This window comes from Diadema antillarum, unplaced genomic scaffold (assembly GCF_040938485.1).
Source record: "Diadema antillarum isolate AM-2024a unplaced genomic scaffold, OU_Dant_1.0 scf00000128, whole genome shotgun sequence".
Lineage (NCBI taxonomy): Eukaryota > Metazoa > Echinodermata > Echinoidea > Diadematoida > Diadematidae > Diadema > Diadema antillarum.
In genome coordinates, this window is record NW_027271017.1 from 3,038,665 (window position 1) to 3,327,022 (window position 288,358).

A 288,358-nucleotide genomic window follows, 5' to 3' on the forward strand; every position below is an offset into this window, starting at 1 on the left:
AATCTCTGAACACATCATCTGCTCGGTTAACGAATAGTGTTTGTATACTATGACCAGGCTTGTAAACAGATTTAAATTAATCAAAATGTACTCAGACAGGGTAAATTTGAAGTTGGGCGGTAATTTTTAGACACTTCTGATCTATATAAGCCTGTTTTTTTTTTTCAAAGTTGGATGAATAACTGCTTTTTACACTCCTGTGAAGCTGTACCTAATTTCAGGGTAGCATTAATGATTCTTGTGATAGCGCATGCTAAAACTCTGCTATTCTCAACCAACCCTGTTGGGATTGGATCAAGATCACATGATTTATTTCTTAATAAGCTTTTCTATCTCATTAACAGTGACAGACTGAAACTCACTCAATTCTGACGTGACTTCACTGACAATGTCATCTACAAAGTAGCTGTTCACAACAAGTTGGGAAACTTTGTTAGATTATTGATTAAAACAATTTGCTAGCTCAACCTGATCACCATCACCATGAGGTGTTCTGGTAAAGAAGATCGTTGTTTTCTGCGAAGCAAGGCATGAGCAACTTTGTACAGTTTCTTTGTGTATTTCCCACAATCTTTTTTTTTTAAATATTGTAACTTAGCATCCTTAATCAAGGCATTTACACATCATCTTTGTGCATGATACAACTGCTTGTGAATCTCCACTTTTGTAGACCTTGACTTTCTTTCGAACTGTCTGAGAAGCAGATATGGGTTGGCCAGACTCTCTTTATATACGGCACTGTCAGTATGGCTGTAGTTACTTACCTCCGAAAACAAGCTGAACTGCAATAATCTTTGAGACGATCTCCAGGATACCCATTCTCAACCGATTCGCAGTTGATGCCCCGGGGACATCAACGTTTTTACCTTTTGAGTTGTATACGATCTCATATATATATATACAGTATATATATATATATATATATATATATATATATATATATATATATATATATATGTTGGGCGAGAGCAAGAGATTACCGAGTGATTTTTCTTAATGTGATCATGAAAGTAGTTCCAGTTAGCGCATGCGCAGTGAAAATGGTCAGTTGTTGGTGTTGTCGGGCTAAATTCTAAGCTATAGTTTACTCGCAGCCAATCTTGGGGTGTACTGACGCGATGTTCATTTGTACTTGGGCCAGCTGCTTCGATTCCGCGCTTGAACGAATTATAATCCCCGTGTGTTACGGCACAAATTGTCGCCTGCCCTCAAATCATATTAAGTTGGTAATATCCTTGACATAGGCATTGGAATACCAGCACATAACTTACATGGATTATCATGCAAACAACCCATGTAAAAAGTCACCAGAGGAAGTGACACATGATAATTGCAAGGGTCCGTTTGTGTGTGTGAGTGTGTGCATATGTATGTATGTACTGTATGTATGTGTGGGGCGCGCGTGAAGGAAAGAGGAGTGGATGAATTAGGTGTGGGTTTGATGGACGGGTGTAAATTATTGTGTGTGTGCGTGTATGTGTGTGTGTGGGAAGTGGGTAGGTGATGGGTGAGTGTAAGGGAAATGTGTGTGTGTGTGTGTGTGGGCTCTTGCGCATGTGTGTGCGTGAGGGATGTCTTTATGTGTATGTGAGTCTGTGTGTGCATGGTGTTAAGAGTCATAATAGAAAGGCGCCATAAAAAACAACAACTAAACATTGATCCGTGCCTGTGACCTTTGACCTTGAGGTGACCTCCATGTTTGTAAAAATGTGAAACTTTGTATAAACCGCCCTTCCTTCCAAGTTTGATTGACATTGAAGCCCTGGGTACCCCCCCCCCCCCCCAACTCAACTCAATTATAAAAGTTTTTGTAGCGTTACCGACAGACGACGGACGGACAGACGTCGCAGGTGATTTCTTACTTTCCCCTCACCTCTAGTGGGAGGTGGGCTCGAAAAATAAACAAACAAAAAGACGCACAAACATACATAGACACATGCATACACTCTTACATACATGCATACATAGGCAAATACATGCATGCATACGTACATTACTCCATACATACATACATACATACACACATATCAACATACATACATACGTACATATCTGTAATACACGCGTATACACAGGGAGAAAGAGAGAAAGAGAGAACCACCACCACCTACCACAACACACAGACTCCACCAAACACGCACACATACACACCACAGGCCATGTGAACCCCTACATATACACACCACATATACACCCGTACAGAGAGACCACGATCTCATAAACCATGCAGCCCCTCCCTCCTTCCCCGCACACACACACACAGACACAGACACACATACACTTCACATTTACTTGCAGTCATACCGACCGCACCCAAGCATAACACAGGCCCACCATAACCACACAACCGTAGTACATCTTAGCATTATCTTCTGTAGCTTGAAGACAACAACCGACAATTTGTGCAGCTACGTTTCATTTTACCTGCACAAATTGTCGCTATTGAGGGCAAAAATTAGGAACTGCTTGAGCAGCAACATTTTGAAGAGACGGCAATTTTTGCCGTCACTCCCAGGCCTGCACAAACTGTTGCCCTGTGCCGGGGGTGACAATTTGTGCAGGGACTACAATTTGTGCCGCAACACCCGTAACTTAGATCAGCGATTGTGTTGTTAGATATTGGTGGAATGCAGAGAATGACCAATCAATTGTCCTCATCGTCGGTACCATCACCAGCTGCGTCGTCATCCTCCCACTTGATGACCGAGTCGACATTGCCATTGCCAGCGTCATGACTTCCCTTCGACCAAGAGTCAAATAGAAGATCAGTCCATTTGAGTTGGGCTGGTCCGTCAAGGGGATGATACTGTCGGATGAGCTAGAAATGTGGCCGCGATTGAATTTTTCCGATCTGAACACATTCTATTTCTGCATATAATTTCAGCAACATGGGCTTCGAAGGGATTGGCGAGGGATATACCATTAACCTTCCGGAAGTGGGCTTCCGCATGCTTCCATCAGGCTCCTTCAATGCGGTTTGTATTTTAATACCGTGATCACTTCTCCGGTTGTTACATTCTGGTAGTCCTTATTAAACGACATCACCGGAGAACCTGTAGTTGTTCTTGTTGTTCTTATAGTATGATCGTGGGTATCACCTATCGTCACCCTAAAAATCTGCGGCTATATCTATTCCAAAAGTATAGAACAAATTTGCCTCAGCTTATCTCCTTTCTTTCGTGTGATTAGCTGAGTTGTTAAATAATTCTAACAAAACAGATGTACAAAGTTTTTTTTTTTCTTTGGTGAATCAGAAGTAGTAGGTCTATTATTGTAGATTCTAGCAGTGAAATTGCCTAAATGATTATTTAAATACATATATGTGACCCTGCACCACAAAAGGAACAAAAAGTCGCCAGACATGGATTTTTAGTTTGATAACGACAGATTCTGAAAGAGCAGACTCTAAGCTTTACAATGATGTATAACTCAATTCAAATGGACTCCCCTAACCTACCTAATTACTGGAAAGAAAACACACACTCTGGAAAGGTGTAAACTGAGAAAAGAGGCTCTGAAGTACAGAGTCTATTCAAGCGCTTGATCTTTCACCAAGCCGCGCAAGCTGTGCAATGAAAGGGACAAAACACAGGATGTGAACCACCGGAGCAACAACAATGAAGGAATTATCAGAGTAAGCTTAAATCACGCATGTTCTATCAAAACATTCTTTCCATGATTACTGCCAACTTTCAGAGCAGTAGCAATATCCTTTCAAATTTTATTATACTTGAAAGTGAAGAGTGTACATAGGATTTCATGAAAATTAATGAAAAGGGGCCTCTAAGTTGGTTACTGACCATTCTACTCTCCCCAAAAGAGGGATTGTAGAAAAACTGTAGAAAACACACTTTCCCATTCATGATATGAGCCCAAACTAATGAATTGTGTAGAAGAAAGATAGTTCTTTCAGAAAATGTGAAAAACCCAAGATTATATTGACTACAATTTGAAAAAAAGATGAAATGTAACATTCGGGCACACCCCAAAAACAATCATGAACCAACTTCAAACTGTACACATATAAAAGAAAAAAAAACTAAGAACTCAAGCGTTATCACTTTTGTTGGAAAAAAATACATATAAAAACTAAAGTTTCCGTAATGTGGTACGTTTAGGAGGACGCATGTTCATGCCAAGTTTCGTAAAAATCCGCGTTGGTGTTTGCAAAAAAAAAAATCTGAAAATGTTAAAACCTTGCGCAAGACGCATTTTAAATATATATATATATATATATATAAGAATGATATCATTTTGAATTTTTGATCTTAATCTCTCTCTCTCTCTCAAATTGTTATAGCATGAAATTTCAATGTCATGTCATTTTGCTCTATGAAGCTGAAAAAAAAAGATTAATTTGTCATATAAACTTCATTCATAGCAACAGGAGTGTAATCAAGCAAAAGTCACAGTAGGCCTATAATTGCATTTCCGTTCATCGTATCAATAACCGGAGGGCCAAACCCCAAAAAGTCGCTTACTTAACGAGTGAGTTGCACTCTCTCTACAAACTAAGTAGACCATGCTTATTTTCAAGTTTTCATTGTAACAAACAACATTCCACTGGTCTACCTCAAAAAATTTGTTGCGAAAGCCTCCAAATCCAAGATGGCGTCCAAGATGGCCGCAATATTTACTGAATTTGTTATTTGAAAGATAGAATTTGACTGAAACATCAGATTTCAACAAATGTGATGTCATATGAAAGAGAATAAAATTTTCTACAAGTTGATACCATTTTTATGGGTTATTGTGATAACTGGATTGAGATTTTAAGGAAAAAACACTCATTTTTTGATATTTCTCTGAAAAAAGGAAAATCATGAAAATGCTTGATTCATCATAAATCAAAGAAACACTGAAGGATTATCTTGAAACATCTCAAGAATTTTGTTTGACATATAATTAATAGTTGGAGAAAATTAGGGGTCAGTACCGTTTTTGGTTCAGGAGTTATAATGTCTCAAACTTGAAAACTCACTATGTAAAAATGGCCACTTTAGTTGTGACAAGACTTCGTTGGTCGTAAAAAAAGCCTGCGCGCGCCAAGACTACTACACGCACCACTGGCACTGGCGCTTGTAGCAGTGCCAGTGATGCGTGTAGTAGTCTTGGCAAATGCAGACTTTTTCTTTGACAAACAAGGGTTTGTGCCTGCAAACTAACTTTTCATACCAAGTGGTAGCTCAGGTGACGCTGATTGCTATTATTTCACAGTAGATTGTTCTGAAGCAGATGAGATGAAGCAAAAAATATCTTTCAAATAGAGGTAGAAGCTTGAAATAACCTTGCTATAGAAAGTTTAAAACAAAATTTGGATCAATCACTCAAAAAATTCAAGATTGCAGGTCATCAAAGCTGACATAGTGTATTGCGCCAAAGTAAATGTATCATTTCGATTTTTATACAATTTTGTCTGTTTTGGTGTCTATTTATATGGCTTTTATATATTCTGAACATTTTAATGCAATTTCAAACCATCTTAGGTTTTTATGGAGACATTTTTCAGAATGCACCATGAATATTTCTCTAAAAAGTTACAAAAGATTAAATTAAAAATGTTTATGAAAACCATGCAGAAATTAAAATCTTTCCCATATAATCAATATTTGGAGGTCAGTATTGTATTTGGTTCAGGAGTTATAATGTCTCAAACTTGAAATCACATTTTATATAATATGTATTTGCACGCATCTGTTCCCATAGACGTCACAGAGGGTCAAATCCAAGATCGTGCTTACTTTTCGAGTTCAACTCTCTCTATAAACAAAACCATACATAATATTAAGCATACTAAGCAATGTTCAGTAAGTAAACCTCAGTAGATTTGTTGCAAAAACCTCCAAAGTATACAGATGCGGTCCAATAGGGCCGCCATTTTTATTGAATTTAACATTTCAAACATAAAATTTGATAGAGACATTGGATTGCAACAAATTTGATGTCATATGAAGGATAGCAAATCTTCCTAAAAGTTGATACCACTTTAGCTGTGTATTGTGATAAATTGGGGGGGGGGGGGTTGTTTGCTTCTCTCTTTTTTTTTGGGGGGGGGGGGAATCCATATTTTTATATTCTTTTGAAGAAAGGAAGAAATGTAGAAATGCATGATTTAGTATTTATCAAAGAAGAACTGAAGAATTATTTTGAAACCTGCGATTGAGATTGAGATTTACTGAGATTGAGACATAATTCATATTTCTGGAATTACAGGCAATATTTATTTATTTATTTATTTATTTATTTATTTATTTATTTATTTATTTATTTAGTCATATTTATACAGGGTGGCCCTATCAGTAGTCAATGCACTGTTCTCCCTAGAGGCCCTGTGTCACAAACTCATTCATAAAAGTCAAACGAAACAGACAAATAACATAATAAATAACACAAATAAATAAATAACACAGATAAATAAATAAAATAAATAAATAAAAAAATAAATAAGTAACAATATATTTGTATTTAAAAAAAAATGTTGTGATACGATAATACAATACAATACAATACAATACAATATACAATACAATGAATGTCTGATACGCTCTACCCATGAGTCTCAGAGTTAATAAAAAGTTTCAAAAATAAAGTAATAGATTGTTTCATAGAAAATGGTATAACATTTTGAGCAAACTGTTTCAATGGAATACGATAAGTAAAACAAGCATTTACACAATTCAAACATTCATAAATATATACGCACATAATATATGCATATATAGACATGCACTTATACAAGCTGTGAATTTAAGATAGATATGATTATTTTCAGAGCTTTCTTGAAAGAGTTTGTGGATACAGACTGCCCGATAATCAGGGGGGGGGGGGGGGTGTGCAGTCATACACTGTTGACAAGTTAACATCTAAAACTTGAAAAAATTATATTCATGCATTATAAATTTTGCATACAATGTGTTAACATGGTCACATATAATACTGTAATGGTCTAGTGACTTGCAAGTACCTGCATGCAATGTAACTTTTCATGCCAAGTGGTAGGTGACGCTGGTCGCTATTACTGTAGCATTTCATTATTGTAGATTGTTCTGAGGCAGATAAGATTGAACAGAAAGTATTTTCCAAAAAGAGATAGGAGCTTGGAATTTGGCACAAATTTTTCCAAGGTGTAATAATTAGCGATAAAAAACAGCATCAACACAAAATTCAAGATGGCGGTAATTAATCGAGGTTGTCTTTCAAGGCATTATTTACCATTAGTGCATGTAAAACGAAAAGCCAGCTTTAATTAACTCCTCAAACTAGTTCTAAACTGTGAGTTAGGGATAGAACAACTAATGTACAAACTTAAATCAGTATATTTAATGCTAAATATTGTTAGATGTACTAAATAGATCTGATAAGAATGTTTTTTTTTATATAATTCAAATTCAAATTCAAATTCAAATTTAAATTCAAATACTAAATTGTTAACAGTTATCATGGTTATGGTTTCTTGAAAAGAAATGGTGATATCTCCGTATGTTTTAGTCTTTATTATGATTTTTTTTACATAGTAGAATGTTTTGTAATACAACTAACCTGCACATATAAATCGAATGTGATATCTCTCCCAATGACAAAAAATACCTTAAGTGTGTTGCGTCAAAGTTAAATCTCAACTTATAACTTATAATTTGATATATATTTTTAATCTTCTTATCTTTCTTTCTATTACATGTTTCTATACATCCGAACAATATTGTACTAGTGTAAACCATATTGAGGGTCTTTTTTTTTTGGGGGGGGGGGGTGGAGCTCATTCCAGTGTTTGGGTAAGGCCCAATCTTTGATAAAAAAGAAATGCTTCTGTATCAAAGATACTATATGCTTTTTTACTTGTATGTTACTCTGCTGTTGTAGAAACGTGAATGATGATAGTATATGTGTAATAATGTCTGATCCGTAGATGTCCTTGAAAGCTTTTCTGATCCGAACCCCCCTCCCCCCCCCCCCCACAAAAAAAAAAAATCCGACATGGCGGCAATTTCTCTACTTTGCTCTTAAATGTGTTGTGCGAAATTACTTTTCAGTATATTGTTCGAATAAAATTTTCCAAATTGATTACTCGTGCTGTATATTCACATTTACAAATAAGCATGCTGAAACTGTATTTACTGTTATCAGATTTTTCTTACATTGTTTTGGGGCTGACTTCATGTGGGTTATAGTGTCACAATTGATCTGAAATTATGCCATTGGTAGATGCTTTCCCATATTAGATATCAGGATTACTCGACAGTGAAAATATTCATTTTCATTTATTTTAGAGTGACCTCGGGGATCACTCGAAGAGTGACGAGTGATCCCTATTCAAAGGCAGGGCTCGACACTAACGTTTGTTCGGTGGCCCGGGGCCACCAAAAAACGCACGTCGGGCCACCAAAATATCAGAAATGAAGAATTTGGTGGCCTGATCGGGCCACCAAAAAAGGTCAGATATTTGCCTTTGGGCCACCAAAAATAAAAGTTAGTGTGGATCCCTTCCTAAGGACACTCTAAAATGAGTGAAAATGTACATTTTCACTCAAAAGTCACTCCAATTTCACTCTAAATTCACCGTTTTCTGTTATTCACTCCTCACATCAAAAGTAAAAACTTCCACTCGATTTGTTTTTTCTTTTTCAGAGAGTAGAATATCACTGCTTTTAAAAATGTGTCCATAAAAACCTAAGACGGTTTAAGATATCACAACAGACAAAATTGTATCAAAATCGAAATAATACATTTAATTTGACGCAATAAACTATGTCAACTTTGATGGTTGTCATCTTGATTTTTTTTTTGAGCGGTTGATTTAAATTGTGTCTTAAACTATCTGTAGCAAGATTGGTGCCCAGTTTCAAGCTATTACCTCTATTTGAAATTTTGTTTGCTTCATCTCATCTGCTTCAGAATAATCTACTTTGAAATAATAGCGATCAGTATCACCTGAGCTACCACTTGATATGAAAAGTTACTTTGCAGGCACAAACCCTTGTTTGTCAAAGAAAAAGTCTGCATTTGCCAAGACTACTACACGCACTACTGGCGCTGCTACCAGCGCCAGTGCCAGTGGTGCGTGTAGTAGTCTTGGCGCGCGCAGACTTTTTTATGACCAACAAGGTCTTGGTCACAACTAAAGTGGCCATTCTTACGTAGTGAGTTTTCAAGTTTGAGACATTATAACTCCTGAACCAAAATGGTACTGACCCCTAATTTTCTCCAAATGTTAATTATATGTCAAACAAAATTCTTGAGATGTTTCAAGATAATCCTTCAGTGTTTCTTTGATTTATGCTGAATCAAGCATTTTCATGATTTTCCTTTTTTCAGAAAAATATCAAAAAATGAGTGTTTTCTCCTTAAAATCTCAATCCAGTTATCACAATAACCCACAAAAATGGTATCAACTTGTAGAAATTTTTATTCTTTCATATGACATCACATTTGTTGAAATTTGATGTTTCTATCAAATTCTATCATTTAAATAACAAATTCAGTGAATATGGCGGCCATCTTGGACGCCATCTTGGATTTGGAGGCTTTCGCAACAAATTTTTTGAGGTAGACCAGTGGAATGTTGTTTGTTACAATAAAAACTTGAAAATAAGCATGGTCTACTTAGTTTGTAGAGAGAGTGCAACTCGACCTCTGTTTTCAGCTTTTGGCCCCCCGGTTACAACCCTTGATGCAATGTTATATTGATTAAGTACGAATATGTTTATGATCTGCCAGGAAGGCATGCAGTCTAATTCATGTTCTATACTCTGATGGCGATAATACCTGTCAAGTTTGTATGCAATTGTACCATTTTATGTTTTAAAACAGGATCACACGGTGAAAACAGATCCTCACTTTTGCTTAGTTTGGTGGAAATCTTTCATGGAAGCTTTGAAGAAGCTGAAAATATGAAACTCGGTCCCCATTCTCCAAGGAGGGCACCTCCAGATCCAGTGTGAACATAATGCAACTATTACACAGTCTGTAATCTTTAGTATACCTTGTTTTAGGGAAGATACATTGTAGTAACTTTTATGGACCCATTTATAGGGTTCCCACGGAGGAGGGAACATGACATCATATTAGCCTCTGGATGATATCTGCTAAGTTCTTAAAGAAAATGCAGCTAAAATAGTGAGAACTGGGCCCTATAGCTCTGTTCCGCACAATAGAGTCCTTGGATTATGAAGTGAACATAATGTGGGCTAGACAAAGCAAATAAAGAAACGATAACTGATTAAAATGAAATTGCATCCGTCTAGTATACGTGTTACTTGATAAAGCTCTCCATACACACACACTACACACGGTATGCTTTATCTATTAGAGTCCTTTCAGAATAATGACGACATGACAACGTTTATCACAGCAAGCAATTTTTATTATTATTACCACAAAAATAGTGCGAGTATAGACACAGTAATGTCGTGAGGACAGCACAATAATATGAGATATATAACGGCAACTGTTTCATGTTTCATGAATAATACACCTGGTACAAAGTGTATTGATATGACATGAAAATGTAATTGCATTATGACATGATTTGCATCACAGCAAGCAAATTTAGTATCTGTAGGACATCGACAGAGAAATGTAATAACGATGTGATTACTACATGATAATAGCTAACCTAGCTAAACTAATAATCTCTAAGCTACTAATCGGAATAGATAGGGAAACAAAATATTATTTGAATCGTTCTTTATGTTTCATAATGTAGTGAATATTCTTTTACTTTTAAGCACTTTGTCGCACATACCATAGAACACACGCTTTTTTTAGGCAAAACTTTAAAAGGCCTATCGTATACATTGGATACTCACATTTTTTTTTCTAGGTAGGTATTGAATGGGCATACCAAATTTTAAAGATATGTTATTGTTTCTTATTGGATTTGTAAAAGTTTATATATCTATCTTTTTTGACAGATTGAATGAGCTTATGATATCCATTGAAATTGTTCTTTTTTATTCACAATATTTTCATGTCAATTTACTGACGTCAAGGTGATTTCTTTGAAAATGCCGGTTTGATTGTCCAATTTCCGTCATAAACATACACATATATATAACAGACATTATATGTTTTCAGGAAAATGATACATCCATAAACAGAAACATCGTATACATAGCAAATGAACAGTAAGAAACATCAATATACAAAAAAAAAAATAGAACATAGGATAACACAAAGATAACGGCTGGATAGCCCATAATCACCTGCATTTTATGGTACCGCTAGTCTCCTATGAGATGGGGACCAGCTACACGGAGGTATTATAATAAAGTGTATAAAGATTGATTGAAGTAAAAATATAAAATCATAATAGTCTTATGAGATATTATCTTATATTGAAATATTGTACAAAGTCTCAAAGCAATACGAAACACTGTATCAAAGCAAATAGGTGTATTGTCGTGATTAAGATTAACTGAATTCAGAAAGGGACGGTTTAAAATCAATTAATGACATACAATTTCCTTCCTGTGCTAGTGACTATTTTTCCTTCAGATTAATAATTTCCAAACCATCTAAGGTATAGTTATAAGGGTAAAACGTATAAAGGTATAGACCTTTATATAAAGACTTCAACCATTCATCGGTAATTCTAATCAGTGCCGTGAAAGTGGAATGTGTTAAATCCGGATTGTTCTTCTTGTTTTTGTATAACCTTTCTCAAGGATTTTTGATGAACATGATACAAATGAAATTAGTTTGTAATTATTTGAAATTAATATATCCTCCTTTTTATGTAATGGAATAATGTCCGTCGACCTAAATTATCCAAAGAGTAAATGGGTTAATAGGCAATGGTTACACCACAATACGAAAACAAACAAAAACAAACAAAACAAAACAAAACAGGAAAGTCTGCAGACCACTGGTACTAAAAACAGTAACCCTAATGTCTGTGACAAACATTAGGGTAAATGTTTTCCATACCCAGGCAGGCAAGCCTGTTGCGTCTAAGAGTCTAAGTCTCTTTCTTTTTAAAGTGTCAATGTATCTTGAAATCGTGCACTTAAACCCTTTAAAAATAATCTTGTACAATGAAGCAATGACAGTGACGACAATAATAAAAATGACAACATTCAAAGAGGATTGAAACTTTGCTAATCACAGAAATAGCAATGAGAAACATGACTATCAAGTAAGTTGTGACCTAAAACTTCATACAGGATATTTTTCCCCCTCAGGGACCGAGAAAGAAACGACAGAGAGGGATTGGACGTAGATTGTATTCTTAAAAAAAATGAAAAGGTAAATAAAAATTAAAGTAACACAATAACGAAGGACCTATTATAAGAAAAGCAGGGAAAACCCAATGGCGCTTCCGACAGCGCCGCCCTAGATTCGTCAAAGTCGTGAGATACACAACTATGATGAATAGTATTGATTTTGGCGGCCATTTCGTAAGTTGTGTTTGTACAACCGAACACATTTGCTACTCCTCCGTCCCCCTCCCCCCCTAACCCCCCCCCCCCCCCCCCCCCCGCTGTGGTGAAACCCATTTTACGCCTTTCTACCTCCATGTGCTCACCATAAATCTTCCATGGACATTTTGGTTTCTTCCGCAGCTGTCCATGTCGCTAACCCTTCGCTGCTAAATTGGGCAAAACTATCTCGAACCGGAAACCTCACATTTGAATTTTACAACACACACTACAAAATACAAATATATGAGTGAAACAGAAAAAGCAAAACAGCACTGCAATTACGTACACGTAAAAAGGTTAAAATGTATCCTAAGACAGGCACCATCTAAAAAGGAAATGTTTTTTTTTTTTTTCAAAAACATTTTCTACATGGTAAATCGTAAATCGTACAACCACGAAAAGCGGAGCCTCATTGATCAAAAAGTGAAATTGGATGACTGTCCTCAAGGTGCTTCTTTTTCATGCAATTCTGAATAATCCGATTAAATATAAAAATTATATGAAACGTACATACATAATGGTAAAATAATAACACTACAAAACACATGAACAAGAATAATTAGCCTCTTACATAATATCAAACACACAAATCTACCAGCTAATAAATGTAAAATGTTGCTAACAAAAAAAGTCGAAGTGCTGAGAGACTATACACGTAGGTCGACTTGGAGAGTATCCACAGAAACCGGAAGTCCCGTCAGTCTGGTGTATGTGACGTTGCCACCGTCCTGAGGTCATCCTGGCGGGATGGAGGATGAAAGAGGTGAAGGGAGGATGCGTGGGGTCCTCAGCCTCTTGTTAACATGGCTCGCCGAAACGTTGTCGTAGATGACATAAAAGACAATGACGCCACGCAGTGTTATACTACTCCTCCATGATGCTGCGGCATATACTAGGGCGATACTATAGTTGACCGCTAGCTAGATATAGATCGATAGAGGAAATGCGTACATTAACATTTAACGTTTAACAGAAATCCAAAAAATAAAAACAAAAAAAACGTATGAATGTATAAACAGATAAACATTTACAAAACAGTCCTTCATTTAATATCAAAAAGGTGAATACATAAATAAATATTGACTGACAGAAAATAAAGACCATGTAGAGGTTAATGTGGCGTATTTTTAGTGAGCTGTGCAATTTTTTTCCCCTTTACTTTTTCTTCGATTTTTTTTCTCCAAAAATTTATGTGGATGCTATGGACTGACGTAGTACAAGAGTTTATATATATATATATATATATATATATATATATATATATATGTATATATACTTTCATGCATATTGCCTGACTCTATTTCTTCAAAACTGATACCTAATATTAGTTCATATCAATTTTGGTTTGAAACGTTCAGTTTAAGCATAAAATGTAAAATAATGTCGAAGCAGTGTAGCTCGAACTGTAAGCTGTCTTAGTAGTCTTAGCGTTTTTTTGTTTTTTTTAATCTTTGGTTTGTGCTGCATGAGCACAGTCAGCTGCCACTCATATCTTAACTCCAGGCAAACAGTGGTACCCTGTTCAACACTGATCTCCAAACAAGTAAATCTTTGAATAAATTCTCTCCTTCTTCGATGCATATTCTAGGGACTCTTGGCAGACATGGATTCTTACAACAAATTAGTGATCTGCAGCACAAAAGGCTTCACTCACTGATAATAAACAAAGACAAGCGTCACGCCTGAAATACCATTGCATACGGAATGCTGATTGTTCGCTTTGTTTGTACGGAACAAAACTGCAAATATGGGTAACTTCATGATTCGCAATAGATTGAATGTACTGGGATTGTGTGAAACATGTCTCAATACACATGTTCGCGATCGTTTTCATAGTATGCAGCCATTATTTGTTAGACTCATTTCAAGTCGCATTTCTTTAATTGCAATTTTAGTTAATTTCAGATAGTATTGCAATTTTTGGTTTACTGATGTAATACTGTAATTTTGCTTAGCATGATAATGTCTTATGCAGACATTCATGACCCGAGAGTATTGTTTAATACGGCGAATTGAATAACTTTAAGTTATTAACATCATTATCATCAAAAGTTTTAGTAGAAGTTGTTGTAGCATAATGACTTCGCAGAACCTACTCAATTAATTAGCGTTTTTCCTGTAAACTTTTCCTTATTTCCTCCTTATTAAACTGTGCAAATTATGTTCTTAGGGCACTCCTCATTCTACCGTTTCCCTTCCCTCAGATTTGAGCTATTTTCATATTCCCAGGTGCTTGTGAAATCATGAGATACAAACATAAAAACCGTAAGCAAACATTGAAAAGAAAAACCATTGTATTTATGACCTGCATCGAAAAACCCAAAATAGTAATGCTATCTTTTCATGTAGATTGGGGAAATAGAGTTTGTGACCATTTTCAAATATGTTGGGGGGGGGGGGGGGGGGTGGCAATTCCTTTGATAAAGAATGAACATCATTTATAACTGTTCCTGTTGAAAGGAAGAGAAATTTCCCCATGCTATCCATGAATGAATTATTACGTAAGAGAATACCTGGAGTAGAAGAATTATTAGGTGTTTGTTTCCGTGTGTTGGCTCTAATCATTCGACGTGGTGTTTGTCGAGGCTGGGATTGTGCCCTCTGTCGTAACGAAAAAAATATGCACAGGAGAAAACGAACACAAACAAATAAATACGCTATGCCCTAGAATGCAACAAAGATAGATCACAATGTATTTCTTGTTCCTTTTGAACATGGACTGAGATCTTCATTTAACCCAATTGATAATGTGTATTATGTGCCATGAATGATGAACCAGTTCAGTACCAAGCATTTCAAACTTGGAACGTTTGTTTCCCCGGCTGATTCACTGCGTGTAGTGGAGCCACTGATGTGATTACCGTCACAATCGTGATGGCATGAAATAATAATAATAATGATAATAATAATAATAATAATAATAATAAACAATTATAATAATAATAATGATATTGATAATAAAAGTAATAATAATTAGCATTTTTACCGCGCTTAATACATAGTTTCTAAGGGCCCTTACACTTATCATAATCATAATAATTATCAAAACATAATCTTACATATGAAGAGTTTGTTTGCAAAAACCGATAAGTCCATATTTGTCAAATGGAGATATTTGCGATTGAAGGTCAAGAAAATAAAGAGAATAATAACAAAATTTTTGCTTCTTTTGACCATAACTTGAAAAATATACCTTTATGTGTAGTGACCAATATATCATTTGTGACCCTGCACCTCAAAACAAACAAAAAGTCGCCAGACATGAATTTTTAGTTAGGAACATATTCTGAAAGAGCAGACCTTGAGCTTTCAAATGATGTATAACTCAAATCAAATGTTCTCTCTTAACCTATCTAAATATTGGAAAGAAAGCACAAACTCAGGAAAAGTGTGAACTGAGAAAAGAGGCTCTGAAGTACAGTGTCTATTCAAGCACTTAATCCTTACAAACCGTACTGGCTGTGCGATGAATGGGACAAAAAACAGGAAGTAAACCACCAGAGTAACAACAATGAAGGGATTATCAGATTGAAATGAAAATTAAGCATGCCTCATTAACACAGTCTGTTCATAATCACCGCCAACTTTCAAAGCAGTAGCACTATCCTTTCAAAAGTTATTAGAGTTGAAAGTGAAGAGTGTTGACAAGGTTTTTCAGAAATGAAAAAGGGAACTCTAAAAACACACCTAATCTCACTATTCTACCAAAAATGTTCGAGATTAAACTGCTAAAAAAAACACACTTTTCTGGCTCGTTTTGTGATACCAAATTTTAGCATAATGTAAAAGAAGACCCGCTCTTTCAGAAATATGAAAAAGTCAAGTTCGGCTAGGTTGACCCATTTCACTTATTTTCAGTCCTCACGCAAAGTCAATGTGTGCGACTTTATTGTTCGTTTTGAGGTGCACGGGTCACATTTAAAAGGCATTATTTTGTACTCTATGACAGAGATCGTACTTCAAAATCTTCAAAAATGGACTTATCGGTTTTTGCAAACTAACCCTTCATATCATTCACATAACTACAAACCCTACAATAACTTACATTACTTAAGAATACTCTGGCAATAATCATCAAATACTGGAAATGAGCATACTTGATACACACAAAAAAGAAAAAAAAAGTATCTGTATATTAAAGTATCTGTATTTTTCTACTACTTTCAACACATCACACTATTCATCTTCTTTTTTTTATATCAGAAAGTATCGATGAATTTAATTACGAGCATAAATATAGTAACTTAATCGAATCAGAGTATTCATGAACATAAACCAAAAAAATAACCAACAACACTGCTTCCTATTGAAGACTAAACTTTTACATCTCGTTCGTGTGTATGTCTTCGGACAAAACTTTTTTACGGAGAAGACGCTTCATGGCTTCAAACACAGGTTTGCTATTTTTACTATCAACGTTTACGCATCATCGCGATTTCATGCAGAAACTGTACTGAGACTGAAGTTAAAAAACTCAGTGAACCCCATTTTACGAAAACTATACTTCTTGTAAATAATTATTATGTGGCTTGTTAGCCCAAAGGTTGCAACAACATTTTTTTATTCTAGTACTTTACTATTTTCCCTAGTATTTCTGATTAACTATGTATGAAACTTCCCATTAAGCAGTGGGTATTGGGTGCTTGTGTTAAAGAGAATTCAACGGAGAAATCATACATTCCCCTTCATCACGGACATATCTTACCGCTGAGTGGTGATGCTGTTGGTTTATTATCTCCGTCCACTGAAGTGACCCAATCAGTTTGTTCTGTCAGACAAGACAAAATGACAAATAGGATTTTCCAAACAATTTGCTCAAGATATAATGAATCTCTTTACTCTTGCAGTGCTTGAGAAATATTACAAAAGAAATAAATCTTGTTACACGTCACTACAAAAGGTTTGACTAAAAAGAACATGTGTAACGATCCAAGAATGAAAACGAATTTCTAATTGTATTGTTATTATTGTTATGTATTGTTAGAATTTGTAATTGTACTGTTATTATAGAAATTCTTTTAAAGCGCATAGAGACTTCAGTGTAACATGTGCTATATTAAAGCAGAATGCATTATTATATTATTATTACAAATCGCCTCCGTGAGAACAAACATATTGTTAGAATCTTACAGTATTTATACTGATGTGTCTTTGATAAAATAAAGTCATGATAAGAATGTATAATTGATTTCCTTAGTTTCTTCTGTGAAATATTTTGTGTAACTCGGTGATTTGCTTTCATTATTAATTTCAAAGATGTTTCATATGAAGATAATGTTGCGTACAATGATTAAGCAATGCCTGATTTGCTGAACATTACCTACCTTCATACACTGTAGTAACTTCACCTTCACATACATCATGGTAGTCAGGACAGCAGTCCCCAAAATCCGTACAAGTCTGGTCACAATAACACGGGCCTGGGTACTCGATGCAACTCCATAAGCTGGAATTCACACAACAACTCTCTCGGCATGAACCTACCGCGGTATCATTTCTGACTATAAGGGAGAAAAGGAAACATTTATCGAAACATACTTGTCGTATTATAAGCAAAAGTATCAAGTATCAGAGCAATTATGTAGTGCATTGTGGTTCTGAGCTTAAAAGTTCACAAACATCTCGATAAAGGGAATAAAATGCCAATGTCCTTAAAAAGATTGATGACGTAAATTTTTCGAAAACGTTAGTGCATTTATCACTAACAGAAAAAAGGCATGATTGCGAATGATTTTATTTCTTTCAGGCAATGGAATTATATCAGCGACAATTTTTTATTTGGTGATCCATGAAAGTTCACGGATCGCCCCCCATTTCTGTTCGAATCCATTACTTTTCTTTCTAATAAGGTGATTCGTGAAAGTCCACGGATCACCTTCTAGTTTTGTTTCACCTTTGGTGTTTTTTTTTCTGTTTAGTATCAGTTTCTGAAATCATGGAAAATACATCCACCACATTCTAAGTCTATATCCTCGCAAATATGCAAAAAATCTGTGTCGGATCATTCTCAGCATTTTACAGCATTGCGCGGGCACAACATTTCCACCTTCATATGGGCATACGACATTTGCACCAGATGCTCGTCTGTATTCAAATTTGACATTCAGTGTCTGCATCACTGGTTGTTATAGAAAAAGAAAAAATGTCGGATATTTGAATTAGTCATTTATTTTCTTTTAATTCTTGGATTCAGATAATACTGTGCTTAACTAGTTCGTTTAAATGTCTTTGTATTTTATTTATGTATGAAACAGAATTTCAGAAATAAAATGAAATAAAATCAATCAAGTCAAGTATTTAGTTACATATTCTGAATGCTGTTGAGCTGTAAATGTTATCTTAAGTGTTCTCATGACTGGAAAAAAGCCACCAAATTAACATCAATAATATTCCTGTTCAACAGAATAACAAACAAATTGAATAATGACATATTTCACATTTATTTGGAAGTATCCTACTCGTCGTTGGCTATGATTCAATTATCCGGATTTTTCGTCATAGCTTATCCTTTCGAATTTAGAATTACGCTTATCACGTCATCACTTTTGGAATAGTCGATTGCAGTTAATCTCTTAATAATAGACCATTTCACGTATTTTCTATATGGAAGTCGATTTCTCTTTTCAAAACAGGCATACCGGTTGACATTTCTTTTTTTTTTCACTGAGAAGTATAGCGTACTAATCCTTTAACGATTTTATCCCAAATTTCAATATATTGCTGCTGACAATTTGGGCTTTGGTTTATTTGTGTGTGTGTGTGTGTGTGTGTGTGTGTGTGTGTGTGTGAATACTGTATTGTCTTGATTCCGCTTATACATTTGATAGAAATTTATCAAACTAAAGATTTCATAATTTTGTACAATGCGTATTGTGTATGGGCAAAACTTGCAAATAATCGTTCGCAAGGTGCCACATTAAAAAACCGGCGCAAGTTTTAATTTTCAAACCACGTCTTTGATTAACCTCTCCAAAAATGCATGACCAAACGTTTCAGATCACGGATGAAACAAGTCATTATTATGTCAGTCCAAAGAATTTCTGAGCCTAGTATTAATTTCTCTTTTGTGTACAGTCATTTTAGCCACTTTCTTTTTTTCTCTCTTTTTAGGGCCTCACGATCGACAATCAAGAACCAGTTGCCTATTACCAATAACATGAAGATACAGCAACAGATAATTTTACTTCAGATTAGGTACTACTACCGTACAGTACAAAGTAATAAGAATATTCTCCAATTTTCACCATTCCCAGTGTCACATCGGGAGTATCTTTACGGGTGAAAGGTTTGTTTTTGTTTTTGTTTTTGTTTTGTTTTTGTTTTTTGTTTTTTTCAGACCTTTAAATGTGCTTCGTTTGTGACACTGGTCTTAAAAGTGCACAACTGCACCCGTAAAGGTGCTCACAGTTTGAAATTGGTATACGTAAAAAGTTGGACTTATTATTCTAATTTTTCCTGGAGTGTAAAGTTCACAATTGTAACTTGACTTTAATTAACCAGGGGAAATATTCGCTTGAAAAGAATGTAATTATAGTTCGTCGTTTTTCCGTCTATTTTGGAAGCATGTATCACTAACAACAGAGAGACAAAAAAGTTCAATTATATTTGCCTGTTATTTTGTTTTATGTGTCTTTTTACCCATTCCCAAGCCGAATTATTTCTGAATATGAATCATAGCCATCCATCGCTTTCGGCATGTCATAATATTCCTGTGGCAGTCAAGCAAGCTTGACAACTAAGATTTCTTTTTTCCTATTGTACGAACGTCAATTGTGTTTGATTTCCATCGGCGTTTAGTACATAATGTAAAGTTTTAAATTTGTTCTTTATTTTCTCACGAACGCTCTATTCCTATAGTTTCTCATGGGAAGTAAGAAATTATCATTACATACCTTGTTGGCAGGATCCCTCAGAAAGCACAATGTCATCTATGGCGATATCATCTCGGTAGCCACCCCCAGATACACCTTCCATGGTAATGTAGAATGGTTGGGTGTAATTGTCGATGGATATCTGTTAATAAAAAAAAACCAACACCATGATGTTGTAGTTCTATCATCTCTTGACTATTTAATGCAGTCATGAACAGCCACATATTTGTACCTATTGCATGGCACTTGCTTATCTCCATAACGTTTTCACGTCACAGGGAACTACCCCCATTTTTTATTCTTTTTATTTTACGCCTTTCCAATTATAGTTTTCGTTGTCTCGGTATGAACGGTATTGCTTCCCACTGGGAGAAGTGATTTTTTCTTTCTTTTTTTTTTAAGTTTGAGTTGTCACACTAAATACTTATGTGTATATCAGTTGTATCACAAAACATCCTACCATATAAACATTTCGCAATGAGGCCCAAAATAAAAGAAGATATGACTTGTTTTCTCAATAAAGCATAACTGTAGACGGTTTAGTCTAGAAACAATTTTATTATAATTATTTCATTGCTCAAATTTCGTTTATTTAACGACGTTAATACATGACTAACATTTCTACATTGGTTGTTTCTCTCCCTAACTCACATTTTAACACTATTTTTTACAGCACTAACACTACGTTTTTGGTTCATCTGCGAATGTTAAATGATGTCTTTAATACATAAGACAGGATCAGGGACTGATCAAGGAATTCCGTAAGGGGAGGGGGGGGGGGGGGAGACCGCAAACAATATTTACGGTACTACTTCATCTCATTATTTTTTTATATCTTTTGTTTAACATACAATAACATACAATAGGAACCCGCGCGCCTAGTGCGCCGACCCCCCCCCCCCCCCCCCCCCCCCCCACTCCGATCCGCCACTTCGGATCTTGCTGTCAATAGGTTAAATAGTACTGAAAAGTCAAGTATAGATTTATGATAATCTATGATAATAGACAGAAATTTGGAGACCTGAATTTTCACTTCGTTGTACCGGGAATTTTGTCGTTACCGAGTGTAAAATATACATTTCACTAGAGAAACTTATTATTGGTTTTGAGAGTGTATGTTACCAGCCGTTGTTAGCAAATGATAACTAAAGTAGTATATCTCATGAGACCACATCCTGTTTTTTTTTTTTTTTAATGAATATTACATCCTTGAGAAACAATTCTGTCAAAGCTCACCTGTGCTTCATACCACGCGTTTCTCCTAGTTCCGGTAAGTGAAAATAACACGTCATTCGAAGTTGGTCTTGTTGATGCTGAGTTGTATACATTAAGTGAATGGATTGCGCTACCGTACACATGGTACCAAAATATCAGACACAAGGGACCGTAACGATACTGAGCGGGACTTGTTAGGCGTGCGTCTTGCCCGTAAAGACGTCCAGATGTCTCTGTGTACATGTAGTAACCGTCTGCAATTCAAAGTCAATATAAATGAATACATAAACAACAAATGAAGAATAGGCTATACGGATTATCTCTGTTTACATAATTAGATTAGTGGGTTTTTTTTTTACCGTTAATATGAATTTTTCATAAGATTCGTCATCGTGAAGATTCGATAAAAACCCCAAACCACAAACAATAAACACAGTATGCAGCTATTTTTTTTTTCAATTCCGCATAACGAACCTAAAAAAAAAACACAAACAACGACAAGAAAAACGAAGCTTATTTTGTTTTCGGAATCACAAAGCTGTAGAATACCAATCCCTAACTCTTTTTTCCGACTATCGAATCTCTGGAACAGGAACGGTGCAATTCAAGACAAAAAGCATAAACAACAACAGCAACAACAAATATTCTAAACCACGAAAAAGGCAAATAAATACTGCAAGAGCTTACAGCCGGTTGTATGGTCCCCGCTTGGTCCCGTCTGGTACGACGGGGTAACACCACTGTGACGGGTCCAGTCAAAGTCATCATAATACACCTGCCGCCAGCCACAGGTATCGTTTTCAAAATCACAGTCAATGTTGCTCATTCCTGTGAGATAGAAGTGTTGTGCAGCAAAGGTATTTTTTTTATATCTCTCAACATGTTTGTGGTAATATTGATACATCTAATCATTCACAATCAAAGTATGAAGATGAATACGTACGACAAAAATGATTTTACAACAAAAATATTTCAGTTTTCACTCTCTTCTTAATTTCTAGGTTGAAATTATAAAATCATGTAACAAAACATTGGGCTGTCGAAGGTTGAAAAAATAATGATAAAACGGAAATTACAGGTAAGTCCATTTTCCCCCAAATCAGAATTAATCCACGTACTTGATTTCAAGTAATGGGACCAATCTGAAGAAAACATTATTTGGAAATAATACGCAATATAACTGGAATTATTTTCGTCTAGAATCAGTGTTTTGTTACAAAACCCCTTAAACGTCATTCTCCTCTGTTTGCAAACCCCAAAAAGTCTACTTTAACTCATCAAGATCCCGTATGTATGTCACGTGACTTAGAGATTTGTGCCTCCATGTTGTTGTGTTATGCATGCTGTACAGTACTTAGGGGATCCCGGGGCAAAGAGAAACGAAAGGGAAAAAAAAAACACTATAAAACCTATAAGTCTTAAATTTAAAGCTCACTCACTGAGAACCTGGCCTCCACGGAAGCTGCATCTTTTGATATCGGAATACCGGGACGTAGGCGTACGTTAGATTGGGTTTCATTTCATTTATTGTCAATGTAGGGCTATACAAAAAAGGTAGCTCATCTTTGGGAACTACCACTGTAATTTTCAGTTACGGAGAGGGCAATGTTGGTTGTAAGGAAAGGGGAACTCTTCGACCTCCTTCCATTGATACCTAATTTGCTGATACACCCGTCACACTTATTCAGAATCAGTACGAATCAAGCAGAACAGGCCGAAATGACAGTTTTCAAAGTTCGTGTCACATTTGGGAGAGAATTTCATATTTCGTTCGAATGCTCGGAATACACTTTGAACCCGTCTGAAATTATTCTTGCACATTCAGGGTGTTTTAGCTTTCGAATACAGCTCGAACGCAGTTGGAACACGATTATCAAGGATATTGTTAGAATGCAGTCAGAATATTTAGAAAGCACTTCGAATAACATACGAGTGCCGGTGGATTGCACATTTGGCTTTTTCGTAGTCTGGTTCTAAGGTGTCTCGAATGCAGCACGAATTCATCTCGAACGCAGTCACAAGTCTTCCGGAATGCCTAATTTTGCCTTCCAAACATGATTTGAATGTTCAAGGATTCAAACTGAATGCAAGGCGAATGTGTACAATATACTAAACATGTACTTAGCGTGTAACACAAACGTCCCGTTTGTATCAGGAATGCCGCCGAAATAGTCTTCGATAAGGAAACAAATGACGATGAATTGAGCATTTTTTTCCAATCTCGATCCAACCATGAAATATTGTGGGCTCTTTGGACCATGTTGCAAGAGATTGTTGTCCTCCAGCACAACCTACCTATAAGAGATATGGAGAAGATCAGAACAAGAAACAGGAGGAGAATGCCCAGAAGTTACCAGTCTTGACCATGGCTGGCACAGGAATCCTCTGGAAGGACACTATACAAGTTCCCGAGGGTGGACATCACCAATGTACATGGAAGTGTGTCTGAAACTCTGGTCTTCAACGGCTCAGAACTCAGGGACTGCCTTGAACACAGAAAAACAGGATTTCCTGATCCATTCCCCTTGCTCCACAATAACAAGCCTACCGGTCACACTTCATCCCGAGATATACCTTTTGAATAAAGACCTTCTTCATGAAGCCATACACGAGTCTTCGCAGGTATGAGAAGATTTTTAACCTAGAGGTCGACGTGTGGTGACGAATGCATTTGGAATCCTGGCCCATGACGGGTAGCCCTCCTCGCCACCATGCAGTCAAGCCCTTCCATTCTGCAGGACATAACCCTATGCTGTGTCTGCCTGCACAACTCGTTCTTCAGAGGCTTCTTGGGATGCACCTCTGCCCTGTCCATGGCAGCGGCCAGTGGTGTTACTAATGACCTTGGCTCCATTGTACCTGGTTGGTATTACGTGATGTTGACCTGGCGACTCCTCAATGCGAACCGACGTTGCCACATATTGATGCAATTTGGCAGTGTTCGGAATTGCGTCTGAACTTATTCGAAAGGCAATCAGGACGTTCCGCACACATTCAAGACGTACTGGAGTGGCAAGCGAAAGATTCCAAGTGCATTCAACTTAATATTCTTTCAATTTCGAATTAGATTTCAGGAGCAATTGAGAATATGCCTTCGAGGTGTATTCCGGCCCATTCAATGAGCATTTGGGATATTCTGGCAGGATTATTGAAGTAGCATGACATCTCGGTTCTCCCTGAAAATAATACCCCCATCACACTAATTCCGAATCAGCACGAATCAACAGAACCAGCCGGGATTAAGGATTTTCAAAATTCGCGCCACATTCGGAAGAAAAATTCAAATTCTTACAGCTTGGTAGGGAATGCTGTTCGAATAATTGGATTGGAATGCACTTCGAACCCTTCTCAAATCATTGTTGGACATTCCGGATGAATTTAATAGCTCTCGAATCCTGCTTGAATGTACTTGAAACAGTGTAAGAATATTCAGAATGCTGTTAGAATGCGGTCAGAATTTTTAGAAAGCACTTCGAATGCCGCACGAGCGCGGTTCGATTGCTGCCCGAAGTCTGATGGTCGGTAAGCGCCTCGAATGCAGTACAAACTCACTATCGAATGCGGTCAGAACGTTCCTGGAAAGGCCACGAAATATGCTTTGAATGTTCACGAATTCAAACAGATGCAACCCGAAAAATTAAGAATACACTTGGAATGTACTGTACTTTGAATGGAACACGAATGTTCCGTGTGTGTCAAGAATGCCGCCGAAATGGTCTCCGATAGCGCATAAAATGGTGATTTTCACCAATCTCAACCCGATCATCCTTGGACCATGTTGCTTTGCTAAAGATTGCTGTCCTTCAGCAAGACCTCTTTGAAAGAGGGTGCCTAGGCCAATTACCCTCTGGGCAATTACCCTAGACCCTTACCGTGACCCTAACCCTACTCCTAATCCTGACCCTAATCCTTACTCTAACCTTTTCACCAACCAGTATTTGACTGACGTAATTGTATGAGCATTACAAGTATTTTGGCAAAATTTAAGGGGCAACCCTGTACCGATTCTTCCTCAAATGAAGTCAGATTGGTTCAAATGCTGTTAGAATGCCGTAGGAGTATTTAGAATGCCGTAGGAATATTTAGAATGCAATCAGAGTCCAATTTGAATACCCTTCGAATGCAGATCGATATTTTTCCACCTCGAATGCTCCTCGAATGTTTTAAGCATGGGTAAAACATCCGGGTTGGCCACAAGAATGCGCCCGAATGTATGGAACCCACTCAGAATGTCATCAGAATTTTTAGAATGCACTTCGAATATGCAGGAATGCAGGAAGAATTTCCATTCCAACGGCATTCCGGCACATTCCGCCTATAGTGTGACGGGGGTATAAGGTCAGTATATGTCTGGAATACTGTTGGAATGCCGTAGGAATATTGAGAATGTAGTCAGAGTGCAATCAGAAAACTCTTCGAATACCGTTCCATACCAAACTATCCATCGTTTCGCGAGGAAAGTTTGGAGAGATTGTATTCTTTTATTTTTTTTTATTTAGTTTAGTTTTTTTCTTACGGTCGCCCGTTCGCATGTGCAATGCCCCGCTGAAAGAGGTTCAAAATCACGGCTTGGATTAAGTGTGGATATATTGAAGACACTCTGTAACTCTCAGGAAGGGCTAAAAAAGGAGACTATGAATGCGGCACAGTATCCCCAAGGAGTCAATGAAGTTTTAATACAAAGATCTGATTTATTCATTATGTGGCATCAGAGACCAGCAACTATTGTAAAAATATTTCTTGTATAGCATGTAAACGGATTCACATTCTAGCAGCACTGCCCTTTTCATCTGTTTTTACACGAGCAGTTCCTGAGCGTTTTATTGATGACACATAATCCGGTAGTCTGTTCAGGTATGTACCGTGACCGTCATACTTCCTGCTAGGCGACATCGATGTACCCTTTGTCTTTGCAACTATGAAGCTCACGTTGACACCATTCCTTTTCACCAGAAAAGAAACAACACAGCACAGAGTGACTTTACGCGGAGGAAGGAGTTACTTTCTGCTTCTACTCAAACATTTTTATTTTTGAGATGTGATTTTTTTTTTCTGAATTTGTTTCCTTCTAACAAATCCCTCAACATTTACCCTTCTGTTTAATTATTGTTTTTATTTAATCTTTGTTTTTTTTCTTGACCTGTCCAATATTAATTAAAAAGTCATGTTCACTCATCATGTTAACATGTTCAGTAAATGTATGCGCATGTTGATACAGGCGATCTGTAACGTCTAGAATTTACCTCTTGCAATGCAATGCCGTATATTTTCACTGCATTCGCTCTTTTTTATCTGTTCTACATAAGTAGTTCCTGATGGTGACATTGAAACATGAAATATTATCTAACTTGGATCAGGTAGATCTCGTAAAGTTACCATCCAGTTTCCTCCCAGGCAGTAGCCAAAACTATACACATTGCTTTTTCCAGCCACCCCCCCCCCAAAAAAAAAAGAAAAAAGTTATATTAGTCACATCGTTCTTCTCACTAATTATATATATGTGACCCTGCACCTCAAAACAAACAAAAAGTCGCCAGACATGAATTTTTAGTTAAGACCATATTCTAAAAGAGCAGACTTTAAGCTTTAAAATGATGTATAACTCAAATCAAATAGACTCTCCTAACCTATCTAAATATTGGAAAGAAAGCACAAACTCAGGAAAAGTGTGAACTGAGAAAAGAGGCTCTGAAGTACAGTGTCTATTCAAGCGCTTAATCTTTACCAAGCCATGCTGGCTGTGCGATGAATGGGACAAAAAACAGGAAGTAAACCATCAGAGTAACAACAATGAAGGGATTACCAGATTAAACTGAAATTAAAGATGCCTCATTAACACATTCTGTTCATAATTAATGCCAACTTTCAAAGCAGTAACACTATCCTTTCAAAAGTTATTAGAGTTGAAAGTGAAGAGTGTGGACAAGGTTTTTCAGAAATGAAAAAGGGATTCTAAAGACACACCTAATCACACTATTCTACAAAAAATGATCGAGATAAACTGCTGAAAAAAAGACACTTTCCTGCCCGTTTTATAATACCAAATTTTAGCATAATGTAAAAGAAGACCCGCTCTTTCAGAAAATATGAAAAAGTCAAGTTCGGCTAGGTTGACCCATTTCACTTATTTTCAGTCCTCACGTAAAATCAGTGTGTGCGACTTTATGTTCGTTTTGAGGTGCACGGTCACATATGTGAAGAGTTTGTTCGCAAAAACCGATAAGTCCATTTTTAAAGAATTTGAAGTACGGTCTCTGTAATAAAGTACAAAATAATACCTTTTAAATGATATATTGATCACTACAGATAAAGGTACATTTTTGAAATTATGGTCGATTATTATTATTCTCTTTATTTTTCTTGACCTTTAATCGCAAATATCTCAGTTCGGCAAATATGGACTTCTCGGTTTTTTGCAAACAAACTCTTCATATATGTATATATATATATGTTATGGCAACGTTGCAAAGACTGAAGTAGTATTTATCAGCTTCAAATATGTATATGTGCAATTTATATGTGCTCATCCTGTACATTTAAAGACCAAAAATGTTCAGAATTATGAAAGAAGGCGTAAGTTTACACCTCTGAATATAGCCCGGTTTCAAGAGTCTTTGATTGAAATTGACTGGTCTGATTCATATGTGTTGCAAGATACGAATGTAGCTTATGATATTTGTATGCCTCCGCAACGAAGTGGCCGGAGGCATTATGTTTTCGGGTCGTCCGTCCGTCCGTCCGTCCGTCCGTCCGTCCGTCCGTCCCGTTTTGTTTTTGTCGATATCTCAAGAACCGTGTGGTGGTTTTACATCAAACTTGGTATGAGGGTATATACTTGGGGGATAATACTTTGTGTGGATTTTAGGGTTACAGGGTCAAAGGTCAAAGGTCACAGGTTATTTTGTGAAAAAAAATTGAAATTTCATGTTTTTCTCCATATCTCGCAAATGGTTCAAGGTATCTTCATGGAACTTAGTATATATGTGACCCTGCACCTCAAAACAAACAAAAAGTCGCCTGACATGAATTTTTAGTTAATACCATGTTCTGAAAGAGCAGACTTTAAGCTTTAAAATTATGTATAACTCAAATCAAATGGACTCTCCTAACCTATCTAAATATTGGAAAGAAATCACAAACTCAGGAAAAGTGTGAACTCAGAAAAGAGGCTCTGAAGTACAGTGTCTATTCAAGCGCTTAATCTTTACCAAACCGTGCTGGCTGTGCGATGAATGGGACAAAAAACAGGAAGTAAACCGCCAGAGTAACTACAATGAAGGGATTATCAGATTAGACTAAAATTAAACATGCCTCATTAACACATTCTGTCCATAATTGATGCCAACTTTCAAAGCAGTAGCACTATCCTTTCAAAAGTTATTAGAGTTGAAAGTGAAGAGTGTGGACAAGGTTTTTAAGAAATGGAAAAGGGATTCTAAAGACACACCTAATCACACTATTCTACCAAAAATGTTCGAGATAAACTGCTGAAAAACACACTTTCTTGCCCGTTTTATGATACCAAATTTTAGCATAATGTAAAAGAAGTGCCGCTCTTTCAGAAAATAAGAAAAAGTCAAGTTCGGCTAGGTTGACCCATTTCACTTATTTTCAGTCCTCACGCAAAATCAGTGTGTGCGACTTTATGTTCGTTTTGAGGGGCACGGTCACATATGCTTGTACCGATGAGCAGTGATTATCTAGGGAAGTTGGGGGTCATGGGTCAAAGGTCAGGGGGTCAAAGGTCAAGGTCAACTCCTCAAAATATCACTACTTTCCTGATATTTATGCAATGAAGGTTTTTTTTTTAACTTGATGTATACATGTATTACCCAATATATATTCTGTGGGAAGTTTCTTGCCAAAAGGTCAAAGGTCAAAAGGTCAAAGGTCAAGTGAAAGTGCTGAATTGCACTTTTTCCTCCATATCTCAAAAGTAACTCAAGGTATCATCATGAAACTTACATATTTATGCATGTTCAACCTAACAGTGATTCTCTTTGGAACTGTGAGGTCAAAGGTCAAAGGCCAGGTTTAGATAGTGCTATTTTCCCATTTGATACTGAAATTATACTTTTTCTCAATACCTTGAAAAATTACTCAATGCATAAACTTATAAAAGGGTCAAAAGTCAAGTAAAAATCATCAGTTCCCCAAATACCTGCACTCTGACATTTTAATCATTCATCCAATTGAACCTAGTTCTAGGAAAGTGAACATTCAGCACATTTGTGTCAAACCTGTCATTTTAATATTTTGCCAATTGTTTGAAACTGTCATCACACATTGTCAAGACATTGTACTATAGACCTATTAGGAGAACCATGCATTATGGCGGAGGCATATCAGTCGCCGTAGCGATATATATAGTTATAAATAAGATTATTACTTTGTTAGCTATACATATTCCATTAGTTAGAAAGAAGTTGCGTAATTACAAACGTGATCCAAGATTGCCATGGGTGTCAAAGTCACTATTACATTCAATCAATCGTAAAAACAACTTTTATTATGTATATGAGGCTAAAAAACACCACAGTACTCCCGTGATAAGTATACTGCTTATAAAAATACTCTCACAATGGTATTGCGTAAAGAAAAAAGAAATTACTATACACGAAAATTAGATTTGTTTAAAAATGATATGCGTAATACTTGGAAATTGATTAATGAAACATTGAATAAGCATAAGGAAAGAAATGTTATATCTAGAATTAAGAATGATGGATCTGGAATAAAAGATTTACGTATGATAGCTGTCAGAAATATTCAATTCACATTTTTCGAGTGTTGGCCGAAATCTTTGTGAAAATACCCCCGTTGTCTAGTAATAAATTCAAAGATTACTTGGATGTAGGTACAACGTAATCAAAATTCAATCTTTTTTCCCCTGTAACAGTATATGAGATTTTAGATAGTGTTCATAATATACCTTCCAAAAGAAGTTATGGTTATGATGACATTGATAATATACTGTTAAAAAATATGATATTCTATATTGTTGATCCGCTATCTTACATTTTTAATTTATCAATATCACAAGGGCAGGTACCAGATGCTATGGAAACATAGAAAATGATTCCAATCTTTAAAAAGGGTACTAGGGAAGATTTGAATAATTACAGGCCTATTTCACTTTTGCCTAGTATATCTAAAATATTAGAAAAGATACTATTCTCGAATTATACAATTTTTAAATAAAAATGATATTTTGTCAAATATCAATTTGGATTTCGCCAAAAAAAAAAATATAGCACAGCACATGGAATATCATCTTTCACTGAAAACGTATCTCGGGCCATTGATAAGTTTCAACATACTGCAGGAATCTTCCTTGACCTCCCCAGTGCCTTCGACACGATTAACCACGGCACTCTTTTTTATAAACTTAATCATTATGGTATACGTGGGAAGGCCTTGGAGTGGTTCATAAGCTATTTGACAGACAGAAAACAATTTGTTTTTATAAACAATGAAAAAAAAATATTGTTCTTTGCGTTCAGTTGATTGTGGAGTTCCACAAGGAAGAATACTAGGGCCGTTACTTTTTATTATCTACATCAATGATTTTCCAAAATCATCAAAAATGTTCTCTCCTTCTTATTATTTGCAGATGATTCTAATCTTTTCTTTTCTCATTCAAATCGTCATACATTAGTTGATATCATAAATGAAGAATTGAACAAGATAATGCAATGGCTAAGATCAAATAGATAATTGCCCTTGATAAATTGCAACATGATATAATTTTTGAAATTGAAGTCATAGACAATTTATTCTGTTAGATTTCTCGGTCTAACTGTAGATAGTAAGCTCTCTTGGAAACAACATAATTATGTGACCCTGCACCTCAAAACAAACAAAAAGTCGCCAGACATGAATTTTTAGTTAAGACCATTATTTGAAAGAGCAAACTTTAAGCTTTAAAATGGTGTATAACTCAAATCATATGGACTCTCCTAACCTATCTAAATATTGGAAAGAAAGCACAAACTCAGGAAAAGTGTGAACTGAGAAAAGAGGCTCTGAAGTACAGCGTCTATTCAAGCGCTTAATCTTTACCAAACCGTGCTGGCTGTGCGATGAATGGGACAAAAAACAGGAAGTAAACCACCAGAGTAACAACAATGAAGGGATTATTAGATTAAACTGAAATTAAGCATGCCTTATGAACACATTCTGTCCATCATTAATGCCAACTTTCAAAGCAGTAGCATTATCCTGTCAAAAGTTATTAGAGTTGAAAATGAAGAGTGTGGACAAGGTTTTTAAGAAATGAAAAAGGGATTCTCAAGACACACCTAATCACACTATTCTACCAAAAATGTTCGAGATAAACTGCTAAAAAAACACACACTTTCCTGCCCGTTTTATGACACCAAATTTTAGGATAATGTAAAAGAAGACCCGCTCTTTCAGAAAATATGAAAAAGTCAAGTTCGGCTTGGTTGACCCATTTCACTTATTTTCAGTCCTCACGCAAAATCAGTATGTGCGACTTTATGTTCGTTTTGAGGTGCACGGTCACATATAGATTGTATATGCCGTACAATTTCTAGTATTATAGGTGTAATTATTGAAGTAAAGTTTTGTTTTCCCGTTAAAACGTTAATGGTATATTCAACTTTAATTTCACCTTTTTTAACGTAATGAATTAGCGTATGGGAAAATACACATTCAACTTTTGGATAGATTATTTTTGCTCCAAAGAGAAAGCACTTTGAGTAGTATGTAATACCTCCAGATATTCCAATACTGACGGTTTATTTGTGGAGAATAAGGTTTTGAAAGTTAGGGATTTGTATTATTATTATCTTGGTCAATCTATGTATAGCTTACATAATAATTCACTTCCTTCTGTTTTTGAAAATATGTTTAATAAGAATAAAAATATAAATACCCCACTCGTCAAACAGATGAGTATCATTTGCCCCTTACTCGAACTCTATTTATAAAATCTACAGTGGCCCAAAACTATGGAATTCTCTCGAGAAATATATAACAGATTCTACTAGTTTGAAATTATTTTGTAGTAATTTAAAGAAATATTGTACCCCATAATTAGTTTGACTGTTTGGAATTGTTGTTCTTTTTTCTTCGCCCTGCGTCGAGAATACTGACCTGCCCTTCGCTCTCTCTATTCCCCCTTCTCTCCCTCCCTCCCCCTCTTTCTGTGTGTATATAGGGCCTATGTATGCGTGTGTGTGTACGTGTGCGTATGTGTGTGCGTATGTGTGTGTGTGTGTGTGTGTGTGTGAATGCGTATGCTTCATCTTACCATCGATGTTATGAAAAGTGTATACTTTCAATGACTAACTTGTACGGTTCATGTATTGTTGTATTGTAAGCTTTGTATTTAATGTACTACAGTAATGTTAAACGTATATGAGGGGACTGTACTATACAAGTTCCCTTTTTAGCATCCCCTCAGTTTTCATTTCCACCAAGTCATTTATGAAACAATATGTATTATAATCATGTTACAAGATATGTTATCATTTGACGTTTGTATTACCTATGTATATGGATTGGAAATTAAAATAAAAACATGAATGAATAAATGTATGTATAAATATATATATATATATATATATATATATATATGTGTGTGTGTGTGTGTGTGTGTGTGTGTGACCCTGCACCTCAAAACAAACAAAAAATCGCCAGACATGAATTTTTAGTTAAGACAATATTCTGAAAGAGAAGTTTTTAAGCTTTGAAATGAGGTATAACTCAAATCAAATGGACTCTCCTAACCTATCTAAATATTGGAAAGAAAGCACAAACTCAGGAAAAGTGTGACCTGAGAAAAGAGGCTCTGAAGTAAAGTGTCTATTTAATCTTTACCAAACCGTGCTGGCTGTGCGATGAATGGGACAAAAAACAGGAGGTAAACCACCAGAGTAACAACAATGAAGGGATAATTAGATTAAACTGAAATTGAGCATGACTCATTAACACATTCTGCCCATATTTAATGCCAACTTTCAAAGCAGTAGCACTATCTTTTCAAAAGTTATTAGAGTTGAAAGTGAAGAGTGTGGACAAGGTTTTTCAAAAATAAAAAAGGGATTCTAAAGACACACCTAATCACACTATTCTACCAAAAATGTTCGAGATAAACTGCTAAAAAAACACACTTTCCTGCCCGTTTTATGACCCCAAATTTTAGCATAATGTAAAAGAAGACCCGTTTTTTTCAGAAAATATGAAAAAGTCAAGTTCGGCTAGGTTGACCCATTTCACTTATTTTCAGTCCTCACGCAATATCAGTGTGTGCGACGTTATGTTCGTTTTGAGGTGCACGGTCACATATATATATATATATATATATATGAATATATAGTATATATATAAGTATATAGTATAATATAACAATGCAAAGACTGAAGTAGTATTTATCAGCTTCAACCCAATCACCCTTCTTTTTGTTGACCCTTCTCAATCCGATCATGGACCTAATATACAAAGATATTCATGCTCCTGTACATCTCGAAAGCGCCACAAAGATATATTTTTTTTTTTGTACATGCTTCACAACTTTGATCCCATCGTCGTCACCACCAGCGAACCGGGAGAAGAACAAGACGGAGATTCGAAAAATCTAAAACTACATGCGCAGAAGAAAAAAAAAACTCACAAAAATCAGGTAAAGTGAATGTGCAGTTGATGTGTATGTTAGGAAATCATGCCTTAAACAATTTCGCTTGGGAGAAGCAGGCAGTTTTCAAAAGAAAGCTAGAATTTTGTCAGAATGATTGTCATTTGTGATCTCAATATTTCACTTCTCTCCAGCTCATTCCATAGCAAAAAGGGACGGGATAAGGTAATGGCAGAAAACAGGCAAATCTTGCCATTAGACAAGGTCTTATGCGTGTGCGAAATGGTGCGCATCAGCAATTACCCAACTTTTGACACAAAATTTGTCATGCTCTCAGGTTTTGCTGCTCCTGATCATCTGCACTGAGTCAAAGACATTTCCGTCTGAAAAAAGGCACATCAGCGAAACAAGACTAAAATGAGAAAAACAATTCTTTTGTTAGTGACGACACATGATCACAAAATCGATATTGTCCAGACGCCTGAATGGACTCATTAAGATGCACATAATCAGGTGGCAGTGGTGACAATGGGATCAAAGAAACACCTCCGTTCATAGTCCATGTATATAAGGTCCATGTTCCGATTGTCAATTTCGTTCAACATATTTTTCAGTAAAAACGTGCATGTAAAATGTCAAGCATTGGTGATCCGAGTATCCTTCGGATCATCTTCTGTATCTGTACTGATTCTTTATTTCTCCCCAAAAGTTGTGCACAGGTTAGCTCAGAAAGTCCTCGGCCTATCAAATTCAAAATTATACCACATATGTATCATGTCGCAAAGACGACAGATTCTATAACATCATAGTGATCAATCGACCGTGACGTCACTATGACGTCATTATATGAAAACACGTTTTCATTCATATCTCATTACTGGAATGGAATTTTTCAATGAAATTTATGTCACATATATTTCAAGTCAAACCCATTCTACTCATATTCTCAAATTTTAGTTTGCACTTCAAACGTGCGCGTACGCGCACGTTAAAATGTTGACATGCTCCAATCGAGCTCAAATCTTTTTGCACACGTTTCAGATCATTTAGAGCATTTTTTGAAAAATTGAAAAAATTGGACGGACGCGTACGCGCGCGCGCATATACGCATACACAACTCATATTATGCAATAGAAATTTCACGTTTTTTTCACGCGCATCAGATGTCTGAAGTGTCAAGGAATAATTCTAGTACGTTTCAAGTCAATCCGACTCAATATGACGTCATACGGGCCCGTCAAAGTTGAAATTCCGCGCGCTTCAATGGCGATATAAAGTGCAGCTATGCCAAAAAACCGCCAATTTTAAATACGATTTTACTCGTCAGGATGGACGGTGACCCCCCAATTTTCTTTACATATTCTGAAAGCTGATGATGAGTTGTACATGTCATTTCATGGGTTGGCGATATTGGCAAAATGATTAAAAGATATCAAATTTCTTAATGAATTAAAAAAAGTAAATTTTCAAAATGACGTCATCAAATTTCAAGTTCACTCGAGCGTATCTCACTTAACCGATTTACACCCAAATTTCAGTATGTTTTAGCTTATTTATTGTTCTTTCATATTTTTTTTTACAAAATTTTGATTGGATGACGGCATCATCTCGTAAAAATGAATTGAAAGTAACCTTGTCAAATTTGACCAGTTTACGTGTTATTTCTATGGGAGTGCAGTTTTTCTGGAAATGAAAATTGACATGACTATCTTTTTCGAGCACTAGCTCACTTATGCTTCCCTGAATTTATCCCAGTTTTTAATATGTTATAGCTGAGACTTTGGGCTATCGAAAATATGCCCTTCGTTTTTTCATACAATGTCGGCATCACGTCAAAAAATGTGGTTGAAATTAAAGCTTATCTTCGATGTATTGACATATTTCTTTCTTTCTGCAACTTTCTTTGCAATAACTCAAGAAAAACAGCTGCTATCACCACCATATTTTGCACATGTTTAGTTCATGTCACGTACATTATTTCATAAAATATCAACTACTTCGTTAGACGCCATCTTGGGTATGTAAATTAGGGTCAAATGTCATAAATGTTTCATCCTGTATCTTGGTGAATACATCTCCTGTCTTTCCCATGTTTTGCACACGTAAAGACCATGTTACAAGAATCATTTCACAAAATAACCACTTTTTTCTCAGATGCCATCTTGTCTGTGCAAAGTGGGGTCAAAGGTCATATGTACTACTTCTTTGTTTTCGTTATGACGTGTTATCTCTATGGGAGGGAATTTTTCTAGATGTGAAAATTGACATGATTGTTTTTATCGAGCGCTAGCTCACGTATGCTTCGTTGAATTTCTCCCAGATTTTAACATGATGTAGCTGAGACTTTGGGCTATCGGTAATGTACCCTCAATACTTTCATACGACGTAGACATCACGTCGAAAAACTTGGTTGAAATTTAAAGCTTATCTTCGATGTACTGAGATATTTCTTTCTTTCTGCAACTTTCTTTGCAATAACTCAGGAAAAACAGCCCCTATCACCCCCATTATTTGCACATGCTTAGTTCATGTCACGTACATTATTTCACAAAATAACAACTACTTCATCGGACACCATCTTCGGTATGTAAATTAGGGTCATAAATGGTTCATCCTGTATCTTGGTATATACATTCCCTATCTTTCCCATGTTTTGCACACGCAAAGACCATGTTACAAGGATCATTTCATAACGCAATTACTTTTTGCTCAGACGTCATCTTGAGTGTGCAAAGTGGGGTCAGAGGTCAAATATACTTCATTCTGTATCGTCGTTAGTGTATACGGAATTCTGTACCAACGATGGCAGGTCTGACTCCCTTTTCTAAATGAGAATCCGAACATCACACGGCCAATGTCCCCTCAACACCGATGAAACCTGTATGGTCATGCTTATTTGGATCAGGACTCATATCATTGATTTCCGAACAGATCGGATCACCTAATTTGTCATTGTTTACAAATTCCAAGTCTAGTTACCTTTTGGTATGCACTCCACACCAACGTCTTCATGGTGCCCGCAGTCGTTCATGCCGTGTCCGCTGTGTTGGCAATCTGCCAGGTTACTCTCCGTGCCATTGCATTGGACGTCGTCCAGCAGAATCAGGCCAGATCCCTGGCCATACTCGGCGCAGCAGGAATAATTTGAGGCGCCCTCAAAGCCCAGCATCCGACACACCACGTTTGCGTCTTCGATATCCCAGTAGTCATCGCAGACAGTCCCCCACTGACCACCGTAGTAGTATTCAACTCTCCCTTGGGAGTTATCTTCGCCATCTACTAGTCGCACTTGAAATCGGGAAATCATAATCAAATGGTGAACGACTATAACATTATGCAGATGAAAAAAAACCAGCTACAATTGTTGGATTATTATTTTGCAAATAATGCAGGGCTTAAATTTTGGGGTGTGTACAACCGTGTACGGCCTCAAAGGCCGCCGTCTTGTATGTGTTTTACATGAGTAGTCGCCGATTGTGACATTGAAACATGAGATTGAGCATTTTTTTTTGGATCAGGTTAATCTTGTAAATGGTTTGTTTTCATTTCCCCCCAAGGATATACAATTTGGCTTTACAACCATGAAAATATGATTAAACTCCTTCAGAGAGTTCTTCTCATCATCAGTAAACCTATCTCCAGTTATAATGAAGAGGTACTCACTTTTCAGCTTCAGAGAAACAACTATGATTGTCTATTGAACTTTCTCATTCTGACGGTTACATTTATTTAGAATAATCCTTGCAATTAATATGTACCCTAGGCTTACATGTGTTAAGGCCCTGTAACACCTTTCCGGGTAAGCTGCGCGGGCTTATTGCGAGGAAGGATTTTCCAGCACACGGGCGTGGGGGGGGGGGGGGGGCGATGGGGGCGGTCGCCCCCTCCCCCCCCCCCTAAGATTTGGACCGGGGATTTGCGAGGCGGAAAAAAAAAATGCGTGTATACTGTATGCATGCACATGAAACGGGTCTCCTTTTCAACCTTTCATCAAATAAGATAATGTTTTGAATATTTCACTCAAACATGTACACCAGATCGTTGATTTACAAAAACTTATGAATAATTCTGAGTGCACATGACTTATAACTTATATTCCGAAAACTCAAAGTTCCCTGATGTACAAGGGGAATTTCCTTTTTAATCGACCCTTTCCTCCCTCAGTCCCCCCCCCCCCCACATCAGTTTTGTTTTGTTTTGTTTTGTTGTTTTATGATTTCCCATATATTCCATCAAATATACATATACGGGATATCTCAATTTCAACCTTAAAAGGGCAAAAGCTCCATCGTACGGGAAGGGTAGAGATAACACTCGCCAATGCCTTCTCCCTGCTCGCTCGCCCCTCCCCCCCCCCCATGCATAGAAGTAGACTGTGGCTACACTTTGAACATTTTTTTCCAAATATGACACAAAATGTGTGCACCAGAACATTTAACTGCAATCAGAAAATTATACAGAATCTCCTTCCACAGACTTGCTACACTTCTCTTCTGATTGAAAAATTTCCAGATATTCCAACTCAATTCTAAAAGCTTAAAACTGAAAATAAAAAGCTCCCTTGAATATAGGGCAGGTATCTTGCCACCATTCCATTGCTCGTTACCCATTTTACACTTAGTACATTTCTGGGAATGACAATTTCCGATTTATTTTTTTTTACGTCTGAAAATGCAAAATCACCTTCGTGTGGGAGGTGAAATGCCCCTATCTACACCCTCGTGTGCATGCTTTTTCTGTTTGATTGCTGAACAGACAGCATTCATAATATTCAGTGTAAAGAATTAATACAAGACGTTTATTTAAATAATACCATCTTATAGCCATGATGTTCAATAATAATCGACATGAAAATAAATTGCTACCTTAAACAAGTGGGTCTGTTTCAAGTCGATGAAACACGCAAAAACGTGCATCAAATTGCACCATTTGCAACGTCAAAATGCAAAAAGTTCTCACCGTGGGAGGGGGAATCCCCCTCCAACACCCTCCCCTTCTTCCTCGCTCGGGCTCAGTCGCGTTCATGATATTCAGAGTAAGAATTAATACAAATTCTTATTCAAATTATAATAGGCAAATTGTGCAATAATAAGCTACACTAGAATATAATGCAACCTCAAACAAGTGGGACTGTTTCAACTCGTTAAAACACGCAAAAACATGCAACAAACTGCACCATTTTCACATCATTATGCAAAAAGTTCTCACCGTGGGAGGGGGGACCACACCCTCCCCTTTCCCCTCGCTCGCTTCGCTCGCTCGGGCTCAGTCGCGTTCATGATATTCAGAGTAAGAATGAATACAAAAAGTTTATTTAAATGATACCATTTGTGACCCTGCACCTCAAAACAAACAAAAAGTCGCCAGACATGAATCTTTAGTTAAGACCATATTCTGAAAGAGCAGACTTTAAGCTTTACAATGATGTATAACTCAAATCAAATGGACAGTCCTAACCTATCTAAATATTGGAAAGAAAGCACAAACTCAGGAAAAGTTTGAACTCAGAAAAGAGGCTCTGAAGTCCAGTGTCTATTCAAGCGCCTAATCTTTTAAATGTGGATGTCTGTTGGATCTCACTGAGGACTTATGTGTGTGTCTGTTTATTTTTTTTTTATATTTCATTTGTGTATCCATGTTTATACATTGTATCTGCATGTTTTCAGGAATATTTTACTGTATTATGTGCTTTGTAGGAAGTGAATAAAGAATATAATAATAAAGATTACCAAACCGTGTTGGCTGTGCGATGAATGGGACAACAAACAGGAAGTAAACCACCAGAGTAACAACAATGAAGGGATTATCAGATTAAACTGAAATTAGGCATGCCTCATTAACACATTCTGTACATTATTAATGCCAACTTTCAAAGCAGTATCATAATTTCAGAAGTTATTATAGTTGAAAGTGAAGAGTGTGGACAAGGTTTTTTAGAAATGAAAAAGGGATTCTAAAGACACACCTAATCACACTATTCTACCGAAAAAATTCTACCGTGCGAGATAAACTGCTAAAAAAACACACTTTCCTGCCCGTTTTATGATACCAAATTTTGGCATAATGTAAAAGAAGACCCGCTCTTTCAGAAAATATGAAAAAGTCAAGTTCGACTAGGTTGACCCATTTCACTTATTTTCAGTCCTCACGCAAAATCAGTGTGTGCGACTTTATGTTACATTTTGAGGTGCACGGTCACATTTTATATAATTATATTATAGGCAAATTATGCAATAATAATTTACACTAGAATATACTGCGACCTTCAACAAGTGGGACAGTTTCAACTCGTTAAAACACGCAAAAACATGCATCAAATTGCACCATTTTCAACATCATTATGCAAAAAGATCTCACGTGGGAGGGTGTCAGAGATAAACGGCACGGAAGGGTTATTTTTTCCCTTTGCTCCTACCCTCTTGTTTACGGTGGGCTACTGTCTAGGTAGAAAGAATTTTTAGGCTAACAGCTGGCGAGATCGAGGTTGCCAGCTGCATCCTTCTCGCAGCGCGGTAAGAAATGCTTGGCTGGGTTTCCCGCGAATTTTGGTATGATTCATTTGGTTATAAATAAAGGCCGCACCCCGGTATTTGAATAAAGAGAATGTAAGTGACAGTGAGTAGTCAAATTACAGGTTAATAAACAGGACACCCCCTCCCACCCCCTCCCCTCCCCCTTCGTCGCTCCGCTCGCTCGGGTTCAGTCGCGTTCATGATATTCAGTGAAAAGAATTAATACAAGAAGTGTATTTAAATCATACCATCTTATATACAAATCGAGAGTGACAATTGAAACTCAAAGACCAGATAAAAGAAATGCTTTGTGCCAAGCCCATCCTTTCAAAGTTGGTTGACCTCCTCGCAGCGGCTCTGATAGACCGGGTATCTCAAAGTGTGTATGCAGCAGTCAACCTGGACGTCGAGAAAAAGCAACAAGAAGTGAATGAACTTGAGAAACAAACAACTGGAGAAAAAGCTCTCTGACAGCGAAAACTACCTGGAGGAACAAGAGCAGTACTCCAGGCGAAACTGCCTTCGAATATACGGCGTGCCGGAGAAGAAGGACGAAATCAGCGATGACGTTGTGCTCGATCTTCTCAACTCCAAACTCGACCTCGGTTTCAACGTGGGGGAAGGCGACCTGGACAGAACACACCGGATTCAACCGAAAAGACCTCAGACAGGAAGAGCTGATCAACCACGGCCACAGATTGTCAAGTTTGCACGGTACAATGTTCGTCAGAAAGTGTATGCCGCCAGAATGAAGCTGAAAAAACCCCCGATATATATACATTCGCGAAGACCCGACATCGTCTAGGCAATGGAACTCGTCCGTGAGGCTCTGAGATGCGACTCGATCACCAGGGTGTGGACCAATGACGGCAGAATTCGTGCACTGACAAGGGATAGCAAGATAGTGAACATTCGACATCGAGCAGATCTTGAAAAGCTGTGAGGTATCAGAACACTTGTGCATAGTTATTATTTTTGTATATTGTTATATAGATGGCTGTTAAATTTCCGTGTTTATCATGTGACAAGTCAGTCAGGTCTATCCAAAAAGGTATACTTTGTGTCTCCTGTTTAAAATGGGCACACTTTCGCTGCTCAGGAGCTTCTCATGAACTTTTCAATTCTGATGTAGATTGGATGTGCAATGCATGTTTAATGAATGAACTGCCTCGAAACATAGATAAGTTGAATGATAATGACCATGAACATGTAAGTATCAGTCAGGAAAGTTTTGATAAACTGTCTCCATATACATTTATCAGTCATCAAAAACCTGAAGTTATATTTCAGCACGTAAACTCGCATCCTGGTTTTAATATTGCACATTTGAATGTATGCTCTCTTTTGAAAAATTTTGATGAAATAACACACGTAGTAAAAACAAATAAAATCCATGTTTTGTGTCTTTCTGAAACAAGATTAGACCAATCTATTACTGATAATGAAATTTTTACTGAAGGATATGCAAGCATCAGAATGGACAGAAAAAGAAATGGTGGAGGTATCTTGATATATATTCATAAGTCTGTAATATACAAAAAGAGACAGGATATATTTGATGATAAACTGGATTTATTGTGTATCGAAATTTGTCTACCAAAACAAAAACCATTTCTTGTGCTTTACTACTTTAGACCCCCAGATTCTTATATCGATATGTTTGATAAGATAGAAAATCTCTTAGAGAATATTGAAACCCAGAGCATTGATTATGTCTTTGGGGGTGACATGAATTGTGATCTTAACAAAGTGCTCTCAGCACATCACACCAAACGTTTATTGCAAATAGCGGAAGAGCACGAGCTGAAACAATTCGTTGAATTGCCTACTCGGATTACATCTAAAACCTCAACTCTACTTGTGACCGTGCACCTCTAAACGAACATAAAGTTGCACACACTGATTCTGCGTGAGGACTCAAAATAAGTGAAATGGGTCAACCTAGTCGAACTTGACTTTTTCATATTTTCTGAAAGAGCGGGTCTTCTTTTACATTATGCTAAAATTTGGTATAAAACGGGCATGATAGTGTATTTTTTTTTAGCAGTTTATCTCGAACATTTTTGGTAGAATAGTGTGATTAGGTGTCTTTCGAATCCCTTTTTCATATCTGAAAAATCTTGTCCACACTCTTCACTTTCAACTCTAATAACGTTTGAAAGGATAGTGCTACTGCTCTGAAAGTTGGCATTGATTATGTACAGAATGTGTTAATGAGGCATGCTTAATTTCAGTTTAATCTGATAATCCCTTCATTGTTGTTACTCTGGTGGTTTACTTCCTATTTTTTTTGTCCCATTCATCGCACAGCTAGCACGGTTTGGTAAAGATTAAGCGCTTGAATAAACACCGTACTTCACAGCCTCTTTTCTCAGTGCACACTTTTCCTGAGTTTGTGCTTTCTTTCCAATATATAGATAGGTTAGGAGAGTCCATTTGACTTGAGTTATACATCATTCTAAAGCTTAAAGGCTGCTCTTTTAGAATATGGCCTTAACTAAAAATTCATGTCTGGCGACTTTTTGTTTGTTTTGAGGTGCAGGGTCACAATTGATGTTCTCTTTTCCTCAAATCATGACAAAATATCATTTTGTGATGTAATACCCCTTAGTTTAAGCGATCACTTTATGGTCATGGCTACTTGGGGTAATACCAAACCATCGCCAGGTAACCATAGATATGTAGTCAGCCGAATTGTTAAGAAGTTATGTGAAGACGAATTCATTGAAGACTTACAGCAGGTGTCTTGGTTTGACGTGCTTGCGGAAAGTGATGTAGAAAAAGCATTATGAATTATTGGTCTCTAAATTCAATTCCATTCTCGACAAACATGTTCCACTTCGGAAAAGGGCTGGCGCGTCAAACAAAAAGAGACACCATGGATGAATAATGATGTATTAAGTAAGATTCGAGAAAGGGACCAGATAAAAAAGCAAGCTAAAAAGTCTGGATCCTTCATTGGGACATTTATAAAAAACTACGAAATAGAGTTACATCCATGATAAGAACGGCCAAACGATTATACGTCTCTAAAATGATCGGAGACAACAAGGGTAACCCCTCCGCTATGTAGAAATCTTTGCGTTGTGTTTTGCCGAACAAAAAGAAGAATACTTCTATTAATAAGTTGGTTGTCTCAGGTAAAGATGTCAGTGGATATAGAAATATTGCAACTTATTTGAATGACCATTTCACAAGTATTGCAAACAAACGTAAAGAAACACAACTGTTTGGTAATAACATGGAAAAATTTATGGAAAAAGCATTGTCTGTGTTTACTTTTCAGGAGATCTCAGAACAAGACATTCTAAAGCATGTCAATACAATACCTTTGAACAAGGCAACTGGTCTTGATCATATTCCTGCAAGCATACTTAAGATATCAGTAAGTCATATGTTACGGCCTTTAGCAAATTTGATCAATTTATCCCTGGTGAAAGGTGTAGTACCAAGCGCATGGAAATTAGCACGTATCACGCCACTTTATGAAGATGGTGACCCAACCAATGTAACCAATTACAGGCCAATTTCTGTTTTACCTGTGCTTTCTAAGGTATTGGAAAAATAGTAGTATTTCAGCAGGTTACTGCGTATCTAACGGAAAATCGTCTTTTATGTTCACAACAACACGGTTTTCGACCAAAACATTCCACTTCGACTGCTGTAATCAATGTCATTGAAGACCTTATGTGTGCCATAGACAAAGGTTATGTTGTTGGTTTAATCTCATTAGATCTTGAAAAAGCGTTTGATCTAATTTTGCATGACATTTTAATAAAGAAATTAGTTTACTATGGTTTTGATGAGAATGTGACCAGATGGTTTAGACATTACCTTAGTCAAAGGAGACAGATGACTGTGGTCAATGGAAATGAATCCTGTTCTTTTGTGCATTGTGGTGTACCGCAAGGCAGCATATTAGGTCCGCTCTTCAGTTATTGTTCTTAAACGATCTCGCAAAAGTTGTTGAAAAGTGTCGCCTGTCTTTATATGCGGATGACACCTGTGTGTATTTTGCATCCAAAAACCCCCAAGAATTACAACACGTTTTGAATAATGACATTTCGCTGATGGCTAACTGGTTTTCGCATAACCACCTGATATTAAATGTACAGAAATGTAATTACATGAACTTGGGATCTAAAGCAAAATTACGACCCTTTCGCAACTTCAACGTTTGTATTGGTAATACAGAACTCGAAAGAGTTTATCAATGTAAATACCTCGGTGTTATTATCGATTGTAATCTAACTTGGTCTCAGCAAATTGAAAGTGTAAGAGTTAAGGCCATACGCAATCTCTATTTACTCAGAAGGGTAAGGGGTTTTACTGACAAAGCAACAGCTCTTACGCTGTACCACACTTTAATCCAAAGTCACTTTGACTACTGTTGTACTCTGTGGATGAATGGTAATTCAGTGCACTCGGAAAGGCGATTGCAGATAATACAAAACAGGGCGCTGAGAATCGTGTTGCAAGTTGATAATCGTTTTAAAGGGACTGTACAGTACTGGTTGAGGTAGGGATTCATGTTTTGAACATTCCTAAGTGAGATGATGAAAAGCTTCTTTTGAAATATGAAAGAGCATGTAATTTTAAGAAGGATTCAACGTTTATTTGATGAAAATTGGTTTTGAAATGGCTGAGATATCCAAAAAAGTGCTAATAATAAAAGGCGACATGCCACAACTTTATTAGGATCTCTTTGTTTCACCTTGATTTTGGATATCTCAGCCATTTCAACACCGATTTTCATCGAATAAACTTTTGATACCCCTTAGAACTGCATTCCCCCTTACATCTCATAGAGTGGTTTCTGAATATCTCGCAAAATGTTAAAAGCTAAATCTACACCTCGACCAGAACTGTACACACCCTTTAACCGCCAAATATTATATAATACACTTAAAGTTGACTGTTTAATCGATCGTTGGAAAAAGCAGGCATTGATTTTCATCTTCAAACTGCTGAATAATTTTCTACCAGAAAGTTTATGTGAACGTCTCGAGAAAAGAGTAAGCCACTACAATTTACGTAATCATGAAAATATTCTTAACCTCCCTAAGCCCAAATCAACTATTCTTAAAAATAGCATTCTATATTCGGCATCGAAATTATTCAATACATTAACAACAGAAACAAGATCCTTAACTTCAATCACTGCATTCTCAAGAGCAATTTCGCACATCTCCTTTGCTAATTATTCTACTTGATTATATCAAATTTATTAAAGCACACAATGCTTATGTAACTACTATCTGCCAATAACTTGTCACATGTTTCATGTTCATTTTTTTTTCTGTACTTACACAATGTATACTCTGTGCCTTTTTTATATTTTTTTTTTCTGGCGTTCGTTTGTAATGATTATTTTGTGGTTTTTATGTGCATTCTCTTCATTGTATGATTTGTATGTTTTCGTATCATTTCACGGCCTTGCTGAAAACAGCTTATAGCTGACAGCAGGCTTTTTTACCGTGGTTAAACAAATAAATAAATTCAATTCAATTCAGTAATAATCTACATCAAAACATGCTGCTACCTTAAACAAGTGGGACTGTTTCACGTCGATAAAGCGCGCAAAAACATGCATCAAATTGCACCATTTACAACATCAAAATGCAAAAAATTGTCACCGTGGGAGGGGGGAGGTCCACGCAGAACGCTAGTAGGAGGACTTGGCGGCAGCAGCAGCACCTCGAAATCAACTTCTACGGAGGTACTTCGCAGCTGTAACGCGCACTTCGCAGTCCCCGTATGTGGCCAAGATAATGACATTCTGTGGGACTTCTGCCATTCCTTCAGAGGAATTCCTTCACTGGGTTGTCAGCCCTGACCTCCGAGTAGCAAAAATTGTTCTTCACAATTAAAGGACAAGTTCACCTTCATAAACATAAGGATTGAGAGAATGTAGCAATATTAGTAGAACAAATCATTGAAAGTTTGAGGAAAATCAGACAATCTCCGTTCACTAAAGTTATGAATTTTTGAAGTTTTTGTGCAGTACCCGCTGGATGAGAAGACTACTGCAGTGTATGAATAACTTAGATGTCACATGCATACAATATAAGGAAAATATAAGAAGAATTTCACAAAATTACATCTTTTGAAAAAAGTACACATTCCCCTGACTCGTTACCGACAAATGTTATGGGTGATATTATTCCCCCTGCCTTTAGAAAGAGGCAAGTCAAGTGCTCTTTTATTACGCGAAAAAAGTGAAAATATGTTGAATTTTCTTTTACATTTCTTTATACTGTTGTACGCATATTATGACTTACAAGCTGTAGTAGTCTCCTCATCCAGCGGTTCCAACACAAAAATTGAAAAAACTCATAACTTTTGCATCGATTGTCCAATTTTCCTCAAACTTTCACTGATGTGTTCTACTAATATTGTTGCATTTTCTCAATCCTTATGTTTATAAAGGTGAGTATTGATTGAGGTAGGGATTCAGGTTTATAACATTCCTATTCTAAAAGTGATATGAGAAACCTCTTGTGAAATATGAAAGAGCATTTGATTTTATAAAGGATTCAACGTTTATTTGATGAAAATTGTTTTTCAAATGGCTGAGATATTTAAAAAAGTGATAATAATAAAAGGCAACGTGCTACGCCTTTTATTAGGATCTCTTTGTTTTCCCTTGTTTTTGGATATCTCAGCCATTTCAAAACCGATTTTCATCAAAACTTTTGATACCCCTTAGAATTGTATGCTTTTTAAAATCTCATAGAGTGGTTTCGGAATATCTCGCAAAACACTGAAAGCTAAATCCTCACCTCAACCAGTCTAACTGTACAAACCCTTTTTGTCGCATGCAGAAACGGAGGGCTTGCCCGGAAAGTTGTGACACGGCCTTGAGGACTTGTAAAAGTTCAGCATTTACCTGACGGTGTGCACTCCACACCAGCGTCTTCATAGTGATTGCAGTTGTGTATTCCGTATCCGCTATGGCGGCAATCTGCCAAATTACTCTCTGTGCCTCTGCAGTGGACGTAGCTCAGCAGACTCGCGCCAGAACCCTGGCCGTACTCGGCGCAGCAAGAAGAGCGAATGGCGCCCTCATAGCCCAGCATCCGACACACCACGTTGGCGTCTTCGATATCCCACAAGTCATCACAGACAGTTCCCCATTGACCATAATAGTAGAGTTCCACTCTCCCTTTGGTGTCGTCTTTGCCTCCTACAAGTCGGACTTGATTTCCGGCAATTAATAAAATGGTGAACAGTCAAAAGTGGGTGACGCACAACTTCGAATCAACGATTTGTTTTGTACACTATATAACTCATGGGGGTTTCTGAAAAGAACATGAACATTTCCAGGAAAAGTTAGTCATGAAGTTAAAGAAACAAAGCAATCGCCAAATTGTGTCTCGCCCACTCACGTACAAGGAATTAATATTTTCTATAACTCCCAGAAGTTAATTTCCTGCTTATGACCTTTGACCTTGTGGTGACCTTCAACACCCTAAGGGACATTTACCATCCAAGTTTGGTCACAAACGGACAAAGGAATCAAAAGTAATGAGCCATAATCGAAACGCGCCATAAAAACTTAACATCGGGCCCTAAAAATTTTTGACCCCTTTCTGTGACCTTTGACCTTGTAATGCCCTTTAACTCCCAAATGGACATCTACCGTCCAAGTTTGGTCACAAACGGACATAGGGATCAAAAGTTATGAGCCACAATCAAAATGCGCCCTAAAAACATAACATTGGGCCCTAAAAATTTCTTGACCCCTTTCTGTGACCTTTGACCTTGTAATGCCCTTCACCTCCCCAAGGGACATCTTCCATCCAAGTTTGGTCGCAAACGGACAAAGGGATCAAAAGTTATGAGCCATAAACAAAATGCGCCCTAAAAACTTAACATTGGGCCCTAAAAGTTCGTTGACCCCCGTTTGTAAACTTTGACCTTGTGGATACCTTCAACTTCCCAAGAGACATCTACCATCACCCAAGTTTGATTACCATTGTAGCAACATGTGTAGAGTTACGTGTGATAAGAGTCTTGCAAGTAAACTTGAACGTTTGACCTTAAATGACCTTTGACCTTATCATGTGACCTCTTACGGCACCATAACATGAAGGTACCCCAAGTGCATCCATCACCCAAGTTTGATTGCCATTGTAGCAACATGTGTCGAGTTACGTGTGATAAGTCTTGCAAGTAAACTTGAACGAATGACCTCAAATGACCTTTGACCTTATCCTGTGACCTCCAACGGCACCATAACATGAAGGTATCCCTAGTGCATCTATGACCGAAGTTAGGTTGTAATCCAAGGAACTTATGTGAAGTTATTTGTCAAAAGAGAGTCTTGCAGGTAAACTTTAACATAGAAAAGAGAGTCTTGCACATACTCTTTAATATATGACCTCAAATGACCCTTGACATCATCATATGACCTCTGACAACACCATAATATGAAGACACCCCTAAAGCTTCTATCACCCAAGTGTGGCTGCCATTGCTGTAACAGTTGCCAAGTTATGCATCATAAGAGAGTCTTGCAGGTAAACTTTAACATTTGTGACGGACGACGGACGGACGACGGACGGACGACGGACGACGGACGGACGCCATTTGGATCCCTTAGTCTCGCCTTCACCTCCGGTGGGCGAGACAAAAAAGATTCATGAAGGTTGTAGGCGGCCTCAAACGGCTAACAATTATTCCATACATTCGAAACAAAGAATTCACCTCATTTTTTTAAACATCTGTTTAACATGTGCTGTTTCTTAGCCTGCGCCTTGTTGTAAATATTTAGGTGTTGTCATTATTACCCACAGAATTCTAATTCTCTTGGAAACCACAGGTTGACAGCGTAAAAAGTATAATGTTATGTAATGTGTACGCTTTAAGAAGGACAAGACCATATTGATCAAGACACCGCATTAACCCTGTATAATACTATGATTCGTCCTCACTTTGAGTACTGTATCACCATGTGGATGAAACCGAATTCTTGTAACATAAAAAGACTACAAATACTTCAGAACAGAGAATTTCGAATTGTTTTAAAAGTAGATTATCGTCACGATAGACGAGATTTGTATGGAAGGCTGCCTATTGACCGACTCAATGCCAAAGTGAAAAAGAAAAATCTTGTTGTTTTCTTTTACAAAGTCTTAAATAACCTTCTTCCTGATTTTCTGACTTATCAAGAGTATCTAATTATAATCTCAGGAAGTAGGCATGGCATTTAAAGTTTTGTTACCAAAACCAAAGACCAATTTCTGCAAAAGTAGGATTGTTTACATAGCAACTGCATTATTCAATCATTTACCGGAAGCCATGAGAACATGTACAAGGTTAGCACAATTTCTGAAGGATATCGGTTCGGTTTTATTACTTAATTTATGAGTTTTTCTCTTTCTCAGTTATAACTCTTCTTTTGATATCACTTTCTTTCCGAGGTGTTTTCTTTCTGCATTCTATTGTTTATGTATTTGATTTTGCAAAAGAGTGTTGTGTTTATGATTGTTTTTTTTTCTCTCATCCTTTGTTTCGTTATATCGATTATTGCATAAATTTTTAGTAAGACCATATTCTGAAAGAGCAGACTTTAAGCTTTAAAATGATGTATAACTCAAATCAAATGGACTCTCGTAACCTATCTAAATATTGGAAAGAAAGCACAAACTCAGGAAAAGTGTAAACTGAGAAAAGAGGCTCTGAAGTACAGTGTCTATTCAAGCGCTTAATCTTTACCAAACCGTGCAGGCTGTGCGATGAATGGACAAAAAACAGGAAGTAAACCACCAGAGTAACAACAATGAAGTGATTATTAGATTAATCTGAAATTGAGCATGCCTCATAAACACATTCTGTACATTATTAATGCCAACTTTCAAAGCAGTATCATCATCCTTTCAAAAGTTATTAGAGTTGAAAGTGAAGAGTGTGGACAAGGTTTTACGGAAATGAAAATGGGATTCTAAAGACACCCCTAATTACATTATTCTACCAAAAATGTTCGAGATAAACTTCCAAAAATACACACTATCATGCCCGTTTTATGATACCAAATTAATAATACGTATCATCCTATACGTTGATTGTACCACATTATGTTTTTTTGTACACTGTATATCACACGCACTTACTGAAAAACAGCCTAAAGGCTGAGTGCAAGTATTTTTACCTGTGTTTGAATAGATACAACAAACATAAAATTTGTGAGAAATATACTTTCTCAAGCAGTTTACTCAAATAGAGTAAAATTAGAAAATTGCGCCCAAGTCACATGGTACACTCATAAGTAGCACATAAATTATACGTTGTATGCCTTTTTATCCTGGAAAACTGAAATTTGTTCTCATATCTCCAAATCAAAGTTGCAAAATTGGGCTTGTGAATTTCAAAATGTGACCATTTTTTACTTTAAATCATGCTCACTCAAGCGTGACCAAGTGATATCCACTGAATTTCACATGAAAGGTAGCCGAGAAATACAGCTACATGATCCTGTATTCCGATTTCCTCAAAGGTTCCTGATTAATAAATCACAGAGGTTTGTTTTAGGGGGAACTTACTTTTTGTGTAGTGTTTATATCAATGTAATATGATTTTATGAAGCAATATACTTATATATTTGGGCTGTACCCAACCTTGATGTAAAATAGTACTCACCTGCTGATCTTGTTATCCTGTCAAAATATGTTCAAATTCAAAACTTTCACTCAAAACGGTCAATCGGTCAAATTTGTTTAGAATATTCTGTTAAATTGAAACATACTTGTCAAAAATCTAGAACTTACCTGTTGGTATACACTCAACACCAACGTCTTCAGAGTGTCCGCAGTCGTGCATTTCGTATCCGTTATGTTTGCAATCTGCCAGGTTACTCTCCGTGCCATTGCATTCAACGTTGTCCAGATAAATTGGGCCTGATCCCTGGCCATACCCGGCACAGCAAGAATAACGTAAGGCGCCCTCAAAGCCCAGCATCCGACACACCACGTCGGCGTCTTCGATATCCCAGTAGTCATCGCAGACAGTCCCCCATTGGCCGTTGTAGTAGATTTCCACTCTCCCTTGGGTGTCGTCTTCTCCTCCTACAAGTCGCACTTTGGGCTCTAAAATCAGAGATTCGTAGATTCCATTTTAAAGGAATTTGTATTTTCACCGTTTACTCGCCTTCGTAAATCGGTGGACATTAGCAGTTCCTGGGACGTCGCTGTTACATGTACTTAATTTGATGTGTTGAAGTTTACCGTTGAGTTTCCTACAAGGAGACATCTATATATTTTGGCCTTACAGACATGAATCTTCGTTACGGCACTTTCATATTAATGTTTTGACATGAAATTAGATGATATTTCTGTAATCAGCACTAGTGAAGTATTTTAGTCTATTGCAACTGACTGACAAATTGCGGTACATACCTGCTGCATGCTATTAGAATAAGAACCAACACTTGCTGTCGGGCGAGAGCTCGGTGGTATAGTGGAGATGACGCCTGTCCGGTGATCGGGAGGTCGTGGGTTCGAATCCTGCTCGAGTATGTACGCCCATGTTTTTTTTTTTCTATCACAGCTACTACTAAAACACTGATGATCAATCAGGGCGGTTGGAAGTTTCCACCTCCCTGGATCAATTCAGTGCTTATAAATAGGCTGCGGTCACAACTCAGAGCGGCGACCGACCGATTTATAGCCTGCTCATTCGCTGCTAAAATCTTGGCACCGCCCAGCAGTTTTTGGAGATGTCGAGCAGGCTATAAAATCCTAGCAATGCCCGAGCGATGTCATGTCGATTTCCCGTCGGTCACTGGTCGATTTTAGGTTAAAAATTTGCGAGATATGGGGTCTTCTCCGCGCAGAGGCTGAGCAGTCACCGAGCGGTGCCCCATTGGCAACTGGACGATCTCTTATCGGCCACCGGCCGATTTTTACGAAATCGCTCAGCGACTGACGGGTGATCGATAGGTCATCTACCGGTGTCCGGTAGTCGTAACGGCGGCAGCCCGCCGGTCTTTGGTGGAAATTACTCACAAGCTTCCTGGGTTTATTGATGTACGTATGTCATTTGTGGTGTGATAACTAATTAATTCATTAAGATAAAATTCGAGGCAAAAGATGTAAGAGTTGAATTACCAACTACAAAACCTCAGCTATGTGAAACCACAGATAATTGGAAATTAGGAAATCAAACAAAAAGGAGGAAAACCGAAGATAGAACAAAGATGAGAACAGATTAAAATTTCCCTAAATATATTCTTTATTTTACGGTATTTTTCCTTTCCTATCTAATTTCATATTTTCATTTCCCCATCTCTTGTCTTTCAATCCTTCTTCATTCAATTCAATAAATGATAAGATAACCAAACCGTATTTTACTAAGTTTATATATCGACACTAACTGTCAGCTTTCATCTCCTTTGCCACAAAGTAGTTGTCCCTGTCTTCCATGTCCCTGATGTTGGTTGCCAAGATTTTGAGATGCTGAGATGTTGGTGGGGTTTCCTTGTCTCTACCCCTCCCCCTGCTTCAACTTTCAACTTTCAACTTTATTTTCATTTCCATTGAATAAACAGGAAAATTGTATACAATGCATTAACAGAACATAATTATTTGTAACAATTGCAAAGAAATCGTACATGTGATCACGAGTAACAACATAAATTCATTTCCAAAGGTTTATGATATATACGCATAATGCAAGGATTGGAATGAAATAATGCTCTTGTTTCTCTTCCGCATCTAGTCCCTGGTTTCCTTCAATGTTTTTGCCATTACATCTTTATTATCTTTAGTCCCTAAATAGCTCGACGGCGACCGCTCTATCTATTCCCTTGGTTTTCTTTTGTGCTTTTGTCATTTTTGTCTCTTTTATTTTTGTTTCCTACATCGCTCAGCGGCGACCGCTCGATAAGGTCAGTGCCTGGGCGGTTGCCGCTCGGACACCGAACGTATTTTGGGCAGCGAGTGAAAACTGGTCGGTCGCCGCTGAAATTTTAACTCCGCGTTAAAACTTCAGCGGCGACGGACCGATGCCCTAAAAATCAGTTGTGCCTGGTCGGTCAACCGTCGGTGTCCAACCGAAATTGGCTAAAAACTCGCTGAGCAGGATAATTTTTGGGGTTGTGACCGTATCCTACGTCGATGTAGGGTAATTTGTCTATCAGTTGCAATGAAAATATCTCGACGAGAGTATTGCATGAATTTCAATATTGTAGTCTTTTTTTTTCTGCTTCAGGGAAGCCAATTTTTCTATGAGCCTCAAATTCCAACTGTCAATTCGTTTAACACAAATTTGTTTCTTTAATATTTTCTCCTGAATATATCTATGATAGGTATATTCAGTCGCAGAAAAAAAAAATGACGGATCAGCGTTCAAGATTTCTGTTTCTGATTTCTCTGTATGTTTTTTTCTGATATTTGTATTAATGTTCTGATTCACATTAATTTCGTGCTGAAAAGTACATTTGGATTAATTATTTCATCTATATGCTGATGAAATCATAAAACATTTGATATGTGAATGAAAAAAGAATAATGGGAATTCTGACGATTTTACCTTTGACTTGTAACAGACGCTCTTTTATTCCTAATCTATCATAAAGATGAATATGAAAGTAGGAAAAAAATGGAAAAATGAAAAAAAAAAAAAAAAATGAAAATGACCTTCCGAGAGTTTGGTTAATATATTCAACTGTTGAATATTTCGTTCATTACCCTCTGGGAAATAATATGGATGATAACACACGTATCATTGCAATCTAACGAGAAAAAAAAATGATATGATTACTGCATATAATTTCAAAACAAATCTGGCACGCCTATTTAATTGTCACTAGAAATTCTGTAATGTTATAATCAATGATGATTTTCCATACAGACAAGGAAGAAATATTATAAACCAGCAAGGGCATGAACATATTGGTGCAATCAAGAATAATTTTACTTGCCGTTTGATTTTTTTTTCTTTAGCTTTCATGTATCGTTTCATGGTTTCTACACGTGTTTCTCTTTTTTATCTATGCCAGTTATTTCTGAATATTATAAAGGGGTAAGAGTCACTTGTTACTTTTAGGATTTCATACATTCTTTTGCAAGTTAAGTGGACCTTGACTCAAATTAATACGAGCGCTCTCATGTTTTGTTTTTTTATAGGCATAATCATAGCTGTACCTCGCCGGCAGGGTCCCTGAGAAAGCACAATGTCATCTACAGCGATGTCACCTGTGTAGCTACTCCCACGTACACCTTCTATGGTAATGTAGAATGGCTGGGTGTAATTGTCAATGGGGACCTGGTGATAAAAAAAAGGTGATTTGCATATTGTTTCTCATAACAATTTAATGCAGCCAGAGAAAGCTGACGAGAAATGCCATAACTTAGTGTATAGATAAAAGTGGTTGTTAACAAAGGATTAATAGTTGTATTTGTGACATACATTGTTATTTGATAAGTTTAAAATCACATATTTCATGTAGTACGTACGATCTTATAACGATGTTAAATGAAGTGATGATTTCGTCATGATATCACAAAGAGATTTCAACATAAGGGTGATGTTTCTCTCGAGTTTCCGATTTCCCCTGTGGGCTTAAATCAAAACCTATCAGGATCCTGTTGTCATAAGGTTAAAGAAGAAAAATTAACTCACCAGACCAATTTTAGCACACAGATCATAGAGGCAATGTATCTAAATCTAACTGGACTGATTTAATTGTTCTACAGTACGTCAAAAAAAAAATAAATAAATCCGCTTTTCACGCTGATAACGCTCGATATGATTAAACCGTCTAAGTGCTACTTCAGAGTCTTAAAATATAACATATCAGCTCTATTTTGCAGATAACTCCATTCAATTTGGTTTACCGGTCACAGAGAACTGTGGATTGTTGGAAAGCACGTCATGAGATTGATTCTTCCAAGTTTAGCACATGGACGTTCTTGGAAATGAACATTAATGTGTGAACACAATAGACGGAACTTGAAGGGCAGAGATTCATGACATGCTGCAGCTCTAGAAAATCTTCATTTCTCTTTGACCACTGAAACAAATCAAATCAAATGTTTTTTTTTTGTTTTTGTTTTTGTTTTTGTTTTTGTTTTTGTTTTTGTTTTTGTTTTGTTTTTTGTTTTTTTTTTTTTGGGGGGGGTTGTATGTTTATATGATGTGGGCAATGAGATATAGTGTCATTAACCTGCAATTGTATTTGGATTGATTCTCTATTTTAAAAGCTAAAGTTGCGAGGTTACCGTTGTATTTTTTTTTTTGGGGGGGGGGGGGGGGGGGAGGGGGGGGGGGGGGGGGGGGGGGAGGGGGGAGGGGGGAGGGTGGGGGTCATATGGTATTTTTACCCCGCCGCATGTTATCACCTCTGTCACGATTAGGCTGAGTTAATGTTGACGTTCAATCTTGATGATTCACTTATTAAATACACATCTAGTTATGCATTCATAGCAATGTTTGTATCTATACTTACTGCATTTATACACAAAGTCTTGGAAAAACATCTCTGTCATAACCTACCTGTGCTTCATACCACGCGTTGCCGCTAGCTCCGGTAAGTGAGAAAAGGAGTTTATTTGGACTTGGTGTCGTCGATGCAGACTTGTATACATTCAGTGAATGGATTGTGGCACCGAACATATGATACCAAAATGTCAGACACTGAGGCCCGTAACGATACTGGGCGGGGCTGATTAGGCGTGCGTCTTGCCCGGCATAACGTGGAGAAGACGTCTCGATGTACATGTAATGCCCGTCTACGAGGAAAACAGAAAATAAACAATACACTCAATTTCAGGAAGAACGGGAAAAAGGCCGTGTCACAGCTTTCCGGGCAAGCTACTCGGGCTTGCTGCGAGGAGGGATTTTCCAGCACGCAGGATAATTTCCACGGGCGGACAAGAATGTTTGCGAGTTTCGCACTTGTTTCTTACTTACTAGGCGCGTGCTACTTATCTTCTACTTGCATGTATTCCGTGTGACCTGCCTGGCAGCTTTGAAACCGATCCGTTTGCTGTTACGAGCGACTTACAGGTACTGAGAAGTAGCTGCGTTCGAGTTGCCTGAGAGGTGCTGCCGGTAAGGGTCTCCTACTGGTGTTCTGCGTGTACCTCTGAGTGCAATCCCCCACGAGTAACTCGGAACAAGTTTTGAGCACGCTTAAGGCCTTGTCATAGCGTCTGGAGAAGTTGTACGGCTTGACTTGCGAGGAAACAGATTTGCTCCCGCATCTCTCCGGAGTTGATCCGCACCTGGCAGTACCCACCGCGTATCTCGCCTGTAGTTGCCCGGAGGTGCGCATGCAAGTCCCATTTAACTGCAGCCAAGACTTGAGCATGACCAAAACTTTTTTTTTTCCGGTTGAGGCGAGGGGATGCCCGAGAGGTCCACGCAGAACGCCAGTAGGAGGCCCTGTGGCGGCAGCACCTCGCAGGCAACTCCCACGCAGATACTTCGCAGTCCCCGTATGCAGCCAAGATAATGACATTCTGTGGGACTTCTGCCATTCCTTCAGAGGAATTCCTTTACTGAGTTGTCAGCACCCAGGCGACTGGTACACAGGTCACACAGTATACCCGCAAGTAGAATTTAAGTAGAACGCGTCCAGCAAGTAAGACACATGCTCTGACTTGTCCGCCCTAAAAAAAATGTCCGGTATGCCGGAAAATCCACACACACAACAAGCCCGCGTAGCATGGCCAAGACATGGTTGCGGGTGAAAAGATTTGCGTGCGCACCTCCGGGCGACTATGAGTAAGATAAGTGATTGGTACTGTCATCTGCGGGAACTCCGGGTAGTAAAATTGTTCTCACAAGTCGCACGCAAGGCTTGCCCGGAAAGGTGTGACACGGGCTTAAAGTTACAGTATCTCTAAAGGGAACGGCTAGTAACTGATTAGTGGGAATCAATGGAACGCTGGGGGATGGTTGTTCCAATTCTTATGGGATTTATGAGCACATTATATGTCTATTGTTTTGTGAAAATTATTTGCCTCAGGATGGTCTCATATTCACGTAATGTGCAATTCAATGTCCCCAGGCTAGCATTCCTGTGCAGTGACGGGGCATTAAACTGCACATTACTTGAATATGAGACCGTCCTCAAGCAATTAATTTTCACACAACGATAGTTACATAATGTATTCTGAAATTAATCCAACAAGAACTGAAACAATCACCCCCCCCCCCCCAATATACCCACTTATTCCTACTGATCAGTTACTAACCATCCCCTTTAATACACAGAATGATCATTATTCCAGTGGTTCTTTGATTGAACGGTTCTACAGTCCGAAGGTGTGTTGAAATCCAAAATAAATTGACGTTCATTATGACAGAGTCTCATTTATACACTAACTTCAACAAGGTTCATTTCTTAATTGTTCTGTATTCCGAAAATAAAGAAGGTACAATGAAAATCAAAATAAAGTAAACGCTTAAAGGGGCCAGGCCTGAAATCCTTATGCACGTTGATTTGTGTTGATTTATGATGCCCTCAACATCACTTTTGCGGTGAAACGAATATCTAGAAACATTCCATATATCTTTAATGATTTTTTTTTCTTTTATTTTTCTTCAGATTACTTGGGAACGCCCACAAAAAAAAAAAAAAAAAAATCATTCCAAACCGATATTCTTGAGATGACCTTATCCTTCAATCATTGCCTAAGTTCTGAAATGTTTAACAAAAGACCTTGGAATGCAACTTCCTCTCTGTGATATTAATGTGACTATTAAACAAAAGACATGGCGACGGTACATGCAAGTTATGCTGACTCAAGAGGAAGGGGCATTCCAATGTCTTTTGTTAAACATGTCAGTACTTTAGCAATGATTGACAAATGAGATCATCACAAGAATATTGGTTTGGAAGGATTTTCTGTGGGCGTTCCCAAGTAATCTGAACAAAAAATATTTTGAAAAATCGTTAAAAATATATGGAATGTTTCGAGATATTTGTTTTACCGCAAATGTCATGTTGAGGGTTCATAAATCAACACAAATCAACATGCATTTGGATTTCAGGGCCCCTATAACCTAAGAAAAGGAAATCGATACTCAGAGCACTTACAGCCGGTTGTATGGTCCCCGCCAGGTCCTGTGTGGAACGACGCGGTACTACCACGTCTGCGGGTCCAGTCAAAATCATCATGATATGACTGCTGCCAGCCACAGGTACCGTATTCAAAGTCACAGTCAATGGTGCTTGATCCTGAGAGAAATCGTGGTGCAATAACGTTTTTTTTTCTTATCTCAACATATTTAGGGACATTAGTGATTCACTTATCATTTTTGTGTGTTTAGTGATTGTCTGACATCAATCGCTCACAGAAAAACCAAAAAGAAAAAATATGAGCATGGATTTCTTGGCCCATATATCACAAATGAAGATTTCTTCTTTTTGTTCTCTTCTCTTTTTAGGATTGAATAAGCAAATACTGAATGTGAAAAAAAAAACAACAACAAAAACCGATGGATAGTTGTATAATATGTGTGATTATTTATTGATAAAAGAAATTATAAAATTGCTGTCATGAAACTAATCACAATGTTTCCTACCGTTGAGCGGTGATGTTGTTGATACGTGTACATTATTTCCGTCCGTCATGGTAACTAAATCAGTTACATCTATGTGAGAATAGACAGGGACAGAAACAATGATTCATTATCAGTTCCTTTGTCAGACATTTGTGACATTACCTTGTAAGCTTATAAACAAGAGAAATAACTTTTTTCTCTTAAGAAAGTATAGTTCATATTACTTCATAACTTAGATGACATGTGTCCTTGAATACATGATAGTCAAAAGACTATCATGTCAGCAGTCCCCAAGTTGCAACAATTCTAGTCTTAGACATGGACATTTTCTTTCATATGGATTTTCCATCGAAAGCACACATCAGCACATGACGAAATTATGTCCAAATTTGACTAATTTGTATATCGCTTTTGCTCAGTTGTTAAAAAAAAAATCTTTGAGATTACCGAAAAGAAACACGATTTTATTTTTCAATTTGCCTATGGATTTCCCGTAATATTCTACTTTTCGGTCATTCCCTTCAATAGCTGGCTAGTTGGTATCAAAATCGTTTTTTGGTTTTCGGTGTTTTTGTTTTTGTTTTGTTTTGTTTTTTGCTATGAATTTTCCGTCAGCGAAGACTCAAATCAACTTCATAGTTATTTCCTTAGTAAATTCATATTGCCATTTGTTCCTTTGGACGTTTATGTGTCTTTGAGACTTGAAATGACAGGGCAATTGATTATTACATGTACATGCTAACGATCGTAATGAAAGGAGGGCTTTGTTATACAAGCCCGATTACTTGATTTGAATGGACCAAATTTAGCATACTCAATAAGTCGAGGATTAGTCCTGAACTTCTGTTAGGCAGTCTTTTCTACTCTCCCTTTTCTTATAAGGCTATAGAAATATAATTTGTGACAGAAATATAAGAGAACGTTCATAATTACTTGACCAATTGCATTTTTATAGTGTTTAATTATTGAATTTGTTTTTTTATTAAGCGGATACGCTAGTATAAACAAAAAACTGCCTTTGAATGTTCATAAAGCACTGCTATGGACGGATAATTTGCTGAAATCAATGTTCAACCATAATTTGCGATAATTTCATGTATCCATCTTTTTATTGAAACGCGTTTGTTTGTAGTGCAAGCCTATGGTATAGAAACGAATAGTGGGGACGAATAAGTCCTTCAATAGATAGGCCTTAATCAAACATCACTCTCCCCACCATCACAGTTCACACGGCCCCTTCCCCAGCCAAAAATAAAAAATAAAAATAACAAAATAACAAAATACCAGACATGTTTCGCATGTTTCGTTTAGTATATCACAGGCTTGCATCATGAATTTGTCCCCCTTTTTTCACTATAATACAATGCAAACTTGAACCAGCGCTTAAACTTGTTTTCCTTATTTCACTTTCCTTTTTTAACCCTTTCATGATCAGTGCATGGGTCTAGTCAGGTACTTACTTGTTTAAATGATAAAAGAAATTATGACTTTGTTATTGTGATCCTAACATATCTTACCTTTGAGCAGTGATGTTGTTGGTTCATAATTTTCGTCCGTTGTGGTAACTACATCAGTTATGTAAGAAACGACAAAGATAGATATCAATTTTTGTCGGATATTCATTAATACCTGCAAGTTTATAAAGCAAGAAAAAATTATTTTGTCTCTTCAAAGAAGAGCACAGGTTTAAAGAAGTAAGTTTCTTGTGAATTTAATCATCAAAAAAACGATTTCCCAATACATTGTTTTCATGAATGTGAGGAGAGCAGGTCTTAAATGAAAGTCTTATTTACATGGACATGGACACTCGCGGACTATAAGAAGCTTGAATTCACAAAGCAAGTCTGTTGGAATGAATACGTCGCAGAAATTACTATAGCTATGGTAGAATTCTACATTTCATGTACTTCGGGTGTCGTCTAATGCCTTCTAATAATCTGACTTAACTTCAAATCAATTACGAACCTAACATTCCTTGCCGATTGAGTACTATTTTCTTCGCTTACGGATTTTCCGTTAAAAATGACAACCATCTAAACCAGCTACGATCTTATTACATACGAATGGACCCATTGGATTTTGCTTTTGTTAGTTTGGTATGGAATGGGCATTGATAGCTACTTTACGCTACTTTCCAATCATTCTCTTCGTTGCCTTATGGGTAGATTGCGTTTTGTGTATGGGGTTTCCATTAAAAAAAACAAAAAACTAAAAGCTCCATTTCAATCATTTCCAAAGTGGGCTAATAGCCAAATTACCCTTTGTTCAGTACAGTAAATATCTTTCTTTTAAAATTGCAGGAAGTGACATGGAAATCTATCGTTGAATGCTAAGTAATATGAAGAAAGCGCTTTACTATACACAAGCCTCGTGACTGAATTTTGAATTGGTAAACTTTAGCAATACGTCGACGACGTTCCCGGAACTTTGCTTTATTGTTGGCTAATATGATAATATTTCAAAAGATTGCAGGCGCGGCATGATGACAAATGGCCATAAGCACATTAACGTGATCAACCCAAATTGAAATTAAAAAGCACATGGCTTTGACCAACATTTTCATATTGAAAAGGCCTGTTTAAAAAGAATGCATAACATCTGTTTAGGGAAGCACATTGTACCTGAAGAAATTCCTGAAAATAACGTAACAACGTCAAAGGGGCATTTGCTAACTTGCATAGGGAATGTACACAATGTGCTTCATATAACCTCAAGTGCATTTTTCGCTGCTGCTTCCAATGCATTTTGACATAAAATGCATTTTCTCACACCAATAATGATGTCTGGTGGCAGTGATATATCCATTCCCGTTTGAATGATAAAAATCAGTAAGATACTTTTTGAGATACATCCAAAAAATGGTAGGGGAAACTTACTTTTTTTGGTTGAGTGAATTATATAAATTAAAGAAGTTCTTGATCGTGATGTTCTTGGAACATAAACTACACCAACCTTGATCATTTTTAAAATAACCATTCATTTTCCTCCTGGGCTATGCGGACACTTTGGCTTTCACTTACAGAAACGAAATTTTCATGCCACGCTTTCATATTTTTTTTTTCATTATCAATGAACACACTTACAGTAACATTACACTGGATAAGGAAAACCTAATAGTTACTTTCTGCATCAGCTAAGCCACATTACATTTATCGACTCTTTCCTTTCTGAAGCTCAGATTTCTTATACATTTCTTGTTCAGCGAATGTGTACAGGTGCATTTACCTGTTTGTGATATGCACTTTACACCAGCGTCGTCAGAATGGTTGCAGTTGTGCACTCCGTATCCTCTGTGATGACAATCTGCCAATTCACTTTCTGTGCCTTCGCAGTATACATAGTCCAGGAGAATCGGGCCAGATCCCTGGCCATACTCGGCACAGCAAGAGTAATTTGAGGCTCCCTCAAAGCCTAGCATCCGACACACCACGTTGGCCTCTTCGATATCCCACCAGTCGTCACAAACAGTTCCCCATTGACCATAGTAGTAGATTTCCACTCTCCCCTCGGTGTCGTCTTTGCCTCCTACGAGTCGGACTTGAATTTCAGAAATTTCATTTAAATGATAAACAGTCAAAGAACGAATCCAATTTTGTATTATGAATTATCTTGTACGCTATGTAACTTTGTGGTAGAGCCAAAACAACTGAGAGATAAATGCTGTACAATTTCCGCAAGAAGTTATGAAGTCATAGAAAATGATCTTCATTGAAGTCTGTTGGCAGGCTCCAATGCCAGTTTGGGTTAGAAACAACATTATGTCTTACATTCTAAATAAGGGATGTGCATCTTCACTGCATTAACCTTCTCTATGCTCCCTTTTACATAGGCAGATCCTGAGTGTGTCGTTCAAGCATGAAGTTAATTTGATCATGTTGATGTTATACTTTTGCTGTCCACAGGCCTATTTTTTTTTTCACAAATCAATTTGTGATGTTTACCCCCAACTATTTTCATAGAATAGTTTCTACGCGAAATACTGATCCTTTTATTAACCTTTAAAAAAAATTGTATAGACATACTTTGCTCACTTTTATAGACAAAGTAGTCCAAACTACTGACAATTAGAGAAATATCGTGGGAATATTTCTCGACACACTGTATTGTTATAATGACGACCCGTTGCAATATTTGATACGTGGAAAACAAATTCTATACATATATAAATATATATATATATATATATATATATATATATTGAAGACTCACAAGGTTCACGTTCGGATTTGTTGTCGTTTACTCTTTTATAACTTATATCCAAAATCCATTTAACGTTTTGTCCTTTTTTCTGTTAACCGGCGATTTAAAAAAAAAAAAATCACATCGAAACCCAACATCCAAACAAGTAGAATAAGCTCAGAAGTAGATTGAAGCAAACATCAAGTTGTCTTTCAATGAAAAGAAAACCAGATTTAATTAAGTAATTAAGTAATTGAGTCAGTCATTTGCATTTTTATTTAGAAAAGAGTAATAATTATTCACTTCAAGTGGAATCATCCGAATTTTTAGGTCTGGATAATAGCCAATTGCCTCTTCGATTGGGCAACCTGGTCAGTTGTTTGTTTGTTTTTTCCATTCTAACACCTATAATTTATTCTATGAAAATAGATTACTAAAAGTTGCTGAATGAATTTGAAGATATAAATGCATCAATTACCTGTTAACGACTCGCTTGCCATTTACTCATACGAAGAAAAAAAAACACGCGAAAAATAACAAGCAATTCATGCCTACCCGACAACACTGAATGATTAAGTTTACCCTCTACGTACCTGCACACTCTAAGTTCAAAAAACAATCACATTGTCTTCACCGAGCCCAAATTTTGGAATGATCCTCCACAAGATATTATTCAATACTCTCAGAATCTCAAATTACCAGATCTACTTTATAGTTATTGTAAGTTGCCGCTCCTTTTCGAACCCTTCTAGCCTGCTGTTTTACATTATCCTCTCTTAATACGTTGATGATCCAATTTCAAGTTGCTTGATTTTGTGTTCAGTGTCTTTCTTCCATAGCCTCATAACACACATTCACATACTCTTAATTCGTGATGAAATTAAATACAAATATATTCGAATACGTGTGTGCTTATAAGCATGTTGGCATTTTGTCTTCACCAAATTCTCTTCCCTTTATTTTAATGTAATCAATGCCATTTGCTCATTGTTATTTAAGCTTTTAATATAAATGTTTTATTAATTTCCAACTTCTAATTCGTGCCTTCTCTACATTGCGAGTTGTAGTTACTTTTCTGCTTCACCTTAAGCACTTTCCTTCTCAATTCACCTTTCTCATCCCATCGGTCAAATTCGTTCAAAATAATAACATTGTAATACACATGTGTTCGCATTTACCTGTCGGTATGCATTTAACGCCAACGTCTTCATAGTGACTACAGTCGTGCACTCCGTATCCGTTGTGTTGGCAATCTGCCAAGTTACTCTCCGTGCCATTGCATTCAACGTTGTCCAGTAGAATCGGGCCAGATCCCTGTCCGTACTCGGCGCAGCAAGAATAATGTAAGGCGCCCTGAAAGCCCAGCGTTCGACACACCACGTTGGCGTCTTCGATATCCCACCAATCATCACAGACAGTCCCCCATTGACCATCGTAGTAGATTTCCACTCTCCCTTGGGTGTCGTCTTCCCCTCCAACAAGTCGGACTTTGGGCTCTAAAATGAAAAAAAAAAAAGAAAAGAAATGGACCCTTCTAATGTTCCTTGATAGAACACTATTTTATACGCCTGTGGATCTCCTAATCGACAAGATTTTGAAGCAAATTTCCATTTTTTTTTTTCAATTAGGTGACTGATGAGTATATTGGTCTTTGTTTGCTTCAAAAAAAAAATGCTGGCAACCATGATTCATAGATTCCACTTTAAAGGAATTTGTATTTTCGTCGTTTGATCGCTTTGTAAATCGGTTGACATTAGCAGTTCCTTGGATGTCGCGGTAACATGTACTTCATATGATGTTATGATGATACCGTTGAGATTTCTACAAAATAACAGCTATTTGGCTTTACAACGCGAAACCTTGTTCCCACCCTATCATATTATTCATTTTGACGTGAAATAGCATTCTTTCAATAATCTGCGCCAAGGAAGTATTTACATCTATTTTTCTGCTTCAGCGGAACCGACTTTTTTAGCCTTCAATTCCAACTGCCAATTCGTTTAGCACAAATCTGTTTCTTAATAGTTTCTCTAACATTTAGTGGTATATTTTGTCATGGAAAAAAACCAAGGATGAATATAGAATTTTTAACATGACGGATCAGCGTCAAGGTTTCTGTTTTGATCTTTGCGTACTTTTAGGGTTTTGAAAATCTCCATGTTCTGATTCACTTCAGTTGCGTGCTTAAATGTACAATGGATATTTATTGTATTACGATGAAAACATGATGTAATTTACATTGCATCTGATCTGAATGAAGAATTCAATGTGACCCTGCATCACTATTTAAACCAACAAAAAAGTCGCAAAACATGGTTTTTAGTTAAGGGCAGATTCTGATATATGCCAACATTCAAAGCTGTGGCATAGTCTTTTTATTAGAATTGAAAGTGAAAAGTGTGCAAAGGATTTTCAAGATATGAAAGACCTCTAAGACATACCTGATCACACTATGCTACAGAGGGGTTGTCAAAAAATGGCTGAAAAAACACTTTCCCATTCATTTCATGATCCCAAACTTAAAGGGATCGTACAGTTTTGGTTGAGACTTAATTTCAGTTTTCTAATATTTTTTGGTGAAATAATGAGAAACCTCTTACATGTCTTATGAAATGTGAAAGGGAATGTAATTCTTTGAGGAATTCAACGCCTATTTGATGAAAATTGGTTTTGAAATGGCTGAGATATCCAAAAAAGAGCGATTCTAATAAAGTGTGGGACCCATCCACTTTATTACGATCGCTTTGTTTTATTTTCTTTTTGGATGTTTCAGTCATTCTAAACCCGATTTCCATCAAATAAACTTTGAATTCCTCTTAAAATGGTATCCTCTGTACTATATTATAAGTGCTTTCTTGTTTTTTTGCAAAAAAGTTAAAAGCCCAATTCTCATCTCCACCAATACTGTACCATCCCTTTAAGAATAATGTAGAAAAAGGGTAGCTCTTTTACAAAACTCAAGATTAAATTTGTTGACCCATTTTACCTTTTTTTGTGTGTCACCACGTAAAATCAGGGGTGGTGTGACTATTGTTGGTTTAGCGATGCACGGTTACAAAATATGATAGCGAAGGATGGCGAATCAATTTCGATTAAACAGCAGCTATAAAGGCCTATTTAATCATAAAGATGAATGAAATTGCGAGAAAAATTCTATCCACGTATAAAAATGAAAAACGTTGGATTCAGACAGTTTTGTACGTATGTGTATTAAGCTGCTAAAACATTTCGTTCACGCTAACCCTCTGGAAAATAGTATGGATGATAATACACGTGCCATTGCAATCTAATGGAAAATAGTATGGATGATAATACACGTGCCATTGCAATCTAATGGAAAATAGTATGGATGATAATACACGTGCCATTGCAATCTAATGACAACGTTTGGTGTGACTAGCTTACATGAGTGCACATTAATTCAATTGTACACGACTTTTCAATTGTCAATAGAAATGTTATGTTCTGCCATGTTCTACCTGATGACCCATGGCATCAAGAGAAGAAGGAATTCTTATAAACCAGCGAGGGCCATCAAAGTATTCGTGGAAGCCAAGAACAATTTACTTCCAACTGATTGACAAATTTCCCTACATCGACGTAAATAAGCACTGAATTGATCAGTGTTTTAGTAGTAGCCATGAAAATAAAAATCCTGGGCGTACAATGCCATACTCGAGCAGGATTCGAACCTACGACCTCCTGATCACCGGACAGGCGTCATCTCCAGCTAGACCAGCGAGCTTTCGCCCGACAGCAAGTGTTGGTTCTAATCCTTATAGCATGCAGCGGGTGCTGCTTTGTTACACTGTAAAAACATCGGTGTTAGATTTAACACCACGGGTGTTAAATCTAACACCGATCAAACTTCAATAAAGGACCACACCCACAGGTGTTAAAAATGCACTGTGATGGTGTTGAAAAGTGTTCACCTGACACTTCGTGGTGTTAATTTGACACTGTACCTGGTGTTATTTTGACACTGTACTGGTGTTAATTCAAATATGACACCACATGGTGTTGATATGATATTTGCTGGTGTTAATATCAATGGTTTAACACCCGTCCAGCTTCAATAAGGGACCACACCAGCTGGTGTTACTTTGGTGTAAATTTATTTTCACATTTTTTCAAAAATCTAGTATTTTAATGTAAAATTCTTGATCGTCTGGTTTAAATTAAAAATCAACAAGAAGTGCAGTTACTAAGAAACTCTTCAAAAAACAGTTTAAAATTTGGAAATGACACCCGTAGGTGTTAATTTAACACCATAAATGAGCACCGAAGATTTAACACCAGCTCGGTGTTCACTATTTAACACCGGACTTTTTGCAGTGTAGTCAAATTCATGAAATTCTTCTATTGAGATGTTTTCATGGCAACTGATAGACAAATTTCCCTACATCGACGTAAATAAGCCCTGAATTGATCAGTGTTTTAGGAGTAGCCATGATAACAAAAAAAAAAAAAATCCTGGGCGTACATACTCGAGCAGGATTCGAACCTACGACCTCCTGATCACCGGACAGGCGTCATCTCCACTAGACCAGCGAGCTTTCGCGCGGCAGCAAGTGTTGGTTCTAATCCTTATAGCATGCAGCGGGTACTGCTTTATTACCCAAATTCATGAAATTCTTCCGTCGAGATGTTTCCATTGCAACTGATTGACAAATTGCCCTACATCGACGTAAATAAGCACTGAATTGATCAATGTGTTAGTAGTAGCCATGATAAAAAAAAATATATATATATATATATCCATTGGTTTCTCTCCCTTATTTATCTCCCAGTTATATAGGTGGTTACAGTCACCTATGCATTTCATATGTTGATCTGGAATTCAGGTGAACCTTGACTGAAATGAATACGAGCACCCTCATGTTTTGCTTTTCATGGGCCTTATAATGTACCTTGCTGGCAGGATCCATGAGAAAGCCGAGTGTCATCTATAGCGATGTCACCTGTGAAGCTACTCCCACGTACCCCTTCCATGGTAATGTAGAATGGTTGGGTGTAACTGTCAATGGAGACCTGGTGATGAACACAAAAAAAAATGTAATGTGCAAATTCTCATAACAATTCCATGCAGCCAGAGAAATCACAAGATAATTAATGTATTTGTTTAGTGTAGTTATCAGTGGGTTGCTTAGACGATTTTTTTTTAAAGTGGCATAATAATTTTTGATAAGTGTGAAATGAGTTATTTCATGTGGCATGTGCGATAACAATGTTCTATGAATGATTTCGTCATGATTAAAGAGATTTCAACCTAAGGATGATGTTTCCCGAGTTTCCAATTTCCCCCTATATAGGGCTTAAATCAAGACCTATCAGGATCCTGTTGTCATGAGGTTAAAGAGGAGAAATTACTCACCAGACCAGTTTGTAGCACACAGCTAATAAAATCAAGGTTTATATTATTGTCCATTTGAGTGATTAACATTGATCTCTTTCTCCCCTGCCCCGTGTCATTATCTCTGTCTTGATTATTAAAGGCTGCGTAAATGTTGCCATTCAATTGTGATGATTCACTTTCTTAATACACATCCCTCTGTGACGTTATCTATCATTTACTGTATTTACGTACAAATTATATAGAAATATCTCTGACATAACTTACATGTGCTTTATACCACGCGTTTCCGATAGTTCCATTAAGTGAGAATAATACGTCACTTGAACTTGGTGTTGTTGATGCTGACTTGTATACATTAAGTGAATGGACTGTGCTACCGTGCATATGATACCAAAATGTGAAGCACAAGGGCCCGTTACGATACTGGGCGGGGCTGATAAGGCGTGCGTCTCGTCCGTAAGAACCTGAAGATGTCTCGATGTACATGTAATATCCGTCTACGAGGAAAAGAAAATGTCACAGGAAATGAATGATATCATACAGTTCACTCAATAAAAGAAAGAACAAAATACGGATACAGTCTCTTTAATACACAGAACGTTCGTTAATCCCAAATTTCATTACATAGATGGTTTGACAATCCGAAGGTGTGTTGAATTTCAAAATGAAATGAGGCTCGTTATTAAAAAGTCTCATCTATCCACAAACATAGTGAGGTGTGTTGTTTTTATTGTTCTGTAATCTGAAAATGGAGAAGGTACAATTTGAAAAACATAAAGAAATACTTAAGGTAAGAAAATGAAATTGATACTTAAAGCGCTTACAGCCGGTTGTATGATCCCCGCCAGGTCCGGTGTACCACGACGAAGTGCCTCCACTTTTACGGGACCAGTCAAAGTCATCATAATATGACTGCTGCCAGCCACAGGTACCGTATTCAAAGTCACAGTCAATGTTGCTTTGCCCTGAGAGATAGTAGGATGTTGAAATAACGGTAATTTTATTTGGTAATCTTAGCATACTTCGCAACATTGATGCATCAGTCACTCAGAAATAAGGTAGGATTCTGAATAGTTTTGCCAACATAACATATCAGTAAGATTTTTTGTTCAATTTGACTTTCGTTTTTAGGCTTAAATGATTAGTGTAGGTCCGATGTCACAAAACAGGGAACACTTGGATAGTTAGGCCCTCTATTTAAAGTGGTAATGAAATAACTTAAAGAATTGTTATCATGGAAGTGATCCCCACATATCTTACCGTAGGGCAGTGATGTTGTTGGTTCATAACTTCCGTCCGTTGTTGTAAGTAAATCAGTCACTTGTATGTGAGAAAAGGCAAGGAGAGATAAAACGTGTCAACCAGATCCTTTGTCAGACATTACTGAAGCTAATCACCCTTGCAGGTTAAGAAAATAAGAGAAAACGGTCTCTTAATACAGTACAGAAAGTTTGACGAAGTATACTTCATCTGATTTCATACGCTAAATGGCCTCACTCCTTAACACAGACATGATAGTCAAGAAATTTAGCTGTGGCCCCGAGTTGTTAAAATTCTTGTCATATTAAGAAAGGATGGATGCTCTCACCAGTCAACAAACATGAATTCACAAAGCATTTTTTTGGCATAAATACATCACAGTGGTATCTGTATTGATTGATTATGGTAGAATTCAAAACTCCTTGGGTGTCGTCTTTCCCTACTTCAAGTTGGATTTGACGTAAATTCAAGTTCAATTCAATTTCGATTTCAATTCAAAGTTTATTTCATTTTTCGACAAAACATATAAGTAACACTTCTTTTGACAACAGAGAATAAGGTAAACAGAACCTTATGTATCGAAAAGAATGTAGAACAATTGAGGAGGATCTTATAGTAATTATACATTATAGTAAAAAAAAAACAGAAGTGATCGAAATAAATTAACTTTGCTTTAAGTGCGAAAAATGGAGAAACCCACTAAAAAGGCAGAGCTTGTAGAATGTGGGCCCCTCTGGAATAGTAGCATCAATGGAAAGATTAATTGAAGCATCATAAATACAAAATGAGAAAAAAAAAGAGGAAGAAGTCTGGAAGCCCACTGAGAATTAGATTCACAGATAAATACACTTACTATCATAGACGTGAACAACATAGGACAAGACTAGAAAATAGAAAAATTTCCTACAAACACCCAAAGCAGCTTTCAAATCATTTCCTAAAGATGAATCATCGGCATATATACCCTTTGTTCCTTTCAGTAAATAATTTTCCTTGAGATAAAAAAAACAACAACAGGGAACTGATTATTGAATGCTAATGATCGTATAAAGGAAGCACTTTGCTACATAAGCCTTTTGAGTGAATTCGAATTGGGAAAACTCAACATGACCAACAAGGTCGACGATAGGTCCTAAAGTTTGCTATATTCAATTATCAGCTACCGAGTAGTCTTTTTCTATATTCTCTTTTCTTGAAATGAAAAACACATGATAGCACTTGCCAGTAATGTATTAGCGTATTTAAGGTCCAGAAAAGATTTGGCACGATGTATTTTACGGTAGTGATTTTGTGTGTGTATTTTGAACAGACAAAATAACCAGCCTTGGATTGATGCACTGCCATGGATGAATAATGTAATGATGAAATAAATGTAGAAATATTATTTGTAACATAATTCATGTACAAATGTGATTGTTTGAATACTCCCCGCCCCCTCAATAATGTCTTTCAGTGCTGTTTAGCATAAACCTACAATGTATGGTGGACTATAAAAGGTCTATTGGGGTTTGATGATGTATCACTTTTCCAAAGCATGTCGCGCATAATTATTGATTAGTATAGAAATTGTTTGAAGCATATATTCTTTTCTTCTTATTACTTTTTTTAGTATATATGCTAAATGAAGGGATATTTTTGCGGCACGCTGTTCACGAGGCGTCATAAAGTTAAAAAACAACAACAAATAAACAGATATCAGATTATGTTCATAGTAGTATCAAAGACATGCATGTCATATGCAGATATAGTATCTCATAGATCCAATACCAACGGATTATATTTCTACAGTATCAATTCGATTTGCTTTATGAATTTGATCTGCTTTACAGGAACGGATTATGAGCATCACATTGAATTTCAACTTGATCAGGTTGAAAAGTTACCGTTTAGATTTCCGCCAAGCGACAGCTTTACATTTTGCAACCATTTCTACACAACTACACTTTTACAACCACGAAACTCTTCGATGTCACATCCTTTATCTTTCACCATTACAGCAAAAACAAAACTTAAAGTGACGTGACTCTGACGAAGGAGTTACTTTTCTTTTCACACTCGACCGCTTTTTTATTTCATTGACTCTAATCATCATTCCAATACTCAAATTTGTCCCAGCTATAATTTATTCAGTTGAGAAGTGTTAGCACACGCGATTTGTGAAAAGTCTGGGTTTTTTTTTTTCACTGTCAGTATGAAATGTAAATCTTAGTTGCATTCGACAATTCTAATCTGTTGATTGTGAAACATTACTTTGATCATGTTGATTTAAATATGATCAGGTTGATCTCAGCATGTAGCCACTAAGTTTCCTCCAATGCTTTAGATATATACATAGGTTGTACAGCCGCAAAGTTCTGATTACATGTTTTCACAAAGTTCTTCCTATAAGTCAATACATCAACGTTACTCTGAGGAAGTGTAGTCCCTAATAGGAATTTATTTGGTTCAGCTCAATCTCCTCATTCCGACAGTCAAATTTGTACAGCAAAAACTGTTCAGTGCATAAATACGTGCATTAGGACTGTAAAACGTCAAGCATTTACCTGTCGGTATGCACTCAACACCAGCGTCTTCACCATGCCAACAGTTGTGCATTCCGTATCCGTTGTGTCTGCAATCTGCCAACTTGCTCTCTGTGCCTGTGCATTGGACGTCGTCCAACAGAATCGGGCCAGATCCCTGGCCGTATACAGCACAGCAAGAATAACTTAAGGCACCCTCAAAGCCCATCATCCGACACACCACGTTGGCTTCTTCCATGTTCCAATAGTCATCACAAACAGTCCCCCAACGACCATTGTAGTACATTTCCACTCTCCCCCGAGTGTCGTCTCCCCCTCCAACAAGTCGGACTTGACATTAAAAAAAAAAAAACACACTGGACATGACTACCTTGCAGTAATTGTACAAAACTGCTCCACGACTTTTCATTTTAGATAATGCCAAACGGAATCTTATTAGGCTAAATACTTCAATTCTTCCTCATTTTATATTTGGATTGATATTTGAAGATTATCCATTTATTGGAAGGGCAAATCATATCAATTCGCGATGGAAACACAGTCTTTATGCAAATGAAGAAAAAAAAATGTTTCTTTCTTCTTCACTCTTGCGTCCTGTTTATTCGTTAAAGGGGATGGCTAGTAACTGATCAGTGGTAATCAATGGGAATGCTGGGGGGATAATTGTTCCAATCCTTGTGGAATTCTGAGTACATTAAAAATCTATTGTTGTGTGAAAATTATTTGCTTCAGAATGGTCTCATATTCACGTAATGTGCAGTTGATTGTTCCCTGATTATATGCCTGTGTAGTGACGGGGCGATCGTTTACGGCCCTTTAACGATCGCCCCGTCACTGTACAGGCATGCTAACCTGGAAACATTCAACTGCACATTACTTGAATATGAGAACATTCTGAATCAAATAATTTTCACACAATAGATACCTTATGTACTCTTAAATGAATCTCACAAGGATTGGAACAATTATCCCCCAGCATTGCCACTGATTCCCATTGATCAGTTACTAGCCATCCACTTGAGGTATTTTGTTTTGTTTCTGCTTTTTATTTCCCAAATTTTTTTTTTCTCTCTCTCTCTCTCTCTCTCTCTCTCTCTCTATATATATATATATATATATATATATATATTATACCGGGTGTCCCCCCCCCTTCCCCCCCCCCAAAAAAAAAAAGCGGAACGGTGGCTTTTCAGTATCTTACGTTCTAAAAGTGATATAATTTCTGACATCATTAGAAAGAGCATCTTCCGCAGAAGACAATGATACCAAAATCATTAAATTTGGTAAAGTACTTTTTATTCTACGCCAATTTCTGTAAATGCAGTCATTTTCAAATTTCGCCGGATTTCTGCGACTTACGAGATAATAATTTGGGTGCGACACCCGTTCCATACGGTGAATTGTATAAGCTCGTTGATCCATGTCAACAAAAGATACATCTTTCACATTGGGCGCGCACACGCACGCACAGACAGACAGACAGACACACACTGTGTTTTTTTTTTTCCTGGCCCACGCGCCAATGTGAAAGCTGTATCTTTTGGTGACATGGATCACTGAACTTACACAATATTCACCGTATGGATCGCGTGTCGCACTCAAATTATTTTCTCATACAATGAAAATGACTGCATTTACAGAAATTGGCGTAGAATAAAAAGTACTGAACCAAATTTAATGATTTTGGTATCATTGCCTTCTGCGGAAGAATTTCTTTCTAATGATGTCAAAAAAGATATCACTTTTAGAACGCATGGTACTGAAAATCCACCGTTCCGCTTTTTTTGGGACACCCGGTATATGTATATATTATATTGTTTTTTTTTGCGGGAGAGCTATGTCAACTTCGACTACCGTCTATCTCTTTCTTTTTCTCTGATTATATAGAGATAATTATATTACGAACCATATTTCTTTTTTCATGAGCGTATGATATAATTATCATAATAATTATAAATTGAGTACCTTGCTGGCAGGGGCCTTGAAAAAACACAATGTCATCTATAGCGATGTCACCTGTGAAGCTACTCCCACGTATACCTTCCATGGTAATGTAGAATGGCTGAGTGTAATTGTCGATGGAGATCTAGTGTGATAAAAAAAAACCAAGAGACCCGGGGGTCTCGCGCTCACCATCCATGCATTCTAGCAGACTCTTACCTGAGAACATTGGAAACTTGTGGTGGGGTTAGCTTTGAGTGCTGGGGGCATTGTGTCTATTTGCATATACCATCACACTGGTAAAAATACCTGTCAAGTACACTGTACTTTATAAAATGTTGGACTATGCAGTACGTAAAAAAAAAGACTTTAAAGCCCTATCACGTTTGATTCTACGGAAGAATATTATTGAATATTCCTTAATTTAGGAGGATTAGACCCCTGGGGCCCCTAAGGAAAGCACGGTGCCCATTCAAACACTTTGAAAGTCTATCTCCCAAGAAATGGTACTTGCCAAGTTTGGTGAAAATCCAGTATGTTGTTTTCAGCAAAAGGTGAAAATTTAGGTCTGAATTTGGATCCACTTGGAACTACAGTCATCAACGTACACTGTACAACCTCAAAGTAATTTTACTTTATCACTTCTGGTACTAGAGAAGAACTGTTCCTCAATGGGTGTGTGGGGGGGGGGGGGAATTAGGCCCCCTCGGGTCCCCAAAGATGAACAAGATGCCCTGTTGAACAAATTGAGATATCTAAACTCCCTGGCATGCTACAAATGTACCTGCCAAGTTTGGTGAATATTCATCAAGGGGTTTTCAACGAGTATGAACATGCAAAATTTAAATCACCATTTGGACCCGTCCCATCCCACTCCCTTGGATTCCAAGGGGGAGGGGGGCACCCCTGATTTTGCAATGAACTAACTTGAAACAACAGTCATCAATATACTAGTTCATTGTATTAACTTAGCTCAATCACTTCTGGTTCTAGAGAAAATCTTTAAAGCTTTCACACCATGGGGTGGGTGGGTTCGGTCCCTCTGGAGCACCCAGGTGGACCATGGTGCCCATATTATACGAATGAGATTCTATTCCCCTAGGGATGCTACCTGCAAAGTTTGGTGAAAATTCATCACGGCATTTTCAATAAAAAGATGAAAATGTACAATTTGGGCTTTGTTAGGACCCCTCCCCTGGGTCCCAAGGGGGGCACCTCAGATTCCGCCATGAACAAACTTGAAACTACAATCATCAATGTACCAAATCATAGTATTAACTTTGCTCTATCACTTCTGTTTCTAGAGAAGAATATTTTTAAGATTCCTTAATTTGGGGCGTTTGGGCCCCTCTGGGGGGCCCCTGGGTGGGGCATGGTGCCCATTTAAACAAATTGAGATCCTATCCCCCTAGGGATGCTACCTGCCAAGTTTGGTGAAAATTGGGCATGTGGTTCTCAAGAAGAAGATGAAAATGTAAAAAGTTTACGCACGACGCACGACGCACGACGAACAACGGACGACGGACGCCGGACGCCGGACGCCGGACGAAGAGCGATCGTAATAGCTCACTTGAGCCTTCGGCTCAGGTGAGCTGAAAACATTTTGAAATATTATGTCGACATGATTTCGCCATGATATCAAACACATATTTTTGTTCCAAACAGGGTTTTTGCGTGCTTAACTCTAAATCCATTCCACTTCATGCCGAGCACGATTATTTCTCCATAAAACTGGAATGAGAATTATCCCGTTTCCCGCGAATTACCTATATCTCCAAAGACTTTACACAAGACCTGCTAGAATGTTGTTGTGTATATTTCAACGAGGAGGAAAAATGACCAGACAGATTTATATAATAAGCGTTTATATTATTAACAGAGAGACTATCAAACAAGTGATAGTTCGATATTCCATTGGAGATATTTTTGTCTTGCTATATGTCAACAACGGTTGTTGGCAAAAATGGAAACTGTTATGTATGACATAATTTTCATATCTAATTGCTCTCTCTCTCTCTCTCTCTCTCTCTGTCACTGTCATTTTATGATTACAATGACTGATAGGTCCATACTACATTTTTTTAATCATAATGTCAAAGAAAATGTGACGTTTAATAAAAATACCTCTGCAATAACTAACCTCTGCTTTATACCACCCGTTGCCACTTGTTCCATCAAGATAGAAAACCATGTCATCTGAACTTGGGGACATTGATGGTGACTTGTAGATATTCAGTGAATGGATTGTGCTGCCGTACATATGATACCAAAATGTCAGACACTGGGGCCCATTGCGGTATTGGGCAGGGCTGGTTAGGCGAGCGTTTTGGCCGTAATAACGTGGAGAAGACGTCTCGATGTACATGTAATATCCGTCTGCACAGAAAAATCAATGTAACAAAAAAAAAAAAAAGAACCAACACAGTGAGAAAAGAATATATACGGTCATGGTCCTTCACTCCGAGGGTCATTCGTTATTCCGAAAGTTTATCCCATCAAATGATAAAAGGTTCGCAGTTTCGAAGGTTTATTAATCCTAGAAACAAAGAACAGCTCGTTTTCCCAAAAGTTAATACTTTTAACCTGTAAAAGAAATAAGTTTTGAATGAATTCAAAGGTAGCTTCAAGTCATCAGCCTCCAAGGCACATATGTGACCGTGCACCTCAAAACGAACATAAAGTCGCACACACTGATTTTGCGCGAGGACTGAAAATAAGTGAAATGGGTCAACCTAGCCGAACTTGACTTTTTCATATTTTGTGAAAGAGCGGGTCTTCTTTTACACTATGCTAAAATTTGGTATCATAAAACGGGCAGGAAAGTGTGTGTGTTTTGTTTTTAGCAGTTTATCTCGAACATTTTTGGTAGAATAGTGTGATTAGGTGTGTCTTTAGAATCCCTTTTTCATTTCTGAAAAACCTTGTCCACACTCTTCACTGTCAACTCTAATAACCTTTGAAAGGATAGTGCTACTGCTTTGAAAGTTGGCATTAATTATGGACAGAATGTGTTAATGAGGCATGCTTAATTTCAGTTTAATCTGATAAATCCCTTCATTGTTGTTATTCTGGTGGTTTACTTCCTGTTTTTTGTCCCATTCATCGCACAGCCAGCACGGTTTGGTAAAGCTTAAGCGCTTGAATAGACACTGTACTTCAGAGCCTCTTTTCTCAGTTCACACTTTTCCTGAGTTTGTGCTTTCTTTCCAATATTTAGATAGGTTAGGAGAGTCCATTTGATTTGAGTTATACATCATTTTAAAGCTTAAAGTCTGCTCTTTCAGAATATGGTCTTAACTAGAAATTCTTGTCTGCCGACTTTTTGTTTGTTTTGAGGTGCAGGGTCACATATAAACTACGTCCTTCCACTAGCAAGATAAACAAGAAAGATAATCAAAATCGAAGTTAAAGAGAGAGCTGAGCTACTAGCGTTTTTCAGAGAGAGAGAAAAAACAGATGTATCCTGCGAAAAGGCAACAAATAGTGTAAATGCTTACAACCGGTTGTATGGTCCCCGCTTGGTCCTGTGTTGGTCGACGAGGTACCACCACTATTACGGGACCAGTCAAAGTCATCATAATATGACTGCTGCCAGCCACAGATACCGTATTCAAAGTCACAGTCAATGTTGTTTTGCCCTGAGAGATAATAACGTATAGTGCAATAACGGTCATTTTTTTATTATCTGGACGTAATCTTAAGTGACAGTAATTAATACATCAAAAACTTACAGGAAACGTATGTCTACGAATTTCTAAGACAACAAAACATATCAGCAATATCGACTTTTACATTTTCCTTTCTTTTTTGGGGCTTAAAAAATTACTGCATTTTACCCAAAAAAAAAACAATGAGTAATTAGATACTTATATGAAGGTGATAGTAACGGAAATTGTGAAAATTGTTATCATGAAACAGATCCTTACCGTTGAACGGTGATGTTGTTGGGTCATAACTTCCGTCCGTTGCAGTGTTAACTAAATCAGTTACTTCTATGTGAGGAAAAAAAAAACAAGGACAAATACGATGTCTCGAATCAGTTCCTTTGTCAGATATTACTGAATCTAACCATCCTTACAGGCTTTGAAAATAGGAGAAAGAGAAAACTTGATATCTTAAGATAATGCAGAAGGTTCAACGAAGTATTTTTCATTTGACTTCTTACGCTAAAGGGCCTATACCCTAATACACACATGGCAGTCAATACAGCAGTCAACAATCCTTGTCATATTAACACATGGTGGCATGGATACTCTTACAACCTAATAAACATGAATTGAAAAAAAATAACAAATTTGTTGGCATAAACACTAAGCAATAATTTTGTAGCTATATGGTAGCATTCCACACACCCTTGGCGGTGTCGTCTTTCAATACAAGTTAGGCTTGACCTAGAATCAAGTCAAGTTGAACCTAAACTATTTTCCTCTATCAAGTATTCGCCTATGAATTGTTCATCATACGATCCAATGATTTCAAACGTTGATTCATTGGTATATTGCATTTTCTTTCTGAACACTTTTGTTTGAGATTTATAAAAGGAAACAGAGACTTCAATTTGTCTTTTAATTTCCCATTGATAAGCACTGAACGCTACATTCCAATCATAAGCATAAACATAAAATTCTTGCTAATATTTCATAGTGTAGACTCGTTGCACACTTCACAAGTACATCTTTGTCTTAGGACGAAAAATAATAGATGTGAAGCTTAATGGCCACAAAGACAGATCTCACTATCAACATCAAATCATCGTATTGTAATGTAAAAGAAAGAAATAGGTTGAAATGAGCATTAATAAAAGTCACATTACGAAAAGTTGAACAGACTTCTTGTAAAAGATAATTACGTGTTGATTGCAATCATAGGTGACAACAGATTTTGTCTTCTATTTCTTTATCATTCTGGGTTTTCTGATAACTGCATCTAAGTCCAAATTGTCTAGTTTAGGACTTAAAAGTTCATTCAATTGCAATTGAAAATGTACAATTATCTCTCGCGCTGAAAACTACATATCTCAGCGTTAAGTGGTCGTATTGTTGCTTCATTATCTCCGTCGTTAAAAGTAATCCAATCGGTTTGTTCTATGTGAGAAGAGATGGTAGCAGATACGATTTCCCAAACCATTTGATTACTTATTATTTTGTTTTTTTGGTTTTTTTTTACCCTGGTAGAACTCGAAAGGTAGTAAAAATCGGTCATATAAGACTGCAACACAGAAGTCTAAACGAAATATTGTTTTATTATAAAAGAATGAAAATGAACTATAAATATTGTGGAAGGAGCATTTTGTTATATCTTACTTTGATACATTGTACGTTAAAGTAATTTAACAAATGTTCAATTAATAACAATGCCTTGTTGAATTTCTCTAAGCCTCTTCTGTAATATGCTAGATTCGGTAATACGCTTTGTTCTCAAGAAGCAATATAAGTAGAGATAATATGTTCATAATTGTAAAAAACCATTTGAAAAAAGAAATATCCTTTTTTTTTAATGGTCCTACCTTCATACACAGTGGTAACTTCGACCTCACATACGTCGTTATAGTCAGGACAGCAGTCTCTCCAGTATGTACAAACATTGTCACAGTAGCAGAATCCTGAGGATACGTAGCAACTCAAGCCAGGATCCACACAACAACTCTCTTGGCATGAACCTATGACGATAATAATTGTGTCCACAAGGAAAATGAGAAAAGCATATATCTAACGCTAAAAATCAATGATGCTGTGCCTTAGCAGCTCTGCAGAGACATGCCTGCATACATCTAAAAGGAAAACTAGATTTTCTTTTAAGTAGAAGAAGATTAATGAGGAAATTTGATAGGCCTAGTAAATAAAGATAGATTATTGAAATTTGATCCATGAAACTAGAAATGTCGCTATGGCGACTGGTATGCCCCACCATAATGCATGGTTCTCCTAATAGGTATACGTCTTGACAATGTGTGACCAGAGTTTCACAGAATTGCCTACATATCAACATGACATATTAGTCACAAATGTGTTGATTGTTCACATTCCTCGAACTAGGTTTACTTGGATTAATGGCTATACTATCGAAGAGTGCAAGTATTTGAGTGGTTTAGGATTTTTACTTGACTTTTGACCCCTGTATAACTTTGCACATTCTGTAATTTCAGTGTATGGAAGGAAAAAAAACGTAATTTCAGTTTTCAATAGTAAAGTTTAGCATCTAACGTGACATTTGGCACATGACCATTGATCCTATGACCCTAAAATTCTCAAGAGGAACACTGTCAGGCAGTACATGCATAAATATATGTACTATAAGCTTCATGATGATACCTTGAGCCGTGGAGATGTGGAGGAAGAACTGGAATTAAGCATTTTCATTTGACCTGTGAAGCGTTACCTTTGACCTTTTGCCAAAAATCTTTCGCAGTAAATCTTTATTAGATAATACAGTACATGTATACACTAAGTTTCAATAAAAATCCTGCAGGCATTGCATACATATGATGGAAATAGTGAAACTTTGAGGAGTTGATCTTGACCTTTGATAATTGACCTTTGACCTTTGACCCCCTTATTCCCAAGACAGTCACTGCCAATCTTTATATCCATATGTACCAAGTTCCATGAAGATACTTTGAATAATTTCATTATGGAGATAAAAGTGAAATTTTAACATATTCACCTGACCTCTAGAGATTATTTAGGGTGTAGTAGATGTATACCACACTAAGTTTCAAGAAAATACATTGTGGAGATACCTGGAAAATAGTAAGATTGTGAGCATTTGACATTGATCTTTCTCCCTTTGAACTGGAGCATATGCACCGAAAAGTCGATATCTAAGCACAACGCCGCGCATTTACACATATGTGCATGCTAAGTTTCATTAGGATACCATAACAGTTTGTTTAGTTAAGCAGCTCTCGACAAAAATTGATAACAGACAGCCTGGCCGAAGACGGACATACGGACCTGACGGAAAGACGGACGGAAAACCTGGAAACATAATGCCTCCGACACTCCATGGCGGAGGCATGAAAAAGAAAAAATAAAAGTGATAGGCAAATTGATGACCAGCTTTGATGATGACCAGCCAATATCTTTCCATATTTTCCAAGGTATGATAAAACTATTCTGACAAAATATCACCTGTCGCATATATTTGCATCAAGATCTTTAAAGATTTGATACAACACTGTTAAAGAAAAGAAAAAAAAAAAAAACATGGTTACGGTTTTTCAAGACAGAAAAACATACCAGCGACAATGATTTGCTTTCTCGTTACTTTTCTAGGCTTCCTAAGTAACTGCATGTACTTATTAATTTGGTTTGTATACGTTCATGTTTCCAGGTAGTATAGTTAGTTCGTACGTTTACGTTTAAGTGATTCTAAGGAGATATTCATGGTTTATTTGCTTTCTTTGCAAACTGATCACATCATAACTTACCGTTAAGCGGGGGTGTAGTTGGTCCATTAGTTGCGTCCGCTGTGGTTGCCATATCAGTTACTGCTACTTGAACAGAGACAGGAACAAATACGATTTCTCAAACCAGTTGCTTTTATCTGACATTACTGAAATACACAATCCTAGCAGGGCTTGGTGTTCAGTAGAAGAATAAAAAAGTTCTGACGAAAAACAATAACGGTATTTTTTTTAATTATCTGGACGTAATCTTAAGTGACAGTAATTGATACATCAAAAACTTACAGGAAACGTATGTCTACGAATTTCTATAACAACAAAACATACCAGCAATATCGACTTTTATATTTTCCTTTCTTTATGTGGGCTTAAAGAATTACTGCATTTTACAAAACAGTGAGTAATTAGATACTTATATGAAGGTAATGATAACGGAAATTGTAGAAGAATACAAAAGTTCTGATGACAGATTATTTATCTGCAAATAAACTATATCTTAACTGCATGTTAGGTTGAGAAAGAAAATCATTCATAGATATACATAAAAAATAAGAGGGCCTAAAATCGATCATTGTGGCACAAGCTTCAATTCTATTAATTACAGCTAACTGTTGACGATCTTTGAAACAACTGCCTACAGATTTGAGAGGAGGGCCTTTAGCACATCATTATACATATAAGTTTTGTAGCAAAATAAAATAAAATAATTTACAACAGCAAAAACCTTAGTAAAATCAAATAGTGTTAAAGCATTTCTGACGCAACACGACATACTAGTTATTCTTTAATGAAATGTTATGTTATGCCTGCTTTGTTGTAAAATATGTTCTGTCATGTGCTCATGCACCGACATTCGAACCACCAATGTACAGCTGTTAACCTGTACATCGTTGAGAAAGTATTTTTTCATGCTTTGATGAGCAGTGATCCACATGATGTTACTATGATAAACATGATAAAACTATAGTGAAAGCAGAAAAACCTCTCCTTAACTTTTTTCCTTTTTGCTATATCTCTACCTCGCAAGTTTATGCATATTATATGCAACAGTTTACAAATACATTTATTTTGTACATATATGATAACGCATGAACTAATAAATCAGTTCATATCAAAATGCTTTAATGAGCAGTGATCCAGATGATCTAACTTTGTGTAAACCTATAGTGAAAGCAGACAAACCTCTCCTTAACTTTTTTCCTTTCTTCTATCATATCTCTACCTCGCAAGATTATGCATAATTATATGCAACAGTGTACACATACATGTAATTTTTGTGCATATACAATGATAACGCATGAACCAATAAATCAGTTCATATCAAATATAACTGAAATTTAATATTTCTTATCATTTTAGATAAAACCATGGAATGAATGAGCTTGAATTTGAGTGTGGTTTGACATTGTTATAACGAAATTGATTTGTAGAATACGCTTAATAGAAGCGTACTGTGAAGTACGACTGTGTGATTACACAGATCAATTTACCATTGTCAAAACAACCATGTACAATGTAAAAACGTAAATTTTAATCTATGACATCCCGACAGGCTTGTATATGTACAATTTTTAGATATACTGTTTATGTTACAATCTGTGGAATAATCTTGGCGATAGTACAAATGCAATCACACGACTGCATTTGATGCCTACTGTACAATATTTAATAGTTCCCAAAATTCGTACATATTAAGCAAATAGTTAAGGTTAGTATGCAGTAAAGGTGATTGGACAAACTATCACTTCCGAGGCGATCTGTGTGTACTAATAGCTATCTTTCCGAAGCGCAGCTGAGGAAAGATAGCGTACACATTCTGATTGCCGAGGAAGTGATACTTGATAGTTATTTTGTCTCATTGCCCGAAAACAAAAATTGACAATTTGCCTTACATTCCACATCTATATCCCTTTTTATTCCATAAATGAAACCATTTTAACTGTCTATAGAGAAAAAAAAAACACATATGAAACAGGACAGAATGGGGACGAACAACACAGCTAACGAGGTTACAATGCAGTTAAACTAAGTACAACAAAAAAAAAAACATGGAAACTGTAGATCTAACGTTTAGGTCTAGCTACAGATTCAAGACCTATCCTAGGTAGGTCTGGGTGTCTTTAGGGTTATTTTGTGTTCCCTGAACAATCGTGTTCTTGGTAAGAACGTTGAATATTCTGAAACACTAACAAGGCAAAACTCCAACAAGGCAGCTAGGCTACGAGCACGCACGGTAACGTACATGTACATTACACGAGTCAACATTAGACGAAGCTGGCAATTACAACAAATAATCGATACATAGACCTACTTACCGCGCACTGCGGCAACGAAATAAAAGTGCGTTACTCTCGGACTATCACTTGACCTCGGTCAAAGGTATAGTCCACAGTGTTACACACTTTTATCTCGTGCATACTCAAAACAGTAACTATAAGTGATTACACGTTAGGATTGTGTGGACTGAAGAGATTAGCGAAACAGAAGGGACTATCACCATATCGAGTGTAGCGAATTTTTCTTCTCAGGCAATGTGATTGGCAAAAACTACCCTTAATCAGCGCTTGACTAATCCTCTTGGCAAGATTCTTGGTATGTGGAAGATAAACGATATACCTTGTTGACAGGATCCCTGAGAAAGCACAATGTCATCTATGGCAATGTCGCCTTGGTAGCCACTCCCACATACACCTTCCAAGGTTATGTAAAATGGCTGGGTGTAATTGTCAATGGGCACCTGGTAATGAAAAACCAAACAAACAAACACAAAGTGATGTTGCACGTTCTTTCTTTTAACAAGCAATGATTTCTCCATGACATCACTCACACATTTATAACCTAAGGGTATCATTGTTCTGTAAATCTTCACCTCATAAGGAGCTAACATTATTTCTCTGGAAAAAAAAAAAGATTAAAAGGTGAATTATGACGTTTTCCGGGAGTTCCCCATACCTCCACATACTTGACACATGACCTATAAGGATTCCATTGCCAAAAATTTAAAGAAGAGGAATGACCAGTCAGGTTTGTAACACATAGACTATCAAACAAGTGACGCATTTATACTTTATAAGAGAGATTGAATTGTTTTAATGTATGTTAGCAGCGGTTGCTAGCAAAAGACGACTGTTATTTGTGACATAATATGTGACTCTGCATCAAAACACCAACAAAAAGTCGCCAGACATGGGTTTTTAGTTAAGTGTAGATTCTAAAAGAACAGACCTTGAACTTTATAACTCAGTTCAAATGGACTCTCCCAGCTTATCCTAATATTGGAAAGAAAGCACACACTCGCTGAAAACTGTGAACAAAGAAAGAGGCTCTGACGTACAGAGTCTGTTCAAGCGCTTAGACTTAACCAACCTGTGGTAGCTGTGCGATGAATGGAACACCAAAAGCGAAAAAACAAACAATCAAAACATAAAATAGGATGAAAACCACTTGAGCGACAAAAATAATGGAATATAAGATTAAGCTTTGATTAAATTAAACATGCTTTGTGAGGAATCTACGAGGAACATTTGATTGCACTATTGCACCAAGAAAGTGTTAGAAAAAAAAATGGCAAAATACACAATTTTCTGTTCGTTCTATAATCTCAAACTTTTGGATATATTATAGAAAAAGATTTCCTCTTTCAAAAAAATATGAAAAACTAAAATTGGCTGCGTTGACCCATTTCACCTATTTGCAGTCCTTACACTAAAATCAGTGTGTACGACCTTTTGTTGGTTTTGCAATGCACGGACACATTTGCTAATATCTACTTCATTCTCTCTCTCTCTCTCTCTCTCTCTCTCTCTCTCACACAGACTATTATTTCTGGGCTGCATCGATAGTGTCAGCATTGGAACTGAATGAAACATCTTCTTTTATCCGTGAAAGTACAATACCGTTAGTATAACGTCCTGATAAATATCCCTGTCATAACTCACCTGTGCTTCATACCACGCGTTTCCGCTAGCTCCGGTCAGTGAGAATAACACGTCATTTGAACGTGGTGTCGTTGATGCTGACTTGTAGACATTCAGTGAATTAATCGTGCTACCGTACATATGATACCAGAATATAAGACATTGGGGCCCGTAACGATACTGAGCTGGACTCGTTAGGCGTGCGTCTTCTCCATGAGAACGTGGAGATGTTTCGATGTACATGTAATATCCGACTACAATTCAAAGGAAGTTTATAACACAACATAAATACACTAAAACGAACATAGTTAGAGCAAGATATGAGAATGCAGTCCAATATTTCGAAAAATCATTACTTCGATGGTTCGACTACCCGAAGGATTTTTGACATTCAAAAATAAGACAAGGCTCTTTATTCTGAAGATTAGTTTATCCTGACCTATAACCGAAGTCCGTTATTTTGATTTTCTTATCAATTCGTAAAATAAAGATGATACTGATTTCAAGATTCAGTGACTTGATGGTGCTATGGAACATACGATACTTCAATATGGATCGTGCATCATTATGCTTTAGGCGGCCCGAAAATCTATCTTGAGTTGATTTTGGCGTCGGTCGGGGCCAATGCCGAGCCCTGGAATATTATTCATTATAAAAAAAAAAATAGTATTTGTTTATTTTTTTTTCATGTACGTAAAACTATTCTACGAGTGCAAGGAATATATAGGCAACAGAAAATGCAAAAAAAAAAAATGAGACAGCGTTTTTATTTTTTTTTTTAGAAAACAAACAAACAAACAAAACAAACAGATCAGCCACTTCTGTCCAAAGTGCAATGGACATTAGAAAAAAATGTAACTACAAAAAAGTCAGTAGATACTCCAAGTGCTTACAGCCGGTTGTATGGTCCTCACTTGGTCCGGTGCTTGACGAGGGGGTTACCTCCACTCTTACGGGACCAGTCAAAGTCCATCATTATATGACTGCTGCCAGCCACAGGTACCGTATTCAAAGTCCACAGTCAATGTTGCCTGACCATGGGAGATAGTAACGTAGTGCAATATTGGTATTTTTTTTTCTTCATATATATCTGGACATATAAAGTGACATTGATACATTAAACACTCACAGGAAAAAGTATTATTAAGGATTTGTAAGACAACACAACATATCAGTAATATACACTTTCTAATTTTACTTACATTTTTTTGCAGGCTAACATAATTACTGCATATTACAAAAACAGTGGGTAGTTGGATTTTTTTGTTAAGGTGATAATAACAGAAATTGTCCAAAATTGTTACCATGCAAGAGATCTCAGACATATCTTACCGTTCAACGGTGATGTTGTTGGTTGATGATACCCGTCTGTTGTAGGATTTAAATCAGTTACTTCTAAATGAGAAAAGACAAGAACAGCTAAGATGTCTCGAACCATTTTCCTCTGTCAGACATTACATCTAATTACCTTTCATGCTAAACAAAACAGTCGGTCCTCTCAAGATATCAAAGAAGGCTCGACGAAGAATATTTCATCTGACCTCATTCGCTAGATATCCTGTATCCTTTACACAAATGAAAGTCAGAATAGTCCCCAAGTGCTACTTCTCTTGTCATATTAACAAAGGCATGGATACTCCAACGACTTAACAAACTTGAATTCACAAATCAGTTTTGTAATCATAAAACGCATCACAGTAACATTTGTATCGCCCCTAAATGTAATATCAACGCTAAATGTAATATCGACCCTAAAATGTAATACACCTTAACCCTAAATGTAATACACCTTAACCCTAAATGTAATAATAACCCTAAATGTAATACATTTTAACGCTAAAATGTAATAATCGAGTCAACCCTAAATGTAATACATTTTAACCCTAAATGTAATAACCGGAGACAAACCCTAAATGTAATACATGTCAACCCTAAAATGTAATATCGACCCTAAATGTAATACATGTCAACCTTAAATGTAATAACAACCCCTAAATGTAATACATCTTAACGCTAAATGTAATAAGAACCCTAAATGTAATACATCTTAACGCTAAATGTAATAACAATCCTAAATGTAATTCATGTCAACCCTATAAATGTGACACATCTTGACGCTTAATGTAATATTACGACCCTACATTTAAAAAACCTCATTATAGAGAGTGTAACCAAACGCAGAATATCGGGCAACAGGTCAGGGGGTATATGAAGGGGATATGACGCAACTTTTTACAGCACTCTTGAAAGAGCAGCAATAGTTGCTTAGATTTGTTTTTGTTGTTTACCCAGGTAAAGATCACACAGTCTTATTAATTCCTTTGTTTGCTGCAAAGTTAATTAGGTACATTCAACATAGGTTTTTTTTTTTTTTAATCTATACCTCTATCATACAATCACATAAACATTTTGTATTCCAATCTTCATTCAGTATTCATGTTTGTTTAAAGTTTTTGATGAAAACAAAATGGGCAAAAATTCTTTGCAAGGAAATTTTGATAATGAATAATAGCGCAAGAAAAAAAAAAAACATATACCTACTGATGAACAGGGATGATAGAGCGAGTAGATTGAGAAAATTAGAAAATTAAAAAGATTTAGAAAGATTTCGCAATTTTTTTTACTAACCATCATTATCTATGTAATGTTTTCAATGACGAAATATCTGTCACACATTGACATGGCAGCACTGTCCGAAATATTAGCCTCATGACATTGTCACTACTAGTAATCACTACTATATTTAGTGACAAGAAACTGGGACAATTGGTCGTGGGGAGGGTACACGAAATAAATTGAAAAATGTCAGTAAAGTAAAAAGAAATACATGTAGATGTCTTTTTATCATCTTTGAGTCAGCATTTTATATATTGACTTTCCTATGATATGTTAATGTATGAGTAAGGTAAACTGACTTAACTTTTGCCCATTTTTTTTTCTCTTTTTCAACAAAAACTCTAAGCAATAATGAACACTGAATAAAGATTGGAAATACAAAATGTTTTATGTGATTGTATGATAAAGGTAATAGATTTAAGAACTATGTCACATGGACCTAATTAACTTTGCAGCAAACAATGGATGTAATAAGACTGTGTGATTTTTACCTGGGTAAACAACAAAAAACAAGTCTAAGGAAACTGCTGTCGTTCTTTCAAGAGTGCCAGAGAAAGGTTGTGTCATATCTTCTTCGTACACCCCCTGACCTTTTGCCCGATATTGCTTACCCTCTGCTCTCTATAAGCAGGTGTATTACATTTAAGGTCGTAATTACATTAAAGGAGACCACCGGATGATTTTCAGATTTTTACATTTGAACAACTATAAATTAGTTATACTGAGGACAGAGTTACAGAATTTGTGATAATTGGGATGAAGAATAAGAATATTTACAACATTTAGAACAAATTGCAATGAACAAGGATGATGACATGGCAGAGTCACCATAAGAATGCATGAGTTTGGGGCTCAAGGAAGCAGAACAAAAGAAGAAGGCATGCATAAATTATACACTGGTGAACTCGCAAGCAAGCGGTATTGTAATGGAATTACACTGCTACATTTCTGAAATATGTGAACCTCCTATGTCATCATCCTTGTTCAGTGTAATTTGTTTAAGGTTTTTCAAAATATTGTTTTTCTGCTCAATAACAACAACAAATTCCACAAATCTATACATGGAGTTGTTGATTTATGTATTACATGATGTGAAATTATGAAAATCGTCTGGAATGTCCCTTTAAGCGTTGAATGATAGGGTTGACATGAATTGCATTTAGGATTGTTATTACATTTAGCGTTAAAATGTATTACATTTAGGGTCGGTATTACATTTAGCGTTAAGATGTATTACATTTAGGGTCGATATTACATTTAGGGTTGAAATGTATTACATTTTGGGTTGTTATTACATTTAGGGTTGAGGTGTATTACATTTAGTGTTGAGGTGTATTACATTTAGGGTCGATATTATTTTTAGGGTTAAGATGTATTACATTTAGGGTCGATATTACATTTAGGGTTGAAAAGTATTACATTTAGGGTCAATATTACATTTAGGGTTGAGGTGTATTACATTTAGGGTTGTCTCCGGTTATTACATTTAGGGTTAAAATGTATTACATTTAGGGTTGACTCGATTATTACATTTAGCGTTAAAATGTATTACATTTAGGGTTGTTATTACATTTAGGGTTAAGGCGTATTACATTTAGGGTCGATATTACATTTAGCGTTGATATTACATTTAGGGGTGATACAACATTTGTAGTTGTATGGTAGCATTTCACACACCCGTCGGTGTCGTCTTTCTCTCCTACAAGTCAGGGTTGACCTAAAATCAAGTCAGGTATTGGACCCGAACTATTTTCCTCGGTCGAACATTTGCCTATGTATTTTCCATCAAGAAGAGTTTAAACCTACGATCCAATTATTTCAAATGTTGATTCATTTGGTGTATTGCTGGTTTTTTTTTCAATGAACAATTTTCTTCGAGATTAACAAAAAGAAACATGAAATCTGAAACTTGCCTTTTGATTTTGCATTGATAGGTACTGAACACTTTTTTTCCAACCATAAACAAAAACATACCTTTCCTCCTATTATTGTGTACACTAGAATTCTTCTCTTTGCTCACTTCAGAAGTAACATATCTTTGTCTTAATAGAACACAACAAAGAGGGAAAAGTTAATGTCCTCAAACATGCATTGCTATCTTAATGTAATCTATTAATAAACACCCTCGTGATATCCTTGTCTTTTTCTTTTAGAAATAAGCTGAAATACTCATTTTCAAAGTCACATGATTATGACATTTTGAATGGACATCTTATAAAAGACAATTACGTGTTGATTGCCAGCGCATACGTGACACAGATGAAGTCTTCAATTTATTTACCATTCTAGGTTTTCTGATAAACGTATCAAGGATACATTGTGCCGTTTGGTACTTATGTTAATTGAATTACAACGGAAAGCGCGCTCAATCATCTTTTGCTTTGATCAAATCAAATCTTACCGTCGATTGGTGGTATTGTTGCTTCATTATCACTGTCGATTGTGGCAATCCATTGAGTTAGTTCTATGTGAGAATAGACGATGACATTAAACATTTTTCACACCATTTGCTTGTAAAAAAAAATACTGAATCACTTTACTCTTGCACAGCTTAATAGATAAGAGATATCGGTTTTGTAAGAATGCAATTAAATATAAACAATTAACAACAGACAGTTTTAGGACAATAGAATGAAAACGAGCTATATATGAATCAACATTTTGTAAAAGCTTATTTCAACACGTTGCAGTAATAAAACATTCGTTCGATAAGAATACCTAGTTGGTTTTCCCTTAGTCTCTTGTGCAATTATTCTAAACTCGATGATTTGTTTGGCGTCAAAGAAGATATATAAGTGGATATAATTGTGTTCATAATTGTAAAGACCTTGAAAAAAAATTAACTGGTCCTACCTTCATACACTGTGGTAACTTCATTCACACATATGTCGTTATAGTCAGGACAGCAGTCCCCTATGCTTGTACAAATCTCGTCGCACCAACAGCCACCTGAGTAGCAATTCAAGCTGTAATCCACATCACAACAATGCCCTTGGCATGAAGCTATCGTCATGATATTTGTGGCCACAAGGGAGAAAAAAAAATACAAAACGTCACTGTTTCTGAAAAGAAGTACCAAGGTATAAGTCCATGTCGTGCCGTAGTAGTTTTGAAAAGACCTGTCTCCCTTCATCTGAAAACGAATACTAGCATAATACATATTCCTGATGGAAATCTACGATAAACATAATTCTAGTCTAAATGAATATGGATAATTGCAATTCGATCCTTGAAGTAGGATGAAAGAAAGAAAACCACAACAAAATACCAAGCTTTAACCAAATAATGACTTTCTTGCTACAAATATCATGCATCACTGAAAAATCTTTAGTTTTTTTTCTCTGTTTTCAGAAACGAAATACATTAATCTATAACAGCAGCGGAGATCACTTTATGTTGGAGACATCAAAACATATCAGCGAGAATGACACTTGTATAATTATGTGAGTGACAGTGCGTGTGTCTATTTCACTATTATCCTTGTGGGCTATCAGAATTTCTGCATTTAGCTTTACAGCTATTTGGTTGCACTCACTGTGAAATGTTTTTAAACCTGAACCATGCCGGGCTTTTATAGCCGTTCTGTGTACACAAAAATCACGTTCGTGAGCCACCTTCGGTTTAGCCTCAAATGTGATAAATTCCTGCTAGGTGATTTCCTTTCTTTTCAAGATAATGAATTTGCTATAGACGTGAAGGATATTGTAAAAACCAGGATTTATCAGATTTTTTTTTTTACTTGCCTTCATGCACTGTAAAGAACTTCCTCTCGACACACATAATTGCTAGCTTTACTTATACGACTTACATACTTGATAAAACCGAAAAATGGTTTTTGAAGACAACAAAACATAGCGACAAAGATGTTTAATTTCTTTAAAGTTTTCTAGGCTTCCTAATTGCAGGTAACTAGATGGCGTCCAGTTGGCACGGACGTTCAAGTGATTTCAAAGTGAGTGTCATATATTTATAATCTTTCCATGCTGATCATGATGCAATATATCTTACCATTAAGCGGGGGTGTAGTTGATATTCCAGTACTTCCGTCCACTGTGGTAACCGAATCAGTCAATGCTATTTGAAAAGAGACGAGGACAAAAAACAAATCCTCAATATGTACTTTTACTTTCTAACATTACTCAAAATCTGAGAAATTATTCAATTATTTAAAGAGAATAGATCCTGGATGTCTGTGGTCAATGAAAAAAGAAAGAAAGAAAGAAAAAATAATTGTTTTTAATGTTTCCGAAGAAAACTGAAAAGGTTTTGACAAGACTACATTGTGTTTTAATGATTTAGTCGGAAAAAGAGAAATTATGTGTATTGGTAGCATATGCATTATCCCCTCTCTTTTTTTTTATTGATTTGGTGTACCTGCAAATAAAAAAAAAGTCCCATGAATAAGAAAGCTTAAAGGGGCTGTACAGTACTGGTTGAGGTGGGGATTCATGTTTTTTTACATTCCTACATGTAAGTGACATAATGAGAAACCTCTTATGAAGTATGAAAGAGCATGTAATTTTAAGAAGGATTCAGAGTTTATTTGATGAAAATTGGTTTTCAAATGGCTGAGATATTCAAAAAAGTGATAATAATTTTTCAAGTTCAAGTTCGAATTTATTCGTTTTTCCACAATAAAGTCATACAAACATAAATCTCACTTTCTTGAGTGACAGTAACAATGCATGTAAATTCGTACAAAGAAAACAACAATAATGGGAAAAACTAACAGTATCAATAAATTGCAATTGTTGCAGAGGTAACGAAAATGAAAGAATTGTCAGTACGCACTGTGTGAAAAAACGAAGGGACCCACTAAAAAGACAATGCTTGTGGAGTGTGGGCCCCTCTTAAAAACTCGATGCAAAATTTGACTAAATATAGCAACAAAGCAGCAAGAAAAGTTTGGCATAAAAAGTTTAGCAGCCCACTAAGAGACAGACGGACAAACAGTTACACACAAAACAATAACAAACAAAATAATGAGCATGAGACAAGACTGGGACAGCAACAAGACTACTTATAGGGAAGAAAACTGACTTGACGACACGACAGGAAACAAGACTACAGCGCGACGAAGAGGTAACAAAATAGACAGGAGTATGCAACAGAGACAACGATCCTCGGAGGTTTGAGGAAGAAAGAGAAGAAGAAGAAAAGAAGAATATACAACAAACCCTTCAACTGCGAGGTATAAGTTAAAAAAGATCTTATCACAATCAAAGCTAAGGCAAAAGTAACAATGATAAAAAGAACGGCAATAAAGATTTTGCGGACGGGTAACAAAATAAGCCTATGAATTAATCTGATTCAGGGGGTCGTCATTATAGGATTGCAAAAGAAAAAACTTCAATCTCCTTTTAAAGGAGTATATAGAGGGAGCAGATTTTATATCGTGGTTCAGGGAATTCCAATAATTAGGTCCAGTGTAAATAAGTGTATTCTTTGCTAGAATCGTTCGAAGAAGTGGTAAATGAAACTCATTAGAGCGTCAGGTGGGGTAATTATGGAATGATTTATTTTTTTGGAACATAGAACCAAAGATAGGTGGCAGTAAACTGTTATCATACATATACATAAATTGGCCTAAGTTGTATAAAAATAATTCGTTAATTTTTAGTAGCTTATTACAGTTAAACAATACATTTGTATGTGAACGAGTGGGAGAATTGGAAATGATACGGAGGGCTTTCTTTTGCAGTAATAACACTCTATTCAGCAGCGTCTGATGTGTATTGCCCCAAGCTAAAATTCCATAATGAAGGTAAGGGAGTATCAAAGAGGAGTATAACACAAGTAATGTCTTTTCAGGAATATAAAATTTTAGTCTGTTCATAACACCTATATTACAAGAAATGATTTTGCAAATATGATCAATATGTATTTTCCAAGAAAGTTTATTATCTACAAAAATACCAAGAAATTTGAAAAATGACACACTTTCTAAATTACAATCATCCAGAACTATTTCTGAATTCAAAGAATCAACAGTATTGCTGAAAAGCATATATTTTGTTTTTTGAACATTCAATGACAACTTGTTAGCTCTGACCCAGTTGGTCACTTTTTTCAATTCTGTATTAACTTGTTGAACAAGAACATCGATATCGTTATGGGCAAGAAAAACACTGGTGTCATCAGCATAGTGTATAAAGGAAAGTACCTCTGAAACAGACGAAAAATCATTGATATATATTATTAATAGCAGCGGCCCTAAAAGACTTCCCTGTGGAACACCACACTTTATATCTCTTATAACTGAATTGTTATCTTTAATGGAAACAAACTGTTTTCTGTCAGCTAAATAAGTCTTGAACCACTCCAAGGCCTTCCCACGTATTCCGTAGTGCGATAACTTGTGGAGTAAAATGTTGTGATTAATTGTATCGAAGGCCTTGCCTTGGAGAAGTCCAAGAATATACTAAATAAATGAGAATGATTGTCAGTTGCATTAACGACTTTATCAATAAAATGAAGAACTGCATGAATGGTACTATGTTTTTCTCGGAAACCAAACTGGGAATTTGTGAATATTTTGTGCACATTTAAAAATTTGGTAATTCTGGTGTATATTATTTTTTCTAAAACTTTCGATAATGAAGATAATACGATAATAAAAGACTACAGGCCACAACTTTATTAGGATCTTTTTGTTTCACCTTGTTTTGGGATATCTCGGCCACTTCAAAACCGATTTCCATCAAATAAACTTTTGATACCCCTTAGAATTGCATGCTCCTTGACATCTCTTAGACTGGTTTCTGAATATATCGCAAGATGTTAAAAGCTAAATCCTCACCTCGACCAGAACTGTACACAACCTTTAATTGAACTTACAATCTGGGGAGTGCAATCAAACGACAGCATTTGATATGCCTACTGTACAATATTGTTCACAAAAAAAATATATTCACATATTCAGCTAATAATCAACGCTGGTAGAGGTGATGGGACAAACTGACATTTCTGAGGCGATCAGGATGTAGCTATCTTTCCGACGCGCAGATAATGAGAAACCTAAATAATTTTATGAAATATGAAAGAGCATGTCATTTAAGAAGGATTGAACACTTATTTGATAAAAATTGGTTTTCAAATAGCTGAGATATCAACAAAAAAGTGATAATAATAAAAGACTACAGGCCACACCTTTTATTACGATCTTTTTGTTTCACCTTGTTTTTGGATACCTCAGCAATTCCAAAACCGATTGTCAACAAATAAACGTTTGATATCGCTTAGAATTGCATGTTCTTTGACATCTCATTTAGTTGTTTCCCAATATCTCGCAAACCGTTCAAAGCTAAATCCTCGCCTCACCCAGAAGCTGGTCTTCCATGAAGTCCAGTTGGATGTGAGGCGGGACCACTTCACCGGTTAAACACCCTGCTCTTTGCGATGAATGAATGAAGCGGGATCTTTTACGTGCATGAGTTGTTACTCTCTCATACACGGGACCTCCATTTTATATCCTGTTCGAGGGACAGTGTAGGTATAGATATCTTTAGAGCTTGCTATAGGTATCTTTAGGGCTTAGGATACGTTCACTCATCAATCATGTTGTTGCTAAAAACGTTGAACATTTTGAAGCACCAAAGTCCAACAAGGCAACTACACTACATAGGACCTACACGCATGGTGAAATTCGAGTCAACATTAGACGTAGCTAACGAATACAACAAATTTGTAAACCTAATTATCGTGCACCATTGCACCGAAATGAAAGTGAGTAACACTCGGACTATCACTTGACCTAGGTCAAAGGTGTAGTCCGCAGTGTAACGCATGGTTATTTGGTGTGTATTCAAAAATCAATTGATCATGCGTTAGGGCTGTGAGGACTCAAAAGATCAGTGAAATAAAAGGGACTATCACAATAATGAGTGTAACGAACTTTTCTTCTCAGACGTGGTAATGGGTAAAACTACCTTTAATGAGCTCTTGACCAATCATATAGCGAGATTCTTGGTATGTGGAATATAAATAATATACCTTGTACGCAGGATCCCTCAGAAAGCACGATGTCATCTATGGCGATGTCACCTGTGTAGCTAGTCCCTCGTACACCTTCCATGGTAATGTAGAATGGCTGGGTGTAATTGTCAATGAGGACCTGGTAATAAAAATAAAACAAACAAACAAACAAACGCAAAGTGGTGTGGCACTTTCTTTCTTATAAGAATGTTACGTAGCCATGATTTCGCCATAACATGGCATACAGATCTATAACTAAAGAGTATGATTGTAAATCTTCCCCCCCCCCCTCTTAAGGAGATATCAATATTTCTCTGTTAAAAACTAAAGATAAATGATTAAAGGTGAATTATGACGTTTCCTGAGAGTTCAAAATATCACTGTATACTTAACACAAGACCTATCAGGATCCTAGTGCCAACACTTCAAAGAAGAACAATGACCAGTCAGGTACGTAACACATCAAACAAGTCACGCACTTTAAATTTTACAAGAAAAATTAAATTATTTTAATGTATGTTAACAACGGTTGCTATCAAATGACGTCTGTTATTTGTAACATAATGTGTGAGCATGTATCACAAAACTAACATACATGTAAGTCGCCAGACATGGATTCTAGTTAAGAGTAGACTCTAAAAGAACTTTGAGCTTTAGAATGATGTATAACTCAATCCGAATGGACTCTCCTACCTTATTCTTATATTGGAAAGAAACCACACACTCTAAAAACTGAGAAGTGAGAAAAGAGGTTCTGAAGTACAGGGAACACCAAAAAAAAAACCAACAACAACAACAAAGCAACAAATAAACCAACAAAATAGTATGCAAGAACCTGAGCAACAACAATTCAGGAAATATCAGATTAAGCTTAAATTGAATCAAACATGTTTTACCAAAACATTCTGTACATACTTAATGCCTACATTCAAAGCAGCAAGATTATATAAGTTCAAGTTGTTACACTTGGTAGTGAAGAGTACGGACGGGATTGGTTGAAATAAATAGATAAATCTATGAATCACACCCGATTGCATTATTGTAACAAAAAGTGTTCGGGAAAAAAAAAATAACGGCAAAAAGCAGCATTTTCTGTTCGTTTTGTGATCCCAAACTTAGGATAATGTCGAAGAAGACTTATTCTTTCATAAAATATGAAAAACTATGATTGGGTGGGTTGACCCATTTTACCTATTTGCTGTCCTACCACTGCAATGGTAGCGCGTGCAGCTTTTTGTTGGTTTTGCGATGCACGGTCATATACAGTATCAATACTTCTTCTTCTTCTTCTTTTTTTTTCTCTCTCTCACACTATCATTTCACCGGACTGCAAAATTAGTTTGGACATTGAAACTTGATGAAACATTTTTTTTTTCATGTATTCACAAATATGAAAGTACGACCTCTTGAAAAATGTCCCTGTCGTAACTTACCTGCGATTCATACCACGCGTATCCGCTAGCTCCAGTCAGTGAGAATAACACATCATTTGAACGTGGTGTCGTTGATGCTGACTTGTAGATTTTCAGTGAGTTGATTGTGTTGCCGTACATATGATACCAAAATGTCAGGCACTGAGGCCCGTAACGATACTGAGCTGGACTCGTTAGGCGTGCGTGTTGCCCGGAATAACGTGGAGAAGATGTCTCGATGTACATGTAATATCCGTCTACAATTCAAGGTCAATATATATATATATATATAAAGAAAAAAAAAAATATATATATTACACTAAAGCGAACATAGTAAGAGCAAAATATAAGAATGCAGTCCGTTATTTCGAAGGTTCATCATTCCGATGGTTCGACAACCCGAAGGATTTTTGAAATCCAAAATATGACAGGGCTCTTCCTTCTGAAGGTTAATTAGTTTATCCTGACATATAACCGAAGTTTGTTATCTTAATGACTCATTAACTCGAACATAAAAATGATACTGACTTGGAGATTTAGTGACTTGATGGTGCTATCGCACATATGACACTTAAATATGGATCGTGCATGATTATGCTTTAGGTGGCCCAAATCTAACTTGAGTTGACTTTGGCCTCGGTCCAAGGTAACGTCCAGCCCTGACATATTATTCATTATCAAAAATAGTATCTGTTTATTTTTTTTTAATGTACGTAAAACTATGTTTAATCAGTGCAAGACAGCGGGCAGCGATTTTATTTTTTTCAGAAAAACAAATAAACAAACAAACAAACAGATCATAATTTCTATTAGGTTCAGTGGACATAAAAAAAACCTGTAACTACAAAAAAAGGCAATAAATACTACAAGGGCTTACAGCCGGTTGTATGGTCTCCACTTGGGCCGGTGCTTGACGAGGGGGTACCTCCACTGTTACGGGACCAGTCAAAGTCATCAGAATATGACTGCCGCCAGCCACAGGTACCGTGTTCAAAGTCACAGTCAATGTTGCCTTACCATGAGAGATAGTAACGTAGTGCAATATTGGTCTTATTTTTGTTCTCCTTCATATATATTTGGACATATCAAGTAACATTGATACATCAAACACTCACAGGGAAAGTATGATTACTTAAGACAACACAACATATCAGCAATATGTATTACACCTTTTTAATTTTACTTACATTTTTGCAGGCTTACATAGTTACTGCATATTACAAAACAGTGGGTAGTTGGATAGTTTTTTAAGGTGATGGTAACTGAAATAGTGAAAATTGTTACCATGAAACAGATCTCTGACATACAACGTTGTATCTTACCGCTGAACAGTGATGTTGTTGGTTGATAATATCCGTCCGTTGTGGGACTTAAATCAGTTACTACTAAGTGAGAAAACAAAAGGATAGAGAAGATGTCTCAAATCAGTTCCTCAGTCAGACATTACATGTAATCACCCTTTCATGCTTTAGAAAAACAGAGAAAAACAGCTGGTCTCTCAAGATATTACAGAAGGTTCGACGAAGAATTTTCATCTAACATCATACGCTAAATACCCTCAATCCTTTAAACACATGCCATGTCAGAATAGTCCCCAAGTGTTACAATTCTTGTCATATTTAACAAAAGGCATGATACTCTTACGACCTAACAAACTTGAATTCACAAAGCAGTTTTGTTGGCATAAACGCATTGCAGTAAGATTTGTAGCTGTATGTTAGCATTCCACACACCCCTGGGTGTCGTCTTTCTCTCCTACAAGTCAGGCTTGACCTAAAATCAAGTCACGTATCGGACCCGAACTATTTTCCTCGATTGAAAGTTTGCCTATGTCTTTCCCATCAAAAAGAGTTTAAACCTACGATCCAGTTATTTCAAATGTTAACTCATTTTGTATATCGCTGCTTTTTTCTTCAATGAACAACTTTCTTTGGGATTAACAAAAAGGAAAACATGGAAATTGAAACTTGCCTTTTGATTTCCCATTGATAGGTACTGAACGCTACTTTCCGGTCATGAGCAAAAACATACATTTTCTCCTACTATGGTGTACACTAAGAATTCCTCTCGTTGCTCACGTCAGAAGTGAAATATTTTTTGTCTTTAATAGGACAGAACATAAAGAGAAAGCTTAATGTCTTCAAACACATATTGCTATCGTTGATATCATCAATTTTATGACATCCTTGTGACATCCTTATTTGTTTCTTTTAAAAATATGTTGAATTACTCATTTTAAATATCACATGATTATGTCATTTTGAATGGACGTCTTATAAAAGATAACTACATGGTGATTGCCAGCGCATAGGTGACACAGATTATAAAGTCTTCAATTTATTTACCATTCTAGGTTTTCTGATAAACGTATCTAAGGATACATTGTGCCGTTTGGTACTTATGTTAATTGAATTACAACGGAAAGCGCACTCAACTAACTTTTGCCTAGATCAAATCAAATCTTACCGTCGATTGGTGGTATTGTTGCTTCATTATCACTGTCGACTGTGGCAATCCATTGAGTTAGTTCTATGTGAGAATAAACGATGACATTAAACATTTTTCAAACCATTTGCTTGTAAAAAAAAAACTGAATCACTTTACTCTTGCACAGCTTGAGAGATAAGAGATATTGGTCTTGTAAGAATGCAATTGAATATAAACAATTAACAACAGACAGTTTTAAGATAAAAGAATGAAAACGAACTATATAATTTGATTTGATTTGATTTGATTTATTTCTGCTTAATTCCGTTACATCAGATATGATTATGTACATGTCATTTATGACAAACAGTATATCGACACATAGTTTTTAGTACAATTATACAAGACAAATACAAACAGCTTATGGAACTTAAGCAGAAGCATATAAGCATATAATGAAAAGCTTATTTCATTACGTTGCAGTAATACAATATTCGCTCGATAAAAATACCTAGTTGGTTTTCCCTTAATAGCCTCTTGTGTAAACTCGATGATTTGTTTTGCTTCAAAGAAGCTACATAAGTGAAGATAAATGTGCTCATAATTGTAAAGACAATGTAAAGATTTTTTTTAACTGGTCCTACCTTCATACACTGTGGTAACTTCATTCTCACACATGTCGTTATAGTCAGGACAGCAGTCCTCATAGCTTGTACAAATCTCGTCACAGTAGCAGCCGCCTGAGGATACGTAGCAATTCAAGCTGTGATCCACATCACAACAATGCCCTTGGCATGAACCTATGGTCGTGATATTTGTGGTCACGAGGGAGAGAAAAACACAAAACGTCACTGTTGCCGAAGAGAAGTACCACGGTACAAGTCCATGTTGTGCCGTTGTAGTTCTGAAAAGACATGTCTGCCTACATCTGAAAACGAAAACTAGCATAATACATATTTGTAATGGAAATCTACGAGAAATATTGATCTAGTCTCAAATGAATATGGATCATTGCAATTTGATCCTTTAAGAAGGACGAAAGATAGGAAAGTACAACAAAATACCAAGACTTTGTTGTTACAAATATCATGCATCACTGAATAATCATTAGTTCTTTCTCTATTTTTCAGAAACGAAATACATCAATCACTTACAGCGGAAGGGATCACTTTCTGTTGGAGACATCAAAAGATATCAGCGAGAACAACATTTGTATGTGTGCGTGACTGTGTGTGTGTCTATTTCACTGTTATCCTCGTGGGCTATCATGATTTCTGCATGAGCTTCACATTTATCTGTTTGCACTCACTCTATGTGGGGGGGGGGGGGGGGGGGGAGGAGGAGGAGGAGGAAGGGGGGGGGGGGGGAGAGGAGGGGGAAGGGGGAGGGGGTCTTCCGCGCAATCTCAAAGACAATTGACGTATACATTACCTGTGGCGTAATCTACCAAACTATGTCAAGAAACAAAATTCATATCTTATTTCTATAATTCTTTTTTTTTTAATCCATTAATTTCGTGGCATTGTGTGCATACGCAGACATTACATCGTATTATCAGTTTGCTGGAGACAAAATAAAACAATTAACTTGACCTTGAATATTACTAATGTCAATGTATGTGTGAAATTAGACGCTTTGCTCTTAATCAGATATTAGTACATAGCAATTACAATCATAATTTTTCCCCTTCCACAGGGTGTTTTATTTATACACATATTCAGAAAACGACATTTACAAATAATTTTCTAATACAAAACTGAATAAGAATTAAATAAAAATTAAATCATCGATGAAAAGTGGCCTACGTAATATAACCAAGTTTCGTTAAAGGGGCTGTACAGTACTGATTGGGGTGAGGATTCATGTTTTGAACATTCCTAATTGAGATAATGAGAAGCCTCTTATGAAATATGAAAGAACAATTTCAAGAATTATTCAATGTTTATTTGGTGAAAATTTGTTTTCAAATGGCTGAGATATCCAAAAAAAAATGACAATGATAAAGGTGACAGGCCACGCCTTTAATTAGGATCTGTGTTTCGTCTTATTTTTTTTTGATATCTCAGCCATTTCAAAACCGATTTTCATAAAGTAAAATTTTGATACCTCTTAGAATTGCATGCTCCTTGATATCTCATAGAGTGGTTTCTGAATATCTCGCAAAATGTTAAAAGCTAAATCCTCACCTCAAACAGAACTGTAGGCACCCTTTTTTACAACATATAATTCATATTATTCTTTTTTTTATTGGCACAAACAACCCTAAAAACACTTTTGATATTATATAATTTTGACTAAATGTACAAAAACACTTCATAAATAAAGCCCATTTTTTTCACAAAATTCTTTTCTCTACAATTCATTTGACTTATACATTTTTCCATCTCAAAAAAAATTTATCTCAGATATAATATGTTTGAATGACGGAACAGTCTTTTTTTTTCAATGTCGCCGAAAAAAAAAAAATCTCTTCTTATAACAATCATCATACAGTTTAATGCACTGTTGTTGAAACCATGAAGTTCGAATAGCTTATGTTGGTTTGTAAATACAATTTGTTTATCTATCTTCAGAAGTAACCATCGCTCAAACTTATTCCATATAACTATTGTTTGAATAAGGACATAGACAAAATACATGAATTAAATGGTTTCCTCACAATCATTACAAAACGTACACTATTTATCTGTTACAAAAGCAAATTCTAAAAGAGCGTCTTTCATATATATTCTATTCAGAATCTGAAATTGAAACCACCTCATATTGATGTCAATAGTTGATTGAAAAGGAATTAAACAATATAAAGACCATGTTTCTTCATCAAAATTCAACATACTCCTCCAATTTACTGTTACAATGTTTTGCCGTGTGCCTTAATAATAATAATAATAATTGCATTTATATGGCGCTTCATACTGACGTTTCTAAGCACACTTTGCTACTCATACAAATAGACTAGAAAACACAATAACATTAACATTAACAGTAACAAAAGAAGAAAGAAAAGAAAAGAAAAGAAAAATACATGTGATACAATGGTACAATAATTGATAACTTGTGCGCTTCCAGAAAAAAAAAAATTACAGCTGATTAAACAGGTGAGTTTTAAAAAGAATTTTAGATGATTCGACAGATGATGCATTCTGAATATAAAGAGGGAGTTTATTCCAAAGAGTGGGAGCAATGGAAGAGAAGGCTAGGTCACCATAACGGGTTTTTGTACGTGGGCCATGAAGTAATTGGAGAGAGGAAGATGAACGGAGGGGTCTGGCAGAAGAGGAGGAGCGGAGAGAGACTAGGTTTTGAAGATATATGGGTGCAAGATTACGTGTGATTTTGTACGTCAGAAGTAGGATCTTGAAAGTAATACGGGAATGGACTGGAAGCCAATGGAGTGAGCGGAGAACAGGAGATATATGGTCATGTCTCCTACTAAGGGAGACTAATCTAGCGGCTGAATTTTGGATACGTTGGAGAGGGGATATGTGAGAAAGAGGGAGGCCGGCAAGGAGGGAGTTGCAGTAGTCCAGATAGGAGGAGACGAAGGCATGGACGAGCCGCTCAGCTGATGATTGATCAAGCAGACGCCTGATCTTCCCTATTTTGAAAATACCCCATGATGCAGACTTACAAATGTTTGTGATATGGTGTTTAAGAGTTAAGTGTTTTTCCAAAGTAAAGCCAAGGTCTCTAACACAGTCAGAGACCTTAATAATCCCATCCCGAGTAGTTAGATCTGGTAGAGGAACTGTGCTCCTAAACTGTGATGAGAAATGGATGAGTTCAGACTTGTCTTCGTTCAGACGGAGTCTGTTGGCAGTGGACCAGGTTTTGATGTCGTTGAGACATTCTCTCAGTGAATTAACAGCAGCGCCAGGTGACATAGTTATGTAAATTTGAGTGTCGTCAGCATACATAGCGTAGTTGACTCCATGATGACAATTGATAATTCTGGTGAGTGGACCTGTATAGAGGAGAAAAAGAAGGGGGCCGGCAACGGATCCTTGCGGAACTCCGCAGCTGATAGGACTAGGACGTGACCAGGTCCCATTGATTATCACCCTCTGTGTGCGATCTTGAAGATATGACTTGATCCATTGGATGGCAGTGCCTGTGATGGAATAGTCATTACTAAGTCGTTGTAGTAGCAACGTGTGGTCGAGCGTGTCAAACGCAGCCGAATAGTCAAGAAGAAGAAGAGCAGCCTCATTGCCCTTGTCGACAGCAAGAAGGAGATCGTTGAGCACTTTCAACAAGGTAGTTTCTGTTGAGTGAAGGTTGCGGTATGCTGACTGGTTTGTAGGAAGCAGATGATTACTGTCAACATAAGACATTAACTGTGTAGACACAATCCTTTCAAGAAGCTTACTCACAAATAGCAGATTGGCAATTGGTCGGTAATTGCTCAGGACATCGGGATCTAGGTTCGGTTTCTTCAACAGTAGAGGGGAAACAAGAGATGTCTTGAAAGGTATTGGAACTATACCCGATGACAATGATGTGTTAATGATGTTTTTTTTAGAACCGGAAGCAGCTCATCAAGGCACTCTTTGAGCAGCCAAGTTGGAAGAGGGTCCAGACTACAAGATTTTGGTGGAGATAGCATGATGAGACGTCGAAGCTGTTCATCAGTGACTGGATTAAACTCGCTCAGGTTGCAGTTCAAAGAGTTCTCAGGAGCCTGGACGGATAACTCCAAATGGTTCACGTCAGATACAAAGGAAGACACAATATCATCGATTTTCTTTATGAAGAATATACTGAACCTGTGCGCCAGTTCTGAATCAGATAAGTGTTCAGGATAAATAGAAGAGTCAGAAGGGGTGGACAGTTTCTTCACGAAGTTGAATAGTCGTTTTGAGTCAGCATTGGCGATCTCTTTTCTCAGGTACTGGGACTTTGCATCAGTAATCAGACTGTAGTACAGCTCACATTCTTGACGATACAGGTCCATGTCAGTCTGCATGCCGGACTTCAACATGCGACGTTCAGCACGACGCCGACGCCTCCTGGCCTCCCTAATCTCATCAGAGAACCAAGGGGCATTGGGTCTAATTGTCACAGTCACGGTTTTAACAGGGGCATGCTTGTCCAACAGATTACTCAGCATGTCATTATACATTGAAATTGCTTCTGTAGGACAATAAAGACGTACACTGGGAAGTCAACAAAGCCTGTTTAATATCCTGGCGGAAAGAGTTGGTGTCAATATTGCGAAGCTTTCTAAAGCTTACTTTCCTTCTAGGATTTGGTGGGCCTTTAAGATTAATGGCGGAAAGAATGGCGGAGTGATCAGATGGCAAAGATGGCAATACAGTGATATGGGAAATAATATCTTTAGATTTCCTACTAAAGACTAAATCAAGTGTGTGGCCTGCTTGGTGAGTGGCACCCTTAACATGTTGATAAAACCCAAATGCTTCAACGGCATTGAGAAAAGACTGAGCGAAACTATCAGCAGAATCATCTACATGTATATCAAAGTCACCAAGAAGAATGGTTGGATGAGCATCAACAGCAGCACTCTCGAGGAGAGTTAAAAACTCATCAAGAAAGTCGTTGCTGGTAAAGGTGTGACGAGAGGAATGGGGTGGGCGATAAATGCAATAAACCCGGACAGTAGATGAAGAAGTGAGATGAATCGTGAGATCTAGCAATTCAAAAGACAAAAATTTGTGTGTGTCATTGACAACACAACGCGCAGCAGACCTATACAGTGCGTATCAAAAAAAAAAAGGTAATCCGATTTGCTGGCCTGATGATTTGACCACCTCCATTGACAGATCTCATCCACGCAGTGAGATATGCACTGTTCCTTCACAGTAACATGCAAACTTGGAAACAGTGCAATTTGTCATTGTTGTCTTTAAAGTTCATGTGCTCAACCATGCATGACATTTGTCAACATATATATGTACTATCAATGGAAAGAGGAAGAGTTCCCCTTTCCTCTCAATCAACATTGCACTCTCCATAGCCGACAATTATAACATAGTAGCCCTCCAAAGTTGGATTACCTTTTTTTTTTCTGATACGCGCTGTACAGGACGCAGATACCACCTCCTCTACATGTCTTTCTGGGATGATTGATAATATTGAAATTTGGAAGGGATAATTTCAATTCAGCAAGGGTAGGCTCATCCCTCTGGTCACCTGAAAGCCATGACTCAGTGATGACTAACACATCAATATCATTATCTATGATCAGAGTTGACACTGCATCGACTTTATTCGTCAAGGATCTTGCGTTCCATAAACCAAATTGAGACCCACTGGAAGCATCACAAAGGGACTGTGACCTTGGAATCCTCCGCCTACGGCGTCCCCTGTGAGTACGCCGCTGCTGCGCAATCCCAAGATCACATACCCTTCTCCAAACAGTCAAAGGAAGATGACTGGGCTTCCCATTAAACTGATGGAGGGCATGTACATCATATGTAATACGATTCGGTTGAAAACTACTGCAATACTCATTAGCATGTTGCATTACATCGACTTCAGTACATGGACCTGGGTTTGTTTGAATGTCACCGGACAGTATAATGGCTAACTGAAAACATGCACATGTGTTGCTATAGTATGCAACAGGTTTACCACAGTGTCTGACAAGCCTGTGAACAGGAGAAAGTAGACTGTGATTACAGTTACAATCATCAGTTGGCAGCATGAATACATGGTTCACGTTCAAGAGAGATACAATCAGAGGTATACAAAAGAAGAGATTCCAGAGACGCCAGATCTTAATCCCCTCCATTGCTGTGGAGGTGATGCTATTGACATACACATGTGAACGGTGTGACAACAAAAGGTGCTATTGAAAGTACAAAGCAAGTACACATACAAGATGCATGAAGCAAGTGTGCAACACTGGGCTGGACACTGAAAATGGCAATACAGAGTAGGCAACAGTATCAAGATACAAAATTCATCTGCTTAAATATACAGCTAACTTACCAACAAATTGACTGGAAATGGTCTAGCAAGATCCTTGACACAAACAGAATACAATATAAACAACCATACTGCAACAATTCAGCAAAAACCAGGTAAAAGAGACAATATAATCAGAAGCCCTAAATGAGTGGGGCTACCTATGGAGGCGCACACCAAAAAAAAAAAAAAGAAAAGAAAAGAAACGTTTGATAAATATCAGAACCTTTCTTTAAACAAAATTCAAAATTTTTGGCCTGAATAGTCTTTGTAGCATTCCCAACAATGTACTTTAAAAAAAGATGGTATCACCATCGATTTCGTATGTATTTTATGGTTGTATTAATTCTTCATTGATTTTTTATTGATTTTTATTAATTTCCAGGTATTTCATCGTTTTTTAATATCTTATATATCTTATATTCATTCATTTATAAAGTATTTCCCTGTTTTCCGATCTTTTAGGTTTCGTTTCTTTTTTCTTGATGTATCACAAATCCGTTTCAAGAATGATTGTGCGGAAATAAATTAAAAAAAAAACTTTCAAGGAAAGTGAAAATAATCATCTATTTCAATAAATTGAGAAAACTCAATGTGCATTGACTGTGGACACAAAACTTTTTTGAGCCACCTTCCGTTTGGCCTCAAATGTGATGAATTCCGGCCAGGTGATTTGCTTGCTTTTCAAGATACTGAATTTGCAATTGGAAGACTTGGAATTATTAGATTTTTTTTTTCAATACTATTTTTACTTGCCTTCATTCACTGTAAAGACCAGCGTCCCGACACACATAATTGCGAGCTTTGCTTATAGGATGTGAATACAATGACGGTACAACCATTAATTAGCATAATGTGCAGTGCAGACCACCATTTCCAGCGTAATATCACCGTCTTTTAATAAAATAGCATGGTCGTTGCAGATGTAGGCTTACTACACTTGTATCAACACTCAGAGCAGTAGTCCGGCAACCATCATGAATATTACTACTAATATCAATGTAATTAATCGCTATTATTTAAGCTATTAAAAAATGATATAGACTCTAGCACTTTCATCATAAGGATAAGATTACAGTCATAAAGATATATGCAAAAGATTGTCCTTATTGTTTAAAAAAGTGCATTTTTTGCAGTAACATTCATAATACTAGACTTGATTAAATAAAAAAAGGCGCGGATATGGTTTTTGAAGACAAAAAAAAATATATTTTTTCTTGATATTTTTCTAGGCTTCCCAACTGCATGTAACTATAGATGGCATTCAGTTGGCACGGACGTTCACGTGACTTCAAAGTGATTTTCATATATTTATCATCTTTCCATGCTGATCACAATACAATATATCTTACCATTAAGCGGGGGTGTAGTTGATATTCCAATATTTGGGTCCACTGTGGTAACCGAATCAGTCACTGCTTTTTGAAAAGAGACAAGAACAGATATAATTCCTCAATATGTACTCTTTTTTTTTTCTACAATTACTCAATCTTGTCACCCCGCAAGGATCGAAAAATTGAAAAATAATCTTTTTTTTTAAGGATAGCGACGGGATGTCTGTGGTCAAAGAATAAAAACAGAAAGAAAAAAAGTTTTATTACTGTTTCCGAAGAAATATGCAGAAGTTTTGACGAGACGACAATGTGTTGTAATAATTTAAGTCGGAAATAAAGAGAAATCATAATGTATAGCTACCATATATAGCATTATCCCCTTTCTTGTTTGACTTGCTGTGCTTGCAAATAAAAAAGTCACATGAATAAGTAAGCTTAATTGAATTTACAATGTGGGGAATAATCTTCGTGATAGTACAAATGCCACTGCAATCAAATGACAGCATTTGATATGCCCACTGTACAATATTTTAATAGTTCATAAAAAATATTCACATGTTAAGCAAATAATCAAGGTTGGTAAAGGTAATTGGACAAACTATCACTTCCCAAGTGATCTTTATGTAGCTATCCTTCCGAAGCGCAGCTCCAAAGCGCGGCTGAGGAAAGATAGCGTACACATTCAGATCGCCGAGGAAGTGATAGTTTGTGTCATTGCATGAAAACAACAGTTGATTAGTTGCCTTATATTCCACGTCTATATTTCCTTTTTATTCCATAACTGAAACCCTTTTAACTGTCTACAGAAAAAAAAAAATGATATGGACCAGTACAGAATGGGGACGAACAGCAGAGCTAACGGGGTTACAATGCAGTAATACACTAATTACAAATACATGGAAACTGCAGATCTAACGTTTAAGTCTAGCTAGAGTCTAAACCTATCCCAAATAGGTGTAGGTATTTTTAAGGCTTATATATAGCTTACGTTCCCTTACCAATCATGTTGCTGCGAAAAACGTGGAACAATCTGAAGCACTAACGAGGCAAAACTCCAAAAGGCAACTAGGCTACGTACACGCACGGTAACATACGAGTCAACATTAGACGTAACTGGCAATTACAACAAATTTGTAGACCTAATTACCGTGCACCGCAGCACCGAAAATAAAAGGCGTTACACTCGGACTATCACTTGACCTATGTCAAAGGTATAGTCCACAGTGTAAGGCACTTTTATTTCGTGCGTACTCAAAACAGTTAAAATAAGTGCTCACACGTTAGGACTGTGATGGCTGAAGATATCAGCGAAACAAAAGGGACTATCACTATAGAATTTAACAAAATTTCTTCCCATGTGTTGGGCAAAACTACGCTTTAAGAGCTCTTGACCAATCCTATAGCAAGATTCTAGGTATGTGGAATATAAGTGGTATATACCTTGTTGGCAGGATCCCTGAGAAAGCACAATGTCATCGATGGCAATGTCGCCTTGGTAGCCACTCCCACATACACCTTCCAAGGTAATGTAGAATGGCTGGGTGTAATTGTCAATGGGAACCTGGTGATGAAAAACCAAACAAACAAACAAACACAAAATGATGTTGCACTTTCTTTCTTATGAGAATGTTACATAGCCTTGATATCTCAATAACATGGCATACAGGTTTATAACTAAAGGGTATGATTGTAAAACTTCTTCACCTCATAAGGAGCTAACAATATTTCTCTGTAGCAAAAAAAAAAGAAATAATAAAAATGAATGATAAAAGGTGTAGTATGACGTTTCCTGGGAGCTAAAAATATCTCCGTTTACTTAACACTTAACATACTTAAGATTTATCAGGATCCAAGTGCCAACACTTCAAAGAAGAAGAACCAGTAAGATTCCTAACAAACAGACTATCAGACAAGTGACGCACATTATAATTATTTTACAAGAGAAATTGAAATAACTTAGTGTATGTTAACAGCGATTGCTATCAAATAACGACTGTTATTTGTGACATAATTTGTGAGCCTGTATCACAAAATTAATTAATTGATTTTAGGTAGGAGTAGATTCTAAAAGAACAGACTTTCAGCTTTAAAATGATGTATAACTCAATCCAGATAGACTCTCCTAACTTATCCGAATATTGGAAAGAAAGCGCACACTCTGAAAACTGGGAATTGAGAAAAGAGGTTCTGAAGTATAGGGTTTATTCAATTGCTTAGACTTTACATTGCTTGGCGATGAATGGAACAGCAAAAACAAACAAACAAACAAAAAATATGATTTAAACCACCTGAGCAACAACAATTAAGAGATTATCTGATTAAACATAAATTACATTAAACATCCTTTTTAAACATTCTGTAGATTACTAATGCCGACATTCAAAGCAGTAGGATTATAATGATATGTTAAAGTTGCTACACTTGCTAGTGATAAGTATGGACAGTGTTTGAGAGAAGTGAAAAGATGAATATATGAGGCACACCTGATTGCATTATTGTACCAAAAAGTGTTTGAAGAAAACGGCAACAACACAATTTTCTCTCAGTTTTATCATCCCAATCATTGTGATAATGTAGAAGACATCCTCTTTCAGAAAAATACGAAAAACTGAAATTTACTAGGTTGCACTTTTTGTTGGTTTTGCGATGCATGGTCACATTTGGTATCTACTTCTTCTTCTTCTCTCTCTCTCTCTCTCTCTCTCTCTCTCACACTATCATTTCAGGGCTGCAAAATTAGTGTTGAAATTCAAACTTGATAAAACATTTGTTTTTTCATGTATTCATATATGAAAGTACATCTTGAGAAATGTCCCTGTCAAAACTTACCTGTGCTTCATACCACGCGTTTCCGCTGGCTCCAGTCAGTGAGAATATCACGTCATTTGCACGTGGTGTTGCTGATGCTGACTTGTATACATTTAGTGAATTAATCGAGCTACCGTACATATGATACCAAAATGTCAGACATTGAGGCCCGTAACGATACTGAGCTGGACTCGTTAGGCGTGCGTCTTCTCCATGAAAACGTGGAGATGTCTCGATGTACATGTAATATCCGTCTACAATTCAAAGTTAACATAACAAAAACATAAATACGCTAAAGCGAACATAGTAATTAAGAGCCAGATATTAGAATGCAGTCTATTATTTCGAAAGTTTATTATTCCAATGGTTCGACAACCCGAAAGGATTTTTTAAATCCAAAATAAGACAACGCTCCTTATTCTAAAGACTATTATCTTGGCATATAACCGAAGTTCGTTATTTTGATTACTCATTAATTCGAAAATAAAGATGATATTGATTTGAAGATTCAGTGACTTGATGGCGCTATCGAACACAATATACGTAAATATTGCTCGGGCATCACTGTGCTTTAGGTGACCCAAAATCTAATATTTGAGTTGATTTTGGCCTTGGTCCAGGCCAATTTCGAGCCCTGACATATTCTTTATTTCATCCAAAATTAGATTCTGTTCATCGGTTGTTGTTGTTTCATGTGTGTAAAACTATGTTCCATCAGTGCAAGGAATATGCAACAGAAAATGAGGATAATGAGACAGTTGCAAGCGGGTTGTTTTTTTTTCCAGAAAACAAACGAATCAGGCACCCGTCAGGCACTTACGGTAAAGTGCAATGGATATAACAAAAAAGACAATGAATACTGTATGTGCTTACAGCCGGTTGTATGGTCCCCGCTTGGCCCGGTTTGGTACGACGAGGTGTGACCATAATTACGGGACCAATCAAAGTCATCAGAACGTGACTGTTGCCAGCCACAGGTACCGTATTCAAAGTCACAGTCAATGCTGTTTTGCCCTGAGAGATAGCAGTGTAGAGAAATCAAGGTCATTTTTCCTTTTTTTTTTGGACAATATCAGTGACTTTGCTACATCACTTCCGACGACAAAATATATAACTAGGAATTTCTAAGACAACACAATATTTTAGCCATAAAGACTTAAATTATTTTGTCTGCATGATAACTGCATGTTACTAAGCAGGGGGTAGTTGGGTACTTATCTTAGAGTGATTATTAAGGAAAAAGTATAATAGCTATCAAGAACAGGTCCCAAAATAATCATCTTACCGTTCTGTGGTGATGTTGTTGGTTGATAATGTCCGTCCGTTGTGGGATTTAAATCAGTTACTTCTAAGTGAGAAAAGACAAGGATAGAGAAGATGTCTCAAACCAGTTCCTCTGTCAGACATTACATCTTACAAGTCTAATTCTCCTTTCATGTTGAAAAAAAAAATCATAGAAAAATAGCAGGTCTCTCAATATATTACAGAAGGTCTGACGAAGAATACGTAATCTGACTTCATGCGCTATCCAAATGTCCTGTATCCTTTACACACATGAAAGTCAGAAGAATAGTCCTTAATAAGTCGGTACGATTCTTGTCATATTAACAAAGACATGGATACTCTCACGATTTAACTAACAAGGGCTAATTCACAATTAATTTTTGTTGACATAAACGCATCGCAGTAACATTAATTTTGTAGCTGTATGGTAGCATTCCACACACCTTTGGTTTCGTCTTTCTCGCCTAGCCTTGACCTAAAATCAAGTCAGGTAAGACCAAACTATTTTCCTCGATGAAACATTAAATTCACCTACGTATTTACCATTAAAAAAAGAGTTTAAACCTCCTATCCAATTATTTTGAATATTGAGTCATTACCATATTGTTTCGTTTTTCTTCGATGAAAAGTTTTCTTTGAAATTAACAAAAGAAACGAATGCTGAAACTTGCCTTTCGATTTCCCATTGGTGCTTTCAAATCATAAGCAAAACGTACCTTTTCTCCTAATATAGTGTACAATAAGAATTCATCTGGTTCCTCACTTCAGAAATGAAATATCCTTATCTTTAATAGGACAAAATATATAGCGAAAGCTTAATGTCGTCAAACACGTACTGCTATCCTATCCTCAACTTTAAGACATCACGGTGATATCCTTATTCTTTTCCCTCTTTAAAGAAATAAGATGAAAGTCTCAGTTTTAAAGTCAGGCGATTATGACATTTTGAATGGACTTCTTACAAAATATAATTACGTGGTGATTGCAAGCATAAATGTGACCCTGCACCTCAAAACAAACAAAAAGTCGTCAGACATGAATTTTTAGTTAAGACCACATTCTTAAAGAGCAGACTTTAAGCTTTAAAATGATGTATAACTCAAATCAAATGGACTCTCCTAACCTATCAAAATATTGGAAAGAAAGCACAAACTCAGGAAAAGTGTGAACTGAGAAAAGAGGCTCTGAAGTACAGTGTCTATTCAAGTGCTTAATCTTTACCAAACCGTGCTGGCTGTGCGATGAATGGGACAAAAAACAGGAAGTAAACCACCAGAGTAACAACAATGAAGGGATTATCAGATTAAACTGAAATTAAGCATGCCTCATTAACACATTCTGTCCATAATTAACGCCAACTTTCAAAGCAGTAGCACTATCCTTTCAAAAGTTATTAGTTATTATGTGAGAAGAGACGGTGACATAAAAATCAATATTTGTAAGACCATTTGCTTGCAAAAAAAAAAAGACAACTTAATCACTTTAGCTTTGCAGACCTTGCGGGATGAGAGATATTGGTCTTGTTCGGAGGCAATCAAAAAAAATTAACAACAGACAGGTTTATGATGAAAGAATAAGAACAAACCATCTGTGAACAAACATTTTGTAAAGGCTTATTTCAACACGTTGAAGTTATTCCACTAAAATATTCGCTTGATAAGTATACCTATTTCGTTTTCCTTTAACCTCTTCTGTAATCATTCTCAACTCGGTGACTTCTTTCCAAGAAGCTATAAAATCAAGATGATTGTGTTCATAATTGTACAGACTATGTAAAGAATGTTTTGTTTTGTTTCGTTTTTTTAACTGGTCCTACCTTCATACACAGTGGTAATTTTATTCTCACAGACGTCGTTATAGTCAGGACAGCAGTCTCCATAGCTTATACAAATCACGTCACAGTAGCAGCCACCTGAGGATACGTAGCAATTCAAGCTGGGGTCCACATCACAACAATGCCCTTGGCATGAATCTATCGTATATTTGTGGCCACAAGGGAGAAACAAAAATACAAAACGTCACTGATGCCGAGGAGAAGTAGCAAGGTACAAGTCCATGTTGTGCCGTAGTAGTTCTCAATAGGCATGTCTGCCTACGTTTGAAAACGAAAACTAGCATAATCCTTATTCGTAATGGAAATCTACGGTCAACATAAATCTAGTTTAAACTGAATATAGATTTGTCACGCGTATGTGCAGTGCAGAACACCATTTTCAGTGTAATAGCGCCGTCTTAAGCATGGCCGTAGCCGATATAGGCCAACAACACTTGTAACAACGCTCAGGGCAGTTTTTAGTCCGGAAATCATCATTGTTATTACTACAAATATCAATAATTATTATTAATTGCTTTTATTATTGAAGCTATTAAAAATGATATAGACTTCCACTTTCATCACTTAAGTAGAATATAATAATAAGATTATAGTCATGAAGACAGCAAAGGATTGTCCTTATTGTGACAAAAAAAAATATGAACATTTGTGCATTAACAATCTTGTAGACTTGATAAAGCTGGGTTAAAAACACGTTACTATGGTTTCTGAAGACAACAAAATATGGTGACAAATATTTCTATTTTCTTGATAGTTTTCTAGATTTCCTAACTTCATGTAACTAGATGGCGTCCAGTTTTCAAATGATTTCAAGGTGATTTTCATATATCTATCATCTTTCCATGCTGATCACAATACAATAATATCTTACCATTAAGCGGGGGTGTAGTTGATATTCCAGTATTTGCGTCCACTGTGGTAACCGAATCAGTCACTGCTATTTGAAAAGAGACAAGAATATAATTCCTCAATATGGACTTTTTCTAAAATTACTCAATCTTGTCACGCAGCAAGGATCGAAAAATCTAAGAAACAATTCATTTTTAAGAGGATGAAGACGGGATGTCTGTGGTCACAGAACAAAAACAGGAAGAAAAATGCATAAGTTTTGACGAGACGATATTGTGTTGTAATTATTTTAGTCGGAGAAATCATGTTAATTGGTACCATATGGCACTATCCCGTTTCTTTCTTTCTTTTTTTTTTTTGATTTGGTGTGCTTGCAAATTATAAAAGTCACATGAATAGGTTTAGCTGAATTGAATTTACAATCTGGGGAATAATCTCCGTGATAGTACAAATTCCAGTGCAATCAAATGACAGCATTTGATATGCCTACTGTACAATATTTTAATAGTTCGCAAAACAACGTTGGTAAAGGTGATGGGACAAACTGACACTTCCGAGGCGATCTAGATGTAGCAATCTTTCCAAAGCGCAGCTACAAAACGCAGCTGAGGAAAGATAGCGTACACCGAGGAAGTGATAGTTTGCCTCACTGCCTAAAAAACAAAAGTTGATTATTTGCTCTATATTCCACATTTATATTCAGATTTTAATCCACATGTAAAACAATTTAAACTCCCCATATGAAAAATATTGATTATGGAACAAGATGATGACGGACAACACAGATAACGGGATTAGCTAGACTAAGTATAAAAACATGAAAACTGCATATCTAACGTTTAGGTCTAGCTAGAGTCTAGACCTATCCTAGAAAAACACCCATGGCGCAACGTTTTAAAAAGTGAAGGGGGCCACTTCCGCGTATCAGAAACAAACAAGGAAAAAAAAGTCTTCATCGCAAAAATTACCGCGCTCACACTTCAAGATTTCTATCTACTATCTTTTTTCCTTCTAGTGCCATTTACACACTTCTGGGTTAAGAAATAAGTGGGGGGGGGGGCAAAGTTGTGGCACCTTATGTATTCCTTTGTATGGTGCCAAAAAAAAAGTGGAAGGGGGGCGGAGGAGCATGATCCTCCCTTCCCCTCCCACTTCTGCCTGCCTTGATAGGTAATTTTAGGGCTTAGGCTACGTTCCCTCATCAATCATGATACTAAAAATGTTGAACATTCTGAAACACCATTTAACTCCAACACGGCAACTACACTATGTATATAGGGCCTACACGCATGGTGACATTCGAGTCAACATTTGAAATAGACGTAGTGTAGCTGACCAATACAACAAATTTGTAAATCTGATTACCGTGCACCGCTGCACCGAAATGAAAGTGAGTTACACTCGGACTATCACTTGACCTAGGTAAAAGGTATAGTCCACAGTGTACCGCACGGTTATTTGGTGCGTATTCAAAACTTTAATTGATCATGCCCTAGGGCTGTGAGGACTCACTTTTACGCCTAATCGCCGATACACACAGAACTTTGTTAATTAAGGTTAACTAGTATAATGTATTTTATTGTTCTTCTGTTCGCTTATGGTGTGATATACAGGAAAGCGGTTTGCTTCGGCTTTGGGGAGTTTTATGATTTCAGAGTTACAGACCCGAGTTGACCAATATAGTATTGTGCGAAGAGCGGTCTTGCCCGCATGCCGGCGACACAAATAAATTATGGCCAACAGGTGGTGTCGCTCGGAGCTTAGTTGGGAAGACCGCCAAGGGGTCACGCCCATGCTCTCCGGCCATAGGGCTGGGCTGACCCGCGGAAGTAGTGGTACTTATCCCTTCGTGAGAGGGATATCGTGATGCCACATACTGTTGTGATTCTTATCCCGCTCATGACGCTAGAAATAATGAGAGACTATCACAATAATGAGTGAAACGAACTTTTCTTTTCAGACGTGGTGATGGGTAAAACTACCTTTAATGAGCTCTTGACCAATCATATAGCGAGATTCTTGTTATGTGGAATATAAATAATGTACCTTGTTCGCAGGATCCCTCAGAAAGCACAATGTCATCTATGGCGATGTCACCTGTGAAGCTACTCCCACGTATACCTTCCATGGTAATATAGAATGGCTGGGTGTAATTGTCAATGGAGACCTGGTAATAAAAAAAAAACCCACACAGACAAACACAAAGGGATGTTGCACTTTCTTTCCTATAAGAATGTTACATAGCCTTAACTTCGCCATACCATCGCATACAGATTTATAACTAAAGAGAATGATTGTAAATCTTTTCCCCCTCGTAGGGAGCTATCAATCTTTCTCTGTTAAAAAATAAATAAAGATAAATGATTAAAGGTGAATTATGACGTTTCCTGGGAGTTCAAGATATCTCCGTATACTTAACACAAGACCTATCAGGATCCTAGTGCCAACACTTCAAAGAAGAATAATGACCAGTCAGGTACGTAACACACAGCCTGTCAAACGAGTCACGCACTTTAAATTTTACAAGAGAAATTAAATAATTTTAATGTATGTTAACAGCGGTTGCTGTGAAATGACGTCTGTTATTTGTGACATAATGTGTGAGCATGTATCTCAAAACTAACATACATGTAAGTCGCCAGACATGGATTCTAGTTAAGAGTAGACTCTAAAAGAATATATTTTGAGCTTTAGAATGATGTATAACTCAATCCGAATGGACTCTCCTATCTTATTCTTATATTGGAAAGAAACCACACACTCTAAAAACTGAGAAGTGAGAAAAGAGGTTCTGAAGTACAGGGAACACAAAAAACAACAACAACAAAAACAAACAAACCAACAAAATAGGATGCAAGAACCTGAGCAACAACAATTCAAGAAATATCAGATAAAGCTTAAATTGAATCAAACATGCTTTATCAAAACATTCTGTACATATTTTATGCCTACATTCAAAGCAGCAAGATTATATAAGTTGAAGTTGTTACACTTGCTACTTTAAGAGTACGGACGGGATTGGTTGAAATAAAAATATAAATCTATGAATCACACCTGATTGCATTATTGTACCAAAAAGTGTTCGGGAAAAAAAATACGGCGAAAAGCAGTATTTTCTGTTCGTTTTGTGACCCCAAACTTACGATGATGTCGAAGAAGACTTATTCTTTCATAGAATATGACAAACTATGATTGGCTTGGTTGACCCATTTTACCTATTTGCTGTCCTACCACCGCAATGGTAGCGTGTGCAACTTTTTGTTGGTTTTGCGATGCACGGTCATGTACAGTATCTATACTTCTTCTTCTTCTTCTTCTTCTTCTTTTTTCTCTCTCTCTCTCTCTCTGTCTCTCACACACACTATCATTTCAGCGGGCTGCAAAATTAGTGTGGACATTGAAACTTGATGAAACATTTTTTTTCATGTATTCACAAATATGAAAGTACGACCTCTTGAAAAATGTAACTGTCGTAACTTACCTGCGATTCATACCACGCGTATCCGCTAGCTCCAGTCAGTGAGAATAACACATCATTTGAACGTGGTGTCGTTGATGCTGACTTGTAGACATTCAGTGAGTTGATTGTGTTGCCGTACATATGATACCAAAATATCAGGCACTGAGGCCCGTAACGATACTGAGCTGGACTAGTTAGGCGTGCGTGTTGCCCGGAATAACGTGGAGAAGATGTCTCGATGTACATGTAATATCCGTCTACAATTCAAGGTCAATATATATAATATTATATATTACACTAAAGCGGACATAGTAAGAGCAAGATATAAGAATGCAGTCCGTTATTTCGAAGGTTCATCATTCCGATGGTTCGACAACCCGAAGAATTTTTGAAATCCAAAATATGACAGGGCTCTTTATTCTGAAGGTTAATTAGTTTATCCTGACATATAACCGAAGTTTGTTATTGTAATGACTCATTAACTCGAAAATAAAGATGATACTGACTTGGAGATTCAGTCACTTGATGGTGCTATCGTACATATGACACTTAACTATGGATCGTGCATCATTATGCTTTAGGTGGCCCAAATCTAACTTGCGTTGACTTTGGCCTCGGTCCAAGGTAATGTCCAGCCCTGACATATTATTCATTATCAAAAATAGTATCTGTTTATTTTTTTTTTCATGTACGTAAAACTATGTTTAATCAGTGCAAGACAGCGGGCAGCGATTTCATTTTTTTTCCAGAAAAACAAACAAACAAACAGATCATAATTTTGATTAGGTGCAATGGACATTATAAAAAAAAAAAAACCTGTAACTACAAAAAAGGCAATAAATACTACAAGGGCTTACAGCCGGTTGTATGGTCTCCACTTGGTCCGGTGCTTGACGAGGGGGTATATCCACTGTTACGGGACCAGTCAAAGTCATCAGAATATGACTGCCGCCAGCCACAGGTACCGTGTTCAAAGTCACAGTCAATGTTGCCTGACCATGAGAGATAGTAACTTAGTGCAATATTGGTCTTTTCTTCTTCTTCATATATTTGGACATATCAAGTGACATTGATACATCAAACACCCACAGGGAAAGTATGAAAACGATTTTTTTTAAGACAACACAACATATCGGCAATATAAACTTTTTAATTTCGTTTACATATTTGCAGGCTTCCATGAATGCTGCATATTACAAAACAGTGGGTAGTCCGATCCTTATATTAAGTTGATGATAACAGAAATTGTGAAAATTGTTACCATGAAGCAGATCTCTAAAATCTTACCGTTGAACGGTGACGTTGCTGGTTGATGATATCCGTCCGTTGTGGGATTTAGATCAGTTACTTCTAAGTATGAAAAGACAAAGACAGCTAAGATGTCTGAAACCAGTTCCTCTGTCAGACATTACATCTAATCACCCTTATTGCCCAAAAAAAAAAAACAATTTAGAAAAACAGCTGGACTCTCAAGATATTACGGAAGGTTCGCCGAAGAATATTTCATCTAACATCATACGCTGAAATACCCTGTAACCTTTACACACTTGAGAGTCAGAATAGTCCCCAAGTGTCATATAACACAGACATGGATACTCTCACGATATACAATCTTGAATTTACAAAAAACTTTTGTTGGCATAAACGCATTGCAGTAACATTTGAAGCTGTGTGGTAGCATTCCACACACCCGGTGGGTGTCGTCTTTCTCTCCTACAAGTCAGGCTTGACCTAAAATCAAGTCACGTATCGGACCCGAACTATTTTATTGAAGCGAACGTTTGCCTATGCATTTCCCATCAAAAAGAGTTTAAACCTACGATCCAATTATTTCAAATGTTGACTCAATTGGTGTATCGCTGTTTTTTCTTCAATGAACAGCTTTCATTGGGACTAACAAAAACACAAGGCAAGTGCCATAATGTGTCTCGCTCATTCGCGTACAAAAAAATTGTACGCGAATGGGATATAACAGCTAAAAAAAGAGATATAACAGATAAAAAGGGATATAAAAGGATAAAAATTTATGGGAAAAAAGAAACGTGCCATAAACACTTAACACTGGGCCCTTAAAGTTCATTAACCCCTGCCTGTGACCTTTGACCCCGTGGTGACCATCCACTCCCCAAGGGACATCTACCATCCAAGTTTGGTCACAAACGGACCTATGGATCAAAAGTTATGACCCATGATAGAAACACACCATAAAAACTTAATATTGGGCTCTAAAAGTTCGTTGACCCATGCTTGTGACCATTGACTTTGGGTGACCATCCACTCCCCAAGGGACATCTACTATCCAAGTTTAGTCACAAATGGACTTATGGATCAAAAGTTATGACCCATAGTAGAAACGCGTCATAAAAACTTAACATTGTGCTCTAAAAGTTCGTTGACCCCTGCTTGTGACCTTTGACCTTGTGGTGATCATCCACTCCCCAAGGGATATCTGCCATCTAAGTTTAGTTACAAACGGACCTATGGATCAAAAGTTATGACCCATAATAAAAATGCACCATAAAAACTTAACATTGGGCTCTAAAAGTTTGTTGACCCATGCTTGTGACCTTTGACCTTGTGGTGACCATCCACTCCCCAAGGGACATCTACCATCCACGTTTGGTCACAAATGGAGTTATGGATCAAAAGTTATGACCCATGATAGAAATGCGCCATAAAGACTTAACATTGGGCCCTACAGTTCATTGACCCCTGCCTGTGACCTTTGAAATTGAGGTGACTTTCATATATAGTAAAATGTGAAACTTTGTATGACCACTCTTCCCTCAAAGTTTGATTGCAACTGAAGCCCAGAGTAAAAAGTTATTGAAGTTTTTGTAGCGTTACGGACGGACGGACGATGGACGGACTGACGACGGACGGACAGGACAGACGACGCAGGCGATCCCTTAGGTCTCCCCTCACCTCCGATGGGCTCGACAAAAAACCAAAGAAATTAAAATTGCCTTTTTATTTCCCATGGATAAGTACCGAACGCTATTTTCCAACCAAAAACAAAAACAATTTCCTCCTATTTATAGTGTACACAAAGACTTCTTCTCGTTTCTCACGTCAGAAGTAAAACATTTTTTTGTCTTTAATAAGACAAAATATAAAGAGAAAGCTTAATGTCCTCAAACACATATAGATATCTTAATATTATCGATAAAAAAAAACATTTCGTGATATCCTTAGTTGTTTCTTTTAGATATCAATAAGATTAGAAGTTGAATTACTCATTTTAAAAGTCACATGATTATGACATTTTGATTAGAACTTCTGTAAAAGATAATGACGTGGTGATTATCAACACATAGATGAGACAGATTAAGGCTTCGATTTAATTAACAAATATAGGATTTCTGATAAAATTGTGCAATTTGATATTTATGTTCACTAAAGTGCATTGGAAAATGTACGCATTTATCTTTCGCCGTTATGAAAAACAAATCTTACCGTTGATTGATGGTATCGTTGCTTCATTATCACTGTCGACTGTGACAATCCATTGAGTTAATTCTATATGAGAAGAGACGATGACATTAATCATTTTTCAAACCAAAACCATTTGCTTAGAAAAAAAAAATACTGATCATTTTATTATTGCTGAGTCTGAAAGATAAAGGATATTGGTCCTGTAAGACTGCAGTTGAAAAGAAAATATAGCAACAGAGAATTTTATCTTGAAAACGAACAATCTATGAAGAAAAAATTTGTAAAAGCTTACTTCAACACGTTGCAGTAATTCTATCAAAATAATATCTTGATTAGAATACCTAATTTGTCGTCCCTAGCCTCTTTTCATTTTAGAAGCTATATAAGTGAAGATAATTGTGCCCAAAATTGTAAACACCATCAGGGGCGGATCCAGGAATTCTCTAAAGAGGGGGCGTGACTAATATTTCTGGTGCCACTTCCGGGTTTTATTTCATTGTTTTTCTTTTTATTTCTTTTGTTTTTTACGAAAAATAAAGGGGGGGGGCGTGCGCCGGTTACACCCCCCTCTGGATCCGCCACTGCACCATGTAAACGATGTTTGTTGTTGTTGTTGTTGTTTTAACTGGTCTTACCTTCGTACACTGTGGTAACTTCATTCTCACATACATCATTATAGTCGGCACAGCAGTCTCCTAAGCTTGTACAAATCTCGTCACAGTAGCAGCCGCCTGAGTAAACCTGGCAATTCAAGCTGGGATCCACATCGCAACAATGCCCTTGGCATGAATCTATCGTCGTGATATTTGTGGCCACAAGGGAGAAACAAAAACACAAACCGTCAGTGTTGCCGAAGAAAGTACAAAGGTATAAGTCCATGTTGTGCCGTAGCAGTTCTGAAAAAGACATGTCTGCCTTTATTTGAACAACGAAAACTAGCGTATTACATATTCTTAATGGAAATCTATGATCAACATTAATCTAGTCTTAAATGAATATGGATTATTGCAATTTGATCCTTGAAATAAAATGAAATAAAGAAAAGTACAAAAAAATCCGAAGCATAGCAAAATGATGACTTTCTTGCAACAAATATCATGCATTACTGAAAGATCCTCAGTTTTTTTTTTCAGAAACGAAATACATCGAACACTTAGAGCAGATCACAGCAGAATACTTACAAAGAAAATTGACACATAATGTTACTTATGGCGTAATCTACCAAACTATGTTAAGAAACGAAGTTTATATTATTTTTCTATAATCCTCTTTATTCATTGATTTCGAAACATTACATGTATTTGCATACTCAGATATTAAATCGTATTCTCAGTTTGTTGGAGATGAAGTAAAACAAATTGACTTTGAATATTACTAATATTTATGTATGTGTAAAAATCATACGCTTCGATCTTCATCAGTAACATAGCTATTAGAATCATAATGTTTGGTATAAATAGTATTTGTACCAATTCCTAACAATGTACTTGGAAAAAAAAAAGATGGAATACATATCGATTTCTTATGTATGTAATCATTTTATTAATTCATTTTGTATCTTATATTCATTAATTTATTAAGTATTTCGATCCTTTGGTTTCGTTTATTTTTTTTTATTTATCACAGATCCGTTTCAAGCGTAATTATGCTAAAATAAATCAATTTTTGTCAAGGAAAGGGAAAAATCGTTTCAATAAGGTGAGAAAACCCATTCTGTATTCACTGTGTCGTAAACAAAAATCACATTTTGAGCCACCTTCAGTTAAGCCTCAAATGTGATAAATTCCTGTTAGGTCAGTTGCTTTCTTTTCAACATAGTGAATTTGCTATAGACGTGAAGGAAATTGTAAAGACTGGGAATTATCAGAAGAACTGCGTCCCGACACACATAATTGCGAGCTTTACTTAAAGGACGCAAATGCAATGACGATACAACCATTGGAACAATTAGAATAGCTGTCTCGCGCATGTGCAGTGCAGAACACCATTTTCAGCGTAATGGCGCCGTCTTAAGCACGACCGACGCAGATATAGGCCGACAACACTTGTAACGACACTCAGAGCAGTAGTCCGTTAATCAACAATTTTATTATGACTTCTAATATCAATATCATGATTGTTATTATTGACCCTATTACAATTTGACATAGACTTTGGCACTTTCATCACTAAAGTAAGACATCAGGATAAGATTATTGTCATAAAGATATATGCAAGCGATTTCCTATAATATGCCAGCGATTGTTCAAAAAATGCATTTTTTGCATTAACATTCTTATAGACTTGATAAAATTTCAAATAAAAGCGTGGCTATGGTTTTTGAAGACAACAAAACAAAGCGTCGAACATTTTTTTACTTTTCTTGATAGTTTTCTAGGTTTCCTAACTGCATGTAACTAGATGACATCCAGTTGACACGGACGTTGAAGTGATTACAAAGTGATTTTCATATATTTATCATCTTTCCATGCTGATCACAAAACAATATATCTTACCATTAAGCGGGGGTGTAGTTGGTATTCCAGTATTTGCGTCCACTGTGGTAACCGAATCAGTCACTGCTATTTGAAAAGAGATAAGATCTGATATAATCCCTTAATATGTATTTTTTTCTAAAGATTACTTTTCACCCCGCAGGGATCAAAAAATCTGAGAAATAATTCAATATTTTTAAAGAGGATAGAGGCGGTGTGTCTGTGGTCGAAGAATAAAAATAGAAAGAAGAAAGTGTTATAACTGTTTCTGAAGAAAAATGCAGAAGTTTTGACGAGACGACATTGTGTTTTAATGATTTAAGTCGGAAATAAATATAAATCATGTGTATTCGTAGTAACATATGGCATTATCCCCTTTCTTTCTATGAATTTGTGTGCTTACAAATATATATATATATAAACAAGTAAGTCACATAAATAAGTAAGCTTAATTGGATTTCATTTTAATAACGCCATTTGTGATAAACTATAATCGACTAGTTGCCAAGTTTCCAAGATGTTTTTATAGATGTGCATTTAAAAAGGCTTTAACATTGTTCCCTATAATAACTCATGAATATATTGCCTTTTATTCCAGATTCTCAGATGAACAATATTCCCAGGGATTGTCCAGACCCAAGACGTATAGAACATAAGATGGAGGTAATCCATTCAAGAATTTACAGTCAGCTATGTAGTAGAACTTGTATACTTTGCCACTTTACTTTAAGGTATAAGACACAATGCTTCATGGAGTCCACTAACACGGACTTTCTTCAACCTTATTCGTATTCTTTATTTCGATTTTTATCTTAAAGTAATCTGTTTTACATGAACAGTTCCTGATTGTGTTACAGAACATGAACACAACTTAATCAGATACATTTTGCTCAGTTAACGTTCAGTTTTCTACCAGGCGAGAGCTATACATGTTGACTATCTTCAAATAATAAATCTGATGGTAACGTTGTACCGTTTTCTAGAATACTAACTTTTTTTCATTATCTGATGACAAAATCTTATGCAGGATAAACTGTTTGGTAAATACTTGCTAGTGTTAAGACATGTAAAATGTCAAGCATTTACCTGTCGGTATACACTCCACTCCAGCGTCTTCATAGTGAATGCAATTGTGCATGTTGTATCCGTTGTGTTGGCAATCTGCCAAGTTACTCTCCGTGCCATTGCATTCAACGTCATCCAACAGAATTGGGCCAGATCCCGGTCCGTACTCGGCGCAGCAAGAATAGCTTCTCAAAGCGCCCTCAAAGCCCAGCATTCGACACACCACGTGGGCGTCTTGAATATCCCAGGCGTCATCACAGACAGTTCCCCACTGACCATCGTAATAGTATTCCACTCTACCTTGGGTGTAGTCCTCTCCTCCTACTAATCGGATTTTACCTTAAATGAAATGAAAAAGGAACCTTATATTTGTTTGTTTGTTTGTTTTCTATCGAGACCTACTGTATCTTCTTTTCCTATCTGACCGAAAATGTCAAAATCGAAAATTTGATATTTGATGTAAGAGTTGACTTTTCTTTTTATCAATAAAAATACACTCTGCAAAAAAGAAGAAGCATAAACTTTTAGAGTTTATATTTCTCATAGAATATTCTATTAAAAGTTTGTGTATGAATATGACAGTGTACGATATGAAAGCAATTCAATTTGCTATCAACCTTGGTTAGTCATTTAAGAGAGGAATGTTACGCATGAGAGAACAACTTTGTAACTAAGTACTCTTCCATGTAACAATAAGAACAAAAGACAAATTTAACACAATTAAAAAAAAAACTGATTGAAGATGCAACAATATATCTATGATCTTTATAATATCGTTGAAGCTTAAAAGATCACTGAAGTTTAAAACAATTAAGGAAAAAAGAAATATCTTCGGTCAAATCCAAATTCAAATGAAATCAGAAAAGAAGCATTACAAAAAAAAATGGTATCGGAGTTTTAATTGATTTCTAAGATTAGGAATATTCAAAATGAAATTTGGTACTTGAATTTGTCTCATAAATTCTTAAATTACGAAATTAAAAGAGCGGGAAACAGATGCTGTGGTGATTTAATCATCGTTATGCCTTCACTCCCGATGTATGTCATTTGAAGTTTGAGTTAACAGAAATTGTTTGTGTTCTCCCTTTAATTTTCTTTTAATTTTGTTGCAATTATAAACTTTATTTAAATCTTTTTTATGGAATAAAACACTCTCTTGAAAAGCGGTTTTATGTACTGAGGAGACTATATAATTATGTATAAAGAACACATAATAAATAAATAAATAAATATAAAGCATAAAGAGATCGACAACTTATTTTAGCTAATTCTTTCATGTCTCTTATTGTGATAATATCGTTTTTTCTTATCATTGTTATCTTGAAGGGCATTTCCAAACGGAAGAAAACTTGTCATTTTTTTGAATAGTTACTTTTGCGCCTTATTAAAGGACAAATTTTAAAGCGTTAAAGTCTCCCTTTATATTGACTTACTAGGTTGATAGGGAATTAAATTACCTCTAATATTAATGGTATGTAATACATTGATTTTCATCAAAATCTTCTATGAACTCCAAAAAGTGATTACTTATTTTTTTCTCTCCCTGAGTTTGATATTTAGTCAACCTTGCTGAAATCCACCTCCCATATAAGTAGAATAATCGCCTATAAGGTCGAAGGTCTTTTCAAGTTTTTTGTTCAAAGACTATTGATTTTAATCCCTAATATTCATAAGTATGTGTATTTCTCTACCTCGAGGCTATTTCTTCAGTCCAAATAAGATATGTATAAGATCATATATTAGTCAGGGAAAGGTGCAGTCAGAGTTTTTGGAGGGGATATGAGTTTCGGGAAGGAGATATTCCCACCCACACTACTGATCGTTTGCATTATACGACCTGACATTCAAAGATGGTGCACCCATTTAATAGTGAAATATTAGATTTGTTTATCTGATTAAAACAGTAAGAAAATAAAAATCGATTTGGGATTTGTGTTGGGAGAGGGTGTGGGAGAGAGATAAGCCCTATACCACATGAGGGAGATTTTACATATTAAGACCTAAATTATATCTTATTCTTGTTTTTGTGAAACGAGTAAGAATGATATGAAATACACGGCATTCAGGGAAATGAGAGGGAGAGAAGTGGGGAGCGTTTTGCATTTTCAAACCTGAACATGATACATTGTATGTTTGCCTCCACGATTTCCATGGTGGAGGGGGGGGGGGGGGGGCGCAAATGTTCCTTTGCCCATTTAGGATCGCCCCCCCCCCCCCCCCCCCCCGCCTGATCAATCATGTAAATATGCTCATAAAAGTACCCTGAGTCATCATCGTTTCCTGCATGATTCAGGAAATTGGGAGGGGTCAATTCTGGCGTAATTGTGTTACCTATGCAAATTGCAAATGGTTCCTGAGTCGCGTGCGTCAGCATGTATACCTACATATAGCCCTTTTTTACATTGTACATGTATTTTACATTTTCAACATTTGGACCTTGCTGTAAAGTTAATTTTACCTGCGAGCGAGCAAAGCAGAGGACGCCTGAGAAAGTCATATATGCAACTCCTAAATGATGAAATACTGTTAAGCTCTGTTTAGCTTTCAAAAGGCGGGGGTGCGAACGTCAAGCTATATGTCCAAATTGATACATTTACATTTCCTCTGGCATTTGTTATTAAAAAATTTCGTTGGGGGATATTGTACAAGCCATCCCTCCCAACCCTCCTTGTCCAAGACAGAGAGAGAGAGAAGGGGAGGGGGGCAGTATCCCTCTCCCCAAGGCCAAGGTAATTTACACCCATGCGTGCATGTGTTAACATTTGTAAAAAAATTTTAACATTTACCTGTCGGTATGCACTCCACACCAGCGTCTTCATGGTGCCCGCAGTTGTGTATTCCGTATCCGTTGTGTTGGCAATCTACCAGGTTTCTTTCTGTGCCATTGCATCGGACATTATCCAGCAGAATTTGACCTGATCCCTGTCCATATTCGGCGCAGCAAGAATAATTTGAGGCTCCTTCAAAGCCCAGCATCTGACACACCACGTTGGCGTCTTCGATATCCCAGGAGTCATCACAGACAGTCCCCCACTGACCATCGTAGTAGATTTCTACTCTGCCTTGGGTGTCGTCTTCACCTTCTACAAGTCGTACTTGAATTCCGACAGACGTGGACCCTAGAAAGTATTTTACATGATTAGATGCGGTTTCCTCTGTCCCCTTCTTTTTACCGACAAGAATTTGAAACTATGAAGTTTATACTTTAAAAAAATACATATGAGTTCTCTCAATGGCATAAACGTCTTTTTGTTCCCTTGAATGATTTTTTTTTTCCCTCTGGGCTTAACGACGAGGTATCATTCCTTTCATGGAACCAGTCAAACTCATCATAATACGACTGCTGCCAGCCGTATTCAAAATCACAGTCAATGTTGCTTTGACCTGATAGATAACCACGTAGTGCAATAACGGTCATTTTTTTTTTAATCAATATCTGAACATGTTAAGTGACACTGACACATCAAAAACGTACAGGGAAAGTGAGACTACGAATTTCTATTCGGACGACAACAAAATATTCCAGCCATGGAGAGCTTTTTACTTTACTTTCATTTTGTAGACTTGTTTTATTACTGCATGTTACAAAACAGGTTGTAGTCGGGTAGTTATAATAAGGTGTTGATAACGGAAATTGCAAACATTATAAACAAGGAACTGGTCCACGCATATCTTACCGTTCAGCGATGATGTTGTTTGCTCAAAATTTTCGTCCGTTGCGGTAACTAAATCAGTTACTTCTATGTGAGAAAAGACAAGGACACATGTCTCAAACAATTTCCTTCGTGAGACATTGATGAATCGTATCACCTTACACACAAAAGAATTAACTTGATCCTGCAAACAGGTACAGGAAGTAATGAAGTATACTAATCTTTCATCCAACTTGTATTGTTACACGTTACTGTGATCTTATAGGAGAGCAGTCCCCAGGCGTTACAATTTTGTCATATTAACAAAGGCATCTCATGCGATCTCTACAAACTAGAATTCAGAAGGCAATTTTGTTGGCGTAAAATTCTCGTATTAAACATTGCAGCTTTATGGTAGAATTCTACACTACCTTGAGTGTCGTCTTTCCCTATATTACAAGTCAGATTAAACCTAAAATCAAGTCAAATAGGACCAGAACTTTTTTCCTCGATCGAGCATTCGCCTATGGATTTTCCATCAAAAGAGTTTGAATCTACAATCCAATTATTTCAAATGTTGCCTTATTCGTGTATATTGCTTGTTTGTTTATTTATTTGTTTGTTTGTTTTTCCTCCGATGAACAGTTTTCTTGGACATTACCAAAAGGAAACACGGAGACTGAAACTTGCCTTTGGATTTCATATTAAGTGGCATTGGACGCTACATTTCGATTTTGGCGAAAACGCGATGAGCACCTTTAAAATATGCGGCTCATGCCCTTAATTTCTGAACATGTGTAAAAATCCCATAGAGTGTGCCCCTGTGCTTTCCTATGGAGAAATTGTAAAGAAGGTTTTGGAACACCCTATAGTTTTATGATACACCCTGTACAGAAACCAAGGTTAACGGTGTCCAAAGTAGGGGAAAAGGCAAGAAGCCCTGGGGAAAAGGGCCCAGAAAATATTAAGCCATTGAAGTAGGGTTGTATAGTACTCCAATACATTTTGATACATGATGGGTTAAAAAGACAGGATTGGTCACGTGATCCTGGCTCGAGAGGGTATAAATACCGCGAGCTCACTGTACAAGGTTTCAGTTGGGTTGGGGGTAGGTACGGGTCAACAGCACTCATTTTTTGGTGATAACTACAAAATTAATGGGGAACCACTAGGCCAGTGTAACAGAGCTTTATAATAGCAGAGAGAAAACCATCGGTTGAGACAGCAGGAATTACAATAAAGCAATGCTGCACTGAACCGTATTTCGGACTGTCGTTTCCACACCAGCCTCCTTCTTGCAACTGGTAGTCTTTGATACTAGACCCTGTGAATGGGTTGCTGTATCAATGGTTGATTGGGAGAATGATATGCCTGGTTTCTAATGCGCCGAGTGAGTCCTAATGCACGTATATAAACGTGTTGTATGAGATAGGCTGTGTGAGAGCTATATCTGAATAAGGTGCTGCTGTGCTGCTACTCATAGTATACATTATTGTGTCTACAGTTTTACCTGTAGACACAAAAATTAAGGCTCTTTGACCGCTCCCCGGCTACGCTACACGATCATAAACACACCATTTCCTCCCATTGTAGGTACACTATAAATTCATCTTGTTGCACACTTCAAAAGTAAGATATGTTTGTCTTATATAGCACAAAACTACCATGACTGTAGCGAAGGAACGTAATTGCCTTAAATGCAGATTGCCATTTCACTATCAACTTTAAGTCATCATCATGATATCTTGAGGATAAAAAATAAAACACATTTCGAAACAATTTGAAATATTCATTATGGAAGTCATACGATAATGACATTTTGAATTGATTTCTGATACAAGATGAGGAGATTGTGATTGCAAGCATAGATGACACAATTTTTGTCTTATATTTATTGATCATTCTAGGTTTTCTGATAAAATTACACATTATGTAGTCGGGTAGTTATGTTAATTGAATTACAACGACAAATATTAATGTAAACTTTTTTATCTTTCGCCTTGAGCAAAACAAAAAAATACCACCGTTGAGTGGTGGTTTTGTTGCTTCATTATCGCTGTCTACTGAGGTAAGCCGTTAAGTTACATTGTAGTTCTATGTGAGGAAAGATAACGTCATAGAAGATTTATAAACCATTTGTTTTACAAAAAGAAAATACTGAATCACGTTTCCCCTGCAGAACTTGAGAGATGAGAGAAATGATGAAAGCAAGAATGATAGAATGAAAGACTAAAGAATAAAAACGAACTATAAATGGGAAGCAACATTTTGTCAAAGCTTATTTTAACAGTAGTTCTAGCAAAAGTTTTGTAAGAATTACAGCAATAAATATTCAAAAGGATGATATAGTAGTGGTGGAGACGAGGAGTTGTTTGTTTGTGTGTGTCTATGTGAGAGAGAGAGAGAGAGAGAGAGAGAGAGACCAAGAAACCCCTTATGATTTTTCAGCATAGAACGTACCATTCTTACAGGACTTCTAAGTTTATCTGATGGAAATCGGTTGTTGAATGGCCGAAACATCCAAAAACAAAATAAAATAAAGCGATCGTAATAAAAAGAAGGTCCCACCATTTATTAGGATCGCTCTTTTTGGATATCTCAGCAATTTCAAATCTGATTTTATTCAAATAAACGTTGAATTCATCTTGAAATTACATGTTCTTTCATATATTTTATGAGGTTCCTCATCATCTCACCGATAAATGACAGAAACCTGAAGTAAAGTTTCAACCAGAACTATAATTATGAAACGATCCCTTCAATATTCGCTTCATAAAAAATAACTACGTGACCTAGTTGAATTTCCTTCAGCCTCTTCTGTGACATGCTACACTCGGTGATCTGTTTTGTTTCCAAGAAGGGATATTAGTGAAGAAATCATGTTCATAATTGAAAAGACCACTGGAAAATGTTTTTTTTTTTCAACTTCACCTACCTTCATACACCGTAGAAGTTGCATTCTCACATACATCGTTATAGTCAGTACAGCAGTCTCTCAAGCTTGTACAAATCTCGTCACAGTAGCAGAATCCTGAGGATACGTAGCAACTCAAGCTGGGATCCACACAACAACTCTCTTGGCATGAACCTATTGTGATGATATTTGTGGCCACAATGGAGAAGAAAAAGAAAAGCATGTATCTAATTCACTGTTGCCAAAGAGAAGTACCAAGATACATATCCATGCTGTTGTTCTGTGTAGTGTTGGGGCGATGTGTCTGCTTTCATCTTAAAACAAAAACTACAATGAAGCTTATTCGTATTTGAATTTCAAAACAAACAAAAAAAGATCTCCGTATGAGTCACACCTCAGGAATATTTGCGGATGTATAGGCATGGAAAACTGGGAATGAAATCGAGCCCACTAATTGGAAAGAAAAGGTAGCTAGTTACAAAGTTGTAATGATTTGTCCCTTGTTCTTCTGACAAAAACAGAAGTTGTGATAATTTTCATCTGTAAATTGAAGATTTTTTGTTTGTTTTTTAACGTTATATGGACTATATCATATCCATCGCTGGCGTAGGATAAAAATAGGATTATAGTTTTCAATATCATATGCAAAAACATATCCTTATTAAGAAAACAAAAAGGTTTTTTGCATCAAGATTCTTGAAGACTAGACATAACACTTTCAATAAAAAAGCGTGACTTTCATTTTTTGAAGACAACAAAACATATCAGCGACAAGAAGGTTTTCATTCCCTTTCTATATAGTTTCTGTGCTTCCTAACTATAAACAGATGGCGTTCAGTTGGTAAGGACGTTCATATGACGATATTCATATTCATGTGTTTGTTTAAAATCCATCTATGCTGATCGCAATATATATTACCATGAAGCGAAGGTGTTGTTGGTCCATTAATTGGATCCGCTGTTACAGTGGTAACCACATCAGTGACTGCTATTTGAAAAGAGACAAAAACAGATATGATTTCTCAAATCACTCGCTTTTTCTGACATCTCATCACCCTCGTAGGGATTGAAAAATATCATAGAAATAATTTTATTCTACAGCAGGGTACAAACGGGATAATATGGTCAAAGTATAAAAGCAAAAAGATAAAAGAATTGGGGTTTTACTGTTTAGGAAGAAGAATGCAAAAGTTTTGACGAGACGACATTATGTTTTTAATGATTTTGGTCTTAAATAAATAAAGAGAAATTATGGGCATGGGTAGTTAATAACATATGACATTATCTTTTTTGAAACTTTCTGATGTGTATGCAAATAACAAAGTCGCATGGATACGCTTAATTGAATTTCATTATTGAAGCCCCATCTGTATTAAATTGTAAATCGACTAGTTGCACTCAAAAGACATTATTTACCATTTGCAGATGAAACCCAACAAAACAGCATTAGTGTTTCAAAATAGTTTTAAAATGTGAGTTTGGGATAGATGCAAAAATTTGAACCATTATAATAGATTTCGAGTACTGTTTTGTTTTGTTTTGGTTTGGTTTGGTTTTTGTTTTGTTTTTTTGTTTTTGTATTGACGACAACATCTCCCTCAGGATAAACTGTTTCGTAAATATTAATTAATTATTCTTGTCATCATGTTTACATTAAAACAGTACAAAATAATCAAATACACATCAACATATATTCATATTCATAATTGTTAGATAAAAAAGTTAAAAAAAAAGTTGATAAATGCATGTCTTAGGACTTATAAAATACCACCATTTACCTATTGGTATGCATTCCACGCCAACGTCTTCATAGTGTCCGCAGTTGTGTATTCTGTATCCGTTGTGTTGGCACTCTGCCAAGTTACTCTCTGTGCCAGTGCATTGAACATTGTCTAGCAGAATTTGACCTGATCCCTGGCCGTACTCGGCGCAACAAGAAAAATTTGAGGCGCCCTCAAAGCCTAGCATCCGACACACCACGTTGGCGTCTTCGATATCCCACCAGTCATCACATACAGTTCCCCATTGGCCATCGTAGTAGATTTCCACTCTCCCTTGGGTGTCGTCTTCCCCTCCAACAAGTCGGACCTGACCTAAAATCAAATTAAGTACGAAACCGTTATATTGTATAATTCTTATTTTTTTCTTAAACGACAAGCATTTAAAGTTGCGTTACAATCATTTCCACAAGTTGACTCATATTGTCCTTTGTTCCCGTGGATGAACCGTTTTCTTTGAGACTGCAGAGAATACGACTGTCTCAAAGTGAAATAATTATGGTCTAGTACGACTGAGATTATATATATAAACGACAATCATTTAAAACTGCATTTGAGCAGTTTCCTAATATGACCCATAAATTAACACATTGTCCTGTGTTTTCTGTGGATGAACCATTTTCTTTGAGACTGGCAAGAATATACAAATAAAATTGATTACTGCGTGATACTAATTGTCGGGGAGAAAGCACTTTACCATAACAGTTGGGATTGAATTCCGAATTGCAAAGTAATGGATGTATTGCAATGTAATGGATCCGCTAATCTCTTCAATATCATCCTCCTTTACATAATAAATATCATTTCTTTAAAGCAATAAAAAAATGATTAAATTATGGTGTACTGCCACCGTCTTGCTGCTGCTGCTGCTGCTGTTGTTATTTCTCTTTTGCCAAGTGATTTAACTTTAAAAATGACAGCAATAGACGCACTGCAGTTGGTGCAATTTTGAAACTTTGTGATAAAAAGGAAATAGGCAGTTTATATTTCTTTATGAACATGGTTTGCATGGACTTGCTCGTGAATGGAGGGGATAGAGCTTTTCCTCGTGATGACAGATGTCTCTTTGAAACAGTGTTTGTTTTTGATAATGAAAATAATACAACAATAACGAAATGATAATAATGATAATACATCCATACAAACATGCATACATATATACATACGTACTATGACAGGGGAAAAGGGCCAGTATTTTTTCGTTTTATATTCACCATGTATTCCAATTCTATTTTTTATACATAAACTATATGAAAATGCCGTGTATCTAATCATTCAATCATTTAATCATTAAATCATTAGTTTCTGATTTTTCTTTTTGAAGTGGAAGTGGTGATCTAATGGGGGCGAACTAGGAAGTGATCTCGGTTTAGTTTAGACAGTTAGTCATTTAACACTTGCGTTAATTTGTATGCCTCCCCCGTATACAATTTGGTTATTATGCATTTGTTTGTTCCTTGTATATCCCGTCTGTTCTTAAGTTTGTTTGTTTTTACAGCATTTTATCATTCTTATTTCTTGTTCATATTTTTCAAAAATAGGTGAAAATTATGTTCAAAATATTCCTGCAACAGAAATTAAATTAACTGAATTTTTAAATCAGTGTAACTCTGAATCAATATTTTTTACATCAACTGATAGATTTGAAATTTTTGATAATTGTGTTATTTCCTCGGTTGCTGATCCACTTGCTCAAACATTTAATTTGCCAATTATTAACGGTGTGTTTCCTGATAACATGAAATTGGCTAAAGTAATCCCATTATTTAACAAAGGCGATGAATTTGTAGTCAGTAATTATCGCCCAATTTCATTACTATACTGGCTGTCTAAGGTAAAAAAATATATATATATTTACAAGAGAATGATTAATTTTTGAAGGTACATTGAAGTTTTCACGGATTCTCAGTTTGGTTGTCGTGAGAAACATAGTACTACGCATGCTCTTTTACATTTCGTTGATAGAGTGGTACATGCAATTGATAATCACTCTCATTTACCATTCTCTTGGACTTCTCCAAGGCCTTCGCGACACCATCAATCATGACATTTTACTTTATAAGTTAGTGCATTATGGAATACGTGGGAAGGCCGTTATTGCATTTATATGAATGTCGCGTATCTGATGACCTCTCTTTTATTTATTTTGCAGATGATACCGTTATATTTTTGCCCATAATGATATTGACTATTTCGTTCAGAAAATTAATATTGAACTGAAAAAAGTGACAAACTTGGTCAGAGCTAATAAGCTACAGTATTACTGAATGCTAAAGAAAAACCGAAATATTTTATTTCTAGCAATACTAATGACAGTTTAAGCAAAAACTGTAGTCTTACCTGATTCTCATATATAGAGTATCACATATCAAATTCTTGGGTGTCATTGTAGATGACAAACTTTCCTGGAAATCACATGTTGATAATGTTTTCAACATAATTTCGCGTAATACAGGTGTTATAAATAAACTGAAATGTTATATTCCACAAAAAATATTACTTATGTTATATTCGTCGTTTGGGGCAACACGCATCAGAATTTACTAGAAAGAGTGTGCCTATGGCAAAAAGGCTCTCCGCGTTGTTATTCCCCTGAACGTTCTCATACAAATATGTGGTCTGCCTCTAGCAAGCTCTTAAAAATTACAGATTTGTTTTTTGTTTAATGTAGGGCAATTTATGTACAAGTATGGCAACAATTTGCTTCCACCTATTTGTGATCCTATGTTCCTAAAAAATCAATCATTTCACGAATGTCCCACCAGGTGTTCCAATGAATTTCATTTACCGAACGATCTTTGCTCAAAACACACTTATTTATGTAGGCCCAAATTATTGGAATTCTTTGAATCATGATATAAGAAACGCATCATCAATATGTTCTTTCAAGAGGAGACTAAATTCCTTTTTACTGCAATCGTATGACTCTACAGTACTGAACTAGCCAGTTGGCATTCTTTCTTACATACTGACTTACTCACTTTGTCTCCTCTTCGAAGAATTAATTCTATTTTTTTCTTATGTTTGTTGACATCTATGCTATTGTCCAAAGCGTCTAGGAGTTGAATTTCCGGATGTTACTCCTGTTTACACTTCCCTCTATTTCCTTGTCTTTTTTTTTCAGGCGTTACAATACTATTTTTTCTCCACAACTATCATCTGTTTTTCTTGACATGCTTCTGCCAAAGATCGCTGTCTCCTTTGTGCGTTTTTGTTTGCTATTTTGTCATCTGTCTGTTAGTCTTGTCCATTCCGTATTGTCCCGTACAGCCTTTTTTTCAATAATTGTTTTGTTGTCTAGTCTTGTTTTATGTTCGTTCGCGTCTATGAAAGTGTATTCATCTGTTAATCTAATTTTCAATGGGCTTCCAGACTTCAATTCATCTTTCCACGGATGTTCTTTTCCAGAGGGCCCCACATTTTACAAGCTCTGTCTTTTTAGCGGGTCCCTCCATTTTTCGCACTTTAAGCAAGGTTATACATGTACCTGACTTCGATCACTTCTGTTTCTTTTTTACTTCGACGTATACCTACTATAGGGTCCTCTAATACAGTCGTTTCATTTCACAATGCTCTATTGACCTTATTTTCTGTTATCAAAGGAAGTGAAACATAGATTTTTTTTTTGAAGAATAAAACAAATTTTATATTGAATTGAATTGAATTGAATAAATTCTTCTGGCAGTCATTGCAGCCTCGACGACTGAAATAAAGCTTTCTTGTTGATATGCACGCTCTGTTTCTTTCCTTTTTCGTGGGCATATTATACTTTCTAGTTTATACCTTGTTGGCAGGATCCCCGAGAAAGCACAATGTCATCTATGGCGACGTCACCTCGGTAGCTACTCCCACGTACACCTTCCATGGTAATGTAGAATGGCTGGGTGTAGTTGTCAATAGGGATCTGGTAATGAAGAAAACACACGCATAAAGTGACGTTTCACGTTCTTTCTTATATGTTACGTAGCCACGATTTCGCCATAACATCTCACACAGACTTTCAGCTATAGGATACGATTTTAAATCTTGTTCACCTCCTTTACGGAACTATCATTACTTCTCTACAACAAAGGAAAAGTGATTTATGATGTTTCCCGCGAGTTTGCAATATCTCCGTGCACGTAACACAATACCTATTAGGTAATTTATAGTCTATTGTCAATATTTCAAAGAAGAGGGATGATTATACAGGTTTGTAACACACAGGCTATCACAGTGACTACAGTATTATAAAACAAGGAATGTATTTTATTTTTTACGAAAATTATTAAATTGTTTCAATGTATATCTATTTTAATATATATTTTTTGTATATATTCATATATTCTATTATATATTCTAATTCATATTGTATTGTTAGCGAGTTACGATGACGTTTGTGTGGGACATTTATGGTCTCCATTTTGTTTTCTCTCTTTGTCTCTCGATATCATTTTACGGTTGCGATAGTGTTGACATAGAAACTTGATAAAATATCTTCTTCTTTTGTCATCCATTAGTTTATTAACGTATAGGCCCTATAACATACAAAGTCCTGAGTAATATCGCTGTCATTACGTACCCGTGCTTCATACCAAGCGTTTCCTCTAGCTCCAGTCAGTGAGAACAAGACGTCACTTGACCTTGGTGTCGTTGATGCTGACTTGTAGACATTCAGTGATCTGATTGAGCTACCGTACATATGATACCAAAATGTCAGACACTGAGGCCCGTAATGATACTGGGCGGGGCTGGTTAGGCGTGCGTCTTGCCCGGAATAACGTGGAGAAGATGTCTCGATGTACATGTAATATCCGTCTGCAAGGAAAAGCAATATAACAAAAAATGAATACACAAACAACAAAGTAAGAGCAAGGTATTCGGTTGACGTCCGTTACTCCGACAGGTCTCTTTTTGGACGGTTCATTATTCCAATGGTTCCACAATCCGAAGCTTTGTTAAACTCCGGAATGTGATAAGGCTCAGGGGATAAGGCTCACTAATCCCAAAGTACGTTTGTTCTAATGTATAAACGAGGTTTGTTTTGTGAATATTCATTAATTCGAAAGTAGATATGCACTAATTGAAAGATTCCATGACTTTATTGTGCTATCGTACATTAAGTAATAAAATATCCATCGGACACCATATCATTCATTGAGTGGCCCGATATCAATCTCGATCAGATTAGGGCCACCTGTCCACGCTATTATCACTTGTCATTTCTTTTGTATGTGAATTATAACTATGTTCTTTCATCATTCAAGTGCATGAAACAGGGATGCCAAGTTCAAAAAAAAATCTATGAGTGAGATTTTCATGACTCGGCATCTCAGCGCGCGAATGTGCGCGCGAGCGAGGGTGTGGGAGGGGTCCCCCCCCCCCCCCCCCCACGGCCCGATAGGGAACTTTTTCAATTTTTAGCTCTTAATGGTGCGATCAGGTGCATACTTAGGGCCTAAGTGACTACATTTTTCACTTATTTTGAAAGACAAAAGGGAAATATATACCTTCAATTGCAACTATCACTTTAATCCTTTGAGCTATGCTCATTATTATAGGCCCAAGTTGCAGACATCGCCCGATGCGTGAGAATAATGGGCGCCATGCGTGAGATCGTGAGACGGACCCTAAATGCTTGAGTCTCACGCAGAATGCGTGAGAGTTGGTAGCTTTGATGAAACAGACTACAAAAATGAAGATTACGAGAAAGCTGCCAGCATTCATGTACTTACATTATTAAAGTTGTATTGAAAAAAAGCTGACAAACAAATAAATGATAATAAATGATGGGCAAAACCTGACAAAGGGCAATATATGTTGCAAGCGCTTACAGCCGGATGTATGGTCCCCGCTTGGTCCAGTGTTTATCGACGGGGTACCACCTCTATTACGTGACCAGTCAAAGTCATCATAATATGATTGCTGCCAGCCGCAGGTACCGTATTCAAAGTCACAGTCAATGCTGCTTGACCCTGGGAGATAAAAGCGCAGTGCGATAACGGTCATTTTTTTTAACCTTTTTTTAACTCAATATGTTAACATATGCAGTTGACATTGATATATCAAACACTCTCAGATGACAAATAGCTATGAATATGTAAGACCTCATGAGTTACTGTATATTCAACGACAAAGTTTGTTTGTTTTTTGCACCTTCCATTTTCAGGCTTAATTTATTTTTGCATGTTACAAGACAGTATGTATCCGGATACTTGGTTTTAAGTTACAAAAGAAACGAAATTGAAACAATGTTATCTTAAAATTGATCCCAACACAATATCTTACCGTTGATAGGTGATGTGTCCGTTGTGATATCTACGTGAGAAAAGGCAGGGACAGGAAGATGTCTCAAACCAGTAACTTTGACAGACATTACTAAATGTAATCACCCTTGCAGATTAAGAAAGATCTGTTAAGATAGTACCGTGAGAAGTAAACTTTATCTAACTAAAGACGACTAAAAACTTGTATCTTTAAACGCTTGGTACAGCATCCAGCAGGTTGTTACAATTCTAGTCATATCAACAAGGGCATGGATACTCGAGCAACACAACAAACTCCAATCCACAAACCAGTTTTGTTAGCGTGAACCCATGGCAGTGATATCTGTAAGTATATGGTAAAATTCTACACTACCTCACGTGTCGACTTTCATTTTTTAAGTCAGACTTGACCTAAAAACATGTCAAGCAGGACCACAACTATTTGCACGATCAAGCACTATTTTTTTTTTTTTTTTTGCCAATGGAGTTTTTATCAACAAGTATTTAGACCTACGATCCTCTGACTTGAAAACATGGACTGCTTGTAAACGTTGTGTACTTTTTCGATGAACGAGATTTTCGAGATTGAAATTTGTCTTTCGATGTCCCGTTGGTGGATACTGAACGCTACTTTCAAATCATAAACATTGACATAAAAGTTCCTGCTGATAATGATTATAAACATAAAAGTTCCTACTAATATATCATGGTGTACACTGAGAATTCATCTGCTTGCACACTTGAGTTGTGGAATATCTTTGTCCTAAGACCAAAACATAGACAGGAACCTTTATAGCCACAGACAGAGATTGCTTTTTTTTTTTTGCTATCAACTTTAAATCACCGTGATTTCCTTTACAAACCGAACCGTATAAAATATTTAGAAGTAAGTTGACATACTTATTATAAGTGTCATGTATTATTATAAACGAAAAACTTTTTTATGATGAAAGAATAAAAACAGACGATAAATCATTCTCGGAAGCAGCACACAGAAGAATCTCTAAAAAGATATTAACCAGTTAAGAATATATACTAATTCATGTTTTGTTTCTGTATAAGAAGCTCTATAATTGAAGATAATTATAACGTATGTTCATGATAATCATTGTAAAGACCTTGTAAAGAATGATCTTTTTAATGGTTCTACCTTCATACACTGTGTTAACTTCATTCACACATGTGTCGTTATAGTCAGGACAGCAGTCTCTCAAGCTTGTACATATCTCGTCACAGAAGCAGAAGCCTGAGGATACGGATACCTCGCAACTCCAGCTGGGATCCACACAACAACTTTGCTGGCACGAAGCTATCGTGGTGGTATTTGTAGCCACGAGGGAGAAAAAAAGAATACATTAATTTAACGTCACTCAGAGCAAAGAGAAGTAAGAAGATACAAATCCTTGTTGCTGTGCCCTAGTAGTTCTGAGGTAATGTGTCTGCCTCCATCTTAAAACGAAAACTACTCTCTAAAAAATCTAGTGGAAGTATTCACTCTTGAAGGAGTGAGTACAAAAAAGAATGAATTTAGAGTGAAATTGGAGTGAATTTTGAGTGAATATGTTCATTTTTACTCATTTTGGAGTGACCTTAGGGATCACTCGAAGATATTGGAGTGATCCCTGAGGTCACTCTTAAACGAGTGAAGGGTAACATTTTCACTCCAAATTCACTCCAAATTCACTCTAAATTCACTCTCTTTTGTATTCGCTCCTTCAAGAGTAAATATTTTCCCTCGATCTTTTTTAGAGAGTACAATGAAGCTTATTCCCATTCAAATTTTGGGAAAAAAAGTATCGTATGAGTCATACCGCAGGAATATTCGCAGATGTACAGGGCTTGCAAACTGGGAATGAAATCGAGCCCACTAATCGGAAAAAAAAAGTGGCTAGTTACAAAGCTGTGATGTTTTTTCCTTAGTTCTTTTGACAAATCCGCAGACATCTTAAAAACGAAAGCTATGACAATTCTTACTTGGGGTCTTAAGCATATTTTGTTTTGTTTTTTGTTTTTGTTTTTGATAAATGTAATATGGTCTATACAAATTTCATATTATTCACATCTTGGTGGCCCCATGGGGCCACCAAAATCCTAAATTTCAAATTTTTGGTGGCCCGAGAGAATTTGGTGTCCCGAAAAAAAAACAATGAAAAACATTAAAAGTCCTTTTTTTTTAATGAGTCAAATATTTACGTACTATGATAGTAAGAATTAGAAGTTAGACATATCTACTCATACTACTCATCTACTCATCAACTTCAACAAACTTGCAACACTCACTCTCAGGCACTCATTCAGTCCTTTTCATCCATCCTTTAAACAAATTTAACTTCCAATTTCCAGCGCAAAAAGTTACGAATTTATTGAAATACTTGTCAAAAAATTTTGGTGGCCCGATTTTTGCCCTTTTTTGAAATTTGGTGGCCCGACTTTCATTTTTGGTGGCCCCGGGCCACCGGGCCACCGTTAGTGTCGAGCCCTGTATATATATATATATATATATATATGCAAAGGAATGTCCTTATCGAGCAAAAATGCCCATTTTTTTTTTTTTGCATTAAGATTTGGAAGACTTGACAAAAAGCTTGGCAACGATTTGTGAAAACAAACAAAAAACTTTAGATCAGCTATAACGAGTTTTTTTTTTTTCTAGTTTTCTGGGTTTCCTGACTGCATATAACAAGATGATGGTATTTAGCTGGTTAGGATGTTCAAGTGATATCAAGATGATATTCATATATTTGTTAACTTTCCATACTGAACGCAATATGCCTCACCATTAAACGAAGGTGTAGTTGGTCCATTAATAGGGTCCGCTGTGGTAACCACATCAGTTACTGCTATTTGAAAAGAGACAAGAACAGATATAATTTCTCAAATCACTCGCTTTTCTTGACATAACTGAATATCACCCTCGTATGGATTTTTAAAAAAAAATCAGAGAAGTAATTCAATTTTGTAAGAGACTAGAAACTGAGTGTCTGTGGTTAAAGAATAAAAACAAAAAGAGCACGGAATAAGATGTTATGCTGTTTCAGAAGAAGAATGCAAACGTTTTTACGCAACGACATTGTGTTTTTGATGATTTTAGTCGGAAATAAATAGTGTACATATCATGTGCATGGGTAGTTGCAAATGGCATTATTTTTCCCCTTTTTTGTACTTTTATATGTTTGCAAACAAAAATTTCACACAAGTAGGCTTAACTGAATTTCATTTAGCCCACATCTGTTTCATAGATGCGAAATATGTGAAGGTTATACAGTTTTAAATTATCTATTTTCGTGAACTCAATCCGGCTCCATAACACAGTACGCTGTTAAACACAAATTAAAATGATATGATAGCCAGGACAGCAGTCCCCGAAGTTCGTACAACTTAGTCACATCGACAGGGGCTGTATGGAGCTAATCCGTTCATGTCCGACTGTGCAGTACTAGCATATGGCTTACTGATATTCAATTCGTTTTTGAACACTTCGTCACTTAATACAGATTACTTCATGGATTCCACATAAAGTTGTTTTTTTTTCGGTGGGGGGTGGATGCTTCAATCCTTTTCGAATTCTTTATCTCAATCTTAGTAACCTTGATTCACAGAACTCGAGCATCACTTTATCGAATTGATGCTCAAGAGTTACCACTCAGGTTTTTTTTTTGTTTTTTTTTTTGGTATTTTTTTGTTTTGTTTTTTGTTGTTGTTGTTTTTTTACCAGACGATACAGTAGTTATGATCTTTGGTGAATAGATCATCAAGGAATCTACCTGATTAAAACGTCGGATTATGGAGGTAGTTTCTTTTCTGCCTCAGGTCAACCATTTTTTCCCCTGTTTTGTTGACCCTTCTCATTCAAAATGACACATTTGTCCAGAATAGACTGCTAAATAAATACGTCCAGGAACTAGGACTTGTAAAATGGCAAGCATTTACCTGTCGGTATACACTCTACACCAGCGTCTTCACCATGCCAACAGTTGTGCATTTCGTATCCGCTGTGTTGGCAATCTGCCAAGTTACCCTCCGTGCCATTACAATGGACATCGTCCAGCAGAATCGGGCCAGATCCTTGGCCATACTCGGCGCAGCAAGAATAACGTAAGGCACCCTCAAAGCCCAGCATTCGACACACCACGTTGGCCTCTTCGATGTCCCACCAGTCGTCACAGACAGTCCCCCATTGACCATCGTAGTAGAATTCCACTCTCCCTTGGGTGTCGTCTTCCCCTCCTACAAGTCGCACTTTGGGCTCTGAAATCAAAGTTGGGCCTTGATCATTTACCTTGATTGAGCACCATTTGATATGCCAATTGATTTCTCCATTGATAACTATGTAAAGCTACTTAACAATTTTACCAAGGATCTCGTCAGTACATTGCCCTTTGTTTCAGTCATCTGCATTGAGGAAGAATTTAGGCCTATGTTCTTCTGTTTCAGCTCCGTCAACATCGACTGCCATCGACTTTGGGGCAAAGTTAATATTTCTTTTAGCATATTTAGTGATATTTAGTGGTATCTAATCAGAAATCAGAATTAGAAATAAACTTCTTGACAACATAACATACCATAACTTTGAATATTTGTCGTTAGTCAAAATGCTCTTTTTTTTCTTTTCTTTTTTTTTTTGGTTCAGCAGTTCGCTGAAATGTAAAGTGAAAGTAGACATTCTGTTCTATCGAATTCGGATAAAACATAATTGGATAACTTTGGACTTAACACTGAACTGGAAATTATATGAAAGCACATGATAGCGATTTGACTTTCGACTGACATGAAGTTAATTTCATGCGTATAGTGAAGTATAACTGTGCAACTACACCGACCAATACTAAAGTGAGAAAACGAAGTGAAAAAAAAAACATGTGTACAATAGAAACAACAAATAAATGTTGCTCTTCCAGCAGTTTTTTCTTCTTTTTTGTATAATATAGTAATTGTTAACCCGCTGTTCATGTTACCATCAGGGAATTAATCTCGGGGATGATACAAATGCCAATGCAATCAAACGAAAACATTTCATATCAATACCGTACAGGTATATCTTACGGCAAGTGCAGCACGACTTTTGTGTTTATCAATTGAAATGACATTTATTATCTTGCAGCTCAAAACAACCATTTTCCAACTCATCGTTGGGAATCTTATTTGTCGTTTTTTAGTTGTTTTTTTCAGATTCTCATGTTTTCCTTCCAAGGTTTCTTTAATGTTTTTTAATCTCCCAATTATTTCGAAATTTAGATGTCACTGCGACAGTAAAATTATCATTTTAAGAACTTCATGCATTCTTCTGGAATTTAGGCCAACATTGATAGCTAAAATATAGCGTTTCTAATGTGCGTGTAGACGAACGCGTAGAAGTGTATTACGACTTTTATATTTATCAATTGAAATGACATTTACTATCTCGCAGCTCAAAACAACTATTTTCCAACTCATCATTGGAATCTCATTTCGTTTTTATAGTTTCTTTAGATTGCCATGTCTCCTTTCAAGTTTTCTTCAATGTTTTTTTTTTCTTTCTTTTTATCTCCCAATTATTTCTGAATATAGTGGTCACTGCGACAATATCATTTTAAGAATTCCATACATTCTTCTGAGATTTAGGTCAACCTTGATGGCGACAATACAGCGTTTCTAATATAAAAATAGGCGACAAACGCTGTCTCATTTTGCATTTCATTGGTATAATACAATCATATCTATACCTCGTGGGCAGAGTCCCTCAGAAAGCACAATGTCGTCTATGGCGATGTCACCTTGGTAGCTACTTCCACGTACACCTTCCATGGTAATGTAGAATGGCTGGGTGTAATTGTCGATGGGAATCTGATTTAAAGAAAAAAAAATATGATGTGACGTTTTTTCTTATAACAATCTAAAGTCGCCAGAAAAAGCAAAAGATATTATCTATGTAATCGTTCAGTGTATGTTAGCGGTGAGTGTATGTTGACGGCGGATATAAACTGGTACTGAATACTCTTTCTCACAGTGTATCGGACTCACGATTTCGTCATAATATCGCACACATATGGGTTAACGCATGCATAATTGTAGAGCCTATAATGAATTATGTCTCCCAATTCGTAAAGGACAATGATTATTTCTCTATACTTTATATATGAAATGCAAATTGCACCTATTCCCACAAGTTTCCAATATTCCAGTATGCAAAACACAAGACCTGTCAGGATCCTGTAGTCAAAAAGTCAAATAGAAAAGAAAAGAGTAACTGACCAGATAGGTTTTCACCGTACAGATTTTCACGCAGGCATATTATGTTCACTAGAAAAATCTGAATAGCTATAATCTATGAAACAGCGGATGTTAACAAAAAAAAATGTGGACTGCTATTGTTAAATTAGTTTTTTTTTTTTTTTTTTAACATAACATTTACATTTTCCATAATCCGTCCATGCACGAATTCGTGCGATGAACACACATACATCTTATGTATTCACACTCAGAGTTTTGAAAAACATCTGTGTCATATTAAACTAACCTCTTTTTCATACCACGCATTTCCTCTAGCTCCAGTAAGTGAGAATAACACGTCATTTGAGCTTGGTGTCGTTGATGCCGACAAGTACACATTCAGTGAATTTATTGTGCTGCCGTGCATGTGGTACCAGAATATCAGACAATGGGGCCCGTAACGGTACTGGGAGGAGCTCGTTAGGCGTGCGTCTTGCCCGGGAGAACGTGGAGAAGACGTCTCGATGTACATGTAATATCCGTCTGCGAAGTCAGTGTAATTAAAATGAATACATAAGCAAACAAAGTAAAAACAGAATGTACGCTCACAGTCTGTTATCCCGAAAAAAGGGGGCGCAAGCAATACTTTTTCTTGTGCTACGTCCGCGTTTCATTTCACATTCTTTTTCTTTTTCTTTTTCAATAACAAATAAAGAGGGGGCGAGCGCCCGGTGCGCCCCCTCTGCGAAAGCTTATTATTTCGATAGTACGATATTCCAAATGATTGTCAAAATCCGAAAAAAAAAAAATGTAATGCCGAAACTTGGTTTTTCAAATAATAAAATAAGTTCGTTTTTTTTCAATCGTTCATTAATCCAAAAATGAAGATATTACTGACATGTTTACATCTACATTCGGTAAAATGACCTTGCTATTGTACATGAATTGTTTATGATTGTAAAATATCGATCGGGCCACCATTATATTTTTGTGACTCGACATCAACTTTTGGACTTAAATTGGGCCAATGTCGAGAGCTGACACGCTTTTTATTATCACTTAACACATCATAGCATACACGCATGTGGGTAGTAGAAATTTGTAGCAACAGCTTTCAGGGTATGGTAGTGTCTGTCCATCATTTACTTTTCATGTACCGTACATCCCTCCCTCCCCCCCCCCCCCCCCAAAAAAAAAAAAAGTAGGAGTAAAAAAAATACGGTGGGACCGTCTGCAATGATAACTTTACAAACAGTGAATCAATCCAAACACAATTCCAGGGTGTGAAACTATAACTTATTGCCCACATCTTACAGAAAACCCCCTCCGATTTCCTCCAGTCGTCAAAGAGAAGTAAGGCGTTTTATAGAGAATGTCAGAAATCCTTCCATCCAGGTTCTGTCCATTGTGTTCACACATAAAGCAGTTCCTAGAGCATATCCAAGTGCCTGACTTGGAAGAATCTGACCCATTACATGCTTTACAACAATTCGCAATTCTCTGTGATCACATTACCAAATTGAATGGAGTTTTCTGCATAATACAGCTAAGACGTTATATTCTAAGCCCCTGAGGTAGCATTTAGACGGTTAAATCATATTGGGAGATATCAATAAGAAGTTTAAATTGCTTTTTTTTTGGGGGGGGGGGGTACATATACGTTAAAACTATTGTTCTTCTTTCTGCGCAATGAACAGAGAAGAAAAAGACAACGATACTGTTGCAGCGTTTGTCTGTTGTTGTTGTTGTTGTTGTTGTTGTTGTTGTTGTTGTTGTTTCAGAGTGGACCATTTTTCCATGCAGATATGGTAAGGTTTATGCAAAAAAAAAGAAGAAAAGAATGTTAAACGTACGAAAAGGCAATAAATAATGTAAGAGCTTACAGCCGGTTGTATGGTCACCGCTTGGTCCGGTCTGGTACGACGAGGTGTTACCACTATTACGAGACCAGTCAAAGTCATCATAGTATGATTGCTGCCAGCCACAAGTATCGTATTCAAAGTCACAGTCAATGTTGTTTGACCCTGGAAGATATCAACGTAGTTTTACGATACATAACGGTCATTTTTTTTTACTTCTTAATAAGATGTCAAGTAAGACAGATAACATCAGTCACTCTCATAAACAAAATGTGCCTATGAATTTGTAAGACAACGTATAAAACATATCATCAATAAAGTTATTTTTTTCACTTGCAGTTTGTATACTTTAGCGCCTGTTACAAAACAGTGGGTATTTTGTAGTGTTAATAACATAACTTTTATACTTGCTATAAGAAATTGGAAAATGATCCCGATATATCTTACCGTTGAGCGGTAGTGTTGTAGGTTCATAACGTCCGTCCGTTATGGTAACTAAATCAGTTGCTTCTACGTGAAAAAAAGACAAGGACAGACATGATGTCTCAAACCAGCTCCTTTGTCAGACATTACTGAATGTAGTCAACCATGCAGGCTTAGAAAATAAGAGATATAATTTGTTCTTTTAAGACACCATGCTGCACAGAACACGATAGTGTCCCCACAGTGCTTCACAGTGTGAGTGTATGAACACAGAACACAGTGTCAGAGGTCTCTGACCCCACTAAAAATCCTTTCCATTTACTATACATAGCAAATCATTTAAGAACTCAACAAACTTGAATTCACAAACCAATTTTGTTGACAAAACACACACCCCTGTGTGCTGTCATTCCCTAATAAAAGTCGGACTTGACGTGCAATTCAATCAAGTATTGAACCCTCACTATTGTCGTCACTCGAGCACTACTTTCTTTTCACATAGTTTGCCATAGATAAGCAATTAAACATACGATAAAATCATTTCAAATTTTGACTAATATTGGTACATTGTTTTTATCCTCTCCGATGAACATTTTTCTTTGAGATTACCAACAAGAATCATGTTTAATATATCAATTTTCTCATGGATTTCCAATGGATAGTTTGGTTGTTTTGTTTTGTTTTTTCTCGATCATTCCAATAGCTGGCTGATGCGGTAACGTGCACATTGCTATGCATTTTCCATCAACAAACACTCAAAGCTAAATTCCATTTATTTCCTGAGTTGACTCATCGGCATACCTATTGCCCTTTCTTTTTTTTTTCTTTTTTTTTTTTTGATGAATAATGATATTGTCTTTGGGATTGCCCCCCCCCCCAAAAAAAAAAAAAAGAATGACAGTGAAATTAATCTTTGAATGCTAATGATCGTACAGAAGAAAGCGCCTTGTTATACAAGCCTTGTAAATGAATTCCAATGAGAAAAATGTAGCATAACCATGACGTTAACCATTTTCTCCTGAATTCGTTTTATTGATGGCAAGTGTCCTCTACACCCCTTTTTTCAAAGAAATTTCATTACACGTTAAATATGTAATTTGACCTGATGTATTTTTACGGTGTTTATTTTTTTTTTTCAGATCATATAAACTGGTGAACCGTTGCCTTGGATCGCAGCATTGCCAAGAATAAATCTAATGAAATGAAATGACATGAAATGAAGAAAGATGATATTTTTTTTAAACAAATTTCAAAATGGTAAGATAATTGTTAGAAAAATGCCTTCCGCAGTGCTGTTAAAGCAAATAAGCCTATGGTATAGTAATGAATATTGAGACGTATTAAGGCCTTCATTATATTGGACGCATCAGTTACTAAAATAAACAAACAAACAAAGACAGACCTATAGCGCTCAGTCTATGACTCTTTTTAGGGGCTGCTTTAATGAAGGCAGAATATGATTGTGGCATAATTTCTACTACTCATGACATTTAGAAACAGATAAACAAATATGAGATATATTCATACGTTGCATTAAAGACATGCATTTATGAAGAAATTATATAGGTTTTCCCAGTCAATTTCATACTTTTGCCATTCAAAGTAATTAATGTGTATTCAAATTCACACAACGCAGGCACGCGAAAATATTCGGGCATTCAAATTCAGAATCCGAGCGATCAATTTCACTTGTGGGCATTCTATTTCGTTTTCGTCAAATTAAATTCACGATTGGGCGTTCAATTTCCAAATGCGAGCACCGACTTTCCTACTCGTGCATTCAAATTCACACGATAGTCGTGTGATAGTCCCCATGAGCTTGCTTGGAGCGTTCAATTTCATTTTTAGACAATCAAGTTCCTATTATACTTCGTTCAATCAATTTAACGAAGAAAAAGGAGTAGACTTTTGAAGAAAGGAAAGAGGGCCAACACAACCAATGAAGGCTTGCATATAGTGTAATTATGATTGTTTACAGGTTCTACATTGTTCTCTGTTCACGTATTCTTTGTTTGTTTTTTCATCTCAATAAATTTCAAATTGTAAGGTCCAATCAGCAGTGCATCCAAACAACACAACAATTTAATCACATTTCTTGATAATACTGCATGCTGACAACGCCCCAACACCAACCACATAATGACAATTCATCAGTTTAAAGACAAACTGACACACAATGATCTCACATAGTCCCGCAAAAGTAAACCAATAAGATAGCAATACACAACAAGACGTATAAAGTGTTCATGTATCAGTTTCAATATAGTCGAAATTATTTTTTTTTTCCTCGAAGGTGTCAACCCTCGTATCTCCTCTGTAGGCCTATACAGTGCCTAATGTTTGTTTGTTTGTTTGTTTCGTTTTCCATCTAAGAAGATGGCTGGATAACCCATATTCAGCTGCAATAGCTGGTCTTCCATATGGGATCCAGTTAGACTTAAACAAACACCCGGCTCTTTGCGATGAAGAAATGAAGTGGAATCTTTTACGTGTATGAGTTGTGACTCTCTCACACATGGGACCTCCATTTTATGTCCAATCCGAGGAACATGTGCCTGTATATTCCTTTTCGCTAAGCACGAGTTAAAAATTGTCAATGAACAGGTGGACCTCTACTGCAAAATAATCATCAGAAATCCCAATATATTCAAAGCCAAATGAAAAACACACGCATACACGGCCCCAAACTCACTAGGTTTCAAGACTTATTTTAAATTGAATGCAGTTATTTGGAACATGGTTGCCTATTCACGAATTTGAATGAACGACGAGATTCCACGGCCAGCTTGACATGAATTTGAATGCTCATTGATGAAATGTGTGCTCCTTTCTTAAATTTGAATGCTCCGACAGTGAATTTGAATGCTCCGATAGTGAATTTGAATGTTCCGATAGTGAATTTGAATGCTCCGACAGTGAATTTGAATGCTCGGATAGTGAATTCGAATGACAGGATTTTGAATTTGATTGCTGATTCAGTGCTGCGAGAGTGGAAATCGAATGCTCGGAATAGGAACTTGAATGACAAAAGTATGAAATTGAGCGGGAAAACCTATACTTCATGGACTCGATACAAATGGATATATATTTTCTCCCATACCATATTGCCTTCTTTGATCTGTGTTACATGAACAGTTTACAGGGGCGCCATAGAATTTCATTTGATCAGAATGATGTCGAATAGTTTCAGTTTAGTTTCCAGCAAAGTGACAGCAGCTGTACATTAGATAATTGGCTTTAAAAGCTCTATACTCTTTACTTTACCTCGTTCTTTACATCATAAAAGCATCAACATAACTTAAACAGATACTTCGTGGAGCAGGGATGATTTCTGCTTCAACTCAACCACCTACTTTTTTTTATTGACCCTTGTCATTCCAGCACTAAAATGTCTTTATTGCATAATGCGCATGTGTTAATACACGCATTCAACTGACGTAAAGCGATGTCGTTAATTTTCATTACATTCGCCTGCTTTAATCTGTTTACATGAGTAGTTACTGATTGTGTCAATGAATCGTATGAATCTAATTAAATTTGATCAGATTGACCCCGTAAAGTTACCATTCACATTGCCTCCAGGCTACAGCTAATACCCCAAATACACGCCATCGCATTGTTCTTCTCATTGTCAATCAACACATCCTACAGCAACGATGCAGTGAGGAAGTAGGCTTTTGTTAATTTTATTGAAGCATCTCATTCGTTAATACATTAATTGGTCAGCGGATACGTGAATGCGCATTTACCTGTTTGTGATATGCACTCTACGCCAGCGTCTTCATGGTGCCCGCAGTCGTGCACTCCATATCCGTTGTGTTGACAATCTGTCAGGTTACTCTCCGTGCCGTTGCATTCAACGTCGTCCAGCAGAATCGGGCCAGATCCCTGACCGTACTCGGCGCAGCAAGAATAATTTGAGGCGCCCTCAAAGCCCAGCATCCGACACACCACATTGGCGTCTTCGATATCCCACCAGTCGTCACAGACAGTTCCCCATTGACCATCGTAGTAGATTTCCACTCTCCCTTGGGAGTCGTCTCCCCCTCCTATTAGACGGACTTTAGTTCCGCCATTTTCATCTAAATTGTGAACAGATAATGAAATTTATGACTACGGCTGTACTTTTTAAACTCTGTAACTCTTGGGTAGAACTAAAAGAGGGGGTACAAATGAGGCGCAATGATAGCAAGAAGATTTAGTCACGAAGTATAATATAATATACTGTGACATTGCAGCACAAAACGAACAAAAAGTCGCACCCCTTGATTTTATGGTAGGACTCCAAAAAGATGAAAACGGTCACCCAAGTTAATCTTAAGTTTTGATATTTTTCTGAAAGAGCTATTCTTAATCCACATTATTTATAAGTTTGGGGTTATAAAACGAATTGAAAGGTGTATATTTTCGTAGAGTAGTGAGATTAGTTATGTCTTTAGAGGTCACTTTTCATTTCTTGAAAATTCTTTGCACACCCTTCACTTTCAACTCTAATAACTTTTGAAAGGATAGTGCGACCGCCTTGAAAGTTAGCAGTAATTATGGACAGAATATGTTAATAATGCACATTTAATTTCATTTTAATCTGATAATCCCTTCGTTGTTGTTGCTATTGTGGTTGACATCCTGATTTTTTTTTGTCCCATTCATCGCGCAGCCAGCATGGCTTGGTAAAGATTAAGTGCTTGAATAGACGCTGTACTTCAGAGCCTCTTTTCTCAGTTCACACTTTTTCAGAAGGTGTGCTTTCTTTCCAGTATATAAATAGGTTAGGAGAGTCCTTTTGAATTGAGTTATACGTCATTTTAAAGCTTGGAATCTTGCTCTTTCAGAATCTGCCCTTAACTAAAAATCCATGTCTTGCGACTTTCTGTTGGTTTTGTGATGCAGGGTCACAGTTATACATATCTTCTTTAGCCTCGGTCGTCCTCAAAGACGGTTTTCAGCTAGAAGCAACACCTCCATACATTCCCCACAAAGGAATTTGTCCAGCATGTATATTCGCGAACTGCATTCGTCTTCTATATTCGGTTTTTATACATGAGTAGCTCTTGATCGTGATATTGAAACACGATTTTTATTTCATCAGATTGATCTCGTCAAGTAATCATTCAGTTTTCTCTAAATCTGTTATACGTTTAGGCTTTAAAACCACGAAACTCTTAATGTTTTCTTATTGTGCTTCTCAGCGCAACTGTCAAGCGTCTTTTTTTTTTTTATTTACAAGATGTTCAGCATATAATCTGTTGGGTGAATTATTAATGCGTTGGGTCTAATAAAAAGAATTTACCTGTATGTGGTATGCACTTTACACCAGCGTCTTCATAGTGATAACAGTTATGCACTCCGTATCCTCTTTGGTAGCAATCTGCCAGATTACCCTCTGTGCCTCTGCAGTGGACGTTTTCGAGAAGAATCGGGCCAGATCCCTGGCCGTACTCGGCGCAGCAAGAATAATCTAAAGCACCCTCAAAGCCCAGCATCCGACACACCACGTTGGCGTCTTGGATATCCCAAGAGTTGTCACAGACAGTCCCCCATTCACCATAGTAGTAGATTTCCACTCTCCCTTGGGTTTCGTCTTCCCCTCCTACAAGTCGGACTTGAATTCCGGCAAATTTGTTTAAATGGTAAACATTCAAAAACCATCACGCCAGTTTAGGACTATGCTAAAGAGGGGCCGATAAATCAGGCAAATTTCCGCGAGAAGTCATCAGTTACGAAAATTATTCACTTCGGATGATAGCGTGCTCGAAAGCAAGTTTGGCTAGAAACACACAAGGAATTTGTGTCTTCACTCCATTAGTCTCATTACTTTTTAAATCTATTGTACATCAGCAGTTCCTGAGCGTGTCATTGAAACATAAACTTAATTTGACCGAGTTGATGCTGTACATCATTCACTTCGCTAAAAGATTACAGCTAGGCCCTATATAGGCCTACACTTTTGTTTTGAAAAAAAAAAAATTGGTGCATCCCCAAGGACTGATTCTGGACAAAACCATCATGGAAAATGACATTACATGATATACTGCTTTTCCAAGAAGGTATTTTTTTTTTAGTTTATGTGTGTGTTTGTGTGTGTCTATGTTGTGTGTGTGCGTGTGTGTACAAATTGTGAACAAAATCATACCATCCTGTTTTTCATACATCGCAATTAAAAAAAAAACGGTTTTCAGAACTTATACTTTTAAGAAATAATGAAAATACTTTTAGAAAATGTAATCCCTCTAAATTTGCTGCATCTGAAATACAATAAATAATTCACTGGGAGAATTGTCCAAAATCACACGTCTAAAAAAAAAAAAAAAAAAAAAAATTAGGCACATTATCATATGTATCAGGTTTCTGCCTACTTATGCCTGACAGATTATTTACTCATATATTTCAGAAAACCTACGCAATCCATGATCACCTCTAAAACAAAAATCCTCTTTGCAAAGTTTACGTACTTACATGCTCTTTGCTCACCTGACCAACATTTTCAAGAAGATATAATTAGATCTTCTCAGACTCACATAAATGTCACTCAATCATTACAGTTTGCCTGACTAGAACCCATTACTCGTTATTTTTACACTTTCCACTGTAAATGCGTTGCCGATTAATTTGATAGAAGCGTACACATGCTTCACTTTCCAGCGTCATGCTTCCAAAGCCTCATTTCCACATGATTACACTCATACTTTGAATTCGTAATGAAATTTGATTCATACGCCTGTAAACTTGAGACACTACATGTCATTTTTTTTTTGTCTTCACCTAGCTCTCATTTTGTTTTGTTTTTGTTCTTGTACTTATAATCTTTCTCCTTTGTTATTTCAGCTTTCATAACACTTTATAGCAATGTCATCAGTTTGTGCCCTTTCTCAATTGCACGACGTATTCACATTATAATTGTTCCTCGGTTCCCGAAGTTACCAACTATACTTTTGCGCTTCCTTCATATTTTACATCTCTAATGCTGTATTTGCTTGTTTGCACTGTATGTATTATTTTTTATCAAAGTGAAGTCAAATATGAGTGTGCCGGAACAGTGCATTGGTTTTGAATGTAAGACTGATGCAATTTTGTCGTAAAATTCAACTTCATTTCTATGTTATTGGTGTGTATGGAGAGTGTTCGTCGTTCTATAGCGTAAAGTTTATAAAAATGTTGTAATATGGATGCCCAATAAAAGTTTGCGTTCACTGTAATTTCTCGGGACATCCCCTCTTTTATGAGATCGTTGTTAAAGGGACCATACAGAACTGATTTAAGTGAGGATTCAGGTTGATAACATTCGTAAGTGAGATAATGAGAAACCTCTTATGAAATATGAAAGAGCATGTAATTTTAAGGATTCAGTGTTTATTTGATGAAAATTGGTTTTCAAATGGCTGAGATATCCAATAAAAAGTGATAACAATAAAAGACTACAGGCCATAACTTTTATTAAGATCTATTTGTTTTATCTTGTTTCTTTTATATCTCACTCATTTCAAAATTGATTTTCATCAAATACATTTTTGATACCCTTTAGAATTGCATGCTCCTTGACATCTCACAAAATGGTTTCTTAACATCTCGCCAAATGTTAAAAGCTAAATCCTCACCCCAATTAGACCTCTACAGTCCCTTTAACTGTCACGTTGCGTGCAGTGTAGCATTGTGACTCGTGACTGGTCTGACTGGAATGTATTTGAAAAAAAAAAATGATCATGTCAGTATGGAAATAGTTACTTCACAGGTTCAGTTTAATCACCAATCTTTTTTTTTTAATTATTATTGACCCTTCTCATTCCAACGGTAAATTCGTCCAGCAGTATTTTTTCATGGTATATTACGTATGCATTAGGATTTGTAAAAATTCTACCATTTACCTGTCGGTATGCACTTCACACCAGCGTCTTCATAGTGAACGCAGTCGTGCATTCCGTATCCGCTGTGTTGGCAATCTGCAACGTTTCTCTCCGTGCCATTGCATTGGACATCGTCAAGCAGAATCGGGTCAGATCCCGGTCCGTACTCGGCGCAGCAAGAATAATTTGAAGCACCCTCAAAGCCCAGCATCCGACACACCACGTTGGCGTCTTCGATATCCCACCAGTCGTCACAGACAGTCCCCCATTGACCATTGTAGTAGAATTCCACTCTGCCTTGGGTGTCGTCTCGCCCTCCTACAAGTCGGACTTTGGGCTCTGAAATCAAAGTTGGACCCTAATCATGTCCCTTGACTGAGCGTCATTTGATATGATTTCCCCAACGATAGGTATTTAAAGCACTAGTTTTCAGGTTTGATTGATCTTTATTCGATTCGATGAAAATTTTCGTTGATATTCCTAAAACAAGGACACAGGGAAATCGATAATTGTGTACTACTGATCATGAAAGAGGAAGGTCTCAATACAAGAACTGAGACTTATCTCCGAAATTACAAAGATTAGTATAACCACATAGTCGGCGACACATGGTCGATATTACTATCCGCTCTCGTCCTCTACGAAAAAAAAAAGAACATTTTGTTATTAAAATTAAAAAGGTCAAAAGTGTTATCATGGCTAAGCGAATTCAGTTGTATTGTCTCGATGTTGTTGTTGGCGTCCTTTTCTTTTCTTTTTTTTAGAACTATGCATCATTAAAAGAACGTCTTTCGCTGCGGTTGAAGTATGGACTTTAAGGTAAAGTAATAAGTAAAGTGACGTAGGCCTTCAGGTACAGAGAGGGCTTCATATGTTGCATCACCCCTCCCCATCCCCCGAATTACATCACGGACACACACACACACACACACACACACACAGGAAAAAAACACAGACACTTTTTTGTACCAATTTCGTACAAGAAGAAATTGCTGTTAGGAATAAATCGGCGTTGAAGGCATATTATATTATGCGTTTGGAAAGTTAGGGAAACATTATCTTAATGGTTGATAAAGAGAGATTCATTACTATAATAGAACTGGGGATTTAAAGTGGACTCTCTGCTTCTCTTGGAAAGTACTAAAAGAAATGAGAAAATCCAGCTGTTACTGTGGGCTGATTCAAAGAACAATATTGTGCGAGAAACAGTATTTCATTGTTTACCGTTTACAAAGGGGTTTGTATTTTCGCCGTATATTCATCTTTTTAAATCGGCCTTTTATAGTTCTGTCACGGAAACATGAACATTCAGGCAAACAGCCTACTGGCTTTTAGTAACCTGCACTAGGGAAGTATTTAGGCCTAAGTTTCTGCTTCAGCCGACCCAATTTTCTAACTCCAACTGCCAATTCGTTCAGCAAATATCTCTTAAAGGGGAAGGCTAGTAACTGATCAGTGGGAATCAGTGGAAATGCTGGGAGATGATTGTTCCAATCCTTATGGGATTCATTCAAGAGTTCATTGTATATCTATTGTTGTGTGAAAATTATTTGCTTCAGAATGGTCTCATATTCAAGTAATGTGCAGTTTAATGCTTCCAGGTTAGCGTCCCTGGTCAGTGACGGAGCATTAATCTGCACATTACTTGAATATGAGACCGTTCTGAAGCAAATCACTTTCACACAACAATAGATATACAATGAACTCTTGAATGAATCCCATAAGGATTGGAACAATCATCTCCCAGCATTTCCACTGATTCCCACTGATCAGTTACTAGCCTTCCCCTTTAAGTGAATATTTTGATCTCTTTAACATTATGTAGTGATATTAAAAGTCACAGAAAATGTGTAACTATGAACTGCTTGACAACATGACATATCGGCGATGAATATGTTTTTTCTTCAAATTTTTCTTTCATCATTTTTAGGCTTTCTGTTATGTAAGATTGGTGCTCTTGAAATACTTCAATCGCGCACGAAGATGTTAATGAAAACGAATATTTTGTTACTAATAATTCCAATAAAGACAAGTGAACTAGTAAATACGCTGTCCATGTTACCATTTAGGAAATAATCCGGACGATAATACAAATTCATCTGCAATCAATGGATTTTGATGTAACTGCCGCTCAATAGTTCCCAATTTTGTAGCTCCTTATTCATCAATAGAAATGTTACTTATCACTCCATTCTTTTCGATTTCATCTATTGGAAGGGAGAGTTTTATAAACCAGTTAGGGTCAACATAAATCTTGGTGTCAATCTATAGAACAATTTACTTTTCATTGTATATTTTCTTGAATCATCATGTTTCATTTCACTGTATGTACATTAACAACTTACTTCATTTTTATCTACCAGTCATTTCTGAGTACGGATCACAATCATCTATGACCTGAAATATTTCATACATTCTTCTGGCAGTGAGGTCAAACTTAATGGCTAAATAAAGTTATACTGTTAAACTTATGAATACGTAGGTTTTCCTATTTTCCTGCTTTATGGAGGTAATCATATCTATACCTTGTTGGCAGGATCCCTGAGAAAGAACAATGTCATCGAATGCGATGTCACCTCTGTAGTCACTCCCACGTACACCTTCCATGGTAATGTAGAATGGCTGGGTGTAATTGTCGATGGAGATCTGATTAAAAAAAAAAAAAAAAAAATATATATATATATATATATATATATATATATATATATACAGTTAAACTCGCATAAAGTCGATCTTCTCGGGAATGAGCAAAACACATCGACTTAGGCGATTTTCGACTTGTGCGTAAGTCGAAAAAAAAAATCGACTTACAGTTACACCACACGTACATATGTATAATGTACATGTATGTTGTCTACTCTGGAGCCGAGAGCTGGAGCGGTGTGCCCGATATTTGCCCTTCAGCAAGACACTTTATCCACATTGATGCAGTCCAGGGCTCCACACTAACTTTTATTTTGGTGGCCCGAAAAAAAAAACAACCAAGCAAAACTAAATCGGTCCTATTAAACATAGAAAAATAAATATTAAGTATTACTGAAGTGATACAGGACGGTACCCACGTCTGAAATAAATAAAAAGAAAATGTAATCATCTTATACCGTTATTCTGAGTTCTAAGATTGAGCAAATAGGCTTATAGATTATTATAAAAGTTGATGCCTATTTAGGTGGTCAAAATTTACGTTTGAAATGAGAAAGTGGGAGCATTTGCAGACATTTGTAAACATCCGACATTTGTTTTAGCATCGTAAAGAGCCGAAAGTTACCGTTATTTATTTCTGATTGTAAAAGCAATCATCCACCATTTGCAAGTATTTTAACACCTTCCGGAGCCGAATGTTACCGTTAATCACTTTCAAATGTAAAAACAAGCAACCGACATTCATTCTAGGATCTTACGGAGCTGAATATCATCCTTAATCATTTCCGAACGTGAAAGCAAACATCCGCTTTTTATTTTATCATCTAACTGAGCCGATTGACACCGTTAATCATTTCCATCTGTTACTTATTTTAGCATCGTACGGAGCAGAATATTACCGTTATTCGATCTCCAAATTCAAAAGCAAACTCCCGTTTATTTTATGATCGTTAAGGAGCCGAATGTTACTGCTGTCCACTTCCGAAAGTGAAATGAATCATCTGACAATTATTTCAGCATCGTAAGGAGCCGAATGTTATACTGTTTTTCATATTCGAACGTCAAGGCAGACATCCGACATTTACTTTACCATCAAACGCAGCTGAATGTTATTGTTATTCATTTCGAAAAGTTAAATAGCAAATGTCTGATATTTATTTTAGCATCTTGATTATGGAGCAGAATGTTACTGCTATTCACTTCCGAACGTAAAAGCAATCATCTGACATTTATTTTGGCATCTTCCGGAGCCGAATGTTACATGCTATTTACTTTCGAACGTATAAAAAGCGAACATTCGACATTTGTTTCATCATCGTACGGAGTTGAATACTATTGTTATTCATTTCAGAACGTCAAAGGGATCATTCGACATATATTTTAGCAACTTCCGGAGCTGAATGTTATTGCTATTTACTTTTGAACGTAAAAGCGAACATCCGGAATTTATTTCATCATCGTACTGAGTTGAATACTATTGTTATTCATTTCCGAATGCCAAAGCAAACATTCAACATTTATTTTAGCATCTTCCGGAGCTGAATGTTATTGCTATTTACTTTCGAACATAAAAGCAAACATCAGACATTTATTTTATCATCGGACGGAGTTGAATAATATTGTTATTCATTTCCGAACGTCAAAGCAAATATCAAACATTAACTTTACCATCAAACGCAGCTAAATGTTACTGTTATTCATTTCGAAATTTAAAAGCAAACATCCGACAGTTATTTAGCATCGTATGGAGAAGAACATTACTGCCACATGTATTCACTTCCGAACGTAAAAACAATCATCTGACATTTATTTTAGCATCTTCTGGAGCCGAATGTTATTGCTATTTACTTTCGAAAGTAAAAGCAAACATCCGACATTTATCTCATCGTCGTACGAAGTTGATTATTATTGTTATTCATTTCCGAACGTCAAAGGGATAATTCGACATTTACTTTAGCATCTTCCGGAGATGAATGTTATTATTTACTTTCGAACGTAAAAGTAAACATCAGGCATTTATTTTATCATCGTATATGGAGTTGAATATCATTATTATTCATATCCGAACGTCAGAGCAAACATTCGACATTTATTTCAGCATCTTCCGGAGTCGTATTTTATCATGATTCATTTCCGAACGCAAAATCAAATATCTGACATTAATTTCAGCACCGTACGGAACTGAATCTTACCATTATTCATTTCCAAAAGTATTTAAGCAAACATCCGACATTTATTTTAGTATCATACGGAGTCGAATATTACCGTTATTCATTTCCAAAATGAAGAGCAAACATCTGACGAGCATCTTATGGAGCCGATTGTTACCGCTGTTCATTCCCAAAACTGAAGGCAAACATCCGGCTTTTTTGGTGGCCCGGCGTGCGTTTTTTGGTGACCCCGGTCGCAAATAAACCATTCGCGAAATCGTAATTCGATTCGCGAAAAGACTCCGCTAAATAAGGCATAGATCGCTACACTCGGCAGGGGCTACGTCGTCCTTTCACCAGGTCTCGTTACAAAACCAAAATCTCGCGTGAGTTCTTGCGTTACCTATCGTTAATGTTAACGAAACATCGTTAATTTGCGCTAGGGATCGTTACTCATCGTGACTACAAACGTCAATTTTCCCGATCGTTAGTTTGCGTTACTAACGATTCAGGTGAAACCGCTTGCGTTAAATGAAACGTTAATGTTTATTAACGCAAAGTTTCTTTTGGTATATACTGTATGTAAACAAAAACTGGCGTCTCATGATTTTGACAGTGATTTATTACACAATAAAATCTTATTCGACTTAGGCACAGTGAATTCAATGGTTTTTCCGTGAAAGTGTTCTTGGAATTTCATCGACTTAGGCGAGTATTCGACTTTAAAAATTCGACTTGTGAGTGAATTAATACACGTAAGTCAATGGGGAAAAATCGGGACTTTTTAAAATCATCGACTTGCGCGATTATTCGACATATGCAATGTCGACTTAGGCGAGTTTAACTGTATATATATAATTATTTTATAACGTCGGACGCTCCTTCTAAACGATGTAGTGTAGCCAGAGATATCAGAAGAGAAATTGTTCAGTTAAAAGCTGTGGTTAGCAAAATAATGATGACTAATGTGATTTGCGACAGAAATTTGAAGTCTATCTTATCAGATGTTTTGTTATGGACGTTCAATCTCATAACAATGTATCTATTAAGTCATAACTTCGTCATACATCACACACAGATCTAAAGTGAGGACATTACGCAGTCCTAAGTTGTTCTTTCCGCAAATAATTTAGAACCTTCAATTACCCTAAACGAGATTATTTTGCCCGTTGACAAAGAACGGACTGGTTGCTAATCCACCTGTCCAAAAGCAGTAAAGGAGAACATGCATTTCTTTTTCACGGCTAACCGCATGTGCAATCGAATAATGCTAAATATCTGGATCTGTGGTATGAATAGCGCGTACGCTTTACTCCCAAAATCTCCCTTTTATTTGCACAGTAGGGACACCTAGGGGTCACCCAATTGGGGTCATAACAATTTGCGGGAAATTGAGCACAGAACTTGGTTAAAAGAGTAGAAGGCCTATATAAGTACCACAAAAATGCGCAATTTTCGAGACACTGAGAAATAGAAAATAAATATAGCGTCAGTTTAATCTTTGTAGTTATTTCTTTTAAACTCTTTATGATACAGTTGTACTTACAAGTATTACTTTTAACGCACGAATGAAGACACTCTGGTATTTATTCAAGATGCTGGCACAGCTTGTTAAACATAAGAAACAGGTTAACTGTAAGTCTATTACACTCCATACGTAAATACAATTATTTCTCAATTATGAATTATACCGTCTCCCCCGAGTTTCCATTATCTCCATAGCCTTAACAAAAAAAATATGAAGATCCTGTTGTTGATAGGGCAAAGAGGAAAAGGCTGACCCAACGTATTTGTACATTTTATCAAACATTCAAAAAAGAAGTTTAAATTGTTTAAGCGTATGTTAACAACTGCTGTTAGGAAAATGACTAAAGACTGCTACTGGTGATATGAATTGATTCTTTATTGTTTTTTTTTTTTTCTCTCTCTCTCTCTCGCTCTACTTCAATATTATTTTCGGAATCGAATAGGTTTTACATTGAAACTTGATACTACATCTGCTTTCATCCATTCCTCCATGAACATACTGTATGATAAATTATAAAGTCTGAGAAAGATCTCTGTCATAACTTACATGTGCTTCATACCACGCATTGCCGCTAGCTCCAGTAAGTGAGAACAAAACGTCATTTGAACTTGGTATTGTTGATGCTGACTTGTATACATTCAGAGAATTAATCGTGCTACCGTGCATATGATACCAAAATGTCAGGCACTGTGGCCCGTAACGATCCTGGGCGGGGCTAATTAGGCGTGCCTCCTGTCCGTGATGTGTCCAAGATGTCTCGATGTACATGTAATATCCGTCTACAAGGAAAGGTAAAAACAACAAAAAAATAAGTACACGTGAAAGCAAAGTGAAAAAAAAAGGATGCATGGCCGGCGGAACCGTAGGGGCCGTGGGGGCTCGGGCCCCCACACTTTTTGTGCACCATACAAAGGAATACCATGTCATCACTTTTGGCCCCCACACTTTTTTTAACCCGAAGTACGTAAGTGGCACTAAATAGAAATAGATAGAAGTTTTTTTTTTTTTCCGGTGAAGACATTTTTTTTTTTTTTTTTTTGCTTGTCAGCTCATGAAACCCGGAAGTGGGCCCCCACACTTTTGAAAACGCTCCGCCGACCCTGGGATGTACCGTTTAATACGTTTCGTTCCGAAGCTCCGCTGTTCGGAAGGTTACAGCTCGTTATTCCGAAGGTTCGTTATTCCGAAGGCTCTTCAGTCCGAAGATTCGTTATTTTGAATTTCATTTTCGGATTAACAAATCTTCGGAGCAACGAACCTTCGGAATAACGCCACAAATGTTGGGATTACCGAACCTTTTTTTTTTTTTTTTTTTTTTCATTTTCGGATTAACGAACCTCTAGGTATATGAATTTGGGTGTTTCGGATCAAAGAACCTTCGGAATAACGAACCTTCGGAATAACGAACAGCACCCGTTCGGAAGGTTCGTCATTCTGAAGGGATAATCCAAACTGGAATAAGTTAATTACTTTCAAGTTCATTCATTCATTCGAGAATAAAGAAGGTCCCGCGACCGTTATTCCGATGCTACGTTCGTCAATTACGACGGTTTGCTATTCAATACGCACCTTCTGTTCCTTTTCGGATATATTACGTAAAGGCAATAACACTGAAAAGAGCTTACAGCCGGTTGTATGATCCCCGCTTGGTCCGGTGAACCATGACCATGTACCTCCAATGTTACGGGTCCAGTCAAAGTCATCATAATATGATTGTTGCCAGCCACAGGTACCGTATTCAAAGTCACAGTCAATGTTGCTTGATCCTGTAAGAAACGAGTGTAGTGCATAAAGTTGATCTTTTTGATATGCAATTGATTCACAATCGTTGATTCATAATCGTTCACAGAAAAACTATTACGAATATTTCGGACAACATAGCATATCAGTAATACCAGTGACACTCTTTTTCTACCTTCCTGTCATCATCTTGGTTAAAAGACAGTAAGTTGTTGGGCACTTGTAGAGTGATATAAACTAAAGATGTTATCCCTTTTCATTTCACTGATCACATAACAATCTTACCGTTGTGCGGTGGTGTTGTTGCGTCATTGTTTGCGTCAGCTGTGGTAAACAGATCAGTCACTTCTACACAAGAAGAGAAAATGACAGGCACCACTAACAAACCATACGTTTGTAAATAGATAATTGCAATTTAATCTAGTTAGTAGGAAAAACACACGCGCACTATTATAGCCTATTATCTATTTGAGTGAAAATGTTCATTTTTACTCAAATTTTGTTCTAATCCCACTCTAAATTCATTATTTTTGTATTCACTCCCTCAAGAATGAATATTTTCACTCATATTTTTAGAGTACAGAGACAACAGAACAAATAGGATACAAAAATTTACGTTAATTTCATTCTCGTTTTTTGCACTCTTAAACAGTAAGTGCATAGTATAGCAAAGAGTGGACAGTTTATTATTTTTTTTTGTAATAGATTCTTAATATCCAAAAAGTATAATGATGTAATTATATAAATCAGCGCGATAAAATAACATTATGTAGTAACATATACGAAAACACTGTTTGTTATGAAATACTCACGTGATTACACAGCTTCATCGAAGTTCATATAGAATATTAAGTAATAGATTGTGACTTGACTTGGTAAGTTTGAAAGATACTGCATTGATTATGAACAATATATCAAAAATGTATACATGAATAAGATTATCTAATTTGTTGCACTGTACCTACCCTCATACACTGTAGAAACTTCATCCCCACACACGTCATAATAGTCAGGACAGCAGTCCCTTGAGTTTGTACAATCTTCATCACAGTGGCAGGGGCCTGGGTACTGGATGCAACTCCATAAGCTGGAATTCACACAGCAACTTTCTTGGCATGAACCTGCCACGGTAATATTTGTGGCTATAAGGTAGAAAAGAAGCATTCGTGTAACAACACTGTTGTAAAATAAGAAAAAAAAAACAGGTACGAGTTCAAGCGTTTGTCTTTAAAAGTCATTGCTGGTTCGGAGCGAAAAAGTCCAGAAGTATCTATTTTAATAAAGATGATAATGCTAAAAACTTATTCTAATGGACATCGGTTTAATTAAAAAGAAATAATAACAAGCCAATCACTAATAAAAAAAAACATGATTACTCTTTATTCTCTATTTTCACAAATACCTGCCGTCTCTCCTCAATTTTTGCATGCATCTATATATATAGACCAGAATTGTTTTGAAATGACTTCTTTTTTTAGAACGATTTTTGTTATATGAATTAGGTTCAACACTCAAAAGTCATGACTGAGCATCTAGTTTGTCAGTTTTGACAAAAGTCCAGGTCTAGTGCTACAACTGTTTTAGCCTTAATTCTACAGTATGTAAGCATTCTTGTGTATCGTTTATGTCATAAAGTACAGCTTCTTGTTTGATTTGAAATTCATTTCTCCTATTTTTTCATGAGTTGGGGATAGTTACTTTTTTTTCATGTCACCACTCATTAGTGACCTCACTGTCACGTCATTTTCTAAAATCACGTAGGCGTCTCTTTCTCCATTTTTGCAGTAAAACTAAGTGGAACCGTTACCATGTAACAATCTTCGTGTACAATATAGGTTTTCCCGGTCAATTTCATACTTTTGTCATTCAAGTTCCTATTCCGAGCATTCGATTTCACGCATTCCACGCTCGCAGCACTGAATCAGCAATCAATTCACTATTCGAGAATTCAAATTCACTGTCGGAGCATTTGAATTCACTATCGGAGCATTCAAATTCACTATCGGAACATTCAATTTCACTATCGGAGCATTCAAATTTAAGAGAGGAGCACGCATTTCATCAATGAGCAGTCAAATTCATGTCAAGCTGGCAACGGAATCTCGTCGGTCATTCAAATTCGTGAATAGGCAACCATGTTCCAAATAACTGCATTCAATTTAAAAGAAGTCCTGAATTTAGTTAGTTTGGGGTCGTGTATGCATGTGTTTCTCATTTGGCTTTGAATATATTGGGATTTATGATGATTATTTATTTTGCAGTAGAGGTCCACCTGTTCATTGACAATTTTGAACTCGCGCTTATAGTAGCAAATAGGAATATACAGGCACGTGTCCCTCGGATTGGACATAAAATGGAGGTCCCACGTGCAAGAGAGCCACAACTCATGCACGTAAAAGATCCCACTTCATTTATTCATCGCAAAGAGCAGAACATCAAACTGGACCCCATATTATGGAAGACCAGCTTTTGTAGCTGAATACTGAGTATGGGTTATCCAGCCATCTTCTTTGATGGAAAATGAAACAAACAAACAAAAATTAGGCACTGTATAGGTCTATGGAGACGAGCATAATACGGAGGGTTGGTTGACACTTTCGAGGAAAAACAAAAAACAATTTCGACTATATTGAAACTGATACTTTAAAATTTTATACGTGTTGTTTGTTGTGTATTGCTGTCTTATTGATTTATTTTTGCGGGACTATGAGATCATTGTGTGTCAGTTTGTCTTTAAATGTATTGTTGAATTGTCATTATCATGATTATGTGGTTGGTGATGGGGCGTTGTCATCATGCAGTATCACCAAGAAATATGATTACTAATCGTTGTGTTGTTTGGATGCACTACTGATTGGACATTGCAATTTGAAATTTATTGAGATGAAAAACAAAGAATACATGAACAGAGAACAATGTAGAACCTGTAAACAACCATAACTACACTATATGCAAGCCTTTATTGGTTGTGTTGGCCCTTTTCCTTTTCTTAAAAGTCTACTCCATTTTCCTTGTTAAATTGATTGCACGAAGTAGGAACTTGATCGCCTAAAAATGAATTTGAACGCTCCAAACAAGCTTATTTTGACTATCACGTGACTATCGCATGAATTTGAATGCACGAGTAGGAAAGTCGGTGCTCGCATTTTGAAATTGAATGCCCAATCGTGAATTTGATTTCACAAAAACGAAATAGAGCGCCCATAAATGAAATTGATCGCTCGGATTCTGAATTTGAATGCCCGAATATTTTCTCGTGCGTGCGCTGCGTGAATTTGAATGCACATTAATGAATTTGAGTGACAAAAGTATGAAATTGACCGGGAAAACCTATATTATTACCTAACAAAATTATTGTGACTGGTACGTATTGTGCACCATGATTGTATGAATAAATTGAGGTACAAATGCTTTCCATTTTCCATTTTCTTTTTTGCATTTTCACACTATTTCAAACGGTTTTTTTTTTTTAATTCAGAAAACATATTACATATATATTGTATAAATATACATGCATTTTTTATCATTTCCATATCTTATTATATACCTTGTTGACAGGATCCCTCAGAAAGCACAATGTCATCTATGGCGATATCACCTGCGTAGCTTCTTCCACGCACACCCTCCATGGTAAAGTAGAATGGCTGGGTGTAATTGTCGATATTGATCTGGTAGTAAAAGAAAATACATGGCAATGCTATGTTGTCATCGTTGCGTCATGATATTGTACACAGATTTGTACTTTGATTAGCGCGCACGTGAAGCATCGTTCACGCTAAATCCATTCCATTTTATGAGGACACTTATTTCTGTATCCTAAATTGAATGTGGTGTAAGCTGCAGATAGTCGACAGTTCACAGCAGAGGGGAAATTTCCGGACAGGTTCTTAGCACACACCCCGTCAAACAAGTGATATAATAAATTATATCATATTAATCGGAGAAATTCAACTATTCAAATGTATATTAACAACGGTTGTTAGTGAATGATGGAGACCGTTTTGTTCTGTGACATAATTGCATATTGATTGTTCCCCCCCCCCTCTCTCTCTCTGCCATGAATATTGTAATCATAAAACAGTATTGATATTGAAATTTAATATGCCTACTACGTTGCTTTCATTACACACGTATTTATGAAGATATGAAGTCGTGAAAAATGTCCCCGTCATAACTTACCTGTGCCTCGTACCACGTGTTTCCTCTAGCACCGTTGAGCGAGAAAAGTAAGTCATTGGAACTTGGTGTAATTGATGCTGACTTGTATACATTCAGTGAATTAATCGTGCTACCGTACATATGATACCAAAATTTGAGACATTGGGGTCCATTGCGGTACTGGGCAGGGCTGGTGAGGCGTGCGTCTTGTCCGGGAGAACGTGGAGAAGATGTCTCGATGTACATGTAATATCCGTCTACAAGGAAACGTCAACGTAGCAAAAAAAAAAAAAACGAAAGATAGTCAACAAAGTGAAAACTTACTTTAGAGTTATAATCCTTTCATCCAAAGGTGTCATGCATCAATATGAAATAATGTTCGTAATTCTCAAAGGTTCATCAAACAAAAAAAGATTATGAAAAAAAAAGTTCGTACTACTAATTGTTTATTACTCGTAAAGACATAATTAACCATTTGCAGATGAAACAAAAACCTAGGCATTAGTGTTTCAAAATAGTTCTAAAATATAAGTTAGAGATAGAAATATTCAATGTATCTAAACATTATAATCGATGTCAAGTAGGGCCTATTGTTGAATATACAAAATGTGAACAATGGTAAGAATAAAAATATTTCCAGACTAAACCGTTTGCAGTTATGGTTTGAATTTATTAAGAAAAAAAAAACATTTCTCCTTACAATGTAGGCTTTATTGGAAAAAAATACATGTATACATAAATATATATATATATATATATATATATGCTAGGATGTTTTGTGATTCAACTGACCTACACATCAAAAGTGATATCTTGAATATTTCTCAATCACTGCTCCCAAAGGTAAACAGGACCTTTAAACGAAATTACGTTCGAATGACTCTGAAAGAGCATCTCCTCATTACCCATTTGCGGTACCAAGCAGTGAAAAAAAAGCAAAGAAAATCCTTCACCTAGACACGAAAAAGCATAAAATACTGTAAATGCTTACAGCCGGTTGTATGGTCCCCGCTTGGTCCTGTGTTGGTCGACCAGGTACCACCACTATTACGAGACCAGTCAAAGTCATCATAATATGACTGCTGCCAGCCACAGGTACCGTATTCAAAGTCACAGTCAATGTTGTTCGACCCTGGGAAATAGCAACGCAGTACAACAACGGTCTTTGCTTTTTCTTCTCTTAATATAATATTTAGTGACATTGATACCTCAATCACCATCAGAAAAGGCAGGACTATGAATTTATTGGACTACATAGCATATCAGCAGCAAGGATAGTGTTACACTAGGCTTGAATAATTAACGAACGTAAAAGTGGCGGTTATAATACCGCATACTAACATTTTGAATATAACAGTATTGTTACGTTTAGCTGATCCCGACATAATCTTACCATTGAATGGTGATGTTGTTGGCTCATCGTTTTCGTCCATTGTGGTAATCAAATCAGTTGCTTCTGTGTGAGGAAAGACAAGGACAGATAAGATGTCTCAAACAAATTCCTCTGTCAGACATTGGCTGCGTTCATGCGAAACTAGAATTGCGTTTCTAAACACGTTTAGTCGCTAAACGTGTTTAGTTGCGTTGCGTTCATGCGATTTTTCCATTTAAACGCGTTTCAAAACGCCGATCTGAAACGCGGAAAAGGGGGCGTTTTGAATCATGATTCTGCCAGAATAACAGTCGCAGAAACCGCATGAACGCAACCGTGATTTCAATCATGATTCTATGACGTCATTGTGCGCTGTGCACATGCGTGTCTCATAGGGTATCCCATGCACAGCTTCTAGTTCAGTTCGCGCGCTTGTGTACGTCTTATGAATCGTGTTTTGGTACCATACTTGCACTTGTTTGTTTACATCAACGCCATACACCGATTCTATGCTAGTATCTAACGTTAACTGTTAAATATAATAATACATGTAATTACTCTCCGATTGAGTTGATAAAAGTAATAGCTGCAGCGCTGTGTCCACCAAGGGAAACAATTGGAGAGACGAAGAATTAGGATTATTCCTCGATCTGTTCCTCGATCTGTGGGCAGAGCCTGAATGCCACAGCTTATCGGAAAGTATTCACCGATATAAAAACGTAAAGGCCTGTACAGCTGGAATAAGGAGGTCTGGCTCGAGTTGCAGAGACAAGGTCAAACTGCGCAGTGCGCTGCGCAATGGCAAATGATGAGCTGAGCCAGAATCAGCGTTGCGAAAGCCCGCATGAACGCTCTTCCGCTGAGACCGTGATTTGAAACGCCGTTTTGAATCATGATTCATGTTTGTGATTCTGGCTACGAAATTCGCATCAACGCGGCCATTACTGAATCTAATCTCCATGGCAGGTCTAGGAAAAAAGAAATTACTTGGTCTTTAAAGATTGTCTTCACACGGTAAATAATCTTAATCCTTACAACAAAAATAATCAGAACGGTTGCACATTTATTACAATTCTTGTCATATCAACAATTTTATGAATACTCGTGCCATCAGCAAGTTTGATTTCACAAAGCAGTTTTGCCGGCATGAAAAGATCGCAGCAATAAATCTTCACGGTAGCCCTTACCATTCCATTCTCCTTTGTCTTTCCCCCGATAAAGAATCGATTTTGACCTAAACTCAAACACAGTAAGACCCTAAATATTTCCTTGATCGAGTTCTCTTTTCTTTCCATCCTCTATCGCTTTCATCGATGGGCATTTTTTAACCATGTTCCATTTATGTAAGAATTATATATTGGTACTTTGTTCTCTTCGACGAACAGTTTTCATTGACATTATCAAAAGGAAACCTGGAAATCCATACCTGATTACTGATTATCATTAATTAGAATCAAACGCTATTTTCTAACAATTTTCTTTAATGGTCCATCTACTAATTGCCATTTGCCAATGGATTTTACATAGGCCTACGGAAAATAAGAAATCCAAGTTTTTTCCACAAATTTCCTTTTAAGGTCTCTAATAACTTTAGCATTCTTTGAGATAATGGTGCTAATAATTCTAAGGAAGAAAGCGCTTTCCTACACAAGTTTTGTGACTGAATTCGAGTGGGCAAAGTTCAGCAAAACTCAAGATCGACGACGCTTCCCGAAGTTTGCTTTTTTATAGGGTAGTCGATCTCTTCTACATTAGCTGGGCTTAGAACGATGGATATTATTTGCGGCCCTGCATCACAAAACTTTCAAAAGGCAGCTTGCAGTGATTATGCTTTTACGATATTTCCTTTTTATCCAGTCTCATATGATCACTCCTGACGCTTCTCATTCCAATGGTTAGATTCGGTTAGCATATAGTCTGTTTCGTGAATTCAGTTATGTACATGTGTAACAGTGTAAGTATGTAGGATGTCTCAAAACAGGGGGGAGCGAAAGAGATTGTAACATTCACCTGCCGGTAAGCACTCAACACCAACGTCCTGATTGTGTCCGCAATCAGGATATCCATATTTGTGCTGTCGACAATCTGCCAAGTTACTCTCCGTACCGTTGCATTGCACGTCTTCCAGCAGAATCGGGCCAGAACCCTGACCGTACATGGCACAACATGAATAGCGTAAGGCGCCCTCAAAGCCCAGCATCCGACACACCACGTTGGCGTTTTCGATGTTCCAAGAGTAATCACTACAGACAGTCCCCCATTGACCATTGTGGTAGATTTCCACTCTCCCTTGGGTTTCGTCTTCGCCTCCTACAAGTCGGACTTGAATTCCGGCCATTTTATTGAAATGATGAACAGACAAAAATCACATGCTAAGGTTAGGATAGTAAATTTGATTACTTGAAAAGGGGAATATAAGACAAGGCAGAATTTCCTTAGAGAAATCATGAATCACGACGAAAACAACAACAAAAAAGATCCGTTGTAACTGCAGGCTGCCTCATTTTCAAGTACAAATATTCGACTACAATTAACAAGATTTCATGGATTCCATACCAAGGGATTTGTGCATTCCGAATGATAGAATTGTCTTCTTTTAATCAGTTTTATATAAGCAGTTCTTGAGCTTGTATTTATTTGACCTAACGTTTTTTTGAACACATTGATGGTGTAAACTTACCCATTCACTTTCCTAACTGATACACACTTTGGCTTTTAATACTCTGGTTCCATGCTTTCACATAGATGCTCCTCATCATCCAACAACAGAATTATCTAGAAAGGAAAGTTGCCCTGAAGAGGTATAATTTTGTCTTTCTGCTATAGCACAACTTTTTTGATGACCTTTCCCCACCAACCAATCGAATTCGGCCAGCAAAGCATGTTCAACAAAATCATATGTGCATGAAACTCCATAAAAGTCCAGCATGTACCTGTCGGTATGCACTCCACACCAACGTCTTCACCATGCCAACAGTTGTGCATTCCATATCCGTTGTGATGACAATCTGCAAGTTTACTCTCCGTGCCATTGCACTGGACATCGTCCAGGAGAATCGGGCCAGATCCCTGGCCGTACTCTGCGCAGCAAGAATAATTTGAGGCGCCCTCAAAGCCCAGCATCCGACACACCATGTTGGCCTCTTCGATATCCCACCAGTCGTCACATACAGTTCCCCATTCACCGTTGTAGTAGATTTCCACTCTCCCTTGAGTGTTGTCTTCCCCTCCTACAAGTCGGACGTGACCTGTGTCAGCTGCAAACATTTATATAAAAACAGGACTCCATCACTTATTTTCCTCGATTTAGAGAATTATTTTCCTTGGTCTTGGCATTAAATCTTAATAATCTTCTTCACGCAACTGTACCCATGGGGGAAAAAGCGATTTATATAATGTTGGGTCGACGCTGAGATAATGTCAGAAAATGATTACAAGTATTTTTCGAGAATGTTATCATATAAAATGGTGAAAAGAATCAACACAAAATAAGTAATATAAGGATTGGATTAAACTGCAAACCAGCTAGGAATTTTTTTTTTCCATGTCATAATGGCTATTCACATCTTCGATATTTAACGGCAGGATGGGTGAGGGGTTTCAGCCTTAAAGGTTGATATCTAAGCTGCGGATCCAGTTCAAGGCAGCATCTGCTGAAGCAGGTTCTTCAGGCCCGCCTGGGAACTTCAGTAGGTGGCAGTCTTCCGCGATGTGACGCAGGGTTTAGTCAGGATGGCCGCAGTCACACGCAGGACTAGCCGAGAACCCCAATTTGTGTAGACGGTGGCTCGCCTTGGTGGATTCGGATGCGCTTTAAGGTGAGCCGCTGATTCCGAGGGAAATTGTTGCCCTCTGGCCTTGTTGTCTGTCAGTGATGGTGTTGCACATAACTTAAGTTGTGTTGGAGACAGCACAAGACCAGCATCTGCACCGTTTACTTTTGGAGTCAAAGAGTTCCAGTGCATGATGGAAAGGACTTCCAGACGGATTTCGGGCACATTGATGAGATGTTGTTCTGGTCATCGTGGATGCAAAGATCAGTGTCTGTATTGATGGCACTTACTAACGACCCTTGCCATCCTTTTCTTCCAGCGTGGCGGGGGGGGGGGGGGGGGGGGGTAGCTAAAACAGGCAGCCAGTGAAGAGGGGTGGACTTGATTGTGCCTGAGATTACTCAGCTGTTACTTAGCTGTTGGCCCACTGAATGAGCAGTGCTCTGCCGTTGAGTAAACGAGGGCCAGTGTTGCAGCGTTGCTTGCGAGTTTCCTGATGATGTTGACCCTTTATTTCAACTTGTCCGCACCAGCAACACTCGTCAGTTATTCTCGGTATGGGAGAGTCCAATCCAACTTATTTCAAGATACTTGGGAAACTCCTCATGTTTTATAGGCTTCCCACAGAAGACTACCTTCAGCTTAGCACTGAAAGATGAATACTTTGATGAAAGACAGTAATGGTAGTCTTTTAAGGTTTGGCGCGAAGTCTCCGTGGGGTAAAGTACCCTTCTAGTGTCTTCAGATTTTGGGGCGGAACTTGGTTGATATCATCTAAGCGTTCCGTTATGTAAGCATGTATGTATGTCTGTCTAGTTAATCGAATCCTGACTAACTAAAACCAAACAGGCGTTCCCTTATAAATACATTTATGTAAAGTTGTTGTTGCTAGGTGTTTCTTAACTTGTTAAAACCCCTGCAGCCGTTCCGTAATTTATGCATGCATGTACAGACTTTCGATTAATACCACTTCAGCCCGTACCATACAGGCGTTCTAGGGCTTCACAGTTGCACAATTACACACTTGCACAGTTGCATAGTTTTACGGTTTCTTGCGTCCTAATCGGTTAAACTTGACATCCCTTCCATTGCTGCATAGTTGCATGGCTCCTTTAATTCCGTCAAATCTCGCCCATAACCGCGGAAGCGACCTAACTCTGAAGTCATGGAGGTTGTTGTGGTCCCCTAACCCCCCCCCCCCCAAAAAAAAAAAAAGAATGAGCTGAGAATACAATTATTATCACCTTGCCGTGGCATGTCCGTATGCCACGTTGTGCTCAAGTAAAGATCCGTCTGTGAGTTGACACAACCTTTAATCTTATGTAGTCGGCACTGCAGTTTTGTCACTTGCTCATAATACGTCCTTCTCAAAAGTAGGCTTATATTTCTCGAGATCCGAGATGGACAGCGGCGGTAATGTTTGCAGCGTGAGATTGCTCTTGCACTCAGATTAGTTCGACGCATCAACAGCGGCTTTTTGTACCCCTACCCATCACTGGATATTTCTTTCTTTGTTGCTGTTGTTTTGAAATTTCTCTTTGTGATACTAGCAGCCTTTGCAACTGGATATCCTAGTCCTTTAAATATCCATATTATACGTTATGTAAGAGAATTGTGGAATTATTGTTTTTACATTGACCCTGGGGAGAACTGTGAAAAAGGATCGAATGCATACTCGAGAAACATTATATTGATCCGCAAGTAGTCATGGCGTATTAGAGAACTATTCAAATTAACTGCACGCTACCTCAAAGGCTTTTTAACTTGACTAAAAGGAATAATTCATGGATTCCATAGAAAGGGATATGTATATTTTCACTCTATTCATAACATCGTTTGATCAAACTGCTTTAATGAATAGTTCCATTTTGATTAAAGGGAAGGTAAACCCAAAGAGCAATGTGGATTGAGTGAAAGCAGCAACATTAGTAGAACACATCAGTGAAAGTTTGAGGAAAATCGGACAATCGATGCAAAAGTTATGAGTTTTTAAAGTTTTGGTGATGGAACCGCTGAATGAGGAGACTACTAGAGGAAATGACGTGTGAGTGGACAACGATACAAAGAAAATATAAAGGAAATTCAACAAAAATTCACTTTTCTAGAATTATGAAAGAGCAGTGGACCAACCGCTTTCAGAAAGCAGGGGGAATAATTGCTGCCCTTAACATATGTCAATATCAAGTTGATGGAATTTGTAATTTTCATGAAAAATGGATGTTTGTAGTATTTTCTTTATATTTTCTTGGTATTGTTGTCCACTCATACGTCATAACCTCTAGTAGTCTCCTCATCCAGCAGTTCCAACACCAAAATTTTAAAAATTCATAACTTTTTCATCGATTGTCCGATTTTCTTCAAACTTTCACTGATGTGTTCTACTAATGTTGTTGCTTTCACTCAATCCACATTGTTCTTGGGGTTTATCTTCCCTTTAATAGAAGCTGTAATGCTACCTTCAGTTTCTAACCAGGCTTCGGCGTTTACGTAAAATCTACGAGTATAGAACCACGAAACTCTTGTTCTACACTTTAACATAAATATACTTCTCTTTATCTTCATTAAATGAAATATCTTTAAATATGGTAAATCGGGTTCAATTGAGGAACTAGTTATTTGTTTACTTTAGCTCAACCACCTTCTCGCTGCTACGGTCGCATTCGTTCACAATTAAATATTCAGTGAATACATAGGTGTACGTACGTGTTACGGCTGGTACAAAGTCTAGAATTTACCTTTCGGTATGCATTTCACACCAACGTCTTCACTGTGCCCGCAGTCGTGCCTTCCATATCCGTTGTGTGGGCAATCTGCCAGGTTACTCTCCGTGCCATTACATTCAACGTCGTCCAGCAAAATCGGGCCAGATCCCTCACCATACTCGGCGCAGCAGGAATAACGTAAGGCGCCTTCAAAGCCCAGCATCCGACACACCACGTTAGCGTCTATGATATCCCACCAGTCATCACAGACAGTCCCCCATTGACCATGGTAGTAGATTTCCACTCTCCCTTGGGTGTCGTCTTCCCCTCCTTCAAGTCGGACCTGAATCCCAGCAGCCGTGGACACTGGAATAAAAGTATTTTACCAGATTAGATACGGTTTTCTTTACCTCTTCTTTTTACCGATAAGCATTTGAAGCTAGAAAAGCCTACGCTAGAAACATATTTCGTAAGAGTTCTCTCAATATCATAAAGCATTTTCGTTCACTTCAATGACCTTTTATTTTAATTTCCATTCTGTGATTAACGTCGAAGGTACCTCAATTCTTACGGGACCAGTCAAAGTCATCATAATAATCGACTGCTGCCAGCCACAGGTACCGTATTCAAAGTCAAAGTCAATGATACTTTGCCTTGGTGGGAGGTAGCCGTGAAGTAAAGAAAGCATCGTTTTCTTCTCTTGTATCGAATGGCACTGATACATCAGTCAGTCGTAATAAAAGTATGACTATGCATTTTAAAAAGCAACATATTAATCCGCGAGGAAGAAATTTATAATTTACTTTCATTTTTTACAATGAAATGATTAGTGCGTGTTTCATAAGAGCAGATAATTGCAAACTCATATTAAAGTGATTACGACGGAAATTTTTAACATTTTTCTTACCGTTGAGCGGTGGTTTCGTTGGTTCATTATTGGCGTCCGTATTGGTAAACCATTCATTTACTTCTATGTGAGAAGAAATTATGACAGATTCGATGAGTTTCAACCATAAAATCAAAATCATATATTATTGCGATTTGACTGGTGAAGTAGGAAAAAAAGCAATAAAACTCTAGCAAGATTTGGCAAGCAATGTCGTTAGTGTGACGAATGTAATGCATTTCAACAAGTCACTTGTTGTACCTTGCATAATTTGAGTGACTTTCACACATGAATAATTCATTTTAGAAAAATAGTTACTACAAACTTTACAACAAAACACAACATCTAAAAAGATTATGAATTTTATCTTCATTTCCAGTCCTAAATAATCAGTGCATGTTACAAAACAGTAGGGAGTTGGATACACATGTTTAAAGACAATGTTCACATTTAAGCATTCAACCTGATCACATTGTACAGTATCTTACCGGTGTAGAGTGGTGTTGTTGGTTCATTACTTGAGTCTTCTGTGGTAATCAGTTAGTGTCATGTGAGAAGAAAAATAAAAAAAATGCGACATCTTAATCCATAAATTGGAATGATTAGGAAGTGGGTTATTCTGATTTAGTCATGCAAATATATACAAGAAAAAAAAATCAACTTCCATTAAGGAACAACAATCATGGTGCAAATCAAGTAAAAAAATAACAATCATTTTATGTTTTCTCTAATTTTCATGCCTCCAGTCAAGGTTGTCTGTTTGGTTTTGGTTTTTTTTTCTTCTACCTGCCATTTATTTCTGAGTAGGGATCACAGCCGTCTATCATTTTCAGCGTTTCATACATTCTTCTTTAAAGTCATGGAACCCTCGACGACTCTAAAACATAAGAAAAAGAAAAAATAGATTTTTTCTTGTGTATGTACTCAAACATTCTCTTTATTATTTTTCTTCAAATGTTTGTGTGATGTTTACCTTGTTGGCAGGGCCCCTTGGAAAGCCGAATGTCATCTATAGCAATGTCACCTGTGTAGCTACTCCCACGCACACCCTCCATGGTGATGTAGAATGGTTGTGTGTAATTGTCGATGGAGACCTGGTGATGAATAAAAAAAGAAACAATGCCATGTTCAACGTTCTTTTTTCATAAGAATACTATGTCGACATGATTTCGTCTTGATATCGCACATAGATTTATACTTATGGCGTGACGGATGTTTAATCTTTAAAATCTACTCCATCTCATAAGGAACTACATATATTTCTCTTCAGCAAAGGGTATGTTAAATATTCTGTGCGAAGCGAGATTTCAATATCTGAGGAGACTTTGAAAAATGTAAGACACATATTATTTAAACATACGATATATAATATGTATATATATATACCCACATATATATACATGTACACAATAGATAGATAGATAGATAGATAGATTTAATCATAAACGGCGAGAGCATAAAAATCATTAATTACAGTCCTTACCATTTGGTAACAACAGCTCTTAGGAGTCATTGAAATATATTCCTCTGGTGGAATGTGAACGTCTCTCTCTTTCTCTGTCACTATGTTTAGAGGGTTGCAATGACGATGACATTGAAATTTGAATGTAGGCCTATACTTGCTTTCAGACACCAATCCATGAACATAACTATCATCACATAAACTCTTGAAAGAAATCTCTGTCATAACTTACCCGCGCTTCATACCACGCGTTTCCTCTAGCTCCAGCAAGTGAGAATAACACGTCAATTGAACTTGGTGTCGTTGATGCTGACTTGTAGACATTCAGTGAATTAATCGAGCTACCGTGCATATGATACCAAAATATCAGGCACTGTGGCCCGTAACGATACAGGGCAGGACTGGTTAGGCGTGCATCTTGTCCGGAATAACGTGGATGAGATGTCTCGATGTACATGTAATATCCGTCTGCAAGGAGAGGTAGATGTAACAAACTAATAAATAAATACAATAACGAATAAAGTAAAAACAGAGTGTAAGGTATTTGAGCCCGTTATTTCGAAAGTTCGTTGGGAGGTGATTTGGCAAACATAGCTATAATACAGTCGGTATGAGCGCGTTTTTCGCCACATCCAAAGGACCCGGGTTTGATTCCCGAATCTCACTGACCAATGTTGTGTGTACGCATTCCGTCCCTTCTAAAGGAGTCTGGTTTCCTGACCCTTTGCCGAAGGCAAAAGTCTCTGCAAGACAAACCACCGTAAACTATTAAGTTTTCGACGTTGAGGACGTCAATATCCTGAATAGAGAAATAGTACGACAGAGGGTCTTGAAGCCAGACTACCTCTAAAGAGGCAAAACACTCTTTCTCACAGACAAGATGAATGAAGCAAACAAATAAACAACCAAACATTAACCAGAAAAAGGGAACAAGGTTTGTTATTCCGAATGAAGATAATGCTGACTCGTACACATTCATTGAATTGATGGTGCTATCGAATATCGGTATGATACTAACATATCGATCGGGCCACCATTATGCTTTTGGTGGCCCGATATCAAATTTTACTATGATAGGTTGGGCCACTGATCCACCGTCAATATCAAGTCCCGATATATCCAAAATGTCTTAAAAGCTTTCATTGTTAGCTTTCAATAACTTTTTGTTATTTTTTTTTTCATTTACGGTAAAAAGCTATTTTCTTCTATTAGTGCAATAAACAGACCCCCGAAAGGAAGATAACGGGACACCTCTCAGCGTTTTACAGAGAGAGAAAAAAAATATATATATACAGTGAATATGTACTAGGCCTATATATATATTTCATGGACCCACGGTAAATGCAATGCAAAAACAAAACAAAAAATCTTAAACTCAAAGGCAATAAAAAGTGTTAGTGCTTACAGCCGGTTGTATGGTCCCCGCTTGGTCCAGTGTTGAACGACGAGGTGTTACCACTATTACGAGACCAGTCAAAGTCATCATAATATGACTGCTGCCAGCCACAGGTACCGTATTCAAAGTCACAGTCTATGTTTCTTGACCCTTAGAGAGAGTAACAAAGCGCAATAATGGTATTTTTCTTCTCTTAACATATTTAGTGACATTGATACATCAATTACCCATAGAAAAAGTACGACTATACGAGTTTGTAAGCCAACGTAACATATTGGCGATATAGATTTCATTGCATTTTGGGGCTTAAACAGTTAGTGCGTGTTGCAAAAGAGTTAGTAATGAGGATCTTGTATTGAAGTGATAACAACGGAAATTATAAAATTCTCATCACGAAACTGATCACAAAAAATCTTACCGTTGAACGGTGTTGTTGTTGACTCATATATTGCGTCCGTTGTGGTACCTAAATCCGTTAATCATAGAGAAGAGAGAAATGACAAAAAAGGGGAACAAAATTTCTTGAGACAGCACATAACGTTCCAAAAGGCGCGTGGTATGCTCAAAGAATTTAAAGGACAAGTTCACCTTCATAAACATAAGGATTGAGAGAATGTAGCAATATTAGTAGAACACATCATTGAAAGTTTGAGGAAAATCGGACAATCCGTTCAAAAGTTATGAATTTTTGAAGTTTTTGTGCAGTAACCGCTGGATGAGAAGACTACTGCAGTGTGTGAATAACTTAGATGTCACATGCGTACAACAATATAAGGAAAATATAAAGAGAATTTCACAAAATTTCATCTTATGAAAAAAGTTCACATTCCCCCGACTCGTTACCGACAAATGTTATGGGTTATATTATTCCCCCTGCTTCTAGAAAGAGCCAAGTCAAGTGCTCTTTTATTATGTGAAAAAAGTGAAAATATGTTGAATTGTCTTTATATTTTCTTTATACTGTTGTACGCATATGACTCACAAGCTGTAGTAGTCTCCTCATCCAGCGGTTCCAACACAAAAATTTTAAAAATTCATAACTTTTGCATCGATTGTCCAATTTTCCTCAAACTTTCACTGATGTGTTCTACTAACATTGTTGCATTATCTCAATCCTTATGTTTATGAAGGTGAACTTGTCCTTTAATTTGTGAATTGCCAAGTTTTTATGACGTGGAATATGTGAAAAGATTTTTAAAGTCACACAGATTTAGAATTATCTGATATCCTGACCTTCGCCTGACTTCATACGCTAAATAACGTGTATCCTCACACTCATGATAAATTATGAAAGTCACGAGAGCAGTGCCCGAGTTGATAAACTTCTACTAACATTGCAAAAAAAAAGGGGGAGGGGAATGGATACTAGCGCAACTCAACAAGCTTGAATTCACAAAACTATTTTGTTGGCACAAACACATCGCAGTTGTATAGCTTTATGGTAGAATTCCACAAAATTTCTTGGGTGTCGTCTTTCCCTACTACAAGTCGGATTTGACATAAAATCAAATCAGGTAGTACCCTAATTATTTTCATCGAACCAACGTTATTTGTCTTTGTCTCTGGATTTTCCATGAATAAACATATAAAGCTACGTTCCAATAAACCATGGCCAAGTATTAAAGGCCACGTTCCAGTTACTTCAACATTTGATTAATTGACTTTTGCTTCTGTTTCCTCCGATGAACAACTTTCTTTGAGATAAGCAAAAGAGGCGGGAAATTTATATTTGTCAATGGATTTTCCATTGCTCAACATTTAACGCTATTTCCTTGGTAGGCTCATCGGTAAATAGCCTTTTCTATTTGGATTATCCATCAAAAAGTATTCAAAGGTAATTTCTACTTATTTCATTTTAAGTTGCGTCATCAACATATTTTTCTTTGTTCCCTTGAATTGATCATTTAATGCAAATTATGGTATGGAAGAAATCGCTTTGCTGTACAAGCCTTGTGACTGAATTCGAATGTGCAAGGTGAAGTATAACCCTATATATGGTCCATGGTGCATCCTAAGTTTGCTTTATTATCACCTAGTCTCTCTTACATTACCTTTCCTTCAAAAAATGGCAATTATTTGGGAATAAAATATCCTAACAAGTTAAATTAAAGAATCATTTGTCCCTGTTACTCTTATGGTGTTCGTCTTTTTCTTTTCTTTTTAGACAAAATTGTTTCGTGAACGGTTGCATGCATTTCACTATTGTACGATACTTTCACATCTTTTTTTCTTCGTTATCAAACAACACAAAATATCTTGGAGTAACGATAAACGTAAGAAGTTATTACTTCTCTGCCTAAACACAACCAGCTTTCTTTTTGTTTTTATTGATGCTTATCATTCCGACGATGAAAAACTTTCAGCATAATCTGTTCCGTGAATTTAGTTATGTACATGTGTGATGTAGGAGGTCTGAAAAGAGAGGGAGGGCCAAAAAAAGATGTAACATTCACCTGTCGGTACGCACTCGACACCAACGTCTTGCTGGTGCCCACAGCCGGGCGCTCCATATTCGTGCTGTCGGCAATCTGCCAAGTTCCTCTCCGTGCCGTTGCATTGCACGTCTTCCAGTAGAATCGGGCCAGAACCCTGACCATACATGGCACAGCAAGAATAACGTAAGGCGCCCTCAAAGCCCAGCATCCGACACACCACGTTGGCGTTTTCGATGTTCCAATAGTTGTCACAGACAGTTCCCCATTGTCCATTGTAGTAGATTTCCACTCTCCCTTGGGTTTCGTCTTCCCCTCCAACAAGTCGGACTTGATTTCCAGCCATTTTATGTAAATGGTGAACAGACAAAAAGAGCATGCCAAATTTAGGATAATGATTTCATTTTGCACATTCTGTAACTTAAAGAGAGTGCTAGAAAAGGGGAACAATTATTTTCCTATGTAAATCATGAAGCAAGAAAAAAAAGGAAATCATCCGCTCTAACTGTAGGCTCCCTCATATGTGATTGTTGGAAGCAATTTTTCATGGATTCCATACCAAGGGTTGTGTATATAGCTGATTCACCTTCTTTGATCTAATTTACGTAAGCAGTTCCTGAGCTTGTACTTGAAACATTAATTTTCTTTGATCACGTTGATGTCGTAAAAATCACCATTCAGTTTCCTAACAGGCGGACAGCTACAAACTTCGGCATTAACTTTGGTTCCAGGGTTTCACATAGTTAGGCCTACTCCTCGTCATGAAATAACGAAATCATCTAATAGTAACGCTGCACTGAAGAAGTAGTTACCTTCTGGATAAACGTAATTTCATTGTTGCCCCTTCTTAATCAAACAGTCGAATTCGCCCAGCATAGCCTAATCGAAAGATGTCTAAATTAGAACAAACACGTACAAGAATGTCTAGCATTTACCTGTCGGTATGCATTCTACACCAACGTCTTCAGAGTGCCAGCAGTTGTGCATTCCATATCCGTTGTGCGAGCAATCTGCCAGGTTAGTCTCCGTGCCATTGCATTGGACGTCGTCCAGCAGAATTGGGCCGGATCCCGGTCCGTACTCGGCGCAGCAAGAATAATTTGAGGCGCCCTCAAAGCCCAGCATCCGACACACCACGTTTGCGTCTTTAATGTCCCACCAGTCGTCACAAACAGTCCCCCATTGACCATCGTAGTAGAATTCCACTCTCCCATGAGTGTTGTCTTCCCCTCCTACAAGTCGGACGTGGCCTGTGGCAGCTGTAAACATTTATATCAAAGTAGGACCATAAGCTTCTTCGACCGAAAATTATTTTCCACAGTTATGAATCGGGAATACGATAAGTTTCCAATACTTTAAGTTTAGCCATTGGCAAATTGCAATTTCTCCCATGGATAAACAATATTATTTGAGATTGGCAAAAAGACGCAGATAAATTAATCGTTGCTTGCCGATGATCAAGAAGAAAAGAGCGCTTTACTACAAACCATGTGACAGAATTCGACTAGGAGTAGTTTCGCTTAACCATGAAGTAGACGATGCATTGCTAATTATGCATAATTGGTTGGTGTTCTCTTCCCCTACTTTTCTTAAAAGAATGAATAGGACATTATTGATGAATGAAATAAACCTGAGCCAAAAAAAAAGTCTAAATGATTCCTGCCATGTTGTTACTGGGTTTACCCAGCATATTACCTAACGAAAAGTTAGTCGCCACAGTTTTTCCTCTCGCTCTTTAACATTTATAAATTTTGCTTCATAAAGGTAGGCCTAGTTTTCTCCTACGGGCCCGTGAGGGGGCAGCTGCGAGACAGGTTGTTGCTAATCCTCTGGACCATAATGTTCACAGTATGAGATGCCCTTTTTAAGAACACATGGAAAAGATGACCTCGACGTACCAGCAGCGGATATTTATAACACCTGCCCAACCTCGAGTATTTTTTTTTCTTCTTTGTTATTGCTTTGAAATTCCTCTGTGCGACGATAGCTGCCTTCTCACGTGAGCTATGTTAAATCTCTGAACACTACATGTAATTATACTAATGACATGTAATAGAATTGCTAATTTATTGTGCATTACACTGTATAACACTTGGGCAGCGCGTAAACAATGGATTGAATACATAAATAAAAAAACAATTCATCCACGAGTAGTCATGAAGTTAAGAGAAATATCCACTTTATCCGCAGGCTACTCCTATTAAAGGCCAAAATGGCTGGGAGCAGTACTACATAGAACTCATAAAAGGAATGTATTTTCACCGTGTTCGTCTTCTTTAATCTGCTTTAAATTAGCAGTCTCTAAGACGTGCCCTCGAAACATGAACTTTATTTGTTCATTAATAAATATATCGTTCAGTTTATTCCCGGGCTTCGGCTTCAGCATGTTCTTTGTGTTTTTTTCTTTTTCACCCTATTATTTGTGTATCCATAAATTTCATTTATTACATATGTAATATATATGTAAACATTACAAAATCTGATAAAAATTATGTGCTTATATTTTATGTCAAAAAAATGTATTTATAAGTTCTGTTGGAGATTGAAAAAATAAATGAATGAATCAATGAACATACCTTGACTTTACAACCACGCTACCCTGGTTTTACGCTTTCACTCACTTCTCATCATCAAACAACGTTATAGTAACGTTGTACTGAGGAATTAGTTAGGCCTACCTGTTTGCTTAAGCTCAACCCCCTGTCTTTTATTGACCCTTCTCTTTACTTCGGGCAAATTCGTTAAGCATTATCTTTTCTCTGAATATTTGCATGACTTAGGAAATATAAAAATGTCCCGCACTTACCTGTCGGTATGCACGCCACACCAACATCTTCATAATGTGCGCAGTTGTGCACCCCGTATTCGTTGCTTTGACAATCTTCCAAAGTACTCTCTGTGCCAGTGCATTGGACATTGTCGAGCAGAATCGGGCCAGATCCCTGGCCGTACTCGGCGCAGCAAGAATAACGTAAGGCGCCCTCAAAGCCCAGCATCTGACACACCACGTGAGCGTCTTCGATATCCCACAAGTCGTCACAGACAGTCCCCCATTGACCATCGTAGTAGACTTCCACTCTGCCTTGGCTGTCGTCTTCCCCTCCAACAAGTCGGACTAGAATTCCAGTAGCCGTGGACTCTGAAAATAAAAACATCGTCTTCGATTAGATACAGTGTTTTTTGCCTCGCATTATTCATCGATAGTTACTTGAAGCTTTATAGTTTATAATAAAAAAATAAATTTCACGAGGTATCATTGTGGTATAAAGCGTTTTTCGTTCCCTTGATTTCTTAAAAAAAGAAAAAATACAGAAAAAAAGAGAAACAAAGTTCCACCTTTTTTTTACAGAGTTTAAGAGAGTAACTCTAAGGTTTATAAAAATGTAAACAATTTGTTAAAAATTGGGCAATCCTATACCCATTCAAAAAGTGATTAATATGAGAGAGTTAGGAGGTACCGTTTCGTAGAAAGGGGAGAAGAGAGGTAACGCGTGTGGCTCTCTCAGGCTAGCTGTGAATGTGCTCAAGGCTATTATATAGTTGTGAATATATAAATGTATGCATATAGGCCTATATAAACACTGATATATGGTCCCAGACCGGAAAAAAAGTCAGTTATCTTGATTTGGCTTTCCTGTTACGCCGCCAAACTTTGAAAGTAGTTAGAAGGAAAAGGTGAAAATAAATAAAGAATTTTGATTGAATCATTTCTTTAATCAAGAAAATGTTTATACATAACCAGGTCAATTATCTCTTTAGATAATTGCAGGTACACATTGAACATACTGTACAACACAAATAACATCCATGATCCAAGAAGGTGAGTTATTCTGACATATTCCGCTCAGCTACAGAGAATCGTACAGAGAATGAAGCGTTGTAAGGACTACTGATGCCGATTTTGTAATCACATCAATCATTTCCTCAGTAGTTTCAACTTCTGTGGTTACTGAATAAACACAATTTCAGAATAAAAGTGACTATTTGATCTTGCAAAGAATGTTTAAGTAAATAGCAAAAAATTAATGCAATGAGTGTCGGGTAATGTGTGGTTGGGTACAAACTATAGAAGATGAAAATAAACCCCTCGTGCAGGAAAAAAAATCACATTACTGTATTGTTGGCAGAAGCAACGTATTCTAGCAAATAAAACCTAATGCACTGCAAAACAAAAAGTGAACTTTATTTCTTTCAATACAAATTTTAACAACACTAGCACAAGAACGAAAACCGTATAATAATTCATGGTCACGTCAGAATATTTGTTTCTTATTTAAATTAATGACTTTCCCTATCTGGAATTATAAGTAAAACACAAAATGTATAAGTAAAACATAAAATAAAAGTACTTTCGTTAGACATAATTGCTCATTATCAAAACACCTTCAGTACTCTGGACATCTGTTGGGAATACTATTATTTGCGGAGCAGTTGTTGAGTCAGTAGTTAATCGAGTGGTTTCAGTGTCGATAATATGTATATATATGCAATTATATATGGTCCATGACAAAAAAGAACGTCAGTTATCTTGATTCGGCTTTCCTTTTAAGCCTCAAAGCTTTGAAAGTAGTTAGAATGGGAAAAAATTAAAACAAATAAATAAATAAAGAAGGCGAGTTATTCTGATATATTCCGTTAAATTACAGAGAATCCTAATATGCGGCTTTTTGCGAATGTCGAGCTGGGTGGTCACATAACACTGCGACTGAGTTCATTATTTCATGTGTCTAATCTAATTTACTGAATTTTACTGAATTTAATGATCTTTTTTACTGAATAAATTTCGTTATTGGGTAATGTAAGTTAAAAATAAGGGGAAAAAACGTCGTTAAAAATGACTGCTCATTATAACTACACACCTTCAGTAGTCTCAGCTTCAATTGTAAATACTATTGTTTGCGGAGCAGTTGTCGAGTCCGTCATTGCTTGGATGGTTCCAAGTGTCGTTTCTTCTGTTGTTACAGGAACAATTGTTGACTCAGTAGTAATTTCAGTAGTTTCAACTATTGTGTCCACTGTTGTTCCAGGACCAGTTTTAGACTCAGTAGAGGCTTCCATTGTTTGAAGTGTTGTAAGGACTACCGTTGCCGATTTTGTAGTCCCATCAGTCGTTCCCTCAGTAGTCTCAGCTTCTGTGGTTCCTGTGTACAATTCCATAATAAAAGGGACGATTTGATCGTTAAAAAAATACCCCAATGGATATCAACAAATCAATGTAACGTGTGGGGATGTGGATGGTGGGGAATCAAACGTTAAAAGGTGAAAAAATACCCTTACGCAGGAAAATAGGATCACAGGATACACATTAGTGTTTTTGTCTTTTTTTTTGGGGGGGGGGAGGTCGACGTATTATATAAAATTAAACCAAATGCACTACCAAACAAAAACAAGAACTTGATTTCTTTTGATATAAAATGTTAAAACACAACCACAACATCAAAAATAATCATAATTAATGGTCAAGTTAGAAGATTTAACTTTTGCTTTCGTTTCGTTAGACATAATTGTTTATCATTACTACGCACCTTCAGTAGTCTCAGCATCTGTTGTGAATACTATTGTTTGCGGAGCAGTTGTTGAGTCAGCACTTACTCGAGTGGTTTCAAGTGTCGTTTCGGCTGTTGTTACAGGAACGATTGTTGACTCAGTAGTTACTTCAGTACTTTGAACAGTTGTGTCCACTTTTGTTACAGGGGCAGTTGTTGACTCAATAGTTACTTCAGTAGTTTGAACAGTTGTGTCCACCGTTGTTACAGGAGTAGTTGTTGACTCAGTAGTAAATTCAGTACTTTGAACAGTTGTGTCCACTGTTGTAAAAGGAGTAGTTGTTGACTCAGTTGTACCTTCAGTACTTTGAACAGGTGTGTCCACTGTTGTTACAGGAGTAGTTGTTGACTCAGTAGTAACTTCAGTAGTTTGAACAGTTGTGTCCACTGTTGTTACAGGGGCAGTTGTTGACTCAGTAGTTACTTCAGTAGTTTGAACAGTTGTGTCCACCGTTGTTACAAGAGTAGTTGTTGACTCAGTAGTAAATTCAGTAGTTTGAACAGTTGTGTCCACTGTTGTTACAGGAGCTGCTGTTGACTCAGTAGTTATTTCAGTACTTTGAACAGTTGTGTCCACTGTTGTAAAAGAAGTGGTTGTTGACTCAGTATTTACTTCAGTACTTTGAACAGTTGTGTCCACTGTTGTTACAGGAGCTGTTGTTGACTCAGTAGTGACTTCAGTAGTTTGAACAGTTGTGTCCACTGTTGTTACAGGAGTAGTTGTTGACTCAGTAGTGACTTCAGTAGTTTGAACAGTTGTTTCCACTGTTGTTACAGGAGTAGTTGTTGACTCAGTTGTACCTTCAGTACTTTGAACAGTTGTTTCCACTGTTGTTACAGGAGTTAATGTAGACTCAGTAGTGAATTCAGTAGTTTTAACAGTTGTGTCCACTGTTGTTACAGGAGTAGTTGTTGACTCAGTAGTAACTTCAGTAGTTTGAACAGTTGTGTCCACCGTTGTTACAAGAGTAGTTGTTGACTCAGTAGTAAATTCAGTAGTTTGAACAGTTGTGTCCACTGTTGTTACAGGAACCGTTGTAGACTCAGTAGTGACTTCAGTAGTTTGAACAGTTGTTTCCACTGTTGTTACAGGAGCTGTTGTTGACTCAGTAGTTACTTCAGTAGTTTGAACAGTTGTGTCCACCGTTGTTACAAGAGTAGTTGTTGACTCAGTTGTAGTAAATTCTGTAGTTTGAACAGTTGTGTCCACTTTTGTTTCAGGAGCTGTTGTAGACTCAGTATTGACTTCAGTAGTTTGAACAGTTGTGTCCACTGTTGTTACAGGGGCTATTGTAGACTCAGTAGTAACTTCAGTAGTTTGAACAGTTGTGTCTACTGTTGCTACAGGGGCAGTTGTTGACTCAGTAGTGATTTCAGTAGTTTGAACAGTTGTGTCTACTGTTGTTACAGGGGCAGTTGTTGACTCAGTAGTTACTTCAGTAGTTTGAACAGTGGTTGTGCCCACTGTTGTTACAGGAGTAGTTGTTGACTCTGTAGTAACTTCAGTTGTTTGAACAGTTGTGTCCACCGTTGTCACAGGAACCGTTGTAGACTCAATAGTGACTTCAGTAGTTTGAACAGTTGTGTCCACTGTTGTTACAGGAGCTGTTGTAGACTCAGTAGTGACTTCAGTAGTTTGAACAGTTGTGTCTAATGTTGTTACAGGGGCAGTTATTGACTCAGTAGTTACTTTAGTAGTTTGAACAGTTGTGTCCACTGTTGTTACAGGAGTAGTTGTTGACTCAGTAGTAACTTCAGTAGTTTGAACCGTTGTGTCCACTGTTGATACAAGAACAGTTGTTGACTCAGTAGTAGCATCAGTTGTTTGAATAGTCGTGTCCACTGTTGTTACAGGAGCAGTTGTAGACCCTGTAGAAGTTTTGGTTGTCTGAAGCGTTGTATGAACTGCTGTTGTCGATTCTGTAGTCACATCAGTCGTTTCCTCAGTAGTCTCAGCTTCTCTGCTTACTGAATAAACACAATTGCACAATGTGAAGACGATGCAATCTTCCAAGGAATATTTCAACGAGTGGCAACGAATGAATATAAGGAGTGTGGAGGGATCGGTGGTGGGGGGCCAAACGTTAGAAAACGAAAATTATGCCTTACGCCGGAAATTATAGTATCACATGATAGGTATTACTGAGTATTTCATTTTTTTTTTGGGGGGGGGGGGGCATGGTGACGAAGCCCCTTGTCAAATGAAAGCATTTCCATTCGTAGAGTTCAAGTCTCTTGCAATTTTTTGTTGAAATATTTAGAACACGGTCGATCTGTACAATGATTTACTTCCAATTTTATCATTTTGAATAGGTTATGGATAAAAAATCGAACCATATGGTTACAGACAAGTAAGAATTGCAAACTTAAGATTTTGAGAACTGATTACGTTCCCTGGGGTAATGGCAGTATGGCGAAGGGCAGTGGGTGGGAGTTATATATGGATAATATACAGATTATATATACCATGTACAATTGTAAGCAGTGGGGGGGGGGGGGGGGTAGCGTTCCAGACTGCAGTTTGTCAAGGCATAACATTAATTCAAAAGGGAACTGACAATTCTTCAAAAAGTAGCATACATAATACTTGAAGAGTTTGTTCGCAAAAACCGATATATCCATATTTGTCAAATGGAGATATTTGCGATTAAAGGTCAAGAAAAATAAAGAGAATAATAGGAAAAATTTTGCTTCTTTTGACCATAACTTCAAAAATGTACCTTTATGGTGACCAATATATCATTTAAAAGGTATTATTTTGTACTTTATGACAGAGATCGTACTTCAAAATCTTCAAAAATGGACTTATCGGTTTTTTGCGAACAAACTCTTCACTTATTCTCCCACAACACATCGTCACTCACTATCAACGGCGAACGAAAAATGAGGATTACTTGATGATTAGCCCTTGATAACAGGGAGTTCACCTTCATTTTTAACATGGTACATGGTTAAATTCTATCCAAATTTGGGAAGGTGATAAAGTTCTATTGAAACATCATGCAAACATGGCATTCATTTTTTCCGGCATTTTAAAGACTTTCATAGATGAATCAATACCAGAACAATACATAAAAAAGTTGATTATTGGTGAGCTATGAAAATTTTCGTTCGTGAGTTGAGATCGTTGAAATCCGATTTAACACTCGTCGGACCTGAATCCAATCTAACATAATTCGATCTAACACAATGTCGAACCTAAATCCGATATAACACCTGTCGGACCTGAATCCGATGTTACACTGATCGGAACTGAATTCGACTTAAAACTGGTCGGACCTGAATCCGCGGTAACAATGGTCGGAACTGAATCAGATGTAACAATAGTCGTACCGGAATCAAATGTAACATTGGTCTTCTCACCTGAATCCGATGTAATACTTGTCGGACCTGAATCCGATGTAACACTGGTCGGAACTGAATATGGCGTGACACCGGTCGGTCCCGAATCCGCAGTAGTGTGGCTGTCAGTCGTGTCAACTGCTTGAGTAGTGTTCACTGGAACCGTGGCAGTATCATTCGAGGTTGATATTTCAACGGGAAAGTACTCTGAGGACGAAAAGTGGACATCAAAACAGTATCATAAATTCTTATTCTGTCTGGCTTAACTGTTAAAATTTCCGTGTTGTATATCAAAAACATATTGCTTTATTTCTTCTCCTTTTTAGTAACAGAATCAAAGGACAATTGCTTAGTGATTATATTCATTAAATATTCAATTCCTCTATTTCATTCCACGTAGAATTATATGCTATTTCACATATCATAACAAGTTGGTCATGATCTATCACTAAAAAGATTGGACCCGTAGCCCCATCTTTGCCTAAACTATACCAGCTCTTTAGCTGTCGTGAAATTTTAGATAAATCATGTCAACGATGAAGGCTGTGGTGATGAGTAGGATTGTAATGAAAAATTACGACTTCGATGGGGAAAAGAATAAGAAAGCGCACGCTTTTCAGTGCATTGTACTTTATTGACAGAGATTGCTGTTGCGGAATGCACGTCTTCTTTCTGGTGATGGGTGATGAATGTCGATAAAGGAACTGGCAAAAAACGATCTCACTATAAAGGCACAAATAGCTACTAAAGGGTTTTTTTTTTCCAAACTGATTTGAAGGTTTTTGCTATATCATACAATGTTTCTAGCAGCCAAGTAAACAGTTTAATCAAATCAACTGACGAAGAAAGGCAAGGTATAAGGAATAATTTTTTTTTAATTATTATTGTGAGAGAGTGTGTGTGTCTGATCATAACAAACCTATTTCACAACCCTTCCAAACACTTCCTGCAATAAGGGTCGAAATAACTTATCAGAAAAAGTAATCAATATCAAAAATACATACAAAATTCAAGACATCTTCAAGATTTGTTTATAGTTGCAAGTATTCGTTACCCATGACAAAGAAGACAAAAAACCATTATCATATAAAACATAGCTTTTCAAAACATAGCCTTGAGATATCAAATTCCTATATATTATGTCCAAGTTGGAAGAGACCACAATGACACCTGTTGCTGAGAGGTCTGTTGTTGTTCCCTCTGATGCATTTCCAGCCATGTCACAATCAAGATCCAGCCATGCAATTACAATATCTGGGCGGAGAAAAGTATCAACAAATAACATACATTCAGCAATTAATTATGTTTGTTCATATTTTAAATGGCACACATCAAGCAATCACATTATATCTTTATATTTTATCTATAAATAATGAATGCAACTATCTTTATCTGAAATAACTTACGACACTCACTTAAAAAAGAAAATCGTCAAGAATATGTACCCAGTACCAAATTCTAGTTTTTAATCAGATTACATGGAACAATTTGTATTGTGATGACATCGTCTTAAGTAAGCACGTATAATAGGCTTTGTTGCTTGACTATAATATACTTTCCCCGGTGGCCTTCGGTTTCATCGGCTCTTCCTCTGGGGTTGATTACAGTATGTTGATAGAGGTCAACTGCGATATTTCATAGCAGACACCATGAAAGAAGGATTAAAACACGTACGCACCTTGTGGTGTAGGTTACATAACTGTAAAACTGTAAACGACTATACACGTGCGTTTAAATAAAAAAAAAGCTGATGTGTTGATGTACAGGATCAACTCTTTGGTAGGCAAGGCGCGGGTAAATCCTTCAAACTTATTAAAGTAATAATCGTCATGTTTCAGATCAGTGTTCACGAACTTTTAGGCTGAAACCTATCCACAGCCATCCGGACAGGCTGGCTTCTTGAAATACTGTCACCACTCCATTCACTGTCATTTATGATGTCAAAATCGGTAGGGGCTATCGATTTCCATAGACATAGTACTTAATGAATCCTTTAATTATTCACATTTGCCATGGATATTCATCTTTATCAATTTTTTCCTTGCTCGGAAATATTCCAAACATTCCATCAAAATGACGCATCAAATCTGCGGTCTCCAAACTTCAAATATTCAAGAGTTCCCCGCTTACTTATTATTACATGGAAGTAAATTGGTCTCTACGTATATGAAAGCCACGAGAGCATTCAGTTTTGGGCGGGGTTTCTTCCGTGCAGCATAGATATTACAATACCAACGTCAACCCACCAGATTTTGTTGATAAATACAAAGGGTCCCTCAGGTAGGATGAGGGATACCCTTTCCCACATCCTCCCTCTCTTGTGAGTTAATCCTCAAAATTAACATACTCTAGCACAAATCATATCAGAGATTGTTCCTTCTTGCTGATAAATACTTCAAACCAAACTATCAAAGGTAAAGAATGGATCGACTTTAACATTTAAAAATGTAACTCTCCTGGCACCTGGCCTAAGAGATATGATTAAAGATATGAAGAGTTTGTTTGCAAAAACCGATAAGTCCATATCTGCCAAATGGAGATATTTGCGATTAAAGGTCAAGAAAAATAAAGAGAATAATAAGAATTTTTTTTTTGCTTCTTTTGACCATAACTTCAAGAATGTACCTTTATTATGTAGTGACAAATGTATCATTCAAGAGGTATTATTTTGTACTTTATGACAGAGATTGTACTTCAAAATCTTCAAAAATGGACTTACCGGATTTTGCAAACAAACTCTTCATATTTTCTTCTTGGTTTTTTTTTTCTTTTAACAAAAATCCACTTTATCTAAGTTTAAACACCCTACCCCACCCCCCCCCCCCCCCACCCCCAGCCCTTAGAATCCTCGTTATAAATTGTAAGGACCTTCTTTACACCACAATCCTTCATACGCTTCAGTTATATAAACACTATCTGTGGTAGATGTATATAGCGGCGAGGTTCAAGTGATGTCACTTCGAAAAATTCAACAATACCTGTCAGACTGCTGGCAACGGATTTCAGGTTTCCTCCTAGACTGACCAGCACAGACTGGGAGTTGTCGCTTGTTGCCGCTTCCAGAACCCTCCTTACAGAACTTGTCGCAGTGTCTGAAAACTGTCAAAATATAGCAGCAAAGCCAAGCTCTACAAACGTATTTCAAATATGAAAAAAATATTGCATATTGCAGCGATGGCTTTATTGCGCCTGAAATTTTTAGCTCAAGCAGTAGAAAATTCTATTCATCGGCGCGTCTGGTAAAATTATACACATCCAGCGATCGTCTTTTATGTCTCCGTGTTAGAAAAAGCTAGAAAAAGAAAATAACAAGTGCCAACAGGAAACGACTCCCCGCTTTAAAGGTAAGGCCGTCATTAGTTTAGGCTAATAAGATGCATGTAGCAACAAAGCAGGACTGTAAAATGATACTTTGTTGCTGGTTATTAATTTATGAAAAAAAAAGCTCATTCGGAGCGCCATATCCCACAAATCTACTGTCTGTTTATAATCTATGATAGCACATAATGGATCAGATTCTTTCAGAATGGTAACAGCTTAAACTAAAAACTGTATTCAATGATAATATTTCACTGCCAGTATTACATGAGACTTGGAGAAGTTTCGGAGTTTAATTCCTTTTCACGGGACAGTGTATGTGTACGTGTCTTCGTAATCCGCGTTTGCGTATTTATGTGTGTTTGTGTGTGTGCACTGAAGTAAGTGTATAGAATGTACATAGAACCCTTGAAATTACTGTTTGATGCCAATCAAAACTAGTCTGTATAGGACCTTCAAAATAACTAACTTTTTCACTTCATTTTTTATTTTTTTTAGGATTATAACTTGCCTATAAAATGACGTACCTAATCTCAACTAACAATACTAAAGAATCTTAAGGAATAATGACCCTACAAACTAACGTCACAAAACAATGTTATAAAAGGTATAAGGATTTTGTGTGTGTGCGTGTGTGTGTGTGTGTGTGTGTTATAGAATACAATATAACAATCATTCACAAAAACAAAAATTACAGTTTAAACTGTGGTTAAACTTCTGCTTACGATTTCCTAAACATTTCTTGAGAAGTTAAAAAATGAATCTATATCAGCAATTTATATAAGACAACAGCATAGGAAATATGTCAATGCCGAACGAATAAACGATCACACACACATACATACACACACACTAGAATGTAATGACGAACGTTTTTTTTTAATGTCCCTTGCCTGTTCGCGCAGGTTTTGAAAACCTTCAGACGTTCCATCGTTGCACGGTATCTCCTGCTGGTATTGTAAGGTGATCACAAAGTGGACAACGACACTTCCGGGTCTGGACAAACGTCACGTACACCACACACACACACACCCACACGAGAAATGATTGCAAAATAAATGATTTTCAGCCATTTCTTTAGAGTCTTATCATACTTGAAGCTGAGATTCAAAGACGAGTTTGAAGATTAAATAGTCTTCGTCCCAAAACATACCTTACATTCATAAAACTCAAGTTTGTCTATTATTCTATAAAGATATTAGATGTCCGAATTTTCTGGCAACATAGGGATAAAATGCTAACCTTATAGGCAGTGAAAGGACTGTGAAGAGGTTGGCCACAGCTGCATTTGCCTTGACAATCAATTGTGCAGACATGCCGAAATGTGAATGATTACCTGATTTCACTAACTGTTTTTAGGCAGTCATCTTATTATCTTCATCAACTATATATAAATCAATGATTGCAATTAGTGTATCTACCCGAGGTGTTTGCAAAATAATGACAATCGAAGAGGAATCACCGACTAACTATGTTGTGATCGACCCCCTCTGAAAACGACCAGACATTATATGCGCTATATTTGATAAAGGAACCAAAATAAAATCAATTCATCTGGACTTACTGTTTTAATTACAGTAAGTCCAGATGAATTGATTTAATTTTGGTTCCTTTATTGATCGTTACCTGGATGAATCACAACTTACACCATTTGCTATATTTGATAGTTGTTAGCGACAGACTAAACGTGCTACGTATTGACTGAGGCCGTGTTACTTACGAGAAGCATATCACTGCTAAGCGTTACTTACGAGAAGCATATCACTGCTAGGCGTTACTTACGAGAAGCCTATGACTTCTGTCCCTCCGTATGTTGAAGCTGCTTCATCGGCACCAAACGCCTCATTAATCTATTGGTTTGATATACAGAGTAAACAGCAAAGCGCAGTGTCAGCAGATAATTTCACTGCCATCAGATAAAACGTAAATCAATCATGTCCATGTATGCAGATGTATTCATATAGATATCACAATAGGCCTAAAATGTGTGTTAGTGTGTGTGTGCGTATGTGTGTATAAACGTGTCTGTTTGTATGTGTGTGTTTGTATGTGTGTGTGCATACTTTCTATATCATTAGCACAATGAACGTGTAATTTATTGATTATCAGATTGACATTAATTGTACAGGAAATTGCATACTTCTGCGAAAGTTTGTTGTTGGCATCCAAGTAGATAATAGGATAGATCTAATTTTTAAAAAAGTCTATAATATATATAGATTGGAATAGTACTTAAGTTATTACGTACGTTTTCTTGCGTCAAGGTAGGGCAGTGTATTTGCATTCTGTTCGCGAAATTCTTCAACCGTATTCTTTATGTGTATTGCATCAATACAGTCATTGTTAATGTATCAAAGATACTATCGCTGTTGGATCCAAATGCGAAATTTCTTTCTTACCGATAGGATTATAGCTTCCTCTAATTCCATGTAAGCTCGCGAAGTTGGTGACGAGTAGTCCGGAATAAAGGTTTTGTTGGCGAGTGATATGCTGCCGGTTACCGGGACAGGTGCTTGTGGAAATAAGAACACTGCGTGTTAGTCATTCGTTGAAAGGATGGTATGTAATAGTAATAAACTTACAACATGTCAAAGGAGGAATAACCAACTCTCCATCAGTTGCAAACTGTCAGACACTGAATTCACATCTGTTAGTACAATCATTTGTATTTAATATAGAAATCCTCCTCCAGGAATATAGACTATCGTATTCTGTACCTAAGATTGGTCGTTTAAATCAAGGGTCATGCAAAGACTAGAAAAAAATATAATCATTTGTCAACGAGGCAAATCGAAATAGAACGTGACAATATTTACGTGTGAATTTTATACAATTTCTCCAAAATGCATATTTTCAATATTTAGACATTCATTCATTCATTCAATCATAGTTTATTTCCAATCAACGAAAATCAAAACGTAGTACAAAGTATACATGTCATGAATTAATATTGTTCAAACATTTGCAAAAGATTCATGTAGTATCCGAGATAAATTATATAACAACATATTATATATATATATATGAAGAGTTTGTTCGCAAAAACCGATAAGTCCATATTTGCCAAATGGAGATATTTGCGATTAAAAGTCAAGAAAAATAAAGAGAATCATAAGAAATGTTTTGCTTCTTTTGACCATAACTTCAAAAATGTACCTTTACATGTAGTGACCAATATATCATTTAAAAGGTGTTATTTTGTACTTTATGACAGAGACCTACTTCAAAATCTTCAAAAATGGACCTATCGGTTTTTGCGAACAAACTCTTCATATATATTATTTACAATAATTAGGAGGAGCAATATACATATACTTCGTGGGCGTGCGGAAAATAGATACGATTATGGCAAATAGTGATCCACTAAAAAGCAAAGCTTGTTGGACGTGGATCGCTAGATAAATAATGAGTAAATAATATATTATTCGAGAGGTTTTTTTTATAGCTATTGTATTTGATATAGATTATTCTGTTCTGCCGACATGTTCTGTCGGCAAGTGAAAGAAAGTTCAAAAAAGAAAAAAAAAGTCGAAGGAGGTGCCAGGAGCTACGTTTATTTAGGAAGAGAGTTAGTGGTTTGGCTATAACTTCGCTTTTTGCAAGATATTCCTACACTTTCAGTTGACTTTCATAGAGCATATCCAAGTACGACACGTGTGCTTATTGCTGCTAGGACGAAACTTACCAGCTATCCTTCCCATGGTCTGTGTGGTCAGCTCGGTGGTACTCCTGTTTGTTGTCATGACAGTAGTGGTCGTTTGTATTCTTCCCGCGCCCGAATCTATCAGTAATAATAGGATGCACGGGAAAGCAAAATAACAGACACTGTCACAAACGAACGAACAGAATGTAGTCGTTATGTGACACAATGAACCTCATGAATAACTTCGATCTTCGGAGTCGTAGCTTTTGCACTATAGTTCACATCTTTCTCTGCCAGTCAGGGTTAGGGTGTTTGTGCAGTAATGGTGACACGACATGAAGTTTTGCTCCTGCAAAACCGGTCTTATTTTCCCCCGAGGACTTAGTTAATGTTTTGTTTGTGGGTAGAATTCATGTTTGGCGGCTTGTCATGGAACCGCTGCAGTTATAGTAGGACACCTACAACAGCGTCATCTAGTGTTGGAAGTTTATTTGTCTTGTACCAATGCCGTGATTTGGCAATAAGCCAGTTCGTAATTAGCTCAGGCTGCGTTCACATAGAAGTATACTATTCGGGTATTCGGGCTCGTTTTTCGAGGGCACGCGAATAGCTTGAATCGAACGATAGGATTTCCTCACACCGGTTCACATAGGAGGGCACTATTCGAAAGTACCGAATAGCTGCGAAAAGTATAGCAAAGTGGGAATCGAACTTGTTCGATTTTCTTGCAGCGTATACCGTCTCTCGTTTATGAAGTAATGTCAATTTTGGTCTCGATTTGCCCTTTAGCAAAAATAAGCATGTAGACTGACATTCTGATGCAGTTTAGAAATTGTTAATAATATTTGCTGGGATGTAGGAGGAAGAAATCCTCACTGCATGGGATGGTGAGTTGACGGTGCGGGTGACGGTGTATTCGGTGCTCGAATAGCGAATACCGAGTACCGAATACCGAATACAGAATACCGAATACTTCTATGTGAACGCAGCCTCATGGGCACGTTGGTACAAATGACCTTTCTTTTTTCTCAATTGGTTAGGCACTTCAATCGTTTTCAAAGAGACATTATTCGTCGCTACCGGGAAGCTTACCAGTCGTAACAATTCATGGAATTAGTGTTCAAATAATAAATGAACTTGCATAGACCAGGTGACCAGGATGGTCCGTCAATCAACCATCGGGGAAGCATCCATTTCATTGTTTTGCTTTGAATGCATTAAAAACTTGTTTTATTTATATTGCCAAATACCAGGTTTGCTGTCAGGTGGATGTACTGGCAAGCAACATTTACTAGGATGACATGAATAATCATTATATGACAGATGCTTATCTCAGTGAATTTAAAAACCAACGTGCCTCTTGGTACAAATGACCTTTTTCTGCTCATGCGCAAAGTGGAACTACGAACTGGCTTATTATAAAGCTTTGTCTATAATAGTGATCACGAGTCAACCCCGATTTCTCTTCTTGTTATTGCGCTCGTTGTTTCCTTCCATTCAAACCAGTACCAGGCAATGCTGAAGGCAAATTATACTTGCAAGGGCCTCTTTTTAAAGCACTGCCAAAGCTGAATGCTGAAGATTCCATAAATTCTAAGTATAGAAGACTTTGGTCAGAAAATCATGATGAATAGAAGACGATTTGTTCAGCCAAGGGTTCGTCTCGAATGAAAATGTAAGGGCAAAGACTAGAGATCAGTAGCGATCTGGGAAGAAGGGTCGATACTTCGAATTTTCTAACAGAACGAAAACAACGTCAAGATACAGTTTTGGATCACGAAAGTGTTTGTTTTTTTTTACGTCACATTCATTAGTTACTCTCATGGAAATGAGCACTTCGAGGAAAACGCGAATATCAACTCTCAATACGTTGACTAATACGTCTACGCGGACTCATCAAACTCGTTCCGCCATTGATTAAATCAGCCTAAATTCTCCGGACGGCCCATTCAAAATCAAAGTTTGCTTCTTTTTTTTTCAGTACAAAGAAAGTTCCTGTCAGGCATGTCAGTCGTGTAGTCAATGAGATCAATTGGCATGCACAATTTTCTTGATAGGCAGTTGGTTCAGTTTTGATTCTGTCTGACAACAGCCTTTCCACCATTGCACATTTTGTGATTCAATTCAAATCGTTCTCGGGAGGTAGCCTATGATATGATTACTCTGTAATACAATATTATTCTGTAATATCTTAGGCACTTGAAGAAATTTACTTTGCTCGTCGGGATGGTCATTGCAGCATGACATATCGGACTAAAGACGTTTTCATGCAACCCAACTTACCTCGTGTGAGTATTACCAAGAGAGTAATAACAACTACCGCAACGATGTCGAGCAACAAGAAGATCAGTATTCGCAATATCCACCGCAGGGCCTTTCCCGGGGACTTGCTTCCATCGGGCTCATGGCGTTCTCCATCCCCGAGTCGTGGCGGGAACACTTCGTTGGGGCCAGCCACCGGCCTGTCGTAGGGCGATTCGTTGAGGAGTGGGTGCACCTGTCGAAAGTTCCTGTGTTTTACAACATACAATGTAATGTGATAACAAAAATTATTCATACTCTCTTTACTCGGTAAGACTCTCGGACTAGAACTATGTGAAAGCCATTGATTTTGTAATATTTCACTGGTTTTTTTTTTTATTTCCTTGACCTTGTCATTTTCCTTGTGTGTGTGTGTGTGTGTGTGTGTGCGGCCACTCTTTTAATATTTATGACTTATATATTTATATATAATACTTACTTTTTTGTCAATCTTTCAAGTGTACTTTGGTTATTTGATAATTTGTTATGTATATTTTATTATACTTCATGATGTTTATTATGTAATTTCTTGAACATTATGAAATAATGCTTGTTAATTGCTTACAATACTTGTTTCGACGTTTGCTTGTTTTTCGTGAACGAATGGAAATGAAAAATAAATCTCAATATACCAATTTTACAACAATCCAATGACATGACACATCTAATCGGAATTCAAGTTATCGTCAAGAAAAATCAGATACCTCCCCAGTAGTTACAGTTAGCCTACAGACCTTATTTTATTTTTCTGGTACAATATAATTATATCTATACACACAAATCTAAGAGTAAGGAAGTCTCGCAGGCGACTTCAGTAGTGCCGTTTCGATTTTTTTGTTGCAAAAACCTAAAACATCAAAGCCACCTTTTTAATTCACGAACTCTAACAACATACCTGTCAGTTCTCCATCCCCGCGTAGGGATGGGGTCGAGTCGTGGAGACCTGTCCCAGCTAGCTGCTGGCTGGCTGCCGTCGGGTAGATCGGGTCGGCTGTTTGATGACAATAAATATCTGGGTCATAACATTATTAAGTCATGTGCAAAGCAATGACCATTACTACGGAAACGGTAAGAAAAAACGTTTAATTTGACAATATATTTTTATTTAGTACCTAAAAGAAATTTTAAAGAAAAAAACTTTCTGTACATCATGAATCGTAATAATTATATATATATATATATATATATATATATATATATATACATATATACATATATATATATCTTTAAGACATTCAGCAAAACGAGAATGCTTTTGTTTGACATAAAATATCATAATTGCTGTAACAATGGTTGTATGAATGTCAGGGAAGTTTCGATGGGGAAAAAATGCAAGTTGTGATTTTACAAGGAAATATCTTGTACTTCCAAGTAAACCCATTCCAATTTATCTTTGAAGTGACACTTCAAATGAACATAAATGCCATAAAATGTTGGATATCCATGCGAGAAAATTTTGTATATCCAGGGCAACAGTGTAAATGAATGTAAATTATTCAACAGAATATTGTATTAAATTCCATTTCATTTAGTCCATTTCCAATACAAAACAAAATATGCAATTGCTTTAGACATTTCATAACACATAATTACACAAAATTAGTGCAACACTGTAATAAAGGAAAATACCGTGATGTGAAGAACGATAATGAGACTTTCAGGACAAAACGAATCAAAATTCTTGGAACATTGACAGAAAGCCTGCTTAAAAGCAAGGCTTGCATTTTGATTTCTGCTTATAAACATAACTGCTTACAAAACTAACAAACTTCTCAAATTAGTCTGGGTGCGAGAGGCTGAACAATTTGCCGTATGCCCGATGTTGTTTGTTGTTGTTGTTGTTGTTGTTGTTGTTGTTGTTTTTTATTTTTTTAACCGAATCTGGATGACGCAATCCTGCTTTCTCGAGGGTTTTGAGATATTCATTCATGATGGCCGCCAAAATGGCCTCAAAAAAAAAAACTCTGAAATGCCCATAGGCTCCATCTAAATCGTGAAATTTTAAAACATTGATAGTTTTACCATATTTCGAGGGTGCTGAATCTTAATCAGTACAATGCAAGATAGCCACAAAATAATTATGGCTCCAATAAAACAAATTTTCCCGTATATTTCTTTCTATAAATGGTGAACAAAAATGTGAAAACAAATGTTGGTTCTTCCCCATTTCGAGGGTGCTGAATCCAAATCTGCATGATGGAACTCTTGAATCCTTGAAGCCTTAGAGATATTCAAAATGGCTACCAAAATGGCCATCTCAAAACAGTCATTCAAATGTGTTTTCTTTTAATCGGTAAAAAAAGAGCAATTGAGAACAAAATTGGTGGTTTTATTATGATAAGAGAAATCCAAAGTTTAGTTTATGAAAATTGGTTTTGGAATGGCTGCAATATCAAAAACAAAACGATCCTAATAAAAAGTTGGACGCACCTTTTATCAGGATGGCTTTTTTTTTTTACTTTGTTTTTGGAAATCTGAGCCACTTCAAAACCGATTTTCATCAGGTAAGCTTTGAATAGTATAAAGTTTGCTCTATATTTCATTACAAATTTTGTTTGATGGAAATAATTGAATTGAATTGGATTGAATTGAATTGAATTGAATTGAATTGAATTGGATTGAATTGAATTGAATTGAATTGAATTGAATTGAATTGAATTAGATAAGAACAGATTGTTTGCGATTAGTAAGTAACTCGTGAAGAACTCCAATGTCCTACTCTGATACCATTGTGGAATAATCTATGATGAATATTGTCATCGATGGTATCAAAGACCTTGGATAAGTCCAGGAATACACAAATGGAATGATGATAAAATTTATGATTGGATTTTGAGACTTTATCAATGGGGGCCAGCATTGCCTGCGATGTGTGGCCGTTTGTTGTTTTCTTTGTGTGTGTGGGGGGGGGGGGTTGTGTGTTGTTGTTGTTTTTGCCGAAACCAAACTGTTAATCAGAAATGATTTATGGATATTTAAAATCCTCCCTTTCTCGGTTCCTATGGACTAGAATTACCTGAGAAACTTTCGTAGCGAACTAAAAACTTCATGTATAAAAAAGACGAAAGACGCAGCAGCAATGCTGTAGGCCTACAGGGCCAAAAAAAAAAAAATCTAAATCTAAAAGGAAAAACAAAAAAAATATTTTTCTGGTACAATATAATTTATCTATACACACAAATCTAAGAGTAAGGAAGTCTCGCAGGCGACTTCAGTAGTGCCGTTTCGATTTTTTTGTTGTAAAACCCTAAAACATCAAAGCCACCTTTTTAATTCACGAACTCTAACAACATACCTGTCAGTTCTCCATCCCCGCGTAGGGATGGGGTCGAGTCGTGGAGACCTGTCCCAGCTAGCTGCTGGCTGGCTGCCGTCGGGTAGATCGGGTCGGCTGTTTGATGACAATAAATATCTGGGTCATAACATTATTAAGTCATGTGCAAAGCAATGACCATTACTACGGAAACGGTAAGAAAAACGTTTAATTTGACAATATATTTTTATTTAGTACCCAAAAGAAATTTTAAAGAAAAAAACTTTCTGTACATCATGAATCGTAATGATTATATATATATATATATATGTATATATATATATATATATATATATCTTTAAGACATTCAGCAAAACGAGAATGCTTTTGTTTGACATAAAATATCATAATTGCTGTAACAATGGTTGTATGAATGTCAGGGAAGTTTCGATGGGGAAAAATGCAAGTTGTGATTTTACAAGGAAATATCTTGTACTTTCAAGTAAACCCATTCCAATTTATCTTTGAAGTGACACTTCAAATGAACATAAATGCCATAAAATGTTGGATATCCATGCGAGAAAATTTTGTATATCCAGGGCAACAGTGTAAATGAATGTAAATTATTCAACAGAATATTGTATTAAATTCCATTTCATTTAGTCCATTTCCAATACAAAACAAAAAATGCAATTGCTTTAGACATTTCATAACACATAATTACACAAAATTAGTGCAACACTGTAATAAAGGAAAATACCGTGATGTGAAGAACGATAATGAGACTTTCAGGACAAAACGAATCAAAATTCTTGGAACATTGACAGAAAGCCTGCTTAAAATAAGCAAGGCTTGCATTTTGATTTCTGCTCATAAACATAACTGCTTACAAAACTAACAAACTTCTCAAATTAGTCTGGGTGCGAGAGGCTGAACAATTTGCCGTATGCCCGATGTTGTTTGTTGTTGTTGTTGTTGTTGTTTTTTTTTTTTTTTTTACTTTGTTTTTGGAAATCTGAGCCACTTCAAAACCGATTTTCATCAGGTAAGCTTTGAATAGTATAAAGTTTGCTCTATATTTCATTACAAATTTTGTTTGATGGAAATAATTGAATTGAATTGGATTGAATTGAATTGAATTGAATTGAATTGAATTGAAGTGAAGTGAATTGAATTAGATAAGAACAGATTGTTTGCGATTAGTAAGTAACTCGTGAAGAACTCCAATGTCCTACTCTGATACCATTGTGGAATAATCTATGATGAATATTGTCATCGATGGTATCAAAGACCTTGGATAAGTCCAGGAATACACAAATAGAATGATGATAAAATTTATGATTGGATTTTGAGACTTTATCAATGGGGGCCAGCATTGCCTGCGATGTGTGGCCGTTTGTTGTTTTCTTTGTGTGTGTGGGGGGGGGGGGTTGTGTGTTGTTGTTGTTTTTGCCGAAACCAAACTGTTAATCAGAAATGATTTATGGATATTTAAAATCCTCCCTTTCTCGGTTCCTGTGGACTTGAATTACCTGAGAAACTTTCGTAGCGAACTAAAAACTTCATGTATAAAAAAGACGAAAGACGCAGCAGCAATGCTGTAGGCCTACAGGGCAAAAAAAAAATCTAAATCTAAAAGGAAAAACCAAAAAAAAAACACCATGAAGACGCAGGACGATGAAGGCTTGCAAAAAAAAAAGATTAAAAAAAAAACTTGTAAAACCTGCCGTACCGAAACCTCTTGTGTGTGTATATATTAGCGGAATGAGAGTTAGAAGAGAGAGAGAGAGAGAGAGAAATAGGGAGAGAGATGTGCAAATATCAGACGCTATTTTCGTATATACATGTATTATGATAATTTGAATATAGTATTTATTTATTTATTTATTTATTTATTTATTTGATGTAATCCGCTGTGTGTAAATTGAATATAGTTTGATATTGGAGTTTATGTTTAGGAAGAGAAGATTGTGAGAAAATATTTTTTGAACCAAACTGATTATTTTTGTGTAAAATGTGTTGATTTGAGTTATATATTTACTGAATAACAACATCTGTATTAATAAGTATAAATGACCGGCATACATAATTGATATAATTTTTTTTTTTTTGATAATCATTGAGAATAGTGATATATGACGTTGTATTTGTAATATTTGTTTTTGTTTTGTATTATAGGTTGATCTCATTGTGCAATGGTTAAGATGAATAAGATTGACCCTTTGTTTTTCTATGCATTTTTTTTTTATTGCTACATTGTATTTTGTATTTTTAATGTATTCATGGCCATTTGTTAACAATGTCTGTAATTCAGCCTCTGGGTTGCTTTAGATATTTGATGAATAAAACGCCTCTTCAATTTCCTTTTCAAAAAAAAACAAAAAACTCACCCCAAATCATGGCGTCATGGAGACTTATACTCTCCTCACGCCACCTACGCCAATCCGCGCACAACCAAGCTCGAGTGTATCCACTGGTATAGCGTTTTAATTGTTATTTCGGCATTCTGGTGAACTCTTGCTGTGGCATGTACTTTTTGATGTTACTTTGCAATGTACAGTATGCTGGTATGTATCTGCACTGTATTATGTCATCTTCTGTATATACGTTTTGCTATTTAATGTACATAATTATGTTCATCAACATTATTCAGGGCTCCATGGAAGACCACTATTTATTGGTGAATGGACTACCCTGACAAAAGATTAGAAATAAATAAATAAATAAAATAAATAAATATTGCTATAGAAGCTTTGTGGGGATCAAACAAGAAATATTGATTATTGCATTCTGTTACGTATCAATCTTCCATTCATTGATATACACTCATGAAAAAAAAATATTAAGAATTTTTTCAGCCACTTTATGTCGTTTCGATATCTTTTCATCCTATTAATAGCTATTCCATGTAATGGTCATCGTCAAACTAAAAAAAAAGAGAGAAAATATGTTGGGATATATAAACTTAATAATTCGAGTTATTCTTATGAAGAGTACTATGAAATTATTTCAAATCTTACTTTTTGCTTGAATCCAACTTTTTTTTCTAATTACAGTCTCATGGGTAGGTAAAAAGTTAAAGGGTAAAACAATGCAGTCATTAGAACAAATACTTCTTTTATATAAACAGTTTCTCAATAAAATTATTATCTCTTTTAAAACGGGCTTCATAGGTGCCACGCGAGTCACGGAAAGAGTTTAATTCGGGGTTTACAGTAAAACTTGGCTTTTAGATGTTCAAGGGTGTGCTCTGGGATAAAATTTCATGCTATAGACACAGTCTGCAATACATCTACATTTTTCTTTTTGTGTGTGTGTGATTATTAATCATTACTTGGCATCTCGGTGTTGCTTCAAAAACATATGTTTAGAGAGGCAGATTTATAAATTGATGGCTGCGGGCAACATTTGCCTTGCAAGGCGAAGACGGTCAGATACATTGTAAAATTACTATGAAAAGAAAGATTCGAAGAATTTTTCTTTTTAAATCTTAACAGAAACAAGTTATCGTTAACAGAGAAGGAATATAACATTTTAGCATACATGGAAAATTATTCCCGGAAAACTCACATCAACTTCTTGAGTAAAATTCCGTCCAGGAACACAAGTATCCTAAACAAAATGAAAGATTATTTCCTAACCCACATAATTATTACAAATCCTGTACTAAAATATGATTTTCCCATACCCGTCCGCAACTACGGGACTTCAGCACGGGGTGACACGTCCAAATTTTTGCTTGACTCGCTTTCCTTTTTCGAGACAGTGCTATAAGTTAACAATGAAGTTTACTTCTTCAGCACGAACGAAATTTTCCTTAAAACAAAAAAAAAACAAAAAAAAGGCTGACAGATTTGTTTGATTACAATTTAGACTTGATGACTCTGTTCTCGACATGAAATTCTTGTGGAAGGCTATAATATCATTAGACTATAGATAGAAAGGGAAGTGGCGGCAAAATAGCGCCATAATGATCATGAAACTATTCCGTTCGTAACTCGCCATGACTTTGTAGTGAAATGATAATTGCAAACCTGAAGTCATTAATGTGCTTGTATACTGGTATTGACCTCCAGATACAGATTCGCCCTGCGATCTCCAATGTGCCCTATCTCAATAAAACTACGTTCCCACTCAGCCGAGTTGTAGTGGCGAATTAGGGCGAGTTGCCTATGTGGTAAAATGAGGCACTCGCGAAACTCCCGCAAAGTTCTTCATGTATAACTCGGGAAATCTCGTAAAAACTCGACATGGTTCGACGTAACTCGGCCCAACGCTGCTAGAAGTCACGAGCATATCCCCCTGTCATCACAGGTTTACTGAAGAAGTCAGTAGCATGTATCACTGGTGATACGTATATGGTACAGTATTGGTGGAGATGAGATTTGGGCTTTTAACTTTTTTCGAGATACCAAGAAAATACTTTTATAGTACAGAGCATACCATTTTAAGAGGAATTCAAAGTTTATTTGATGAAAATCGGGTTTGGAATGACTGAAACATCCAAAAACAAAGTAAAACAAAGCGATAGTAATAAAATGTGGGTCCCACACTTTTTTAGAATCGCTCTTTTTTGGATATCTTTATTTAGCCATTTCAAAGCCAATTTTCATCAAATCAACGTTGAATTCCTCTTAGAATTACATGCTCTTTCATATTTCATAAGAGGTTTCTCATTATCTCGCCAAAAATATTAGCAACCTGAAATTAGGTCTCAACCAAAACTATACGATCCCTTTAAGCTAATTCCACTTGACCAGAGCAGTTTCAAGTTTATCTCTAGTAACGTAAAGGGAATTTGTCTAGCGGCTCCCAGGCATGTTCAGCTGTCACATTATACATCATATTTCACATCATTTTTGCTACCACTTAACATTCATATTCAGATAGATTAAAATGAATATGAAACCCTCCCCTTTTCCTAGAGACAATTCTTAAGCATGGATCTCACATTTGTCTCAAATTGGTAGCTTCATTATAATTATGCCTGATAATAGACACCTTTTAAAATCAATGCCTTTATTCATGAGTAAAGAAATAATCAGCAACGGTAACTTCAATCAAGCACAGGAACACAATACTGATCCCTTGAAGTAATTTCATTAAATTATTAAAAAAGAGATACGTGCATATTGTAAGACTCGGAAATCGAACCCATGTCCCTTTTGTTCTGGAGCCAGACGCGCTATATGGTATACTTACTGAGACAAAATCACCGACCATTTGGAGTGAGGCAAAAGTGTTGCGTTTCCCACGCCTTTGATCGAATGAAACCCGTACAAAGCTTGGAACGAGCTCTTGATAACTCTTTGGGAGGTCATAAAAAATCAAGTCGAACATTGGTCATCCCAACTCATAATACTAAGCTCAGTGTGAGTCGTATCGCGCTCGGTTCACTCGGCTAAGCGGGAACGTAGCAAGCATATACACCTCATCCAGACAGACAAATCGATTAAAATTTAATAGTTGAAGATTTCAGCAGGGTTTCCACTTAGCCGAGTTACGGTGCCGACCTTTGGCGAGTTGTGGCGAGTTGCCTCAAAGGGGCACTCGCGATCAGCAGGGTTCCCACTTAGCCGAGTTACAGTGCCTAGCTTTGGAGAGTTGTGGCGAGTTGCCGCAAAGGGGCACTCGCAATAACTCGCTTTAAAGGGATGGTGCAGTATTGGTGGAGATGAGAATTGGGCTTTTAACTTTTTGCGCGATACCACGAAAACACTTATGATATAGTACCGAACATACCATAAAAACAAGAATTCGAAGTTTATTTGATGAAAATCAGGTTTGGAATGACTGACACATCCAAAAACAAAGTAAAACAAAAGCGATCGTAATAAAGTGTGGGTCCCACACTTTATTAGAATCGCTTGGTTGTTTTTTTTTTTTAATATTTCAGCCATTTCAAAACCAATTTTCATTAAATAAACGTTGATTTGCTCATAGAATTACATGTTCTTTCATATTTCATAAGAGGTATCTCATTATCTCACAAAAATGTTAGAAACCTGAAATTAGGTCTCAACCAAAACTATACGATCCCTCTAAGCTCGTCATGTAACTCGTGATAAATCGCGATAAGTCGGCACGACTCGGCGTAACTCGTAGTGAATCTGCAAAGCTCCCCGTGAACTCGTGAGTGGTTCCAAAATTTTTGAACATGTTCAAAATATTCCCTAACTCGAAGTAAGTCGTGCTGACCTCGTTTTAAACTAGTAATATACTCGTACTACTCGTAACAAACTCTCAATACTGGTACGAAGTTCGCGATGAACTCTTCGTAACTCGCCACCTTCAAGTATACACGTGAGTTCTGCTCGAGTTTTGAAGAGTGCGATACGAGCACTACGACTCTACTACCAGCAAGGTTTCCACTTACCCGAGTTGGAGTCTCGAGTTGTGCCGAGCTGCGCAAGCTTGGACTCGCGTGAATTCGCTTGAAATTTAACAATTTTAATGAGCTGCGCATGAGTGATCTACGAGGCAACATCCAGTTTACTACGATAGCTGTACGAGTGAGCCGAGCGTGATACGAGTCACACCGACCTTGGTGTGAGTTGTGATGACCTGTGTACGATCTTAAACCGAGCTTTCATCGAGTTATAAAGAGCTTGTTACGAGCCCGTTACGAGCCTGTTATGAGTTCGCGCAATCCCTGATGTTCGTTTTGGCCTCCAGTGGGGTCTTTTCTCCCATTTTCTTCTACTGGGACCTGGTCTTGTGGGTCTTGTTTAGAGGCTTGGTCTTTTGACTGCCTCTGTAGCTCATCACGGATGATTTGTTCTGTTTCTACTGTCTCTTCCTGCTCTTCTACCTCTACTTCTACCATTGCTTGATTGATCTCCATTTCCTTTTCCGGTTTTTTCTTGGATTTCTTGAGCCAAGGCATGTTTTTTTGTCTTAATTTTTACGTAGTTCTAGAAATGTAATGGCAGTGACCTATTTGTGCACGTGCACGTGAGTTTAGGGTTAAATGAATGTCTTCTGTCTTGAAAACGCTGGGAAAATGTGAATAATTCCATATTAATAGGTCAGTGCAATGCACTCTGAATTAGCTAATACAACAGTCGTTTTAAGTCGCAGAGCTCGATCTAAACTCTAAAGTTATCCCGAGTTACATGAAGAGCTTTACACGAATTATCGCGAGTGTAGCAAGGTTCCCACTTAGCCGAGTTAGAGTCTCGAGTTGTGACGAGCTGCGCGAGCTTGAACTCGCGTGAAATTTGTCAATTTTAATGAGCTGCGCATGAGTGATCTACGAGGCAACATCGAATTTACTACGATAGCTGTACGAGTGATCCGAGCGTGATACGAGTCAAGGATTGTTTCCAAGCCAACTAAAGTTACGCTGTCTACGTCGGTATCTGTTGATGTCAACTTTTTTTATGTCATTTCATATCAAGTAAAACGGGGGGGGGGGGGTGATTTTGCGCCATGATGGATTCAGTAAAGAAAACGTGAATGGCTCCAGATTAGGGAGAGTAACATGATACAACACTGGAGTTACACTTCGTTCTTTGAAGTCACATTATTACTCAGGTTAAACATAGAAGGGTTCTTCAATTACAGAAGCTTTGAAAAGACAGCTGTGTATTTGAACAAAATAATTATTCATCCACACTTTGACTACTGTTCCATCACGTGCATGGATGAAAGGGAACACACGTGCGACCTGCAAAGACTCCAGACTATACAAAATATAACTTTACGCATGTTGTTTGGCATGGATGCTCTATGGAACACCAGGAAGGCAGTATACATGGCACCATACAAATAGACAATTGCAAGAACGCTTGAGGAAGCACGGACAGGTGTAGTCGAAATTCATAAAGCCATTCACAATTGATTAACTGAAAGACTATCATATGTTCACTTATTGTATCAAAAGAGCATTATTACAATCTTCTTAACAATGACAACAAACCATGAAGCCTACGGCAAACATTTGGTACTCCGTTCTACATAATGATTTACTCTGAAACAGTCGAATCATTGACAACTTCATGACTTTTACGAAAGCAACCCAGAAACGAAAGCCAAGAATGAAATGAAACTATTATTGTCAGCAGACAAAATACTGTCATAACGCTTATACTGTATAGATATCATTATGGCACAAGTGGAACATAGTGATGGCAATGATATCCGGCAGTGATATTTGCTCATTTAATAGACTAAAATCCAATAAAACTGGCAGTTATACGTTAATTTTTACAGTTCTTGGCTTTTTGTCCTTCTTACGCTTTTATTTGAATAATTATGTATAGGCCCTATGCTGCATACTAGTCTTCAGGAAAGATGTGTGTTTTACATTTCTCAAACCCCTTCCCCCTTCCTCTTTTCCGCTAACCCTCCACCCCCCCCCCCCCCCCCACCGAAAAAAAAGATACAAAAGACATTCTGTCATTATAGGATCCCATCTCGTCCTATTGTATACTGTTCATGATATTGTTCATGTATACTGATGGTAGTCTAACAAATGAGATTGGAGATATTAATTCGTCACGCGAGTCAATATATCCTATTTGGTAGTTAATGTCACAGTGAGTTACAACAGGGTATTAGAATCAAGATTGTATTGATTTAGCATGTTTCATATCTGATAAATAGATCACATGAAACCCAATCTGATTTTAATTGTCAAAAGAACCCTGGGAATTAACCCATATCAGCTGTCACACGAGTCATGCCTCAGAAATGGTATTCATGTCTGAAAATACAAGAGTGTTCGAGCCCATTCTTTTTATCCAACCGTGTAATAAATATGGCATTCAGATTTTCAAATTAAAACGATCACAATGGAAAATCATTAATATCTTATTCTGCCGAGTTGATTGCTGAAAGATAAACAACAGGACAGTCCTGGCAAATTATGAACACAAAATTCATAGAAAATGCATGGTGCTGTCTGAAAGGTGTATGTATAAACTAGATGTGTAACTTTTGTATCATCCTGTTGCCATATAGAAGCAGTCATATTCAGGGGCGGATCTAGCTTTTTATAAAGGGGGAGGGTGTGGGAGGGGGGTGTCCCCCCCCCCCCCCCCCCCCTCGCACTGTAGGGAGAATTTTTGAAAATCTGTGTGAAAATGGCGTTTTCTTGCATCTAAAACACCACTTTTGTCCCCGGATTTTTTTTTTTTTGGGGGGGGGGGGGAGGTTGCAACCCCCCCAACCCCCCCCCCCCTCCCCCCCTCTAGATCCGCTTCTGATATTAGACATGTCATATCATGTCCATGCAGAAGTATCATTTTCATTATGTTTTTGCCATGGCATCTCTCAGCTTGCCTACGTGGTTAATATTGTTATCAGGAGAACAGGTGAACATACGGTTTTTGAAAGCTTCTCTTTTTCAGAGTGGGGCAATTCCACGATAACACCGTGACACTTTGGAGTATGATTTCACTCATTAAATGTAGATAACAAACAAAATGTAACACTAAAGAACATTTTTTATTATGTTTCTATGCTTGTCATCAAAGGCAGTTTTGAAAAGAAAAGAACTTTGCTGCGGTAAATGAGTTATGCATAATTGATTACCACCGTAACACTGTGACGCAAAATGGGCATGGGTTTTTGTGCACTTTTGTTTACTGACCAAACTCTGTGAAGTTAATGAACATTTTGGAAAGTGGATCTGTTCATTGGATGTACTGGAGAATCAATGATAATAACAAAGTAAAATTTGACTAAAGAATCACGATAGGGAAACAATGACACAGATTATAAATAGGTGCACCGTAACACCGTGACTGTAGCACCGTGGCCTCTCAAATGTGTGTAGAAAACATACGTAGAATCTTGTTGTCTTACTTACAACTCAAAATATTTCTCCTTTGGGTAATTTGAAATGATCATTTACAATGAATGTTTGACGTCACAGCATAATACTTCCAGATAAAACAAAACATTATTAAAATGATAACAGATTAAAATAAACAACAAAATAACGAAAAAACTATGCACCGTAACGCCGTGACACATCATATAATTATGTTTGTACACATACAGTCAGGAACATTGCTTGTTAATTAAAATATATCGTACGTTTTGATGCATAATTCCCTCTTTCATTATTAAAAGTTTGTTAATCATTTCTGAGGGAACTTTGAGGTTTTACAGCTACTCTTTAAAAGTATATTTTTTTAATATTTGAAGATGACTTACAAATTTGAAACTTTGATTTTTATCTTTGGTCAAAAAGCAAGGTGAGCATACCTAGCAATTTCAGTGATTGAAAAAATAATGATATACAACTACATGTACCAAACTAATTGTTCTATTTGCAAGATGTATTGGAAATAGACAGAAAAAAAAGTATTATAATGCAAATTCCTACTCATACACATATTATTACAGTGACTGTGACTCCTTTAAATTTGAAACTTTTGATATTGCATACAGTACTACGCACAAGAAAGTGCAGTGTTCCAGCGAGATTAACTATGGGTGGGTCCATTGATGTTAGCTTCTGTATGCCATATTAAGTAATTCTTAAGGATACAAAGGAATTGCTGCAGGATTTCATGCAGTTTGTAATTGTTTGGAGTATACCAAAAGAGTGTAATAAACACCAAGGGCACAAGGAACAACCAGTCCTTGATACCTTTATACTAACATCAGTTTGCATGCGAATTGCCAGTCCGTGGTGTTTACCAATACCAATAGACTGGGGCAGCCATTAAAGTCCACAGGAAAAATAAAATTGTCCGAATCTTTGGCATTTCGATATTCTAAGAAATATAAAAGTTGACAGTGTAGCCATACTTGCTGGTGCAGAGTAAAGCGAACAAAGTGGACGACAACTTTCTACTATTTGAGTATACGACAGTAGAATTAAACCACATGATAAATTCTGTGTTTATTACGACAGGAGAAAATATGAAATAAATGGTATTAACTCAAGTGAAACTGTTGCCTTAAAAGTTCAAAACGTTCAGAAATGTTTGTTCAAGTTATAAATCTGGTAGGTGGCCTAGTGTGAGTGGGCTGCTGCCAGTTTAATCCTCTGCGTGATCTGTGTGTAGAAACCCCATAGAGTTCTACACACAGCTCAAGATTTTTTTTTTTTTTTTGCCTAGAAATGGTTAAAACTGAATGATGACGGCAACGAGCACAACTGATTCTCTTTGTGGATACAGCCTGGCCCTTCTGTTTAGGAACAACCATTGAAATACCTCTTTCACTTGAGTAAATGTGAGAGAGAAATCAGATGGTCACTTCAACAGTTAGTCATTTGGTAATTCGGTATGTGTTATAATTGCTGTAACACTGTGACACATTTTAATCAGTTTTAATTAGTTTAAGAAATGAGTAACCATCATTAGTACAATTCCTGTACATGGTATGTGATCATGATTTGGACAGTGAAAATCCTTCTTATTATGTATGTAATTTTCAAACAATTAATGGTAAAAACATCAGTTTTTTACTGTAAAACCGTGACATTATTGATTAGGGTAGATGAAATATTCACTGAAGCGTAACACATAGAAAATATTGAACATTGATCAATATGTAATGATGTTCAACCCTAAGTCTGAAAACAAATGAAAAGTTTTCACCTCCTTTTTCATTTTCTCATGCTACATCCATTTGAAGGGAGCGTATAGTTTTGGTCAAGACTTAACGTCACGTTTCTGACATTTTTTGGTGAGATAATGAGAAACCTCTTATGAAATATGAAAGAACACGTAATTCTAAGAGGAATTCACCTTTTATTTGATGAAAATTGATTTTGAAATTGCTTAGATATCCAAAACAGAGCGATCCTGGTAAAAGGTGGGACCCGCCTTTTGTTACGATTGCTTGTTTTTACCTTGTTTTTAGATGTCTTAGCCATTCCAAACCCGGTTTTCATCAAATAAACTTTGAATTCCTTTTAGAATGGTGTGCTCTGTATTATTTCATAAGTGGTTTCTTGGTATCTCGCAAAAAGTTAAAAGCCCAATCCTCATCTCCACCAATACTATACTATCCCTTTAACTTCATTATATTTTTCAGATATAAATCTGAAATTTAATTATGCCTATATGCGCATATTTGGTAAAGTTAGTTACGTCTTTTTTCAAACAAGATCGTCAGGTATGGAAAATTCAGCCCTAAAGCTTTTAGTTTAATACCAAAATGATTGAGATTTGACCATTTTGAAAACGTGATGGTCATGCCCACTTTATCGTGGAATTGTCCAGTGTTCAATTACAAAAAAAAGAAGATATTTTTAAACCTTTTAGTATGTCTTAATCAAGACTATGGTACCAGCACAATTAAAACTGCCATATACGCACTACCTACTTTGGTTACCATATATTTTGACAAATGGGTGTCCTATACCTAGAAGAAGAATACAAGAGGAGACTTGTCATAGAGGAAAATGGGATACAGTTCATTACATTTATCCATGGCTGTAAGTATTGTACTTGTGTATTAAAAAAAACTGTGTATATTTATATAGGTATATTATTGTATGCGTGCACACATCTCTGTATGATAACCATCGGGCTGCCATAGCAACTGTATTAGTAAGCATGGCTGATAACCCTCAAACGCATCTTTATCTGGGATAAAATACAGAGTTTATTTCCACATTCTCGTATAATAATACTATTTTCCCTTGTCAACATGGTCAATACCGATTTGAGTATAAAGTCAATTGTACTATTCCTTCCTATTTAAAAAAAAACAAACAATTTTTTATATCGGCAGGCATTTTCTTTTTTACCTCGCCATGACCTTTTAAGCGTTTTAGATCTTATTTGCAATAAACAGGACTTGTCAGGAATAATTACCTCTTGCTAGACATTTTGTTTGATACCCGCGGCTTTGGTCTCGCATTTTTGAAATATGGTGTATCTAGTATTTGTCTTAATGCGTTGTCATGGTAACGGCCTTGCGGTGGCCACACACACACAATCAACTTTATGGAAAAACAGGCACAATCTGATAGCCGACAGTCCTGCAATCAGGAAAACGACACTTAAAATCGCTTCTAAGGTTGAGGGGAGGGCCTTTACAATTGGCTCGCGGTCTAAACAAATTTGATAGAAATATTAAGGCCTATGTATACATGGGTCAAGGAGTTTAAAACTCTCTCGCGTGCGCCTTCAGTATTGCCCGCTCACTGCACTCGTTCAAGAACAGAGTTGATTTCTCTGTCGTAAAATCCGTTAAACAGCATTGCATTTAAGTCCAAAATCCTGAAAACATTACCTGTCGGTTCCAGAGACTTGTTTCCGGTCGTTTAATGGTGTTCTCCATCCATGGGTGTTGATGGGGGCGAGTCGTTGGGGCCTTGCCCGGCTAGCTGCTAGCGGGCTCCCTTCGTGTGGATCGTCGAGGGGAAGAGGGTGCACCCGTCGGAAGTTCCTATGTTCCACAACATGAGATGATAATAATAAATCTTACACTCCTGTCGTATTACGGACCTCCCCTAGTAGCTGCCAGCCCATAGTTAATAATCGTGATGATAGAAATGGTCATAATAGTATTTGTCATCATTTACGTATCACATTCATAAAAAACATGCATACTCCTTAAGTAATGGTCTATATCATAACCTATATGCTTTTTATACAATGACGAGATAAAGATTTAAAACGATTTAGTCTCATTTCGTCCGTGTTTCAAAATGTAAATATCTGGGAGTGATTTTTGATTCTACTTTAAATTGGAAATATCATATTGATTATATTCGTAGCAAGGTTGTTAAGAGTTTATTTCTTCTTCGCAAAGCAAAATCATTTTTGAATACTCATATTATAAAAATGTTGTATCACACAATTATTCAATCTCATTTTGATTATTGTTCTTCTGTATGGACTAGTGCTAATAAGTCACATCTGAATATACTTTTTATTTTACAGAAAAGAGCTTTGAGAATTATTCTAAATGCTGATATGTTTGCACGAAGTGATGAATTATACAATCAGTCAGGAATTGAACCTCTTCAAAGGAGATGGAAAAAAATGAATCTTATTCTCCTGTTTAAATGTATCCATCATACTGCTCCTGAATACCTTGCCAATCGAATGTGCATGCAAACTTCGCAATATTCTCTCCGTAATACTTTATGTAAAATATTTTTGCCAAAACCAAATACAAATTTTAAACGGAACAGTTTTTGCATACTCTGGCAGAAAATTCAATTCATCTAGGCACATTTTTTATGCTTTTGAAGTGAATAGGAATACTTGTACTTTTTATTTTGAGTATTTTTATTTTTATTCTTGTATGTTTGTTGTATACAATTATTTATGTAATTTGTATGTATTGTTTTACCCTGTAAATCATTGTATTTTTACGTGGACCCCTTTGAAAATCAGTCTTGTGCTGAAAGGGCTATCCACCCTGTGAATGGAAATAAATAAATAAAAATAAATGTCTCTCCTTCAGTTACAATACTTGGAGGACACACAAAGGAAGTATTTACCTCAAAAAAAAAACCACTGTTGTGGGAGTCATTATACGCAAAGAGATAGGAGAGGGGGAGTTAAGAGGGAAGAGCACATCACCTCTCATGGTTGCTTAGACATATAAGGAACTTAATACAAGATCAGAGATATAGTTTTGCAAAGTTCTTTTAAAAGATGCAAACTTAAAAAGCTGGCTATGGCGTACTTGATAACAAATCGATTCTGCAATTGAACGCGGCTCTCTTGAGGAATAATAATATTGATGAACTACGGAATAGGGTGCATTAATTAGGGGCAGCGGAACCTGTTTTCTTTTGTTTGTTTTTTACTTTCTTTCTTTGCTTTTTCGATGATGTTGATTTTTTTGGGGGTGGGGATGGGGCTACGGGCTTTGGGACTAGATGGGTATAGTGCTCTTGGTTTGCCAAGGTAAGTAGTAAAAGTACCCCCCCCCCCCTAAAAAAAAAAAAAAAGTGGAAAAGGACAGACATGTAGAAATGAAGTCTGCATGATCGATTTATATCCCAGGTAGAATTATTTAACAATCTATGACATCACATAGGTTAGGAATTTGAATTACCAGAAGATGAATACAAGAAAATTGTAAATTAAAAGCTAGGCCTATTAGGAAATAATAACACACAAAACCCTATTGCCAATTAATTGAAATTTGTTCGTGTTTAAGCAGGTAACATTTTTTAAAACTGATAGAGGTGAATAATAATGAGAGGTTTTAAGACAACAAGTCTGTAAATGCACAAATACATATGTATGTATATATATATACATATATATATATATATATATATATATATATTCATCCACAGTGACAGAGACAGATATAGTGAGAGATAGAAAAAAGCAGAGTTTGTCACTAATGCTGATATAAAAAATGCCACTAAACATACCCGCCCAGGCTTGTCGTCTCCGTCATCGTAAGAGAGGTCCCATTGCTCTGAAATTTAAAATACGGGTGAATCTCTAACCAGTCACTATAGGGCAATAGAGGCGTACTAGCCACACTACACCCTTTTATATACCCTTCCGGTTGTCTTCACGCGCTGTTTCCAAATAAGGCTGACTTCCAACAAAAGAGGTATAACTGGAGAGTGCGAGCGTCGCGATTGTGGAGGGGAGTGGACTTGGGAGTAATATCTACTTGAGTTGATTTACGGCATTTTCCATCACACAGTTGACTAACTTTGACTTCACTGTATTTAGACCTACTTATGAGCAGCAGCAAACCAGAGCATGTAGAGTTCGGTTGCTTTTCACCATTTTTGTTTTTATTATGATTAAGAATGCACCTGTTAATTGAACATCTTACAATGGAAATTAATATCGGAATACTTTCATCTTATGATCTAGTCTATGAAACAAGAAGCTTAGAGGGTTATATTTTGCCGCATCTGCAATCACAATGACAAGATAACTTAAAAACGTATATCAGAGTTATCTCTATCATGTCCATTAACTTTCTCAATGGCTTTCTACTTTGGAAGGAGAAACAAATGTCTTTCACGTCATAAAGTCTCTGTCCATGTTTCCTTGCTTTACCAACAGTATACAGGCCTTGTGATTGTAGTAATGTTGTACCTGCATGTCGGTTGAACCACTCAAAGGGGAATTGGAATGATTTGGCAAAAACTTTAGGTCAAATAAAATGAAATAAAAACATTTCTATGCATAGCTTTAACTATGTTTTGCCAATTTCATCCAGCGTCAATCAAGCAACAGCACACGGGTACTGACTGCACCCAACTATAAAAAAAAAAAAAAAAAGAAAAAAAAAAATGAAAGAAGAAGAAAATTAAAAAAAAAAAGTTTCATGCCTCCTGGGGGTCCATTAACTCACCGAAGATCATTTTGATAGATGCTTGCAAATCGCAAAACATTGTCTGCACCTTTTGTCGGAGGAGGCGTCATTGTTCTCACGTAGAATAGAAAATCGTGAAACCTTTTCATTAAACAAACAATTGCAAGAGATTTTTTGTATGTTTCGATATCAAATAATCAGAAAAAAAATCCTCAAACCCCCTCCCCCCCCCCCCCACACACACACTCTTTTGTACTCTCAAAGGTTTGTTGCGCTTTCGAGTAAAGTACATGAATATAAAGGTCAAACTTAAATAGACGGCTGGGGAATTCCACCTGAGTGCATGCCCCTAATGTACGATCTCTATCATCAGTTGAACCCAAGGCGAACCATCCCTTATGCTGTAAATGAGATGTTTAAGGAGAATTAAAAGCAGGTGGATTCTCTGAATGCACCTACTGTTATTAAGCTGTTATTAAGCTGTAATTGTATTGATATTTGAGTTTGTTTGTATATTTGTTTTGGTGTAGAGGTTGATTTGTAGTATAAGTTATTTCATTGTTTGTACTTTGCTTTGATGTTCATGACAGTTTTATGTGCACATAATGTGAGATGGGCCCGTTGGTAGAACAGTTAACCAACTGAAAGGGCTACCCTGCTAAAAGAATATTGAAATAATTAAATAAAATAAAATGCAAAAATATTATATTATCGAAAACAAGAACAAAAACATGACTATAGAAAGTGAAAACCAAGTCATAAGTGACAAACAAGAAAAACACGTATAATATATTCTCTTCAATCTCGGAAAAGGAAATAGACAAATTTCAAAATAAAAAGTCAGTGGTAGCGATGATTTCCATTGCGTCCGTTAAAACTATAGACTACTATAAGTATGGATTGTGATTCCTTTTAGTGTACTAGTATGTTAAATCTGATTCGAACAAGGAGTTTATCCATGAAACTTAAATATCCAAGAGTAAGATACACATATCTTAAAAATAGTAGAAAGACTGAACTTAATTATTTTAGTCCACTATCCGTGTTCGGCTCTTAATTATACGCCTAAAAAGTGCAGCATCAGGCTATTCCTTGTTTAAATGCAGCTAAGGTTATCAATGCAAAACCAGTTTGGGTTACGTTCACTGTACAGTCCACCAAAATCACCTCTTAAAAGTTATGAAAGACTGGTTCAGAACTACGAATAAAGGGAAACTATTGTTGGCACGGTGATATACTATTGACCTCAGAAAAGCATTCGATAAATGGATCACTAAAAAATCTTCGATAAATCGCGGTTGTTTGGTTCGAGGCCTTTATTATTATTCAAAAGGTAGCTTTTATAATACTGAAGCTAATACAGCTAAATTCTGGCCTTTGAATTGATGCCAAGTAAAAATGCTAAAGGTTGGCCCTAAAAAAGTTAGAAGTAAAAATGTACAGGTTTGATGCAAGGGGGTGAAAACGTCAAAGGTATAATCAGAGGTTAAAATATAGCAGGTATAGATTATGTAGAGATTGATTTAATGTTTTGATACTGATGTGATTATTCATATTAATCATTTTTGTTTGTTTTTTATTTGTTTGTTTTTTTCAGGTACAAACATTTAGTGCAGAAGTTTGGACTAAAATATGATGCCCGGGAAACTTGATATTTACCATGTTAAAAAAAAAATACAACAAAAGAGAAGAAGCAGGGATGCTTGGATGCTAGGGGCCGCCGTAGTGTCCCCTGACATTTTTTTTTTTCATAACTTGTCACAGTTCTCCCTTATTCTTAACTGAGGGGAAAAACACATACGTATACAGAATTAGATTACGTGAATTTCCTAGTATCTTTAAACCTTTTCGATATTTTCATTATTTTGTAATGTCACAACAGGGCAACTAATCCATTCAGGTAGTCTATAATTTATCTGCAGTGTGTAAAGCGTTACATTAATTTTGCATATATCCTTAGTACGAACTTCAAAGAGATCTTGCAGTCTGTTTACAGTAGTGAATACATTTCAAAATATAGCTATTCATTATTCTCCTTCCATTTCCTCTGCGAATGAACATTATCGCTCACACGTTATTTTTCTCCTTTTTTTATCACAAACATAAAATTTTCCTTCTAATCAATATGACTTACGAACAGGGATTTCACTTTAATCAAATATCAATCATCTAAAATCATTATCAACCAAAAACAAATACATTTCGTACCTTAATACGATTTTAGTGGGAGTTAAGAGGCCTTCACATGAACGACTGATTTGCAGCAAAGTTTTGCAGTGGTATAATATGTGATTCTATGACATGTATTGCGTTGAGTATAAGGTTTATAAGTGTTTTTTTTCTTTTAACATTTTTTTCCTAAAAATGTCACAAAGTTTAAGTAAAATCATCCCACGAGCTCGACACCTATGAGTCATACTGTAACAGCCCACAAATCATACAGTCCATGAGACACTATAGGAAAATAAGGCCCACGAGACCGACATTGCATAATGTCGGTCTTTGGGGCCTTGTTTTCGCCTAGTGTTGGTCTCGTGGGCCTTATTCCCTTGCGTCGAGCTGGTGGACGCGTAGCTCGTGGACCTATATCTTACTTGATGTCGAGCTCATGGGCCTTGTTGACTGAGTGTCTATTTCGTGAGTTGTGACTTGTGGGCTCTATGACTCGTGGGCTGCATAACTCGTGGGCTGTGTGGCTCGTGAGTGTCTATAGCTCGTGATATACACGCACCCGTATAGATGAGTTACGTCCCACAGAAGAAAGCCATAACTGAAAACTGAGGATTGCGGAGGATGGGGTACTTTGGAGCAACAATAGGGGCCAACTCGTATTGCCCCATTCTGCGCACGTCCTGAAAGCTTTGGCTCTGAAGGTAGGCATGGCTATTTAATGCACCACTGATCAGATTACTGCCAAGAACCATGGACCTAGCTAGGTCCATACAAGAACTGACTTGTGTTGTGGCAGAGCCCTGAGGGACATTTCATGTAGCGTTTAGTCAGATTTTTTTTCCCCCAACGAATTTGCTCTCAGCCAATCGAATGCAAGGATTTCCGCAGCTTATAACAGTTTGTCAGAAGAAAAAAAAAGTATCTGATAAAACGCTTCATGAACCCCCCCCCCCCCGACTCCAAGCGGGATTTGGACTTGCGCTTTTACGCACATCACCAATCTGTAGTCAATATTGCCCCCCCCCCCCCCCCAGTCATCCTTGTCCCACTATTGCAATGTAAAAAAATAAAAAAAAAAGACACGAAACGAAAAGGAAAATTGAATTCAAAATCGTGGAGGGGGTCTTGCAATAAACCATTCATGTTCACAAGGTATCAAAGCAGGATCTAAATAACACTTAATCATACACGTGCGGAATCATGAGCATTCTGACAGTCAAGGCCTGGATCTGGGATAGGGAGACAGAACAAACATGATTTATCATATATGTATATATATGTTATATATATATATATATATATATATATATATATATATATATATGAGTGTGTGTGTGTGTGTGTGCGTGTGTGTGTGTGTGTGTGTGTATTCTGAAGAATGAGATGTGTTTCTTTCTCTTGTGTTTATTTCTTACGTCTCCTACCTTACCCTCCCCCTGTGTGTGTATTTATATATATAGTACGTGTGTACCGATGTATATGTACATAATGGTCGTCTATATTTTCTCTCACTCAAAGTCACACATGGAAACCTTTAAATTTATCAACAAAATGTAAGTTTCGATGGACGTTTTTTGCCTATTTATCTCTTCATTAATATTCAAAGTTGCCGCATTGAAATGAACATTGCTCACCGTTCCTAACCTAATGTCAATTGAGTCAACTTCAACTTCAACCTCAACTTCAACTTTAAAAATGTGCAAAATGGTCACCCCCTTCTTTTTTGGCAAAACGTTGGATAAAATTATGCAAATATTGACAATGTAGATGGGTCTCATTAAACACCAGTGAACCACTTTCCCTAAGTACTGTTAGCAATGTTGAAGTAGATTGATGAAAACTTATCGTCGCAGTTCGTGAGAAAGAGAATATGGTATATTATACCATATTCTCTTTCTCGTGAAGTGCGACGGTGCCAATCAAAGCATACTTTTAGAAGACTAGTAAAGAATACCCTTCTTTGCAAATATGTTTAAACAATACTATTTGCATGGTTCTTGCCTGCTGTCTTATCCAAGGTTCACAGGTTTATTTTGTCATACGTACACTACGTACATAATGGCAGCGAGTCTTTCTATGTTAGTTGTTACCAGAATTGTCAATCTTGTATACCTTTAACTACCATGATGTAGAGTATCCCTCTCCTTATCTCTTCCTCTTTCTTTTTCTCTCCTTCTCTCATCTTCCTATCTATGAACAAATTGAACGCGCATAATACATTTTTTTTTATGATGTTTATGTACATAATATGTGTACGTTATCCATACTGGACGTCCCAGTCAAGCTTTTCATAGCTTATGACGATCCAGACAAAATGTGTAATATGTTTCATGTACAAACTATGTGCATATTTGTGAATAATGTATGTATATGCATTTTGTGAATATATCAAATCAAATCAAATCAAATCAAATCAAATCAAATCAAATCAAATATCTTCACCCCTCTACTTTTCAGTTTCCTATCTGTTACCAAATCAAAGTCTGCAAGTTTATGTCAAGAACATAAGGCATAAAATACCTTCTCGAGAATGTCAGGAAAATGCACAATGATCAAACGTATGAATAGTCATTAGTGGAGGTTACAGCTCGTTATTCCGAAGGTTCGTTATTCCGAAGGCTCTTCAGTCCGAAGATTCCTTATTCCGAAGGTTCGTTTTTCCGAATTTCATTTTCGGATGAACAAATCTTCGGAATAACGATCCTTCGGAATAACGCCACAAATGTTCGGATTAACAAACCCTTTTTCATTTTCGGATTAACGAACCTCTAGGTATAGGGAATTTGCGTGTTTCGGATTAACGAACCTTCGGAATAACGAACCTTCGGAATATCGAACCTTCGGAATAACGAACAGCACCCTTAGTACCCTTAGTGAAACCTCGTGATAGCCAGGATCTCGGAGCCATGATGTTTTATAGTCGCAATTTTGAATCAGGCTTCTCGTCAAATCAGAGTTGCCTCCCCCCCCCCCCCACCATCTTAAAAATATTATACTGAAAATTGGCTTTAAAAGGGTATTAATGACTTTATACAAGGGTTTTGCTATACCCGACCTCTTCAAACAGGGGTATCATGTACTGTGCTCATAATCTTGAGATATGATGAAATGATTTTAACTTTGATTTTGCAACGACCAAAACAAACATGGTGAATAACAGGTGGAAGCCCAAAGCCAGTCGAAGGTTTAAGGGATAGTACAGTTGTGGTTGAGACCTAATTTCAGGTTTCTAACATTTTTTGGTGAGATAATGAGAAACCTCTTATGAAATATGACAGAGCATGTAATTGATTTGATTTGATTTGATTTGATTTTATTGTTCCACATTTCAAAACATCAAACATGATACGATCGATTGAACATAAGATTGAACATAGCGTCGTAAATTACAAAAAATACAAGAGAAGACAATTTAACAAACATGAAATGTGGGGACCTACTAAAAAGCAAAGCTTGTAATGTATAGGTCCCTGTATATATGAAAGTGTTGGTCTTCTTAAACAACCTAGAAACGAAAACTATGAAAGGAAGGAAAGGGACGTAAAAGAAAAGAGAGCAAAAAGAGCAAAGGAAAGGAATAAAATATACGAAAGCATAGCGAAATACAAAGTAGCCACCTGTAACGCGTTAACAAGACTCCTTGTCACCCGAGCAACACAGTTACGTAACTGTAAGAATGCGCAAAAACGCACATGATACATAATGATTCATTAATTCAGGAATAGCCTTGACATAAATGACTCAGTAAAAAAAAAAAAAAGCAACCATGGAATACATATGATAAACAACGAATCTGATAAAGAAGAGGGAGTTCAAATAAAATTGCATGTTGTATTATTAGATATAAGCCTGCACAAGGGATTTTTTTAGTTTACGTTTAAAACAGTTCAATGACAACGATTCATTAATGTCGGAGTCAAGGCTATTCCAGAATGTTGGACCTGTATGTACTATTGTTTTAAGAGCAAATGCAGTTCTCACGGGAGAAAAGTGAAATGAATTTTCCTGTCTTGTAGGGTAGGAATGTATAACTTTATTTTTTACAAACATGGGAGTGAAAGCATAAGGTAATTCGTCTTTAGTTAACTGGTACATAAATATCCCAAGGGAGTAAGAATGTATATCAAAAATCTTTAAGAGGTTATTACTTTTGAACAGAGGGCTTGTCGGTGCTAAATAATTGGTACAATTGATAATCCTTACAGCTCGCTTTTGTATTCTAAAGATAGACTCCAGGCGTATTTTGGAACAATTCCCCCAGGCCAGTATGCTATAATGAAGATACGGCAATAACAAAGTCGAATATAAGGTACGTAATATATATGTGGGGAAAACATGCTTAAGCTTCTGTATAACACCCAAATTTCTTGATAATAACTTACATAAATGATTTGTTTGTTCCTGCCAAGATAATTTACAATCAATTAAAAGACCAAGAAATTTAACTGAATTTGTCTGTTGTAAGTTTACTCCTGTGATTGAAATTGAGCCAGGTAAACAAGTGATTGTATTACTAAACACCATAAAATTAGTTTTGTTTAGATTTAGAGATAGTTTGTTACTTTGAATCCAATCATTAACGTGATTCAACTCAAGTAACTCAGTAGGATTTTTGTGCGTCAAAAAAAGACTTGAATCGTCCGCAAACAAGAGGAAAGAAAGGAGTGCTGACGACCTGGGCAAATCATTTATGTACACAATAAAAAGAAGTGGTCCCAAAAGGGAGCCTTGTGGAACACCACACGTTATATTTGCTGTGCTTGAATCAGAATCATTAATGTGTACAAATTGTGATCGATTTGTGAGGTAATCTCTGAACCACTCCAAGGCGCTGCCACGAATCCCGTAATGAGACAGTTTGTACAGTAATATTTCATGATCAATTGTGTCGAACGCCTTGGAGTGGTCCAGAAAAACTCCAACAGTGTGAGATTTAGCTTCGATAGCTTGAACAACTTTATCTATTAACAACAAAACAGCGTGAGTAGTCGAATGTTTTTTGCGAAAACCAAATTGAGTGTCTACTAAGATATCATGGTCATTTAAAAACTTGATAGTTCGGGAGTAGACAACTTTTTCAAGTACTTTGGAGAATGATGATAAAAGAGATATAGGTCTATAATTGCCCAGGTCGTCCTGTCTGCCTTTCTTAAAAACAGGAATAATCTTGGCAACTTTCATTTTACTAGGAAAAACACCAGTCATTAAAGACAAATTGAATACATGGGTCAAAGGTGCGGCTACTTCATAAATGATTTGTTTAAGAAGAAACATTGAAATACCATCATAGCCTGAGCTTTGTTTAGCTTTAAAATTATTTACAATATCAATGACATCCAATGCATCTACGGGCGTGAAAAATATAGAACTAGGATTGGGATTCACAAGAAATGAATGAAATGTTTTTTCCGTTAAAGGAATATTTCTGGCCAAATTTGACCCAATATTTACAAAATACGTGTTGAATGCTTCAGCAATACCACGGGAGTCATCAATTATCGTTCCATTTTGTATCATTTTATCAATTCCCAGTTTCTTTCCATCATTCTTTTTTAATACATCATTTATAACTTTCCAAGTAGACTTGATATCATTTTTATGGATTTGAAATTGTGCAGAAAAATAATCTTTTTTTGCTTTACGTAGCACAGAAGTCAAAGTATTTCGGTAAGCTGAGCATTTACGTTTCGCTTCTTCTGTACCATATCTATAACATAAATTGTTTTTACGATTTATAGATCTCAAAATTGATTTGGTGATCCAAGGACTTCTTGGGATTTTTTTATAATTCAATTTGATCGATGAAACTGAGAAATGAGCATCATATAAACGCAAAACAATTTCATTGAATATATCAAACGCTATATCAGCGTCATTCATATTATAAACAGCAGACCAGTCGGTATGATCAAGACTCATTTTAAAACTTTCTATACGTTGTTGTGACATTACTCGAAATCCCTTTTTATTATAATTTGTTTTACCCTTTTCAAAAATATCGTGTAACGTCACAAATATAGGGAAGTGATCCGATATATCAGAAACAATGATTCCTTGATCAGCAACGTGAGATAAATTTGTAAATATGTTGTCAATTAGTGACGAAGTTGTATCAGAAACCCTTGTTGGTTTTGTGATACAAGGTATAAATGACTTGTACATCATTGTATCTAAGAATTCCTGACACTGGGGCTTTTCATTATAACAAAATGAATTAACATTAAAGTCTCCCATCAATATACAATGCTTGTTCATAAGAGAGGGAGAGTCAAGTATAGTTTGCAGTACACCGACAAAATCGTTAAAATTACTATTTGGTGGCCTGTAAATTTCTCCAACTATAAGGTTTTTCGCATTCGGTATAACAATTTCTATAAAGACACATTCAATCATATCAGAAACTTGGCAAATGTTTCCATAACATTAAACTTGACATCATCTTTAACAAACAAGGCCACACCACCACCATGCTTACGTGTTCTATCCTTTGAAACTAAAGTGTAACCGTCAATACATACCAGCGAATGAAGCGGATCATGCAACCAAGTTTCGCAAAGGCCAATAACTGAAAAAGTAACTGATGAAAGATTTAAAAGTAATTTTAATTGATCAAAATTTTTGCTTAAACTTCTCACATTATGATGCATTACAGAAAAACTATTACGTGAAGAAAAAGTTTCGCGGTGTACCAGTTGTTGTGGTAAAACATATTCAGTGGTTATATGAGGTACAGCTGCATCATTTTCGTCATATATTAAATGTAAGTCAGGCATTTGCTCATGTAAACGATGAATAACATCAGACTGAAAATACACCTCATTTGTTTTGTGAGACGTAGTATAATTACTGGCAAGAACTGCTTCTACAAAATCATCGTTTGACAGTGACTGCATTGGAAGACTATCCATTATGATGGATAATTCTATGAGGGATTCAATGTTTATTTGGTGAAAATTGGTTTTGAAATGGCTGAGATATCCAAAAAAGAGTGATTCTAATAAAGTGTGGGACCCACATTATTACGATCGCTTTGTTTTACTTTGTTTTTGGATGTTTCAGTCATTCCAGACCCGATTTTCATCAAATAAACTTTGAATTCCTCTTAAAATGGTATTCTCTGTACAATATCATAAGTGTTTTCTTGGTATCTCGCAAAAAGTTTAAAGCCCAATTCTTATCTCCACCAATACTGTATACTATCCCTTTAACATTGGTTGTGCACGACTATGATGATGATGAAATGCAAACAGCTTTGGCATTACACTGTTGTGTACAGACGGAGTGAAACCTTTAAAAAAAAATAAATAAATAAAAATGCGTCCACGTTTCCTTTTCTATAAATAAGCAACTTTAATTAAGTAGTCGAATTGGTTGGGATATGGCTTCAGGTTTTTATTTACTAATTTCTTTTTTTTTCTAATTTTCTGTGAGATAATGGGGAAATTACTTGTGAAAGATGAAATAAAATACAATTCTAGGAGGACTTCAAAACTTATTTGGTGAAAACTGGTTTTGAAATGTCTGAGATATCAAAAACCAAATAGTCCTATTAAATAAATTATAGGTGTGACCCACCTTTTATTAGGACCCTTTGTTTTACTTTGTTATTGGATATCTCTGCCATTTCAAAACCAATTGTCATCAAATAAACTTTGAATTTCTCTAGGACTCTTAGAATTGTATGATCTTTCCTATTTCATGAGGGATTTTTTATCATCTCACACAAAAAAGTTAAAAACCTGAAGCCCCATCTCTACCAAAACTATGCCATCCCTTCAACTCAACTGCAACGTGACGTCGTTGTCATTTGAAAATTACACGAGTAACTGCCATACAGGTCCTTTAATATTCAATGATCAACGCAAAATGTGCCAAAGTTGGAGAGCATGCTTAACGATAGCAGGTACAATATACAGTCAGCTATAAAGCCACAGACACACACACACCCTCGCACCCACAAAAGATCGTGGATTCATAAGCAGTAACTCTAAAGCCGTAAAACAGGATGAAAGTAGAAGAATAGAATTACAAGGGGGAAAAAATAGAAAAGGATATTTCCTGAAGCGAATAGTTGTTTCGATTTCTTTCATTGCAGCGGGGGTCTGCATTCCCAGTACATTGTTGACATCGTTGTCATGGTGATGACTACGTTCCCGTTCCATAACCATTCTGGGCATGAATCAGCCATAATGGGACTGTGACTACACGCATGTACAGACACACACTTTTTATGATATTCTTTATTCGACTTTTATTCGATATCAGCATCGTATTCAGATGAAAACGAAAACAATCAGACAATGATTCCATGCAGGTTTATGCAAACAAACCGAAGACTAACCTTGTGCAGAAACCTCAACTATGAAGGCCGATACAACAGTCTTACAATGCAATATCAGACATATTAAGCTTAACAATACAAATTTAATTCACTTTTATCAACTTGTTCATACTCAATAACCCAAAGGCCTACAGTAAACTAGAATCGCATAAATCATACGTACATCGATCGAATGAAATCAGTACTTTTTCCCCTAAATAATATGAACCTACCCCCTTATAATATGACAGATTGTATAATTACGCAAAATAAAAGCGACATTAAGTATGTGCGCTTGGTGCAGTACCAACCGAACTATCCATGTCCCTCCACGGACACATGCACCTTAAAGATATGGCATAGATTTGGTTGAGACCTGGCTTCAGGTTTCTAACTTTTTCGGCGAGATAATGAGAAACCTCTTATGAAATATGAAATAGCATGTAATTCCGAGAGGAATCCAACGTTTATTTGATGAAAATTGGCTTTGAAAATAATGGCTGTAATATCCGAATCAAAGAATAATAATAAAAGGTAGGATCCACCTTTTATAAGTATCGCTTTGTTTTGCTTTGTTTTCGGCTGTCTTCGGCCATTTCAAAACCAATTTTCATCAAATAAACTTTGAATTCATCTTATAATAGAATACTCTGTAACATGTCATTATGTGGTTCTACAGTACCTCACATTAAAAGCTCAATCCTCATCTCCACCGAAACTATACCATGCCCTTAACCACCAAATCACCCACCCCCATCTCCATACACATGAAACAATTTTATACTTAGCGTGTGTATCTGTGTGTGTGTTTGTTTTTTTTCTTGATCCTTATTGATTTCATACATAAAATATAACAATTGGTTCTGGATTCTAAGTACAGACTGAAGTATCATGCAAGAACTGTAATCGGTTAAGACAAAAATCAACATTATTATTGCAGTATTTGCTGCCATGATATCTCACTTTAACATCTACAATCAGTGATAGGATCATCAAAATCCCACCAAAGTATAACATTAGCCATGGTTCTAAATCAATTAGGTCCTGATCTCCAAGCCAAATAATTCTAAAAAAGCAACACCTTTGCTTATCATATCATACAAATTTATTCAGTATCCATTGACTGTACATTATCATACACATTGAACCCACCTCTTATCGCACAAACACACGCACACACGCACACACACACACACACATACACACACACACACATACACACACACACACACACACACACACACACACACACACACACACACACACACACGAACTACAGGACTTCCAATATACAGTGACTACATTTGTGCTTGGAGATTGAAATAACATACCTCTGAAATCATTCATATTTCAAAGTATATGGAGGTTTACTCTTTTTCATTTGTTGTAAAGTAGACAAATTTCCATCATAAAATTGCAGGCAAGAATATTGACGGGCAGTACTTGCTAAAAACCCAGACCTTTTCGTCCCATTGCAAATTCATGGTATTTGATAAAACATTAAAGAGTTAGCAATTACGAGTTTTGTCTAATCATGTGGAAATAACTATCACGCCTGTATACAGCATGGAACAAACTATTCGAGGAAGAAATTATCATTTTATAGAGATGCATGCCCTATACAAACACTATAATTAAGGACATAAATTTAGTTTTCAGATGGGAAAACGTCAGGGCAGAGTAATATTTAGGCCAGTCCTTCTGGATTCATTGCAAGCATTCTTGTCACTCACTGCTGGCCAGATATTACTAATAAAGAGCGCATTTATTTGATATTTGCATAAGTATCAGAGATCACGGTGTCCTGTCCGCCATCCTGTTGTCTTTTGCAAAAGTTATAGTTCTTGACAAAGTGCCATGAAATGGCAAATAAAGGACAAGCAGCTGTTTAAACAAAACCTTTTAGAGTTATTGATACCATTAAATACGCGGCCGTAAATAGGATATAACACGCCACTGAGGGTCCATTTTGGAGGTTTTTGGACGTGGGTGAGTACCCAACTGTAGTACGTTTTGTCTACGATTGAATTTTCCTCCTTCGTGTATCCAGTTACCATGGTATAGGGGTTTTCCCCAAACTCGGACCTGCTATAACGACAGAGAGCGATGGGATTTCCAAGTTTTGCATGATCGCGGTCCTGAAGCAGTGGATTCACTGTCGCAACAATACCAATAGGCGTTTAGCTCAGGTGAAATCTAGGCCTTATATGAATCTCTTTTGAAACGAATGAAACGAATGAAACAAAAGTGTTTGTGTATGTGTGTGTGTGTGTGTGTGTGTGTGTGTGTGTGTGCGTGCGTGTGTGTGTGTGTGTGTGTGTGTGTGTGTATGTGTGTTCTCTCTCCCTCTCTTTCTGTAAATGCTTTAAATCGAGGATGTTTTAGTGTTTCACTCCATGCAACCAGGGATATTATTTCATATTGGATGTACTTTATGCCCGTTTGTTTTAATAATTTGTAACTATAGAAAAACACTCAGGGAGCGTAGACCTCAGCCAAAGCAGCAACGTATATCCACTCATACACGCACTTTTTTAAACGAATTTTCCCCCATAGGGCTTTGTCAAGTCAATTGCAAGCTTTATTTTGAAGGTGGTTTTACAATGACATTTTTTTTTTAATCATTTTCTCATATTATCACCCAAAGAATGGGTATTGACGAAAATATGAACAAACATCGTACTGAACAGATAAAATGAGTTATTACACAAATACAGAAAACTGCATGTTAAACAGAATGGTGCAGGGTCCATGAGAGAGAGAGAGAGAGAGAGAGAGAGAGAGAAGCAGGACAAACAAAACAGAGTGAAAATAGCAGGGCAACAGTAATGCAGGTAAAAGCAATTTCAGTAATATAGAACAAAACGTTGGAAATACAGATTAATATACAAATTTGAAAACAAATAATAAAATAGGCAATAATAATTTTTTTTTGTGCAGCATCATTGTTTCATCACAAAATCTGGCTAAATTACAAGTAATCAACTCACTACGATTTCCAAAATTGAATAATTGGGACATCTTTAAAGGGATAGTATAGTTACTATAGGTGGAGATGAGGATTGGGCTTTTAACTTTTTGCGAGATACCAAGAAACCACTTATGAAACAGTACAGAGCATGTCATTCTAAGAAGAATTCAAAGCTTATGTAATGAAAATCGGTTTTGGAACGGCTGCGACATCCAAAAACAAAGAAAAACAAAGCGATCCTAATAAAAGGCGGGTCCCATCTTTTATCAGGATGGCTCTGTTTTGGATATCTCAGCCATTTCAAAACCAATTTTTATCAAATAAACGCTGAAGTCCTCTTGGAATTACATGTTCTTTCACATTTCATAAGAGGTTTCTCATCATCTCACGAAGAAATGTTAGAAACCTGAAGTTAGGTCTCAACCAAAACTAAATGATCCCTTTAAAGTGTCCGGTCTTATTCTATAAAAGGGCTGAATGAATTTATTTTCATTATCCTGCAATTTCCCAATAAGCCTCTTGTTACGTAATCACCTTCCAGCTGTGCGGCGCCTTGCCCGAGCAAAGCACACGCTTTAGTTCGCATATTCAGTACGCGCAGCTTGAACTCCCAAGTTTTATGCCAAAAGATAAAAAAGATCAGTCAAAAATCAATAAAAATTCCAGGGTCCACTACCAAAATTTAATCATCTGTTCCTCGTGTCATATCTACTTTTCCTGCAAGTTTTATTCAAATCCGTTATCGACTTTTTAAGTTACATTGCAAACAGGCAAACTGATCAATAATCACTTAAAGGGATCGTACAGTTTTGGTAGAGACCTAATTTCGGGTTTCTAACATTTTTGGTGAAATAATGAGAAACCTCTTATGAAATATGTAAGAGCATGTAATTCTATGAGGAATTCAACGTTTATTTGATGAAAATTGGTTTTGAAATGGCTGAGATATCAAAAAAAAAGAGCGATTCCAATAAAGTGTGGAACCCACACTTAATTACGATTGCTTTGTTTTACTATGTTTTTGGATGTTTCAGTCATTCCAAACCTGATTTTCATCAAGGAAACTTTGAATGGTATGCTCTGTACTATATCATAAGTGTTTTCTTGGTATCTCGCAAAAAGTTAAACGCCCAATTCTCATCTCCACCAATACTGTACCATCCCTTTCAACCGAGGGGTACCTTCGGGGTAATACTCCTTCCTGTTCTACCTACTTATTACCTGTATGTAGTATTATCAAAATTGGGAAATGTTTGAGGGAAAAAGAAAACCACGTATTCTCGATTCTTGTGTATGCACATTTACACTACATGAAGCCTTATATATTACTTACTACATTGTATTAAAAACTGAATTCAGTATCATTTTTTTTCTTTCAATAATAGTCAATTCATCGAAAAAAAGTAGGCCTATATTATTTTCAATAACATAACGGACCATCCCCAATTATTTTGAGCAAACTGTCATATCCCCTGTTGTATTTTTTGGAAATATGTGTGTGTATGTGTGCGCGCGCGAACCAGGTTGCCTGGGTTCGATGTGTGTAGACTGAAGCCCCGTTTTAACAGAGCCTTTCAAACTAAAGTTACCGTGACAATGTCATGGTAGCGGCAGCGTCCGGGTAATCTATCTTTTTTTTTCCCCTGCCAGATCAAAGTGTCCCGCAAAATGTTGTTCGGACGTTGTTGCGGCAACTTTTTGCTTTTGAAAGTTTGCTTCTGTAATTTCCTGCTGTTTTATTGTGAATTTTGTTCTCCGGACGTTGTCGCGGTGAGGTCTGTTGTAGCAGGACTTAAGTGTGGTTCCATATGCATGGGGGTGGGGCCAGGAGATTTGTGATTAGGGTGGATGTAGAAGCATAGTTCAGTTGTTAAATGGTGCAAACGCACATAATTACATTGTTATTTGTTGTTGTTTTGTTTTACACAATATAATTAGTGGTTTGGAGATATCTATAAAAAATGAAAGTTATAAAAATGACTGATAATAATGATAATAATACTAGTAATACTAGTAATAATAATACTAACATTATTATTATTATTATTATTATTATTATTATTATGATTATCATCATTATTATTATCATTGTCATCATCATCATGAAATACGGATTTCTTTCCATGAATTGAAATCTGATTTATGACATTTTAGCTTACTGCAAACTCTTGTGTCATGCAGCTGTCCTATGATTGTGTGTATTTTGTAAGAATAAGCAGATGTTTACAAGAAGTTTGATCTACAATCGGATATCACTATGGAATGCTGCCACCAGCCTTTACAGCTCAAGTCGGATTGTGCAATTATATATATATATATATATATATATATATATATATATATATATATATATAACTCCCATATACCCTACAATTATAATTATATTTTTCATTAACTGCAATCCTTTCCCGAGATAGTTGTCGTTGATACCCTATGCAACATGTAAATACTTAAAGGTATACTGTGTACCATTGGGAGCAGTGATTTTAAAAATGTTAGTGATATCACATTATTGATGCCTACATAATAAGTCAGTTGTATCACAAAACATTTTACCATGTAAAAATTTTGCAATTACAGCCTAAAACATAAGGAGATATCCCTATTTTTTTCAATAAACCATCTCTCTGTGGACGGTTTAGTCTTAAAACATTTTTATTGTATCTATTGTTCGCATTTTGTAAATCTAACAATACCTAAAATTAATCATACTGATTCAAATTTTTACATTGGTTGTTTCTATCCCTAACTCACATTTTAGAACTATTTTGAAGCACCAAAGATGGGTTTTTGTTTCCTTTGCAAATGGCAAATTATGCCTTTTATATAAAGAATACAAGTTTTTAATTTTTTTTTTTTATTATTTCACGCTTTCTTAGCTTTAGTGATACATTGTAGAAAGCGATGGTATACTTGAACGGGGATCGAAACCTTGTTTAAAAAGAAAAGAAAAACAACATTGCATTATTCTTAATCCCAGAAAGGCCCACTCTATTTTGACCCTTCCCAGGTCCGGGAGGCACATGCTATTTACCACCCCCCCCCCCCCCCCCCCCCCCCGGCCCTCGGTATAACGAACACTGCTATAACGAGATATCGGTTATAACGAGGAAATTTTCTCGGTCCCAAATTTCCTTCCACACAAGTCTATGTAAAATGCTACTCTTATAGCGAGATCGGCTATAACGAAATAACTGCTATAACGAGATAATTTTGTGACTTCCAAACAAAGAAAAACATAGTAAATCAAACCTGCTATAGCGAGGTAAAGCAAAAAGCCTTCGGTAAAGCTTTACTTCGCCTGTGCTATCATCTTCCGAGATTGTAAAGCTTGATGCGCCAAAAAGTGTCTTGTACACACATAATCATTTTCTTCAGTGCACTCCAGCTAGCACTGCATGTTGTACGTGTGAAGTGTGTGTGTGCACGCACACTGATACATGCAGAAAATGTGGTGGGACGGCCATATGTATACATGACATCATCATGACGTTTAGCAGGTGTGAGGCAATCTGATGCTGTGATTGGCCTTCCACTTAGGGAATTCCCCGTCTTCACACACACACACGCAGTCATAATGTACATACAGAATGTGTCACATATACACACACAGCATTGTGCAGACCATATTCAAGCTTTCCACACAACACACACCCATACGATAACCACATACCAATCCACAGACGATCTTGATACAATCGCAAACTATATAAATTTACAAATTCAAACATCTACAATTGATAAGAAACACATTCTTGATATTGGATTTCCTTGGCGAAAAACATCTTCTTACCCATAAAGGTGAGTAATTCCCTCACACACAATATCAAGTTATCAGTATTGATTGAAATATGATGGGTAGTCCCACATGTGCAAATTAATGTCTTTATTTTATTCTTTTTTTATGCCTACTGATATAACGAGATATCGGCTATAACGAGGAAAATTACTCGGTCCCGACCATCTCGTTATATCGAGTTTCCACTGTATTTGTGTATCATCGTCATATTTGGCACTTGCATGGGTAGAGCAACCCAAACTCAATGACTGTACATTTGAAATTTCTCACAGTCACATATGGAGGGCACTATTTACCAAAATATAACGAAATACATAAGGAATATGCCAAAAACGTAATTTTTCTGTATTTTGGTCTAATTTCTGATCCCCAGTATAGCTACAGTGTATGTCTTACTTCATACACCGATCATTTTTATATATTAATTGTATATTAATTGAACTTGGAACAGAAAACACACGCAAAACCTGCCTGACATTAAACAGTCAGTTTACAATATTATTACCAATGCAACCAGCAATATCAAACATAGCTAGGCAGTACATTATGAAATTATTTAAAAAAAATTGAAATAAGATTTTAGGAAAGTCACCAAATTTGGTTGAACTTGAATCGAGGGTAAAAGGTAGGCAAATGAAAATATAGCATCCCTTGGGCTATAATAGGGTTAAGGGCTATTTTTGGTGAAGAACAGTATTTTACCTTTCTTGCATTGGACACCTGTAGCAATCAAATTTTAGAAAACAGTATTTTGCACAGAACCCGATGTATTTTGGCAAAATCGCACACACATATATAATACACACGCACACACACACATACGCGCGCGCGTCTATGGTGGAAACCGAGGACCTGTTTTACCCATAAGAATTTTACCTACCACATAACCGAGGACCTGTGTGTCAGTAGGACTCAATTGTCAACCGAGGACTCATTCGTATATTACCATCCAACCGAGGACTTTTTACAATAATGCTAATCGAGGACCTACAAACATGTACCCCTACATGCAAAAGCATGCAAAAGCAGACCCAGTTTTGGAATGGTCTGCGTACCGAGGACGTCCTCGGTTCTCTTGTGTCCTCGTTTAAATGTAAAGTTCGTATGTGTGTCCTCGTTCTACACCATGGGGAAGTGCACACGCGCACACACACACACACACATACACAGAGAGTACAAAATACTGGGGAAACAAGAAAAGAGGAGACAGTTGGCATCTCAACTTTAAATAAAGACAAATTGAGACCACACAAATCACTTTCAGTAGCCATAAATATATTTCTTTCATTTCCCAGCTTGACCTGATTAACAATGTTCAATACATTGTATTTATTTGCCCTGGATCACAAAAAAAAAAAAAAAAATGGTCTGTAAAACAGCCCCCAAGTTCATGATGAAATTGACATAAATGTAATGTACGATTCTTTTCTTTGTCTATTTCAATTGAATTGCAGTGTAACCAAAATAAACAAAACTGATCAAAAAATGGACAATTAAATACACAGAACAAATAAAGTTGGACAACATAACTGAAAAGTCTAACACGAAAATTTTCTACCCTCATCCTAGAGATTTTTTTTTCCAACAATTTGTCGTCAATAAGACACTCATAACATGTTGACAATTTAAAACACACACATACAGTTACATTACATACACGACAGTATCGATAAGTGCAGCAAATATTCAATGTCTAAATATATAACCTCAAAAGAGAATGAAGAGAAAAAAGTGTGGGTATAATAACCACACTCCTTTAATAGCGAAAAATCAAATTCAGGAAGATTTTGAACATTCTACGGAAAATTGTTGAGAAACAAGGACATAAGAGACAGATATTGCATTGTATTCCTGCTTTTAAAGTGTACCATACATGTACAGTGTACATGTATTTCTGGTTCTGCTATGATTGTCTAAATAAGGGACGCAATGTTGGACATAATGCAATGTAATACATAGGCATTGTATTACCTTTGTCCCTCACAAGTTACATGCAGCTGTTTATCAACACTATCATAAACAACATGGTAAATATTTCCTGGAAGCACATACATTGTACATGTAGTACCATCTTACAAATCATGCTACTAGATACACAGCAGCACCTAACATCAAAGTTCATATACAGCTTACACAGAAATTCATAATCACCAAAGTACACTCCCGAGAGTGAAATTCAACTTTTAAAACTATTCATGGGAGCGGGGATAAGAAGCATTGAATACTCGGCATATTGGAAAGATCCACCATAACCTTCTGTTTTTTCCACAGGATTTAGATGGAAGCACGACGATGTATCTTACAATTTCAGGAATAAGATATGACATGCAGTTCCAATTCATGAAATCATGATAAATTCACATAATGCCCTCCCCTGAGTTTGGATTATGGAGAGCATTAGATATTAATCATGGAAATGAATTATACACATTCTCAGCCATGCAATACAAAACAGTAATAATAATAGATAATAATAACTATTAAAAAAAAGTATGAATAAATGACCAGGACAAACTTTCATGACATTTGAGGGATTGCAATTAGCTGTGTCCCTATTAAAAGCCAGTAAGATCCAACATCTTTGAGAATAGACTAAAATACCAAGTACAATAATGTATGTTGCAATACAAATTATAAATACAAACAAATAACTTGCCAGGGAAAGTCAAATAATAAAATGACCAATGTAAACAGAATGAAAGGTTAAGGCATTGTACCCATTGGGAGCAGTGATTAAAAAAAAAAAAAAAAAAAAATGTTCCAGTTATCACATTGATGCCTTTGTTGGCCAGTTGTATCACAAAACATCCGTCTGTATAAAATGTTTGTAATAAAGCCTACAATGTAAGGAAATATCACTATTTTTCTCAATAAACCATAGCTGTAGATGGTTACTTCTAGAAACATTAATTTTCCTTCATAACTATTGTTCACATTGTGTATATTCAACAATATTTAACAGTAATTATACTGAATGATTTTTTTTTCTTTTTACATTGGTTGTTTCTCTCCCTGAATCACATCTCAGAATTATTTAAAAGCACTAAAGCTGGGTTTTTGTTTCATCTGCAAATGGTAAATAATGCCTTTAAGAACAGACCCCATGATAGTAGAAATTTAATCATAATTACTCATTTACTCACACATGCAGTCCCAATTTACACAGTAACCGAAGAGTGAAAACTTCAAAAGAAACAGAACGCCGTGTCTCAACAAAAGAATTGACCCGATTTCAATTTGAGCACATCAGCCAATGAAGAAAAAGGACTGTTCTGGTGCCCCCTTTCGATAGGAATCGCATGCAACATTTTTATGTGTGATTTATGGCACATGATGGTGAGCACCCTAATCTTGGTTGTAAAATATGGATATGCTGCACACGAGATATGGGATGAAAGTCTTGATAAAACTTGACGCCAAATTCTCTGAAGTTTGTACCTACTAGACAGATTTAAAATCAACACAACGCATTCTCAGTATGCACATCACTGCAGGCAATGTAGCCAGAGAAATTCATCAAGTATACTTCACACATCACTGCAATACTTGAAACTGCTACAGAAATACACACATACACACATACACACACACACACCCACACACACACACACACACCAATGCACTTGCTTTGGCACATACACTTGTAGGTCATTTTCTATGGCTATTGTTTGTGGGCTCTTTTTTTCTTTCTTTCTTTCTTTCTTTTAAGGTCCTACTGTCTCCAGCGAGTATTCAAACAAGGCCTTCAGAAAGGGGACACATGCTTTTAGATTGGCACTGATATTCACAGACATAAATACCTCCCAGGGGATGCTCAAACCGATCTCTGGTGTCTTATCAGGGCATTCTGAACTTAAACGACAGTCTTGTGAGAAGCCATAGCTATGCACAGCATTAACATAGCTTTCTTGTCTGAACGCTGGTGGGTTGTCACACTGGAGCACAGAGACTCCAACCCCAAGCACCTTCTGATCTGGAGATTCTCCCGCCGGAAACCCCTAGCATACGGGAGACTCCAAGTTGATGAGTGCGAAGAGCGAAGTTCCTAGGATTCTAGATGTTCTCTGGTGCTATCTAAGGTTTATTTTTTCAACATACGATAGAAATAAGTAAGAAATCCTTTCCACCGGGAGACACAGAGCCAGGGCGGGAGAAATCAAATCTCAAACGGGAGAACGGGAGATTGTGCAAAAAAGGGCTTTCGGCGGGAGATCTCCCATCGAAAACGGGAGAGTTGGAGTCTCTGGGAGCATGATGAAGTACTAGTAGTACAACAGACTACACAAGAGTGCTCAATCTCCTTCGGCATGAACGACATTCGGTAATAAGTGAGCTCGCGGTTACCTCATGTGCACATGGGTACAAATGACTTTCTTGGTTCTCAGTGGATTAAGCATTCCACTAGTTTTCAAGCAACAGAATGCACTGACTTGCCCAACATAACAATTTGTGGAATTCATCAGTCATGTTCAAAGGATGAACTTGCGTAGACCAGGTGACCAGAATGATCTAACAATTGGCACCTTCGAAAGCACCCATTTCATTATTTTGCACTGAATGTATTAACAATCATTTTCTTTTGATATTGCCAAATACTACTTTTGCTGTCAGGTAGATGTGATGGCAAGCACCACTTATAAGGATCACTTGAATGATTATTACATCACAGATGCTTATCTCGGTGAATTTAAAGACCAACATGCTCTGCTGGTACTAAAGGTATTGTTTACCATTGGGAGCCGTGATTTAAAAAGATGTTTGAGTTATCACATTTTATGCCTATGTGTAGGTCAATTGTATCACAAAACATCCTACCATATATAAATTCTGCAATAAAGCCTAAAACATACAGAGATATCACTATTTTTCTCAATAAACCATAACTGTAGATGGTTTATTCTAGAAACTTAATTATAACTACTGTTCACATTACGTATATTCAACAATACTTGAAATTGATTATACTGATTAACATTTTTACATTGGTTGTTTCTTTCCCTAACTCACATTTTAGAACTACATGTATTTTTAATGTTTTTGTTTCATCAGCAAATAGTAAAGAATGCTTACATTATAAACCAGCCATAAAGGCACATGATACTGTACAATGACTCTAGGCAGGAGCCCTACACCTGGTTTTGCAAAGGAACTACCAGTGAGCAAACACCATCTTATCAATTTGGGTAATCAGAATTGCATCAGAATTAATATATACTATATACAGTAAACCTTACCTACAGGCCGCCGCACACTATACGACTTTCGGTCGCACAACTGACAGACTTTGGATCCGAAATAAATCACAATAGCCTCAGAATAAACATGCTTGTTTATTTCAGATCCGAAGTCGCTAAGTCGTACAACCGAAAGTCGTATAGTGTGCGGTGGCCTTCCGTCAAATCTATTTGGACTGAAGAAACAGCTTCGATTTAGAGAAAATTCAACCTATAAGGAATTAAAATCAATAAAATAGGACTTGAAAAGACCTCTGACAGAGGTTATTATTTGACTTTAAATGCGAGGTTGACTTTTAAAGCAAGGTTGACTATACTTCTATTTTTCTTTGCTAGAGAAGACATTCCAATTGTAGAAAAGAAAAATGATAAAAATATGAATATGATATTCAAAGTAATGGGTGTCAAAGCAATTCAGCCATTTGCCGCAAGGTTTGAAAACATATTTTCAACTCTTTCATTGTATCATAATTTACAAATAAGAAAATACATCTCTTTAGATTTTATTTTGGAGTACAAGCAAATGAAACACAGAATATGATTAAATACTCAAGCATTTCAGCATCTTTGAGTCCAATTTCTTACGAAGGCAAAAAGAAAAAAAAACATCAAAGGCAATAATCCAATAACAAAATAACAAGCCAAAATTTTCACATTAAAACATTTTAGCAAATAACTAAATAATGAGCGAGAAACGTACATGTCACTGTGAGCTGAGAATATCACCAGGTATATTTTTTATAATACTTACTACTATGAACTTTTCTTCTTTCTTTGTTTTGACAGGATCCCATCTCTCTCTTTTTTTTTAACAGGATCATTCAAAGACACAAAAGATAGCACACTGGTCATTTTAACTTGTACAGTTGGAATTTATCTAATTACTGTAATTACTAGAGATTCAATTACAGTCAATAAAACATGTGTTGAGACCTATTCTTCCCCCCCCCCCTTCTTCAGAAGGTTGATAAAAATGAAAGAATGCTGGGGTAAATTAACAAATGCATGATATGTATCAAATTCTCAAGGTGTCCTAGAAACACATGCCTCAAAACGAAATAATAGAATATGTTTCAACACATCATTGATGGCATTCATTCATCTGAACATAAGACTCATTACAGATATAAATATACTTACATCTCTTTTAATTTCAAACCACTTTATTGCAGCTGGAAGTGTGCACCAGAGGAACATATCTTGACACACATAAACGGGCCTGTGATTCAGTCTGGACCCTAGTCTTTTCCAAAGACTGCCAATCAATAATTTGTAACCTGCCATCACTCGTAGCCGTTTGGATTCTGCGACTGCCACCGCCAGAGGTCTTCACCTGGTTTTAAAGACATTTTTTTTTATAAAGACAATTACAACATAGAACAAAAAGAATTTGAATTTCAGACAAACTGCAATCTTTCACACTTTCTCCTATTTGACAGACAAAATAAACATAAACTGCAGCCTAGCTTCAGACTTTGAATATGCCCACTTTGTTGTGAAACCAGCTTTGAGGCAGCAGAACACAGTATTTGCTAGGATCAGCTATATTCATATGCATTTATGAAAATGAATGTATACATTGAATCCCCATTCCCTTCTAATCCCTCTCCCCAAACAAAAATCAAACTAGAAATACCATTGTCACAGAACAGAGAACTATCTCCTCAATCACCAAACTATGGGACTCAAGAGTATACCATGATTGACAGAAAAGGAGGGGGGAAAAAAAGAAGACAAAAAAGACACAGAAGTCCAGCACTCGGCTGACTATCACAAGTCCACCTTTCATACATTCTTGCAGACTATGACTATTACCCAAGAAGATAGCAAACTTCGGGGGGGGGGGGGGGGGGGGGGGGGGGAGGGATGGTGTCCACAAAAACCTTTCAAGTTTGTCAAAAATTGTACTATGCTTTTTTTTCAAAAAAGAACATAAAAATGTGACAGCTGACCCCATCTTCATTCTTAGTCATTAAGAAAGTACATTCACTTTAAATAGGATATTTGGAGTCACAAATTTCTTTATTTCTTTATTTAATTTTTTACTCCCCAATTTGAGGAATCTGCAGTCCACTGGGGGTCACCAACCTATTTTCTCACAGCACTGACTACTACACATAGCTTTATGCAAAAGCCTGCATGACACATTTCAAACAATAGTGAACATGAAGAATGAAACATCAACATATGATAATAATCACAACTGAAGGTAATCAGTTACTCTATACGCCATATTTTATGCGAGTTAAATTTTTCGCGACTCGAGACTTCCTGGCAATTTCGTGAATGATAAATTCGCAATTGTGGAGTGCAAGACTGAATGGAGATATGTGTGTGTGCACGCTACATTCATGTCGGGATTAGAGTCACTACTTTTGCATGTCTATAAATTTGCGAATAGCACCTGAAGGGCAACATTCACAAAAATAAAATTCTCACAAAATATTCAGCATATCAAAAGCTTGCTGACTAGCCTCACTTCATGGCGTATTATATTCATAGAAATTTAAAGACCATCTTTTCCTGTCATGTTTTTCATCTTCGTAAGAACACCTGTGTTATCAAATGCTTAAAGGATGCTAATATCATGATACAGTTATTGATGAGATGACATGAATTTTCCAAATACAGGCACATTTTCACGTTCCAGATTTTCCTGCGATTTTCCCCCTTTTTTCAATCTTTCGTATTTTTCAACATGTACAAAATACTCACACATCTTGTCGAGATCTCTCGCAGCCTTCCACTCCAACTCCTTCTCTGCCAAGGCAGGGTTGCCGTACATTGCTGGAACATCCCCTTCTCTCCTTTCTGTCTCTTCATATGCAATCTAGGAGCAGAGAACACCCGAAATGTGTGATCAGAGCAAAGCGGAAAAAGACAAAGGGGCAGGGGATGAAGAAGAGAGAGAGTGTGTGTGTGAGAGTTAACCCTTTACATGCCTTGAATGTGGACAGGTTCAGAAGACCCTGCAGCATTAAACATGGTGTTTGAAATCCCTGGTACATAAAAGGGTTAAAAAAGACAATGCTCTAATGTGCCAATCACAAGAGCCTACCTCTTCACAACCCTCACACTGGTGTGCACACAAAAGTATAAGAACTTCAAATTATTGGTAAACAATGGGAAATAGAAACCTCTACCCTTAAGAATCACTGCTTCTTGGTAACTAAATGACTAATAAAATCTGATGTGAAGCACACAGTTAAAAAAAAAAAAAAAAAAAAAACATGCATGAGTAATTTTTCACATCCAGCCAGGTAAAATTATGCATGTCTTTAACTCTGCAGAATCAATGGCATAGAATGCTTTTTATATAACAAGAAAAAATATTCAAATACTTTTTGTTTTTGCACTGCTTCCATGAAATGTAAAATGCTAAAAAATGTCTACATTGTAAATATTTCCACTTTAGCTGTACTTCCTAAACTGATTGATTTCATGTCAACGAAGTAGATTTAACAATAAAGAGGTCAAGGGGAGACTTGTAAAGGTGATGACATCATTACTTCTTTCATTCCTTTTTTTTTTTTTTACGTGACTGCAAACAATATTGCTGTTGCATGAAAATATTTGAAACTCTAAAAATTCCATTACTTCTTTCATAGTATTAAAGTTACAATTCGGATGAAACACTTACTCTTCTATTGATTCGACTTTACTCAATCTTTTTGAGCTTGCCCTTATTCTGTTTATCAAAGTAAGCCTGGAAGATGGCATGGCATTTTTTCATTTGAAGCTTTTAAATATATATGATTTTAAAACATATAATCTTGCAATTCTTATGTATATGTGTTCAAAAGGTTTATTGCCCTCCAATATTTCTTCTACATTTTTATTGAATAGTAATGTTTATGTTTATAACACCCATCATGTTAATGATTATCATTTATATTATGTGAGAACAAATATTTCTAATACAATCTTTTATAAAGGTCCATTAATATGGACCGAAATACCATTTGATTTGAAAATGAAACCGTCACTGAATAGTTTTAAAAGGAATTATAAATTTTTACTCCTGAATTCATATTCTCATTCAGAATGATTATTTCAATTGCACCAAAATATGTCTTTTGATTTGTTCTTTTGTTCTGTCCTTTTCTTTTCCTCTTTTAGTTCTTTTCTATACTCCTGATATATTGTACACAGTGTTTATGTTTTCTAGAGGTCAGCGACTTACAAGGCTTATTGCTCTTCTCTGTTGACCCCCCATTCACATGAATTTACGCATCGGTTTTTGTTTTTGAGCTGTTTTGTGTATGTGTGTGTATTTCTTTTGATATTCTTATATTTGTATCTATGTGTTTTCATTGCATGAATTGTTTGATGATTTTATGTCAAATGGAAATAAACTAGTACATGTAAAAAAAAAAAAATGTAGTCTATGTTGACAATTACTAACTCATTGGCACTTCTGCTAGAGCCGTGCTTCCCAACCTTCTATAACAGAAAACCTATTTTGTTTCATACATTTGATTCAGGCAATATTTGTTTCATAAAAATTATTCAGAGGCCCAGCTAGATCATGTATCTTTTTACCATTGGCGGACACTGAGGCCTACCTGCAACAGCTTCGAAGCGCAGTGTTAGAGTACTACAGTGCACTCCCACTATAACGAACAAGGTTATAACCAAATTCCTGTTACAGCGAAATAAAAATCCAAGTCGAAAAATTATCAGCTATATGCGTTTTTTATTGTTTATTTATTCGGTTATTACGAAATTTCGATATAACGAAAGAAAACTGCCCATCCCGAATACTTTTATTGAACGTGAGTCCACGGTATTACTAATTGGCACAAATGTCTGGAAAGTAACTATAGTGCACTCCCGTTATAACGAAATGCTCGGGACCGGCAGTTTTCTTTCGTTATCACAAAATGTCGTTATAACCGATCAAATACAATTCTATAAAACGAAAACAAGGAAGCCAAGCATATATGATATTCTGTTTGTTGAATACTCGTCATACACTGGAAAGCTATGTGAACAATAAAACAAATAGTTATTCAATTTCAGATACTTTATTACAATAACGCAAGTTCCCCTCGGAAACTGCGTGACACACCAAGTGAACACACAGTGTTGTGACGCGTTCGCCCATGCAGAGACGCTGTAAATGCTTGTTCCGCTACGTATTTTCGAAAGCAATCCTCAGTTCGTTATAACGGAGCACATTTCTTTTGTTTTTCTTTGTCAGTGGCATTCGGAAAAGACTTCGTTATAACGAAAATTTCGCTATAACCGTGTTCGTTATAAGCGAATTTTGTACCATAGACTTTAATGGCGATAATTTGGGGACCAGAAGTTCTACTTCGTTATAACGAAATTTCGTTATAACCGTGTTCGTTGTAACAGGAGTGTACTGTACCAAAGAACACAGATTACTGTACCTATTCATCCTAATCGATATTGTGTCATCATGGTCTTTCTATTGAACTAAGATGTTGTGACTCCCTACTAGGCTGGCTAACTTCATACACTAAAGAAAGTCATCCCTGGTGAAAAAAGAAAAAAAAAAAAAGCCTAGCAAGTTAGAGCAAAGTGCCATGGCACATGACAGGTTAAGGCACCTTGTTCCCTGAAGCCTTTTCCATGGCCTTGATCATGTCCAGCACGGAGTAGAAGTTTCCTGAGCTGAGATTGTAGACCTTGAGACCACACCCTTCTTTGAGCTTCTTCAAGGCCGCTACATGACCAGTGGCTAGATCAACTACGTGGATGTAATCTCTCACACCTGCAAGAATGAAATCATTGATAGCCAAAAAATAATGCTTTGTCATATAATACTACCAATTTTACATGATGATGAATGTTTCTTAAATGTATACGTTACATCTCAATGTACATCTCAATGGACAGAAAAGGAGTCATTACACATTGGTAATCTCGCTCGCCTCAATGAGCAAAGATATTACAGAAAACTGACACGGCAGCGGACCACATCAGGAGGATGTTTGTGTGTCAACTGATGTTCCTATCCCTCTAGATGTTTTGGGGCTTTTGCAAGCACGGCTGCTGTTTGTGTTTATCTTGCTACAACTTCAGGTCCAGAACCCTCCTTCAAGATGATAGAGCCCAGATAAATGAAGGTGCTCACTGTTTCCAGTGGCGTTTACCCTAACCAATAGGGTTGATAGGGTTGATCACACAATCACAATGAAAATTGGCACATACATTACCTGTCGCAAAATCTGCCAAACTATAATTTTTTTTCATAATTTATATCAATTAATATGCATGAAATCATAAATTTTGCTCTAACTCAGAAAATAAAGCTACTCGCATCCTAATTTTTTTTTTTTTTTTTTTTTTTTTTGGGGGGGGGGGGGAATAGCATTCTTTGCAGCATTCCTAATAAAAGAAAAAAAAATCTTTTTTCCCCATACTTCTAATTTCTCTAAAAGCTATATTTTCCATTAGTATGTATGTGTCTTATTCTTTCCACATATCTATAATGACAACAGCAATAATCTAATGCCTGCAGATAAGCAACATGCATTGGCTTTTTCACACAATCCCAATAATTACCCCACAAATATGCCCAAGAATTGCACATAGAAAAAGCTCACTAATCATAGCCTTTTGACAAGGCCTCGTGGCTGAAGATTGAGACTAACTCGCCACACCGAGCACTGCGAGAAACGGGCAAACGTGAGACCGAGTGGCGCAGCCACAAGGCCTTTTGAAACCTGGGCTTTTTTCCCTACCGCCTGCCGACGAAGGCGAATATGAATTGGTATTCACGAGTCAGAGTTGGTACGCTAATAAGGACATGTCAACGCTGCGCTGGCAATGCAGGCAGCTACAGATGAGCGAGCCGCCGACATGCATACTTATATGCGTATTCATTAGATGCGACGGCGTGGTGAGCAATGCGGTCGCTGATTGGCTGCTACCCTTTTTGGTAGGAGAATCGGCGAGAAACAAGGCTCAAGATAAGAAATTCATGTCAGGTTTCAAAAGGCCTCGCAGCTGCGCCGCTCGGTCTCGCGTTCACCCGTTCCCTCGCAGTTAGTCTCTTTTTCAGCCATGAGGCCTTGCCAAAAGGCTAACTAATCATGGTCAATGACCCTGAAGACTAAACATTGGATGAAAAAAAAAGAAGAAAGAAAGATGAACAAACATATTTCTGCTACCAAAACAAGGTCTTGCATACAGTGTATTTTTTTCCCCCTCACTATCCAGTACACAACTTCTCCAAATTCTATCAAGGCTTCACTTTGGGGTTAACTCGGTTCCACAAGGAAAATTGTCAAAGAGGCAGTATCTGTTTAACTCACCTGTGCCGTCCGGTGTATCATAGTCTGTGCCGAACACTTTCACACACGGTCGCTTACCCACCGCAACTTGGGCAACAAATGGCATGAGGTTGTTTGGCACTCCCTGGGGGTTTTCTCCAATCATGCCCGACACATGGGCCCCAACGGGATTGAAGTATCGTAATAGAACTACGTTCCACTCCTATCAAAGTGAAATCAGATGTGATTTTTGGGAGAACCGTAAATTTCTCTTTAAATTCCTTTTTGCTGCAATTCCTAATGTTAGCATTTTCTCACTCTTCCTGCTATTCAAAAGCACAAAAAAAGGTATGATTCCAAGTGTGTGACCGTTTTGGATACTTTTGTTTTTGGCATCGTAAATGCACATTAAACTTACTAAACATCTGGTAATATCAGCCAGCTTAATGTTTTTATCCAAAAACTCTCTTTACATCCAACCACATTTGCAAATTCTAGATCATACATGGTTTGAAGCACATCAACAGAAATATTGCAAAATAAGACATTGCCAAGACATCAAAAATAATTAAAAGTCTTTGATCACACTATTCCAACATGAAGACAAATAAAAAAATTACCAAATGCCATCAAGCAAGAGGCCCCAGGGAATAAACATTTTAAAACATCATCTCTGGCATCCTTTGGAAAATTAAAAACACACACATTAGTAAACAAATAACAAACAAAAATTTCAGCTATGTAAATACTGCTGGAAGTTTCCATTCTGTAATTGAAAATGTGTTTTATAATTTGCAACTACGCACACAACATTTGTATCTTTATCGCAAAACTGAGCTTGGAAAACCAGAGTAGCTGTAATTTGCATGATCTTGTGCATCATCACAGCAGGCAAAAGAAAGGAAAAAATGTCACCTTGGCCTTTGACCTTACCTTCTCTGCTTTACTCAGATCCTTGAGGATCTCCTCAATGAAATATTTGGTCCTGCCGTAAGGATTTGTGATGCCCTGCCCTACACTGTGCTTCTCGTCGATGGGAAGGTAGTCGGGATTACCGTACACCGTCGCTGAACTCGAAAATATAATGTTGTAGCACTTATTATGTTTCATTACCTGGGCAAACACATAGAAGATACAAACAGGGAAAAAGAAGAAGGGTTGTGATGATAAGTTTAACAGAAATCAGTAATTTAGTTTTTAATAGATGAGGTGATAATCTTACTGGCTTACAAATCTCCAATTGAAGTCCAATTTGCATTTGTATTCAAAATGTACTTGTTGACATGTATCAAAGCACCATATATATTTCTGTGAAAGCAAAAGAAACTTAAAAATTCTGGAACTTCATTTTATAGAAATCTGAATGAAACTCCTACCATTACTGTCTTAAAGGACAAGTCGACCTTCATAGACATGTGGATTGAGTGAATGCTGCAATATTAGTAGAACACAGCAGTGAGGGTTAGAGGAAAATTGGACAACCCGTTTAAAAAAGTTATGAATTTTTGAAGTTTCTGCTCAGTCACTGCTGAATGAGAAGACTATTAGAGCTTGTGATGTCATATGTGTACAACGATATAAAGAAGACATAGAGAAAATTCAACATATTTTCACTTTTCTTGCATAATAAAAGAACACTTGATATGCCTCTTTCAGAAGGCAGGGGGAATAATATTACCCTTAAAGGTAGGGAATCCCATTGGCACGCCTTAAATGAAGAGTTGTATAAATACAGTGGTATGTTGAAGAGAGTATAATTTTAGAAACTCCCATAAAGTATTGAACATGGGCGTAAATCCCGGGGGGGATGGGGGGGATATATCCCCCCCACTTTTGAAGGAGGGGGGGATGGCCTGTACAAATATCCCCCCCTGAAATTCTCCCAAGAAGAAGATGTAGGAACAAAAAACAAACAAAAAGGGATGTGGTGATATTGATTTCAGCATGATGGATTATTGCATAGCCTATAATCTAGGCGGAGAATGCAGTTATTGTCTTTGTAATTTGCTGTTAAGCTAAACGTATGATGCAGCGAGATGATTGTCTTTGCCAAGCGATACATCTGATGCGGCGAGACTACGAACAGTGGACGCATCTACCGCATCCGCTAGGCGCCACGATCGGTGGCAGTTTTTTTTTTTTCCGAGAAGACTGCCACCGATTAAAAAAAAAACAACGACAAACAACTGGATCATAGGCACTGTATTCGCGCGCATCCACTGTTCGTAGTCTCGTCGCATCAGACCAGCTGCATCCCCACCTAGGTTATAGGCTACAAACTGTAATGCATGAGCCATGACGTTCGCACGCCCGCCTCGTGACGAGAGCATACTGCTGTGCTAGCAGCGCTCGCGTACTTCTCTCGCACGCCAATGCATGTAGAGCAATATCGACCGTAATGCATGCTTCGGATGTTGAACTACTATTGTAGCCACACAACCAGATGGCAACCAGCTGCATGCAACCAGGGAGGTGCTCTTCCCACCTCCTTGATGCAACACTGTCTGTAGGGCCATGGACGTAGGCAGGGGCGGATCTAGCTTTTTATAAAGGGGGGGGGGGGGGGGTTGGGCAGTATGGGAGGGAGCGTAGCGAGCGAGGGGGGGGAGAATTTTTGAAAATCTGTGTGTGAAAATGGCATTTTCTTGCTAAAACACCACTAATAATAATAATAATAATAAATAAAATAAATACATAAATAGAAAAAAATAAAATTACAAGTTTAAAAAAAAGATAAGATTTTTAAAAAATGGTCCCCGGATTTTTTTTTTTTTTTTTTTTTTTTTTTTTGGGGGGGGGGAGGGGGGGTTGCAACCCCCCCCCCCCCCCCCCCCCCTCTAGATCCGCTTCTGGTAGGCGTGAACGAGTGCACCATGCCGAGCGCGATACGACTCACGTCGAGCTCCGCATGAGTTACCCAAAGATCTAGATGACAAACGAGTTCGTTAACAGCCTTGTACGAGTTTCAGTCGTAGGAATTGCAACACATTTACCCTCTCCATATTGGCAGTGATTTTGCTCAGTTAGTATAATTCGTTTGCCTCCAGAAAAAACAAAAGGAACGGGTGACGATTACCATATTTTGCCATATGCAAGTACCTCCTTTAATCTAATGAACATTGCTTTAGATTAATGGTTCAGACCTATTAACCAGATTTCTTTTTTGTTTTCATGGGAGATGTGCAAAAAACACAAGAAAGTTCACCTGTTAACAAACATACATCAATAGATTAATAAGACAAGTTTATTCGCAGCCAATTTTATTGATATGCAACATTCATCTCACGAACAGAAAAATGGATTCTTTAATCCCTAATTAAACAATCCCACAGAAAAGGCAAGACATTCTAACAATTTGCCAGAATAGTACGAAAAGATTTTCACTTTTTTTTTCCAGTGAATAGGACCTACTTGGAATTGAGTACTGAAGCAGATATTGTACCTTACCAAATCATTTTCACACGTTGGTAAGAATGTATAAAACCTGAAGTGCCGTGATCCTTAATGAATTTTACAACTGTATTTATGAGCCTGTAATGTTGTTCAAAAATAACGTTGCTTATCATGTCATTGTGCTTAGTAGGGGCCAGATATGAAGCCATTAACTTGACAAAGATGGAAAAAAGGTGAGCAAAATAAATAGAATTATCTCTACGAAAAGGAAGGGCTGAACTCATTTTGATTTCTGTAAATATGAATGGTGTTTAAATGGTAATAAAATATACAAAAGAATCTTTAAGAAAAGATCTCAGGAAATTATTCAAATTGTCGGCATCATATGCTCAATTATGTTTGAACTTTCAAAGGCTACAGTATGTAAACATCTGATAGACCTGGGCTTCAGAAGTGCTCTGATATGTAGGCCTATGTTGCGAGATTTATAGTTAGTAAACGTTGGGTTGTCTTCAATTAAAGTACGGTTTGCTTAATCTATTCCTGTGAGGTAACTGAAGTTAAAAGGTAAAATTTCCTTCAATACGAGATGAACATTCAAGTTTTCAATCTCCGCCTATACGGTCCTTATCAATAACCTTGCGTTTCTGATAATGTTTATTGTTTTGTCATTTTGTCCCCCAAGCAATTCCCGAGATGAGGACAAATCTCGAACTTTCTTTATGGAAAGTTGGACAACTACCGCCAGAATTATGCACCGGATCGCTGAATTGCAATCATAAATATGCAAAAGCTACTGGGTCCCTTTCGATAGACTTTGTACACTTTTGAGATCGACGTTTTATTTCCTTATATTTATCAAAGAGTGTGCAGCAGATCTTTCACTTACAAAAGCTCCCTCATAATTATGCAGAGGCGTCGATGGAGGGGGAGGGGGATGGTTCCCCCATAAAAGTATTGGGGACAAACAGATCATTTTGCTCCTCCTCGTAACTCCCGAGATGTGGAAATGTTCTTACTTTTTTTGATAGAAGACTGTCTAAATATTTCACCCAAAGATGGCTAGATTTCAATTCTGAAAATACAAAATCTCCCTCGCGTAAGAGGGGGATAGGCCTAACCCCTCCCATACCCTCCACGTTCAATCATTTCTACTTAATACACTTTAGATTGACAGATTTCAAAATGTTTCATCCAAAGTGTGCACCAGGCCTGTTACTTCGGTTTAAAGAAATGCAAATGTTCCTTGGGTGGGAGGAGATATCTAGATACTTTCAATTAACGGAGGATCCCCCCCCCCCTAAAAAAATAGTATACACTTCTGGATTGAAATTTCCCCAGACTACATCATAAATGTGTTTACGAGATATTTGTTGCTGCCAGTAATTGCCGGCAGTTGCGCCCGGTGCGCCCCCATCCATTAACTTCCAAAGCGAAAAAAGTACAGCTACAAACGGCAGTTTTTGGACTGTAAAATGTCAAATTTTTCAAGCTCGCTCGCTTCGCTCGCTCGCATTGAATCGTCATGCCATTCTCCTGATGTTGCTGCCGGGTAATTGCCAGCAGTTGCGCCCAGTGCGCCCCCCTCCCCCTTATTTTTCAAAGCGAAAAAATATAGCTACAAACGGCAGTTTTGGGACTGTAAGATGTCAAAATTTTCAAGCTCGCTCGCATCAGGGAGGTGGGAAGAGAAAGACCTCCCTGCTCGCATTTAATCGTTATGTCATTCTCCTGATGTTGCTGCCAGTCATTGCCGGCAGTTGCGCCCGGTGCGCCCCCACCCCCTTAATTTCCTAAGCGAAAAAAGTACAGCTATACAAACGGCAGTTTTTGGACTGTAAAATGTCAAAATTTTCAAGCTCGCTCGCTTCGCTCGCTCGCATTTAATCGTCATGCCATTCTCCTGATGTTGCTGCCGGGTAATTACCAGCAGTTGCACCCAGTGCGCCCCCCCCCCTTATTTTTTCAAAGCCAAAAAGATATAGCTACAAACGGCAGTTTTGGGACTGTGAAATGTCCAAATTTTCAAGCTCGCTCGCATTTAATCGTTAGGTCATTCTCCTGATGTTGTTGCCAGTAATTGTCAGCAGTTGCGCCCTGTGCGCCCCCACCCCCCTTAATTTCCTAAGCGAAAAAATATAGCTACAAACTGCCGTTTTGGGGCTGTACAATGTCAAAATTTTCAAGCTCGCTTGCTTCGCTCGCTCGCATTTAATCGCTATGCTATTCTCCTGATGTTGCTGCCGGGTAATTGCCAGCAGTTGCGCCCGGTGCCCCCCCCCCTTAATTTTCAAAGCGAAAAAATGTAGCTACAAACGGCAGTTTTGGGACTGTAAAATGTCAAAATTGTCAAGCTCGCTCGCTTCGCTCGCTTGCATTAATCGTTAGGTCATTCTCCTGATGTTGCTGCCAGTATAAAATTGCCAGCAAATGCGCCCGGTGCGCCCCCCTTAATTTCCAAAGCGAAAAAAATATATATAGCTACAAACGGCCGCTTTTGGACTGTACAATGTCAAAATTTATGATCGCGTTCATGATCTTCAGTGTAAGAATTAAGACAAAAAATTTCTCTAAATGATACCATAATTTTTATAGGCAAAATTGTTCAATAATAATCTACATAAAATGTACTGCTACCTTAAACATGTTGGACTGTTTCAAGTCGATAGAACACGCAAAAAAAATGAATCAAATTGCACCATTTACAACATCAATATGCAAAAAGTTCTCACTGTGGGAGGGGGAAACCCCCCTCCCACACCCTCCCCCCTCGCTCGCATCACTCTCTCGCATCTAACCGCTCCCCCCGAAGATCAAATCCTGGCTACGCCGGTGATAGGCCCCACTATTTAGTAGGCCTTCACAGTGATGTCGCACAGGCGGAGCAAGAGCTGAAATACCACGATGTAGTCATTCAATTATCTATTAATATTTCTTTTTCTTACTTGTTTTTTATAGGAAAAAAAATCCCAAATTTCACCAAAAGTGTGCACCAGATCGCTGAATTTGAGGTCTGAAAATGCCAAATTCTCTCGTGTGGGAGGGGGATACCCCCTCCCACACCCTCCCCCCCCCCCCCCGCTAGGCCGCTCCGCTCCCTCGCACAGATATTCAAACTCAAAGTCCCTCCCCTACCCCCCATCATTAAAACGGAACGATGCCCCTGTGATGATTGCTTTACTGACTTAAAGCAAGAAAATCGAAGAATACAATTAATAGCTACAGGAAAATATCTACTACACGTTATTCAAGAAATGGATATCCTAATTAGCATTTTATTGAATTCATTTGGGCATTATTCAGGGCTGCGCTACTTGTTTGAAAGGGGGGGGGGGGGGGCAAAATCGCCTGTCAGTCAAGAAGAAAGAACATCAAAAGACAAGAGAAACAACAGCAAAAAAGTCTTCATACTTTTAAGGTCTGATTTTCCGCGGAAAGTCGGCTGACAAGAAAAAAACAAACAAGCAAACAAAAACAAGAACAAAAAGTCGTCATATTTTTGCTGCCACTTCCCTCCCACTTTGCATGGAAAAGAATGGGACATTTGATCCCTGCAAAGTGTGTGTGTGTGTGTGTGTGTGCCCTCCCCCCCCCCCCCCCCCCCCCCCCCCAGGGCTGCGCCGGTCCGGTTATGGGCTTGAAATCGTGGTGATGGTGACTATCGCCAATCATCCCCCCCACTCCTCAGTACGGATTTACGCCGTTGGTATTGAAAGTGGAAGGTAACATTTAGTACATTTTTTTGACCGTTAGATTTTGAACTGAATTGTTTTCGGGGCTCACCGTAAATTCCAGTACATTACTAGGCTACCTTTGCAGACCCATGTACTGCATGTGTGTCCATCATGTATATTTTGTGAAGAAAGTTCATCAACACTTACAAACATTTCTATATACATTCTTGCCACACACTCTATATGTTATTACATCAGCTCTTGTACTTTTAGATTTGTGTTTATAGATCACAAATACAGAAGAATGCAACAAAAGGCTTAAGTGTGGCTGACACACAGAACTACTGAGTAGTTGAGTTTTGTGCATTATTCAAATTTTAGATAACTGTTGACTTCCAAATTTCTAAGCAGTGGCCTAAGCAAGTCCCCTGAGGTTTATATTTAATGTTTTGCTGCATTTTGGGAGGTCTGTAAAAGGTATCCCATACCTTTAACATACATTAGTGACAAGTCGAGGAAATGTGCACTTTTTTTCAAAAAATTAAAATTTGTGAAATTCTCTTTATATCAATTTTCCTTTTATATTGTGGTACACATGTGACATCATACACTGTAGTAGTCTCCTCATCCAGCAGTGACTGCGCATACACTTTAAAAATTCATAACTTGTGAATGGATTGTCCGATTTTCCCAAAACTTTTACTGATGTGTTCTAACAATATTGCTGCATTCACTCATTCCACATCTATGAAGGTGAACTTGTCCTTTAACCCATTGAAGATAAGTTCCCAGAATACAGTGCACTCCCGTTATAACAAACAGTTATAACGAAATTCCGGTTACAACGACGTAAAAATTCAGGCCACAACATTATCCGCTCTATGTACAACGTATTTTTATTGTGTATTTATTCGATTATAACGAAATTTTGATATAACGAAAGAAGTTTGCCGGTCCCGAGGACTTCGTTACAATGGGATTCCACTGTACTCTGGCAGGTGTCTATGGGAAATGCATGTCAGAGCAAAATCAGCCCATCCTCAATGGGATATCAAATTCATAATAGAAATGTCAACTTAATCATGGGTGTAAGTTACATATTGATCATTTAATCAAATTGGCATACCAGTAAATGTATTTAATCTCAATTAACTCGTATGCCTATTACTGTATACGCTATATATTTCGCGGGGGTTTATTTTCGCGAATTTCGCGAGTCGGGAGCTATTCGCAAAATTAACAACACGCGAAAATATTACCTTCCAAAATGAATCCCTTGCCTTGATGATACGAACATTTCAGTACTAGTATACCATGTCACGGCTTACCGAACAGACCATAGGTACTGTCTAAGCTTGTTTACGCACGTCCACGTCTACTTACGAATACTGTAGAGAGCCAATCCGTTATCGCAAGGGGACCACTCGTCAGAAATCTAGTGCGATGGACTTAACCACTTCAAAAATGTTGAATTCTAACTTACTAGTTCGCAGAGTTTGGTAAGTTTTTTTCATGCAGTGTATAACTAGTATCATTCTTATTTGCTAGTAAGTTGAAAATTCACACTTTCTTTGCCATTTCATGTTTTCTCTGGTCCCCCAATCGCGAATTTAACCACTCGCGAAAACGTGTGACAGCGGCAATTCGCGAAAATTTATGTACGCGAAAATTATAGCGTATACAGTAATACTAGGTCACACATACTACAAGTGTAGCTCTTGGTGTCATCACCCCTTGTTCCCATGTTCCAACCTAATACTAAAAATGGAAATAAAAAAATCATCAGGGATGGAATAATCCCTTTCAGAGGAGCTTTTTTAGAGACATGAAGGTGATGATCAATAATTTAATCTGTAATTTGTCATTTATTAACATGCAAAACATGTTCTCCCGCTAGCAAACACCCTAGAATGTCTTGCCCATAGGAAAACAGCTTAAAAAGAGATCAGTCACTTGGCCACATTGATTTCATTCAATTGCTTTAATACTCTGGTAGTTGTTTACTCAAATCACGCTCTCCCATCCAAAAGAATCATTTTGTTGTATTGCAGCTATTTGGATCTTCTCATGGGAAAATGGGATGACCTTTGAACCTTTCCACTCTATGTGATATTTGGCACACTGCCAGAGTGTATCAAAGTGTATCTGTACACAGAAATTCAGTTTTCTGACATTGTAGGTTATTGTACAGGTAATATCCCTGTGAAATATAAGAGTGCAACGTTACTCACATACAGAGTATAGCAATATATAAAGAGACATAGAGCAATCTCTAAAATGCCAAAAATTACATGCACCTTGATCTAAGAGTAGTCGTCTGGTGTTATCGACTGCATTCAATTGCATAGTTCGCTAATTTTTTGTATGATCAGTGTACTACGATACTCACAAAACACGCAAACGCATGCAAATGTCCACATATGTAGCTAGGTTGGTGCTGCCACGCAGCGCAGCACCGGGCCACTGACCAGGCAGCCGCGGCAGCATCTACTAATGCGGATGCATATGGCTCGATGAGGCGATACCAATTGACAGTATTCGATATAGCTGTGTGCAGACGGTGGTCTACGCGCGGCTACTATTTTCAGATCTGGCTACTATTGCAGCGGGCACTAGTGCGTGCTGATTTATTACAATTAATATTTCACAGTTTTGGGAATTTTTTGTGATGGGATAGAATTTTCTCTAGAGTTCTTAGGACATGCTCTCACACCCTCAAATTCAAATTTTAGGGGAGAGATTCCCTTTAAAGGTATTTAAAGACAAGGCAGCGTGGGGTTCATGGGTGACCCAAGTCATTCGCTGCCCACAGGGGTACACTCTAATCAATGATAACACCTGTCAGCGAATATGTGCATCAAAGCGTACAATCATCGGTAATGGCTGACTCCAGCCGAGATTCTTCAGCCGTGTTTGTACTTGAATACATAAAAACCAGTTCACATTTATTTGTTATGCAGATTCTCACATATATCCAAACTGGGCCAGCCAATCACTCCATGAATCCCCACACGGACACTACCAGATCTTTAACCCGTTGAGGACAAGTCCTGAGTATACTCGGGCAGGGGTCTATGGGAAATGGGAGTTGTACAACAATGTAGCACAATCAGCCAGTCCTCAATGGGTTAGTAAAAGAGGGAGAAGAAAAGGACTTACGTCAATTATATTGAGTGTTCCTCCAATATTGCACCTGTAGTAGTCAATGGGTATAGTCAATGATTCCCCCACTGCCTTCAGTCCTGCCAAGTGTATCACATGGTCAATGGTATGCTGCGGAGAAATATGGGAGAAAAAAAGGAGACATTGACAACAATGAACAAATTTCAATTGAAGACTCAACACATTCCTGAAAAAGAAATGAACAGCTACGTAAATGCATCAACTGATTTCGAATGGTAGCATCAGTCTTAAAATCATTTCATGCTGCATTTGTTTGATTCCACTAGGTGCAGAGATGCCAAGTTCAAAAAACTTTTATGAGTGAGATTTTTATGACTCGGTGTCTCGGCGCTCGCGCGCATGCGCACGCAAAAGAGGAGGGTGTCCCCCTCCCATGGTAGGGAGCTTTTTAAAATTATTACAGCGGTAGCTCTTAATGATGCTATCTGGTGCATACTTAAGTGACTATTTTTTACTAATTTTGAAAGGCAAAAGGGAAATATACCCTCAATTGCAACTATCACTTTAATCCTTTGAGCTATGCTCCTTATTTTTGGCCCAAATTGCAGACTTCATCAGATGCGTGAGAAAAATGGGTGCCATGCGTGAGATCGTGAGACAGACCCTACATAAATGCTTGAGTCTCACGCAGAATGCGTGAGACTTGGTAGCTCTGTAGGTGGATGTTTACTACTCTTCTGCCCTCATGCAGAAAAAGAGGTTTTGGAAGAAACAGAGATTGATTCGCTGAGTCAGTTGTTGTTTAATGAAAACAATCCTAATACTTAAATACCTGAATGGAATACATACATGTACAGTATGTCAAGTATTGGAGTTGTACCAAAGAGGAAATTCTATATCTGAGAAGGTCAAAGTTGGTTTACAAGACAGGAGGCAGAGCTACCAAGTCTCACGCATTCTGCGTGAGACTCAAGCAGTTAGGGGCCGTCTCACGATCTCACGCATGGCACCCATTTTTCTCACGCATCGGGCAAAGTCTGCAACTTGGGCCTATAATAATGAGCATAGCTCAAAATATCAAAGTGATAGTTGCAATTGAAGGTATATTTTCCTTTTGTCTTTCAAAATAAGTAAAAATAGTCACTTAAAGTATGCACCTGATCGCACCATTAAGATCTAAAAATTGAAAAAAGCTCCCTACCGTGGGAGGCCACAAGGGAGAAAAACCCCTCCCCACACCTTCGCTTGCGCGCACATTTGCCAGCCGAGATGCCGAGTCATGAAAATCTAACTCATAGAATTTTTTTGAACTTGATATCCCTGAGGAGGCAGGAAAAAAAAGGCTATCTATGGGATGTCAACCACTCACCTTGTCAAAGACTGACTGCAAGCCAGCCTTGTCCGCCATGTCCACCTCGTAGAAGTCGATCTGACTCCCTGTGATGGTTTCTAACCTCTGTATCACCTGGGGCTTGGGACCCGAACCTGAAATTTCAAACAGATCAAGGATTTAATTAACTGCCTTGCATGGCAACGCAGGCAGCACAGGCTGTATCAGAGGCAGATCCAGGGGGGAGTGCACCAGACTCTCACCCCCCCCCCTTTATTTTTTTGTAGAAACAAAAAAAAAAAAAAGAAAAAGAAAAAACTTGGGGGAAGGGTGCATGTACCCCCCTTTTAATTTTGTACAGGCGCCCCCTCTTTACGGAATTCCTGGATCCGCCCGTGTTTATACATGGAGCACCAGAATGAGCAGGCCACCAACATGCATACTTAAATGCATTCATTCGGAGCGACGTCATTGCCAGCAATGCAATCACTGATTGGCTGCTACCTTTTATGTAGCAGAATCGACCAGAAAAAAAGGTTCAAAATAATAACAAATTTCATGTCAGATTTGAAAAGGCCTCCTGCCTGCCGTATCAGAGAAATTTAATCCCCCCCCCCCCTCCCGGTTAAATACTGGTTAGTGATGAGGTTAGAGTACAGATTAGGGTTAGGTTTCGGGTCCAGATTTTGGGTTAGGGTTAGGATTAGGTTCCCAGGATTAGAATTAGGGCCAGGGGAAGGGGAAGGGGAAGGGGTAATTGCCCAGACCCCCTGCCTGCACCACTCGGCCTTCCATTCACTCATTCCCTTGTAGTTGGTCTCTTTTCCAAGCCTCAGCCAGGAGGCTTGGTCAAAAGGCTAGCTTCAGAGGAGAAAGCTAACACTGTAACAGAGCTCTGTGACACCTTATGGGCAAATGTTAGATAAACCAGGGAGGTATCCTTGGATAAACAAAGTACAGTTGTATGAGAGGATCAAGGTAATCAGATGATAGGATCCACGATTAATACCACTCTATCAACTGTGTGTGGGGTTTGTCTACTGACTGACGGCATACAATGTATTATACTGTAATTTAAGTGAATATTTTCGCGCGACTAATTTTTCGTGCTTGGCCCGGTAAGAAGAGTTTCGCGTGTTTTTAATTCCGCGGAATCAAGACATCACGCACAGGAATATATGGCAAGCAAAAACATTCGCGTGCTTTTATTTTTTGGTTTTTGGTTGTTTTTGGTTGCGCGAAATGCGCGAAAATTACAACACCGCGAAAATTTCCACTTTTACAGTATCCCTTTTGCACACGGAGCTATGCCACTAGTAATTTGTATCAAACTTTCAACACCTCTCTTTAATAGGCCTTGAGAATTCTTGCTACTGTACATGATGCAAAAACTGTTAAAACTGCATGTGTGGGGGAAAACTTGTTAACTATCGTGATCTGGATAACGATACATAAAAAACAGTCCTGCTTGATTTCTTTTTACTTTTTAACTACATGTAAGTACTGCAATAATTTGCCATACATAGTGTGTGTGAACAGCATGAAGAGACTTCATCTTATCTGCAGCTTACTAGATTCTAGTCACTTTTTTAGTACAATATTTTCAAACCCTAGCAATAATTTTTCCTCTGCACTAAGTGTGAATGATGGGAAAAAATTGTATTTTTGCATTGCAATGGAAAAAAGGAAAAAAAAATCAGTGTGTGAATGCAGCTAGTGACTTGCAATGCCAATCGCATTATGATTCCAGTATGCAACATAGTTCTGTCATTATCCCTTCTGTTAAGGTGGACTCTGAAGAAAAAGTTAGTAGACAGCCATTAGGAATGAATAATGACATCATTTATGCATTCGGATTGTGCGTATCAATTGATCACTCACAGCCAGAACGCTCCACCCATCGCAAAAATGCATTGAGGCCAGCCTGTTGACAACGAACGCTTTGTATTATTCTGAAAACTCTTTGGGAGTTCAAGTTTACCCAATGCTGAAGTTTACTCAACGTTGAAGTTGACCTGAATAGACTGAGTAAAATTGAACAAGTATCAAAGCAAAATCATGAAAATTAAACTGATCCTCTCAGAAACACTATGTTTAACTGGAACTGCCCCTGACGTACGAACTAATCATCTATGAACATGTTGCAGACAGTAATGAAAATTTTTAAAAGATCAAGGGAGATGTATTGATTGAGGGGAGGAATCTTACAAAGTAATGATGAATTAAAGGGATGGTATAGTATTGGTGGAGATGAGGACGGGGCTTTTAACTTTTTGTGAGATACCAAGTACCAATGTGGTAACCACTTATGAAATAGTATAGAGCATACAATTCTAAGAGGACTTCAAAGTTTATTTGTTGGAAATCGGCTTTGGAATAGCTGAAACATCCAAAAACAAAGTAAAACAAAGCGATCGTAATAACAGGTGGGTCCCACCTTTTACTAAGATTGCCCTTTTTGAATATATCTCAGCCATTTCAATACCGATTTTAGTCAAATAAACATAGAATTCCTCTTGAAATTAAATGCTCTTTCACATTTTATAAGAGGTTTCTCGTCATCTCACCAACAAATGACAGAAACTTGAAGTTGGGTCTCAACCAAAACTATAAAATCCCTTTGTTAAAGCAGAGAGAACTATCCACCTGTGATACGGGAATTAAAGCCATTTTGGTTTTCATCTGATCAGGGTCAAATGTGAATGCACACACCTCTAGCAGGAGGGAATAGAAACTAAGTGCTAATGAGGGTGTGGTACACACTATAATTTTCAACTTCAGACAGCACACATTTCGCTCATTTTATCCTTCAAATGACACATCTTTCCAGCTATGCACCTGATCACATTACTACAAATGTAATGTGCAATTGCCACACATACTAACAACTGACAGGTACTGGTACGTAGGCCCTACATGCACCATCTAATCTGTTCTACAGCCCACCTGACAATGTTGACAGTATTGCTATTGTGTGATGAAATGCAGTGATACAAGCTACAGGAAGAGAGATGTTCAAAGTTACAGATTACCTTTGACCTCTACAAGACTCTCTGCCAAGGAAAATACAATCAATAGAGGAATCAAGCACGCTATAATCATTATCAGTATTACTGAATACATGTACTTATGTAGCATCACAAGGAAAGTTCTTGAAAATCAAATTTTACATCATGTTCCTTTTACTACACAGTACGTATGCCAGGGCTGCCAACCTTGAGTGAGAGTTTGGCGTGAGACACTACGAGGGAGCGGAGCAACCTCGCTGGCTAGCACCTGGCGGCCTGCTGTGCGGCCGTACGTACGTACGTACGTACTACGTACACAGTCAGTGTATGTAAAGCGATGTAAAGCACACGTCATAGCCATACAATATGTACTGTAATTTGCCAAAAGTACACGCTACGCTCACGTGGTATAGGTAGAAGCCAATCGTAATCCAATAGCTCGTCTTTGCGCGCGAACCGAAAACGATTATTATTGGTTAAGCTTTACACCCGCGCTGGAAAATCTCGACATTTTGGGCTTGGGCATATCGATATTTGGAATATCAGAGAATTTAGAGATATATTTATTTTTGTAGTCATGTACAGTCCATTTAGGGGGTTTAGCGTGAGATTTCGTTTATCAGAGTGAGACAGTCAAAATTGGTTGAATTGCGTGAGTCTCACGCTCAATGCGTGAGAGTTGGCAGCCCTGGTTACTATGCAGAATCTTTTTTGTTCTTCCCATTAAATGTCAATACATGCAGTTGTAAATTTGAAGAGTACAATATGACCACAGAGTAAAATGAATCAACGATGACACAAGCAAACAAATAAAATCAATTGCAGGATACACATATCGTCACTTAGATACAAAATTAAAAAAGCAAAAATGTTCCCAACCCAGGATATTCTTCATATTATTATGCCCAAGAGAGTTGGCATGAATCCACATTCCTCCCTTTGTGTGTGTGTGTGTGTATGCATGTGTGACGATACATACAAATTTGGGCGGATTCATAGCTTGGGTGAATAACTGTGGCTAATGCGTCAAAAATAAAAAACCAACATCTGGATTAATTTGTACAGTGCTATTGCAATTTAGGTTACAGCTCGTTATTCCGAAGGTTCGTTATTCCGAAGGCTCTTTAGTCCGAAGATTCGTTATTCCGAAGGTTCATTGTTCCGAATTTCATTTTCGGATTAACGAATCTTCGGAATAGCGAACCTTCGGAATAATGCCACAAATGTTCGGATTAAAGAACCCTTTTTCATTTTCGGATTAACGAACCTCCCAGTATAGGGAATTTGTGTGTTTCGGATTAACGACTCTTCGGTATAACGACCCTTCGGAATAGCGAACCTTCGGAATAACGAACAGCACCTGCAATTTACGTCATAAATGGAGAAATGACAGAATGGCTTGCACTGAAGTGCATCCTCTGATGGGTGATGAAACCATGGCCTGTTATATACTACTAGTCAAAAAACTTAATTCTTCTTTCATTATATTATCCTTGGATTTTTGGATCTTCTCTACACATGGAAACATTAAAGTTTAATCGTACGGTAAAGGTATGTTGTTGTTGTTTTTTTCATTTTAACCAAGTTTTACTCAAACAATATACACAGAAAAAGTCAAGTTGAACTGACAGTCGAGACTGGTCAATTCTATCAAAAACTCTATCAAAACTTTTTTAATTCAAACACAGAATGATGAATTTGGATGCATCATACTCTGGAGGTAACTAGAATTAAACTTACTCTTTGAAAGTAACCACGATCCAAAATTTAGTTTGGTTAATACTACATTGTAAACACCTTAAAAAAAAGAAAGATTATATTAAAATGAGTAAATATCAAGAGGGTTCCCTTTTTATTTCTATCACTATTCCTCAGCTCACTTTGAACAGGCAATATATTGCACATTGTGTCAACTGAATACTAGTAAGTCACTTATACTTTGTGAACATTTGGCAAATTGCAAAGAGTCCTACAGTGTGTCTTATGATAACTTTGTGAGCTTGGCTGAATTCCCGATAGAGAAGGCATTTGGGGAATGGGAAAGTTTTACCCTTTTTCAAGAAAAAAAGATTACAGATTTCCCCCCTTTGAGATAATATTCAATGCATTTGTTCCATGGGAGGCAATATTTTTGCAAATTGTTGATTTCGCAAATTTTTCTCATGGGTCAACACTTCACCATTTTTCTCTGGCATCCCGTTCGGGCCACTAAAATCTTAAAATCTTACACTTTCTCTGCAATTTTTTGAAAGGCTTTGTAGACTTATCAGTTATGGACACATTGCAAATTATACAATGCAGTGTTCACCACAAGAACAAACAACAAATACTGTTCACGGATACCTTTGACACTGTTTGAGAAGTTGTCGATGACGACAGGATGGTATCCCTTGGCAACGACTTCCACGATGACATGGCTGCCAATATAGCCAGCTCCACCAATCACGAGAACAACTGGTTTTGCCATTCTGGTGAGATGCTGCTATCAAAAGGATGAAAAAGAAAAAGGGAAGTTAAAAACTAGTAATTGATCCTGACCTTCCTCCCAAAAGTTGTGAGTCTTAATGCTGTACATAATACTCTACTCTACTTACTGATTGGCTGGTACACATGTATGTGTGAGTGCAAGACTTGTACCTTTGTTTCATTTCTAAGTACAGTTCTCACTTTTACCAGTGAGTGCAAGCAAGCAGTACGCCCTATTAAAGATAATCCCGATTCCGAATTCAACCACCTGTAAAGATTATACCATTACCTCATTCATGCCTCCTGTGTGGTAGTGAACAAGGGCAACATACTCTGTACGTTAATAATAATATGTGACCCGCTACAACAAAAGGATCCAAAAGTCAGGGGAGGTCAATTTTCTTAAAAAGGCATGACATTATCCCCTTACTCTCAATTTCATCATAACACAACTCATAAACGTACTTGGTTGTGGAGACATGGATGATTTTATGAGAGCATGTCTTGTGGTCTAAGAAATCAGCGTTTTGAGAAAAACAGCTTCAAAGTTTCCCTTCTGACGCCAATTGTGATCAAGGACAGGTATTAAAGACAGTTTTCACCTCTTGACAATAGGTCTGCTTTAATACATTGTAGCAACCTCTGCGATGTTCATTCACTATCAAGCTTAGCACCAGGATCTACCCATGCCCAATCAGTAACCAGGATGACACGCACTGACCAATAAGATCACTCCCTCATTGTTTTAGGGGCGGACTCTAGATGCAGCGCTAAATCCAAATCTTCGGACACGTTCATGTAAAGAAAAATTCAACATATTTTCACTTTTTTCACATAATAAAAGAGCACTTGACTTGCCTCTTCCTTGACCCTATTTTAACTGGGCTATTTGAGACCAAGTTTTTACTGGGGGCGGGGTCAATGTGACCCCCCCCCCCCTTCAGATCTCCGCCGCCAATGGCACGATCGCCGCAAAATTTTGCCTGAACATAGAGCAGGATGTCAACTACAAGATTACATGGTCATACATTAGAACTAGAAATGTCGCTATGGCGACTGATGCCTCCGCCATAATGCATGATTCTCCCAATAGGCATATAGTAAAATGTCTTCACAATGAGTGATCCATGACAGTTTCACATAAGTGGCAAAATATTGAAATGACAAGTTTGTCAGAAATGTCTTGAACTGGGTTTGCTTTAATTTTCTTAAGAGTGCAGGTACACATATTTGGGGAATTGAGAATTTTTACTTGAATTCTGACAGACCTTTTTATAAGTTTATGCATTGAGTAATTTCCAAGGTATGAAGAAAGAGTGTAATGACAGTACAAAATGGATTTTTTTTTTTTTTTTTGGGGGGGGGGCATTGAAACCTGGCCTTTGACCCTTAACCTTTGACCTTCTGGCTGGAAATTTACCAGAGAATCTCCATTAGGTAATGCATGTATTACGTTTTGAAACTAATAATGCAAGCATTGCATATATATTAAGTTAGTATGTGAGGGAAATAGTAAAATTTTGAGGAGTTGACCTTGACCTTTGACCCCTGACTATTGACCCATGACCCCTAAATTCAGTAGATAATCCCAGCCAGTCAGTACATGCGTATGTACCAAGTTCCATGAAGATACATTGAACCATTTGGGTCATTCCATGGGGTTGGGTCTTCTCTAGATTTTCATGTTGTGTAGGGAATAAAAGTCATATTCTGAAAAATTTATCAAATAATTGTCCGTGGTTTGCAGTTATTCTTGGAGAGAAATGTGTGAAGAATTATTTGATGAAAAAAAACAAGCCTGTGTACAAATGTATTTTGTCTATGACTGTTTCACTAATGATGTCCCATGGTTTTTTTGTGGTTTATGTTGTGACATAAATATATGTCATTTTCATGGCAATGTAAAACAGGAATATACAACCTTTCAGCATTATGCCTATCATAATTAAGAGAGGCAAGGTGACTTCTACAAAGACTATAAGGCACATAAACATTTGTAACAAAATAAGAACACCAGAGCATCTTCAAGCAACCTCATACCTATGTTACAAACGATGTCCATGGCAATTTTTGTTGTAACATAGGTATAGCATGGTTTTACATACACTTCCAACCATAATATGATTAGAAACTTTATTTCTATAATGAGATTTATATGTCAGGAGTATTCTTATCCAAAAATTAGCATCAAAATCCTCCAAATAAACGAGAAAATACGGAACATATCACTGTACTTCAGTGCGATGTCCGGCCTCTTCGTGTAACGTAGGTAAGGAAAGATGCGTCTCGCGATAAAAAGAAGAGCTACTAACTTCAGCAATCGTATTCATGTCACTGGCAGTCCTCCCCCAATGGCAGAAAAACTACTCACAGCCAATATACACCTACCTGGACAGCACAAGATCTGTTTTTATGCCGTTGTCCATGTAACGTAGGTACAGGAGTTTTAATGTTTCTGATGTCAATTGGTAAGCTTTTACGCTATTTTACGAAAATAATAACATTTGTCATATTCTGTAACTCTATTAGAGGAAAAAAAACGACATCTAAACCTCTGAACTGGCCAAAATACTGTGGACGATGATACTGTAGTCCCACATACTGAGATATTTGTTACAGGTTCATGTTCATAATTTTGATTGCCAAATTTTCCGTCCATGCCGGTCTCTGCAAAAGGAGCATATATTCCTCTCTTAGAAAACCATACAAAAGTATATCAGTGTATCTTCACTGCAATATAAAATTGTTTTACCTCCCGATTATTGTGAATTTTTGGACCCTTTTGTCATTAGGTATCTACCAAGGTAGACGTGCTAGAGTTAGTATTAATCACTATATACTAGTTGGAAAACGTAGATGTCCAGACTGCATCTGAACTAGAGAAATAGAGTTTGCCTTATTTTGCTGGTGATATTGAGGGAACTAGGAGCTGTGAAATTCTTTCTCTTTAACAGATTTACTTCGAAAATGTCAATGTTTTCCTTCCAAGATTTCACTGACCTGTTAGATGCTCTGATGAAGTTGTTAACATTTCACAAGGATTCACCATTTCCATTCCATGTTCACCCACTGTGAAGTCTCAAAGCTAAAATGCCAGTGTCCTATTCAGTTTGGGTGGGTAGTGGGTAGGAAAGGCTTCAATAAAATTATGAACCCCAATCAAAATTGGACTATTATTGCTCTACACTATCATTCAAAAAGAGGGCGACAATTTCGATGGGGGATGAATATAAAATAGGGCCTAGTATTATTTTGGGAGTCTATTAAGGACCATAACCGTAGACGTAACCCTGACCCTAGCCCTAACCTTAGCTAGGACACTGGGGGCAGCGACCTGCCCTTCCTACAGTGTAGCTTGCATCTGAAAACAAGTTTTTAGCATAGAGTATGAAAATGATATTTTCCTATGTTTTACATGCTATATTATTATTATTATTATTTACATCATTTTAAGCATAACCCATTTTTTTTTCAATTTTGGTGGGAGGTACACATGGAACTCTAGCTAATGGGTATGCCAAGAGGTAGAAATGTAAGCAAAATTGTTAAAATTATTTAATTCCATTCATAAACACACAGATACATCAACAGGAATATATAGTCAACCCCGACAAAAATTTTCTTTTAATTTTTTTATTCTATTTCTCTTTACACCTTTTGTTCAGTTTTTTGATGAATCTGCCATGACTCCTCCTCTACCACCGCTACGTGTTAAACTACATGAAAGAGTGAAAAGGACACATCCACAGCACTCCACAAACAGAGAGGAAGCCGACAAAGCAACACCCAAGAAGAGCGAATGTAACAAACTAGACAAGAAGAAAACTGCACAGAGGGAAAATGGACAGAAGAAAAACAAAAATCGATGGCTAAATGGACATTGGACAAAAGAGCAGAAATTAATTTCAAACAAAGAACATGGAAAAGACTTGTCTGATTTCTCTTTATTAGTTTTCTTAGTTAGTTGACAACTAGTTGATGATGTTGTTAGTGTATATTAGGTCAAATTGTGTAAAGCTTCACTTTCTTCTTCTTCTGATTAAGTCTGCCTTCTTTCATATCAGAGTTACAAAGAATTGAAGTCTGTGTAACATAGGTATTGTTCCACAGGTGTGCAGTAGATATAATTCCAAAGAACTGTTACAATAGTGTTATTTGTGGGAACATACATAAAGTCTATATGTGTAGGTTTTAACATCTCACACCACAATAAAGGAAATCAGTTGATATGTCGAAGTGTACCTATGTTACAAAGACATACTGTCCGTGTAACATAGGTAGTACACCGTGGGCGAGGTTGTTGTCTGAAAACCCCTGATTATAACAATAAAATCATGTTTTTACTTGAATACCCATACAAATCACTTGCTTCAATTGTGGTGCTTTTAAGAATATTGTCATTGTATCACTCTTGATGAAAAAGTTAAACCTTTGATTGAAATTGTTAATGGTTTGTAGAAAAAAACATGTTAATAAAAGTGGCTTGCAGTTGACATCAGAACATACAATCTTACTAATAATGATCTCATGCGCCTGTTAAATAACATGTTGATGTGCTATGGACGAAAAGAACGTGGATGTGTTCATTGCTATCATTTCAGAACACAAAATGATGAAGGATGTCAACAAATGAAGTCCGTGTAACATAGGTATTTTGCCGTACCTGTATACCCATGCTGACTGAAAGTGTGCGAAGTAATAAACAGATTTCTAGTGGAATATGTTGAAGAATGGGAGTAACAAATCAGGGGGAAAAAGGAAATTTCAATTTACCCAACTTGAATTTTCAACTTGTATGTCACAATTTCAGTCCCAACCCCATGGAATTGCCCATTTGCAAGAAAAGTGATATTGCAACATTTTCACCTACCCTATTACCTTTTGACCATTGACCTTATGACATGAAACTCTCTCTGGAGAATCTTTACGCAGTAGTACATGTCCACACCAAGTTTCAAGAAAATACCTTTGGGCATTGCATAGGGGGAAATTGCAACATTTGTAGCATTTGACCTTGACCTTTTGACCTTTGACCTCTTGCCAATGTCACTAAAACCTACTCAACTAATTGTCCCATCATACATCATCCTTGGACCAAGTTTGGTGAAAGCTGCTTCATCCAGTTTTGAGTTATCACGTAAACAGATAAATTTTAGGATTTGACCTTGATCTTTGATCTTTGACCTCTGCCCAATTTCACTGAAAAACTAATCAAGTAATTGTCCCATCATACATCATCCTACAACAAAGTTTGGTGATATTTGCTCTATCCAGTCTTGAGTTATCGCGTAAACGGATACAATTTCATGATTTGACCTTGACCTTTGACCTTTAGCCGATTTCATCCAAAATCTAATCAAATAATTGCCCTATCATACTTCATACTTGGACCAAGTTTGGTAAAATTCCAGTAAATATTACTCAAGTTATCGCGTAAACGAAAGCAGACGGACGGACGTACGGACGGACAACCCGAAAACATAATGCCTCCGGCACCACTTCGTGGCGGAGGCATAAAAATATTGATTTTCTATTTTTAACCCGTTCCATACGAAAATCTGAAATCCCCATACTAACGTGCCATGGTCGCCGAACGGCGACCTTAGTCCTGACGTGCCATGGTCGCCGATCGGCGACTAACAAGAGCGAGAAAAGCATTGATCATTTAAGTTCTTGTAGTACCGTAATGTGTTGCACAAAAAAAAACTGCCAATTATATGTAGTGGTAGCTGATTAGCATAGCCATCATTTCCACTAAAAATATGAGCATGCTTACATTGGAAAATTTTGAGTAAATACATGATTTTTCAGCTACATGTATTTTTTTTGCGTCGGGAAAATCCGCAGCGAGCGCATCCGGACCCTCTACGAGATGTGTATGGATCAAAAGTCTCATTGGAAAACCACACGTGTGTATGCTATTGAATCTGTGTGTACTGTCTATGTGGTTCCAGTCGCATTGTTCCGCTTGGATGCTGTCCTGCAGGAAGCTGCTTTGATTGTGTCCCTCAAAGAGGGTCAGCTTTCGTTTGTCGGTCAAGGCTTTCATCCTTTTGTTTTGGTGAACGCCACTAATTGTCCCCACACTAGCATAGGAATTGCACGCGGACAAAGACCTGCCGATTTCAATAGAGTACCCCCCCCCCCCCCACCCGCGGAGCGCTTAGACAAAAGAAGGATTAGTAGGCTTTTCCTTCTCAAGTGGACAAAAGACACTCTTCCAGGGACCAGGACGATTACTTTAGTTTCAAGTACAGGATCTGGGACTAAAGGACTCAGATTTGGGAATGAATTGCTGAGGCAGAAAGAGAAATTGCTAAGACAAAATAAACTGCTAGTATCTTTGGAATCATACAATTCTAGAAGGCAATTTTGTTATCATTCCAAAGAGGAGATGTTGCTCTAAAACTTTCTCACAGAGTCAAGGGAGCATTCTATTGAAGAAAAAATATGACTGACTCTTTTTTCCATACTATACAAAAAATTCTAATAACTTTTTTGATGTATCAATTATTTCTGCAATATTTCTGGTTCAGATAGATATTATGGCAAACTGACTACACGACACGAAAGAACAAACATTTCTTGATATATGTTGTGTAGAACTCAATTCAAAACAGTCAATAGTTTCAGAGATATGGCAGTTTTAAATTTCATTGTCAGTCCAGTTTCGAAACGTTGTGGCATTAGGTAAAAACCTCTGGCACGTTTATAGGGGTTTTGGGCCTGGCACATTAAGAGTTAATACACAGGTCACCAGGTTCCCATATGGAACGGGTTAATATATCAATCATACTATAATTCGAGCAACGTTTGTCTGTCTGTCTGTCTGTCTGTCTGTCTGTTTGTTTGTTCCTCTACTCCTCCCAGGTCCTTGGTCCGATCTCCATCAAACTTAGTGGGTGGATGCAGGTTGACCGCGAAATTACCCTTGAGGGGTTCATTTTTGGAAAGGTCAAGGTCACTAGGGTCAAAGTTCAAATAACTTCTAATCTTCGTCAGCTGCAATAATCAGACACCCGATAGAGGGCGCTATATTGATCTCTTACTTTTCCTACATGTACCTTGGCTGCATTGGTACATGCGGTGGCACCTCGGTATGATATTTCCCCCACAAATATCCTCAATGGGGATTTCCCAGTTGTAGGCCTACTTTTAAGCCCATGTCACACGACATTTCTCTAAATTGCAAATTTCATTAGACTCCACCAATCTATCAACCAATACACCAACAATGCCGCGAAAAGGAAGGAAGAGGAGCCTTTCAAGAGACACCCGAGTTCGTTTGAATATATTTTGTGGAGAGACTTTGCCGATAATCGTCACACAAAATATACTCTGGTCCCTTACCTTTTGTATTGTCTTGTGTGGGACAAAAAATTGATGTATATATTCAAATGACATGTACTGAATTTTTACATGTCATTTGAATGTCATCAGTGATTTTGCTGGCCAGCGCCGAGAGGGGGGCTATGCTACCCAAATTTTTATTGAACTGATGTATATTCACACAAAATATACTGTGGTACCATATGGATAACTTCATCATATAGCCCCCCCCCCCCCCCCCCCCCATGCCCCACTTCGGCTGATTCAGCACTCCACAGGTACATTGACTAGTTATGTAATTAATGCATGATATTTGTATTTTCACCTGTAACTCCATTAAAAAGACTGAAGGATTGCTAAATTCTTGTTTGAGAATTCCTTGAGACACATCAATTTCCTTGCAGAAAAAAATAGAATGCAATCAAAATCAATTTTTTGTTTTTATTGATTTTTAAATTTCTTAAGTATTCTATTGTTTGTTGACCTTTTGTTTTTTATTGTTTTTTCATCAAATTTTGTTGCAGGGACTTTTTAAAGCCGATCTACATATGAATTGATTAATTTTGATGATTAAAAGTGAAAATAATCAAATTTATATCAATTTAACAAAAAAAACACAATTTACATTGGACTTGCACACGATATCGTGAATTTGAGCTGTTTTTGGGTGGACATGCATATTATGCAAATTAAATGTACAAATGTAACTTCGGAACGGTGTACCCGGACGTTGCAAATTCGGTCTCAAAATATGCGGGAGACTTCAATGAAAAGTCACGAAATGACATGGCCCAATCTTTACGCGTCGCGGAATCGTGGCACAAAATGTTGAGGGGTGGGGGGTCAAATTGACCCTCCCCCCAGTTAAAATAGGGTTATAAGGCAGGGGGAATAAACCCATAGCATACAATATGTCAGTAACGAGTCAGGGGAATGTGTATTTTTTTCAAAAGATGAAATTTTGTGAAACTCTCGTTATATTTTCCTTACAGTATAGATCTATTGTTGTACTCATGTGACATACACTGCAGTAGTCTTCTCATCCAGCGGTGACTGCACAAAAACTTCAAAAATTCATAATTTTTGAACGGATTGTCTGATTTTCCTCAAACTTTCACTGATGTGTTCTACTAATATTGCTACATTCTCTCAATCCTTATGTTTATGAAGGTGAACTTGTCCTTTAATGTTAGCTTCGAAATTTCAGCAGCAGACAGATGAAACATTACACTACAAAATTGTATGCCAAAAAGAGAAATTCTATGGTTTTGACCGATTTTGATGATCTGACTTCAAACTCAATTTTCTCAGCTCAGCCGTCAGCAACTTTCAGATCCTTTTGTTGTGGCAGGTCACAAATGACTGAAGAGAAGACAAGAGTGTGAGCACTGACTTGTTGTACAATTAATGCAAGTGACCATCAGTGACTTGTACTGTAGTTTTACTGAGACAAAACAAAATCATGTTTCAGCATTAGCTGATTAGGAACCTAATCATGTTTCACTCTTTAGTATTAGGCCCTAGGCCTAGCCATATTCATTCAGGTTTGTTCAATAATTGCTGACTAATCTGTTTATCAATCAGTTTATTTTGACATTACACTTTTACAGTAACTACCACCGTAACTACCGGTTTAATAACTGTCTACTCGCTAACATTACACTGCAGTTTAGTTAATACTACACTGAATGACAATGAATTTAAAACTCCAATGACTAATTAGACTACGTTAGAATAACCTAACTATTGTTGTTAGGGTCTAACGTTAAACTCTAGATCTATAGAAACTCTGTTTACTAACAATAACATGCCACTAGTCTAGAGTTCTACATTTCAAATTGACGTAACTTAACCTATTCTACAATGAATTCTGAAATCCCCTCAGACTTTTACAGGCCACCATAGATTCCCGTAGAGAACAGGTAAATGACGGAGCAAACGCAAGAACATGGAAGTAGAACAAGACCTACAAAAATTGTAGAACCCGCAACCAACCCGGATCCCACTGCACCGGGCCGGAGACCCTTGGGCTTGGTTGCCGAGGCTGTCTGGCAAGTATAGCACTGATAGAGAACCCACACAGGCCACAGAGAGAGAGGGTGAGAGAGACTCCCATGGCCATACTCACATGCCTTCTACGAGGTTAATTATGACGAAAAAAATAACAAAAGCTGACAGCGTGATGTGGTTCCTGTCCAGCACAAGTAGCGGTCGGGTTGGGTAAGTTAAATGTGTAAATTCGCTGATATAGCGAGACCGCAGGGCTGATACCTCTAGCTCACCGGTGAATGTTCGGATGGTATGGCGAGTCAGTCGAAAGGCCGAAGTATCGCCGATCGCATAGCAGTACGCGTACGACGAGTGGGTATTGTACCAGTGCATGGGGAGACACTACGATACGGTGAACGCAGCCTAGCTAGCCCGGTATGATGGGTGCAATGCAACGTGGCTACGTGTCACCCACACACTACGGGTTACACATGTGTTTGCAGTTCGTGGGTCACAGGCTACACATCACAGGTCACCGTAGCGTAGTCTGTTTTTTTAGGCACGTGTAATCACTCATATACAAAAGAGAAATTGACCAACATATAAGTTGTCAAATATTCTCGCTGTAAATACGTTTTGCTGTTTTCCTTTTATGATTAATATTTTAACATTAATTTTTTAGTTTATCTTGATAACATGCAAATCTTGCCTGATATATTTTTTTTTACGCTTCATTAAAGGACAAGTTCACCTTCATAGACATTTGGATTTAGTGAATGCAGCAATATTAGTAGAACACATTAGTGAGAGTTTGAGGAAAATCGGACAATCCGTTCAAAAATTATGAATTTTTGAAGTTTCTGCTCAGTCATGACTGGACGAGAAGACTACTATAGCTTGTAATGCACATGATTGTGCACAACGATAAAAGAAAGACTAAAGAAAATTCAACTTACAATGTATTTCCATTTTTCTCGCATAACGAAAGAACAATTGACTTTTCTCTTTCAGAAGGCAGGGGGAATAGTATTACCCTTAAAATACGTCAGTGACAAGTCGAAGAAATGCGCACTTTATTCAAAAAGTAAAGTTTTGTGAAATTCTCTTTTTATTTTCCTTATGGTTGTACGCATGTGACATCATACACTTATAGTAGTCTTCTCATCCAGCAGTGACTGCACAGATCGTCTGATTTTCCTCAAACTTTCACTGATGGTGTTCTACTAATATTGCTGCATTCTCTCAGTCCTTATGTATAATTATGAAGGTGGACTTGTCCTTTAATGTTCTATTTCACTGTGATATATTTATATACAATAAAAGAATATTAATGAAGTGTTGAAAGTGTTTGCTTATATTCACGTGTAGGCCCTATTCTTAGATTAAAAAATACATGTGAATACTTTGAGCAAATTATATTGAATTGGAATTAAAGATTGAATTAAATTGAGAAACAAAGAGTCGGCCTCCTCTCGTCAGTCCAAGAAGTTTTTTATTTCTTTTAATTTTTTAATGTTTAGAGATCAAAGACAATATTTTTTCTTTCATTCCTATCGAGCTGTGAATGTAAAGTATACATCTGGCTAGCAAGGAATAAAAAAGGGGGTAAGCATTCCTACATGATACTATGGCACTATACTACCCCCCCCCCCTTCCACATCGTTCCACACTCTGAATACAATGTAGGTTGACAGCTCTGCAGCCACCTTTTATTCCTCTTATGACAGTCATAATCAAGCTTATAAATTAAGCCCAATGCGGGATAGTTTCTGCTTTGAATTTGTGACAGCTGAGAATGACTCATGACTTGATGACGGTATCAAAATATTGATTTTATTGCTTTTCATAATGTTATATATACAAAAATATTCTGTCTCACATTTTCATTGTGAGTTGATATAGCAGGGGCAGATCCAGGAATTCTGTAAAAGGGAGGCGCCTTTAAAAAATCAAAGCGAGGCGCACGCCCCCCCCCCCCCCTCCCCTCCATTTGTTTCTCCAGTTTGTTTTGCAGCACAAAAAGAAAAAAAAAAATATATATATATATATATAGAGAGAGAGAGAGAATAAAGAGGGGGCGTGTGCCCACTGTGCGCCCTCTCCCCCCCCCCCCCCCCCCGATCCGCCACTATACTATAGTCAACTTCGGCTGTGCAATGGCATAATACGAGCAGAATCAGGCTCTGACATTGTCTGAAAAAGCCATTTTCCATCTCGATCGATCCCTACATATCAGTCCTGGACTTCAGTATTCGAAAATAAGACACACACACACACACACACACACACACACACACACACACACACACACACACACACACACAAACAAACAAACAAACATCAGTACACACAAAATGTGATCGGGCATCACAAACCAACAAAATAATTTGCAAGCATTAGGCCTACATGAGGACTCAAAGTAGGTGAAACTTGAGTCAACCTATAATAGTCAATTTTGAGTGTTTCATAATAATTACTTCTGAAAATGCAATCATTTTTTTTTTTTTACATTATTCGGAAGTTTAGGATCATAAAAGATGGGGAAGCATAATATTATTTTTAGCAGTTTTTCCTGAAACTTTTTTTTTCTTAAAAAAAAAACTTTAACAACACATAGCGTATTATGTGATTGGTGACACGGTAATTTGCTCTTGTGAGACAATATGACTATTACAGTCTTCTTTTCTCCAAGGACTTAAAGGGTTTGTGGTTAGAGTTGTGATATAGGGTTTTAGGTTTAGTTTGTCCGAATGTGAGGATTCAAGATTCAATATAGGGTTAGGGTTATGTTTGTAAGTAAAAATTTATGTTTGTCTTAGCGTGCAGATATTTCACGGGGAACAATTATCCCACGAACCATTGTGATTAGATGTCTTAGATTTCCCATCAGTTTTATTTTTTCTTTAAAAAAAAAAAAAAACCTTCACACTATAATAACTTTAGAAAAGATCATTCTATCTATGACTATCGCCAACTTTCAAAGTAGAAGAAGAAGAAGAAGAAGATGAAGAAGAAGAGAAGAAAAAGTAGCAGCAGAGCTAACATACTGCATGCGGAACCGAGTCTGGTTTCCAGACCTTTTGCAATACTATTGTGTAGTCCCTTCCACAAAATGCTCCCTCTGCCAAAAAGATGGTCTGGAAGCCAGACTAAAGTGCGTACACTGAACGAACAAGATTTCCCCAATAGAGGGCAGCACATTGACATTGCACAAAATACGTTGTTCAATAACAATTTCTATCAAACCTTCTCATACCAATGCACATTGTATCACGGATGTCAAGTTTTGAAGTTGGAGCCTCTGACTTTATTATTTACATTTTGTTTTTGTATTTGAAATTTGTAACGGCATTGAGATTTTACTACACAACTCATGTTTACTCACGTCTGAAGGACCAGTGTACGATTTTCATGAACAGTGCGTTTACACACATGTATAATATCAGACAATTATTTTTTTACTTTTTTTTTAATTTTTTTATTTTATTTATTTCCTTTTATTTCTTTTTTTTTTTTGGGGGGGGGACTTGTGTCATGGGGTCAGAGTCTAAAGGTGAATGGTTAAGAGAATATGAAATTTGTATACACGCATGTATGGTTTAAAGATTTGGTGAAAGTTCAATACTCCTATCTAATGCCGGAATCATAATCATTATTCTTTTTGCATATATATTATGTTCAGGCTTGCTCAGTGTAAGATTTGATAATCAAAGAAGTACATGTATTTGTAAGTATTTGTCCTTACTTCCACTGAAGTGCAATAATGTGCTTACATCTGTATGTTCATTATGTTTGAATTGTCTGTTTTTATATTTGAAGAGTTTGTTCGCAAAAACCGATAAGTCCATTTTTGAAGATTTTGAAGTATACGGTCTCTGTCATAAAGTACAAAATAATACATTCTAAATGATATTAGTCACTACATATAAAGGTGTGGACATTTTTGAAGTTGTCGTCAAAAGAAGCAAAATCTTCTTATTATTCTCTGTATTTTTCTTGACCTTTAATCGCAAATATCTCCATTTGGCAAATATGGACTCATCGGTTTTTGCGAACAAACTCTTCATTCATCCAGTAGGCATGTACAGCTTCTTTCCCTTTCTTTCCTTCCTTTTCCCCTCTACTCACTCTTCTTCTTCTTCTTCTTTATCCTTATATTTCTCCTGCTCTCCCTTTTATGTGCCTCCCTCTTCTTCTCTCCAACCTTTATTTCTTTCAAATTCATGAAATTATTTCTTTTTTCTCCTCTCTCCCCCTAACTCTGTTCCTGTTATTCAGTCTCATCACACTACATGTAGCATTTTCTATCTCGATCATTCCTCGTCATTCCACGCCTCCTCTCTCTTCTGTACCATCTTTATTAGCTGAAATGCATGGTTGTGATTGTAGTGGCGGATCCAGGGAGGACCGCAACCGGCGCACGCCTCCCCCCCCCCCCCCTTCATTTTTTGTTGAAACAAAAGAAATAAAAAGGGAAAGATGGGGGAGGGGTGCGTGCGCCCCCCCCCCTTTAATTTTGTAAACGCGCCCCCTCTTTACGGAATTCCTGGATCCGCCCCTGTGATTATGTCAATAATGGATCGAGGATATAAGGTACATTATTATGCAAATCAGGTTTATTTTTTTTTCACTCAAGGCTCTGCCTTTTTTATTTATATACGTGAATGTATTGCCACTATTGATGTACTAATGATTTTGTTCTTGTTGTTTTTGTTGTTGTAATGATCGTGTTTTATTTGTGTTTTTATATGACATACTTATTTTGTCTCACTGTATTTTCTATCCCTGTAAATCAACCGCAAGTCAGCCATTCGGCTGCGAGGATTGATGATCAATCAACCATTTGAAGAGTTTGTTCGCAAAAAAACGATAAGTCCATATTTGCCAAATGGAGATATTTGCGATTAAAGGTCAAGAAAAATGAAGAGAATAATAAGAAAATTTTTACTTCTTTTGACCATAACTTCAAAAATGTACCTTTATATGTAGTGACCAATATATCATTTAAAGGGTATTATTTTGTACTTTATGACAGAGACCTTACTTCAAAATCTTCAAAAATGGACTTATCGGTTTTTGAGAACAAACTCTTCATTTATTCATTCATTCAAATATGGCTTGATGACCCCATTGCCCTAGTAGCCCCTATAATTTGCACTCAATACTGCATGTCTTGAATTTCCAAAGATTTTGTCAATGGCCTGATTTTAATTAGCCCGAAGCACGGCGTTGTGTACAGCGACAACCAGGGCTGTGTAAAATAGATTTTAATGAAACTTTTGATACACTGTTTGACCTTAAACTCTTCTTATCACAGTCAACTTTCGACACAAATTAGAATTTCCCTTCACAAGGAAATTCTATCCTGATATTTTGCTCCTTTAAAAGTGATTGATAATAATAATAATTTTCACAGTTTTTAAAGGTCCAATCATCAAAATATCAAACTGGAGAAATGAGATCTATGAAATAAGTTTTTATTTTACCATGATTCTTTCAATGTTCTTGAAGATAGGCCGATGATTATTACATAATTATGCTACAATATAAATTGTTTTCTTTGTCTACTGCATGCAGATTAAGTCTCAAATATCTCAATTGATAACAATGAAGTTACTTTTTTAAATGAAATTCAAACTCGATCTTTGCAAGAAATACTCTCTAAAAAAGAAAGAGTGAATTTTCACTCGATTTTCACTCCCCTTGGTAGTGACGTCAAGGATCACTAGAAGTGGAGTGAATTTCGAGTGAACAGAAATTTCACTCCAAAAGAGAGTGAAAAAAGACGGAAATGTTTTTGGTGGGATGTTCACTCCTTTCTCACTCTAAATTCACTCCTGACGTATTTCACTCTTTTGTCAGTCGTTTTTCACTCCTTTCTCACTCTCAATTAACTCCTATTGTATTCACTCTTCTTTAACTCCGGATGGTTTTTACTCCTTTTTCACTCTTTTTTCAATCCTTTTTCAATCTTTTTTCAATCCCAAACGGAATTACACTCTACATGAGCACACATCTCTATCACCATTGATCACAGCACTCAGTGCACTAGTTATTCAACCCTGGAAGAAAAAGTGACAATATGGTGATGAATTTGGGAATAATCTAGGTGGTCTGGAGTCATTTTTGGAATAATGAATACCAATCAAACTAATACAAACAAAAACAGCAAGCAACGTTCATAATATAGATATTTGTTAATATTAATGCATGTATTTAGAAGCCAACGATCCACCACTGGTAGCCCAGTGCATTGCCAACTTTGTGTTCCAGTTTTGAAAGTAATTCCTACCCGAGCTGGATCAATACATGAAACTGAATAAATATAAGCTAGTAATCCAAATGGCTGTTGTTTCATTCTTTCTTATTGATTTATTCTTTCTTTAAGTAGCATTGAGGGGGATATAAGAAGATAATGTACTAAATGCTACGCATGTTATGTTTTTTTTTTATGAGCTGATTCTCTATATTAAATAAATGTGTGATGTCCACTGGATCACCTGAAATTTTAAAAAAAAAGGAATATACCTCTTGAAATATCTAAACTTCAACTGCAGAGCAGTACACCATTACAAACAGTCTTCATGTGCTGAGTATCTGGTTTTCCATGAATTATGTGGCCAATAATAATTATACATATTTTTATCATTTAAGAACAACTGTCACCATAATCATCACAAGGTCCCTGTAAATATGCTATTCTAGCTGTCATTCCCAAAGCTCTACAAATGAAGAGTTTGTTTGCAAAAACTGCTAAGTCCATTTGTGCCAAATGGAGATATTTGCGATTAAAGGTCAAGAAAAATAAAGAGAATAATAAGAAAATGTTTGCTTCTTTTGATCATAACTTAAAAATGTACCTTTATATGTAGTGACCAATATATAATTTAAAAGGTATTATTTTGTACTTTATGACAGAGACCGTACTTCAAAATCTTCAAAAATGGACATATCGGTTTTTGCGAACAAACTCTTCAAATATTAACATCACACATTTCCCCGAAAATATGCCAAATTCATAAAGTTTGTGCAAAAGTGAAAATTTTTTACAAGTACCCTTCTTGAACATGTTTAATTTTTGACTACAAGTGAATATAATCATTGCATGTTCAATGATAAGCTACAAAAGACTTGCAAAGTATAGTCACCATCATCTATATCATAATACAAAAACAATTACACATGTAGTAGGAATTGTGATTGCTTCGAAAAATTGACAAAAATACAGAAATTTTCAATACTGCATGGTTAATCAAGTTTGGATCCTCTGTCATGTGACACAGTGATGCTCTACAAGTACATTGTACAAATACCTAAACATACTCGATCAGAGAAGCATGGTCTTGACTTTAAGTAGGCTTTAGGTGGGGTATTTATGTAGATGATAGAGCCAGAGGGGGGCCTCCCTGGAACCCCCAGACCTCGACCATCAACGTGTGATCATTACAAAATCCACACACAATTTGCCTGTGACATAATCTATAAAACTGTAATGTTGATTTTCAACAACAAAAAAAGTCACTTGGCTAAATTATGCTAATTTGAGCATGAAATCAGACCATTTGCCATAAATAAAGTTCCAAAAAGGCACATTTTTTGTTTTTTGTGTAAATATTCTTTCTAGTGTCCATAGCAAATGAAAGAGAAAAAACTGTGCCATCAAAAAATTCTGAAGTATCTATTTTTTTCTATTTACTCATGTATTTCTTTGTTTCTTACTTTTTGTTTTTCATTGCCTTTTCAATGAAATTTGTCAGCAACACGTCCAGCATGAAAATATTTATGTTATTGATTACAATCAATAACCCCCCAAAATAATCATGCCTTCATGAAATTGGGCATGGAATGTCAAAGGGGAGGAGGGCTCGTAGCCCCCCCCCCCCCCCCCCCCCCCCTCAACCAGGCCTACTATTTATGGAAAAAGAATTGCAATCAATAGAGTTGACACAACATGTATCATATCATCGATCTTCTTCACCTAAATAAGGCATCATTGTACAATATTGAACACTTGTAATCCTTCCGAGTTTTGCCAGATGTAGCAAAAACTAATGCATGCAAACTGAATTTCTTATAGAGTGATTTCATGTGACGTCATGTTGGCCACCATAATGGTGGCTTCCATAGCAAAGACGATCAATATTCATTCATGCATGCCTCTCTAACAAAGGTGTTCTTTTGCCTTAGGTTTCCCTGAAGTAAGCATTGCTGCAGCTTTTGTATGCAGTCTTGATTTCTAGTCGGTTTAGGCAATTGACTTCATTAGGCTGCGTTCACATAGAAGTATACGGTATTCGCTATTCGCTATTCGGGCACCCAGTACACCATCACCCGCACCGTCAACTCGCCATCCAATGCAGTGAGGATTTCTTCCTCCTACATCCCAGCAAATCTTAATCTTATTAACAATTTCTAAACTGCATCAGAATGTCAGTCTACATGCTTATTTTTGCTAAAGGGCAAATCCAGACCAAAATTGTCATTATTTCATAAACGAGAGATGGTATACGCTGCAAGAAAATCGAACAAGCTCGATTCCCACTTTGCTATACTATTCCATGCTATTCGGTACATTCAAATAGTGTCCTCTTATGTGAACCGGTGTTAGGAAATCCTATCGTTCGATTCAAGCTATTCGCGTGCCCTCGAAAACGAGTCCCAAATACCCAAATAGTATACTTCTATGTGAACGCAGCCTTATGGTGGGCAATTGTGACATCACTGCTAACACTCTATATCAAAATATGATTGTCAGTTGCAGGTTATCTTAATAATTTGTTACGAGATCAAGGGAAGAATTATCCATAAGTTTGACTTGGCACATTAGTGAACTAATCTATTTAACTCCATCTACTCTAATGCCGTGGATTTATCAATGATGGGCTGCAGATGTTTCGTGGAAAAAGAAGTTGAACCAATTGAGCTTCTACCTTCAAGTTTTTCAAAGTACAGTACATCAATTACATAAAGGTGAAAATGTACAAAATAACTCTTGGTCCCATAACTCTAGGGATCAATGATTCCCATCAATTTTGTTTTATTTTTTTTAAAGATTTTCCCCCTACTCCAAAGAAGATGGATGCAATAAATTTGAGCATATGCATATTGTACTGCATCAATGCTAATCAAAGGGGTGACAAAGGTATGTGGTAACTTAATCAAAACATGGAGACATGATCTTCATCCCACGAGCATGGATGACAATTGAAAGATTCTACTATTTAGCTGCTATTTGTAGCATCCCCCCCCCAAAAAAAAAAAAAAAAAAAAATGAGGGAAAGAAAAAAAAAATTACATACGAGTGTCTGTCAACAGTTTTCTCTCTTGAATATTAGACCATGAAAAGGTTTTATTAAAGCAAGTCAGAATTGCCTGGAGAGAAGGGGGTGCGTAATCATGAGCACAGCCAGATTCGTATCATGCGGAATGCCAAGCTGTGTGTGGCCAAACATTCTTTGATATGCTTGGAACACCTCACAGATGAATGTATTGATTAACTTGTGGCCATGAAGAGGGGATTTTTTTGACTATATAAGTCAAAACTATTTTCAGTTACTAGTATATACAACAATCAACAATTTAAAGCATTAACAATCACACATTCTATGCAACAAACTCTTTTCATCGGCGAGCCCTGTTCTACTTTTAATGTTGAAGTGCTGCAGTACATCCTGGTAACAGCTTCATGCTAAACTACCGCTGAGCCTGATGAGGCTGACTCTTCAACAAGAATGTAAGTTCCAACGTCAGAGGAGCATATGCTGTATCTCAAAAGAAGAAAAAGCAAGGGTATTTAGACCTATACACCGATGGTAGCTGTCTCTTCTCATTGGGCTTCTAATCTAACGTTAGAATGGTGCTCGGTCAGGGGCTTGGTGGGAGCTGCAACTACTCTCTCTTTCTCTCTCTGCCTGAGGTGATGTGTGGTGTCATAGCTCCTCAAGGTCTTCAAACGATACTCAATGAATCCATGATCCTTGCCATACAGGTATACTCCTGAAATATAAGAATACATTGTAAGTCAAAGCTTTTTCTTGAGTCTCAACAAATTTGACTTTGGCACAGAGTTGACTATAACTGATGAAGATCTGATAGCAGTAGAAATACATGTAGTGGCATTCTTATGGAAGAAAACGAGAATAGGTTTATTATAAATGAACGGTGCAACTGGCATGTTGGAACTTAAGTTACATTACGTTACGTTGAAGTTAACGTTCATCGAATCTAAGTCATGGAATCAGGCCAATCTGCACACAACTTTATTAGACATCTATGAGAAGGTACATCACAATCCCCACGTTGCCTGTATATTTGCACAATGAGTTAATTAAGAAATGATGCAATTTCCCTGTAAAGGCCATTTTTTTTTTTTTTTTTTTTGGGGGGGGGGGGGGGGGGGGGTCATGCCCATAATCTGAAAAACTTTGGGTCCTCGCCCCCTAACTAAACAAGGATGATCAACTCCTCGTTTGGTTGCTTAATTCTGTCCACTAGCTCTTGAGAAAAGTTGAAAATGTTGAAGTTTTTGCAAGCTAGATGAATAAGATACCATGTATGTCACTTAATCTTTCTGCTAAAGAGGGCTAAAAAAAGTTATAGATCACATAAACTTACGAGTATAAACTTACATGTCCTTTTGCACCTTGTGTGGTGTCTCACAATGTGGGGTGTCTCACAATGTGGGGTACTGCATCGCAACTGCCTTGGCTACAACATCCTTTGCTCACTACTTGGTATCTGAATTTAAAAAGAAAGCAAGAAAAATGTTAATCATATTCTACGACGCAAACATCAAAAATTTGGCCCTCATTTTAATCTTTTAAGGGGCTGAACTACTTTTATGAGGTTTTTTTTGGCCTTAATTTTTATTGCTATTCAGTACCACTGTTTCAAGTACATTTATTGCTACTTGAGCCAGATATCAGTTAATACATATGAAAATTTCATGCAGATAGGTTAAGTGTGAATGTGCACAGTTAGTAGAAAAATTTATACAAGATGTGATTATCCATTGAACTTCATGGCACATCAACTCCCACTTTTTTATTAATCATTGTGATGATTAAATCATAAGTATTAGGACTATTATCAAATAAATATACATGTGGCCCGATGGGGCTACCACGAAAATAAGTCAGCGTGGAGTCTTGTACGTACACTCTGTTTACATGTTTCATACAAGTATACCAGTCGTTATTTTTAAATCTATAACCATCACTTCATTAACAATGTTATACTTACCGGTCCCTTCTACTTTCTTCCCCCCCCCCCTTTTTTTTTTTTTTTGGGGGGGGGGGGGGGGGGCAAATTTTAGTCTGCTTTTCTCTATACTTGAGAAGACCAAAAAAAAAAAACAACAACAAATGAACAGGCAAATTACATGGTTATATATTGGATGGAAATGTACATTGCAGTACAAGACATGACAATGGGAAACTGGTATTCCAGACCAATTTTCAAATTATAATAATGATATATGAATAATAATAATGTTTTAAATAATTGAACTTACGCTGTACAGTTTTCTGCTTCCATTTTCAACAACAAATATGCTGCAATGATCTGGATGTGCAGATGTCTCCTCAGAACAGTCAGAACTCCTTCCCTCTGCCTTTGAAGTATCTCTTCCCCCTTGAAGTGACGTGTGTGTTGAATTCCTGGGCAAATAAGTAAAATTTAATGGTTTTATGAACAATACAAATGGAATGAGGATAGTAGGTTCCTCCAGTTTACATTATAAACCTGAAGAGCAAAATCATTTAACATACATATTTGACATAAGCAACAGCTCTACTTACACAACTCAAGACTGACCATAACATGGTTTTCACTTCTGTCGATACGGCAAGTACACGGTACACATTTTTCTTAAATACAAGTACTAACCTGTCAAGACATTTATTGTCAGAGGGAAGGACAGCTCCAAAACTGCTCCATGAAGTA

General features: G+C 37.0%; 3 protein-coding genes across 3 annotated transcripts; all 3 read right to left on the bottom strand.

Annotated features, from left to right (window-relative positions):
- Positions 1–24,252: 24,252 nt before the first annotated feature.
- Positions 24,253–75,453, bottom strand: LOC139720483 (scavenger receptor cysteine-rich domain-containing group B protein-like). The gene is made up of 12 exons (XM_071631837.1): positions 75,407–75,453; positions 72,470–72,605; positions 68,221–68,341; positions 64,471–64,812; positions 62,357–62,668; positions 58,665–58,805; positions 56,114–56,349; positions 54,763–54,883; positions 51,390–51,705; positions 47,502–47,830; positions 37,086–37,394; positions 24,253–24,509 (listed from the first exon to the last, which is right to left on the bottom strand). The coding sequence occupies exons 1-12, from the start codon at positions 75,451–75,453 to the stop codon at positions 24,253–24,255; spliced, it is 2,667 nt and encodes an 888-aa protein (XP_071487938.1).
- An 8,898-nt stretch (positions 75,454–84,351) lies between these two features.
- Positions 84,352–185,891, bottom strand: LOC139720484 (scavenger receptor cysteine-rich domain-containing protein DMBT1-like). Its single transcript, XM_071631838.1, has 33 exons — positions 185,543–185,891; positions 183,682–183,995; positions 182,758–183,094; positions 180,314–180,454; positions 179,141–179,376; positions 178,420–178,540; positions 176,594–176,926; positions 173,019–173,342; positions 172,096–172,407; positions 170,107–170,169; positions 169,705–169,845; positions 168,735–168,970; positions 168,103–168,223; positions 156,516–156,833; positions 153,944–154,255; positions 152,403–152,735; positions 144,113–144,421; positions 133,938–134,252; positions 128,400–128,732; positions 125,635–125,952; positions 119,497–119,549; positions 117,226–117,346; positions 112,086–112,226; positions 111,234–111,466; positions 109,845–109,965; positions 108,423–108,485; positions 101,295–101,312; positions 100,785–100,880; positions 100,180–100,242; positions 98,591–98,643; positions 96,320–96,440; positions 85,733–85,965; positions 84,352–84,531 (listed from the first exon to the last, which is right to left on the bottom strand). Exons 1-33 carry the CDS (start codon positions 185,889–185,891, stop codon positions 84,352–84,354), a joined length of 6,762 nt encoding a protein of 2,253 aa, XP_071487939.1.
- A 57,769-nt stretch (positions 185,892–243,660) lies between these two features.
- On the bottom strand, positions 243,661–276,710 carry LOC139720537 (UDP-glucose 4-epimerase-like). Its single transcript, XM_071631890.1, has 9 exons — positions 276,555–276,710; positions 266,975–267,110; positions 261,663–261,778; positions 260,330–260,443; positions 251,037–251,216; positions 250,146–250,326; positions 248,436–248,599; positions 245,575–245,689; positions 243,661–244,192 (listed from the first exon to the last, which is right to left on the bottom strand). The coding sequence occupies exons 2-9, from the start codon at positions 267,096–267,098 to the stop codon at positions 244,143–244,145; spliced, it is 1,044 nt and encodes a 347-aa protein (XP_071487991.1). The 5' UTR covers positions 267,099–267,110; positions 276,555–276,710; the 3' UTR covers positions 243,661–244,142.
- Positions 276,711–288,358: the final 11,648 nt, after the last annotated feature.

Coding starts and splice junctions, on each gene's coding strand:
- LOC139720483 (XM_071631837.1), bottom strand. CDS start 75,453: ATGGTCCACCTGGGTGCTCCAGAGGGACCGAACCCACCCACCCCATG. Junction 72,606..75,406: donor CCGAACCCACCCACCCCATG/GTGTGAAAGCTT, acceptor GTATACGGCCAG/GGATCTGGCCCGATTCTGTT. Junction 54,884..56,113: donor ACGCGTGGTATGAAGCACAG/GTAGGTTATGAC, acceptor TTTTATCACCAG/GTCCCCATTGACAATTACAC.
- LOC139720484 (XM_071631838.1), bottom strand. CDS start 185,891: ATGTTTTTATTTTCAGAGTCCACGGCTACTGGAATTCTAGTCCGACTT. Junction 134,253..144,112: donor TGTAGAGTGTATACCGACAG/GTAAATGCTTGC, acceptor ATTTGATTTTAG/GTCAGGTCCGACTTGTTGGA. Junction 100,243..100,784: donor AGTTACCACAGTGTATGAAG/GTAGGACCAGTT, acceptor ATTCTCACATAG/AACTAACTCAATGGATTGCC.
- LOC139720537 (XM_071631890.1), bottom strand. CDS start 267,098: ATGGCAAAACCAGTTGTTCTCGTGATTGGTGGAGCTGGCTATATTGGC. Junction 248,600..250,145: donor TGATACACCGGACGGCACAG/GTGAGTTAAACA, acceptor TCATTCTTGCAG/GTGTGAGAGATTACATCCAC. Junction 245,690..248,435: donor AAAAGGCTTCAGGGAACAAG/GTGCCTTAACCT, acceptor CTCTGCTCCTAG/ATTGCATATGAAGAGACAGA.